The 277,016-nt window shown below is 53.7% G+C and overlaps 10 protein-coding genes across 35 annotated transcripts; 3 read left to right on the plus strand and 7 right to left on the minus strand.

Moving 5' to 3' along the window:
• The first annotated feature begins 381 nt into the window (after positions 1 to 381).
• Positions 382 to 17,292, plus strand: LOC142089941 (membrane-anchored junction protein-like). The gene is made up of 10 exons (XM_075167076.1): positions 382 to 500; positions 4,999 to 5,044; positions 6,323 to 6,398; positions 8,152 to 8,277; positions 9,622 to 9,653; positions 10,466 to 10,575; positions 13,542 to 13,596; positions 15,449 to 15,521; positions 15,938 to 16,082; positions 16,935 to 17,292. The coding sequence occupies exons 1-10, from the start codon at positions 400 to 402 to the stop codon at positions 16,978 to 16,980; spliced, it is 810 nt and encodes a 269-aa protein (XP_075023177.1). The 5' UTR covers positions 382 to 399; the 3' UTR covers positions 16,981 to 17,292.
• Positions 17,293 to 29,049: 11,757 nt separating this feature from the next.
• POLE (DNA polymerase epsilon, catalytic subunit) lies at positions 29,050 to 59,688 on the minus strand. The gene is made up of 48 exons (XM_075168152.1): positions 59,416 to 59,688; positions 58,947 to 59,027; positions 58,823 to 58,867; positions 58,581 to 58,673; positions 57,841 to 57,995; positions 56,777 to 56,918; positions 56,370 to 56,450; positions 55,982 to 56,089; positions 55,456 to 55,566; positions 55,089 to 55,174; positions 54,391 to 54,510; positions 52,898 to 53,030; positions 52,129 to 52,242; positions 50,986 to 51,198; positions 49,949 to 50,056; positions 49,038 to 49,166; positions 48,548 to 48,650; positions 48,307 to 48,453; positions 47,530 to 47,675; positions 46,437 to 46,585; positions 45,946 to 46,038; positions 45,532 to 45,676; positions 44,863 to 45,020; positions 43,192 to 43,387; positions 42,268 to 42,482; positions 41,874 to 41,976; positions 41,597 to 41,677; positions 41,402 to 41,524; positions 41,096 to 41,314; positions 40,563 to 40,772; positions 39,159 to 39,302; positions 38,669 to 38,809; positions 36,310 to 36,463; positions 36,123 to 36,229; positions 35,081 to 35,257; positions 34,471 to 34,694; positions 34,124 to 34,344; positions 33,298 to 33,502; positions 32,659 to 32,832; positions 32,245 to 32,370; positions 31,576 to 31,708; positions 31,271 to 31,463; positions 31,038 to 31,169; positions 30,737 to 30,930; positions 30,322 to 30,522; positions 29,909 to 30,034; positions 29,698 to 29,787; positions 29,050 to 29,466 (listed from the first exon to the last, which is right to left on the minus strand). Exons 1-48 carry the CDS (start codon positions 59,686 to 59,688, stop codon positions 29,353 to 29,355), a joined length of 6,936 nt encoding a protein of 2,311 aa, XP_075024253.1. The 3' UTR covers positions 29,050 to 29,352.
• Positions 59,689 to 60,987: 1,299 nt separating this feature from the next.
• CARD8 (caspase recruitment domain family member 8) lies at positions 60,988 to 73,168 on the minus strand. 10 transcript variants are annotated; one of them, XM_075167128.1, is made up of 9 exons: positions 72,865 to 73,071; positions 71,462 to 71,524; positions 70,526 to 70,587; positions 70,222 to 70,442; positions 68,619 to 68,878; positions 67,879 to 68,004; positions 65,669 to 65,813; positions 64,429 to 64,470; positions 60,988 to 62,783 (listed from the first exon to the last, which is right to left on the minus strand). In XM_075167128.1, exons 1-9 carry the CDS (start codon positions 72,925 to 72,927, stop codon positions 62,521 to 62,523), a joined length of 1,245 nt encoding a protein of 414 aa, XP_075023229.1. In that variant the 5' UTR covers positions 72,928 to 73,071; the 3' UTR covers positions 60,988 to 62,520. The 10 variants fall into 10 exon arrangements, with proteins under 10 accessions (XP_075023229.1, XP_075023221.1, XP_075023230.1 ...); XM_075167120.1 differs by having other exon boundaries at positions 70,222 to 70,587; positions 72,865 to 73,168; XM_075167129.1 differs by lacking the exon at positions 71,462 to 71,524.
• A 12,586-nt stretch (positions 73,169 to 85,754) lies between these two features.
• AIFM3 (AIF family member 3) lies at positions 85,755 to 124,453 on the plus strand. 2 transcript variants are annotated; one of them, XM_075167130.1, is made up of 20 exons: positions 85,755 to 85,907; positions 92,477 to 92,690; positions 97,872 to 97,981; positions 100,048 to 100,157; positions 101,543 to 101,587; positions 102,871 to 102,967; positions 105,110 to 105,222; positions 107,713 to 107,799; positions 108,358 to 108,449; positions 110,421 to 110,551; positions 111,687 to 111,802; positions 112,152 to 112,223; positions 112,543 to 112,606; positions 113,532 to 113,608; positions 114,353 to 114,470; positions 115,446 to 115,544; positions 115,970 to 116,045; positions 121,262 to 121,366; positions 122,425 to 122,445; positions 123,096 to 124,453. In XM_075167130.1, the coding sequence occupies exons 1-20, from the start codon at positions 85,877 to 85,879 to the stop codon at positions 123,133 to 123,135; spliced, it is 1,818 nt and encodes a 605-aa protein (XP_075023231.1). In that variant the 5' UTR covers positions 85,755 to 85,876; the 3' UTR covers positions 123,136 to 124,453. The 2 variants fall into 2 exon arrangements, with proteins under 2 accessions (XP_075023231.1, XP_075023232.1); XM_075167131.1 differs by lacking the exon at positions 122,425 to 122,445 and having other exon boundaries at positions 85,764 to 85,907; positions 123,096 to 123,534.
• On the minus strand, positions 117,688 to 139,973 carry P2RX6 (purinergic receptor P2X 6). Of its 16 annotated transcripts, none has more exons than XM_075167135.1 (13): positions 139,808 to 139,972; positions 139,539 to 139,689; positions 139,258 to 139,329; positions 134,960 to 135,035; positions 134,140 to 134,233; positions 133,768 to 133,848; positions 132,786 to 132,927; positions 132,492 to 132,601; positions 131,884 to 131,977; positions 130,720 to 130,785; positions 129,813 to 129,890; positions 127,199 to 127,294; positions 117,688 to 118,532 (listed from the first exon to the last, which is right to left on the minus strand). In XM_075167135.1, exons 1-13 carry the CDS (start codon positions 139,942 to 139,944, stop codon positions 118,428 to 118,430), a joined length of 1,302 nt encoding a protein of 433 aa, XP_075023236.1. In that variant the 5' UTR covers positions 139,945 to 139,972; the 3' UTR covers positions 117,688 to 118,427. The 16 variants fall into 16 exon arrangements, 13 of the variants coding, with proteins under 13 accessions (XP_075023236.1, XP_075023242.1, XP_075023235.1 ...); XM_075167134.1 differs by lacking the exon at positions 117,688 to 118,532 and adding an exon at positions 124,447 to 124,759 and having other exon boundaries at positions 132,504 to 132,601; positions 139,808 to 139,973; XM_075167133.1 differs by lacking the exon at positions 117,688 to 118,532 and adding an exon at positions 124,447 to 124,756 and having other exon boundaries at positions 139,808 to 139,973.
• Positions 139,974 to 140,120: 147 nt separating this feature from the next.
• Positions 140,121 to 151,564, plus strand: LOC142090373 (uncharacterized). Its single transcript, XM_075168153.1, has 9 exons — positions 140,121 to 140,178; positions 140,422 to 140,564; positions 141,797 to 141,929; positions 143,561 to 143,767; positions 145,821 to 145,930; positions 146,497 to 146,612; positions 147,304 to 147,382; positions 147,864 to 147,959; positions 149,470 to 151,564. The coding sequence occupies exons 1-9, from the start codon at positions 140,121 to 140,123 to the stop codon at positions 149,641 to 149,643; spliced, it is 1,116 nt and encodes a 371-aa protein (XP_075024254.1). The 3' UTR covers positions 149,644 to 151,564.
• A 4,821-nt stretch (positions 151,565 to 156,385) lies between these two features.
• On the minus strand, positions 156,386 to 161,502 carry SLC7A4 (solute carrier family 7 member 4). Its single transcript, XM_075167079.1, has 4 exons — positions 160,363 to 161,502; positions 159,577 to 160,253; positions 158,658 to 158,766; positions 156,386 to 158,146 (listed from the first exon to the last, which is right to left on the minus strand). Exons 1-4 carry the CDS (start codon positions 161,342 to 161,344, stop codon positions 157,953 to 157,955), a joined length of 1,962 nt encoding a protein of 653 aa, XP_075023180.1. The 5' UTR covers positions 161,345 to 161,502; the 3' UTR covers positions 156,386 to 157,952.
• A 5,132-nt stretch (positions 161,503 to 166,634) lies between these two features.
• Positions 166,635 to 174,021, minus strand: LOC142089986 (protein DGCR6). Its single transcript, XM_075167147.1, has 5 exons — positions 173,854 to 174,021; positions 173,621 to 173,781; positions 172,872 to 172,972; positions 169,475 to 169,615; positions 166,635 to 167,587 (listed from the first exon to the last, which is right to left on the minus strand). The coding sequence occupies exons 1-5, from the start codon at positions 173,979 to 173,981 to the stop codon at positions 167,504 to 167,506; spliced, it is 615 nt and encodes a 204-aa protein (XP_075023248.1). The 5' UTR covers positions 173,982 to 174,021; the 3' UTR covers positions 166,635 to 167,503.
• A 12,462-nt stretch (positions 174,022 to 186,483) lies between these two features.
• On the minus strand, positions 186,484 to 207,481 carry SCARF2 (scavenger receptor class F member 2). The gene is given in 12 exon segments (XM_075167148.1): positions 186,484 to 188,498; positions 188,910 to 189,062; positions 193,320 to 193,441; positions 194,917 to 195,034; positions 195,120 to 195,223; positions 197,756 to 197,884; positions 198,280 to 198,498; positions 198,614 to 199,133; positions 199,453 to 199,554; positions 201,606 to 201,664; positions 207,100 to 207,317; positions 207,320 to 207,481. Coding segments are annotated over 12 exon segments (3,096 nt in total). The 5' UTR covers positions 207,467 to 207,481; the 3' UTR covers positions 186,484 to 187,293.
• A 5,146-nt stretch (positions 207,482 to 212,627) lies between these two features.
• PRODH (proline dehydrogenase 1) lies at positions 212,628 to 224,381 on the minus strand. The gene is made up of 14 exons (XM_075167149.1): positions 224,175 to 224,381; positions 223,642 to 223,850; positions 218,338 to 218,372; positions 217,853 to 218,002; positions 217,648 to 217,712; positions 217,122 to 217,238; positions 216,875 to 216,954; positions 216,518 to 216,599; positions 216,174 to 216,266; positions 215,932 to 216,078; positions 215,580 to 215,755; positions 215,391 to 215,489; positions 214,902 to 214,990; positions 212,628 to 213,665 (listed from the first exon to the last, which is right to left on the minus strand). Exons 2-14 carry the CDS (start codon positions 223,797 to 223,799, stop codon positions 213,478 to 213,480), a joined length of 1,479 nt encoding a protein of 492 aa, XP_075023250.1. The 5' UTR covers positions 223,800 to 223,850; positions 224,175 to 224,381; the 3' UTR covers positions 212,628 to 213,477.
• Between the last annotated feature and the right edge of the window lie 52,635 nt (positions 224,382 to 277,016).

The raw sequence follows: 277,016 nt of genomic DNA on the forward strand, positions 1-277,016 counted from the left end.
AGCCGGGGGTGTCCCTCACAGCCTGGTGTGGGTAACGGGCTGCGACCCAGTCCTGCCCGGGCTTTCTTGCCAGCCCTCGGAGCAAGAGGCCTGTAAAGCTTCAGGGTTGTTGGTAGCGACATTTCCAGAGCAGTGCAGCTGGGGGCGGGGTAGCCATCGGCTCGAAGGCTGTCCTCTAATCCTGCTCAAAAATACCCTCTTTATTGGAACGGACACTTGAATCAGCGGTTTTCTGACTTGCAGGAGATAGGGGAAATCTGTTCTCTCTGCAAATGTCCTCTAGAGGAAAAACGCACATAATCTTTTCTTCTCATATGAGAGTGAGATGTGGTGAAGGGTTTTAGTAATTTACCTTTGACTCTCCTGCTTCCCTAGGCTGGCATTCAGGGAGAAGGAAAGATGTCGTTGAAGCCATTTACCTATCCGTTGCCTGAAACAAGGTTTCTTCATGCAGGCAGGCTTGTGTACAAATTCAAAATCCGGTATGGTAACTTCAACAGGTAAGCACGTTAAAGCTGCCAAGTCAGCCTGCATTTTGATGACTGCAGGTAGCAGGGGGTTAATATGAGACCCTAAATTCAGGTCCTGGGGGCTCCTCATTTTCTGCCTTCTTTCACTGGCCGTGAAAGTGGTCACTTAAAAGTTGCTACTGCACTTGCGCAGGCTGAGCATTGGGCTGAGAGAGTAATTTGAGCTGTAAGAAATGCTCCTGTTTCACTGCCAGATGTGGATTTTGTGCTTCAGTGGAAAAAGAGGCTGTTTTTACTGACAGTATTTTGAAATTGTGTAAGTGTTTAACTGGAAGCTCTAGAGCCTTTGCAGTGGCTTAATCCCAGCCGGCAACTGAGCCCCACACGGCCGCTTACTCGCTGCCTCATAGTGGGATGAGGGAGAGAATCGGAAGGGTAAAAGTAAGAAAACTTGTGGGTTGAGATGAAGACAGTTTCTGGCAAAAGCCGTGTGCGCAAGCAAGGCAAAATAAGGAATTGATTCACTGCTTCCCATTGGCAGGCAGGTGTTCAGCCATCTCCAGGAAAGCAGGGCTCCGTCACGCCTAACGATTACTTGGGAAGACAAACACCATAACGCTGAGCGTCCTCCCTTCCTTCTTCTTCCCCCAGTTTTATTGCTGAGCATGATGTTGTGTGGTCTGGAATATCCCTTTAGTCAGTTGGGGTCAGCCATCCCCGCCTTGTCCCCTCCGAACCTCTTGTGCACCCCCAGCCTACTCGCTGGTGGGATGGTGTGAGGAGCAGAAAAGGCCTTGTGTAAGTACTGCTCAGCAGTAAGTAAAACATCCTTGTGTTATCAACACTCTTTTCAGCACAAATCTAAAACATAGCCCCATCCAAACTACTGTGGAAAAAATTGACTCTCTCCCAGTCAAAAGCAGTAGAGCCCTGGAGCTCTGTACTCAACGTATGTACTTATTTCTTGGGCTGTCTGCTGTTAGCAACGTGCCTTGTGCTGGCCTTGCGATCTGGCGCGCCAGTATGGGTGTAGGAAGAGTCTTTGGAAACTCACTGGCTGCTGGCAGCAGATGTTTGTTGTGCGCTTGGGATTTTTTCTCTCAAGGTTCCCTTTCCACTGCCACTCCTCTTTCAGATGTGTTTGTGGCAAACCTGTCCAGTTGTTTTGAAACAGCAGTGTGCCTGTCCTGCAGACAGAGGGGCTGAGCAGGACTTTTAGGATAACTGCTTCTCTCAGTTTCTAGGCACTCTAGTGGCAAGCCTGAGAAATGAGAGTGAAGGGGAGAGTATTTTAGTGTGTGATACTGCTGGCACGCAAGGAAGAGAAAGGAAAACAGCCTTTGGGTGTGCAGGGGACAATGAATAGGAGGGTTGTGGGAGGTAACAGTTCTGTGGTAAGCCTCAGATAGGAAGTTCTAGTTAGTAGCCAGCAAAGTAACTAAAGCACAGGGTGCTGAGTAGTCTGGTCAGATGGGGAAGATGCCAAATAAGAAAAGAGGATGGTGTTTTAGAGGTGAAAAAAAGACTTTCGGTGAGGGTATTGCCCTGGCGGAATCTGCTTGTGTCTGCTGGTCAGACACACAGAGATGATGGGCAAGTGCTTTTGTGAGTGGGCAGAACCTTGATCAGCTCACTGAAGGAGGGCTAGAGCTTTTAGTTTGAGAGGGGACTCAGAATCCTGGAGGCTGCTATCTATAATAATCACGGAAGTTTGAGCTACTCTGGCAAAAGGAGCTGGAGCTGCCCAGTTTTAAGGGTAGTATTCCAAAGCAGGTGCTTATAGATTGTGTCCTGCTGAAGGAGTGTTCTGTAGAGCTCAAACTTGGTCTGAAACTTTATGACCTGTTGCTGTCTCAACCTCTGATAAATACTTAATAATGATAGTATTCATAAATATTAATAAAAAATCCCCAAAGCAGTGCCTCAGCGTAATCTGGCTCCGTGTGTACGGCTGCGATCATCCGCAGACAGCAGTTCAAGGTTGATGCCCTCGCAGGCTTTTGGAAGGTCTTATAAACTGCTAAGGTTAAATCTTTTTTCAGATGGTGGCGACCATGCAGAAACTAGAACTGAGATCCTTTTGAGTCAGCAAGTATCCCTGCATCAGAGAAACGGAACAGCATTGTGCCATCTGGAAAACCCTGTTTTCATGCCAATGAGGTTGCAGCAGCGCTAAAATGCCATAGGCCATGACTCAAGCATCTGCCTATAGAGTGGTTTTATGAGTGTGAGTGGATTTCCTTTTGCAATCAGATGTGCACAGACATTGCCAGAGCCTGGGTTTACTCTGGAAGTGACTGTTGTTAGCTGCAGAAGAATGGGAGAGGATGCGCTATGAACATCATGCCAATTAGGCTGTCTCCAGAGTTGGAGCTGCATTAAATCTCATGCCACACTTGTCTCCCTTTTCCTTTGTAGAAGTAGGCTGGCTCTTTGAAATTCTGTTGCATGACTTTATTTTGGGATGAATTGAAACGCAATTGTTTCTTTAGCTTTGCTTATTAGCATTTTGCTGGAATAGTGTCAGATCCAGGAGGATTAACCTTCCTCCTTGTTTTGTTCTGTGTGTTGATTTTGGAGAGGAAGATGTGTTGTCTGTCTTGTGGTGCCGTGTAGTGTTCAGAAGATCCTTGCAATGTTGCTCTTGTCTGTGACTAAGCTCTTTCCCTCAGCGTAATCCCTTTGGAAGGCCCTGTCAGTAGCGTGCATATGTTTCTGAGCAGCCTGCAGGTGTGTGATCCCCTGATGGTAAAGAGAGCGCTACATTTGTTTGAGTTTGGCAGTCCGTCATTGCCCCTGCACGTCTCACGGTTTGTGTGCATTGCAACATCAGTTCTTGCAATTCATTGTTATACTTGAGGGAACAGGGCGTGAGACTTTTGCAGCACCTTTTGTGTTTCATAATAACTTCTGGAATCGGTAGTGAGCTCATCAAGTCGGTCTTCACGTCAACACGGTCAAACATAGCAAAAGCAGCTCCTTTTACAGCAAAACTCGTGAAACTCTTCCCCATTGTGTCATGGTTGTGGTGAATAGGGGGTACTTATTCAAAGCATCTGGATTCACTTCCAATTCGTAAGAGAGAGTAAAGGAGTAAGTCCTAAGTGCATACATAGCCTAATGCCCAAAGCAATGCTGTCAGTCAGCCTGCAGATTTGGGAAGTGAAACTCCTTTTGCCCACAATAAGATGGTGACCGATCTGAGGACAGGTTCCCAAAAGAATATTGAAAGAGTTGCAAGAGCTGATCCCAGCTGATGATAGAGCTGATTACCTACACATGTGTGCAGGCTTTTGCTGGAGTGAGGTCATCTTCACTGAAGGTCTCCTGAATCCCCAGGGAAAACCAGGTAACCATGAAGGTTCTTCCCTTCTTCAGCGATTCAAAGATGACTCCGTTTTTGCATCTCTACACTCCAGGCTTAAAAGAAAATAATCACCCCCTCCTCCCCAAGCCCCCCCCACCCCCAACCAATGAATCCCCCGCCGTCAGATAGCAGGTCTTGACATGCTTGTCAAGAGACCCTGGCTGGTGCCTTGCTTTCTTCCATTCTTTCCACCCTTGTTTCCTCATCACCATGGCAATGTCCCTTCCTGATTCGTACTTTTGTTTCCCTGCTGATTCATGAAGACTTGATGACCACAGCGTAAGTCTTGGGTGGATGATATGTGTCCTTCTGCTGTGGCACGCTGTGTAATTCCTGTCATTAACTTGTTCTGTATCAAGCAAGGAGAGCGCCTTTCTGAAGAGGAAGGAAAGTTCTCATCTCTGAGCAAGTTCTGGCTGGGGACCCTGAATGTGGAGAATATGAGAATGGCTGCCTACCAGACCGTATACCAGAGAATACCTGCATGCCATAATTCCTTACACTCCACTTTATTTACTTATTTTGAAGTAACAGTTATGTGATTTGTTTACTTTTTAATGGGTTTGGATTTTCTTTAAGACCTTCTCTCTCCCTGTGCATTTTATTGTTGGCCGATACCTAGCAGCAAACAACTTTTAAGAAGATGGCTTCCAAAAGATGTAGTTAATATTTGGGAACACCGTTTGATGCAGGCAGTACACAACTCCTAGCATCACAGGGCCTGACTCCAATGCTGTGAAGGCCCGTTCCTCTGCAGGTTTGCACCGTGGAGGGGATTAAGAGACGTGTCCTGCCGGTTCCTTCTTTTAGTCCCTCGAGCAGAATGGCATCGCAATAGGCTGGAAGACAGAGGTGCTGGTTTGTGGGCACCTTGTCAAAAAGACAATCCTAAAGGTTACTGAGAATTGACTGAAAAGATCTGATCTCCCATCCTTTGTATCCTCAGACACATGAAATACAAATGGGCAGAAAATTCTCAAGAAACAGTCCTTGTGGAAAAATGGATGGTTTTTTAGAACAATAAATGAGGAATTCATCTGCCTGCTAAGTATTTTCTCTGTGCAATGGGAATGATGTTTTGTTGCTGTTTAAAGTCTTACAATGAATGTAGCTGTATTGCTTTTTGATTGGGGTGGGACTAACTCTCTGTTTGTTTCACAGTGCTCCTGATCTCGACAACACTGAAAGTGCTGTCAAGGAGTTAGAGGTAGGAGATGAAGCAGGTCCATGGGACCTTAGCTGAATGTTAAGCTGAGCAAATGTTTTGTTTGTTATGGGACTGAGGACATTTTGTCAAATGCAATGTTTCAAGTGAGAGTCATGGGGAACTTCTCTGGAGAATATGGGGGTGAAAAAAGTGACGTAAATAAAAATGTCATCAACAGGCAGCATTAACATAGGCAAGTGATGTTTTTATCTGAAATATTTCAAAGAAGCTACTGACTGTTAAAGTTGGACAATGAAAACTCCTATTTGTCGAGCTAGTTGCACCCTGTTCCTTTCTGATTCCTGTTCAGCTTCATTCTGCCAGTAGCACTTCCCTAGGTTTCACTCTCAGCCCCAGACCTGACCAGTGCTTTTAACTTCTCAGGCTTGACTAGCTGTCAAACCCTCCTATTTTTCCAGGAGCTGTGGCAGTACTGGTGAGTTAGCTTGACAGAGGCTGATCTAATGCTCAATTGCACGTGCTTTCCTTGTAACTCCTTGTGGAGCTGGTGGAACCAGTGGCTGTTCTTCTGATGATGCCATTACTTTGTGACCAAGCTTGGTCGCAACCGATGAGCTCTGTTGTTGTCATCTTCTTCCTGAGCCAGAAGAAAGCCCCTGCCATTCCCGAGGAAATGAGACAAATATACTGCCTGCTTAAAAATGCTCCTATTACTTAATTTTAAAAAATCTTCAGAGTACAGCCATAGCATTATAAATGTTATTGAAGAAAATGTGCTGATTTTAATTGATATGGAAAATTATCGTTTAATTTTTTTTTCTTTTTCACTTCTGAAAATATTGAAAGGTGTTACTAGAAAAAGTTTCCCATTTGTAAAGCAGGAGTTTGTTGGGGCTGAATTACAGTTCCTTTGTAACTGATTTGGGTCAATATTCAAAAAAAAGAGGAATATGTTTGGTTTTGAAACAGGTCAATACTACATGCGTTTTGCTGGCAAAAAGGAGACTTCTTACATTTAAGACTTCTTAAATTTAAAAGCACACCTCCGTTCTCCATAGTAATGCTTCTGTGTTAATTCAAGATTCACTCACTTCAATTTCTGTGAGTCTCTTAGTGCAGTGCACTCTAAGGTGATGGGAGGGAGCGGGGCGAAGAAGGGGAGGAGGAAAAGCAAAATACCTAGAACCCGCTCTTCCACGATTCATGCAAACTGTAAAGTAATTTTAAATTTTTCCCAAGCCTTGAATCTGTACTTGCCATGGAATTGTGGCTATCTTGTTAATATTCTTCCTTCCTTTCTTTTTTTGGCCTCTCCAGGAAGCGATTCGAGTAATCCTTGGAAATCTTGATGATTTACATCCATTTTCTACAGACCACTTCACTATCTTTCCATGTATCCTTTCTTTGCTACTCGTAAAAGAAAAGGTTCAATGACTTGCATCTGTTGGGCATTGCTTAATTTGACATTCATGTCTAGTAGTGTGCAGATCTTTAGCTGGAGTACGACTCCTTTGAGCTTTGCGGTTTTACGTTAGCTGAAGAGCCTCCTCAGTTGTTGCCTTCACCAGAGAGAGAACTGATGTGAAAAGAGCGTTTTGCAGTGTTTTCAGATGAATGGCCCTGCGTTCCAAATGAGATTTAGCCAGAGAAAATGAACGTGTATATATAAAGTCACAGGAAGCCCACCTAATGCGATTGCAAGCAAAGCTAGTGCATTGCTTAGAAAGGTTAATAAAACGTAAAACACACCTTACAGGCTCAGCAACGTTGGCCCACTAGTAGAGAAGACTGCAGTAGTTTTCTTCTAAGATACATTAGGATGAAATAGTGTAGTTGCTCTAGTGTAAAGGGTTAAAAAGAAGTGACTCTCCTGAGGCTCTTGTTTAAGAGAAAAGTAAGGTAGCTGAATGAGACTTCAGTCCTATGGTGTGTCACTTTGTGAATCAGATCAGGCCCTTTGGCATCACTTCTTGTGATTCTGGGTGCCCAGGAGTAATGAACACCCACGTGTTTCTGCCTCCAAGGCATTCCCTTCCAGTCTTGGAAGACTGCGTTATTGCCACACCTCATAATAGCAGGCAAGAACGAGGTCATCCTCTTTCTCTGTCAGAAGCTGGTACGTATGATAGCAGCTTATTCCTGTTACTGCCAGGACGAGAAAGTAGCCAAGAGCATCGTCAGACAAGAAGCACCCAAACAAATGAAGCGTCATTGTTGGTTTGCTTGTGTAAAGCTCAGCCAGTTTTGCCTGCGTGCTTGAGGAGTGTTTGATTCACGAACTTGTAATGCTAGAACTTGGAAGTCCATCCACATGCTCAGCCAGCGCTGGGCCCTGATGAGAACTGCAAGCTCAGAGGCCTGGCGTGATGAGTTGTCCTGCAATCTGTGTGTCAGGCTCCTCGCTGTAGCATAACTCTTGAGTCCTTGAAGGCAAACTCAAAGGAGCAATTTCATCCCTTAAAGGAACTGATAGTGTTAGTGTTTCGTCTAGGCAAATCTTGGGCCCCATCTCCCGTCCTCAGGATGTTAGTTTCTGCTAGCAAATGGACTAAAAGTATTCGTTTTACCTGTTTCCTCTTGAGATCGGAGGCATGCAGGGAGGCTGCTGTCCAGTGTCATCCATTCTTGCGTGCATGAGCTCCTTTGTGTCAGAACTGCACCCACAGGAAGGAACGTCTGTAACTGTGGCGGTTGTCATGTCAATTATCTTTTTTACTCCCATTTTGAACTGTGAAGTAAATGTGATGATGCTACTCCTATGAATCCTAGTCCTTTTCAATTTTTTAAATAATTTTTAAAAGAATTACTTTTTAGTTAGGAAAGCTGATGAGGTTTTATTCATAGGGTTGGAACAGCCTGGCATACTGTTTCTTGCGGGAGAATGTCAGGACTGAAGCCAAATACAGTTAAGAAAACACAAAACTATTGATACAAGTGACTGATGGGAGAGTGTCACCTGGATGAGTGTTTCTTGTAATGTGTTACTAGTGTTTTTTCACAAAGTTCATACTGACAGGTTGTGTTTGCTCGCTTATACACATGTGCAGTGTGATATGACTTTTGAAGCTTTACAAGAAGACGTTGTCAGGACTCCTGCTCTTTCGAAATGTTAGTGCTATGTTCTTAAGTCTTATTGTTGTTCTCAGATTTGAGTAAATGGGAGAGAGTATCGAAGATGAGATTCAAACATGAGAATGTCCATCTTGTGCCTTATCCCTACATTTGCACTATGTATCTAGAACTCAACTCATTTCAGCAAAACGTATCTTGTGGTAAGTCTGTATGGTTATGTTTGGATAATTTCTGAAACATCTGTGATCTATGTCTTGCTTTTCCGTTTCCCTTCATCTACTGTGTCTTTGAATGAGAGGGAGCAAAACTGGGTGCAGTATGGCTGTACCGTGGATATGAAATAGAGCAGAAGAGTGTGTTCTCTTTTGTCCTGTATTGCTTTTCTAAAATTTCCTGAATCTCTCTTTGCCTTTTGAACCACTGCTGACTCTTCAGCTAGTATTTTTATGAAGCAATGCCCAGTGGCTCCCAAGCTTCATTCTTTAATGTCAGGAGCTAGGCTGGAGCCAGCTCATGCGTGTGGAACGCGTGTTTTTCTTCCTTGTGCTTGACTACGTTTGTTGACATTGAACTTCACACTCTTTGTTTCTGTTTTCCCAAAGAAAGAATGCATTTGTTTTTCTACGTAATAATGTTAAAAATGTCTTTTGTATAATTGGCAAATGTTGTCACCTCACTAGTGTCTCATTTTCCAGGTTTTCTGTGAATTCCCTGAACAGCCTCAGGCCCCAGCTGAGACCTCTGTGGGACTCTACATTTAACCTCCTCTGTTGTGAAAACGGAGTGTTTATTCTTACTATTTCCTGTTCTCATTATTGGTCTCTGGGAAAAGCTGCTGGTTTTTCTTATGACTGCTTAGTAGATATTCTGGTCTCCTTTATAAAATGGACAAGTAGTCATTTCTTAGTCTCACCCATTTGCTTGCGTGTAGCATCCCCTATCAAACACACCATGTTTGGATGTAGAAACTTCTAAACGTGGAGAATTCACTCGCGGCCCTGTACGCCTTGCTCCAGTATTTAATTGCCTTCCCCAGGTAGTTGTACAATGTTTCTATTCTAAAATTATGCACAGCATAACGTGCTGCTACTTTCAGGCACTGATGTTTCAAGTTTCTGTTGGCAGGAATTTTTCTTCAGGAAAATATGTTATGGATCCCATGCATTAGAGGTTAGCTGGCCAATATGCTCTGGAGGCTATGCTCCAGATGTCCTTGCATCTTCCATCTGGTGCCCAAAACACAGAATGATGCCAACAGTTCTTCAGTTCCTTCTTCTCTTCTGAAGACTCCTTTGACTTCTTCAGGAAAAGTAGTTGTCCCCACCCCATCGACACGTGGTATTCATAGCCAGGAATTCTAGTTCTGAAAGAGCTGTATTTGCAGTTTTTCAAGTTCAACATATCATATGCAAGTCCAGCATGGTTTCTAAGTAGTTTATCTTGTTCTCAGAAAGTGAGGTGCAATGCAAAAATGTACTTTTAAGTTGGTTAAAGAAAGTCCAGTCACCAAATATTCACCAAATTTTGTAATACCTCTGTTACAGGTAAAGAAGTAAACAAGGGCAGTGATGAGCTTGTAAGTTGTATGTGTGGTTTTGGTTTGTTTTTTTTTTTTTTTAAGTTATATTCTAAATAGTCTGGAGAAGCAGAATATGTATATAGGCGATGCTATAGTTCTCCTGTTTCTGGGTGTCAGTCAGGCAATGTAAGGTGGCACTGAATTGTCACCTAGAACTGCCCAAGTTGAGAGAAATCTTCCTGTCAATTCCGTCGGACTTTGAATGAAGTCCTGCCTCAGGACCTGAGAGGCCTGCTGGCTTCAGTTAAATGTGTTTTCTACAAGTCTGAGCTGAGCTGTCCAATGGTTTCTTCACTGTGAGAGTCTGTATGAGGTCAATATTGCTGCATAATTAAGTAGTTTCCTAAGTGCTGTATGTGTCATAAACAACAAAGTTAAGCTTCTTTGGCAAGTTTTTGTTTAATGAGAGCTCAGGGTAGGTTTGTTTTCAATATAGGTAAGTCTCTGAAGATGGAGTGAATTAATGAAGATGTCCTGTCCAAATTCCCCCAAAGAAAATCCCACTGCCTCTGCTAGCATTACATTCTCGCTAATTACATTCCTAGGCCCTCCTCTAAAAATGGAGTACATAAGATGTCCTGGAAAGCAGTATTTCTTGTTTCAAACTGTTGAGCATGATTCTCTGGATGGCCTCTCAGTGCTTATCTCCTGTTCGAATAAGGAAGCTAATCTTTTATTCCTGAATCATTTTTTGGTTTTCATTGTATAAACATGAACAATTTTGCAAAATATGAATGTGATTAATTCTCTTCTAAAATAGAAAAGTCAAAACCAAATTTTATCATTACCAAGTTTGCAATGTTTTGAAGGTCAAGAGAAGAAATGAAGCGTCAGAAAGTACTGCAGTGGAAGAGATGGTGAAGAGGAGAAGAGTGGAAGTCAGATTAGAGACCTCATGCCCCCAGTTGGGTATGGACAGGTGAGTTGACTACAAAATAGTCTTCCAGTGCACGTATCCATATTTTTAATGTCTCTGGTACCTTTCTCGTATTTCATTCCTGTGTAATCCTTTGCCCCATTTGTCTTCTTCCTTCTCTTCCATAGGTGACAGAATCTAAGCAGCATTGCCCATATTTGGAGAAAAGTTGTCATATGCTTTCAGGTTCCCATGCCATTAACTAGAGGTCTTCCTGTTTATCTCCTTTGTGTTAACGTTATTGTGGCGAATAAGGACACGGACTCCGTCTGAGAGGGCACGAAGACGAAGACGAAAATCCCTTTATTATACAGCACAAGCGCCTTTTTATACCTCACATTATGCCACGTATGCACTCCAAAGAATTCCCTAGTACATCCCCTAAGCAAAGGTCATCTCGACACTCTTCCGCTAATTTCCTTATCTTTGTCACGCCCTCAGAACCGTTAACTGCCACCTCTTATCTCCCTTTTTCCCACAGCTTCTTTCACTTTCCATCTTCCCATGGCTTCTTGTTTACCAACGCTATGATACTGCTTGTACTCTCAGGCATTGATTCCTCCACAGTTATCTGTAGAATCACAGCGGGATGAGAACTCAGCAACTAGACAAAGCAGTGCACTGGCTTGCACACCTGAGCCAGAGATGACAAGTTTTGGGAAACTGGGAACAGTTTTCTAGCTGCCTCCCAGCCTGTTCCTCTGAGTTGGCTGATGAATGCTGCCTCTCAGCTTGAGGCTGAGGTCTATATCTGTGGATTTCAGCGTCATTGAGGTTTTTGGGACCTTTGATATCATCGAGTCCAACCCCTCCTGCTCAAGCAGGGTCACCCAGAGTTGCCCAGGATGTGTCCCCTCAGGTTTTGAGTGGACTCCAAGGGTGGAGACGCCACAACTTCTGTGGGCAACCGGTTGCAGTGCTTGACCACAGTTGTAGTCAAAAAGTTTTTTCTTGTGTTCAGATTTAATTTCATGTTTTGCAATTTGTGCCCTTTGCCTCTTGTCCTGCCAGGAGGCGCTGCTGAGGAGAGCCTGGCTCCTCCTTCTTCATTCCCTCCCATCAGGTGTACATTGATAAGATCCCCCCCGGAGCCTTCTCCAGGCTGAACGGTCCCAGGTCTCCCAACCTTTCTGCATATGAAAAGTGCTCCAGTCCCTTCATCATCTTTGTGGCCCTTTGCTCGGCTCACCCCAGTCAGTCCTGCGTACCGCTCTGGGGCCTCCGACATAAGAAGGACATGGACCTGTTGGAGCAAGTCCAGAGGAGAGCCACGAAGATGATCAGAGGGCTGGAGCGCCTCCCCTATGAAGACAGGCTGAGAGACTTGGGGTTGTTGAGCCTGGAGAAGAGAAGGCTCCGGGGAGACCGGGGGGTTGGAACTAGGTGATCTTTAAGGTCCCTTCCAACCCAAACCATCCTATGATTCTATGATTCTATGAGTCCCAGTCTTGTCCTGGGGAGCTCAGTCTGGACAGAGCACACAGACTGGCCTCAGCAGCCCTGAGCAGAGAGGAAGGATCACCTCCCTCGAGCTGCTGGCAAAACTCTTCCTAATGCAGCTCAGGATGTTGTTGGCTGCCTTCAGCACAAGGGTGCAATGCTGGCTCATGGTGGCTGACTTCAAGCTTAGTTCTTGACTACCTTTCAGAGGCAGGCCCAATATTAGTTATAGTCTAGCAGGCTTCTTTCTTTCATAGAGTGTAGCTTTTAAGAAAAGAAAATTCGTGTCTGTACTTAATATTCACAAGTACCTGGCAGAGAGTCCCAGATCCAGCGTTGTGATCGGAAGTGTTTATGCTCACCTTTCCCCTTCCATGGCGATGTACAGACCATGTCAAATCATCTCCCTTGTTGCCTTATATTCTACCCAATTCCCAAATGTATTTCATGCAGAGATTATAATGGGAGAAGTCTGAAGCCCGTTCTTTTCCTGCTCATACAAATGTAGTCCTTTCATTTCCCTCCCCCCCAGGAGTTTCTACTCACAATAAAACTGCTGGAAATGAGTGAAGAATGAGACCAGGATCCAGAATGCTTTCTAATCTCTTTTAGCCAAGATGCGAGTTGTAGATTCATAAAACACAAGGCCAGAAAGGGCTATTTCATGATTCAGTCTGGCAGTTCTCTCTTAGTCCTGTGTCTTGCCCCAGAAGTTACACTATTCCAGAAAAGATTAAAACAGTTAATAATTCTCAAGCATATTCTTGATTTCAAAATTAAATTGGTGAGGCATCAACTTCAAGCCTCCTGTCATTTTCTTCCGATTACTCTGTTAGACTGAAGAGCTCATGCAGTCTGAGCATTCCTCCCACCCCGGGAAGGAGTTTGTCTACTGTAATCAGACCACCTTTTGGTCTTTTTTTTCTTTTTGGACAAACGCTTTTGCTCATAAGTCCTTATGGGGGGTTTAGATTTGGGTTTTCTTGGGGTGCTATTGAGTGTTGAGCTATGGAGACTCTCCAGGTGTCACTCCCCAGTGATACTGATCAAAGAGCACTATTTTGTGTGTGAAGCCAGGGTTGTTTTTCCACAAGTGCATCACTTTATACCTCTCTGTACAGAGTTTCCTCTGCCATTTTATTGCTCCATGACTGAGTCTTGTAAAATCTTTCTATGGTTCTTTGCGACTTGCCCTTCTCTTTGTGTCAGTAACCTTGTAGGATTTGCAAGCTTTCTCAACTCACTGCTCATCTCCCTTTCCGTGTCATGTAACATTTTTTTTCTCTTTAACTGCTTGTTGGTTTTACTGGAAAAGCAGAAAGCCTAGTACTGGAATGGGTGCGTATTTTCATTTTTTAAATGGAACTTTGAAACATGAGTACAAATACAGATTAAGGGTATCTATCTTGTTGGCTAGAGGTACTAAAATCCTGATTTCTAATGAAGTACTTGGAGTAGCCATTTACAAGACTGTTGGCTTTTTGTGACTTTTTGTAAACTCAGTTCTTACTTATTTGACTTATTTTTAGAACTGGAGCCGAGTGTGTTCACCGTATGAGTAAAGCAAAGCATGGATTTGAAACGGTAAGCTACAGAATATTCAGAAAGAGACAACAGCATCTGCTTAGTCCTAGATTCTTAAAGTGGCAAGCATAAAAATGCCTTCAGGTAATTTTTCTTCCCTTTTCACCTGCATCACTTGCATCAAGACATTTTTGATTCCTGCTCATCAAACTTAGCCAGGGGATGAGTTTTACAGGGAGATGACACAGGCTTTTCTGACTGTCTAGCTACAAACTCTAGGGGTGAGCTTAGCCTCTCAGAGATGAGCCTGAAGGATGCCCTGCCTTGTCTTCAAGACTCCAGTCCTCTTTTACCTCAGATGCCCCTTTGTGCAGAACTCCATGAAGGGCCAACAGTGGGTGCTGACACCTTGACACTGGCTTCAGTGTGAGTACTTGCCACTCCCCACCAGTGTCCTTTCTCTGTGCAGATGGCCTTGCAGGCATCTCCCTCTTCTTGAAACAGTGTCATGACTTTTCTCACTGTGGCATCAGATTTATGACAGGATTGTTCCAGAGGGATTGGCAGTTGCTTTCTAAACCCACTGTTCTCCAAAGACCTTGCAGGAGGGGAAGATTCTTTCTCTTTTAGCCCACAGGCTAAAAGCCTGCTCTGACAGAGCTGCTGTCAGGCACATCCTTTAGGTAACAGGGTCTTCCCCTGTTCTCCTGCTGCTGGCTGTTGCCCATCCTCCCAAATGTCCCAGTGCATTTCATCCGTTTTCTGGATACTGATAGCCATTCTAAATTTAGTTCAAATCCCTGCCACTCTATTGTCTTCCTGGCCTCTTTCCCTCTCCAAGATAGAGTCTTTTCCAAGGAGGCAAACTCATTCCTCTTGGGGTTATCCACAAAGAAAGTTGCCTGGTAGTATAAAAGGAGCAGCTGCTTCTCCCACTGTTCCTGGGAGTTGAACAGTTGCATCAAATACCTGGATTTCTGCGTGTTTCTGCATGATGACGTGCTGCCCCCATTTCAGGAACCTTTTGGACCTCTCCGCAACTGGCTGAGCCTTTATGCAAATGTCGTCTGTGGGTTTGCTTGAAATCTCAGATGGCCGGGGCGTACTGCCTGCTTGCTCCTGTTAGAACTGGTTTCAAAGGGCCAATCCCAGCATAATTGCTCTGCAGGGATTCACTGCATACACAATAGCCTGCAATTTCAAGTGCTACTAGTTGCATGGTTACCTTCGGCCTGCACAGATAAACTTCTGTGTTGAAATTGCCCTCATCTTCCTGTAAGCTCAAAACTTTCTTTCAGAAGAGGAATTTTTGACAGGTTTGTTGGATTTTCAAGATAGGAAGGAGACTGCCTGGTAGCTCCTCAGGAGCATTCAGTACAGAAGAACTTCTCTAAAACAAGCAGGCTTATTTGTCTCTAAAACCTGTGTCTTTTTTTTTTCCCCTCAGCTTACCTTTGCAGGGTTAGTGACAGGTCTCTACACATGCCCCTTCTGGCTTCTTTCCTCAGGTGCTCCAAACACTCTGTTGGTGGGATAAGGGTCATCCTCTGAAAGATGCTTTTTTATTCCCCACTTTGCTGTAATCACTGCTGATTTTGTTGTTTGTGGTCCTTTGTGTTGCTGATAGCTTTCCTGATGGGTATTCCTGGCTCACTTCTTGCTTCTGGCACTTTTCACTTTTGTCCAGTCCCTGTTACTCTGTTTCCTACGACTATGTCTTAGCAGGGCTGATGTCTAGGGGCCTGTATTGTCCAGTGGCTGTTATTTCCCACAGCACCTCTGTTCATGTTTTTTGAAATCTCTGTCTATGCCATAGCTGCTGTTATTCTTTTACAATCTGCTAAAAAAAAAAATCTCCTATGCAATAGAATTTTACATTGTGTAACAGTTCTTGGGTTCCTTTTCCTTTCAGAATTCCTCCAACGAAAATGAGTGTGAGTTTAGTCCAGCATCCCTTACCGTGGGCTGTAACCAAGTGAGTTTCTGTAAGTAAGGAATTCCTGGATTGTTTCGTTCAAATTGGTCATATTAGATCAAAAGTTGCAAGGATTACATTGGTATTAGTTTTGCTTTAAAAATCGTGTTTGGTATTTTCCAGCATGTGAGATTAGGAATTAGAACCACCATAAAGCGGTAGGTCACCAATGATTTTGGCCAAGACTCTCTTCCCGCATAACGATTTCCCACCTATGGAGCTAGGCTACATAGTTCTTTCAGAGCTGGACTGTGAGATGGGAGCCTACCTCCACATCAGTCTGCATTGTGATTGCTTTGAAACCTCCCGAGCATCACGTCGGTCAGAGTCTGGACCCATCTCTCAGTTTCAGAGTCTGTTGTTGGGTATGTAGGGAGTGTGGAGAGAGCGAGCTTGTGTTTTTGTTTTTGCTGCTGTTTCTTACAGGGGGACCTGTGGAATCTGACCTTGAACAAAGAACAGCAACGGGTCAGGCTGAGGGTGCAATGCAGCTGCTGCAGCAAATGGACCAAATGGTAAACAAAGAAAACGTGGAGTCAGAAGGAAGAGGTCTCTCAAAGTTCTGGAGAAGGTACTAATACTGCAGCTATGAGCAGATGCAGTCCTTGCTATGTCCGAGCCTGTGTCAGAGGCTGCGCCTGATTCTGTCAGTTCAGGTGATTCTACATTATCTTGAAGAACGGATACCTCTTTTCTGTGGTTAAACCGAAGTCTCCCAAGGCAAAGGAACATTCAGGGATGTCCTTTTGTCTTGTGGTAAGGTCCAACATTCCCAGTAAATGTTCCTCTTCAGAGCTGTCTTTGGGAAAAAACCTCCTCACGGGAGGGTTACTGACCTCGGTCACAGCCCTCATACAATGTGGCTTTTATCAGCTGAGGAGTGCCCTCTCCAGCCTGATTTCTAAAGAACTTAAACACTCCCCGTTCTAACAGGGCCTTCCTGGGACGGACTTCTGTCCCCTTAAGGTAAGTATGACCTTTATCTGGCCTCTTAGCAACTGTGGCCTTTGTAACTTTGACTCCCAAAGACACCATTTTAAACCGAAATTGAAGTAACCACGCAAACTGTTGCTGGGCGTTGCTGACTAATCGAGTGCTGTCGAAGCTGTATCCCGCACGAGTAGTCTCTTCACAGCACAAGTTGGACATCGGCAGCAACTGTTTGTTTGATAGGTGAGGTAGTTTTGGAAGAAAATAAACTCCTTGTTAATCGTAATATATGCCAGTCCCTTTAACTATTGAGACTAGACCATTATGGCACAAGTTATTCTTTATGTTTCCTCTATTTTTTCAGTCTTCCTCTGTATTATTTTGTGCTGGGGTTGTGTCTTTCTGGTGGACAGAAATTACCTTGTTATTACAATTCTCAGAGAAGTATTTTAAGTATAACGTGCTCTTTTTGTTGTTGTTGTTGTTTCCCCAGCATAATCTTTTCGCCACTACAGTATCTTTTTGGTGGAAAGAACTGACCTGGAAGTACTAACGGTTGTGGAAAGGTAAACTTATAGCATAAATGTCAGGTTGTATTGTTTCTTTTGTAATTCAGCTTTTCACATTGCTTGTCTCAGCTATTAAATGCTTTAAATGAAATTCTGCTTTGTTTACATTTTCAAATTAATGTACTGAAGATGTTGGGTTAGAATGTCTTTTTCTTCACAACCTAGAGTTTTTGGAAAAAAAAGCAACAAGCTTTAAGATTTTGATCCTTGAGTGTCATAAATTGGGAATTTTACATTTAAAAATTGTTATATGTTTCTAATAAAACAAGCATCAACTTGGAACTGCGTGTTATTTTAATCAGTCTTACCCTGGCAGAAAACACTCTTTCCCTCCAAGAAGTAGAGGGTTCTAGTATTAGATGGACTCCTGTACTATGCTTCACAGCATTAAAAAGGTCAAAATATTTTGGTGAAAATATTTTGGATTAGATTTTACCACTACACTACAACTTGTGTAATTATTTACGCCTTCGATATGTAGTGGGATGAGGCTGGGAGTTAAGATTTCAGACGTGCCTAGGGCATGCTCAGGCAGCTTTTTGCCATCACGCTAGTGCATTTACAATAAACCATCATTCTTCAGCCATCTCCTGAGCTGAGACACCGTAAGCACGTACATGCACAATGCTAGTCTAACACATAACGCTGAGTGGTTGTTACTTTACCAGTAGCAACGTGCGGCCATTTAACGGCATCTCAGGGGTAACTTGTCTGGCAGAATGAGATGATGCTCTAAAGGAGTTAGATAATGCAACACATGGTCTGTTTGGCTTGTTTCCACCCTGGTCCATGGATTATCCACCCTACATACCGATGTATTCATTCCTAGACTCCCACCAGCAGTGAAACAATGCTTTCCTTCCAAGAAAAAAGGGAGTTGAGAAACTAGTTCCATTTATCCTGTTCTCCTTAGTCCTGTCCCACAAACACTGGTAAAGGCTGAGTGCACTAGGATTCTACTGGGGGACTGTATAATGAGATGGAGAGTGGTGAGGACCAGGAAACGGATAAAGAGTTGACCATAACAAGCCGTAAATAAGGGAAGATATCCACGAGTTGATCTTTAGCACTGGTTATTCCAAGATGATGTCCCACTTTCCTGATTTGACATGCAGCTGCATAAAAAAGGGCCTTTACCCTGTAAGAGCTGGGACTGTTCAGCCTGGAGAACAGGAGAGAAGGCTCAGGGGGCATTTTATCAATGTGTGCAAATACCTGAAAGGAGACTGCAGAGAGAATGGAGCCTGGCTCATCTCACCGGTGCCCAGTGGCACGACCAGAGGCAGTGAGTTCAAACCGGAACACAGGAGGTTCTCTCTGCACGTCAGGAAACACTCTTTCCCTGTGAGGGTGACTGAGCCCTGGCACAGGTTGCCCAGGAAGGTTTTAGAGTCTCCCACCTTGGAGTTATTCAAATGCCGCCAGGCTGTGGTCCTGGGCAGCTGGCTATAGGTGGCCCTGCTTGAGCAGGGGTTGGACCCGATGACCTCCAGAGGTCCCTTCCAACTTAACCATGGTGTGATTCTTTGAATATTTCCTGAGGGAGTTTCCTTTCCTTGTTAAACTGTCTGTATCTCAATCCATGAGTTTTTTCTCGCTTTTGCCCTTCTGATTCTTTCCCCCATCCTGCTGAGGGGAGGAGTGAGTAGCTGGGTGGGGGCTCACCTGCCAGTCAGGATCAACCCACCACCCCCGCAAAGGGGCTGCAGCCTGCAGAGGAGCCGGGCGGGAGCAAAGGCAAAGCGTGAGACACTGCTGTGCACGAACCCTGACCCCTGCACCCCTCGTTGCCTGGCTGATGGGATCGAGCGTGACCTGCAGCAGTAATGAGCACAAGGAGTCTGGGGTGAAGCTGAGCCTGGGAAAGGGGAGGAAAGAAGTTAAATTGGTCCACGTCAGATGAGTGTGATTCATGCCTACCTCCCCTGAGGAATCTGACACTGTCCCACATGAATGAGTACCGTCATCTCTGAGGCCAAGCATCTTCTGGGCAGCCTGGTGCTGGTTATTTGTCTGCTCAGGCACCAAGGACTAAGCTGTACCTTGTGAGATCTTCCATCTCACCGACGCCTACCAGAGCAGAACACAACACAGCCTGGTAACGTCCTGTGAGGGCTTCAGGTCTGTCCAGTGCCTTTCCTGTAAACTCACCCGTAGGCAGGGTCAGGAGCAATTACCACCCGGGGTTACCAAAAGCCATGCCATGTATAAAAAAAATCAAAATTCAATGTTTTCATCTGACTCTAAACTGTACCTGTTAACCAGTCTGACACAGATGAACATGCGATCAGGAGACACGGGCAGACAGGTACATGTGAACACAGGAGCATAGACAGATGATTATTGACAAGAATGAGTAAAGGAAATCTGGCCAAGAATTAGACAGACAAACATAAGGTAGGACAGATATGAGAAAGAGAAAAAAATGCTTGATGAATTATGAGCATAAAGACACCAAGGCAGCTGGCCATATGATGGTGTCAGTGGTGAGTTTGGCAGAGGAGAAACACTTTGCTGGCTGAAGCTATAGCATGCACACAAAGACATTTTGATTTCTCAATCTGGAAAATGCCATTACAGAATTATGGGCAATATTTGCAAGATGTTCATCCTCTTTGGAAAATCATTTTAGGCAATAAAGAAAATGGTTTAATTAAATCTAAACAAAAATATTTTTTATTCTAACTGGGATAGGCATTCTTTTAACTTCAAGAAAGCATCTTGTTCTTTAAACAAGTGGCCGCCTTCTGAAAGGAAAGGGAAAGGTCCTTAAAGAAGAACAAGCAGAAACAAGCAGGCCGGGCTATTTCTCAGGGGAACTCTTCCCTCTCTTCCCCTTGGCATCCCAAAAACGCTGGAAAAAGCCAGACACTTCCAGAGGTACCTGGGCTCACGGCACTGATGCCATATTGTTGGCACTGGTGACGATGGATCTTGATGCTCCTAGCAGCTGAAGTCCATGTGATCAGGCCGGAGAGCTCATTGGTGAGAGAAGTCGGAACTGGAAAAGGCTGATCCATTTTTCCTCTTCATGCAGGACATTTTTGCGCTGCTTACCCACCCCCCACTGCCCTGATGCTGCTTGTCCTGCTTCTGGCTTTGCCGGTCATTCATGTGTATTCAGTGGGGTGTTCTGCCTCATTGCAGGCCCTTGTGCTTATTTCGTTCTTTATCTTGCAACTTCTGGCACTCAAATGCCTCTTCCTTACAGCTCTACATGGCTCTGCCTGCCCCTGTAGTGGCCCCATTGCTCACACACTTGTATAAAATGCTTATATATATATAGCATATAGTCTATGTAGTACCTGACAACACCCTCAGAGAGAGCATGTCCAGCCAGCCTGCCTTTCTCCTTGCAGGAGAAGGCCAGGCACTGCACAGGGTAGGTGCTCTCAGCTTGCTCTTACCAGCAAGAGGAGTGGGAGAGCTCCAGCCCTGAGCAGGCACCTCTTGCCATAGGCAGAGGCTGACCGTGAGTTACCTGCTCAGACGCAGGACAGTGCGGTGGGTCTGTCTGAGAGGATGCTTAAACCTCCTCTACACATGAACCTGAGGAGGGAACGCGAGGGCAGCGCACTCACAGAGCCCCACAGGACGGCCGGGGCACCAGGGACAGGATCTCGGGGCACCGCAGGAGGGGAGCGATCCGCAGCTGCGTCCCCATTCAGGTCGAACCCCCCTACCCTCGCCGCTGCCCTCACCGCCCCGCTTCGGGCGAGCCGAGCCGAGCCATGCAAGCCGCGGTGACCGCGCCTATTCGAGCTGAGCCGAGCCGAGCCATGCAAGCCGCGGTGACCGCGCCTATTCGAGCTGAGCCGAGCCGAGCCACGCAAGCCGTGGTGACCGCGCCTATTCGAGCTGAGCCGAGCCGAGCCATGCAAGCCGTGGTGACCGCGCCTAGTCGACCCGAGCCGAGCCCGGCCGAGCAGAGCCCCCACCCCACTGCACCACTCCTGCCAGCCCCGGCCCCACATCTCGCCGCCCCGCCCCGCATCTTCCCCCCTCTCCTCCCCTCCCCTCCCCTCCCCTCCGGACCCTGGGGCTGCTAGTCGGGATCTCAGGTCCCTAAAGCAGAGGTCAAAAGACTCCGGGAGATGCCTGGGAGGAGTCTCGGGTGGATCCCGGACGAGAACGATTCCTCCGAAAGAGAACAAACATCTCGGGAAGCTTCCTCGGAGGAGCCTGGGGCTGCTACCGGCGGGTAAATGAAACTAGCAGCCCGCCGCCGAGGCGAGCTGCCCCGGCGCCGGCCCGGCCCGCAGCAGAGCGCCCGGTCCCGGCGCACACGGGCGCCTCCTGGCGCAGCGGGAAACGCCAGGGCAACGCTCTCGCGAGAGACGCCGACGAGGCCTGGGCGTTGCCAGGGCAACGGCGCGAGGTTTAAACGCGGAGTAACGCAGAGCAGCCACCAGCTGCCGAGGGCCGCAGCTCCGCAGCCGGCCCGATCCGCAGCGCGCAGGGCCGCGGCCACCCCCACACCTACAAAAAGCAGCCTGGGCAGCGCTAGCGACCAGGAGCGCTGCGACCAGAGCGGCCAAGCAGGGCGCTGCACGGCAGTTCCTGTGCAAGGGCGTTGTCACCCTACCAGCTCAAGAGGTGAGTTCAGTTGGTGGTCGTCACCCTCTCAGGAGCTTAGCTATGGTATCCACCCGGCAGAGAGCCATGTCCTCAGCACTACCCAGAATGGATGTTGCAACCCAGACAGGGCTCCCACGAAACCGTGCAGCCATCCAGGCCTCAGGCTGCAGGGTGTGCCAGAGCCTTTCACTGGTAACGGGTGGCAGTAGTGAGAAGAGCTGCTGTTGTTGTCCGAAAAGCGGATTCGTGCCCGGCGTGCAAGTAACCGATTCCACACGCTCAGGAGAGATATTGTTTTATTCAGGCCTGGGTGCTCGGTGGACTTGCCACAAATCAAGCCTGGTCTAGTCATCTTTCTGTTTATATCCATGCTTCTCATACATATTTTAAATTTCTCTTTTACATATTCATTACATTTCCGAGAACTAATTATAATATTACATCATCCTAGACACATGCGCACTAAAGTTTTTAGGGTCTTCTTGAGGGTCTCGAGTGGTCTCTGGTGGTCGGCAGGGTAGTGAACTCTTCATGAACTTATTTCATCCTTTCCTTATAGGGTCGTAATTTGTCCCTGAGCCATGCTTGGACCACGTTTGTTTATAGTTTCCATAGCTAAAATTAATTATCACTAAATCTAACAATACCTCTAAAACACACAGTTTATAATTAATTACTACTCCACACAATTACAAACACACACCTATTAGTTACCTAACTTCTAAGCAACAAATCTGCATTGTTTAAAATTACAGAAGTGAACAATATAAAATCCCCAACAAACTAAACTATCTATCACCATAGTGTTCTTAAATTAAAACATATATATCTTGATCTCCTCCAATCAAACACTCACTCACTAACTTCATCATTCTGATTTCTTATTAACTGGTTTTTAACCCAGTTCTGGGCGAGGGCTATACACAGAACAATAACACTTTGAGGATTATATTGATTGTAATTATTAACATTGTGAGGTGTGACCAAGTGGATGATCTGCTCAGCCTGGTGGCAGAGCTACAGGAGGAAGTAGAAAGGTTAAGGAGCATCAGGGAGTCTGAGAAAGAGATAGGCTGGTGGAACCATGCTCTGCCCTCCCTGAGACAGAAGCAGGAACAGCCACCAGAAAAAAAACCCAAGATCAAGGGGATCCTGTATCCTCCCCCCACCAGGCTGAAGGCAGTAGCTTAAAGGAAAGGAGTGAATGGAGGCAAGTTCACGCTCGGGGCGGCAGGCGAACCCCCTTCTTGCCCACCTCACCTTCCCAGGTGCCTCTGTACAAGAGGTCCGAGACTCTGGATGTGGAAGGCCAGACAACGGATGATGTGGATGACAGTCCATCTACACCAGAGGTGATGCCAAGGTCAGAAAGGCCTACCCCCCCCCGTATCATGACCACCTCCACAAGGAAGAAAAGACAGGTTATAGTTGTAAGTGACTCCCTTCTGAGGGGAAGAGAGGGTCCAATATGCCAGACAGACCCTCCTCTTAGGGAAGTCTGCTGCCTCCCTGGGGCCTGGGTTAAGGACATCACTAGGAAACTTCCTAGCCTGGTATGGCCCTCGGGCAATACCCATTACTGCTCTTTCATTTGGATGGCGATGCAACTGCAACGGGTACTCCAAGGGCAATCAAAAGAGACTTCAGGGCCTTGAGATGGTTGGTAACAGAATCTGGAGCACAGGTTATTCTTTCCTCTCTCTTTCCAGTTGCGGGCAATGACACTGGAAGAAACAGATGGACCCAGTCTATTAATATATGGCTCGGTGGCTAGTGTCACTGCCACAATTTTGCGTTTTTTGATAATGGGATGGTGTACATGGCACCAGGCCTGCTGGCATCAGATGGGATTCACCTTTCTCAAAGTGGGAAGAGGGTCTTTGCTCACAAGCTAGCGGAGCTTATTGACAGAGCTTTAAATTAGACTTGAAGGGGGAGGGAGATAATATCAGGCTTGCCCGTGACAAGCTGTGGGATATCATGCCAAGGTTAGAGGGACAAGGTGCTAGCAAGGGCCCTCAGCCTGTTGCTCTGAGACGTGCTGGGTACAGCACACTTGAAGCCTTGCGGAGATGAGCCAGGGGCTCCTGAGGTAATAGGAGCCAACAGGGAAACAACAGTGAAATCATAGAATAGTTTGGGTTGGGAAGGATCTTTAAAGGTCATCTAGTCCAACCCCCCCTGCAATGAGCAGGGACATCTTCAACTAGATCAAGTTGCTCAGAGCCCTGTCCAACTTGACTGAATGTTTCCAGGGATAGGGCATTCACAACATCTCTGGGCAACCTGTGCCAGTGTCTCACCACTCTCATTGTAAAAAAATTTCTTCCTTGTATCTAGTGTGAATCTACCCTCTTTTCGCTTAAAACCATCACCCCTTGTCCTGTCACAACAGGCCCTGCTAAAATGTTTGTCTCCATTTTTCTTATAAGCCCCCTTTAAGTATTGGAAGGCCACAATAAGGTCTCCCTGTTGAATCTCATGAAGTTCACATGGGCCCACTTCTCGAGCTTGTCCAGGTCCCTCTGGATGGCATCCCGTCCCTCAGGCGTGTTGACTGCACCACTCAGCTTGGTGTCATCTTCAAACTTGCTGAGGGTGCACTCAATCCCACTGTCTATGTCATTGATGAAGATATTAAACAGTTAAATGTTTTTTCTCCTTTGGAGGAAACTCCGTCCTCTGGGATTCACCCGAGACTCCTCCCAGGCAACTCCCAGACTCTTTTGACCTCTGCTTGAGGGACCTGAAATCCTGGGTAGCAGCCCCAGACTCCTCCAAGGAAGCTTCCCAAGATGTTTTTTATCCTCTGATGGAAACTTTCTCCTCTGGGATCCACCCGAGACACCTCCCAAGGCATCTCCCAGCATCATTTCACCTCTGCTTTTGGGACACGAGATCCTGGGTAGCAGCCCCTGACTCCTCTAAGGAAGCTTCCTGCAATCTTTTTTATCATTTGCAGAAAGCAGTCTACTCCTGGATCCTCCTGAAACTCCTCCCAGGCATCTCCCGGACTCCTTTACCTCTGCTTTAAGGACCTGAGATCCCAGGTAGCAGCCCTAGACTCCTCCAAGGAAGATTCCTGAGAAGGTTTTTCTCTTTTGGAGTTATTTCTGTCTGTCTGGGGGTCTGGAGCTGCTACAGGGAATCTTGAGTCCCAAAGGCAGAGGTAAAATGAAATTGGGAGATGCCTGGGAGGAGTCTCGGGTGGTTCTGGGTGGAGACAGATTACTCCAAAAGAGAAAAAACATTTTAGGAAGCTCCCTTGGAGGAGTCTGGGGCTGGTACCCAGGATCTCAGGTCCCTAAAGCAGACGTTAAAAGACTCCCAGAGATGCCTGGGAGGAGTCTCGGGCGGATCCCGGAGGAGAGAGTTTCATCCAAAAGAGGCCCAACAGCTCAGACAGTTGCCTGGGAGGAGCACCTGGGATGACAGAGACCTGCCAGAGGAAGAAAACCATCTCAGGTGTCCATGCTGGGAAGCCCCTGAGATGCCCCCAGGGGCGGGAGGGGGGGGTCAGGCAGTGCTGGTGTCCCCTGAAGCCATGGCAGCCCCAGGGGGCCGGGCAGCAGGTCTCGCTCTCATGCTCAGGGAACAGCGGATCGCTGGTTCTGGGGTCAGAAAGGAGTTTTTTCCCCTGGGCAGATTGGCACAGGTCCCCGGGGATTTTTCGCCTTCCTCTGCAGCACTGAGCACCGCACCTTGCCAGGGCTCCTCGGGGCCATTTCTGGCCAGAGATTCCCTGCTGTTGCAGGACCGGGAGTCCAGCTGTGCCCTGCATCCCTCCGCCTCTCTTCCCTGTGCCAGGTTGGCAGGGGAACCTCAAGGACTTCCATGCATTAGGTCACCTGGGGGTCTTCTGCCCTGTGCAAAACATGGTCTGCTTGGAAAGGCTGCAGGCGTGATGCTCCGTGAGGAAGGAGCTGCCAGTTGCCGCCCGGCCGTGCATGCAATAAAAGCGGAGCCTTGGTCTCCTCTGCCAGAGTTCTGTTTGTGTCTCGTCTGTCCTGGTTGCAAGTGCGAGAGCTTCATCCTGCAGGAGCCGCCTGTACCCTCCTGCCTGTGGTGCCGGGGTCGTCCCTCCTTGGAAGGCCTGCAGCTGCGGTTCCCAGCCAGTCCTGGGGGATTCCCCTTGGCATCATCAGCCCATGGCATGTTCAGCTGCTCTCTCCTGGGCATTGGGTTGGGCTGTTGTACCAGGCAAAGGGGTGCCTGGTGCTCCACACCCGTCCATCTCCAGCGGCCCACTCCAGAGGAGTCTGGCAGCCTCTGCCCTGCCGGCAGCCTGGGTTTCCCTGGGCCTGTCCCCGCGGGCAGGGATGGCACAGGAGCCTGTTGCCAGAGCCCGGCCCCTCTCCGGATTCCCGCTTCCCAGTGGGCAGCCCAGTGCCTGCCACCCTGCCAGACCCCCGTCCCCAGCAGCAGCGGCCAGGAGCAGGGCCATGCCCAGGGGCTCCAGAGGGGCTGTGGGGAGGGAGGGGAGCACCTCTGTTTCCCCCCAGCCTGGCCAGCATCCAGCCCTTTCCTCCAGGCAGCGGCAGGGTCTGCCATGGCCGTGCTGATGTCCAGCCTGGAGGGTTAGTGCTGACAGCAGCAGGAGGAGCTGCTCTCCGGGAGAGCGCTGGAGCCTGGCCCCCTGCATCCAGTCCCAGGGGCACCCGCCGGCTCGGCCTGGGCATGCCCGAGGGCTGCGCCTCTGCCTGCTCCTCTGCCTGCTCCTGCAGGGTCCTGCTTACGGACCTGTTGGCCAGGCGTTTCTGTCCCTCGGAGCCTGCCGGTGCCTCCACAGCCTCCCAGAGCAAGTCCTACACACTCACGGCAAGCAGCCCTAGCCCGTGCCCGCAGCCCCCTGGGCCCTGCCCGTAGCCACCGGGAGCCCCCCGGCCCCCTCCGCGCCCAGACCTGCCTCGCCACTCCGTCGGGCTTCTCGCGGCACAGCCTGGCCCGGGCCCGCAGGGCCCGCAGCCGAGCCGAGCCCAGCTCAGCCGAGCCGAGCCGAGCCGAGCCGAGCCGAGCCGAGCCGAGCCGAGCCGAGCCCCGCCCAGCCGAGCCGAGCCCAGCCGGTTGGGACGCCGCGGCATGGGCGGGCAGGGCGGGCAGCGCTGCCTGCAGCGCGGTGCGGCTCCTCCAGCCGCAGGGGAGGGTGGGCGGGAACCGGCCCCTCGGCACCGCGCACCGGGCGCTGCAGCTCCTCGTCCTGCTGCGCTCCGGCGGGGGAGCGCGGGCTCGGAGACCTCCTGCCCACGGCCTGCCCGTGCCGGGGTCCCCGGGAGCAGGGCTGGGGTGAGGTGCGGGGGAACCAGGCGTCAGGCGCAGCTGGAGCGGGGCAGTGCCACCTCCCAAGGACTCCCTCCCGTGTGTGCAGGGGATGGGTGATGGGTGGCCGACGAGCAAAGCATCCCCGCAGAGCCCTGCCTGCCCTCTGAACCTGCAGGAGCAGATAAATCCCACCCAGGAGAGGAACCCGGCGCTGCTCCATACTGCCACCAGTGTCTGCACCCCTTGCCCAGCCCCAGTATCTTCCAGCCCTTTAGGATCCTCCGCTCTGGCTCTAGAGCTGCTCCTTGGTGCCGAGCCAACTCATTTGGGAAGCCCTTTCCTGGGGCAGAGCACTCCTGGGCGAGCAGGCAGTGCCAACGGCATCCCTGGCAAGGGCCTGTGGCCCAGCACTGGTGGCAACCCAGCCCTGTCCTGCTGGGGGGGTGAGGATGGGGCTGTGCTTGTGGCCGGGTGAGAGCAGTGTGGGTTGGGGGGATGCTGTGCCTGTGGTGGGTGCCATGCCTACAGGGATGCCATACCCGTGGAGTTGCTGTGCCCCCAGGGACGCTGTGTCCATGGGGAAGCTGTGCTTACGGGATTGCCATGCCTGTGGAGATTCTACAACCGCAGGGATGCCATGCTCATTGGGGTGCTGTGCCCATGGGGATGTTGTGCCCGTGGAGATGCCATGCAGATGGAGATGCTGTGACCATGGTGGTGCTGTGCCCATTTGGATGCTGTGCCTGTGGGGATGCTGTGCCTATGGGATTGTCATGCTCATTTGGATGTCATGCCCATGGGGAGGCCATGCTCATTGAGGGGCTGTGCCCACAAGGATGCCATGCCTGTGTTGGTGCCGTGCCCATTGGGGTGCTGTGCCCATGGTGGGCTGGCACTGTGTGAGGTCCGTCGGTCCCTGCTGCAGGGTGGGGTGATCAGTGTGACCATCAGCTAGAACTGCAACCTGGACCCTGGACCTGTCCTACAGCAAGTGCAACCCCTGCAACGCCTTCCGTTGCCTCCACCCCAAAAGGACTTTGGCTCCCCCTGGCTACAACTACAGGTGATGGCCCTGTCCCCACTGTGGCCCGGCTGCCCTGCGTCCTTCTCCAGCCCTGTCCCACCATCACCACAGCGCCCATTGGTCTCCTCTGAGGATGCTCCTCGGTGGGGGGGGCATCACCCTGGAATGCTCCAGCCTCGGGCCAGCCCATCCCATCCCGTCGCTCCTCAGGTACCGCCAGAGCTGGAAAGAGCCAAAGTGGCAGGGTGGGATAACACTCGCTCTCCCTGAGATAGTCCAAGTCCCCCCCAGCTCTGAGTGACCTGCTGCCCCCATGAGGAGTTGCACCCGTGGACGGGTGGGACATGTCCTACAGCCACCTGCCACCGCTGCCCGTCCTGGGCCTGTCAATAAACCCCAGTGCTTAGCATCTCTGCCTGGGGCTGCTCACTGCAGGTGAAATGGAGGGGATACGGACGTCAGAGCTGGTGGCTGTGTCCCCCATCCTGAAGCCCTGCGGTGCCATGGTGGGGATGTGCACGTCCTCCAGCCACGGTGGGGAGCTGGAGGGACCTGCGGCTGCTTGCCCTGCTGCAGGAATGCGTGGACAGGGTCCCCTGAGCCCCCTATGGGTACCATCCCTGCCCATAGGCTGCCTGCAGAACCTGACACAGCCAGGGGCCTGCTGGGGTAGGCAAGTGCGTGCTGCTGCGCTCCCCTGCCTTGATTTGGGTGGCATTGCTCCCCGCCGAAAGGCAGTGCTACTGCAAGAGGAGGTCACCCCTGATTGCACCTTGTCATTGTCCGTAGAGCAGAGCCAAGCCCCCAGGGAGCACAGGACAGTCTCTGGCTGCAGCCCTGGGGCCTCTTTCCCCCTGGGAGGGCAGGAGCAGGAGGCAGAGCCGGCACCAAAGTGCAGACTGCAGCCAAGCACACACTCGATGGCAGGGAGCCGCTGTTGCATTAGGGGCCAGCGCTGCCCCTCTGGTGCTGGCAGCCCCTTCCCCTGCAGTGGGAGGGGGACAGCTGGGGGGCATTGCCAGGCTGCAGCCTTCCTGCCCCCAAGCAGGCAGGAACAGGTCCTTGGTCATTCCAGCCCAGCAAGGACACAGCTCGAACCCCCCACGTGCAGGCATCCCCCATGGGTGGGAGCTGAGGGCCACAGCCCCTGCTTCCACCCTCCCCCAAAACTGCACCTGCCTTCTACAATCCATTTATTTATAGAAATTCAACATTAAAACCACACCTGGGGGCCAGCACAAACCTGTGAAGCACAGCTCCAGCCCCTGGTGCCCCCAGACCCCCAAGCCAGGCAGCTGGGGGCAGGACAGTCCAGTCCCTGGCACAGCTCCTGCCTTCTCTCCCTCGCCGCAGGAGGGGTGCGCAGCTTCTCTGGGGTCCGGTGCATGGCCAAGGGGGTCCATGACCGCTCTCCCATAGATGTGAGAGCATGGCCCTGGTGCCCCGACCAGTAGGGTGCAGGCAGGAGGAGCAGTCTACTCTCATTGCCGGAGCTTGGGGTTGGTGCGCAGCAGCCACTCGATGGTTTCCAGCAGGTAGGCCATGCCATAGTGCCGGGCGATGTTCTGGAAGATGTTGACATGCTCCATGAAGGTCTAGGGAGAAGGGAGCAGGGAGGGAAGGAGGCTGCCCAGCACCCCTGGGTGGCAGGGGGCTCCAGGGGTGTGGCTGGGCAGCACTGGTGGGGCAGAGGGCAGCACAGCAGGTCCCACGGGACAAGCAGTTAGAGAAGCGGCAGAGGAGGAACAGGGCACTGCAGGGCTCCTTGCTGTCCTCTAGGAGCTGCTGGCATGGGGGCTGTGCTAGGCAGGAGGGTGCAGGCATACCTGGGAGGAGATGGTGAGGGCAAAGTCTCCAGCACAGCTGCAGTACACAGGCATGTGCGTCTCCTTCACGCCATGACACTTCTTGCACACCTGGAGACCAAGGAGTTTTAGGTGGGCCAGGAGATGAGGCCAAGTCCCTCTGCCAGGGGCAGAGTGAATGTGTCTGGCCTCAGCCAGCCACGGGGACAGAGCGGGGGAGCCCTGCACTCACCAGGTCCTGCAGCACAAAGGCCATCATTTTCTTCTGCAGGGCTTCCACCAGCGCTGTTTCAATGGCATTAGAGTCGTACTGTGCCTGGCAGTTGGAGCAGACCCAGCTGGGCAGCACTGACCCATCCTAGGGGCAAAGAGGAGGCAGGTGAGCACCAAGAGTCCCAAGCACTGTGATGGTGTAACCGGTTTCTGGAGAGGACGGAGCATCAGCCAAAGCCAAGGGGTGCTCAGACCTGTCACAAGCAGCTAGAAAAGGAGGTGAACAGAAAATGGCCTTTAGGTGAGGTTGATCACCAGCAGCAAGCAGAGCTGCAAAGCAAAGGGGTTGAGAGAGAAGATGGGTAATGTGATTGACCGGCCTCCAGCACTGCCATGCTGGAGCCTCTGGTGTCCCCAGGAAAGAGGCTGCACCTGGGAGAGGGCAGGGTCCTTGCACAGGTCCAGGTCCCTGCAGAAGTTGCAGTTCCTGCAGATGACTTCAGGGAGCACATAGGAGCGGCAAGGGTCCCGAAACTGGGCTGCTTCTGAGAACTCGCCCACCTCGATGAGGCGCAGCAGGTCCCGGCGCAGTTTGTTCACCTGGTTGGTTATGTTGGCATCCAGGGAGAGGACCTACAAGAATAAGAGCCAGGTGAGCCTACCAGCAGAGAAGAAGAGACTGTCCTCACCAGGACAGCTCATATCCTCATATAGATGCAAGGCAAGACAAACGGGTTGTAGATCACTCCTGGAGGAAAGCTGTGGCAAATCTGAGCCATGGACGAGGACCAGAATTTGAGCCCTGACCGTAAACCTTCAGAAAAGGGGCTTGGCCCACCCTGCTGACCTTGCAAACGTATTTGATGAACTCCAGAGCTGGGTTATTGAGCTGCAAGTAGGAGCCAGGCAGCACTGGGAACAGGTCTGAAGGCTCAGTGGCATTACGAGAACCAGCCACCTTCTTCTGGATCTTCTGGGTGATGGTGAAGAAGCTCTGGGTGAGCTCATTGGCTACGTAATCCTGTGAGAAGGTGATCATGCCTAGAGAGAAGGAGCAGAGAGCACTCGAGCCGTACCGTGGCATATAGGGACAGCAAGGTGGGTGGCTCTCTGCTTGCACCAGGGCCGCCCTGTGGCTCGGCACTCACCGGGCATGGCCCCCATCTCCCCCAGCGCCTCCTGGGACACCTGGCTGGTGCTCCTCCTCTTGACGGGGGTGCTCCCAGGGGCATTGCGCCGCAGCTCCTCCTTCATGCTGTGGTACACGGCCACAATGTAGGCTGGGGAGACACGGGCAAGGCTCCAGCTCCAGCCCCACTGCAGGCTCTCCCTGGCACCAGGGAGGCACAAGCGACCTCGTCCCCTCCCAGGGACAGCTCACCTGACACGATCATCAGGAAGTAGCTCTGGCAGGAGGCAGCCTGGGGCAGGAACTGCGCGATGTTCCAGCTGTTCTCCAGCAGCTCCTCCACATTTGGCTCCCCTTCCTCCTCCTCTTCTTCCCCCGCCGCTGCCTCCTCCTCCTCTTCCTCGCTGTCCTCCTCCCCCAACACTTGCCTCTTGCTAGTGTCTTTCTGGAGAAGCCAGCGATATCACAGCAGTTTCTCATGCCCAGCCAACACCTCCCCACTCAGCTCAACCCCTAGCACCCTGCTCCTGGGGGACTGAGCGCTTCCTGTCTCTTACCTCCCCGTAGTGGATGCGAGAATCCACTTTTCCCTTGATACCTCCATAATTTGCTGGATCCATCCAGAGCAGGAACTCCCAGCAGCGGGAGAAGGAGATGGTCAGAGAGTGGAAGATCTCCTTGGAGTGGATGCTGGAGGGAAGAGACTGCAGTCACCCACAGCGTCGGCATTGTCCCTAGCTCAGAGCCTTCTCCATGGGACACTAGGGTAGGAGACAGTGCTGGCAAGGAGAGAGGGGGTTCCCCTCTCCCATCCAACCGCTGACGGGGACCCCAGGGGAAGCCGTGTCCGAGGAGTCTTGGCTTCCTATGCTTATGTCGTGGTGCCTGTACCATGGCTGGGATGCTGAGAGCCAGCCAGGGGATGAGGTGCTGGGCACCTCAAGTTCTCCTGAAGGTCTCTTCTGGATTGAATCTTATGAGTATTCTTGGAATATTACCTATAGAGGACAGCTAAGGGACAGATCCCTACTCCAGGCATGACAGCTAGAGAACTGGGCAGCCTTGTCCCTTCAGTAGCTTTACCAAAAAAAAAAAAAGAAGAAATTCAGTGCTGAGGCCTGTCAAAAGGCAAAAAATCAGCATCCTCCTTCCTGGCCCCGAGCCCTCCCTCGGCTCCATCATCCAAGAGCCTCATCTCCAGGCCCGTCTTGGCAAGCGCACCCCACCTGCTGATGATGTACTCCATGTAGCTGATGGCGTCCTCGATGCGTCGCTTCTTGGTGCACAGAATGATCCGGTTAAAGTTGGCATAAACCACCGAGGAGCCCAGACGCTTGAACTCAGCCACCAGCCTGCAGGCAGGGCACAGGAGCGGGAGTCAGCAGGCAGGAAGGCAAAGCCCGAGAAGCAGATGCAACCTGTGGAGGACATGCTGATCCAGCACAGTCAGGAGTCAAGCATGTCAGTGATGCCATGCAAGGGAGCTCACCCAAACAGTACAGGAGGTCCAACCCACTGCCCACCTCTCTGGAGGCTGCGGCAGAGAGGAGTGGCTGTGGGTGGTCACTGCATCCTGGTCACTAATGCCACGCCTGTCCCTTCCCTGTTCACCAGCCTGGCACACACCAGGTCTCACTTACTGGAGGAAAAGCTTCTTCATCATGTTGTGGAGAGTGCGGTGCAGTGCCGGGTCGTAGAGCAGGGAGGAAGGAGAGCGGAGCCAGCGGTAAAAGTGAATGACCTGGTTGTCTGCGTAGACATTGTGATACTGGGTGATCTCCTTCACCCAGCTCACCACCATGCTCTTCAGGATCCTGCCAGGGAGCAGAGACCAGCATCATCCCACCAGCCACGAGCAACCCCTTCCCCCTTCCAGACAGGAACACGTTTTTGCATACGCTGGAGGATTCAGAGCAGGAACTCTGCCAGAGCAGAGACGTGCGAGCCCTCAGCACGTGAGCCACAGGGTAAATATGTGCCTCTATAACCTGGTGGAGCACGAAGAAAGGAGAAACAGGAAAGGGCAAAGTTTTCGCCAACATCCCCATACATTTGCTGGCTGAGCCACCAGGCAGCTCTGAGCCCAGGATCTTCAAAAGTCTGTTGGAGAAGATGCCTGCCCTGCCTTCGAGTCCTTAATGTATATTTAGAGCACCCCACAAGCCCCATTGCTGGCACAAGTCTGGGAAAGGCTAAAGCCAAGAGGGAATGAGACCCCGAGGGGACCTGCCAGGATGGAGACCAAATGCTCCATCTCCTGCTGGCTCCTAGAGCCGTACCTGAAAGTGTTGGAGCAGAGGGCAGTTTCGTCATAGCTGGCTGGGATGTTGGCAGCTTGGTTCCCTGTCACCATGTCTTCTAGGGATGCCTGCTGAATCACGTCAAAGCTGATACTCATGCTGGAGCCTCCTTCCATGTCGTTTATGTGGTGGGACTGCAACACCGTGTTTACAGCCAGGCTCTGGATGTCCAGTTCCAGACACACTAACAGCAAACACAACCTCTCAGCAGGCAGGCAGGGCAAAGGACTGACAAGGACACCCTCCCTGTCCCTCTGCCAGAAGTGCTTTTCACAGTTATAAGGGTGATCTATAGGTGTTGCCGCACCGAGTGGGGAGATGCTTTCACAGGCGTGATTGTCTTGACCAGCACTTGTCCTCCAACAAGACTTGGACCTACTAACCCTCTGGGAACCACCAGCTTTTTCTGGAAGCTGCAGCAGAGGAGCTCAGAAGAACTGACTACCACTCAAGCTGCTTCTGCCTCTGAGAAAGACCTATTCTAGGGTCACCAGGGATGACCAGTTGAGCTAGTCCGTCCTTGGGCTGACACACTGCAGGTGGTCTTCTGAGTGCTGCCGTCGGTGGCCATGAATTGGGAAAGAATCTGCATTCGGATGCCTGCACACATTGCAGGTGAGACCTCCCTGCCCAAGGACATGCCCCTTGCGTGCACCTTGCCCAGATCGCTGCTGAAATACCAAAGCTGCTGGTGACTACTGTCAACACAGACACTCTTTGGAGACCGCATCCATCCCTCTACAGAGCTTGCAGAGCAGGATCCAGCTCTGCCCCGCTCAGTGCTACCACTCTACTCCCTCCTCACCTGTGGAGTAGCAGCCAGGGTTGTTTATCTCCACGGAGGCTCTCTCATCGAACTCCATGACTAGGCGGTTGTCATCAGCCTCCTTACCCCCCAGGTCTGGGCGGGCCGTGGGCGAGAGCCACAGCAAGTGGTTGTGACGACGGAGGTGGCGTGAGAAGAACAGGTCAGAGCCGAAGGTGGAGATGTCATCCGGGAGGTTCCCAATGGGGATGTGGTAGTACCTGGGGCACAGAAAGGTGAACAGTCATCGGGGTGAGCGCTGCTGCAGAGAAGACAGGGATGAGGCAGCCTCCCATGGTCCCATCAAGGGCACAGCAGCCCCAGGGGAACGCAGCCACCGTGGGCACCTGCTCATCTCGAAAGCCTGCGAGAGGCAGGTGTCCAGGTTGAGGTAGTGGCGGATCATGCGGCGGGCGGCATGGCGCTGCCAGTCCAGGACCGAGTAGCTGATGTCATCTACCAGCCGGATGGGGACCAAGGGGAACTCCTCGATGATAGGGATCCCGCTTGCAAGCCGTTTCAGGTCCCAGTTAGACTGCACAGCGACCAGCGTGGGGCCCCGGCGCTCGTCCTGCGCGAAGGAGAAGGACATGTCCTGGTGCACCTCTCCAGCGAGCGCCTCTGCTCAGCAGGAAACCGGCAGTGCCGGATGCCCCATCCCCGCAGTGGGGTCCCCACGGTGGGGACAGCACACCCCAGCACTCCTGAAGCACCCACCTCCATGCAACCAGCTCTCCAGCTAAGCGCAGGGATGGGGGGAGATACCGAGGTGGCCTTGCTGCTGGCACTGCCCTAGGCAAGCCACCCCAAGCAAGACAAAGCCCTTGAGCAACCCTCACTTCTATCCTTGACCTTCAGCAGCTATGTGCAGGCGCTGTTGGAACTGGTGCACCTCCCCTTCCCATGTGCCTGCATGGACGAGGTCTCGCGGGGACCTTCCTCACACCTTCATCTCACCTTGTAGCCCAGCAGCAGCCGCTGGATGGCTCTGTAGACGGCCTTGGGGTCGGTCTCGGCGCGCACTTCGAAGGTGTGCTTGTCTGGGGGCAGCAGCTCTTCGCCCGCCTTTTCCAGCAGCGCGCTGCGCTCCGCTGAGAAGAGGGTGGTGAGATTCGGCATCTGGTTGCTGCGTACCTGCGCCCAAGGGGGACCGGGTCAGAGCTGGGGGGAGAGGGACCCCAGGCCGCATGGTCCTGGGAGGCTCTCCCCTCCACGCATCACGAGATGCCTTCCACCAAGCCCTGCCGAACCGCGGCAGGGATGTGCAGAGAAACCTCCCACTGCCTGACCCCCATCATAGAATCATAGAATGGTTTGGGTTGGAAGGGACCTTTAAAGGTCATCCAGACCAACCCCCCTGCAATAAGCAGGGACATCTTCAACTCGATCAGGTTGCTCAGAGCCCCGCCCAACCTGACCTTGAATGTTTCCAGGGATGGGGCATCTGCCACCTCTCTGGGCAACCTGTGCCAGTGTTTCACCACCCTCCTCGTAAAAAATTTCTTCCTTATGTCTAGTCTGAATCTACCCTCTTTTAGTTTAAAACGATTACCCCTTGTCCTGTTGCAACAGGCCCTGCTAAAAAGTCTGTCCCCATCTTTCTTATAAGCCCCCTTTAAGTACTGAAAGGCTGCAATAAGGTCTCCCCGGAGCCTTCTCTTCTCCAGGCTGAACAACCCCAACTCTCTCACAGCCTTTCCTCACAGGAGAGGTGTTCCATCCCCCTGATCATCTTCGTGTCCCTCCTCTGGACCCACTCCGACAGGTCCATGTCTGTCTTGTGCTGAGGACCCCCGAGCTGGACGCAGCACTGCAGGGGGGGGTCTCACCAGAGCAGAGCAGAGGGGCAGAATCCCCTCCCTCGACCTGCTGGCCACGCTGCTTTTCAGCAGCCCAGGATACAGCTGGCTTTCTGGGCTGCGAGCGCACATTGACAGCTCATGTCCAGCTTTTCATCCACCAGTACCCCCAGTCCCCCAGCCTCCAAATCCCACCTTACCTTGTCCAGCACAAAGACGGCAGCTTTGCGCTGCGAGGGGATGAAGAGGCCCAAGACTGCCTTGCTGCCCTGGGAGCTGTGGTAGAGGTAGATGTGGCGAATACTTCCTAGGGACACAAAGCATCAATGGTAGTCACGGGTGCCAGGTCCCGGGTGCCCCATAAGCCCCTCTCCCAGGGTGCCTCACCTGGCTCCAGGTAAGTGAACTGGGCCAGCGAGCGCATCTCCAGGTGCTCGATGTCAAAGGTTTCGGCCTCTCGCCCTGCCAGGTGCCTGACGAGTTGCCTGCTGACCATGCACACGCAGCCCAGGTGGATCAGGGCACGGAGAAGGAGCGGCACCTGTAACGATGGGGAGAGATATGGTGGACCAACGTTCTGTTACGAAGCTCCTCGTAGGAGTTTCAGACCTAGAACAACCCAGCTTAAAAACCACAGGTAGGACATACCTGAGGTGCCTCCGGCATGAGTTTGGTATTATCACCCTTGCCGGTGCTGGAGATACAGAACAGGTATCTTAATTCTTAATTCACATGTGTTCCTATCTAGCCTCAGATCCCACCATCAAGGGCAGCAGCAGGTACTTTGGAGGATGTGTGGAGCGATATCTGGGCAATCTTGCAGCTCTGCAACTTGTGGCACTCCTTCGAGACATGGCTTCATTCTGAACCACCAGATAATCAGCACAGAGATCCACCACTGATTCGCCCTGTTTTATTAACCCTACAGATGTAAACGCCGCCACTGCAGAAGACTCCTCCTGAATGACTTGCTGTGTGACTTCTCTTTAGCAAGCGAAGCATTCCCGTGTCCCAGAGTCCCATCCCTGCAAGGAAGCCATTCCCTCCCTCGCATCCTCCTCATTATTCTCCCATGTTGGTCCTGCTACATTTTTTTGAGACCGTGCTCAGAATTGCACTGCAGATGTTTAAAGACCAAGACAAATCTTTCCTTGCCCAGGATTGGGTCCAGATGTATGTCCGAGGACTGAAACTCCACAACGCTCTCGGCAACCTGCTCGACCACCCTTGCAGGAGAAGTTTTTTCTGATGTTTACACAGAATTCCCCACGTTTCAGTTTGTGCCTGCTGCCTCCCGTTCTCTCCCTGGGTACGACTGAGAAAAGCCTGGCTCCTCTCCTTTACTCCTTTCATCGAGAAGGTCCCCTGAGCTTCTTCTCCTCCAGGCTGAACAGTCCCAGCTTGCTTAGCCTCCCCTTGCGTGACAGATGCTGCAACCCCCTTGATCATCTCACTTTCTTTTATATCTTTAAACCATCTCCATGCCCCTTGTTTTACTTCAGTTGCTAATTTTAATTTCCTCTTAGCTAGCTGCTTCTTGGTTTTACCTAGTCCCACTTATTAAACACTGTGGTAGTGGACAGGACTCAGGTTTGCTACTGGAAGATCTCCTACAGATATGATGAATTTGTGTACATGCTAGTCACTTTGGCAGAGTAATTTGAAATAAATTTTGGGCACTGCTTACTAAACTAAGAGTTATGCCTTGCCTTGTGGGACTTTTATCCAAATTTTCCAAAAGCAGAAATTTAAAGTGACTAAACATGGTTTCTTTCATCATGCCTCACTGTAACACTTTCCAGGCTATACCGATAACTTCGGTAGCTGAAGTCTCCCAACTTTATGATGCTCTTTTCACCCTTGCAGCCTCTTTCATCTCACAAAGCATTTTGTAGTTAATGGCACCACTGCTCACACCAAACTTGTCCTATTTAGGCAAAGACTTTTGATCCGTAATAATTCTACGTTGTATTTTAGTAGAAAATTCACTTGCCTTTGTGCTTTCCTTAACATATAGCTCCACTCTCACAATGGTGCAACCTACTCTGCCACTTCCATACAGGTCAGGTCCTGACACTACAATGTCTTCTTGATTAAATTCCTGTCACCAGGTTTTGAGCTGCTGAACAAACCAGTGTTCTCATTAGAAGCAGGCATCCCAGTTTTCCATCTTCATTTTCAGGCTTTCAGCATTAATAGCACTGGTAAATTTAATTTTGGCTTGATTGCTTTGCACTGAACTTCATTTAGGTTGTTCTTGCTCTTCCCGAACTTTCAAGTTGTATTCTATTCTTCTTTCTAAAGCTTTTATAACTTCATTTTAGAGGACAGGGCACCCAGACCTTTGTATGACTCCACACATATTGGGTTTTCCCCCATCTTTACTCTAAATACCCCTTACCTTTTCTGGTTCAAACACCAGCAGGTTGGTTCTGATTTGGTTTAGAGGAAGATCACCCTTTCTGCTTAAATGCCTTCTTTTCCCAAAGTTTCCTAACTCCAAATAAACCGAACCCCCTTTCTCTGACCAACCTTAAACCACCTGCTGGTATCACACTCAGTATCTCTGCCCATACGAACGTTGGTGTATTCTCCAGTACTCTGCTGTGCCCCAGTACTCTTCTGATTTTTGGTGTCTCACCAAGTTGTTGAATTTTAAGTGCCAGGTGTCCTCCTGTGCCACTGGCACTCAGACTAACGAGCTACCACTCAGCAATCCTTAAAAACGAGCACCCAGACGAGTTACCTGCGTCTCATACACTCCCTCGATGTCTGGAGCAGAGAGATCCGCATTGATTTCATTGATGTGCTCTTGGTACATGTCTTCAGGAACGGAGTATTCATACAGGTTGTAAACTAAGTTTGAGCGGGGCAGGATCCTGTTCACCTGCCGAGGCAAGGGACACGCTTAGCGGGACACGTCACACCACGCGGCACCGCTGCCAGGTGCACTTTAAGAGCCGCAAGGAGCTGGGGTCTGAGCCAGCCCAGCTCGCGGTGCTCCTCTCTCCTAAGGAAATCAGCGGTTTATGCTCATGCACGTTACGAATTCCCATAACAGAGAACCTGCTTTCTGGGATTAGCAGAGGGGCTGGGGACTGGAGGAGGTACATCTGTGGAGTGAGAGAGTGAGGCCCTGCAAGGTAGATGCTTGTAATATTTGCTTGCAGTGGAGGTGGAACGCCTTATCTCAACGCAAGCGTCTGTTTCCCCTTCCAGAAGGGGCAGGTCCTCACCCTCCTGTAGGCTGCTCCCTCCTCCGGCTTCAGGACACGCTGGTTGACGTAGAAGACCCGGGGGATGCTCAGCTTGATGCAGTGCAGGTCACTCCCGATCACCGCCCACAGCCTGAACAGCCCAGGCTGGCTGGTCTCGGCGATCTGCAGGACACGGGGGTACAAGGTTAGCATTAGCAGGGAGATCCAACACGTTATCAGTGCTTACACCTAAGCTGCGGAGCACTTTGTGGATCTATGGTTGGTGGTGGCCACAAGAGAGCAGGGGGCTTAAAGAATCATTGCTTTCAGTGCTGGAGTCCCTATGTCCTGCTGCTGTCCCAGGGCACCGTGGAAAAAAACACTCTGGCTAAGGCTGGCCAATCAACTCAAGCTGACCCTTGATGTCAGCCAAGTCACGCCGATGTCCTGGACCAGCCATCCCATCTCAAGCTCATGCTTGCACAAGGGCTACCTGCAGCTCCGAAGGCCTTTCTGGAAGATGAAGTGGGTGACAAGGGGCTGGGCTCAGATGGTCATGCGTAATGAGGATTTGTGAAAACGCCTGGATGGTACCACCCCACCTCTGCGTTTGTACGTTGGCTGCTTCCAGGCATCACTGGAATCCTGTGTCCTTCACAGGCACACTGTGCCCAGCGCTGAGCTCCCCGGGACAGGAGAGACATGGACATACTGGAGAGAGTCCAATGAAGGGCCACAGGGATGAAGAAGGGACTGGAGCATTTTTCATAGGAGGAAAGGCTGGGAGAGCTGGGACTGTCCAGCCTGGAGCAGAGGAAGCTCAGGGAGATCTCATCAATGTATATAAATCTCTGAAGGGAAGTGCAAAGAGGACGGAGCCTGGCTCTTCCCAGTGGTGCCCAGTGGCAGGACCAGAGCCATGGGCACAAACACAGGAGGTTCCCTCTGCACATCAGGAAACACTTTTTCTCTGTGAGGGTGACTGAGCCCTGGCACAGGTTCCCCAGGGAAGTTGTGGAGTCTCCCACTTTGGACATACTCAAAAGCCGTCTGGACACTGTTCTGGGCAACTGGTTCTGGGTGGCCCTGTTTGAGTAGGGGGTTGGACCAGATGGACCCCAGAGCTGCCTCCAACCTCAACTGGTGTTTTTGTGGTTCTGTGACTACTGCACAGTGCTGCCCATGGGCTGAACTGGAGCTGCCCCACTGGCAGATTTACACGCATCGTCCCAGATTCACCACCAAGAATGACCATGTGGGCTCCTGCTTCCATACAGACATGCATGAGCCTGAGGCTTTGCAGCCCCACCTGGCCTCCCCAGGATTAACACCAGAGTGGCGTTTGGGCCAGCGGTCCCTGAGCTTCACCATTTGACCACAGATAGTGTAAATACAAGGCTTACGCCCCAGGCTGCCGTCCTTGGCAGGTCCCCTCCCCGGTACCTGCACGATCTGCCAGGGCAAGTCCAGGATGCTGCGTGCCGTCCTGCGCAGGTAGCTGCTCAGCCCTTTGGAGAGGGCATCGCGGACCACTCCTCCGCTTGCTGTCACCCCACCATCCTCCAGACGCCGCCTCTTCCGCTGCTCCCGCCGCTGCCGAGCCTGCAGCTCCCACTTCTTCTGGTGGTAGCGCAGCCAGACCAGCCGCTCTTCCTGAGTGGGGTGACAGCACGCATGAGTCGAGCCAGAAACCAGCACCGGCTTCCCAGCCCCCCAACACTGCGCCATACAGCCGAGCCCTTCATCCCCCAGCCCCACATCACGTTCCTGCCCCAGCTGTGAAGCCACCATTGCCCCCCTTTTCTCCATCAGTGGTTATATTTCTCTGTATCCTGGTTATATTTCTCCCTGTAGCCCTGAGCCATGGGCATGCAGAGGGTTTCAGGAGACCCACAGCTCGCTCCTGGCAGCACCCAAGCTGCTTGGGTGGTCGAGTACACCCCCAGGGCATCTCCTGCCCAGTCTGCTTCACCTACCTTGGTGGTGCCCAGGGGCGGAGGTGGACCCAGGATCTCTCGCCAGGACTGGGATAGCTCCAGGTACTGGGACATCTGTTGGCTTTCCTCTGCTGCAGGGACTCGCTTCCGCTTATTTGCAATGGGAACTGGTGGCTGAAGGGTCTTGGCAGCCCCAAAGTCCTCTATGTCACCAATCTGTGAGCTGGGCATCCCCTCTGGGCGCTGGCTGGTGAGGACCTGAGGGAGCAAGGACAGCAGGAGGACGTGGGTTGCAGGAAAAGAGCCCCACCAGCACAGCCAGCACCTTTCTCTCACCCTCTTTACCTGTCTCTTGCCTTCTGAAGTGAAGAGCTCATTGATTTTTTTCTGTTTGTACACATCGTTCTTCTCCAGGAGTTTCTTGTGGAGCCAGTCTGGGTGCCGGACCCGTGGCACCGGGTTCTTTACCTGGAGAGCATCTCCAAATCACACCGAGTCTCCTGACCAAAGCCCTCCTCCTGCCCCCGCACTGCCCCATACCTGCTGCAGGGCTGCGGGAATGGTGATGATTTTCTGGATAGTGCTGCCCAGTCTCTCGATGTAGTAGTCCCAGTCCAGGATCTGTGAAGAGGGCAGAGCAGCGGGTAGCAAAGAAAGCTGAGCAGAAGGCCACCAGACGCAGGATCGAGCATCTCCCTGGGACCCCCGTCACCAGCACCCCGGTTTGTGAGCGCAAGTACCCGCTGCCCAGGTTGCACCTCCAAAGGGATGAGCCCTTGTCCTGGAGACAGGGCCATCCGCAGGATGCCTCACTCACCGCGCGGATGTTGAAGTCCTGCAGCGAGGGGCTCTTCAGCCATTTTCGGAGGTAGTGTTTGCGCACACTGGGCTCGGCTTGGAAGATGGCAAGGGGGATGGCCCTTGGGAAGGCAGGGAAGCACTTATTATCCACCTAGAGTAAGGTCCCAGCAGCACACAATCCCCTCTCCCAGCCTACGGAGACCCTCCAGGTTTCTCCACCCACCCCTGTGAGGCCACCATGCAGCGGTTGTATGGCATTACCCATCGCTAGTCTTTCTCATGGTCTGAGCCAGCAGACAGGCGATCACTTGGCCACATCACACCAGCTTGCTCACCTCCTACTATCCTGCCCTTCCCTTCTTGGTTGCCCCCACACTGTCAAAAGCCCTGGCCCCTCAGAATGGGGTTACCTCTCGGTGACTGGAGACCCTTCTGGTTTCTTGGAAATGATGAACCGGCAGCTCAGCCCTGCATCCTTCACCATCTGGTCCCCCAAGAACTCTGCCAGGCGCTTGGCAGTGCTGATGGAGGTGGACTTCTGCTCCCCATAGTCCTCCAGCTTGCGCGACATGGATCGGTTCTCCGAGATTAGCTCAAACAGCTCTGAATCAGGCATGTTGGCAGCCTGAAAAGGAGGAAAAAACCCCAAAGTTAGCAAGAACCTAACGATCAAACCTTGCTGCCTACACCCAGTTGGTATGGCTCTTTACAGGGAGCCTGGGAACTGCTCCCTGTTGCAGCTGCCAATGTGACCTATTGAAAAGAGAGAGTGTGGGTTTGAGGCTTGCATCGTTTTATGCCGCGGCTGGGCTGTGGCAGCACTGCTTTGTGTTGCGCACACAGAGCAGTTGGGCTCACCAAGAATTTTTGTACAAGGTCATTGCAAAATGGAAGGACCCAGTCAGGCTCAGAGTCCCTCTCACCCCCCAGCTCCTTCTGTTTTCTCTGCTCTCCCCAGTTATTGTATAGCTGATGTCTCTGTGCTCCTCACACAACACTCTGCAGGCAAGTGGCTCTGTCATTCTCTGCCTCAGCGAAAGCCCTTAGCCAGCGTCCTTGGGGGATGAGGGCCACCAGACCAGCTCCATGAAGGAGATGACTGGAGAAGGACACCACTCGCCCACAGTTGAATGAAGAGCCCTTGCACTAAAAGACGCTAAACAGCAGCCCTAAAGAACCAAAACAGCAGAACTAAGATGGAAGTGACCATCATAGGCACAGCGGACCACCTACTGTGTGCAAGCGAAGCCCACTCTCCCCACAGTGCCCGTCCAGCTCCGCCACTTCTTCTCTGGCCCCACCTCAGGAGCACAGGTGTGCTGAGCTGTGCTTACCTTGCTGTAGAGCACATCCAGCCAGTAATCGGCCACCTTGGCCACAGAAGCATAGACCTCCTCCAGGGTGCTGCCTTTCAGAAAGGCTTCAAATACAGAAGACTGGAATATCTTCACCAGCTGCAGCTCTCCCCGGCGCTTCACCTCAAATCCCTTCAGCTCGGCCAGGGACCCGTCCTCATTGAATACTGCGTACCTAGGAGACACAGCATGGGCAAAATCTGGCCTGCGCTAACGGACATGTCCTCCAGAATCCTGCTGGTGTCACTCCTGCCAGGGCACTTCTGCCCATGCCACCACACCTCCATCCGGCACGTTCAACAGAGCCACGGTGCTTGGCACTAGGATGATCTCAGAATATCTACAGCTGCTCTACCAACTGTTTCAACTTGGTCTGCAAAAGCACAGCAGCTCGTGCCCTGGTTCATCCATACCGACTGGGAGAATGATCTTAATTGCACACAAGTAAAGGGTGGGAGGTAAGAGACTGGGTGGGAAAATGGAGGAAGATATTAGGAAGAGGTTTAGAGAGAAGAAAGAAACTTTGTCAGCTCAGATGCTGGCAAAGGGGTTCAGAGGAAACTGGATGTAGCCATGACACGACTACGGGAACACTCCTCCCTCTCTTCTTTTCTCTTTTTTTTTAGCCAATTATTTGTATGTCTCAAGAAAAACCTTATGGGAACATCAACTAAGAGAAGAGAGGGGATACTCAAACCGACATGGCCAACCCTTCTCCCACCTGACCACGTTCCTGTGGGCACAGCCTTCTCTTCCTCCACTGACGATGGTGCCTGCCAGCCACCTCCAGGCTGTTTTGGTTGGAGAGTGACCAAGAAATAAATGCACTTGCTAACATCCCCAAACTACAAGAAACCAAGAGGCCCTGAGATAAGAGTCCTATGAGCAGAGCCTGCTCAGCGCTTGGCATCATCTCGACTCCTGCAGCAGGGACTCACTGCTTGCAGAAAGGCACTGACAGGAGATGGTGGATGCTGGAGCCCGTCCAACGGGGCATTAAGCACAAAGAAGCACAGAGCTGTAAGGACAGAGGGTGCTGGACAGCAGCGACAGCATTTCTTGGAGCCAGACCCAGGTCTGTGGGCACCCTCTAGCTAGTGGTTGCTACTGCTCTAGCTTGCGTTCCTATTTAGGAGGCTGCAGAGAAATCAGTGAAGTTTGAGTACAACTCTCCTATAATGTGACAGTAATGGCAGGACCTGTTTCTTCTTCCAGATGGAGAAGGAAGGGGAAACATCTAGGAGAAGCATTACTGGAGGTCTGTGAACTGAGAGATGGGAAGGCAGGAACTGGTGAGTTTAAACAGATTAGGTTGAATATAAGCAGTATTAGAAGTCCTCAGAAAGAAAGTCAAAGTTCTCCTGCACACCTCAGAGCCAAACAGGGAGATCGTGTCTGGTCACCAAGTTGGAGAAATGTTGTTTTGCTGCTATCTTCTAAAATTTATTGCCATAGTATGGCACTGGAGGCAAGTGCATAGCTGGATTCAAAGATGATCTGGTGTAAGGAACTTGCCATTTAAAGCCAGCGAATCAAGTGTGCTGCTAGCTCCAGGAGCAAGGACCAACGTGCCCCACATGCACAAAGGGAAAGAGACCCTCAATCTGTTGCCCAGGGGAAGTGATAATATTTCAAGCATTGAAATCTCACCTTTTCTTCAGCTTCTTGCCCTCCTCCTTGGAAGCTGGGAGGATCATGGCCAGGTATGGTCCATCCACTTCAAAAAAGATGCTGTTCTCCGAGCGCGTGACGTAAGTGAGAGAGGCTGGGTCCTGCAGTTCCTGGTACTGATCATTTGTGAAGCCTTCCTACAGGCACAGCCCCATGAGAACAGCTTCACTCAACAGCCGGGCTGGTTACACCAGGAGATGCCCCTTGGGCACAACTCTGCCCAAAAGGATCACTGACCACCCCTCTGAAAGCTATAGCACAATTTAGGACTCAAAAATCAAAACATCTGACCTGCCTGATGAGAAGGAAAATGCTTTGGACCCTAAAATTATATTTGTTTGTCTTACAGAAGCTGGAACAAGCAGAAGATGGGTTTGGATCTTGCTCTAGTCTGGACTCCCACCCTGCACAGATAAGCACGCACCAACCGTGGCCTCTTACACACCACCCTCTCTGCTGCAGGGATATCAGAGCCTCTCCCTCTGCTCAGATGCTCTCTGGGGCAGAGAGCAGCTGTGCAGCAAGCAGGGCCATCAGCCCCAATGTCCCGCCCACTACATGGGGAGCAGAGAGGTCCTCCTCCCTTGTCAGTCCTCCACCTCCTTCTTCCCAGACTGCAGAGCTGGCCTGGGTAGGTGCAAGACTCACCTTCACCAGGATGTTCAGCATGGCACCTGGGTAGGAGATTGTCACCTTCGGCTTCTTGGCATTGGTTGACTTGATGACAAAGTTCTCCGGGAAGCTGTTGGGGAGGACACACCAAATCCCATCGGTATCCAGTTCCAGAGGTCTCCTAAGGAAGGAAGGAAGGTCGCTGTCAGGAGGAGAGAGGATGGTAGGTGATGATGAGCTCTGTGTCCCCCAGAAAGGCAGAGACAGCCTGTTGCATCCACTCTCCGATACCTTCTGCAAAGCAAACCGTCATAATACAACAGAATAGCCACAGCAGTGTCAGAAATCTCAATCTTCAACATTAACTGCTGAAATTTCACGTGTTTAACATGCTCTCTCATCTGTCCCAGATGCCAACGGACTTTCTTCCCCAGCTCAGCACATACTCACCCAATCTGCTCGATCAGTTCCCTGGCCTGGGTGATGATATTCGCTCCCGTGAAGCAGACGATGCCAGCCATTTCCATGGAGTACCAGCGAGCTCTGTGATCAGAGGAGTCAAAGTGAGGAGCATGAAGTCGTCCCTCCCAAACCCACCTATGGAAAGGGCAGGAGGACCTCCAGAGGAAGAAGGGCAAGAAACACATCAACACTGGCCCTCAGTAGATAGTTCTCCTTGCCCTAGTTACAATGCTTCAGAAAAGCTGGAAATCCACTAACAGACAAGATTCCCGTCACTTATGCCCAACACTTAATGTCTGTCAGGAGTCTCCAGGATGAGAAGTCATTGGTAGAAGCAAGAGGAGAGTGTTACAGGCAGCACCCACCTTCATCCTGGTGCTTCAGAAGCAGGTGAAGCAAGTAACAGCCTCGCTAGGACAATCCCGGTTTCCAAGGGTCCTCTCTAGAGGACCCCAGCATCACCCAGGGGGGAGACTCACCCTTTCCGCATGACGTAGCCATAGAAAGAGTTGAGGATGCACTTGTGGGCCAGCTGCAGGGAGTCATACAGGATTTCCATGTTCTTGCAGCGCTTCACTTCAGAGGCATCTCCTGTCTCCACCGCTGCAGACAGCTTCTTCTTCCACACCTGCAAGCCGCAGGCAGAGTCAGGATGATCCCACACATCACTACTGGTGGTATCCAACTGGTTCCCCCTCAGTCCCCGTATAGCATTACAACTCTAGAGCAGTATCTTTGCCAAAGATCAGTAGCATGAGCTAAACATTCCTTTTTCTTTTGCAGCAGAGCAGGAGTTGGCCAGAGGCACTTTGCCACACAGTAGGAGGGACCTGCAGCATTAGCCGTAACTCTGATGGTGATGATCAGAATTCAACCAGCGCCGGCAGCGCTGCCTGCCTGCATCAGCTGTGCTGCACCAAATGTGTGCAGGCAAGAACCAAATACACTGCCTGAAGCAATCAATGATGTCTGGCTAAAGAGCAGAACCACCTGTGTAGAAAAAGCCTGTCGGCCAGCTCCATGATTCATGGCAGAAGAGGCTGCTGGGAGTAACCGCAAAGCAAATGGCTTGTTAATTAACTCCACCAGAGGTAGAGTCCCAGGGCCTTGTCATTGCCTTCAACACACCCCAAGAATAATGTGCCCTGGTCTCCTCTAGCACAAACCTCAACCAGCAGAGAACTTGAACGTCCTCCTGAAATCAACCGTTCCTTAACCTGAGGTCTAGACCTTACTTCTCAGCTTGCCTCTTTTCTCCATGTAGGAAGAATGCCCCACACTGAACCCGACGAGGTCAGATATATCAAAACAGAGAGTAGCTGAGGAGTTGCTAAACCCAGTGAAAAATGGAGATGTGGCTTTGTTTCCGACAGTACCACAAAGGAAGTAAATGCCATGGCAGCAGCTGTTGAAGATGTGGCAGCGAGAAACCACAGCTGTCAGGAGCTCCACCACATCCTTCTCAAATACAAAGGCTGAATAGAGCAATCCTTTAGGGCTCAGGTTTTCAGTGAGAGACGAGAGGTCCCCAGCCTTGGCAAGAGAAGTTAAACCAGAAGTTGAGCTCGGTACCTTGTGCAGCCCCTTGAACTCATAGCGGCGGTCCCTGAAAGCTCGCACCGTGTCCACATAGAAAGAGTTTTCTCGCTGGCAGATGGTGGTGACTCGTTCCTCCACCTTGGTGACATGGATCTTCTTGTATGCCTTGCGGCAGTAATCTAGTCAAGGGAAGAAGCAGAGGGAGCTTCTCAGGGATGGGTGCCCCACTACGGACAGAGGGATGGGCACAGTACGGACAGGGAAACATCTAAACATGGGCACGGGTGAGCGGGGAGACAGTCCTACTGCAAAGGGAGGGGAAGGAAGATACCAGCACAGAGAGAAGCAGCACCTCATTATGGAGATGCAGGGAAAGGTGGGGGAAATAAACTCATCGTGATGCAGGTATGGCCCATCCACAAACCCAGGCCGTGCCCCCAGCCAGCTGGATGGTTCTGCTGAACAGCATCATTCCAGGTGATGGGATAATGTTATGTTTCCCTTTCATTAGCATGCTTTAATTAGCAGCCTTCCAAAAAATGGAGCCATTCATGTTTCAGCTCCAATCCATGGCTCTCAACAGACAAGAGGAGAAACACTGACACAGGCACCAGTGCCTGGCCCCTCTTCAGGAAGCACACAGGAGCCTGCTGGGATCCTGGAGAAGGTCTGCCAAAGCATGGTTGGAGACCAGACCCAGCCTGAACTAACCCCACAGCCATAAGAGAGGTAATTAACAGTGAGCACCGCTCACAGTCTAGGTTGCAAAACACCGTTCCACATCGTGACGTTGATTTTTTTTTTTTTTACCTGCCAGCCGCTTTTTCTCGTACTTGGCCTGTTCTTCCCGGGAGAGCTCGTGGAAGGCGCGGGGTGCTCCCTCGGGGGACAGGGGAGGGAACTTCTCCGACTCCAGCTGCTGCTGGATGCGGTGATACTCACTGCGGCTGGCAGGCACTGCGGGGGAGGGCAGCTATCAGTTTCCCAGGGAAGAAGCAGGAATTCGTCTCCATCTCCGTGGGTTGGACTGCACGGTCCTTACTGTACTTACTGAACTCTCCTCTCCACTGCCAAGTCATCCGGCGCTGACAGTTGGCACCCGGCTTGTTGAAGTCACAGGCAGCACATGTGGCCTCATCCACCATGGCTGAGGGCTAGACGCAAGTAAGAGACACACAGGTGTTAGAGGGGACAGCTCTCCAAACGACGATGCGTGCCAGAACAAGCGCTGGGTGGCAGAAGAGCATAGGTGTGAACATCAGAGATGGTACTCAGTGAGTTCTCCTTTCCAGAGCGCTTTGGGAACACAAAACCTGCAAAAACAATAGCTGTTTTTTTGGCAAGAGTCCTAGCTAAAGTTGTAGCTCAGCCTCTGCAGACCTGGCATCCATGGCAGCTTGACTGAATTTCACACCCAGCCTTATCTGATTACCCTGCCTTGAGCAGAAAGTTCAGCCCTTGCTGTTAAGGGGATCCAATCAGAGGGACCACCAAGGTCATCTGAAAGACAAATTAGGAGAGACGAGGTTGATGTTACCCACCTGCAACCTGTTGGTCAGAATGATGTTGGGGTACATGGCCCCCACGTCTAGATGGTAGATAAGGGGACACTCAATTCTGTTCGGAACATCCTTCAGGGAATTCAGTTTGACTTTGATTTCATCGCAAACCTGTGGCAAGACAAAAAGAAGTGAAACTTAGACCGGAAGGGTTTAACGAGTCAAATACTTGTTGAATTTAGCCCTTTACTCCTGCACAGGGACACCAGCCAGTGACTCTGGGGAAGGATTTAAAGGACTAAAGGAGCAGCATCAGGGACTCCTTGACCACTGGTGCTTTAGGTTTTGTTTTGGACCTCCAAGGTAGGCTTTATCTGTAGGGGTACGTGGAAGGTGAGAGCAGCTACTTCCTAAAGGTTACTCGATCAAGGACCTTTTCAGGGCAAATGGGTTAATGGAGACAACAGCAAAGAACAGAAGTCCCCAGTCACTAACTGGTGATGCCCTCCGAGAAACTCCAGACTTGGCTTTGGAGAGGGGCAACTTGCCCTTTGTAGCTGACAGGAAGTGGGGAACAAGAGGAACACGAGTATTTGCGGTATCTGAGGGGGCTGTCTTCTCACTAAATCCCTTCCCAGCTCTCTCAGAGCTTTGCTGCTGGTTGAGCCTGCAAAGGGGAAAGTAGGAACCGCGTCCCTCAGCTGGGGCAGAGACCCCAGATCCCCAGGCTGGGCTCCAGTGGCTGGGCAGGGGGGTCCTGGCTGGGGCTGCTGGAGGCTGCGGCTGCTTACAACATCCTTTAACAACATCTAGTCTGCAGGTGCCCATAGATGGGCTTCTTGGTCTCTCTCCATAGAGCATAAAATGAACCTAAACAGGCACTTTAAAGCTGCAGACCCAGTCTGGCAGCTCAGCCCTCCCTGCCAAGTCCGTCTGTGCCACGGGTGACATACCTCCTGGAAGTTGGTGACTTGATCCAATGGCAAACCCTCCTCCTCCTCGATGGCGTGCCGCAGCGTCTTCTCCACGTGCTGCACCAGGAAGTCGAAGGCAGCAGGGTTCTGCAGGGGCATGGGGATGGCACTGAGACCGTGGGCAGCCATCCCCGGCCACAGGCTGGCAACTCCTGTCCTGCTGCCTGTGTCCCTGCCTGACTTGGGGAGCTCTAAGCACGGCCCTGCAGTATAGGGCAGCATATTGAGGCACGGGCAGGGTCTAGACCACTGGTCTAGACACCAGGTCAAAAAAAAAAAAAGCAACTAAGGGAAGAGACAAGGGCAGCTAACGAGCAGCCGGTTCCATTTGTGTTGGGTAGTACAGCACCTCTCATGGTTGCATGCTGGCTGGTGCAAGGGTCCAAAGACTCAGACTTAGTCCAGGTGCTTTATACACCCAGTGCGTGCTCCCCCATGACTATTCACCAGATGATATCCACCAAAATGTCCTGCACTAAGTGCGATGCATCACACGGCAGAGAGTGAAGCTGCCTCTGAAAACTTGAGTCCATGTGCGCAACGCAGGTGTGAAGCAGGGCAAGGGGAAGGTGATGGAGATAGCAGAGTGAACCAGAAACAAGTGAAAAGACGCCCAGGAAGGGTTCAGAAGAAGTTTAGTTTGGGTGGGAGAAGGACAGAGGGAGGACAGGACCCCAAGGAGACAGAGGCATATCTTCCAAGAACCACTGCCTCAAAACCAAACCCAAAACCCCACTTCACCACTCTCCCTTGCTGTCAATAAGGCCTGGCTTGCTTCTAGTATGTGATACATATGACACTTGCTCTCCCAGTGAAGCACAGACGGCCACCTGAAGACCTCCTCCCATCCCTTCCCAGCCCAGCTCCATGCAGCTTCAGGTGCTCAAGGTCTCCTCAAAGTATGATAAGTACTGCCCAAGCCCAGCAGGGACACGCAGGAGATGTTAACACCAACAGAGGGTTATTCCTCACCACCACGCTCCGTGAGGACAAGGGTTGGCTGCATGGCCCCTTACCATTTTGAAGCGGCAGGGGATGTCACTGCGGAAGACCCCAGATTCCAGTGCTTCCACGTGGCCTCCCACGTACGTCTCCGAGTCCAGCACGTGGCCATCTTCTGTAAGTTTGTTGAATTCCTGCTCCTGCTTGTTGGGGAAGATGATATTGGCGTGATAGGCCTGAACCATTAGCAGTGCCTCGCACAGTGTCCCAGATCCTTTTCTTAACACCTGGAGGAGAGACATCAAAGCCAGTTTTAAACTCAAAAGTAGATTTAGATTAGATATAAGGAAGAAATTCTTTACTATGAGGGCAGTGAGGCACTGGAACAGGTTGCCCACAGAAGTTGTGGATACCCCATCCCTGGAAGTGTTCATGGTCAGGTTGGATGCAGCTTTGAGCAACCTGATCTAGTGAAAGATGTCCCTGCCCACAGCAGGGGGGGTTGGACTAGATGATCTTTGAAGATCCCTTCCAACCCAAACCATCCTGTGATTCAGCAAGAAGTGCTGTACCAGCACTGGTGGGACTGGACTGGCCTTACAGCCACATCAGCGAGCTGGATGGCTTCAGCTGGTGACATACGTGTGACCGCGCAGAGGGCAGTGCTGCAGCCCACGGCAAGGATGGTGGGAGCAAGTGAGAAACCAACACTGACTCCTTCATGTTGGCCAGGAGGAGAGCAGGCTACAGACAGTGCAAAGACCTCCAGACCTCTGCTGCCGTCATCTCCTGACACTACTCCACTGTCAAGCGCCTTTGTAAGCTAAACCAGGTGGGGACAGAGGGACACTTCCTACATGCTTAGCACAGACAGCTTCCTAACCCTCCCCACAGCTGACAACCGCCGTCAGGAGACCCAGCTTTGCATGACCACGACTGCAAGTAAACTTGGCTGAGCATGGAGAATCAGCCATCCTTTCTTGCTCCAGCCCTGTACTGCCAACCCTCAGGTTTCTTGTTCTTAGGCACCTCTCTCAAACACCCCAGAGCTGCGGAGAGAAAGGAGTAGCCTCCAAATCAACCCTCCCTCCCTCCCTGACACAGATAGGAAAGTGCCCAGGCAGCAGGAATCAGGTCCGTGGCCAGAGCGTCCCTGCAGCATGGGAGATGTGGCTCTTCACCCAGCAAAGAAATCATCATTTCAGGAGTGCACCCACCTCATCAGGCTCCATGGGAATGATGGTGCACAAGGCGAAAATGAAAGGATGCACGTACTTCATATACATGTAATAGGTAGCAACTGCATCAGACACTGAATAGGTGGCCAGGGTCTGTCAGGGAAGGGTGAGAAGCAAATTAATCCCAATCACATGTGATAGAGCAGCTCAATTACAATAATCTTTCATTGCTTTCTGCTGGACAGCAGGAGGAAGGGAAAGGTGGCTTTCTCCATATCCTAGGTTGTAAGGAATAATCTGTTCGCTTCCGAGGACATCCTGCTCTAGCTCTAATGACAGGGCAATACGTCAGCTTTGAATGAGAAGAAATGAGGATGAGCTCATGGCACAGATGCTGCCCCGTTTGGGAATCAGGAAGCTGCTCTAGGGCTTCAGCAGAAATCCCCTGCCCACGACATCTGGAGCACTAAGCCTATTTCTTGTCCCTCCAGCAAGTCATGGCTCTTTGAGGTGTTTCTGATTTAGGTGGTGCCTGCCACCTCGCATTGATGTAAATAAATACAAAAAATAAACAGTGCAATGCCAGCGCTAGAACCACTTCAAGGAAATCCTGTTCTTTCTCCCCGCAAGCTCAAGTGCTTCTAAAGCATTGGCAATTTGGGGAGACAGATTGAGTTAATTTCTCAAAACCCACTGCATTAAGCAAAAACATTTTGTAACACGTTAACTTAAAAATTCAATCCTATTGCAGCTGTTCTAGGCTTGTTTTCCAATCGCTCCGAGGAGATACAGCACAGGGAGGGAATACCTGAGGCTCCTCGGTAGCCATCCGGCACATCTCTTCAGGGTCCAGCTCCACTGGATCGTAACCCAGTTTTGCTTTAGCTGCTGCTTTCAGGTTGTGACTTCCCACTGGGAGGTAACTGTCTCTCTTCACCCACCTGGACAGAATCATGAAAATACCAGTTTGTGCATAGAAACCAGCCCTGCCCTTCAAAAGGTGGTGCAGGCTTGCAAACGGGACCTGGATTGCAAAGGGAACCTCTCACCGAGGACAGTCAAGAGCCAAGCGTCCAAGCGCAGCGGAGTAAAAAGCTGCCCAGCTTTAGGTATCCTGCAGCTCTACCAATGCACTTAAATCCCAACCAGTACAAACCTCGCTATCCATACCATCACCACTGCTCAGAATTACCACCTTCTAACGCCCTCACTGGCTTTAAGGTAAACATTTAACCACTGGAGGAAACACCACCAGGACTGCAAGGACAGCCAGCCACTCTCCAAAGTCCAGACGCTGCTCCAGTGGAGGAAACCCACATAAAAACCCCAACTTCTCTCTCTCTCCCATGCATGCACACTGTGTCCTTTCTTCTTCTGGCTGTGCCAGGAGACTGTTGGGTCCCTTACTGTCCTGGTTTCAGCTGGGATAGAGTTAATTTTCTTCCCAGTAGTTGGTATAGTGCTGTGTTTTGGATTTAGTATGAGAATAATGTTGATGACACACTGATGTTTTAGTTGTTGCTAAGTAGTGTTTACATAGTCAAGGACTTTTCAGCTTTCCATGCTCTGCCAGGTGCACAAGAAGCTGTGAGGGAGCATAGCCAGGACAGCTGACCCAAACTTGTCAATGGGGTATTCCATACCATATAACATCATACTCAGTATATAAAGCTGGGGGAAGAAGGAAGGGAGGACATTCCGAGTGATGGTGTTTGTCTTCCCAAGTAAGCGTTACGCGTGATGGAGCCCTGCTTTCCTGGAGATGGCTGAACACCTGCCTGCTGATGCGAAGCAGTGAATGAATTCCTTATTTTGCTTTGTTTGCGTGTGCGGCTTTTGCTTTACTTATTAAACTGGCTTTATCTCAACCCACGAGTTTTCTCACTTTTACCCTCCCGATTCTCTCCCCCATCCCACCGAGCGGCTGCGTGGGGCTTAGTTGCCGGCTGGGGTTAAACCACAACACTTCCCCACTCCAATGGCTTGATCTTATCCCATCCTTTCTTCGCTCCCCCAAATCAGACCTCAAACACCCGAGGACAGCCACCAGCAGGCTGCAGGGAGAGAGGCAGCCCTGATAGCCCTTCACAGGGAAGGCACGGCAGCTTCTGTAGTATGCAGAGTGCCAAGGGGAAGCAGCACAGTCAAAGAAATGGACTATCACGCAGGCCTAGGGAGGTGCGACACATGAAAGCTTCCAACAGACAGAAAGAAGACAGCATTCAAATACAACTGTCGGTATTTTATATGAATTCAAGAGATAAAGACGCAGTTATATGGTAGAGGGGCATGATTTGGTACCTTAAACAGTCCATGTGGATGCACTGGGATGCTTTGTACTCTCCCTGGCTGTCCTTCTGAAACCCAATTTCCTGATACATATTAATTCCATGAACTGCTGCTCTTGCTTCCACAAAGGGCCTGGGGAAAGAGGCAACGTGAAGAGAAGGAACAGAACAACCATTTCCCTTCATCTCCAACAACGGTTTCACAACTGCTTTGTTACAAACTACCTTAAGAATTTTTCTTGCAATTTATCTGTAATATCTGGCCGTGGGGAAAACTTCCTGCAGGACAGAATTGCAGCATGACCCAAGAGGCAGAGCTGCTTGCTTACATCCTGCACCAGGAGGTGGAGGCGCATGGTGCCTCTCCCCTTGCTTCCTGAAGGCTTGCTTGCGTCCCCCTCCCCGATATCCTCCAGGTCTCTTTTGACCTTCTCCCTGCTCTCCTATGACTGGGCTCGTCCGTACACAAACATTGCCACATTGACAAGGGTTTGAAGCAGCTCAGCCAAGCGGATGGGATTCTACAGAAGCTCATACTTCCAAGCCAATGACCACGGGATTTGGTGAGGTGCTCAAACTGGCCAGACAGTCAGCATGGATCACACACTATCACCACTGTGTGAGCTATGGAAGGATGTCGAGGCTGGTACCTGACCTTGCCCCACTGCTCAGGTAACACCTTGCCAGCTTAGTTTTCATTCCTGATCTTACCAGTCAAAGAAGTCTCCATTGTATGTGACAATGATGGTGGGTTTGGTCTCCTGCACATGTTCAAACCACCTCTGGATTAAATGAGCCTAGGATGAAACACAAGAGTAGAAAAGAGACATACATAAAGGAACTTCATGTCCTCCACAGAGAGGTGGTGGATACCATACAGTTTACTCCACCCTTCCCCTCTCCTCCCCACCTAGCCCAAACATGATCTCTCTTACCCTTGTTATCAAGAAATGAAAGCATGACCAGCCCTGCTGGACCCACCACGTTCCCCAGCAAGGCAGCCTACCAGGCAATTAGCTCTCTTTGGCCAACAAGAGCCCCAGGCAGGTAAAAAGTCTGCTGGGCAGAACTGACTTACTTCATCCGGTTCATTAAAGACACAAAATGGACCCTCATACTCTGGCTTGGGAGTAAACTCAAAGTCTTCAATATCCTCAGAGACGATCTCCCTGTTTGTGATCAGGTAGCCCTAAGGAGGTGACAAAGAAGCAGTTGGGAGGACTTGGCTTGCAGACAACCTGAAAATGCTATCCAAATGAAGCCAGAGCTTCTGTTAAGGGCGAACAACTGTTTGGGAGTCATCTGCTGCACCATCACTGGCCATCGGCTAAGGAGGCCACAGGGAGACAATATGGGACAGCAGAGTTGTCCCTGTGCTCTCCAGGTTACTATTGCTCCCTCAGAGGAGCACCAGCAACCTGAGCTGGGTACCACAAAACTAAATATCTTATGCATCATTCGTATTTTAATTTCATTTCCACAGCCACACACTGAGCAGCCAGCAGCAAGGCAAGCCTGGAGCGAGCTGGGTTGGAGGCGAAACGCTGGCCTGCTCCCTGGCTTTGCTGCTGGAGCATGGAGGAGACCACTCTGCTGTCCCTTACCTGCCCATCAATCATGTAGGAGATCATCATAATCTGGTCTACCTCTGCATCAGGAAACTTCAAAGGGAGTTTGGTAGTTTCAATGTCAAAGGCGAGAACGACAGGATCCTGAGCAGGACCAAATCCATTAGAAAATATTCTAAAGCTGACTTGAAGTTAAAGAACGATTCCCATTAAGCCCAGTGCTACCCCAGCAAGCAAACCAGACCCTCCCCAGTAATCATTTTACTGCTTTATCAACCCCAAAATCACTACCTAAGCTCAGAAACAAAGCTTTCCCCCTGCGCACCACAGTGCGACACCGGCAGCGCATCGGAAACTAGCTCCTCGGGGCGGACGCACCAGCCATGCACCTGGCCAGACTGACGCCTGCCCGACCAACGCTCACCGGTCGCTCCACAAGGTCGTCTCGGCGGGTGATTTCGGGGGGGTAGGTGCTGCCCCGGTATCGCACGTTGTACCAGTGAGCCTGTTGAGAGAGGAGGGTGGGCAGTGCCTTACTGTGGGGCCAGCCCCTTGCATCACATGTTTGGCTGCTGGGGACAGAGCTGTGCGAATTAAATGCTGTCCAGAAGAAAGGCTCAAACTGTGATTGTGCATCACTCATTTAACTTTTCTGCATGTCATTTACTAAGGAGAAGGCCCAGCAGTACAGGACTAAGCTTTACACATGAACTCATTGTCACTAACACCTTTGCAAAGGTCCTGGAGAGAAAACGTTTCTGCCCTGTCTGCGCTTCAGGAGTACGGCAGCAGGAAAGCGAAGCTCTTCCAGCTTCCCTATTCCTTACTTACCACGTGGATCTTCAGGTCAATGGAGAGGCGAACGTGGTAGGGTACGTCGTATTCCCGCATATCCACAATGTTGTCCATCTGGTTGGCAACCTTCCTGGAGGCCCCTTCCTCATCCGTGCTCAGGCTGCCTCCGCTCAGAGCACTGCAAGGAGCAGAGCGAAGCAGCCGCCTTACCTGAGTGCACACCTCCGCAGGCTCGGCTGCAAGGGACAGCCACGCTGCACCGGTGACACCCGGCAGCAGGAGACAGTGACAGGACAGGAGAGAATAGCAAACGCTTCCCTGCCACGCAACCACCCTCTGCTTACAGAGGCATCCCCAGGACGGACAGCACGCGCAGTCCTGTTGCTCCCGTCTAAATTCACCTTTTCTCACATTTGTGAGCTGTGTCTGCTCAGAGGTACAGGCAGACAAAACCCACCATGCCTGTATAATGAACAGTTCTTATGGCATTGAATTTATAAGTACGGTAACAAGTCTAAGCATAATGAGGCAGCCTGGGAAGAGCTTTGAACAGGGATAGTACGCCTTCCAGGTGAGCAGGGAGCGCTCATCTCGCGTGATTCTTCCTTCTCAAGTTTTAACTGAAATCAGACTTCTGGGCCAGGAAACCAACGAGAGAGGCGAATTTTTCATGTGTGTATTCTGGTTGACTTTAAAAACAAAGTTTCTTATTTTTTTCCTATCTGCAACTGTGTTTCCAATCTTGTAAACAAGTGCCTAGTTTTTTATTCAGCTAGAAAATGTTTGTTGGGTTTTTTTCCCCTTTAGTCACAACTAGAAGTAAGGTTGTCCAGTGCCAGTATACTTTCTCAGGGGACAAGGAATCTATTTGACTGGTAGGCAGAGGTACCACCACAGCACATCACATCCCAGAGGCTCTGGGGCCTCTTGATGTACAGCACGGAGCTGGAAGAACCACCTCAGCGATGGGTGGCAGAGAGGCATAGCTGGGGTCAGACCCCAGGCAGGACAACACCTCTCTGAGCACAGCTAAGAAATAACGAAGGGAGCCTAACTATTAACACAAGGCACTGACTGGCTGCCCTAAGGAGAGCTCCCACCTCGACAGCATGGCCGTGTAGACATCGCTCGCCTGGTCTCGCTCTCTGTTTTTCCTCACCGCAGGAGAGATCTCCTTCCGCACCTTCACCAAGTCATCCACCGTGTTGAAGGACAGCTTGATGTAATTCCTCTTCAGGCCCACCAAGTGGTTTGGCTGCAAAGCAGCAAGACAACGCCAGCTCAGGGGGGATGAGTACTGCAGGATGGCCACCATAAGAGAGGGTGAGGAAGGCAGACTAGACTGATGTAGGTGGAAGAATTGGCCAAAAAAGAGGTGCCAATGGGTGGGAGAGTCAAGCACCGAGAAGAGACTCTGGTGGGCACATCAGGGAAGAGCACAAGAGCTGCACAGCAAGGGCCCAGCCAGCCCTGCTGCCTGCACAGGCAGGACTACAAGCGGGATTCACTCAGGGAATAGGAGGAAGAGTAGGTCAAGCACGAGCAGCATCCCCCTCCCACAGTACCCCCTCTTCCCATCATTCTTTAATTCCTGCAATTAAACGTCTTGAACACGCTGCGAAACAGCTGATGTGCTCAAGGAGAGGAATGTAATTACTACTGATAAGCAATTAGCCATAACTAACCCATTTCTGATAGGCACCACAAGCAGCACTAGGAGAATGAAGTCAAGCACACTGTTTCCCTTCACTACTCAGTCCCTTCCTACTTCATTAGAGCTGTGCAAGGTCCAAAAAAAAACCTGCCACTCAAGAGCTATGTAAGGCAGAGGAATACAGACCAGGTCCAAGTCTTCTTTGGGGACAGTTTCCAGCTTTGCAATCTTCCCTTGGAACTTCTTGGAGAGGAAGGAGGACACTTCTCGCTCACAGCCCTGCCGAGAGACCCTGGGGTTGAGCAGCGCGACTTTGTCCCTCGGGAGAAGACCATCCCAAAGCAGGATGCCCAAGAGGTCTCGAGCTCCCCAGGAACCTGCTGTCCCCTTCCCTAGGGACATCAGCCCTCCTGGGGTCCTTTCCTCACCTTCTGGGTGGCAATGTAGAAGTAGGGCTTGTAGGGCAGGGCCACCTAGGAGAGAACAGATGGGTGATGATGGCAGGTCCCCTCGTGGGACCCTGTGCCCTGCCCGGCCCCCCCGGGGACCCACCTTGAAGCGGCTCCCATCCTCCTGGATGAAGTAGTAGTCCACAGCGCTCACCGACCGCCGGTCCTCGTCCAGCACCTCCGTCTGCCCACAGGCATCATGGACTCAGCAGGATCCCTCCGAGCCTACCGAGGCCCCTCCGTGGGAACCACCCCCCGGGCCCTACCGGAGGCCTCCCCGTGGGACACCCCTCCGCCGGCCCTACCGGGGGCTTCCCCGTGGGACACCCCTCCCCCGGCCCTACCGGGGGCTTCCCCGTGGGACACCCCTCCCCCGGCCCTACCGGGGGCTTCCCCGTGGGACACCCCTCCCCCGGCCCTACCGGGGGCTTCCCCGTGGGACACCCCTCCCCCGGCCCTACCGGGGGCTTCCTCGTGGGACACCCCTCCCCCGGCCCTACCGGGGGCTTCCTCGTGGGACACCCCCATGCCCCATCGGTTGGCTGCTCGCCCCCCGCCCCGCCGGTCCGTACCGGGTGCATGTTGATGAGCCAGCCCGTCCGCTCGCCGGGCTCCGCTGGCCGCTCAAAGCCGAACAGCGCATCCAACCGGTCCGTGCGCTGCGATCGCTCCAGGCGCTTGAGAGCGGACAGCGCGGGGCCATCGTCCCTGCCAGACGCCGCGCCGTCAGCTCCCGCCGCCGGCTCCCGGGGTCCGCCCGCCCGCCGCCCCCACCGCGCTCCCTCGGGGTCTCCGCCGCCGCCGCCGCCTGGCTCGGCGCGCCGCCCGCCGCCCCGCAGCACCATCCCCGGCCCAGCCCGGCCCGCCGCCACGGAAGGAATTTCCCGCGCTGCGCCCGGTTCCCGCGAGAGCGAAGCCGCCCCGCCCCGCCCCACGGCGAGAGCACCAATCAGAGAACCGCCCCTCCTCCCCGGCGGCACCTCCCACCAATGCCGGGTGGAGCGCCCTTGCGCGCCCCGCCCTGCCCCACGCGCGCCACGCCCCCCCCCCGGGGCGCCCGCTCTCGCCAGGCCCTGCCCGCCCAGCAGCGATCCCCGGTGCTGCCCGTTAAGGGCGCGGCCGGCAGTCCGGGCGGGAGGGGCCTGCTCGAGCAAAGGGGTTGCTGCGGGTCTGCAGCGAAGGGAGGCTGCTGCCTATGCCTGGCTGCAAAACTGAATACCCCTTAGTCGGCTGAGGCATGTCTGAGGATTTCTCCCGCAGTCTGAGAGGTGGAAGAGCAGGCCAGCACACCGTGCGTATGCGCAGGGACATAACGGCGTGGCCGCCTCCGGCAACCCCCGCCGGGATCCCCCTGCCCGGCCGCTGGAGCCCAGGGACCCGGGGTCCCTGCCCAGGCTGGAGGATGTGGCTGCCGCTTTCCCCTTTGTGGATTCAACCAGCAGCGAAGCCGAGTACATGTCCCAGAGACACATGCACGTGTCCCAGAGACACATGCATGGACACACAGACACAGGACACTCAGACGGCTGCAGGCAAGGCGCTGCAGTCATCAGCACCCACGCGCAGGACCCACATCACACACCAGCCCCATCCCCTCCTCCTCTGGGGTGGCAGAGGCGGGAGGTCGCTAGTGCAGGCACACGCACATTTGGGGTTCACAAGCGTACGCACGCTTGTGTGTCCCCTGAGCACCGGCATGGCCCCTCTGTACCCCTGGCAGCCCTGCCTGAACCCCAGCCCTCAGATCCACCCCACGGGTCCTTGACATACCAGCTGGTCCAGCTTGAATTTTGCTGGTGAATGTACAGGCACACCCCACACACACCTGGTTTGGGGGGGATACTCTCGCCCCCCACCAGACACACAGGCTGTGACACACGGTCCAGCTCCAACTGCATGGAGCCCCTCATTCACCTCACATGGTCCCCCACAGTAGCTAGTTTTGGGGACACCATTTGGGGACAACCTCCCACCCCGTGGCTGGAGGTTAAAGAACGCCACTCACTCCAGTAGCTGCACTGGGACCCGACTCACTCCAGCAGGTGACACCAAGTCCCCGATGCACACACAGGTCTCACCAGTAGCTGGCACTTGGTCCTTGCAGCACACACTCACACGGGATAGAAAGCGAGATGACGCAGATAAATAGTTAAGAATACATTTAACAAGAAAATAGAAAAAGATAAGACAGACTGTGGTGACCAGGCACAGGCCTCAGCCAGACCAGCCCCTTTTATACCCCTTTCTGCCTCCCCTCACTTTGTTCCTCCTGGTTCCTCTTCCTGTCCCCAGGGGTCCATCCCCGCACCTCTCCCAGCCCGTGTCCGGGGTCCCCCTGGTTTACACGCTTAGCATTTCAAAGCCCGGGCTGATCTTCCTGGAAGGGCCAGCCCAGTGTGGTTTCTGGATAGCTCATGAATTAGTGCAAGCGGTGATGTCTGGTCTCCTTCACTGCCTCTCTTGTCATCTGGCAGTCAGGTCTGTGTTTCTGCATGGTCTTGCTCCCAGCTTCCTCCTTTTCATATTATCCCTGGTTGCACTGAAGGTCCTTGATCCTTAATGGAGCAGAGACGCACTCTTACAGCATGTTTCAGCAGCAATGTGCTCTCCAGGTGTTCAAGAGAAGGAATAAATACAAGGCAATACTGAAGGCAGCAGTCTCACTTCCACCCCACAAAGCCATGGAGCGTATGGTGGGGACCATTTCACTCAACACTCCCTGGAAGCTCCTTTGAGCTTCCAGAAGTTGCTGTCTCCACTTAGGCAAGTCTGAATTTCACCTGAGCCTGACCAAAAAAACCTCTTCTTAGATACTGGACACCAGAGTAGACTGCTCCTGCCCTGACCAGCGTGTTCAACAACAGGAGGATGCCATCAGTGAAGGCATCCACATGATCCAGAAAGGAACTGACTTTATGGATCGAAGAATGTGATTTAAAAATAATCTGCTGGCTTTTTTTTGAACGTAAAGCAGCTGCTACTGAGTCAGACTTTCCCTGAAGATGCATGAACCTGTATCTCTTAACTTTGCTATTTTTTGTGGCTTCTTTGGGAGGGGCTCCTTCACCTGGCTGCTGCTGGGGTCAGGATGCTTGTTTGCTCCTTCAATGAATTTTGGTCATTAGGGTAAACTAGGCTGGAGGGAAATGAGGGAAAGGTTTGATGTTGATATGGGTTTGGATCAACATCTATGGCTTGCTGTGGCTGGGGCATGAGAACAAGCCTTTGCAGACAGCTCTGTGTGGTAAAGCAGCTCTCCTCTTCCAGCTGCAAGAGGAACCTTGAGGTTCCCCCACTGAGGACGGGAAGGCTAAACTGGAGGTACCTGTTGTAATGGGAGCTCCTCTGCTAGCAGCTGCCTGGAGCTTCTGGAGAGGCAGAGGCCCTGTCTCAGGGAGGCAGAGTGGTCTGAGGTATTGGCACTGGATTGGGAAACAAGGTCTCTTGTTCCAGCAGCTTCTCACCAGAGGCTGTCGTGACACTGGTTGTCCACTGCTGGCAACCCCGTCAGCCAAGAAAGGCAGGCCTGAGATCGGGCAGTTCAGAAGGCTTATTGCTACTTTGCACCATGAATTTTGCATTGAAAGGTCAGGATTCAGGTGCTGATAAACCTGATTGCCCTTCTGTTGCTCCCGTAAGCTGAGCAATGGGAGCAAAAGCAGTCTGCTTTCCCAGGCCTAGCTGGACTTCTCCAGGTCTGCAATGAGGTATGGGTCTTTCATGCGGAGGATCTGGTAGAGCTGCTCCTGGGCCTCCAGCCCTTTCTTCTCAGCTAGCTCCAGCAAAACTCGGCTCCTCCTGTGACTCGTATCTTGACCTTGCACCTCCTCTTCTTCATCGCTGTTGATGACGTTTGCATCCCGTAAGTGTAGCAGAATGGTGGAGAGCTGCCTCATCCTAGAGCAAAGCTCGGTCTTGTGCTTCTTCATGAAGGCTGCACCTAGCAGACACCAAGCCCATGTTACTGTGCTGCAAGCAGCCAAGCAGCCACTGGTCAGTGCCACGCTGTGGTACGTGGCATCCTAAGCCAGTAGACACCATGGCTGTGCACCCTGTCCCACAGCCACATGTCTCCATCCCTCCACCAAAAACGATGGGTACCTGCTGCACCAGTGGTGGGAGCACAGGAGGCAGGGCAAGGAAAGGGGCAGGAACGTGAAATTGGAGCTGGGGGAGGTGAGATCGGTGGCAGCCCCCATCAGCTGCTGGCAGCTGTCCCCTCTGAAATTCCTATAGTGTCTGGGCGTGAAGTTACTGTCCTGCCCCCTGCCCTGCAAGGTGAGGAGATCCTAACTCAGGGCACAGGTCGCTCAAAGCTCTGAAATCTTGCAGGATTGCAAGAAGTTTGTAAAGAAACAGAGCCTGGAAAGGCAGCCAACGCCAGCAGAGTGCTGAGCAAGCCGCGGGTCAGTGCAGTCAGTGGGCAGCGCTGCCCGGCTTCTTCTCCCAAGCCTCCACCCAGTCCTTCTACGCGAGGCTGAATTGGGCACCCAGATGTGCATCTTCTTGTAGAATCACAGGATTCTTTGGGTTGGAAAGGACCTTTAAAGATCACCTAGTCCAACCCCCCTGCCATGGGCAGGGTCATCTTTCACCAGATCAGGTTGCTCAAAGCCCCGTCCAGCCTGACCTTGAACACTTCCAATGATGGGGCATCCACAACTCCTCTGGGCAACTGTTCCAGTGTCTCACCACCACCAGCATAAAAAATTTCTTCTTTATGTCCAATCCAAACCCACCCTCTTTCAGTTTAAAACCGTTGCCCCTTGTCCTGTCCTTGCTCTTTTCTGCCACCCTGCTCTCCTGGTGCTCTCGGGCAGGTTGTAGGCTGGTGCAGTGACTCCACGTGCATGGCAAGGAAAAAAACATAACGCTGAAATGTCCAAATCTGTGTCTCTCCGAGCCAGGCCTACCTGCCTCAACCTGTAGCTGCCTGGGTGTCCTCTTGGATCTGGCCTTTCAGTAGTAAGACGAGATGCAAGAGGTAATGATGAAGTGTTGTGGAGAAACTAGGCTGTGATAATACCTGCAGAACTGCAGCATTTTGTTGTTACTGTATTTGAAGCGAGTGGAAAGCAAAGCCCCTTGGTCAGAAACTCCTGGAGCTGCTATAAAGGTGTTCCTGCCATCCCCTCTGCCAACACCTGGTTGCAGGCTCCTTCCCAGGGGCGTCACTCCCGTGGAAAATGCTCCCATTCGGCACAGGGGCCGTCAGCCCCCGAGCTGGCTGTATGGGATGCAGCAGCTATACCACTTACTATCACTCCAATGAAATATTACTTATGGACTGTGAACTGTACTAGCTGCAGCTCATTCTCTGTAACAACAGCATGTCTGTCCCCAAAAAAGGCAAACCAGTTTGCAGGGTCACCCGCACTATGCCACTTTACCCACCAGCATGGCACAGAGCATGCTGCCAGCAATGTGGGAATAAAAGTTTGAGGTTGCAGCTTTCAAGGCTTTTTGTCTAGAAACTATCATGAGGATGGGAAAAGAGGCTGATATCTGCTTTAAACCATAGGATGGTGAGCTCCAGAGAAATAGATTCAGACTCTAGAAAGGCAGCTCTGAAACAATGTACTGACCTGAGAAGGTCTTGGAGACAGGGGCTGGAAGACTAATATCACCTGAAAGAGAAAGGAGAGAGATCACTGAATATGCCATCACTGAAATGATGGTGCCTAATCTTCCACAACATCTTCCTGGGGTGCCTAATCCTCCACGAAGCCGTTAGCCATTCCTCCTACTGCTCCTGCCCACCTGTGGAGAATTCAATAAAAGGTCCTGGGATCTGCGCAGTTGTAGGTGTTACTTTTAGGGGTGCTGGATTAGACTAACTGAGAAGGGGTCTCAAGGCACGCTGAGCAGTACCATACCCTGCGCCTGCAAAATGCTGCTGCCCACAGCTCTTCTGCCAAGCTTTCCCACAGGGGACCCCATGGGTGGGTGTTGCTATGTGAGGTTAATGTGTGGTGGCTGCTGAGCCGATCCGGCAGCAGCTGGGCAGAGTGGCGTGGAGATTAGGAACTTGCCTCTCTGGAGCTGGGTGTGCCTCTGTCCTCCCAGAGGACACACAAACAAGAGTCTTGGCACCTGCTATCGCTAACCCTGCTCCTTCTGCCTGCATCATCTGCTGTCTTGACCGAAGTTCTGCACGAGACCCAAGACAGTACAGTCAGCCCTAAAGCAGGATAGTTGTAAGCAATGGTCTCTTGATGCCACAAAAGAGCAATCCCCACACCATCAGCAGGCTTGCTGTGTGCCACGTTCGTGGTGCTGCTGTGAGCAGAGATGCGTGGTGAAGGCAGGCTCTGGTCCATCTGGCCTTGCCCTGATCCTGTGCGCTCTGGGTGTTGTTTCACACACGGGTGTCGCACCCAGCAAGTCTGGAAGAGTAGTGCTGGCTGGAACATGTCATTTTTTAAGATGTTGATTTTCACTAAAACTTTGGTATTCTCCTTACCTCCTCTGCATTGCACAGTGGTTGCACTAGCACGTCCGTGGGTGTTCGTTACATTAATGGACTTTTAAAAATAAGGCAGATTTCTATGCAAACAGTAGCCAAGAGAACAGAATAATGCTGTCATACTGTCTTAAACCCCAGCATCTGAAACACCACATTAAATCTGAAACTCTGGTCTACTGATGTTGGGGTGTCCTTTCAGGTTCCTATTCTTCGGTGGCCAATTGCTGCATACACAGGGTTTGCTTTCCGTCCAGGACGCGTGGACAACTGCGACCACATAATGTGTGAGGTCTGCTTGGGTGGTGCACCTCTGCTTTTGCTAAGGCGAATGAGCCCCTAGATGGACCTGCTGTTCCTACCTGATCTCAGTGATGCCCTCCAGACCACGGTGCCATTGCGTATGTCTGTCATAAGGAGCCCAATTTCTTCTGCCATTTCCCTGATGTAGATCTCGACAAAGAGCTGCTGTTCCTTCGGACTCTTGTAGCAAAATGGCAAGTGTGCCTGTAAAGGTAAGAAGCAAGTTAAGTCTCTCTCACCGTGGGGAGCTGCAATGAATTCGCATACATTGTCCTGTGTTTCCTGGCCACACCAGCAACAGGAAAGACAAGGGAAGATGCACATGTCAGGGCTCTGCTATGCTGCCAATATCACAAATTTTGGTTGGAAGGGACCTCTGGAGTGTCTTATCTGACCTACCTCTCAAAGATGGACCAATGTGAAGTCTAGATCTGCTCAGCTGGGGCTTTGTCTAGCTGAATACTGAAAACCTCAAAGAGCAGAGATTTACCACCTTCTAACCTTCTCTAATGGTTGCATCGCCACCAAGTGATAAAATTTTTCCTAACATTCGCCCTGAACTCCCCAGGTTGCAACTTATGGCTTTTACTGCTTTCACCTGACACTGCCAAGAACTTGGCTCAGTCATCTTTACAACTGCTCTTCAAGGCAGAGTGCCCAGTTACTACCTGGTCATTCCAGGAAGTGGGAGAAAAACCAAACCCTACCTTGTGATTCACGGGTTTAAGACTGTCTCTCAATTAAGCTGAAGACTGGCTGTTTGGGGCTGCGCTTAGCTCAGTAGCAGGGTTGTAGCTGCAAGGAGGGGATGATGAATGGGGAGGGGAGAGATGCCATTCAGAGGAACATGGAAAGGCTGGAGAACTTAGCTGGCAGGAAGCTCATGCAATTCAGCAAAGGCAAACGTAGAGTCCTGTGTCTGGATGGAATAGCCCCACACCAGACAAAAGCCTGGGCACTGGGTGGTATAGAAAGCAGCTTTGCAGAGAAGGACTTGGGAGTCCTGCTGGGCATGCAAGTTGAACAGGAGTCAGCAGTGTGCCCTGGCAGCAAAGTCTGGCCACATCCCGGGCTGTATTAGCAAGACCACAGCCAGCCCAGTGAGGTCAGGGATTCCTTCCCTCTGTTCAGCACATTTGGGCACTGGGTCCAGTTTGGGGCTTCCCAATACCAGAAAGACATGGACATCCTGGAGCAAGGCTAGCTCCAGGCTGGAGTGCATGATATGCAAGCAGAGGCAGAGGGAATTTGGTTTGTTCGACATGGAGAAGAGAAAGTCACGGGGAGAACTAATCACTGTCTTTAACTATGTGAAGGGGGACTAAAGAAAAGACAGAGACAGCCTCCTGGAGGTGCACAGCGATGAGACGAGAGGCAACAGGCACAGGCCGCAGCAAGGGAAACTCTGATTAGATAATAGGGAAAAAACCCCACAATCAGGGTGTTACAACACTAGACTAGAGACCCAGAGAGGCTGTGGCGTCTCCATCCTTGGAGATATTCAACCTTGATCAGACGTGGCCTTGAGCACCTTGATCTAACTTTAAAACTTGCACGTAAGGGCGTTGAGCAAGAGGTTGGACCAGAGACCTCCTGAAGTCCCATCCAACCTAAGTTTCTCTGATTCCCTTTTCATGATTATGATGCAGTGCAGACCCATGAAAGGAGATTTTCATAACCAGCTGTGAACGTGCCATTGGACTGTCACCAGCTGCTCTCAGGATGTCACAAACTCCTGTGTAAAACAAGTAACCACAAGGACTAAATGGCCAAATCTTCCAAGATTTTCCCAGCCATTCCAATCTGATTGCCACAGGGCATGGTGCTCAAAATCAGAAATCCTCAAACAGAGTTTCAATAGAGAAAGAAGTCATGTCACATCATGGCATAGAAAGAAAGTCTCTCTCCAGTCCTGCTCCTAAGCTGAAGGAAACTCATGCAGAAGGGATGAAGATGAAGGACTTGGGACCACACCTGAGTCAACACCTCTGAAATTCTTTCTTGATGCGCAGCTATGGTAAGTCCAACAAGTCCCACAGTATGATTTCTGCCGTAAGGAAAAACAAAACAAATGCAGCCCCTTTGGGGCTTTGGGGTGTGCTCCTTGCTCTTTCTGGGAATGTGTATCATGAAATACCTTTGCCACTTGTAACCAGTACAGCTCCCTGCACCAAGACAGATTCTGTAGCAGAATATGGCTGAAGACAGAGACTACCTGTATTTTCTATTTCACTGCAAAAAAAAAAAAAAAGGGAACAATCCCACTTACTTCAGGCATTATCACCACAAAATTCGTACTGGTCACCTTGTAAACGCAGCCGAAGAACAGAGGGTTGAATGGAGAAGGTTTGGGAATAAGCTTTGAATTCCAATTCATTTCTTGTTTTTCAATGGCCTGTAAACATCAAGCATTGTTTTTGAGAGAGGAAAAAGAAAAAAGTTGTGAACTGGAGGTAGCCCTCGGAAAGTCAAGAAGAGAAGAGACCAACCCAGTCAGAACAGACTGCTGAGTGCGTATTGCAGGCAGCGCTGTGCTTCAGGGGCCAGGCAGCTCCCACTCAGTGCAGGCAGGAACCTACCGTGTGCAGGCAGGAACATGGGCAGGGTAATGCACTGTCACTCTGTGAAAGAGGGTAAGGGCTTGCACACAACAGGAGAACAGCTGGTATGCAGCCACCTATTGCTGTGCCTGGCAGTGGCCAGCAAGTCCTACATCTGCTCCGTGTTGCAGAGCATCCTGTGCCACGGCTTTGCTCGTGCTAAGACATGCTGTCCCAGCCAAAAACACGGAGAGCGATTCCTGGAGGCATCTGTGAAAGAGGAGAGTGGGGGAGGCAGGAGCAAGGATGGTGTCCTGTGGTGGGAGATGGGGGCACAGGACTGGGTGTGAATCAGAGGCTGGTGACAGAAAAACTGGGAGGCATCTCTGCTTATCAAATCCAGTCCCTGCTACTGCAGCCACCCCAGATGTCACCCTTTTTTAACCCGGTCAAGCTCCCTCCGTCTTACCTGCTTCACAGAGTTGTCATCTGGGATCAGGTAGAGGTGAAGAGTTGTACTTGCAGCACTGAGCTGCTGGAAGATCAGCACCAAGGAGTGCATAGGGAGTGAATTTAAGGTTGAACGTAACCTCCTCCAAAGCACCCCAAGCAGTGAGAAGCTGGGATTCTCCAGGACAGCAGAGAAAGCGATCAGTCTGGTCGGTCTCTCCAGGGTCATCTTCCCAGATTTAAAATGGGCAACAGAGCACAGGCTGGTATTTACGCCTTCTGCAAGAGACAGCAAAGGCAACAACGTTCGGTTTAGTCGTCCTGACACCCTCTCAGGCTGCCTCCTTCTCTTTAAGGCTTTAGCAGCAAAAAGGAGACATGCGCCCACACACGATGACATGCTCTGCTTTAGGTCCCACGTGTGCCCTGGGCTTTTGGGGTTCGGCAGGGAGTTGCAAGCCATTGGCAGTCTTCCTGCAGCCTCAGAAAACTGCAAATCTGAAGGTGGCAGTTTGGGACTGTGAAAGTTGTCAGACTGCATCCGTGCAGCATCCTGCGTACAAGCGCCATACCACCACGTACCGGGGAGGCAGACGGTCGCTGCGTGATGAGTCACTCTAGTTTTTGATCACCAGAGCAGCCTGAACATCCTGAGGTGACATCCTTAGGGATGACTGGGTCAGAGAGCTCTGCTGATGCCCAGTCACCTGGATTATCACTGGAGCACACTTTGCTATTAACCTGACAGATTAATATAATTAGAGCACTTTGCTTAGCACAGCTGTGTCAGTGAAGAGAGTGTAGAGCCACTTTTCAGCCAACACGGCTGTGCTTGCCAGGCCCTGAGCGGGAGATGGAACCATGCAACAAGAAACTCCTTTCGCAGCGTGCTCTGTTTCGGAAGAGGACATGGATTTGCCAGGAAGAGTCCCTCAGTCAGCACAGCTGGTGCCTGTGTCAGGGCTCCCCAGCATGGGGGACTGGGACTCCTCTGCACGCTCTGCAGCCCAGCTGCGGGTGCTGCCGCTCCTCCTCTGCTCAACAGCAGCTTGTTAAGAGCACTGCAGGGCAGAGGACCCAGATCCAAGCCTTGCAGCTCCTCATGTTGCCTGGGTGAAAATGGACAATTTCATTCCACTTATTCTTCTGCCTGGGCCACCTCTGACCTATTGCATCCCATCCCGGGGTAGTCCAGCCTGTGGGTGGGTGCAGCCGGCCGGCTCCTGTCCTGGTGGAGCACAGCAGGGATGGCTGTTGCCATCCACAGCTGCCATAGGTGCAAAAAGCTGAGAAACTCTCCAGGGAAGCCCAGGGGCTGATCTGCAGCTGGGCTGGGGTAGTGCCCGGGGGTCATCATGGCAGCTGGGAGGAGAGGGTGGGCAAGGAGAGGCTGGTGGTGTGGAGCGGGAGCTGGGGAAGGGACTACTGCGAAGGCTTGATAGAAAGTGAGAGAAGGATGAAGGATGCCAAAGCAAAGCAGAGGAATACAAGGGAGTACAGCGGCCCAGAGGGAAGGGAGAATTTGGGCTTATCTGGAGGGAGGCCTCTAAGGAGCTGGAGATGTCCCTGGGGCCGAACAGGCTGAGGGATGGTGGCTTGGGCGGTCCCTGTGGCTGCTGTACCTGCCAGGCAGATGAAGTGGGGGAGATGCACTGCCCGCACGACCCCAGGCTGCACCTCGATGCGGAAGAGGGGTCCGGCGGGCATCCACGTTTCCTGGTCAGCCTCGCTCAGGTGCCTGGTCCAGGTGGCATATCTGTAGGTGATGGTCACTGCCGACTTCACCTCGAAGCTGAGGCCTGTGATGGAGCACTGGAAGATGCCTCTACCAGGGAGGTGAGCTCTGCAGGTGGGAGGAACGACAGGCTCATGCCACGTGGGACAGGGCTTTTGGAAGGTGCTCCAGCTTCGCCCAACAGCTCTTACCGGTACTCGGTGCGGTCCTTGAAAAAGTCTTGGGTTATCTCCGGCGTCACTTCTGGAAGACCCTGCAACACAAGTGTGTCCAGTTTGGGACTGAATAGGGTGTTGCACACTGGGTGCTGCTTGCAGGAGGCGTGCTGGGATTTACAGTGAAGCACGATGCAGCTTGGTGTGGGAGCTCGGAGCCTCGCAAGCAGCAGCAGGGGATCATCAGCTGCTGCCTGGTGCCCAGAAAGGCATCACTCTCATCAGTGAAGAGGCCAGAAAAATCATTGACTGGCAACTCCTCTGCCCTGGGATCTGAAACAAGCACCGGTCATGTCTGAGGTTCATGACCCCTTTAATGTGGATCCCTGTAGCGGTGCCCAAGGCACAGCAAGGAGGACTGAACACTTAGCCCCTCTTGGGTAGAGGCCACTGGGGTGGGGAAGGCATCAGTTAGTCCACGCATCCCCCATGCATCAGTAGGAAAGATAATGGGTGGACACACAGAGCAGCTCCTGGAGCTCCAAACTACATGTTTCACCCACTGATTTTTAGGATGTATTTTGCAAATGGGAATTCCAGATAGGAAAGTTTCTGTTTCCTGAGAGAGAAAATGTTATTGGCTGCTGACTTTCTTGTGAGTAAAGCCTGGGCTGTTCCTTCTCTGCCATGGTGTATCAGCAGAGAGAACAGTGGCTACAGGCAGATGAAATGTTAAGCAGCAAGAATAAATTTGGGATGCGAGCAAGGGGAATTTGTTTTCCCATGAACTTGAAAACTGGGGCAGCACGTGCTGAGTTAGCATAGCAAAAGGGACGAGACTCTCCTGGAGGATGAAAAATTGCTGAGAATAAAAGGTTTTGAAGGCACACCCAACCTCCCAGGTGACAGCTCCCTGCTGTGCCATTTCCTTCGGGTATGACAGTGCCCTGCCAACACTGGCAAAGCCCTTACCTCCCTTATACAGCAGCAGTTTCCCGGCAGTGGTGAGAGCAGGTTCAGCCCGTGATAGCTCTCCTGCAGAGGGGAACACAGGGGAAAGCACTCGCAAGCTGTACTTCTCCCCTCCAGCGTGCTTGCCTGCTGGAGGCAGGAGCAGAGGTTTTCTGAGAGCATGAGCAACATCCCCAGCGTCAGGTGTAGTGCTGGCCCTGCTCCCTGCTCCTGCAGGGAGGAAACAGGCTGGCGCGGGAGCTGTGCCTGCCTGGCCTGCCGGCCGGGTAAAGTCCCTCTCCTGGGACCAAGTGCAGCACCCACCAGCTCCTGCCACCCGCCACAGGTGGCAATGGGCAGCCCCCATCCGCAGGACTGGCTGTGAGCCCATGCGCTGCAGCTGTGCCCTCCTCCCCAGCCTTCCTCCCCTCCTCACTCAGGCACCCCAGCCTCAGGCATCGTGTCCTGCGAGACCTCACCTCTGCGCTCCCTGAGGCCTCGTCTGTCAGAGATTTGCGAAGGTCTGCCCCCTGGAACCTTACGCCTGTGACTGGAACAACAGGAATACATTGTCATTTTTGCCTCATGTTTGGGAGAGGAAGCCATCCTCAAGCAGCCTTCACCCAACCTTGCCGATCCCATTAGCCGTACTGGTCCCCTTGTGTACCACCGCATGCTCCCACATCTACCTTAACTTACATATCTTCCTCCATGAATGGTGGCAGGGACATGCTCACCACCATGCAGTGAGTTGAGGTCCTACGCTCACGACTATGCAGCTCCACCAGCGCTGCTGCACCAGGTTGTCAGTGAGGACCAGGGCATAACCTTACCTGAAAATTCAATAGCTTCACCACCACCTCGAACTGCAACAGCAACACAAAGCAGAGGAGAGCTCAGGAGCCAGGTCATGTTCATAGGAGTATCCCATCCTCTGCCCCGTCCTCTCCGTCTTCTTCACGCCTTTGCTATGAAACCTCTTCCTGCTAGTTTGTGCCCCCTCGCACCAAGCTGCTGGGCACCAGGAATCCCACCCAGCTGCCCGTCTCAGGAGGGCAGCGCACTGCGGGGCTGAGAGGGCTCCCAGCCTCCATGTCTCCATTCCTCCTCACTGCCATGAAGAGAGCAGCTTTCTTGCTCAGCTTCCAAGAGCAGAATCCTTCCTCTCCCCCTGCCTTCCTCCTGCATAGGTGCATCCCTGAGCCCTCACCTTCCTCCCACCTTCCAGTGCAAGCATACTCTGGCAGCTCCCTGGTGCACACACAGCCACAGCCGCCTTGCCCCTTCCCTCCTGCCTGCAGAGGCTCCTGCCTGTGATCCTGGCCAGGGTCCCTCCTCGAGAGACACCCAGATCTGCACCCACCCCCCCTCTCCCACCTCCAGACGGATCCTCACCCACCTCCCCCAGGCCACCCTGCACTTACGTCTTGATATAAGGTGCAAAAAGCAGTTGGGTGTGATTCCATAGTGTCGCAGGGGCAGGTCATCCTGCAGCTGGCTGTATCTGTAGATCAGCCTTATCCTATCGGGTGTCAGGGAGGAGTCCTGTGCGTTCAGCTTGACCTTAAGCTCCCTCACACTGTCATCCAGCGACACTCGCACTGTAAGTATTTTGCCCGACAAAGTTCTAATGAAGATGTAGAACTCGTCGGGGCTGTCGTCCGCACGCTGCTGCTCCGCCATGGCGTCTCTTTCAGCCAACCCAGAAGATCTGACGCTCCGGCTCCGTCACTTCCCAAGAAACCGAAAGTGCCGGGTGACGTCAGAGCTGATCTGCTGTCAAAGCGCATTCACGCCTCGGCTGAGGGCTCCTCCTCCTGCCCACGGCCCCCGCGCCTGCAGGCTCCATCCGTGGGTAGTTCTTTTAACAGCAGTGAAAACCACAGCTGAACAGCCCAGTTAAGCCTCTCGTCTGATTTGGAGGAGGGAGCAAGGAACAAAAGCTGTGCATCAGAGGGCAGTGAACCACCTGGACAAGCTCAGGGAGTCGTATAATCAGGGTGCAAGAACAGCAGCGACCCGAGACAATCTGTATCCGGGGGAGAAAAAACCTTCCTCTGTACCCAGGGCGGTCTCAAAAGTCATAGAGGGAAAATAAAGGACATATTTGGGGCATGCAATAAGAAAAGACACACCGAGATGCTGACACTCTGCCAAACAGGATATGATGGAGCAGGAAAATAGTTTACTGGGGAGAACAGAAACATGCCAGGCAGGCAGGAGGGGGAAGAGATCCCTGTCTCCAAGGGAGAGCGGAGAAATGTGAATCCAGAAGGAAAAAGTAAAACAAGTGACCTGGGAAAGGACGGGACAGGTTATTTCCAAGAGGGCAGGTGGCGATGCTCAGCCCTCCTTGACCGAGCGGGAGCAAAGATGCCCCTTTGCGTGCCCGGGGCCAGCGTGGCTACCCACGCCACGTGTGCCCTGGGAGTGGGACGGGCCGGCGGGGACCCCCGCGCTCCGCTGCCCGCTACGGGTGCCGCGTCCCGGGCGGGCGGACGGCCCGCTCCGCCCCGCTCCGCTCCGCCCCGCTCCGCCCCGCCACGCCCCGGGGGTGGCCGCGCTCCCGCCCGCCGCCCGCCGCGCCGGCACCCGCCGCTGCTGCCCAGGTAAGCGCGGGGGGCGGCGGGGCTCCGTCCCGGGGGTCATCCCGGGAGCGGTGGAGCGGGGGGCTCCCAGTGCGGGGTCGCTGCCCGCAGTCTGCCCAGGACTGCATCCGCGCCGCCGGTCAGGGGGATCGGGCAGTGGCAGCCGCCGCTGCCCCCCCTAGGCGCGGGGATACCGGGGGCAGCGGGGCGCCGCACCGGCCCCGGAGGCTCCGCTGCAGCGGAAGCTGCCGGCAAGGCCGGGGCCGGGGGAGAGGTGGCCGGTGGCGAGGTGGCCGGTGGCCGCCGCAGCGGTGCGGGAGCGCCTCTTGTTTTCGCATCTCTCTTGAGATGCAGCAGTTGCTTAAGAAATCAAAGCCGCAAAAAAATGGGCTGCGGTTGCTGTCGGGGAAAAGCCGCGTTTCTCCTGAACCCCCGGTTTTGGGGTCCCTGTCTCCCCCCTTCCCCCAGCGTGTCCTCCAAGTTTGTTTGTCCCTGTTTTGAGGGACTGTAATCCCACCTGGGAAACAGTCCTGGTTTCACAGACCAGCAGCTGGGGGGCTGGCAAAATGCAGACAGTCCAAGTGATACTTGCAGGTGCAAATCTGGCTTTGCATGAGTGCGTGGGGAAACGGTATTGGCAAAAGTGAGGGTAACTGCACGGTCTCCTTTGAGAGAGAACATCCAATTCCGAGTGCGGTGGATGGAAGCTGAAATTTGGTGGTGTTGTGCTTTAGCTGTTCGTCTTGGAAAACATTGCCATAAACTCCTTTTGCACTGCTTGCAGCTTCTGTAGGGAACATGGTTTTCTCTTGTGCAATCGTGAACTGGCAGTGATAGCCAGCAAGAGGAGGACTTGGCTGCCTGTAATAGAGCAATTGAGAATTAAAACTCTTCTGTGTTATGAAATGTTTTGATTTTTGCATCAAGCAGTCTGCACCTGGGGAGAATTTTCAGCATTTGCACTTTTTATTGGTGTATCTTTGCGATCTGAACCAAATCTTGTGTTTAATTATTAATTTCAGAATATTTCCAATCCAGCTTGCAGAGGATGTGTTTGGAGGGGTGGCAATGACAGTGCTGCCAGATGAGCCTTTAACCTGGAGCCTATAAATTGCTGAAGCAGCAACCAGTAAAACAATTGTGGCTAATTGTAGTCTGACACAGTGTTCCTGCTGCGCTTCTTTGGGAGCTGGCGGGACACTTTAAACGGCAGCTTTGTAGGTCTCTGTGCTGCGGCTGACACAAACTCCTGGCGACAAGGTGACAAGGTGAAGTTGCCAGGACATGTCCTCCCCGTCCTCAGTGAGACGGGGCCATGCAGCCCATTGGCAGGGCTGTGAGCTGCTCTTGATGTTTTGCAGCATGAGTTTTGCTTCTGTTTCATGGGGCCATCCGAAAGCAAATTACTGGGCAAAGCCAAACCCACTGTTTGCTCCAGGTAGGTGCAAAGCAAATCTCGGTCCCTGCCAAGAAGCAGCTGGAGAGGTAAAGGTTTGGCTGAGGAGTGGGCAGGGGCTGGGGGCTCCTGGGGAGGCAAGGCGGTGGAAGGAGCAGGAAGGGAAGGTTGGGGTGCCGGGGAGAGGAGAGAAGGGGATTCCTGTGCATCAGCCCCCTTGAGTTTGGCTCATCTGCTGCGTGGGCAGGGGACGGGCAGTGGTGCATGGCATGTCCCTGCGATCAGTGTGACGGTGTCGTGGATGCAGCATCCTCAGGGTGGAGGGACTGGAGACAGTTACACTAACGAGGGTGTTTCCCCCCCCCCCCCGCTGTTCGGCACCCCATGCTGGGAGGCCGGTCTGTGCAAGTGCTGGGAGCGGGGGCTGGAGGGGTTGTGGGAGACCTGTGTTCATCCTTTGTAGTGCAATTCCTGAAAAAAATGATAGCTTCAGGATGGAGACCAGTTTATTTTCACCCTCAAATTATTTTAAAAATACAAGTTCTCCCTGCCCTAAAAACATCGTCCCCTGTCACGCTCTCTTTTGTGTGACTTGGTTGTCTTCCCACTGGCTCTTTCCAGGTTTTTTTTGTGGCGGGTGAGCCCAGTGCACCTCCCCGGGGTCAGAGCAGGGCTTCTGCGCGTTGCCTTGATAACACAGCACGCACAGCGTGGACCGTGGGGCGCAGGGAAGAGCCTTGGGACCCCCGATGCTCCAGCCATGCCTGGGCTGTGCTCAGAGTCCCATGTCCAGAGGAGAGACCTGCTTTCCTTGGCAGGAGAGCCCAGCTTGCCCTGGAGATGGGGCAGTTTGACTCTGCTGAGCCAGACCTTGCAGGGAAGCCAGACCTTCCTGATGCTAAACTGGGAGTTTCTCCTCATGGTCGTGGGCTGTGGCAGCTTGGCCGTGCCCAGGGTGGTGCAGTGGGTGGGGGATGGACCCCCGGGTGAGCAGAGAGGGAGGCTGCGGGCAGCTCAGGGTGTCAGCAGGACTTTGTGCCAGCAGCTGCCTTGGTTTTTGGTGGAGTTGCTCTCTGCACGGTGGTGGAGACGGCAGGAAGGTGCCTGTGGGCTGTGTGACACTGTAGGTGTGGCTGTGCTCAGACAACAACCAGAGCCCAAATGCTGTCTCACCACCCCCAGCTCTGCGCTGTGGGGAGTGTGGTCTGTGCACTGTGGGGTCTGTGCCGGCTCCTGCTCTGCCAGGCTGTGCTGGGATGGACTGGGACTGCTCCAAACCGGTGGCCCATGGAGACTGGTTACTTTTGGGGAGGGAAGGAGGTCAGCTGCAGGAGGGTGCTGTTGGGCCTCTGGGCTGAAGCCTGGCCCCTGGCAGGGCTGGGGAGGCATGGCAGGGGTACTGGGAGTCATGCCAGGGTTCCTGGGGGCGAGGAGGGTACTGGAACAGAGGCAGGTGTGCTGGCCAGTGGGTTGCAGGGACTCTTGGGATCCATCTTATATATTTTTATTGATGGCCTCTGCCCACAAAGCGGCAGATGCTTTCAGCAGATGCTGCTGAAACTTGCTAAGGAGGTGGAGATGAGAAGCACTGCCAGTGGCTGGAGTTGCCTCACTGAGGAGAGATGGAGAAGTGGGGCACGAGGCTGTGCACAGGGTGACCAAGAGCTGACCTTCAGGAGATGATGGAGGAGGACAGTCTGGGTGTACTCATCAGGGACAGAGGAATGTGGAGTTCACCACTCTTAAATCTTTCTAATGTTGCTGCGCCAGGTGTGGGAGGACCTGGTGGAGGGTGGTGGCCCACCGCATAGTTCTGGCAATTAACGTGGGAGTCAAACTAGAGCAAATCCCCAGAAAAGTAAGAGAAATGGGCAACCCTTATCTTAGGAGGACACCAGTAGTGTGAGTCTGGTGCAGGGAGGTATGTGGTGGGTCAGGGTGGATATGTACACGGCTGGGATGGAGCCACACAGGGCGATGCATGGTGCGATGGTGTGGCTGGGAGACAGGGTCTGCTGCTGGGTGCCATCGCATGGGGTGAGGAGGTGGGTAGGAAACGAGGGCTGTGGGTCCCGTTGAAGTTCAGGACTCAGTGGGCAGGGGAGGTGCCCTGCGCCCGAGGACCAGAGCCCAGGCTGCCCTGCGGGACGGGCTGTGCTTTGTGGGACGCGCTGGAGAGGCTGTGGTAGGGTCTGTGCTTCACTTTGTTTGTAGGGTGTGTCCGAAACGGGTCTGCTGCTGGGACTGCTCCACAATTCCTGCTGGGCCTTGTGTTAAAGACAATATTTTGCACGTACGGAGAATTGGCAAGGAGGCAGCTCTGCGGTAGATAGGGTATGGTTTGGGATCAAGGGTTGTTTTTTTCCACAGTGGGGACCAGAGTCAGAGCCAGCTCTTCCCTGCAAGTATGGAGAGTGCCACCAGATGCTCTGAGCCTCCAGTCGCCCCCTCCTCTTGTGCTCCTGCTCGGGGGGCACAGCTTGCGGAGCCAGATCTTGCTGGCTAGAAAAGGCACGCGGTCCTCCTTGCTCTGCAGAGCAGGCAAGGCTGTGTGCAGACAAGCAAATCTTCCAGGAGGTGAGCTGCCGTGTATCCTCTGTTCCCTGGTGTGCCTGGCATGCATGGCATTGCATGCTGGTAGGTGAGGAACCGAGGAGCATGGGGCAGTGTGTGTCCAGGCTTATAGATGGGAAAGTTTTGCTTTCTTGTTTTTGAAGATCGATTCTGTCCAGAATTAAGAGTTCAGATGGAAAACCTGCTGTGTGTGACAACTGGCACACACAGAATCTCTCACCTGAGCAGTAAGTGTAGGAGAAAAAGGCCATTATTGATACACATCAGGGAGCTTCCTAAAACTCCAGGTGTCTGTTGGGACAGTATCCCTGGGTATAGGTGACTCCATTGACTTTCTTCTCCTGGCTAAAAAGCCTTCTCTCAGACCTAGGTGCATTGTGGCAGCTGGTGAGATCTAAGCATGCAGAGCACAAGGGTGTTGGCAAGACCCATTTTAGGTGCCCTTATACTGAGCAGGAAAAAAATGACTCTGACATGCTCTGACATGGATTCTTCAGAGACATCCATGAAGGATGTCCCGAAAAGAAAGTGCTGAGTTCTTCAAATAGTGGTAACATCGCTATGAGTCCAAAAATTATCTGCAGTAACTGGTAATGCTTCTCAAGGACAGAGTTCTTGAGGCAGAAATAGGCATATGTTTGCAGACAACAGAACTGAGATACAAGCAAAAGAAACTTTTATTGTATGCAAGGGCAGTTAAAAAACAGCAGCTCCTATTGAGCGTGGAGCTGTAGGACATTGCCTTAGAAGACCTACGCTACAAATGACTGAAAACTAGAAAAACAAAGCTGCCACAGGGAAGAGAGGCGGAGAGATCACAGACACAGCTGGACTCCTGGTCCTGCAACAGCAGGGAATCTCTGGCCAGAAATGGCCCCGAGGAGCCCTGGCAAAGTGCAGTGCTCAATGCTGCAGAGGAAGGCGACAAACCCCTGGGGACCTGTGCCAATCTGCCCAGGGGAAAAAAACTCCTTTCTGACCCCAGAACTGGCGATCGGCTGTTCCCTGAGCATGAGAGCAAGACCTGCTGCCATGGCTCCAGGGGACAGCAGCACTGCCTGACCCCTTCCCTCCCTCCCCTGGAGGCATCTCAGAGGCTTCCAAGCATGGCAAAATACTCCAGAAGTGACAGGCCTGGGAGAAAAGATGTCATTCCCAGTCCCTGCAGGAGACCATTGGGTGCTTCAAAGTGTTGAGGGAGTGAACATCTTTGAACACCTCCACTTCCCATTTCTAATGGGTGTTGCATCTGGCAATGGAAGAGGTGTGGGTGGGGAGCTCTGGGCTGGTCTCCAACTGCCAAGAATGGGTTTTCTTGTTCTTTGTAGACCATTGAGTCTCAGCCTTTTCCACTGATACCCATCTGAAAAGGCCTGGCACCCTTGGGGACCTCCATTGGGTCTTCTCATGTCATGAATGGTATTGGGTCCATTCTCCAAAGCTTAAAGCAGGATTAAGGTTAGATCCAGGTCGGTGTCTCGCCCTGTTCAGAGCTGGAATTGGTTCAGATGACCACCAGAGACCTCTTCCAGCCTAAATTCTTCCATGATCCTGTGGCTACACAATAGCTCTTCAGTGCTGTGCTCTCAGGCGTGGGATTCAGCCTGTTGCCCGCAAGGCTGAAATGCAGCCCGTGATGCCTGTTATTAATGATTGTGGGACCTCCTGCTGCAGGTGTGTGAGGCTGCCATCAGCCTCCCAACCTCTCCCAAGTGTCTTGGTGCCCTTGGATGCATGCTGGACATGCAGTGTGCACAGCGAGGAGGAGACCTTTGAATGGCAAAGGAGTGACATGGAGCTTCCTGGGCAGAAGGTGCAGAGCAAGAGGTGCCATCCGGATGGGAGATGAAGGCCAGTGTGGTCACAGCCACAACTACATTGGGGCTGCCATGTCACCCTCCCTGCGTTAAAAGCTGCCGAGTGCTGTCACGTCTCTTTGGTAGGCTCTTTATCCCACTCTTCTTGGGAAACAGGCATCTCAGGGTCCCACGCTGCCTGCCTTCTCCATTGTGGTTTTCTTCAGTCCTCCAAACTGAGAAGTTCTTCCTCGACGTTGGGGAAGGTCTCTTCCTCATCCTGAGGAAATGGCTTCCTTAGGAGGTATCTCTTGCTGACCTCTGCTTTGAGATCTTGGTGTGTGTCCTAGAAGAGATCTTCCTCATACTCACTTGTGCGGGCCTTGGATTTCCATGAACATGCAGCCCTTTTCCTCCAGACTAGTGGTGTCAATGAAGTCATCTCCTTGGGAACAGACCAGGTCCCAGATGTCCCACTTGGTCACCGTGAATTCCAGTGGCTCCTCAGAAACCTCCTCAAAGGTCTTCCAGGTGCTCTCCCAGGTTTCCTCCCAGGGGTCCCACCAGATTTCCTCCAGAGCCTCCTGCAGAGCACTGCAAAGAAAGCAGAGAGTTCAGCTGTGGTGGAGATCTGTGTGGAGAGGACAAGCCTGCTGACCCCTGCCAGCATGCAGGCCTTGGAACCTGGTTTGCTGGACCCATGGCAGAGATCATGCAGGCATTTCCAGCTGTGGGAGGGAGCAAGTCCAGGCAGTGGTGCCTGGTGATCCTGTCCCCAGCAGAAATCAAGAGAGGAGGAAGGCTGGCTGAGCACATGATGCTGAACTGCCTGGGAGACTGCAGGTTGGTTGCTGGTGGTGGCGGGATGCTCCCATCGTTGTCTGGTTACCTTGGACTGATGGTCATATTCTTGAGCCCTTAGACACTGGGAACCTGAACTGTGTCCCCAGCAGCCCCAGGGCTGTCTTGAGTCTGGCCCATGAGGAGGATAGGGCAGTGGAGGAGGTGCAGCTGTGGGAGGACCAGGGGCTGTGCCCCTGCAAAGCCTTGAGGATCTGGGATTGTAAGACCCAGAGATCGAGACGTTTCTGGTTCTGGTAGCCACAACCAGGATCCTCAGGAGTTGGCAGCTGCTCCAGCATCTTTGGCTCTTCCATCCTCAGGCTCCAGGGCCCATGTCCAGCCCCGGTGCTGGCTCCCTTCTCTGGGAGCAAGCGGTGGGTCGGCACCACAGCCCCTGCCTTCTCTGGCCTCCCACCCACCAGCCCTTTGTGCGAGGAGATCACACCAGTCTTCTTGCTGACATTAGGAGCCCCCACATCACTGAGGAGAGGAGATGGGAGAAGATGCAGGGAGGGGAGGCGAGATGTGGGGCTAGGGCTTGAGAGTAGGGATTCAGTGGGGTGGGGAGGGGATGAAGCCACCCTGGGAGGCGGCAGGACCCCCCTCTCAAGAGAGTCTGGCGGGGGGGGGCTGGGAGAGACAGCAATGGGCCGGGGTGGGGACTTGTGCTGAGCAAGTGGGAAGGGGACGAGAAGCAGCCCTCTCCCCCCACTTCTCCTTCTGGTGGCACCAAGGGCTGACTTGGCCAGGACCAGCAGGCAAGGGGCAACTCGGGTCAGGATGATGTCCGTAAAAAGGTGAAGGTGCAGCCAGAAGCTCAGTGAGGGGATCTGGAGGAGCCAGGAGAGGCCACAGGGGCAGCTGGTGTCCACATGCACCAGGGCCCCCTTCCACAGCAGGTGAATCATGGCTGAGGGGATCCCCTGAACAGTGTCATGAGTGTGTCTGTGCTCAGTGCTCCATATGGTGAGGTCTCCAGCTGACATGGAGCTAGCTTGGATTGCAAACTGGTATGTCTGGGAGATGCCCGTGTCACTGGACATGGCTCAGTGCTCAGACATGTGCCAAGTTTCTAGGCAGGCAATACAGAATTATTCACAGCAGCAAAATAGATGCTGACTGTGAAATGTTGCAGTTGGATATGATGGACCTTTGTGGCCAGGTGATAAAATGACACTGTTTCAATAAACACAAACTTACGCCTAGGGGGAAAATACTAATTATACCTACAATGTACTATATACTTATATACTTACCACATTACCACTTGGAAAAGATTTTGGAGTCACAGCAGAGCATTCAATTAAAATATAAGCCTGGGGCTCAGCAGCGAGCAGAGAGGTAAATACAGCGCTAATAATAGCACTGTCAGTACTGCGCCATCTCTCAAAAATGGTGCAAGCCCTGGATCCTGATCTGTGCATGGGTTGCCTGAACCTGGCAGGAAACGTAGGCTGAAGTGTCACCATATGCCTGCATTGTTCTTGCCTGCTTGTGGCACCTAAGTGCTGTTGGCCACTGTCAGAGAGGTGGACATCTGGGCTGAGCTGCATGGTCCTTCTTCTGGTTTTATATCCCTTACCTGCAGTGAAAACTTGATGTTGCAATATTGCAGTTTTACTGCCATGCAGTGGAAGTGCACTGGATTGGATGCAGTGGTTAGTAGCACTGGATTGTTTTCTACATTTCTCCTGTTGGATTATTTTCCATGTTTCTTCTGTTTGGGAGCAGGGTGGTTTCTCTGGTGGCGTGCTCTCAGGCAGTGCTCTCTGTGGGTGACGCTGGAGTCCTGTTTTGCAGACAGCCCACTGCAGGGCCAGTTCCCCATTCGCACTGGAGTTTTTAGAGATGGGGTAGTATGTTCCTCAGCACCACAACAGTTGCCTCATATTGTGATAACCCACTCCTTGTTGCCCTCTTCGAGCAGATGCTGAAGGTGTTCCTGTACAGCTGTGAAGCACAGAGTGTTGTTTTCTTCAGGGAACTGATTATGAACTGGTTTACCGAGGCATGGACATACATGTCCATGTATAGATCTGTCACCTTATATAGATCAGTGCATTACTCTTCAAGAGCTAGCAAGGTTTTATGGATGATCCTGGGTTCAATTACATGGTGTTGTATATGAGCTTATTTCCTTTCCTAACAGAGAGGAAATTTTGGCCATGACTTCTGTAGGATCCAGCTCCGAATCGGTACCTCTGGATGCTTCTAGCGGTGACATGATCCTGTTGTGTCTCATGAGTTGGTCTGGCAGGGCAGTCTGGTGCCTTTCTGCAACGAGCTGGGTCTCAAGTGACTTTCTGAAACATCTCTATGTGCTTCCTGGGACTGAGGCTGTGGGCAGCCAGACGGCTTCTCCTCCAGTAGTGTCAGTTGAAATCCTACAAAGAATCCTTTTGCTTTTGCTTTTTGGTTAACTCCAGGAGTGGAGGAGGGATACCCAGAAATGTGCACTGTGCTCTGCTTTGGCCTGCTCTGGGAAGTTGTGGGTGGCTCAGTCAGCTGGAGCACAGCTTGTGCCTCCGAAGGGCCCAGGGGGACCATCAATGGGGAAATTAGGAGATGTGAAGTGGGCCTGAGGGGATGGCCTCAGATTGCATCTTTAGGTTCAAACAAAGCAAAGGCATCTCAGACAAATGGCTGATAATGAAGGACAGGAGCTCTGATGTCCCCCCAACATCCCTTGTAAAACCAGCCAGACCAGCTGGAAACCAGTCCCACGGCCATCAGCATCTCTGGGGGGTTTGGAGAAGATCCTCTGGATCTTTGGAGGCATCCTCTGGTGAGGCGCATTTGGGAGCCACCCTTCTGCCATCCACCCCATCACCTGCCCGGGTGGTGGGGGGTCCCTGCTGTGCTCCCCCAGTGCGCACATCCTGAGGGCTTGCTCTGATGCTGTCTGGAGCCTAGCCCTCTCCTGCCAGCACAGCATCCACTTTCTGCTGCAGAAAACCCACAGCAAACGGCTGCTCTGGGTTCGCAGGGGGTTTGGTTTGCTCGTGAATCGGCTGTCGGAATTGGCTATCACGGACCTCGGAGTAGGCTGGTTGCCTTCTGGAAGAAAGTCCAGCCTCTGTGTAGGTGACAGTATCTCTGTTTCAGCTTTCTCTTTGCTCTCCTTTGTGTGGCTCACGTTGTGTCATTGGCACATTCTCGTCACAGTGGCATCTCATTTTGGTATGAACTCACTTAGGTGCAGCTTTACTTTCTTTTCTGGCTTGATGCTGAGGATGTCCTGGATGTCCCCCCCAGCTCATCCCCATCACCTGCTCGTCCCCCATCACCTGCTCCTCTTTGGCACTCAACTCCTGCCTCCTTTTTTGCCAACCTTTGCATAGTATTTTATTATGTTTTACACTAAATTATTGTCCTGTATTACTGATGACTTGAGACTCTGTTTCTCTGATACAAAGCCATTTTCCCTTTCTTCCTGCCATTTTTGGGAAAGGGCCGTACAGCAGTTACTGCATGTGACTTCTCCGCTGTGTTTTTCCCCGGCGCTCCCAAATCTTCCTCTGCATTTGTGCACCTTCTTGGCATTTTTTTGCATTTGCTCTTGCATAAATATTGGTGTGCTGCTTTCCTTGCTCTTGCTCTTGTGAGAAGAGCTCTTGGCTCTTCCCTGCTCCATTTAATGTTCTCCCGTTGCAGATGAGCTTGTTTGGTGGCTCCACACACATCTGATCACTCTTTGTAGTCTGCAGGCAAGGTTGTGTGTTTTTTGTCCTGTTAATAGTCTGTCCCAAATTGGTACCCCTCAGCACCCATTATGAAATGGCACGTGTCCGCTTTGCAAGGCACCTGTCTCTTGTTCCTCTATAGCCTGGATTACTTATTCAACATGCTTCAGGCTTTCAAGGTGCTCCTGCAACACACCTGGGACTTGGTGGAGGTCCTGCCATGCACAGCAGAAGGGGAGTTTGAAGGTGTGTGGGAAGAAGTGTACGTTGTTTTGGAGGGATATAGCTGAAAACAGAGGGATATGTCCAGATATTTTGAGTTGGTGCTTAAATAAAGGGGAGAAATTGCAGTGCTTGGCGTCTGTCCCCTGGCACTTCTGTATTTTCTTCTCATTGGAAAGATCTCGAGGCACTTTCTAAGCTGCAGAAAAGCCTACTTTGCCTATGTTAAAATATCCTTTGGAAACAGTTTTAACTTCCTGCCCAGATCGGAAGGCTTTGTGAAAAATATATGGCAAAACCATAGTAAGTCAGTTCAAGTACAGGTATAAATGGGTAGAATTAATTTATGTTATTAATTTATGTTATTAAAAATGTTCTATTTTATTGCTAGTTGTGTTGTATGAATCTTTGCTGTCAGGGAATATAACCAAAAAGGTTTATCGTAATTCTTAGTCTGTACCAAATCTGACAGCACTATGAGTCAAAGCTAATGAGATAAACACAACTTGAAGTGGACTGTTTACCTGTCCCACTTAAACATAAAAAAACCTTGTCTTAATAGTATAAAAAATTGGGTTTTGGTGCAAAATGGCCTGATATTAAAAACCCTTTCTCAAATAAATAATTGTTCCAAAGTGAATGGGATTTCTGCAGGCATAAGCATTATTGGAAAGCGAGAACTTGCAGGACTGGACAATAAAGTAGATTTCTTTTTTCCATCACCTAATAATAAAAGAAAAAACCCGACTGAAATGTATTTATGGTTTAATCATTGTATTTGGGCTGTGACTTATGTGCTTAGAGATTTAATTCCCAAAGGCAGGGCTTTGGAAAGTTATTAAAGTCTGAACATAAATGATACGAGGGTTTTTGTAATTTTAAACTTTGAAAGGATGATTGAATTTATAAACTTCATAACTGAATTTACCGGTGACTCCCAGCACGGTAACCCCAGCGTCATGTTTTCCCCTTGTCACTTGGGTCACCGGCGGTGCATGGGGCTTGGTGCGACTTGCCCCTTGTGCTCCGTGTACCCCTTGTGCTCCATGTACCCCTTGTGCTCCATGTACCCCTTGTGCTCCTGCTGCCTGGCTCCTGCCTGCAGCTGTTGGTGCAGGCAGCAGCACTGCTCGCCGGCTTTCCTTCCCCTCCCTGCGGCACCCGCGTTCCCTGCCGGTACCGCTTCTCACGGAGCTTTTCTACCCAACGCAGGTTGTGAACGACTCCTGGAGCCCAGGACACCATGAGCAGGTGGTTTATCATGTGAGGATGTGCCTGTGCCCTTCCTGACCTGCCCGCCGTCCCCGTCCCCGCTGCCTGTCCCGGCCGGCACCATGGGAGGATGCTTCTCCAAGCCCAAACCAGGTGACTGCCGTCCGGCACTGTGCCCCCATCCCGCTGTCCTTGTGGGGAGAAGTAGGTCAGCGGCGGTGGACGCTGGCCGGGGGAATGTTAATTCTCGGCTCCTGCAGGGAGGATTACCGGCCCATTAATCCCCCCAAATTCCTCGGCACTCTGGCTCCCAGGGGCTGCAGCGGTGCCGGGGGGTGGCGGGCGGGCAGGAAGAGAGCTCAGCCCACACCCTGCAACCCCAACCAAACGCCCGCTGCAGCTCTTCCCCATCCCATCTCCTCATGCTCCCACCACCCTCCCTGCTTCTGCCTTCCCGCAGTGTCTGGGGGCAGAACTGCCCACCTCGTGCCCCCATGGGTTTGTGTGTCCCCGTATGGACATGTGTGGCTCCAGCACCTTCCTTACTGCTGCGGCTTTGCCACTCACTGGCCAGCCCCTAATTTTGTCCCTGCTGGAAGGGAATGACCAGGGAAGGAGCAGGACCACGTACTGCTTGATTTCTTGGTGCTTTCTCAGTCCCACCACTCAGGCCAGGTCCTGGGGCTGCTCTGCTCTCTGGATTTTATTTTCTTGGCGAAGCTTTTCCATGCATGCTGCCTGCAGTGGGGAAAGCAGCTGTAGGCAGCTGGACATCAAGGATGTTCCCCTTGCCCTGCACGCTCCCGCCGTGGCTGGGCTGGATGTGCTCCCTGCTTTTTGCGGTTTGGGGAAGGTGGTGTACGTAGGAGAGGAAGGGGCTGTGGTGCAGGCTGCATAGGCAAACTGGCTGGTCGAGGGAGGTCTGGTATGGAAGTGTCAATGTTAAGGCTTGTCCTGAGCCCCTGCTGGCAGTGTGGGCATGAGCAGGCACCGTGTGATCGCCCGTGCTCATCATACCTGGCAGCACCCGCATCGCCCCAGCGCTGGTCCCCAGGGACCGATGCTGGTACATGGGGGGCTGGTGCAGTCAGCGTTGCTGAAGCTGCCTTCAAGGATAGCTCCCATCCTGCAGCTTGTTTTGGCCACCTAAGAGGGAGCTGAAGGGCAACCCTGGCCTTGTTACCTGCTTGTGCCCGAGGGCAAGGGGAATTAGATAGTTGCACTGATCTATGAGATCAGTCAGCATCCACACGTAGCCTTTGTGGGTGGAAAAATGTCTTTTGAGGACCTTTTATTGGCAATTAGTCTTCATTGCCTGAGGCAATGGGGATTTCAGGTTGAAGGACTCGAAAGGTCAGAGGGCGATACAAGTCCTGTCTGCGACCCACCGAGCATCCACTGAGTGAGGTCCTCTGCCTTTGCTTTGCAAGGCACAAGGAGAAAATAAAGGTGGTTTTCTGCCCTTGACCTGTACTGTGATTATTTTACGGGTCATTGCAGTGCCAAGGTAATATGGCATTGGACACTGTGAACTGTAAGTTTTCTTTTGTGAAAACCCACGCTGTTTATGTGCTTTCTTGAAATGTTTAAGGAGTGAAAACGCATCCAGGAATAAAAGCCTTTGTTGACTAAACTTGTAACAAACTCTGCTGGCGGTTCCACTTTATTTTGTATACCATCAGCAAAATTGTGTTTAATCTTGGACTGGTGCAGGAATAAAAGTGCTCTGCAGGCGTATTTCCTGAACTGCAGATTTTCGTGTAGAGCTGTATTTGCATAGCAGGGCCAAATGACTGAAAATGCCATCCTGTAATGTAACACTCTCTCTGCAGCTCTGGTTTTGATTAGCAGTCTTCAAAGGCTTTTGACAAGCCTTTCCCCAGCCCCTGGTTAGCACACCACTGACTGCGGTGCTTCATCTTGATGGTTATAAAACCTGCAAATGCAGTTTAAACTATTATAACATAAACCATTATTACAGATGCATTTGCAGATACCGATTGTTCTGATATTTGTCATTCCTGTTTCTTGTGGGAACTGTGCACCATCCGAGCTAAGTAGTGGACTTTCCTGTTTCTAAAAATCCACCTATCCCCTGTACAAATGAGAAGCAAATAATGCAGGGACAGAACAGAGCTGTTTTCTCTATCAGTGCTGTTTCGACATGAAGGGAATATTTCAGATGCAGCCTGAAGTCAACAGAATTTATTTAGACACTTTTGAAAGATGTATATGAGGTCCTTATCTGCTCCATTTTCTTATATCTGAAAGAGACCCTCAGTCCCCTTGAGCACCCTCAGCATTTCTCGAGATAACCTTGACATTGCACACACATTGCTGTGCGCCAAGAAGACCTCTTCATGAACAGATCACCGGTACAAGAGCTTTGGGGAGGGAGTGGAGTCCTGCAACGGTAAATAACTACGCCGGCTGTACCGGAGGCCAGCCCTGCAGTCTGGCTGCTGCTGCAGCACACGACCCCATCCTGATATTTAAGTGTTTAATTAAGAGCCTATGTTCAAGCAGCGAAATAATCTTCTGTTATCTCTAGTGCTGCAGTCCCGTGACGCCGGATCCTCTTCTGAAGGCCCAGTTCTCAATCTCTGCATAATTTTTTTTCTCCGTTTTTTCTCCGGGTGCGTGATGCATACGTGATGAGCTGCCAGCTGGCAGTCTGCGTGGGATCCCAGCACCCGCTCCAGGAGAGCCAGCCAGGTCAGGATGACGGCTAAAGGGAACCATCGTGCGCCAGCGACTGCTCAGTGTGAGCTGCAGCAGCACCATCTCTGCACCAGGCGTGGGAGAGCAGCTTGCAAAACTTACAAAGTTGTGATTATTTTTCTTTGCACTCTGCTGGGCTCAGCGCTGGATGGTGGGGCAAGGGCAGCAGCTCCGGCACAGCACAGCGTGTCTGTGGGTGAGCTTCGCCCTCGCACAGAGGATGCATTTGGCTCTGAGCAGGGAACATGTCCCCTTCGCAGGGGTGCTGCACGCTGGAGTGCTGTGGGCTGTGTGTCCTTCTGAGCTTGGCTCTGAGGGTGCCCCCAGGCTTGGATGGCAAGTCCTACCTCCGGTTTTTGGGAGCATGGCATTTGCTGAACAGGGCACCTGGAGAGGGAGGGTAGAGCCAGGCACATTTGACATGATGGTTTTGTCGTTAGCTCTGTCATTTTTAATAGAAATGGTTTGGAGTCTCTTTGAGACCACTTAAAGTAGTTGTCATCAAGGTTTGCGGTTAAGAGGCAGTGCGGGCAAGCCCGGGGGATGCCTGGAGAGCTCAGCTCCAGCAGGGCAGAGCGAGACCCCAAGCATGTCCTGCGGCGGTGGATTTACTCTGTGCTGGGGCTGCAGGGAAATAAACCCTACTGGGGTAAACTGGGCTTGCTGGCTGTGCCCACCATACCCTGCTGGTCCCTCTGTCATCACTACCCTTGATGCTTTTCTGGTTTCCACTGCTGTCGCAGCTGTCGGCACCATACAGCCAGTACAATGCTGTTCCCTGCCCTCAGGGCTCATTTGCCCTGTGCCTGCAGCCCCTAAGCAGCAAAGCCTGAGGCATCACAGGGTTTTGTGGTGGGGAAAGCAGACAAACTGCTCTCCCCTCTGCTGGCCCAGCTCCTCCATCCCCTATGACCAGGCATCTTCATCGTACCCAAACTCCCCCAGATTCAAACCAACTCTTGGCTCATGCCAATTTTTTCTTCCCCTGCACTGCCGTATTAAGTTAGTAGTTTCTACTGTTTTAAGTATGATATTTTAAATGGCCTGATACCCATAGTTTAAATTTAGCCTCTAGAAGAGCACTGAGCCATACTGGGAACCTAATCTTGTGGTAAAGAAGTCTTGGGTCATTTAATTGCCCTAATTTTTAAAAATAATGACCATGGCCCTGCACTGCAGCCCAGCCACCCTCCTCCTGCCTGCACCCTACCCAGGGTCGATACCAACATTTCCAGCCTCATGTCTCAGGTAGCTGCCTAAAAGCAGGCAGAGGCTTTGACTTGTCCCACAATAGTTATGGAGAAGGAATAAATTTATGGGAGATGTAATGGAGTATTAATGACTGACTGCCAGGTGTTAACGGCATGAGGCAAAGCACAAGAGCATTGTGGCCACAGCGTGAAAAAACATCTGAGCCAACCACGATAAATGGGGTTGGGACATAGTTCTTGGGTGTGTGTGTGGGGGTCCCGGCAGTGCTCTGACCTAAAGGCTGAAAACCTGTGGGGAAAAAATAAAAACAGGGTCAAAATTTATAGGCTTGACAATCCATATTTTAAGCAATTCTATGATTTTGGGGAGCTGACTAAGAGCTGGCAGTGCTGAGGTGTATGTGGATGTGTGGGGCTAATGCTCAACTGTTTCATCTGCTTTTTTGTGTATTCTTATAAAATACTTCCAGCCCTGGCCTCCTGGTCCTTCATATATATGTGTATGTGTATATATATAGTTAAAAAATACATATATATTAAAAACATACATGAACACACAAAACCACATATATATGTATATAAGTGATGCTGGTAGCACAGGGCAAGCACGCATATCTCTGTCTCTATCTATATCTCTAGATGCATACATATACATGCTCGGACAGCAGCAGTTGCTCTGCCCTGGAAGCTACAGCTGTCACCCTTGTTCCCACCAGCCGTGGCCGGGGCAGTGCTGCTGTGTGACAGTGGTGGCCTTGGCCGGTCCCCGAGGAGTCGGCCACTGCACAGACTTGTAGGCACGTGCCTAAAACTTTCCAAACAGTTTGCTTTAAGGTCAGGAACCTCTTCTGGCAGTTACAGAAAATGACTGTCAAAGGGATGGAGCACACTGGACCCAGCCACACTGTGCCAATCCGATTTCAGAATTAAACTTGGGTTTATAAATATTTCATTTAAATGTCATTTTCCCTGATGGCAATTGAAGCAGTTTGCTGGATCAGCTCAGTTGCTGCTGAGCCCCAGATTCCTGGAGGGATCATCCTGCGGGAATGCAGGTCTCTGGCCAGAGGGACACCCCACACGGGGCCAGGGAGGATGAGGAGGAGGACGAGAAGGAGGGATAAAGGGTCAGGGAGAGGTGAGTGGGAGTTGTCCCCCACAGAGGCAAGTGGTAGAAGTGTGGGACCCGAAACAGGAGAGGGTAAGACTTTATACCTCTTTTTCTTTTCCTCTGGACGTTTGTCCAGCAGTGTTGGTGAATGCCGAGAGGGGACAGCTGGGAACGCTGTCACGTACCGGTGCCAGAGACCTGCTGCTTTTTGCACATGTTTTTCTGACCGAGAAAGAAGTGAAGAGCGCAGAGATAAATTTCCATCTTCATCCCCACAGGTTCATATGCCCGTGGATCAGCGAGCAATCCGGGTGCTCGCCTGACCCAAATGTAGTTTGGAAAACAAAGCTCTGGGGCATTGGGCCAAGTGAGAGATGGGGGTTGTTCCTTGCAGGGTGAACTCACCAGCATTAACGTCACCATTAGGGCTCGGAGCCACTGGCTTCGCCGGTGCCAGCCCGGTCCCATCCTGTGCCGCGGTCGGCAGCAACATGCTGCCCGGCTCCGGGGTCTGGCCGCAAGGATGCGCAGCCACATTCGCTCCAGACAAACATCTGATCGGCTGTGTAATTGTAGGAAATGATCGTCCTGTTTCTTTGACCGAAAGTATTTCACAGGCACTGGCATAAATGGATGTTCGTTATGTTTCCTAATTCTGCTCTGGAAAATCCGTGTCTGCTTTTCCAAACAACGTAGGAAAACAGTGCTTATGGAAAGCAGCCTCTTTGCTGGGTACCTGCAGGGAGCTGGGATGCTTCTATAGAGCTCCAGGAACAAATTTGCTCATAGCAACATTTTTTTTTTAATGCATGGTGCTGAGCCTATTAGTTTGCAGTAACTCCTGCAGCTGGCAGCTGCAATAACGCAACAGAAGTTCACATTTTCTTGGTTCAGCGTGGATACACAGAAAATTGCTTTACTGGTTCTGTCTGTCAGAGCCCCCGGTGAATCCTGCCCCTGGTGAGTGCGAGGATTTGGCACTTTGGCGAAAAGCTGCCCCATCCCCTGTCCTGCTGAGCTGGCACAAGCAGCTTCTGCATGTCCCCGGGTACCCTGGTCCCCTGGTCGCCAGGCCAGGGATGCTTTTATTGTCAAACCTGTTCAATGGTGTACACCTAAGTAAAACAGACAATTCTTGCTTTTCTCACTTAGCGCTGAAAATTCACTGTATGCTGAAAACCTCATGCAGAAATAATTTTGGATATTTCTAGTTCCTTATTAATTGCTCTCCATCTAATGAAGCAGCTTTATACACCATGCAGTGTTGACTTTCTCTTTCAGTTAATGTTATCTACAAACAATTAAAGGGTTTTTTGAAGTCTGTCTGAGCCCTAGAGGCCTCGGCATGCGTCACATTTAGCTGCCTGAAGCTGTTTTCCACTAAATAGGACAGGAACTGTGACTGAGGGGTTGTTTTGCACTGATGACTAATGTCTGCTTGCAAGAATATGTACTTTATGCATGCAAAGGTGCCCGATGGAGAAAGAACAGTGGAATAATGGGCTCGGGTAATCAAGCCGAGTTTGATATTAAATGTTTTATCTTCGCAAGCAAGCCAAGAAAAAATGTCTGTTCTAATCTCTGTCAGCCCCTTTCGAAGTCCAGGAAAGGAGGAAGAGGCAGAATAGCAGCAAAACCTCCAGCTTCATTTTAATGAAGATTTCTGTTTGTTCCTGCAGTTGAAGTGAAAATTGAAGTTGTGATACCCGAGAAGGAGAGAAGCAAGGAGGAGATGTCGCCTAACGGGAAAGCCAGCCCCCTCATCTACAAAGTCAATGGGACTGCCCGACATTATCATCTCGAGGAACATCCCATTGCCAGCAATCCCTACCACAACCCAAAGGATGTGGTGGAAGCATCTGTGTGCCATGTGAAGGACCTGGAGAATGGACAGTAAGTGCCTAAAATTTTTGCAGGTAAAACTTGAGAGATCTTATATCCCAAACCAAACCCCCTATCTTGATCTTTAGAGTTTCTGGAGATGATAATTTAACTTAGTAAAATACCTTTTTTTTTCATCTTAAAAAATGACATCACGGACAGGTGACAACTGTTTTTTACCAGAAGGTCTGCTGTTCCCTGCACGGTCCGCCCTGCGACTTCTCTTAGAAAGATGTGATGTTCTGTAGCAGAATTTCCCAACAGGCTCTGCTCAGCTTGCATTAGACAACCCTGACAATTTTTCATAAATGTGTACAGCCTTAGTAGTTTTACAAAGCAGCACGAGTAGCGCATGGGTGGAGCTGACGGGGCAGATCATGTGCTCCGTCATTTCTGAAGTGCCTTGCTCATCTCTTCCAATTTTCTCTTTCACCAAGGATGCAGTTTTCCAAATATTTTGCTAATGGCAACACACTTCAGCTGTGTATCGTTTCACTACCCTGATGTAAGAGTTTTCTGAAGTCTAAAAAGTGCCTGTCCCAATCACTGTGCTTTACAGGCTGGTGTTTCTTTTCTGGGTAGATGTGCCTTTTTTGCGGCATGTTCCATTCGTCTGATGGCCAACATCTCAGCAGGCTCTGTCCTTGTGTGAAAGAAAACATAGTTCGAAATAGCTTTTATTCCAGTGAGGGAGTGATGTCAGGTGTGTGGGACACAGCAGGAGTCTGGCATCTATTTGCTTTAAATTGAACTATTGCTTGTGATAATATTCTAGAATAATCCATGTACTACAAGCTACTTTGTGCTAAACTTAAGGGGCTTCATGGGCTGTAAATTCTTCTCATTAGATAAGTTCATCCAGGAATAAACTGTTTTTTTCATTGTGATGGGAATTTACCATTAGACCGTTCTACAAAGAGATGCACCGGACTCTGTTGGATTAAATCTTCATGTGATGAGGTGTGGCTGACTCTGCAAGCTCTGCTGCAGCTCAGAGAAGTGCTGGAGGGTCATCAGGACCTGGAGGCAAATGGCCTCCTCCAGTGAGAGGTGGGGGTGAGGGGTCAGTAGAGATGCACTGGACTGGAAGGCAAGTACAGTGGCTGCAGGGCTGCTTCTGGGAGGTGATGGGCAACCCACTGCCTGCTGCACAGGTAAGCAGCGACAGCGAGGCTGGGGAAGAGGGGACCTGGGGCAGCGCACAGGCAGTGACCGGGATTGCCTTGAAGCTGGAGTGAAGCAAAAAGGGGAGGCTCTCCTGGGAAATACTGCTTGCACAGAGAGGGTCCTGTTCCAATGTCAAGACGTAGTCTAATGACTGAACACCAAGTGTTCACAGAGGCAGCTTCTGCTGACTTCAAGTTTGGGGTGTTACTAAAAGAGCGTGCCCTGCTTTAGTGCCCCAGTGCAAGAAGGATGTTGGAAAATTAGGGCTGCAATAGATACATTGACTGGAAAGCATGCAGTATAGATTAAAAGATTTGAAGACCTCTGCCTGCAGTGGGGAAGGTGAGGAGGGAGCTGGCTGCAGTTCATGAGAACATACCTGGCTGCAGGCAGCTGTAGCAGGGAGCTCCTCAGCTAAAGCCAGGGCTGGAAACTGGCATCGGTCTGGAAACGGGGCTCACACTTCAACTGTGTGTACGTTCAGCTACTGAAACACGCTACAAAGTACAGCAGTGGACTTGCCATCACTGGACATTTTAAGTTGAGAATAGCTTTCTTCCTAGCAGGCTGAGTCTAGCTCAAAAGAGAGATGCTGCGAGAAGGTCCCACGGCTCATGTAAGCGACAGGCCAGATCAAAGGAGTCCCTTCTCGCTCTGATACCCAGAGAGATTTTCTGGGATGCTTCTCTCAAGGAGTGTGCTGGGCAGGGGTGTGCATGGGCACAGCAGCAATGCAGGGCACTGGCACAAGGGTTCGGGCACCTCTGCGTTGTGTTAGTGGAGTCTGCAAGCACAAGGTACTCTTTCTGCCCACCCTTTCTATCCTTCTGGTACCAAGATGGTCTCAGCAGAACCAGTAAAAGATACTGGAGGATAAATTCTGGCGCTGCTGTACCCAGCCAGCCTCCCAGCAGGCTAACTGGGGGAGGTCAATGAGCTGCAGACAGAAAAGCAGACAGGAGCACTGCAGCCCTGAGTGCTCCCTCAGCTCTTGAGCAAAGGTCCTTTGCAGGCCAGAGCTGAGTTTTAGCTGGTGCTTCCCAAACGGGGAGTGGAGTGGGGCAACAGGGCAAATTCCCAACTGAGTAAATAGCTCAGTAGGCATCAGTGCAAGTGTAAATCATCCTCTTGCTCGCTCTGGAGTGAGTGTGGGATTGGGAGCCTTGCAGATAGCTGTGTGCTGCCTTGAAGACACCAGGTCTTGTTTTTGACTCTCTCAGATCACACCATTCCTTGGGTAAGTTGTAAACTCTTTCACTTATCTTATCTTATCTTCCCATAGAGTTATGGTTGTCATTTAACCGCAGGTTTTATCTGAAGTACTGCACAGCTGAGGAATGCAGTAGGACTTGTACTGCTCTATTCCCATTGTGCTGACGGAAGGACCTCCAAGTGCCAAGTGTCCTACACAGGGAGGGAGCAGAGCTGCATTGCTCGGGAGTGGGCCTGCCACTTTACTGAGACAAAAGGACTCCCAAGGGCAGGCATGATGAGTTCTGCTGCTGTTTTCACCCGAGGTGGCAAGGAAATTGAGCACTTGCCGTTACTCTAGTGGTACAGTTGATGCAGGTGGAGCAGGCACCTTCACGAAGACTTGTCCAAGGTGGGTTTGAAGGTATTACAGGGGTGCTGGTGGACTGAGCCCTGGTCTCATCTCCATGCTCTGAAGCAGAGAGTGGGACAAGTGTCTCTGTAGCCTGGGTGCAAGTGATGGGATAGAGTTGGGATATTACCCAAAGACGAATGAGCATGCAAAGTGAGTCCCATCCTTCTGAGACCCTGGACCTATCGTGCATGAACAGCATTCAAGGATCACGCATGGCCAGTAGCTTTCTTGAGCACATGGGGTTTGCTGTGTGTGTGCACAGTGGTGTATTCGGTACACCAAATGCAACGTGCCAGGCTTGCTGTAGAGATGGTCCACTTTGTGCAATGGGAACAACCAGGATTTCCAGATAAACATCAAGTTGTGTGGGGACAGGCTTTCTGGCTGGAAGAGAGGAAGTTTCCAGGGAACAGCAGCTCTGCACTCCGCATCCAGCTCCCTGCAAAATGAGGGCTCATTCCTCGTCTCTCCGCTTTCCTCCATGGTTAGCTGGAAGGCTCTGCTGTAAGGAAGCAGCTGCTGATAATTGCATTGGGAAGAGGTTCAGTGCCTCACACAGGGCCGTGGATTGCACAGGGTGTATCAGGGCTGTTGGTTGGAAAGGGAGCACCTGAGTGGTGAGAAGAGAAAAGGAGGTGAGGACAGGACATGTTGGGATGAAGATCTGGTGGAGACATAGTGAGAGAGCAGAGAATAAACATCTGCTCAGTGCAGAGCAACATCAGTCTCAGTCAATGATGCTTGGGCAGCCTGCACTGCTCCCATGGCTGGAAAGCCGCAGAAATCCCCTTGACAAAGATCTGGGCAGGTGGAGGAGTGGGGGTCTCAGTGCTGGAGACTTCTGCATCCCAATCTCCAGGCTCTGCAGAGAGGAGAATGGGCAGCCTCCTGGAAATGATGAATGGTTGAAAGACTCATATTTCAGTGGATAGTGCAACTGCCCAGTGTAATGCAACTGCCTAAATGCAGCCCAATTCTGTATATGGTCTGCAGAGCTTGGAAACTCTTGCAATTAAAAGCACATGTTGCAGCTGCATTACAAAACCTGGCCAGCCTGCAGCAAGCAGAGCAACGGGGCACAGCTGGCTGGGTCCGCTGGGCACTGGGGAGGAGGCATGCCATCCCCGGGGAGACCTGGGCAGCCGGCTGCTATGGGCAAATGCACCCGCTATTCAGGGACACTGCACCCGCACTGTGGCCGGTGCAGAGGTGTGTATTGCTCAGCACAGCCCTGCTGAGACGGAGGGCTGCAGATCAGCTCTCAGTCAAGCCAGGGGGGTTAGAAAGGATTTTCTAAAATGCTGCTTTCCAGCACTAGCGGCATCTTTAATCACTCATTCAGCAGATGGGCATGCTTAGTAGCTCTTTCTGTCTTTGCAGACAAGGTGCATGATTGGCAAAGAGATGCTTTTGACCAGGACAGGGGTGACTGGAGCCTCAGCCTGCCTTGGCTGGTCAAGGACCAGGTGACTGCAGCTCGGGAGGTGTGACCCAGAGAGCTTAAAAATTGCAAAGCTTTGTGTGTAAAGAATTCCTGCTGTGCTAATCACACTTTTGTCCAGGGTCCACACAAGCAACTGTGGTATTTCAAAGAGCACCTGAATCTCTCCGGGGGAATGGCTGCAGGGTTAAATTGGCTCCTATGCAAATGCAGGCTGAGTGCCAGCAGCACCAGGGAGGCAAAGCCGCTCCGTGATGCAGAGCTGGGGCCAGCAGCCCAGCCCAGGTCACTGTGTGAGCTTTACTCTGAAAAAACAGCTGAGGGAAACAGCAAGGAGGTCACACGTAGGTGTCTGCTGTCCTGAGGGTTTTATCAGGAAAAGGTGACCCACGCTGTTGACCCTGGGATGTGACCAGGACCAGAGCATGACCCCCTGAGGTGCAGGGAGGGAGACCCCAAGGCTGGAGTACGCAAAGGGTCAGAATCGCCTCTCCAGGTTTTCAAGTCTCAGAAATGTTGTGTTTGCTTTGAGTGAGTGAACACAAGCCTGGCAGGGACCTGCTGAGCAGCTGGGGCCAGGAGGGGAGGTGATGTCACAGTAAAACCAGTTTGGTTTCTTGCTCCCACTGCGTGCTGAAAAGCTTTATTCTGACTCCCTGGACTTGGGTGGAGACCACCAGCTGCTTCCCGAGCAGCTGGGGAGGTACTTTGGGCCATGTCTTGGCACAGTGATGGATGAAGAAGCTGCCACTCAATGGCCCAGCTTGGATGTGCCCCAGGCTGGGAGCAGTAGAGCCACTGCCAAAGCCGGCTCGGTGGCAAGAGTGACCCACACTTCTAAGTTACCTGGAGCCAGTGGTGAGCAAGGTGAGCAAGGCGGGGAGGCTGGCGGGACCAGGGCTGGGATGCAGGGCGAGGGGGTGGCATCTGCTGCCAGGTGGATGCTCTGCCATGTGTTTTCCGTGCTCCTCCTCCCCAGGATGCGGGAAGTGGACCTGGGCTGCGGGAAGGCTCTGCTTATCAAGGAGAGTGGCGAGTTCCACGCCGTGGGACACAAGTGTCCCCACTATGGGGCTCCACTGGTCAAAGGTAAGTCTGCATCACATCCTAGGAGACTAACCAAGGGCATCAAAGTGTTGGCAAAAGACAGCCCAGTGTTCATCCGGCTGCGCTGCTGGGCATAGGTCACATGCCGTGCCGCACGCTCAGCATCATCTTGGCCTGTTCTTGCTGGAGGAAGGCATGGGCAGAAAGCTGGGGGTGCACAAACCTCCTGGGAGCACTTTGCCGCAGGTCTGGTTTGCTGGTGACTCCAGCTTGCCACCGCTGGTCACAGGGCTGGCACTTCTTCGGGTGACTTTGAAGAACAAAACGGCATGGGCACCATTAAATTTGGCTTCTGCTTCATTCTTCAGCTGGAGCTGAACCTCTCTTGGATGGTATGAAACAGCTGCAGCTCACTGTCCCCACACAAAGCCTGGTTTTATGGGGCTTTTCATATTGTTCTGTTTATCGGTTCCCAGACACTGAGGAGTTAAAAAATTGTCTTAAAGGGAAAAAAAAACCACCTTATGATTTTTCAGGCCACTCAGTCTTTAAAAAACCCACAAAACCACAGCTCCCTGTAAATCAAAATCCTGTTTGTGGGAGAAGGAGGAAGCTCTTTGGACTGATGGGATCCTTTCAGTAGCAAAAAGAAATGTTGCTGATGTTATTGATTGAAGTGGGATGAGGTACAGTGGTTTCCCATCTTGGCACTTAAAAATACGCATCCTGGCATTTTCTCAGCATGGGCTTCAGGCAGGTCTCCACCCAGAGTCTGAGTAATGGTAGCAGGCAGTGCTGGCCCGGCTGCATACTGGAGAAGTGCATCACCCAAACTGGGGGCAGGGGACACTTTGCTGGAGGTAGGATCCTGGGGAAGACAGCAGAGCATCCTGCTGAGTGCCCTCCGGGCATTGCTGGCCCAGCAGCAGTGCTGGGTGCAGGCAGCCATGCTCTCAGCCCCTCACCTGGGCCTAGCAGCCTACTGAGCAGGGCAGAAGAGCCCCGTGCTGCTCTGGTGGCCAACGGAGGTGAAAGCCTGCCTGCCTTTTAGAGACCTGTGGATGCATCTCTGAGACTGGCCGCTTGCACGTGGATCTTTTTGGGGAATACTGGATTTGCTGCAGAAGTAAGTGCAGGGGCTGCCCCTGCATCCCCACGTGTGGTGGGTGACGAGATGTGGCACTGCTGTGCCTTGGCAAGCAGAGGCACAAGCTCAGGACCAGTCCGGCATGGCCAAATTGTAGCCATTCGCTCTGCCCTGGCGTTGTGAGCCAGCTCTTTCAGGCAGGGAAAGCCAAAGTCCAAGGTAGCAGTCTCTGAGCAGACACTCGCGAGGAGTGAACTCATGGCTTTGGGCATGCCCCCTGCTTTCCTGGCGGTGTGCAGACTCCTTGCTGTGTCAGGATCTGTTCTGAAACACCCTTCCTCTAAATAAGTGTCACTCTGCTTGAGGCGCTGCTTGCTCCGGGTGCTACTGGGGCTTGTGGAGGTGACTACGAGACCCCGGAGACTGCAGCCCCAGGCCCTGCCAGAGAGCAAGATTATATTCCAGGCAGAGCGGACAGCTTTGGAGCTGTGCTCAGAGGCGCTGGAAGGGCATTGTCAGCGAGGGCATTTTAGATGGGGTCCTTCATACAGGATCCCGGTTGGTAACTGTGTTCACCCTCTGTCCCAAATGGCTGGACCAGTCCCACATGCAAGTTAAGAGAACTCTACATCAAGTAGCCAAGATGCTGTTGACCCTCCAGGTCCACAACAGCTGCCATGTGTCCTGTAGGAGAGGTGACACCTCTGGGTAAAGGAGGAGTGTCACAGGGACGTGCTCGCAGAGTCTGAACTTTGAAGCTGCTCTGCGTGGAGCAGCACAGCTCCTGTCGCTGCAGGAGGCCCTGGGCAGCAACCTTCAGCCTTCAGGAGGTCAGCCTTGCTGAGCAGTGGCGTTCACGTTGTGAAGAAGCTGAGGAGTCCACCATCACCGGGACAGCAGGAGGGAGACCTGGCATCCCTGCCCTGGCCAGGTTGCGGCAGCTCAATCTCAGTGGGCTGCAGGCAGGGACGGGAGGCAGCTGCAGAGCAGCACCAACTCTGCTCTGCCATGCTTCCTGCAGGGGTTTTGTCCAAAGGAAGAGTCCGCTGTCCCTGGCACGGAGCTTGCTTCAACATCGGCACAGGCGACATAGAGGACTTTCCTGGCTTGGACAGCTTACCCAGGTTCCAGGTGAGACCTTCGTTCTTGCAGCAGCAGCAGAAATCACAGAATCACAATATGGTTTGGGTTGGAAATGACCTTTAAAGATCACCTAGTCCAACCCCCCTGCTATGGGCAGGGACATCTTTCACCAGATCAGGTTGCTCAAAGCCCTGTCCAGCCTGACCTTGAACGCTTCCAGGGATGGGGCATCCACTTCTCTGGGCAACCTGTTCCAGTGTCTCACCACCCTCATTGTAAAACATTTCTTCCTTATATCCAATCTAAATCTACCCTCTTTTAGTTTAAAAACCATCACCCCTTGTCCTGTAGCAATGGGCCCTACTAAAAAGTCTGTCCCCATCTTTCTTATAAGCCCCCTTTAAGTACTGAAAGGTCACAATAAGGTCTCCCTGGAGCTTCTGTTCTCCAGGCTGAACAACCCTGACTCTCTGAGCCTTTTCTCACAGGAGAGGTGTTCCATTCCCCTGATCATTTTCGTGGCCCTCCTCTGGACCTGCTCCAACAGGTCCATGTCTTTCTTGTGCTGAGGGCTCCAGAGCTGGACGCAGCACTGCAGGGGGGGGTCTCACTAGAGCAGAGCAGAGGGGCAGAATCCCCTCCCTGGACCTGCTGGCCACGCTTCTTTTGATGCAACCCAGGATACGGTTGGCCTTCTGGGCTGTGAGCACACATTGACAGCTCATGTCCAGCTTTTCATCTGCCAGTACCCCCAAGTCCTTCTCTGTAGGGCTGCTCTCAATCCCTTCATCCCCCAGCCTGTATTGTTACTGGGGGTTGCCCTGACCCAGGTGCAGGACCCTGCCCTTGGCCTTGTTGAATTTCATGAGATTCACATGGGCCCACTTCTTGAACTTGTCCAGGTCCCTCTGGATGGCATCCCTTCCCTCTAGAGTATCAACTGCACCACTCCGCTTGGTGTCATCCGTAAAATGGCTGTTTGCATTGGGATAAGCATGCTCTCTGAAGGCATGGAGCAAACATTTTCTAAGCACATGCTGGGGTAGACAGTGGAGAGCACACCTCACCCAGCTCTCCTTCCTCCCTGCAGCTCCCCTTGCATCCACCTATGGGCATCAGGCACCTCCTGGGAATCTGAGGGTGGAGGTGCACAGTCTGGGAGGTCTCTTGAGCAGGAGTGGGGTGGGACTGAGAAACCAGCCATAAGCCTGGTTAGATAGAAATCAGGTTTCGCACTGACCATTGGTGCATAGTTGATACGAGACAGGAAACATCACACAGCCGCGAGCTGGGGTGAGCCCTGCTGTGGCCTGAGCCGCTCTCACAGGAGACCTGGTGAGATGGCTACTCTGTCTGTTAGTTGTTGCAAAGAGGGAGTAATCACCCTCTTCATGCCAGAGGTACTGAAACCACTGCTGTTCTGTCACCCTCAGGTGAAGATCGAGAAGGAGAAGGTTTACATCCGAGCAAGCAAGCAGGTGAGGGGCCACTAGCATCCCAAAATCAAGGCCCATGCTTTTGCTTTTTGCTCTGTGTGCGTGGGGGTGGGGGGAAATGCTTTTCTTTGGGCTCTCTGGCAGGGGAAGCAGTGCCTGAACAGAAGGATGCACGAGCATCCAACATGGGTAAACCGAAGGTTCACCTAGCCCAGTCCTGTCTCAAGCAACAGCCCAAAGGCACGAGTGGAGCATGGCAGAGGTGGTGTGTCCCCTCCCATCCTGCCTGTGCTCCCCCAGCCTCCCTGCAGCTGCTGGATACCTGAGCTGGGGTGTCCATGGATTCAGGAGGTCTTACTAGGTGTTTGTCCTGAACTTGTCCTATGTTTCCTTAGCTGATAGCAACTTTTAATTTAGTTGGCACATAGAAACAGGCCTCTTCCACCAGCCTTTTAGCTTTGTCTGCTGGGTCTGAATGTGGCACGGCAATGACAGAGGTCATCTGTGCTCCCTCTTGAGCCCAGACATCAGCTCCTTTTGCTGGAGAGGAACCTGGTGTATGGGCAGGGAAGGCTCTCATCCCCCCAGACAGGGTGCAGAATGAAGCCTGTTCAGGCCACTGCCATCTTTCTTTCCATGAAAAGCCTTCTTCTGATGCACATTTGCACGTACGCATGTGTGAATCCAGCGGCTCAGAACCAGCCGGACCCTTACAGCACTTGGGTTAGATCCAGAGCGGTCACCTGAATGGCAGCACTTCTGCTCCCACTGATTCGGGTGGGATGTGATGAGGAGGGTTGAGCCTGTTCCTTCTATCAGAAACGGATTTTGGCCGCCGATGGCTGGCAACAGGGGGTCTGTGCAGCAGGGCTACAGTGGCATAGGCCCTAGGGTGTGCTCTGGTAGGTTGGACAAGTCCATGAGCTTCTTAGGATATCAGAGGTATACAAGCTCTGCTTAGGTGCAGAATAAAGTTCCTGATAGGACTTCTGCATTTCCATCTCACCTGTTGGTTGCAGAATTGCACAACGTCACATTTGGGCTGCTTTTTCTATTTTTTTTTCCCAGCTGTGTACCTGGATGAATTTGGAGAAGATAATGGATTTATTTTTCTTTTGTACCTTGTAAGGGTGTAGTGCACTGGATGGTGGAAAGGTATTTCGATGAGCATTGGTTTGGAGTCCTCGTTGGGTACAAGGGTGCAGTTGTTCCCTTTCTATCCAAGCTGTTTTATGACAATAATGTAGTTGTTCCCATTCCTGCCTGGCTACCCACGTTAAAGCTGAGAAAAGAAAATGACTTTCTTCTTGTGGTTGGTGGCATAGGCTCTTCAGACACAGAGGAGGACGAAGATGATGGCAAAGTGCATCTCCTTGAGCAACTATAACCTAAGCAGTACCAATGTGCTGATCATCGGTGCAGGTATTGGGTGGCATGTGCTGGGACCACTGTGTATGTCCCCTCCCAGGCGGGTGTGCGAACAGCAGGGTGTCTGTGTGCCGTGCACCTTCTGTCACCCCTCCTGCATCCCTCCCTGTGAAGGGTTAGACCAGGAGGGCTTCCTGAGCCTTTTTGTCCTACATACTAATGGTCCAAAGGTGCCCTGTGCCTCTGGTCTGTGGAGCTTTGTAGTTCGCTGTCACAGTCTTTTGTAGTGGGTGCCCTGAACCCTCTTCCCTCTACACCCTCCCCAGATACATCAGTAACCCATGATTTCCACAACTGATAAGTGTAAAGTCCTCTCAAGTGTTCCTGTGATGTGGATACACCTTTTCCTCTTGGAGCCTGCACATCTCTGTCTTATCCCATTGCAGCTGCCTGTAGCTCCAAAGCTCTCACCTCAAGGTGCTTCTCTGAAGATAAATTCTTCCATGTTCCCAGAAAATATCAAATCCCTGCATGAAATAGCAAAACCGACAAGCTATCTTTTCTTATCTCTTGTCCCAGCTCCGTTTGTGTAATGCAATTTTTGTAGAAAGCCTGACGGAGCGACTCCCATCTACCGAGTTTGCCTGTTTCTGGAACGGGTTGGACGCTAGGGTGGACCATGTCATGGTGAAATGGAGGGTGGGAGGAGGACACAAGCTGTCCAGTGTTGGACCTGGGGCTGGGAGGGAATGGTTGCTCCTGGCACATTGTTGTTCTTACTTGATTACACCCCCAGGTCACCAGATCCAAGCTGTGGAAATGGGGAGCACACTGCAATCGCCTGCTCCTGTCATCTAAGTTGCAGCTCGCAGCCTGAGCAGAGGGGAAAACCAGCCTGGCTGGCTTTTCCCTTGCTGCTGGGTAACATTTTTCCCTTCCATGTGCCCCTGCTGTTTGTTGACTGAAAGCCAGGGCGTGACACTGCTGCTCCCCCAGGTCAGCTGGGCTGTCCTGGTGTGCGGGACAGTCATCAAAATCCCCAGCAAGGTCACGCCACAGGCAATGTTAGCCATTGCTGAAGGAACTTTCTCAGGCTTGACCAGCTAAATTTACAGGTCTATTAAAGACCAAGGTCTGTTCTGGTGGATGGGAAAGGAGATTTCAAAGCTGGGGTTGTGAGGAAGAAGTGTTGAGAAGAGATTACCCATCCAGTCTTGCATCGAGGACCAAGATCCAGCCATACCCAGCAGAGCTGAGGGCAAGCGACCGTAGGGCCTTGCTCCTGTGAGGCTCTTCCTGGCATCAGTGCAGTGTCACTCCTAGCTCAGCATGCTCCAGGCAGCGTGCACAGGATGTCCACCCACCTGTCTCTTCTTCCACTGTTCCCTGCCTCCATCAACAGGAGTGTTTTGTTGATGGACCAAACTATGATACTGCCCAGGTCCATCTTCTTTCATTAGTATTACAGAAACTGTGGCCCTCACAACACTTATCATTGAGCGAGGCTTCCTTGGTTGAGAAGAGACTCAGGACTTCTCACTTGAGCTCTCAAGTCTCACTGGTTTGGCCAGGGGAGAAGGGACACACCATCAGGCTGTCTGACTGCAGGGGGACAGCATGCCCTAAGGCAGCTTTTTGTTTGATTTAGCCCTTTTTCTGTGTTTAAAAACAAGCAAACAAAAAAATGTCAAAGAAACTGCATGCAAAATGCTCTACAGTGAAGCATGCAACCAACACTTCAGCTGTGAAGAAAGGAGGACTCCCTGCCCTCCGTGTTCGGCTGTAAATTCACCAGGAGCTGAGTGCGCAGAGGGGAAGCTGCAAGACCCTTCCCCTACCAGGAGAGTGCGAGGGTCTGAGCGGCCACCCATGCTCCTGAGCTTGTGAGAGGTGTTTAGGCGCTGGCAGCACTCCTCAGGTGTGCTCTTTGTGGGTTTGTGTGAGTTTGGGGACAGATAAGTCCCGCAGAGGATTAACGTCACGCTCCACAGACAGAGGGTCCCTTCTCCTGCCTGGTGCATCCACCCCAACCGGCTTCCCATGTAAGCTGTTTGACTTGGGAAGGGCCATGAAGTAAGGCCAGGGCTAGTGGAGATGGTGATTTTGGAGTCAGCCCTGGTGGGGTTTAGGAGCAAAGGGTTCAGACCTTCAGATACCCCATATGCATGGCTGCTGCCGGTCTTCCTTCTCCCTTAGGGGCAGCTGGACTGGTCTGTGCAGAGACCTTGCGCCAGGAGGGTTTCTCGGACAGGATTGTGATGTGCACGATGGACAGACACTTGCCCTACGACAGACCAAAGCTCAGTAAGGTTTGTATCACTTTGGATATGTCACATTCCTCTCCAGTTTTAAAATTTGCCCTAGGACCTTTCCCCACTGTTATTCATTGCAGCAGCATATTTCTTCTTCCTTACTCACCCTGTCTTTGTTTTCCCTTGAATTTTCTTTTCTGTTGGCGACTGAAATATGAAACACAAGAGAGGAGTTGTTCAAACTCTGAACTAAGAGTACTCCAGCACAGAAACAAGGGCATTCTTCATAGGCCTAGCAATAGCTGTCTTGGCCAGCTCGTACCTGGATGGATCTTCTTATTATGTTTCTGGATCAAAATCTTAAGGGCAATGAAACGGAACGTGAAAAAATTGTATTGTCTACCAGGTTTTTTATTAGTGCATGGTTCTTACTGCCCAGTGATGCTCCATGCCATAATTATTATGATTATTGGTCATCATCACAACTTGGTAACTTGATCGCAGTGCAAAGATCACTTTTTTGGCACACATCTCATTTTGCATTCCAATTTGTAGACACAGGATGATCTTCTAATCACATTTTTTATTACTGATTCCTGAGCCTTACTTGATACCAGACAGCAACTCAGGTTGGATAGCAGCATTTGATTTGAAGCTTGGAGATAACATAAGAACAGGCGGTATATATATTTCCCTTTATCTATGGGGGCTGGTACTCTACAATCACAGCATCTAACTCTGCTTCCAGCGCTTTTCAAAGGAAGGCAAATATGCGTGTGGCTTTTTGAGAGCATGCAAGCCATTTCTGTGCTTGGAGAAGACCTGCTTGGGGTGAGGAGCAGCTGGCTGAAACCTGCATCCAAGAGTCACAGAGGTTGTGCTGGGGAGCTTGGAGAAACTCACAGTCCCTGTCACAGCCAGGCAGCTCTCCGAAACACTTATCCCTGCCGTGTGAGTCTTAGACTGCCTTTTCCACTTTCGGTTAAATAATAAGAACATCTCACATGCCAGAGATGTTCTGCATGGTTTGTTAAACTCTCCACGAAACACCTCTGGCTGTAGTTGCTTTTGGAAGGCGGACAAAGCCCATGGAAGAGAATGCAGAATTTTCGGGAACAGGCTAGAAAAAAAGGGATTTTTCTTAATCCTATTGTGAGTAGGACTAACCCTGGAAAGAGTCATTAGAGGAGGAGCACGTAAAGCTGTAAGCAGCAGACTTCTTGCCTCCTGAGACTGCAGCATTGCCCTTCCTCTGCCTTGCTGAACACGTGTTATCAATCTGTCCTGAGGTCCCTCTCGACTGTTCCTCCTTGTCACCTTTAGACTATGACCTGCTCCCTGGTGTGCTGCAATGTCCCCGTTGCTGTCTCCAGAGCACTAAGCAGCAGCAAAACCTGTAGTGGTTGTGCATTGCTCTGCACTGCCCGCCCTGCACATCGGTGTGGGGGCTACTGCTCCCGAGCTATGGGGTCAGACGTTCCTCTCTGTAAACGTTGGGTGTTTAAAGAATTTGCAGTAAAACCTGTATGATCCTGCACCTGCCTCAAGTCCTAAGATACAGGTCTCTTCTCAGCACAGCGTTATCTGAAGTCACAGTAAGGGAGTGTCCTGCAAGGCTCATCCAGCCCCTGATGAATCCACCTCCAGGGAGAAGGACCTTGCACATCCATCCATGGGGGCAGATGGTGAAGCCCTTGATTCCTGCATCCCCTGTCCCTCTTGGGTCAAGCCCAAACATCATACCTGTGTGGCACGGGTAGATGATGGTGCTGCTCAGCACTGTGTGTTATGTTGCAGGGCTTGACCATGGCATGTGTGTGGCCATGCCTATGCTGCAGGCAGGGAGGGTTGCACTGGAGCATGGAGCAACCTACACGCAGGTCACTTGGTGCTCAGCTTGTCCTCCGCCTATGTCTGAGCTTGTGTCCACAGAGTTAGGAGGACAGATGAACTCGGGCTCAAATGTGAGCCCTGCGTGTAAAGATGATGTAGATCTCATCCAAGTGACATGGGAAGGCTGGGAAGAGCAAGAACCTTTATCCTGCAGCTAAAGATGAGCAGATACGGGCCACATGCCCCTGCTTCAGCTTTTGAGGGAACTTGTGCTGCCTAACTTGGGTGCTTTTGAAAGTGTTGCCCTTGCTGTGTTAATGCTGATTGTTCTTATTGCTCTTTTAGCTTCCACTTCTGGCAACTGGAAAATAATATAACGGGGCTTTTCTTTTGCTCCTATGAACTTGTGTGTGTTATAAGGAGCTGCAGTTAGAGCTGCTTTGCAGACACTCAGAAGCACTTGCTGTAGTCCTGCCTTAAACGGTCAGTGCCACCCCCGCACCTAGCAGGCAGAGAAGGAACCAGAGCCCAGTCCAGCATCTTGCGACTACTTTTACTTGATCAGGCTTTGATTCCAGCCCCTGTAGAGCAATTCTCTTAACCCATGCTGTAAGGACTGACTTCAGACTACCGCTGACTTGCGTTGGTAATAGGCATTTCTCCACTTGCCTGTTCAACCCACGGCAGTTGACAGAAAAATGGCTTTTTTTGCAGTCAATGGATTCCCACCCGGAGCAAATCGCCCTGCGCCCCAAGGAGTTCTTCCGCACCTATGACATCGAAGTCCTGACCGAAATGCAGGTAAGGAGAGCCCTATGTGTAGCTGCAGGCCATCTTCTGCAAGTGCTGGTACGCAAAGGCTATGTTTAGAAAATGTGGCAGCTGTCTCTGTTCTTGGCTCACTGGATGCCGTTGCAGAAACATTGGGTATCCCCCAGCCCCCCTGTTTTATGCCCCAGAGCGCATGTTGCCTGTGGTTGTTCAAAACCACAGTTAATGCAATTCCTCCTGTGGCAGGAAGGACGCCCTGTGCAAACTCCATGGTGACCATCATTTCTTACCTGCCATTTGCGAGCATCCTCACGTGGATCTGCGGTGACCAATTGGCCTCTGATTAGGATAATCAGCCTGCAAGCAGTGCAGATAGTGATGGTTTAAACATTTCTCCCCATTATTTTATTTATACTGGGAGATCTTCAAGGATTTGTGAAAAGGCAATTAGGAATATTTAAGGTCTGGGTTGGCTAAGCTGTGGACAGGAACACAGGGGACTAAAACCTAACAGGCAAGTTGGTTGGGCTGGGAGCTCAGTGAACATCTGGGATTTCATCCCTTAACATTATTTAGGAATGATTTCAGGTTGCGGCTGTGGATATCAAGAACAAGATAGCCGTGTTCAAGGATGGATTTAAGATGGAATACAACAAGCTGCTGATAGCAACTGGAAACACGTAAGCTACAAACAAACATTTTAAAGATCTGAGAAACTGTTTTATCTGAGAATGTGAGGAGCTTGTGCCTGCGGATAAGGGGTCAAATATGGCGGTTGAACTCGGACACTGAATTTGTTTGCAAGAGTGTTTGCAGAAAAGGCAAGGAACACCTATTGGATATATCTGTATATATCTATATCTATATCTATATGATATATATCTATATCATATATATCTATACCTCTATCTCTACAAAGCTGTGCTGGGTACGTTTGCTTAGCCAAAGCTGAAAAGCCAAGAGTCACCCAGAAAGCAGGTAACCACCAGACATTGTGGCTGGTGGGACAGATTTGCTACCTGGGGTAGTGTCAAGGTCAAAAGGGTGTTAACAAAAAGTACCCACTGAAGCAGTTGGGCTGCATGGGTTGTTTGATGTTAAAGAAACTGATAGAAAACTGGGATTTGAAAAGGTGGAGGAATTTGCCAGCAGCACCCTAAAACTGTGCTGTTCCCTGGGGGCCAGCTCGAGAGCGTATGGGAGAGACTCAGGAAATTCCCATTGAGTTCATCATCTTAGAATATTAAAATTAATGCCCAGGACCTTGAACATATTTTCTTTAACAAAAGCATCCAAAATTGAAGTACCCTGAAGTTTTTTTAGAGGTCATTGTTGCCATGTTGCTCTTCTTTTCACCCCTCAATAATATTCAACCCTGACAATCAGATAATCCATCCATCTGAATTTCCATCTTTCATTTCCTGCCAACCTTTAAGATCTTTCTTGACAATGAAAGCTTAATGCTTCTGTTGCAGCCTCAATTAGGTGTTGCTGTTGCCCCAGCCTAACAGACCACTTTGTGAGGCTTGCCCCCAGGAGGGAAGTTTTCAAGACTGAAACCTGGCCCAGCCATAGGAAAAGGCAGTAGTGATGTGCCCGTCCTGCTCCGTACAGCTGCTGCTGGGGCGCAGAACATCGCCCGAGACCAGCATTGTCCCTAGAGTCCTGCAAGTAGTGGGTCGGTTTGTTTTCAGTAGGGGATTTGTCAAAATTGGCACTTTAAGATGAAGATGAGGGATCCTGGCTCCCTTTCCTTGTGCTCCTAACATCAAGGCACAAAACTAAGTAGGAGAAATGCAGCCCCTGCAAAATTTATCGTCCAGGGAAGGGATGCTGTAGAACAGCCGGAGCAGGGACTCCCGTTGCAACCCTGTGTGCCATCGGTAACTGCAACAGCCCCACTGAGTGCTGACTGGTGCTGAGGTGTGCAGCACCGCAGTCTGCACCAACCACCTAATCAGGTTCAAAAGAGGATTAAGCCTTTGGTAATAATTTCAAAATCCTTATGCACAAGCTCCAGGTACACCAGGTAAATGTTTTTAAGGTACCTAAATTATTTAGCATTGTCTGTCCCATTTCCAGATGTGATTCAGGTATGCAGGGGCCAGATATTTAAGAATATATAGGCTCCAGTAAGTGCATGGGGAGGACATGATTAAACTGCTACAGCATCAGCAGCATGCCCCTAGGAACGGATAGTGGAACCTGCCTCTGCAGAGGCTTAGGAAACTTTCAATATCTGGCTCCGAAGCGTCTGCTGGAGGACAGAATGAGTTTTCCGTGTCCCATTAAGCTTCTGAAAATTTTACAACATGCCAGCAGTTAAGCACAAGCTTGCAAGGCAGTACTCATTCTGCGCTGTGCCGCATTGCCCCAGAAGGCAGCTCACCCCAGCCCTGTGGGTACACCGGTCTGCGGATGGGGCTGGAGGTGGCTCCCGAGCAGCCCCTGCTGCGCCGGCATTCGTGGCCATGCTCTGGCCATTGTCCACGAGCATTTGGGTTTTTCCATGTTACGTCTCCAGCCCAGAGAAAGGTGAAAAAAGGAAAGGCTGAGATGCTGCTGGAGCCCTGGAAAGGGGGTCTGCAGTCCCGATTGCCACCACAGGGTCAAGAAAAGCACCTGTATCGCCCTCAATGTGTGTTTTTCAGGCCCAAAGCTCTCAATTGCAAAGGCAAGGAGGTGGAAAATGTTTTTAACATCCGGACGCCTGAAGATGCCAACCGTGTTGTGAAGCTGGCCACGAGCAAGAATGTGGTTATCGTGGGAGCATCCTTCCTGGGTGAGCGCTCGCTCTGCGGGTGTCTATGTCTCAGCTCTCCATGTCTTCCTGCAGATGGTTCCAGTCCCTCGCCCAGTTTGTCACTGCCCAGTTAGAGGTAATCCACGCCTCAAACTGGATCTCAGGGTAGTCCAACCTCCAGCTTCAGGTGGGTGGTAAGGAATCTCCTTGCTGAAGAAATTAATTTTACTGAAGAGGCTGGGCCGTTCAGCTTGCATGGACACAGATATTGCTGTCCCAGTCATAAAAGCATACGGCAAGTCCAGTACTGGTGCTTGGTGATTTCAAGTCCGGTGTGTCTAGAATTGGCTTTGGTTGGGAGGGTCTTGTTGGTAGGTGAAAGCCTGTGAGTTTATTTCTCTTTTACTTTTTAGCAGGGTGGTGAATTTTAAAATACACAGGAAAAATCTTACAGTTTCTTTGATGTTTCTTCTTTTTGCTTGATATGGTTCTAACAAAATTATTGTGGGTCCTGCAAGCCTTAAGCATAAATAGTTATTAGTCAGGGAATTTATTATAAAATGTTTGGTATTTGTTTTTCTTCTTTTTTAAAAAAAATTCCTGTTTTAATGGTTCAATCAATCCCATCTACAGAAAAGCATGTGATGTGGGGAGACCTCTTGCAAACTGCAGGTCATTGAAAAGATCTGTTTCCAAAAAAAACCCCATAAATAGAAAATGTCTTGGTAAAGGTTCCCATGCAATTGCCAGCACCAAAATTGCCACATTCTGATCAGAGAAAACTGCTAGTCACAAGGGCTGTTTTCAGCCCGCGGCTCACTGTCTCTGCTAAAACAGTCCCAGCCGTAAGAGGAAGGTTTCCTTCATCTGAGGCCCATTGCTCCAAGTGCTACAGCTTCCTGGAGCACTGTGGGACTTCATCATGGCCCTTTCCTCCCTTTGGTCTTTGAACACTGCATCTAAGAACAAATTGCCATAAATCATAAATCTCACCTGAAATGGCGTGGTCCCTCGTGGCTGCCAGGTCTGGTGGCACCCCAGATCTCCCAGTAGAGCAGCTCCAACCTCCCCAGCCAGGAGTGGGCAAGGCTGCTTCTCTGCTGCGGCCAGCGCCAGGGACACAGGGCAGCGCCGGGGGTTCCTGCAGCCGCTTGGACCTGCTTTTGTTCCCCAGGGATGGAGGTGGCTGCCTACCTCGCGGAGAGGGCCCACTCGGTGTCCCTGGTGGAGTTGGAGGAAGTCCCCTTCAAGAAGTTCTTCGGGGAGAGGGTTGGCCGCGCTGTCATGAAGGTGACCTCGCTTTCCCATCTGGGGGGTGGGTTTGGTGACAGAGCGGGTTTTGCTTGTTTCACTTATTACACTAATTAATTTGTTATTTGACGTTTATTGGTTAAGCTGTGATGGTAGCAGTCACTAGAAAGAACGAACAGGCTGCGTCTTCCCCCTCGTGGTCCATGTGCTGTAGAGCACCTTCTTCTGGACACATGTTGGGGACGGAGGTGGTGCTGACTCCCTTTGCAGTGCGGGTCAAGGCGAGCCTGGAGGGTGGGCAGGGCAGTGCAGGGGGGCACAGGGACACCAGGAGCGGGGTTGTTCAAGGTCCTGATGTCCCCTGCTCTGTCCCATGTCCCTCCTCCAGATGTTCGAGAGCAACAGGGTGAAGTTCTACATGCAGACAGAGGTGTCGGAGTTGCGGGAGCAGGAGGGCAAGGTAGGGTGCAGGCAGGGGCTCCCCAGGGGCACTGCCGCAGCATCACCCCAGGGCTGCCATTCCCTTCACTGCTGGGGTTTTGCCCTCTACCCTTTCCTAGCCCCTGAAATTCATATTCCTGGATTTAGCCCCCAGGAGCAAACGTGCTCTAGAGGTGTGTGGGGTGGTTTCATTGCTTCCACCCTGCTCCTGCTGCTGTTATAAGGAATTATGGTCAACTTGCATGTCAAAAATGAAGTGAGCTGCCAGCTTGGCTTGCTGCTGCCATAGGGGATTTATGTCCCTAAAATAACCGTGATGTTCCCCTTGTCTCATGCAGCTGAAGGAGGTTGTGCTGAAGAGCGGGAAGGTTCTGCGCGCCGACGTGTGTGTCATTGGTGTTGGTAAGGGGCTGTTGCTGCAGGTGCAGAGCCCGGCAGGCTGGCGGTGCTTTGCTCAGTGGAGGAGAAGCTGGAGGGGACGTGGCAGCGACGGGTCCCCAGGGCTGGGTAGCTGGGGGTGCTGGCGGTGATATGCCAGCCCTGCTCAGCTGCCACATGAGTCTGCGTAGCAAAGCTGAAAAAGGCCTTTCTAGAGCCTCCACCCCAAAATGCAACTGAAAATATATTTGGAAAATAGAAAAAAACCCCATCCAAACCAATTTCATCCTCTCAAATTATTTTTTTTAAAACCTCCCCAAACTGAATTTTTTTTTCCTCTTTTTTTTTTATTGGTGCCGCTGCCATAGAAAAGGGTATTTTCCTCCTTTACACTTGGGGAAAAAAAAAATCCCTTTCTCACTCTGTAACTTTTCAAAATGTTGCGGACTGGAAGAATCACAGAATTAGTTTAATTCTGCTTTTGTTATTTTATTGACTACTCCAATTTGTGAAGGCTAGAGAAACAAAAGATAAAAAAAGGAAAATGAAAGCTGAAGAAAAGGTACAGATTGTGGGGGAGGCAGAGGAGCCCTCTCTGGAAACTCGAGGTCTCCCTTTTAAATATATTTTTTCCAAAATATCTATAAAAGAGAAGTGGATTGAAAATTATCTTCAAGCATGAGAAAAAAGTGGTGCGCAGATTACAGTGGTGCACTGTTGGCTTGGAGAGCCATAGGGACCCCGGGGGTGTGGAGGTTGATGTAGTGGGAGTAGTGGGAACTCTGTAGGGTGCCTGGCTCTGCCCCCCACTCCCGGAGTAGCCCGCTGCCTTTTCCTTGGGGCAGATGGGTTGTCCGGGCAGGGGGAGGTCTGCTGGCCTCGGGGTTAGCCCCCCAGGGCTGCAGGGATGCCTGGCTACCACGCCGGCAGCCCTTGCCTTCTGCTGCAGGCGCAGTCCCAGCGACGGGCTTTCTCAAGCAGAGTGGCATCAGCATCGACTCCAAAGGCTTCATCATGGTCAACAAGGTGAGCCTGGGGGACAGCCCCTGCCAGGAAGGAGAGCAGGAGGAGCTGAGTCTGCTTTCCTCCGAGATGAGCTTCCCTGGGGCTCCAAACTGCTGTCACAGGGGCGTTTCATCTGCCAAGATGCTGAGATGCTGGGAGCATCACGCTGCAGTGCCTGGGACCCCCCTGCAAGTGATGGGTTTGCAAATCCCAGCCCTGGATGCTGTGGCTTGGGTCCAGCGCTGAGCTGTCCTGGAATGGTGTGGATATTTTGTGGGGAAGGAAATGGAGAAAGATCCACCTTTTCAAGAATCCCAAAGGATCTGATTTTTCCTCCCCACCACCAGTGACTCTGATGGGAGCGGTGTTAGTGCTGATGGGTGGTGAGGGCTGTGAGCGGGGAGTGTGTCAGGGGCGCTGGGGCTCGTTGCCACCCACCCCTGCACTTATTGCTCATACGTGCAATAAGCCAGGCTCTATTTGTAAACACCAGCAGACCCCAGTCTTCTAAGAGGGGCTCCAGGACACCAGTCTGTGTCTCTTTTTACCGGGTAAGCCACTGGCAGAGGGATGCTGTAGGTCCCTGCCTGCGTGGTCTGCTTTCAAAGTGAAGAATGCTAAATCAAATCCCACCTCGGAGTCCCACAGCCGAGCAGAGGTTGTCCACGTGTGCCTGGGAACCGTGGCAGCTCTAGAGCAGTTCCCTGTTTCTGTTCGTGTAGGGTGCAAACCCCACCGACGCACACTTCTGCTTCCCCCCTGCAGATGATGCAAACCAATATCCCCGGAGTCTTCGCAGCCGGTGACGCTGTCACGTTCCCACTGGCCTTGAGGAATAATAAGAAGGTGAACGTCCCTCACTGGCAGATGGCCCATATGCATGGTAGGTGCTTTTCAGTCCCTTTGCTTTGCAACAGCAAATTGCTTATGGAAAAGAGCCTTTTCCAGATCTCTGGGAAATTTCCAAGCTCTCTAGCGAGAGAATGAGACAACTACCGACAGGGAAACCTGGGTAGTTGTATTAAACGTTTTGAAGCATGTATATTTTATCCTGTCCAATATGCCTTCATTTGTCAGCCTTCTTGACGTGCATTGACTAACGATGCCTCATTACAAACACAGAGGTGCCCAGGGACAGGCTTTCCCATACGCCGTGTGCTCCCTGGCATCTGCAGTCGCTGCAGAAGCCTGATCTTCTCCTTGCCCCGGGACACTTAGGACCTCATATCCTAATGTTAGCTCGGGCTCACATCCCCAGCTGCCGGGCTGGCCCAGGAGCATGCTGCAGAGCTGAGACCTTTCTCCCCTGGAACCCTGTCATGATCGGCTGCCCTTGAGCTTTCCAAGGCCACAACCTCTGGGGAGGCTGACCTCTGGGTGAGTGCCCTGGGTGAGAGGTTTTGGAACTACACCTTGGCCTTTGGACACAGCCCCCTTTAACGTTGGTCCAGACGTGCCTCTGGCAGGGACTGTACCCTAACAGTCTCCATGCCCTGAGGGGGTTTATCCATCCCGTGCCCATTTGCGGTGGGAGCTCAGCAAGCTCTCAGCCGTGTCACCGTTGCAGAAGTTGGGTTGAAACAGGCTCATGAGCACGTTGCTCCTGCCAGTGGAGGTAGCACTGGTGAGTCAGTAGGAGCTGCACCACCGGGGAGGAGTCTGACCCCAGCTTCAGACGATGCGATCTGTTTCCTTGTTGGTGCTTGTTGCTGTATAGTTTTTTTTTAGCCTAAGCAGGTTTTGGTTTCCCTGTACTCTGGGACTAGAGATGTCGATGCTGTGTTGCGACCTGAGGGCAGACCACAACACTTGCCTCGGCACAGCGCTTCCCGCTTATTCTGCTGCTTCTCTCTTCCAGGCCGTATAGCTGCGCTGAACATGCTGGCCCATGGCACGGAGATCAGCACCGTCCCATATTTGTGGACTGCTATGTTCGGGAAGAGCATCCGATATGCAGGTAAGGGGCTCCCCAAGGCTGCTGTAGAGTTTGTGCTGGTGGAGGTGTCCTGGGATAGAGAAGCCATAGCCACCTCCCTTGCTGTGGACCCTCTGCACCAACCTCTGCCTCGGGTCTGTTTCCCTTCCTGGCTCCTGAGGGTTTTGGTAGCTCCTCCAAAACCTGTCTGCTCATGGCCGTGGGGTGCAGGGCCAGAGGGATGGCTGTGGTCACGAGGGATAGCTCGGAATGAACAGAGTCTCCCTGAACTTGCACTTCTCTGAACAAGAAGGGGTGCATTTTGGTCCCCTCAATCTTCTGGTGTTGGTCTCTTGGTGACTGCAGGATGCTCTTCGTGTAGCTCTGGATTGAAACACTGTCTTAGGGGCTAGAGCTGGATCCAGGGGAATTGTTGCTGAATCCACTACTTCTTCTTTGCCTTCCAGGCCACGGGGAAGGATTTGATGATGTTGTCATTCAGGGAGATTTAGATGAACTGAAGTTTGTGGCATTTTATACCAAGTAAGTGTTTCTCTTCTCCATGTTCCTACACTTGTTCTGCTAGGCTGGAAAATATTTTTGCCAGAGCTTCTGTCAGTTGGTTTTGTTCCTCTCTGGACACTGAAGTTGCAGGACATTAATAAAAGGCCCTAGAGAAACCATATGCTAAGCATAAAGCAAGTTAAACTGGTCTTTGGACACAATGTCTCTGCCAGATGTAAGCACTTTGTTCATGTAATATCTGAGAGCAGATAATTACCTGGCTTCTATTAATCTGTTGCTGGCAATTCCCATCAAAGATTTCCTCCCATCTCATCACCATGTTAATGATTTGTGACCAGAGCTGGACTGGGAACTCAGGCATCACTTTCTGCTTCTGGTTTGACAAATTAAGCTCAGAAAACTCTTCTGTCTATTAACAAGCTTTGAAGGTTAGCAAGAGTTCAGGAGCTTTTGTTACACCTGTAGGGAAACCCAGCTCTCCCTCAGGCTGGAAGCCTATCTGGGAATATTTTCCTGCCATGTGTTGACAGCCAGGATGTGTTGCTTCTGCTGTTCTTGAGCCATGCTGGCTGTTTAGACTGGCAAGACCGTGCACCATGAATTTATCCTCAAAATATTTGCTGCTGTTTATTCCTTCATTGCTTTTGTCCCATTCCAATCTAAAATCAATGGCCACAGAGCCTCCTTATGCCTGGAGATGGAGGGGATTTCTTCAAGTGCTTTCTAATATTAAGGATGGGGAGAGTGAAACTAGGGAAGCAAAGGTCTGCCCGGCTCAGCAATCAAACTATTCGGCAGCAGTGTTCAGGCAGGGATCAGGGGGGAGCTCTGGACAGGAGCCAGCAGAGATCTGCGGAGATCGTCTCACCAGAGCTCGCCCACTGCCCCGTGCCCAATGTCCCTCATGGCCTTCCCTCTGCGTGCCCCTCCCCGAGGGTGGCCGCTTGCCCCCATCGCTCCAGGATGGGGTCTGGCAGTTGGATGTGTCCATCGGGCTTGGAGAGGCACAGGGCTTACTTTATCACCCCATGGCATGAGGCAGCTGGGTCCCTGGCGCTCACCCTCCCTCTCCTGTGCCTGTGCACTTTGGATAAAAACCTGCTGCAGGTGATGGGGCTCCAGCATCCGCCGGCACCCAGGGGCCCTTTGCACATGGACGCACCTCTGAGCTCGCTGGCATCTCGGCTAAAATTGCCTAAAAGGGTGGGTTTGTGCGAAGGCACCACCTGTGCAGGGGAGAGCTGCTGCAAGGGGACGTTCCCCTTCTACAGCCACAGGGGCTGTCACTCCCTACAGTTTGCTCAGTGCGTGTGAGCCAGGGGAAGATAAAAACCCATTTTCGGCAGTTTTGCCACAGTGGTTTGCAGAGTTGTGTGTACTTTTGCTGCTGCATCCCCTGCGAAGCTGCTCCACAGCCATTGCGTTGCCCCGCCTCGGATCCCCTGGCCTCGCTGGCAGTCCCGTGCGTGCAGCAAATGCAGCATTATGGGGCCAGGCATCCACGAGCCGCACTGGCACACATTTCTTTCCAGCATATAATCTTCTTTGAAACCTCTATTCCTCCTTTTCATACCAGAGCATTTAGCTATTTATCCCAACCCTATTTAGAAAGGAAATGTCAGATTGCTTTAATTAAACATCTGTAGAGCCTGTTCAAAAGGAAAGCCCTGAGCAAGATGCATAATCCCTGCTCTGTGCAGCGGCCCCATGCTCAGCATGCCGCCGGCGGCTGCCGGGGGGTGAGGGCTGCCTGGGCAGACCTGCCGGCATGCAGGAAAGCCGTGCTCGGTCGGCAGCAGCTCCCCGGTGGGCGGGCGGCGGGGGTCCGCCGCTAAGTGTGGTGTTGTTCTGCCACCCAGGAGGGGCTCCCGCAGATGGCTTTTGGGTACCAGGACGGCATCCCGTGCTGAGAGCCAGAGGTACTGGGGGAGTGCCGGCTGGCGGAGGGCCGGCCAGTGCATCTCCCACTTGGCTGTAATCAAGTCCCCGTCTCTGCTTCTGTGAGAGGCCACTGGGAGCATTTCTTCCTCTTTTTCTCATTTGGTGGTAGTTCTTCTGGTTGGTGCTAATGCTTTTGGACTGAGGGCACTGTCCCAAATCAACCATCCCCTCCTGCTTCCTTCTGCCATGCCCACCTGATGGTTTGGACTCTTCTCCTCCTGGTGCGTCCTGTCTTGGCTGTTGCATGAACCGCTGGTGGTTCCCACTCCTGGAGCCTGTCCTCACCATCGACTTTCACAATAAGGCTCTTTTTAACCCAGAGTTTGAAAAAAAACTGTTTACTTATCCCTGTTCAGAGCTGTGTGAGCTGTGGAGGGGTCAGCGTGAGGCCCTGTGCAAGGAGGTGTACAGGATGGTGCTCTGCAGATGTCCCCATGGGACACTGTTCACCACAGCACCTCAGCCAGAACAGACCAATGTCACCCCACCCCTAAGACCTTGGAGATCTTGGGAGATCCAGGGAATTGTCTTCTTCACTGTTCCCCACTTCCGTTGCGTTGAACCCTGCAGAGAAAAGGAAGACCATGTAGACACAGTGCTCATCCACAGTGCTCCATCTTCCCTCAGCCTTTACACCAAGACTTCTGATTGCTCCAAGTCCTATGTTCAGGAAGGGCACTCTTGTTGCCTCTAAAGACCTTTTGAAAAAGAGGGATTCCTCCTGGCTTCCCCATCTGTCAGCCAAAATGTTTAAAAGCCACTGCTGATGCGGGATGCTCTAGCTCACCAGCGCCCCATGAGTTATTTAGCAAAACAACCAGCTACCCCATGTCTTGCTGTCTGAAATGTTTGGGCCGCATCTGCCTTCCTGGCTGGTCGTGTGGGCCTTCCAAAGGCACTGGCTGGGCTTGAGGCTGAGTCGGTGGGCAGCTGGTAGGATTACGTCTTCCTTTCCTTTCCCTTGCACACCTTGGTTATTCATTCCCTTGGAACAGCACATCTCCCCCTGGTTTTGATGGATAGGTCTCTCCAACCACTTTGTGTTTCCCAGCTGGGAGCTGGCTGTGCTCAGGAAACCAAACGTAGAGGAAACCACTGAAGCTTCAAGACCATGTGGTGTGGTGTGAAGGTGGTGCAGAGCCTCCCAGGAGTCCTGAAGCCTCCGCCCCTGCTGTGTGCTGAGCACCAGAGGCATCAAGCAATGGTGAAGTAGCAAGGCCGAGGTCCTGTGTGTTGGAAACAACGGCCTGTAGGTTCTCCCCAGGCTGTGGTTCATGGTGGGATGGGGTTCTCATTGGCAGTTTGTGTTTCTGAACTTGGGGCAATAGAAGAAGGAATCTGCACTGCAGTGCCATCAGGTACTGCTGCAAGCGTCTTTCACGAGTCCCTGCACGTATAATTGGAGTTACATCCCTAAGGAATGGGGTCCTGTCCTGGGGAGAGTGGAGGACCTCGTTTACATCAGGCAGGACATCAAGCATCGCAGCAGAGAAGATGCAGGCTCAGAAAGCGAAGATCTCTTCTAAATCACAGCAGCAGCCCTCAAATGTGACAGCCCAGCAGGCAGTTCAGCTGAACACACACGTGCTTTGTAATCTTCTCGGGTGGTTAATTAGCCTCACTGCCTGCCACGGATGCCTGTTTTCCGGTGTGAATGTATTGCTCGTCAACGTCTGTCTGTTACTCCTTATTCTCACGTCGTCTGCTGGATGGAAGAGCCGCAGGCTATCAGAAATCTCCTCTGCTGTAGGTACATCTCTGCAGTGAGCTAAGGATGCTTGAGGTGGGATTTCCAATGGCATCCAAGTCTTGTTCTAGAGCTCCTGGCAATGCGGCATCTCCCCCTTTCCGCAACCATTCCCGTGGAGCAGCACCCTGTGCGGAGCCTGGCCGGTGTCAGTCTGTGTCTAGGTCTGGCTGGTGTGGACTAACTAAGCTGTGGACAAGCTCCAGTGGCTCCAGAGAAGATTCTGGGCTCCTGGTCTGCTCTGCACGCCTGTGCTCACCCATGGGACAGGGAAGCCAGACCGCTGCTTTTTTTCCAACTTGCTCTCCCTTATTTGTAGTGAGCTTATTTAGAAGTCAGAGCCTTTTGAAATAGATAGTCTTCTGTGATGGAGCTGCCCTGTGGCTTTGTGGGACAGCTATGAGAGATGACTTCAACTCCCATGGCTCCACAGAGATGAAGTGGTCTCTGAAACATGGCTTCTGCTCTCCCCCTCCTGGGAATCAGGCACATGTTCCACCCGCTCCCCCGCAGCTGCTCTTTGCTCTGTTGGTCATGGAGCTCTTTGGCAGCGGATTGAAGAGCAGATCTTGATTTGTTGGGTGCTTCTACTCTTCAGCTTACTCAACAATATCACCAGTGTTTAATATTTTACCCACGCACCTTTTCTGATCTTTACATTGTTTGTCTATGCAGTTACCTATCTATGAGTCATCTACTGGTTCAGTCTTTGAAGATTTACACTCAGGCTGACCTCTGCAAGCCTCAAAGCAGAAGAGCCCTTCTTGTTTGCCTTGTGACCTTTAGCTAAAGCTCCTCCAGCATTTTTACATCCTCTTCCCTTCCGATTCATTTGTTTCCCATTCAGCCTTTGAGGTTGCGTTGTGCCGCCAGCATTGGCATCCTGGTGGGTGATGGTCAGCCGAACTGGGACGTGCTGCTGGACATCCCATATACACAGGGGTTTTGTCACTGGGGCTGGTGGGACCCTCTAGTTGGACACCCCAGCTGTCCCAGTGCCTTGGGAGGAGCATGCCTGTGGAATGGCTCGGAGGTGGGCACTCTGCCCACTCGGAGATGGGGATTAGGAAGGGCATGTGGAGTAGCACAACTGAGTGTCCCACAGGGAAATCCTGACCACCTGCTTCTCCACTCCCTCGATACAGGGCAGCAGCACAGGGATCGCCTGCCCGCATGGCAGCAACCACTGGGCATCCTTGCTGATGTCCAGGTTTTTATCCACCTTTGCTGTTGTTTTCCCACAGGTGCCAGGGTGCCCAGAGCTGTCTCCATCCCCTGGGCACCCTAGGGATGCTCACCATGCCAGCATGTGAGCATTGGTGAGACAACAGTGGGGCCAGCCTGCAGTGCCAGCTCTGAACCCTCTCCTGTCCTTTGTCCCAAACTGCTAGCACAGTCCCCGTGGTGCTCACGCCTTGGGATGGGTCCTGACCCTGGAGTGGGTGTTTCTCTTTGCTTCCCGCTTCTCTCCAGCATGTTGCTTTTTGGGTGATGGAGCTGTGGCCACCTGGGGCTGCCCTAACCGCTCTGCTCTGCCTGGCCCTAGGAGTGACGAGGTGGTGGCTGTGGCCAGCATGAACTATGACCCTATCGTGTCCAAGGTGGCTGAGGTCCTGGCTGCCGGCAGGACGATCCGAAAGCGCGATGTGGAGTAAGTAGACGTGCTGTGGGAACCAGCAGTGCCAGGGTAGGGGCTGAGCACAGCTGTGGGGCGCAGGGCAGGGCTGAGCACCCCAAAGCAGGACTCTGACGGGCACTGGGCAACTCTTTCCCGCTGTTCCCCACTTCGTCCCTTCGCGCATCTCCCTTCCAGCCCCGCTCACTCCATCCCCCCCAATGCTGCCTCCCAGCCGCCTCCAGGTCTGGCATCCCGCACGCAGGGGGTTTGTCTTAAACACCAGGATCCAAATCCTTGCACAGACTCAATGGGACAGTGGTGCTCACTGCCACCGGGCGTTGGCACATCACCGAGGCAGCACTGCCTGATGCTGGGGTGCCCCTGGGCATCCAGTCAGTCGAGGGGACCTGCAGAGAGGGGCTGGGTGTGCTGCCTGTGCACAACTCTCTGCAAGAGCAAAGCTCGGAGAGCTTGTGGTGCCGGGACACTGGCCCTTGGGGTCTCAGCCTCTGGTTCATTGGGGCATAGCTCATAGGCAAAGTGCATTTTTCTCCCTTCACTTTGTTTTTAAGACTTTGCACAGGAAAGAGCGTATCCCTGCATGCAGAGGGTGGGTGTAGAACATGCTATGTAGGAAGGCAGATGCCAGGGAGGTAATAACAGCCAGGAAGGAGCCTTTAGAGTGGGAATCAGAGCTGAGGGAGGAATGTGGGTTCCTGTCCCTGGGTGTTTCCACATCTGGAATAAAAGCAGACTTTTTCAAAAGCTCAGGGATAGAAGCACTCTCAGCCCCAAGACAGCCCCGAGCCAGCTCAGACATCCTGGGCACCCCTGTGTCGGGGAGCATGTTGAGGATCCACCCAGCCACCAGTGACCAGGGCAGGGTTTTGCCCATCATTTCCAGTACCTCGGGAAATGGTTGCTGGCTACCCAGTTTGTGGCTGGGATGGAGGTGGCATCTCATGGGCAGCCCGGTGGCGGGAGGTGATGCTGGCTCCCGTGGTGGGGCTCAGCAAGCCTGGAGGAAGCTGGACCACCTAAACTTGAATGTCTTTTCTCTCTCTGTCTCCTGCTGCTTTCGCACCTTTTAGGCTGTTTGTCCGCCATGGCAAGTACGTTTGGTTTGGGGTCCTGGGTGCGCTGGGTGTGACGGGCTGGCAGGAAGGACAGCCAGCCCCCTGCTTGGGCCATGTCCCTAATTCCTGGGTGGGGACACTGGTTATGGCTGCATGCTTGTTTTGCAGCCCCACCCCCTGCGGCAGGGGCGATGCCGCTGTGCTGAGTGGTGGGGCTATGGGTGACAGGAGCCACGCCGGCAGCGGGTGGGTATGGCTGCTATGGCCCCTTTGCAGGGTACTGGTGCACAGATCTGCCGGAACGGGCAGCTACCTTTTGGCTGGGATCCCGCTCAGCTGGGGAGATGCCTGCCATTTGGTGGCTTTCCATGGATTTTCAGCTGAGTGCCAGAAGGACTTGTTTTAAATTTAAAAAATACTGTTTGAACTCAGTTTTACATGGAATTGAGGATCTACCATAAGTTTTTGGACAGTTTTAGTGACAAGTGAGTGAGGGCGGAGGAAGGGGCGCTGCCGTCCTGCCCGGGCTGGCTGTGCCTTTGCACAGAGTAGCGTGGGTGCTGGGATGGGGACTGGTGACCAAAGACCAGACTAGCGCCGAGGGCAGCGCCCAGGCACACCGAGCACACTTGCTTGTGCACGCTGGGAAACATCTCACAGCGCTGCTGTTTTTTTCTCTTTTTTAGAACTGGAGATATGTCCTGGCTAACTGGGAAAGGCTCCTAATGCCGCTGGTGGCTGTGCCCTCCTGATGCTGTGCTCATGGGGAGATGGGACGGCAGCTCCACAGACAAGCAGGAACACCGTGGTTGAGTCATTTCCCTTTGAGACTTGGATAAACCCAGCGCCTGTCACTGCGCATTTACCTTCCCAGCAGACCGCCGACGGCTCCTCTGCCGCAGTGCCTACCAGGCTGGGGCTCTGTGGTTGCAATTCCCGTGGGACGCTGGAAAAGCAGCCCTCAGAGAGAGCGGGGTTTGCCACTGGCCGTGGGCATGGGCGCCGCGTGGCTGCGCGTGCTGCCGATGGGCTAGGGGGTCCCCAGGCGGGTCTGCTCCAAGCATGTCCCTTGCCCCCGTAAACAGCACGAGTGCCTCTCATTGCTCCCTGTGCTTTCAAACACATTGCCCCTTCACAAATCCTTTTCGCTCCCAGCAGAGCTCCAATGCACATCCCCGCGGAGCCTGATGTCTGCTCCCTCTCCACATGGCTGTAGCACTTGCCACAGCTCTCCCCATGCCCACCCACCCCGGGGAGCACCTGGGGAGGCCAGGGAGATGGGGTCACGCTGGGTGGTCTCTGTACAGCCTGTGTTTGTGTTTCGCATTCTCCCTTCTCCAGGCTGGTCGCCCCATCCAAACTCCCCAGCAGAGGTGGGTCCCTGCCCAAGCTGAGGGCTCTGGAGCTCATTGGTCCCCATCCCAGCACCCGCAGCATCTTCCCGTCCCGGAGTAGACAAGGGGCTGGAGCGCTTCTCCCCATCTCTTGGGGCTCGGTTTGGGCTTGGGCACTGGCAGCTCTCGGTTAGTCCCAGGATTTGGAGCAGGGGCTCCCTGGAGAGGCGCGACAGCTGGACTGCAGCCCCTGGGCTTGGTGGCCGTCCTTCCAGCCAGCCTTGTGATGTCTCTCTCCTTAATGATTATCGCAGGATTAGTGCTGCTACTGAGATGTTACTCAAGGAAAAGTAGTCGGAGGAGTATTTCTGGCTGTCCTCCGGCCTTTGTCACTCATTCCTCCTGTCACCTAGTGACAAGGCTGCATTTCTCGGCTTTCCACATCGGTGCTCTGCTGTCGTGTTTTCTGCCCCTTGCTGGAGGAAGAGCCTTATCTCCAGCTCAGGAGTGGACCTGGCCAGCCCACAGCCCCATGTCCATCAGCCCAGCAGAGCCAGGGGATGAGAAGCCCCCTTGGAGAGCCCCCAGTGCTCTGTCCTGGGGGAGGTTTCTTCCCCAGCAGTCAGTGTTTTACCCTGAGCCCAAAGCAAGAGGATTTATATTTTTAATTTGATTCACCCTCTATGAATTAAAGCGGTACTATTCTTGGGATCTGGATCATCTCTAATTCCTTCCAAGGCCTTGGGTCACCTCTGCAGGTCAGCCGGGTAGTGCAAGCACCTTTTCTCTGGAGGCTTCCCACTTGTGTTCAGCTCACCTGTATTTATTTCCAGACTTTCTGATCTTTGCTGGGTAGAAACGTTACCAGTCATCTGTCACATCTCCGGCTGATCTCTTCTGGTTTCACTGCAAGGTTTTTCCCAGGCAGCGTAACCAGAGGGGATGGTAGGCAGGGACGTGCATGCTCCAGAACGCAGTGATGAACAGCATCCTTTTCTTGAACCATTACGTATCTGCTGGATCCACAAAGAGATGTGAACTTGCAAGTCTCATCTTAAGTCCCAAAAGGCAAATGTCGATGTCCCCATCCCCAGTGCAGCACGGGTGAGGGCTTTCTCTGAGGGCAGAGGTGGTCGGGGCTGCTCATGGGCCTTTCTGCTCATCCATTGTCCTCTCTTAGCTCAGTGTCCTTATCTAATAACAGGCCAATGCTTACAGCAGGCTGTATTTTTTCCACACTTGGTTATATTTTCTGTGAAATCCACTTTGCATAGGTTGTTTTTTTTTTTTTACCAGTAATGATGTAAGGACAGGGGAGCAGCTGCCCTGAGCTGGGCCGTGGGGCCACACTGTGGTGTCACAGCTGCTCAGAAGAGCTGGAGAAAGGACATGCACTCTGGGCTGTGCTCACAGCATGGACCTGCCTTGAGAGACTGGGTCCTTGTGTGTGGAGGCCCTTCATGGACTTCAGCCAGTCATGTATTTGCCTAACCACGCTTTCAGCCCCGGGTGGTTTTTTTTTTAGCATATGGCCATGAGCTCTGCAGCTTCATTTTGGTTTTATCAAGCAGAAGAATCCTCTTTTTACTTGGTTTCTCGTGTCCCTTGCCAGTGCCGGGCCCTTACGGAGCACATTTACTATACTCTCTCCCAGTATTTGCAGCAGCTGCTCTGGGATGGGTTGGAGGCTGAAGATCATGAGATGAGACCACGCCTGTTGGGTAGGCCTAACCGTGAAAGCCCCCAAACACCATCCCCTTTCCCTGCCATTCACCTCTGGCTCAACCACCTTCTCACACATACCATCCCCCACTGCCCTCCCCAGGACTGCTGGGCCTGGATGGGACCTGGGGACTGTGAGCAGCGTGGAGACCCCCGGGGGCGGCCTGTTAGCAGGGAAGCTCATGGTGATGCGTAAAACGCTCCATGAGTCTGGAGGCTTTGAAGAAGCATTTCTGGCAAAGAGCAACATCCCCTCCCTGGGTATCCTCGTCTGTCAGGGAGTTTTGAGCAATAATTACATTGATATAACCCAGCTGGGAGAGAGTGTGGCGGAGCAGAGTGCTGCCCATAGTGTGCATGGGCTGGGGACACTGCCGCGTCCTCGTCACGGTGGTGGGTACAACCTGCTGCTCACTCCCACAAGCTGCTGCGGAGGGGAGGAGCTCTGTATCCTTGTGGCTCCCAAGTGGGCTTGGTGTCCTGGGGGGAATTTTCCTTCCCCACATCCTCCTACCAGCTCAGCAGCTCTGTTCCCGGGGAGCCAATGGCCGGGTGGCCCTGCGCATTAGTCCAACCTGTCATCCCGTTAATTATCTCCTGGCTAATCCCAGCTGAGCCGGGTTGGGGCGAGTGGGGCTCGGCTGCCGGCCATGGCTGCACACACCCCTCTGCCCCCCAACCTCCGCCGGGGCTTGGTGGCATTCAGCGGCTCCCTCTTCATCAACAATAAGACACAGGACAGTGGCACTGCCCACGCCCACCATCCAGGTACGGGCAGCAGGGCTTGGCGGCAGAGGGGTTTGGGGGGGTTTTGCTGTTGCTTCATCACATCACCAAAGCACCTGGGTGCCTTTGAGCCAGGAGCACCCAAAGGGTCCCTGCACCCACCCACCGATGAGGGGGAGCAAAAATAAGTGCATTTGCTGCAAACAGCTGTTCTTGCTACTCAGCCGTCCCCCCAGGCATGGCAGGGGCCATTGCTCTCCTCTCTGCGAGCGGCGAGGCAGGGGCTCCCTCTGGGCAATGAGACCCTGGGCAATGAGAGCCCTGCCCATCCCTGCCTGCCCTGCCTAGCCCACGAGGTGCTGTCCAGCCTGCCCCTCCAGATGATGCTCTACTTCAACGTCTACTACTTCCCAGTCTGGTGCCTGGCTGAGGGGATGATGCTGCAGCTGAAGGTACCGTCCCATGGGGCACATGGTGGGGGGGTGAGCCTGCTCCTGCCCAACCTCCCTGGGCATGCAGGGGCCACACTGAGCAGGGGAGAGGGGAGCCTCTTCAAAATTAATGGGTCCACACACACATGAGCAAAATGCCCTGTCCCCCACAAGACAAGATGGCTTGCCTCCAGCTCCTAGAAATGGAAATCGTGCGAACCACTGAACTTTCCAGGCTGGGAAGGTTAAACTGGGAGGGCAGAGTGGGCACGGCTGGGCACTAGCATGGGTGGGAGCTGGCAGAGGATGGGGAGCTGGGCTTGGGGAGGAGGGCACAGGGCACAGAGCACGGGGAGCAGGGCACAGGGAGCTGGGCATGGGGTGCAGGGGACAGGGCAAAGGGGACGGGGAGGTGGGCACAGGGAACTAGGCAGGGGATGGTGCACAGGGGATGGGAAACTGGGTATGGAGAGCTGGGCACGGGGCACAGGGGACGGGATGCAGCACGCGGGGTGCAGGGGACAGGGCTGGCTGGGATGAGGCTGTGCCCTGGCTGTGCCCCCGTTACAGTATCACCTGCTGCCTCGGCACTACCAGTTCCTGCTGGTCGCTGCCTTCCTCATCCTCTCGCTGGCTGAGGGCTCCCGCCTCTACCTGGGCTACATAGGGAACCTGCAGGAGAAGGTAAGCGCCGTCTCTCTGCCCTGGCCGCAAGTCCCCTGTGCTCGGTGAGGGATGGCCTTGCTGGGGGAGCTATGGCTACGCTGGATGTCCCCTTGCTCAGGACCTGAGTGCCTGTCACCACCCGTTCCTCCTGGAGTCTTGCCTGGATCTGTCCTGGGGAGCAATTGCGGGTGCAAGCAGACCTGGAGGCAGGGCACGAAGGGGACCCACTCACTCTCCTGCTGTATCCCTCCCTGTGCTGCGGGTGCAACGCTCCAAGCACTGGGCTTGACAGCATCCAACCACATCCAGGCACAGCTTTGCATGGCAGCAGCATCCCTGGTACCCGGGCGCTCAGGCCAGCAGAGTAGCCAATGCAGGGAGCTCCTGGGCCAGAGAGGGTCCCCCACACACCACCGATGGCCTCTGCACCCCATCTCAGCAGCCTCTCCTTCCACAGGTGCCTGAGCTGGCTGGGTTCCTCCTCCTCTCCTTCCTGATCCAGCTCCCCCTCCTGCTCTTCCTGCTGACAGACAGCCACATCATCCACCTGCCACTGGAGATGGCAGTGCACAGCCTTTTTCTGGCCTTCCTTGTCGCCGAGATTGTGGCTGCCTTCCTTGCACTGAAGACCATGACCAAGCAGCTGGCGGCACAGTTCTACCTGCGGCAGTTCAAGGAGGGCTGCAGGGGACAGCCGGGGCAGGGGGGCACAATGGGTCAGGCAGCTGAGGAGGGGTGATGCTGCGGGACCCCTCCATCCCATGCAGTCAGTCTGGGCAGGGAGCATTAAACGGTGCTCGGACCCCTGCTGCGCCTCCACGCACCGTGTTTTTGAGCCGGACAGTTCGGTGTCTTGTGGGGTTCCTGGAGCACCCCACGGGCATAAACCCGGCCGGTCCCTGCCCTGCACCAGGCCAACACAGCCCAGGGCAGGTGGGAGTGCAGGGTTCAGCACCTCTGAAATGCTCAGGCTCACCCCACAGCTGCACTTGTCCTTGCCGAGCATCAGCCCTGGTAGGAACCACTGCACCCCCCAGCAAGCAAGTACCAGCCCAGGTAAGCTCAGCTCTTAAACCCTCCCTGAGCATAGCCCAAGTGGGGGTGGGGGAGGGGGAGCAGCCCTGCTACGCCCTGGGGAGCTCCCGAGGATCTGGGCAAAGCCATCCCAGATGGAAGCATGCAGGGTCCTGCGAGGTGCAAGAGTGGCACCACAAAACCTTCGCAGCCACCCCCAGAGCTAGAGACAGAGCAGAGCCACCTCCTACTTTCTGAAAGCTTTATTTCATTGCATCCCTGTTTTTCACGGGAAATCAAGGCCTATGGCCACCTGGAACGTGAAGAAGTGCAAAGTGCTTTAAGCCTCTTGTGCTGAGCATGGACCAGCCACTTCCCAGTAAGCTCTAGTTCCTGCAGCAGCTCTGCAGCACGGCTCTGCTCAGTCACTGGCTGGTCAGTGCTGGGAGCTGCACAAGGGATGGCTTTGTGCTCCAGGAGCCAAGAACTTCTGCTGACGCAAATGTTTCTCCAGGAAAGGCAGACCCTAACCCCAGCAGCACACACTCGGGCCCGGAGAACTGGGCCACTTCCACCTGGGCCACAGCTGTGCCCCCATCGCATCTACCTGGAGATTGCTCCGGAGTGAAGCGTGCTTGTGGCAGAGCATTCCCGATGTCCCTAAGCTGCAGCCTCGGTCTTACCTTTAGGGGGTTTTGCCTGCAAAATGAACAGGGGCATCTTAGTACACCAGAGACAAGCGGACAGCCCAGGCAGGTGGTTCTGCGCTGCTCTGCTCAGTCCCATGCGACCAGATTCATTGTTTGAGACTCCCACTCGTGATTTAGGATCAGGCATTAGGAACAACTTTTTTTCCCCCAGTAGGATGGTGCAGCCCTGGTTCACCAGGAGCTGGGGGATCTCTGTCCTCAGAGGTTTCTAAGACTTGGCCAGATAAAGTTGAAGATGACCCGAGCTAGAGCTGGCAGCTCTCCTGCTCTGCGGGGGCCTCCCAGCCCACACCCTGCGACTCCCTGATTCACCACGGCTGGGCAGTGCCAAAGTGGGAATCATGCACAGCAAGAAAACCTGCCGCTGAACTGCAGCGGCGGCACCAACACAGCACCAGGGCGCACTCTGAAGAGCTGCCCTCTCTCCACATGCAGTTCAGCCAGATTCAGTTCAGAAGAGGGTGAATAAATGTGGAGCTGGGTCAGGTTTCTACGGTAAGGTCCCCTCGGGGACTTCTTGTTGTCTAACCAGTAGTGGTACAGCTTTCCCTGCAGTCGGGCACCAGCTGGGTCCCTCTCTTCCACTCTGCTGCCTGTTGGCATTAAACTTGTAAGAGTTTAATCTCTGTCAAGTTCAGTTCAGACCAGCCACCAAGCCCAAGAGTCGAAGACTAAGAGCTGCTCCACCAGGGTTTTCCCAGATCTTGTGAACTGAGTTTTAACCAAGGGGCAGAAAATAATTAAATCTGCTTGTAAAACTTCACTCCAACCTCATCTCTCCGAAGTGGCCCCATCCTTACCTCCTCAAACTTCTCCTTCCAATAGAAGTCAGCCTTTGCATCCAGGTAGAGCAGAACCAGGTCACAGAACACCGTGGCCTGGAGACAGACAAACGCAGCAGGGCAGTCAGCAGTGAAACTTCCTGCAGGAGTGCCAGGCCCTCTGCCCTGGCTCCCACCAAGCCCTGCAGCCGGCTGCGGGCCAAACTCCAGCACCTGGCCAGTGTTGGGGGCAGCGAGCCTGACCTGCCTCCGGCCCAGGCCACCCAGGCAGCTCCACCAAGTCCTCTTTGACCCAACCTGCTCCCATTAGCTGCACAGGAGGTTAGACATGATCATCTGGGCTGCAATGTACGGACAGAGGGTGAGGGTTGGTCCAGCGGAGAGCTGCCGTCCCAGCCACATAAGGGACTGGGATGAGCACGTCTGGGAAGAAAGAGGGGGCAGGTGGGGGAGCCCAGGCTCCCCGTTACTCTGCTGAAAGGGAAGAGCCACAGAATTGCTCTACAAGGGGCTGCCCTGTCTCGATGACCGCAATGCCATGTCCGTGCTGGAGCCAGACACTGGCTCCCTTTAGAGTCAGGGGAGAAACACAAGAGAGGAGGTGCTCTCTCCTGCTGGCCGAGACAGCTAGAGCAGACCAGCCAGCAACACCCCAGCGATGTGCCTTCCCAGGGTCAACACAAACACCCGCGCTCCATGAGATGTGCCCTTGACAGCGCTCAGGATCCTTGATCCGGCAGTGTCATTACTGCTAATGATCACAAGGAGGAAAATGGGAGCTAACACCCTGCCAGCCAATCTCCCCTCTGGGGCTGGCAGGCACCCAGGAAGCCTTGCACCCAGGCAGGCAGGCAGGGGACACAACAGATGAGTGGCAAATCCCAACCCACGGATCGGAGGAAAAGAGCATATCTGGAGTACTCACGGCACCAAAGAATGCGATGCCGGTGCCAAAGCTCACAGCAGCAGGAATTATGCTGAACTTCCCGGCCTGGTGAGAAACAGTGGGTGGAGGGGGAAGACAGCGGGTAGAGAGCGGTGAGAGGGCTGTGGGACAAGCCCCGCTGGGCAGCGTGCTTAAAGCCAGAGAGGTGCTGGAGGAAACCGGGGTCATTTCTCCGTGCCCAGCTGCAGGAACCTGACTGCTAATGCCTTGACTCAAAACCCCTTTGGCTGTCAAAGAAGGGATTGAGGCAGCTCATGACTCAGTGGCAGCAGAGGTTACTGTGACCCACCTACTCCTGCATGCGTGGCAGGAGCTTGCCTCTTGCTGCAGGACCCCAGCAGCTGCCACCCACAGAACTACATCCCTGCGAACAGCAAACACAGCCCTGATGTGATGTGCCCCTCTCTGCTCAAATGAGTCTGGTATCTCTGAGGAAAGAGATTTTCGGGTTCCTGTCTCTTTCCTGGCTATTCTCTCCTGCTCCACACCTCCTGGACCTGGTCTCACTACCCAGAAGTGGTGCACCCTGTCCTGCACTGTGTGCTTTGCCCTACTCAGGTGAAAAGGCCACTGCTAAGCACGACAGACCAGCTGTGGACACCTCTTAGGGTGGCAAGTCCTCTCAGCACAGGCTCCATCTTGCACAGTTGAGATTTGAGTTGTCAGTGATGCTGCACAGAGTAGCATTAGCCATGATCATGCCCATGACTTTTCTCCCCAAGGGTACAATTAATCAAGAAGGGATTAATTGTCCAGGTTCAGAAATGTTCAGGTTCATCTTTGCCAGGGTGCTCCCACCATGAGACCCTCAGAGATGCCCACAGGCCCTCTGCCCAGACAAGCTCACCTTGCCTACAGGGCCCAGCACTTCACAACACCCATGTCAGATCCTCAACAAAGGAAGCCTCCCTGCTCAGGGCATTACCAAGAAGATTCTCTTCAAATGAGAGAGACCATTTTTTCCTGCTCTGCTTGGAAAACTCTGGAAAGAGGTGAAGAGCTCACCATGGTGGGAAGAAGTGACACCAGCAGGAAGCCATGGGGCTGGCTGCAGGACAGAGCAGCAGGGAGCGGTGCGAGGAGTCAGCCCTGGTGACAAGGCCGCCAGGACTGCGCATGTGGGGTCTGCAGAGGAGACGGTACCTGGCCATGCACGGAGATGTCGAAGCGGATGCCGTAGAGCTTCAGCAGGTTCCGGTAGAGCCGCCGCTGGGAGTCCCAGTAGTAGGAGGCAGTTCTGTGAGAGACATTAGACGTGGCTCAGACAGCCATGGCAGACCTGTGCAGGCAGTGAGGGAAGAGGGCTGCCAGTGCTGTACGATTGCTAGGGCTATCATGTGCCTGTGCACACCTTGTGTCCTCCAGCAGGCTGGGATGTAGGTGATGCACGTGCTTCCATAACTCACTAGCTTGGCATAAGCAGCAGGGCATCAGTGTCCACTCAGCACCCAGCCCGAGGTCACTAGGAGCACGCAGCTCCCAGTGCATCCAGTTCAGGGTCAGCACAGGCATGGACAGCCACATGTCACTACCCTCAGGCAGGTAATGCCTTGCACAGCTCCAAACAGAGCAGAGCTACAAGATGTGGAAACTATCACGGCACCCTGGTACTGACAGACCCTGTGCTGAGTTACCACATCCCGTTGTTCCTGCTGCTCCTTTCAAAGCATCAATCAGGAAAACCAAGATCTCGAATGACTGCTGTGTGCTTGACCCAGAGGCCTGTGTGGCCACTGTCTCAGCATCCTCACCTAAAATTGTACCTCCTGTCCTGCAGGCTGAAGGAGTACTGTGGCTGGCACTGGGTAGCGGGGTAATCCAGGTCGCAGTCCCACTCAATGCGAACTCCAATGCTCCCCCCCTGCAAAACACATTTTATTCCAAGAGAAGCACGGGATCAGAGATTTGCTGAGTTCTTTACTGTTCAGACGTTCACAGATCACACATTCCCTTAGCATTTCAGGGGTCAGTCCTGTCCCCCACCCCTTGCCTATATCCTTGAGGAATTTGGAGTCATCTTCCATACTTTAAAAAAAAACAAGTACCAGCAGTGCGAGGTCTCCAAAGGTCTCTCCAGCTGCCTCCACCATGTCACGGACACGGAAGACGGGGCAGGAAGGGTTGAAGAATGGATCATACGTGCAGCTCTTGAAATAGGTGGGGTCATTGGTTTGCAAAGTATTGCACCTGAGACAGGAGAGAGATTGGGGGAGCTGTCATGGGTGGAGTGGGGTGTGGGAGGTGAGGGAGCCCTGTGGCAGGACTGAAAAGGAGACCCTCCCACTGGAGTGGGACCACTAATGCTCCTGCTTCGGGGAGAGATAGTCATTGCCTCTCCTAAAGCCTCAGTTAGAGAAAGAGTGGAGGGAAACCGGCCCAGAGGAATCACACGTTATCACACTCCTGTAAAGGAGTTATCATCCTTTACAGCACCTGCCATGGTCCTTCCCCTCCCAGCTCCTCTCCTCCACCTCTGCCTTTGTGCTTCTCCTTTCTTCCCCAGCACCCAGCTCCCACCGCTGCGAGATGTAATGACTCAGCTTGAGTTAGCGCTCTAGTGGTGATAGCAGGGGCAGTTCAGCTGCCCCAAGCCACGTCTCCTGCCAGAGTAAGGCAGCACAGTCAGCATGTCTAGGGCTGTGAGGCCAGTGCAGCCCTTTATTGGGCCTCTGTGAAACCATTTTGCAGGGACTAAAATGCAAAAATACATGGGGTAAAATGAGACCCTTGAGAATGACTGGCCTCGTCCGGCTCTGTCTGCAGTGCTCTATACAGACAGACACCAGTCCCTCTCTCTGAGGGCTCCCCATCCCATTGCTCTTACATCTGCAAACACAGGTGCCGCTGAAGCGACCAGCGTTCTCTTGAACACGCCATCCTGATCCATAACTGCCCGAGCCACCACCCATCCTAGATGGCACACGGCGTCTTGGACGCCTCGGCTGCTCAGCCCCCAGGCAGACAAGCTCAGCGCAGAGGCTGGACTAGGCTGCATACGCAGTCCAGCTGGAGGAGTGTCATACTTACTTGGAGAAGTTAAATTTGGTGAAGTGGACAGTATTTTTTATAAAAAGAGTGAAATTCTCCGCCTCAGCCAGAAGAGGTTTCCTGGAAAACAACCACAAACAAACTCAAATTTTGCACAGCGGCCAAGGCACATCCCCATTCCCCTCATTCTGCAGTCTCTTCCATGATCCCGAAACTTTGGCTACAACCGACAGTTGCAAGAAATGCTCTTGTGTGAAGTTCTCTGGGCTTAACTGACCGGTAGATCAATGTCAAAGATCTCCCTGAGCCTGGCTGCCCCCCAGGCAAATATGATTAGGCCCCTGGTTACACAGCACAGAGGGAAAGAACCAAAGCTCTCAACGCCTGCTGTCCCCTCACCCTGTGCCTTACCTGGGCAGGGTGTTGTTCTCCACAGGACACCAGCCATAGATCTCACAGGTGGAATGGGTGGTGTTGAACATCATACATTTCCCAGTTTTTATCCCTAGAAATGAGACATATCATTTACTATTCCTTTTCGAAACGTCTTCTCTGCAGCTCCCCTCCTGGGATAGTGCTCTGGCCACAGGCTTGTTCTGGCCTTCTCAAAACCCAAACCACAAAGACGAACCTGGGATCATCTTCAGTGTTTTCCCCACCCAACAACTTCTCTGTGAAACCTTCCCTCGAGGCTGAATGACAGAAGCTGTTTTACAAAGACAAGAAGCTGCTTGCTGCTGCCAGCGCCTGTCTGTCCAGCGCAGCCTCTCCTGCCCCGTGGCTGCTGAAGCCACCTGCTCCCCGGGTGGGAACACAACAAGCTGGGGCAATCCTGCACACAAAGCTTTGGCAACCAGCCTCCCAGAGCTGAAATACCCTTTTCCAGCTGAACTCACATGGGCTGCTAATATTAATCAGCATGAAATAAAAGCCAGGTTTTATTACAAAAGGAAAACCTGTCAATCACACAGCACACTGGTTTCCATTCCAGCAGCCAACATCAGAAACAAAGCACCCCTGTATTTGCTGTGACAGTGCCTTGTGCCTGCAGCACCTACTTGTCCAGCCATGACAGGTCGCTGTAAGGTTTTGCCAAGAATAGATGGCTGGAGAGCTGTGCACACTTACAAAAAGCACTGAACTTGGGCAGTCAGGCACCTCTGTGGATCTGTTTGCTACCAAACATGAGGAATTAAATGATTTTATGTTTTTTTAGCAAAGCACCCAGTACCGTTGCCACGAACCACTGGGCTTCCCATGGGACAGTCTGCATCTTCTGAGCACATCGCATCGAGAACAGAGGGGCTCTGAGAGAGACAGAAAGAAGCGCTGTTACTGTGCTGCACAGCCTCCTGAGGCCACACGGTCACTCACCCACATTTCTGCGCTGCTGCTCCTGTTTCTCCAAGCATGTCCCAAATGCTTACAGAAGACATCCGCCATGTCCAGAACCTGGGCAGCCTCCAGCCAACGAGGAGAGAGGCATCTCCGTGGGGCAATCCTTTTGGCCTGTCTCCACGCTCTTTGGAGCGCTCGCCTCCTCCACCTCAGAGGCAGAGGAAGCCTCAGGAGCTAGCTGGGATCTTTTGGCTGGGACTGGGAACAAGCACAGTTGGGTTCAGGAGGGCCTTAATGGCAGAGCCCATTAAGCACCTTGTAAAGCACCTCCACAATTCCGCTGGCGAAGAGCTGAAGACCCTAAATACAGCATAACACAAGTTTTACAAGAGACACAGAAAGCTTCATCCTCACTCTGGACCCACCTGATTGCCAGGAGCAGCAAAAAGCTCCTATTCAAACACAGAGAGACGATGGCAGCTGGGGGAATACGAGTAACACCCTCCCCCAACTACTCCCAGGCCATCGCAGGAGCCGCCACCTCATCAAAAACCCACCTCCCCAAGCCCAGAGGGGCACAGAGGCTCAAAGGAAGGTGGGGAAACCCCAGTTATGGAATCAGAAGAAGCGGGGGTCTGTCCGGGCCCCCCCAAGGTCTGTCCCAGGACAGCCTCAGCCCCTTGTTCCATGTGTGAAACCCACCAGAATGAGCTGAGAGGAACAGCTCTCTGAAGCACCTTTGGGCTGGGGGGGGTGGGGTGCACTGCCTAGCAGTATGGGAATCATTATGGGATGCAGGAGAAAGGGATGCATTTTGGGATTGCACAGGACATTTATGGGATGGGATGTTTAGGGGAGGAAGAAAAGGTATGGAAAGGGAGAGATCTAGGTGAGCTGAGAAGATCTATTTTCCAATGTACAAAACATTGGAAAATAGAGGGATAAAAGGATGCAAAGAACTGGTTGCATGTAAAGAGCTGCTCCACACCTCATCAGCACAGTCTGTCCTGTCTTCGGACTAAACTCCATTTCTAACTATTTTCCTGGGTGAGGGGCTCTATTCTGCATGTGTGTATTGGGGTCTAAATGCCAGCAGCTGGATTGGGACCACAGGTTGCAGGGGCCTGTGTGCCTGGGTGCCACCAGCTATGGCAAGTGCCGGCATGCACATGAATGTGTGATTCACAGCAAACATCAGGCCGGACGAGCCAGCGAGGAGGTGAAGGGGCCTGGGAGAAAGGCAGGATGTCTAAGGGCAAGCCTGCAGGACTACCAGAGGGACCAGGGAGTCCTGTCTGACTGCTGGAGAGGGGTGGCTACTGGATTCATGTCCCTCATCCCCACCAATGGCCCAATCATAGCTTGCAGGACCCACCTGCAATGCTGTAATAAGCACTTATGAGAGCACTTTGTCATCCTGGATCCAAATCAGATGTCATGGATTCAGCCTCCAGAAGGACTCAGACAACAGATATTTACAGCCGAGTGTGTCAGTCCCTTCCCAAGTCCAGGTAACAAGACACATGACAAGGGCCACTTGGCAGACAGACGCTTTAGGTGTTCAGGGCATGCAAGCTGCAAAGCTTGGGAGAGATTCAGGTACTGAAGTCTGTGATGGCGTTACAGAAAACTTAAAACCTGGCCAAAAGGTTTCAACCTCCCCTACCACCTTTTAGTGGAAATGAGCCTTGAAAAATCTGTCAGTGCTGGCATTCTCCACAGGCGTAATCCAAACCAGGTTACATGTGCCACAAGTGCATTGTGAGAGAAGCAAAGAGATCTAAACTCAGTTAAAAGCCCTTATGGGGCCCTGGATCTGTGCTTCTAAAGCTCTCTAAACCATTGCTGCATCTTGGTTGTGTAAGGGTCTAAAAGCTTGGGAAAATTAGGAGTAACAAATTTTTCTAGGAATCTACTCAAGAACTGCAGGTTTGGGAGGGGACAGGAATATGAGCACACCAGCATTTAGAACAGGTTTCTTGACAGGTGAACTACTACAAGTTTTCAGAAGACATTCCCCAAGGTGCTCACAGCAGAGCTCAGATGCTGCTTGGAGTTCATAGCATTTGTGTTCTGGGACAGGGGCAGCAAAGATGTGCTTGTGTTGACAACAGAGACCTGTGCATAAACTCTTGGAACCTCACAGCTGAAAGGCTTATATTTACTTTCTGTAGTCACAAATATGTGGGTAGAGAATGACTTTATTCTTAATCTTATCAGAAACAATTGCTGATTTCCAGCCCTCGACAGCTATGCAGACGCATACCAGGGGCTGGGAAGCAAAGTTAACCTCCTTGGAGAGCAAACCACCAGTAGCATCACATGTGACCAAAGAAGGATGAGGTTTCTCCCAAAATCTAACACCCCCCTCATCCCCTTAGGACACAGTCCTGTGCTGCTTGGGGCTGGGACCAGTGCTGCTCATGTGCACATCTATCAGCAGCATCTGGAACTGTAAGAGTTAAGCTGGATGTGCTAAAGACCATAATTTAAGTGAAATGGTCCCTTAGCCCCAGAGCTTGCATCTGGACAGAGTGGATGCACTATCTGCCTAACGCCTTCTGGCTCTATTTTGATTATCTTCATTAACCTTCAGAGCCCCTTGCAAATAGAGGCAGAGGGTTTCCAACCACTCAAAGTATTTGAGATCAACACTGAAAGGTCTCCCTAAGAGGTAAGTCACAGCTCAGCCACAGATCTGAGCTCAACACAGACATCAACTGCTAAAACAACTCATCCTGTGTTCGGGTGCTGCCTCTGACCCCAGCTGGACTTCTCCCTGGTCTGCCAGCACAGAATACTTTGGTAATTGAGAATATTCAGAAGTTCCTGCAAAGTCAAAAGCTGTCACTGCTAAATCTCCAAAGCTTTCCAAATATGAATGTCAGCTATAGCCCCAAAGCCAGGAACTGAGAAACTACTGGAGAGCAGCACAGGGTGAAGGCTATGACAGGCACCCAGACACACCACAGCACTGTAATGGGATGAAATGCTCTGCTCTCTCTGTATCCTTGGCTTGCACACCGCAAAAATAAGCATCCAGAGATGCCAGTCACTGCCTGTGAGAGAGTCCTGAAATGCTCTACAGCACATGTCTTCCCCTGGAGACATTTCTGCAGCTATCAGTACTTTAGGAGTTCTCAACATTTTAAAGAGGAATCATTAGTACCATTTTCCCCGACCCAAAACCAGGGTTGTTCGTCCTCTTTCGCAGCCTGCAGGCTGTGTTTGGAGAGCAGCCCAGCCTGGCAGCCTGCAGCACAGGGCGAGCTGGGAAGCAGGATCAGGCTGGGCGCCACACAGCCGGCCACAGCAAAAGCCGAAGGGACCATTAGGACAAACAGTGCTTGACTGAGGCACAGGGTGCCAGCAGTGGCTTAGCTTAAAAGACATTTGCTCCTGTCTGGCACGCAGGGTCCAGCCTGGGAGAGCTCAGTTGAGGAGCTGGCCTGAATTCAGCCTTAAAGGGAAGATTTCTCCCAGAGAACACGTACCACTAAGTGTTGGCTGACTGGGAAACCACCTAGACCTTGTGCTTCCTTCTAAAAATAGGACACCAAGATGGGGAGGATACTAGTCCTGCAGCAGAGAGTTATAAAGGAAACATGACACAGGTATCCATGGAGCATGTGTAAAAGCATCAGGAAAAATGGTAGAACAAAGGTAAAAGAATGGAGCAGCAAGTCAAGAAACCAAGACGGTGTGTGAGACTCAAGAAGAAGCACAGGTAACAGAGGTTATTAGCTGGGGACGGCAGTGCTGATGCCAGCTGCAGTGTAGAGATGGAATAGCAATGGGGCAACACTGCTCAGCCTCCCCAGAGCAGCCCTTGTCCAAAGGTAGCAGAAAGCCTGTAAAGATCACACAGTGTCACCACCCTTCAAGAAGCCCAGAGAGCTGGCAAGAACCCAACAGACCATGTCCGTTATCCTTCTGGTCACCACAAGTGATTCTGGCCGGACTGCTTGGATACATGTCTTGGTTCATGCAGGTATGACAGAGCAAGTGCAAATGAGCAAGTAAGATCTATGGAGCAATGAGAATGAGGGGAATCAGTTTTGTTTGGAATAAAAATCCATTTTTCGCTTCTGTCTGGTCTTGCACTGTTTTTTTCTGAGTTCCTGTACAGCTACAGAGCAGCAGCACTGACTGGCTTTATAAATCTAACTGCAGTGCTGGGCGCTTACTTACCTCGGGACAGGTGCCCTGGGCTTGCTTTGCTGTAGCGATGAAATTGGTCACCAGAAAAAGCACATTTTCTCCCTAGGAGACAGGAAGGCACCTTCAGCAGGGGATTTACACCGTCACACTCCTCAGCAGCAGAACAAACAACAAATTTTCTTTTTTTGGCTTTGTAATTTACAATCTTAACGTCCCCTTTCCTTTCCCAAAGCGTTTTACCACAGCTTTTGCCGACCACCTCCCTCCCTCAGAGCGGCTGAAGCGCCAACAGCGCGGTGGCCCTGCCGTACCTGAGGGGGCCGGGCGTAGTCCGCCGCGTCCCACAGCCGGCGGCCCGCGCCCCCCACCTGGGCGACCGCCGCCCCCTTCAGCTTGGTAACGACGGCGGCGCGGGGGGCAAGGTCGGTGTCCTGGTAGCCCTTCCGCACCAGCAGCACCCACCTGCGGAGGGGCAGGGGGGCGAGGCGCGCTGAGGGGACCCTCGGCCCGCCCCTCCGCCTCCGGGAGGGCCAGGCCCCGGGGGCGGCCGGCTCGCCGCAGCGGGAGGGGACCGCCCTACCCGAGCAGGTAGCCCAGCACGCCGAGCTGGAGCAGGCGGTGCAGCAGCCCGACCCGCCGGTTCCGCGTCAGCGCGAACTTCGCCGTCTTGTAGTCGAGCAGGCCGCCGCACTGCCCGCCCGGCGCCGCGCCCATCATGGCGGCCGGCGGGGGACTGCGGGCCGCGCTTCCCGCTGCAGCCCCGCCCCTCCCCTCCGCAGCCCCCTCCCGCCCCTCCGCACCCTCGCCACGCCCCGCTGAAGCGCCGCCACGCCCCTCCGCGGCACCGCCCCGTCGCGTCGCCATGGCAGCAGCGTGGCGGGCCTCGGCCGGAGATGGCGGCGGCGGCAGCCGCGGGGGGCGGCGGGAGCGGCGCGGACGGGGGGAGCTCGGGTGCGGTGTGAGGGGGTCCCGCCGGCTGGGGTTGGCTCCGGCCCGGTTTCCGCGGGCGGTGTCCCCGGGGTGGGTCCACGGGAACGCCGGGCTTGTCCCGGCGGTCCTGGGAGGCAGCGGCCCGGCCTGGGCCCGGTCCTTGGCCGCGTCCCCGCTGTGGCGGAGGAACAACAACAACGCGGCGGGCGCTGGGGCTTCGCGGGGGCGCTCGGCGAAACTCTCCCCAACGCTCTTTCCCCGCAGGCGAGGAGGACGCCGGCGGCCTGGCGGGAGAGAGGCGGTACCTGGCCGCATGCCGGGCCTGCGGCGTGACCCCGGCCTCCGGCCTCCTGTGGCACGCACCGGGCCCCGCGCTCAGCCTGCGTCACCGTGGCCTGGGCCCGCGGGTGAGAGACGGCAGCACCATCACCCTGCGTGAGGGACACCCGCTGCAGGACCCTGGGGCGTCAGAGGGGCCGTCCCCTCCATCACCCTGCTGTCATGCTTGGCTGTGGTCCCTCGCCAGAACCAGAAACCAGTGCAAACGTCCTGACCTAGGGATTGTCAGTTTTGTCTTTCCACTAACACAAATACTGTTGTAGCTCCTCTGGGTATTGGAGCAACCCAAGTTTTATGTCAAAATGTGTCGAGGACCGTTTTCTGCCTGCCTTGCTGGCAGTTCACATACCACTTGGGGGCCATCGTGGGAGGGGAGGCAGTAGGATGGGATGTGCAGGTGTGTCATTACTCCTCTTCCACCTTGCGTTGCGAATTTTGCCTGAGTCTGTTGTCTCCCCTGGGGTACTACACATTTTTTAAATTAATATTTTTAGGAAGAAATCATAAACCTTTTGTATGTTCACACATTCGTTTGTGTCAGGTAGTCCCATCCATGAAAGCTGTTTTCAGTGGACATGGCATTTTGGAAATGTGTAGTTTGGACCATGAAAAGGGCGCAGCCTTTCATACTAATTTTTTGTGATAAACCCTTTTGTTCTGTTAAGTTTATTTTATCTGGAATAATTCTCTGAAGTCCCTTCCAGTTCATTTTCCTGTGTCTGACATCCAAGGCTGGAGAAAATAATTTGATTTTGCAGTATCTGTTGAGTAATCACAAGGTCATTGCCGTACTTCTGTTTAATTCTAAATATTTTTGAAATTAAGAATTCCCAGTGAAACAGACCAGGACACTGGTGGAATAGAAGCTTCTTAAATGTTGAGGTCAGGATTCAGAGCAGCCATAAGTAAACTAAAGGGGCACTTACAATGGCTGTACTCACAGACTGCCAGGTGGAAGTGATGTCTGGAGAGGTACATCATCAGGCACAGTGGGCCGGAACCTTTCCCTTTTCCTCTACATCATGAATATTGACAGCAGAAGTATTTTTCATCATTTTTATGGAAGGAGAAATTAATTTTTTAATAACATAAGCAAAATGAAATCTCTTGAACTTAAATCATATTCAGTGTTTGCTGTAAATGATTTCGGAAGGGAAATCTTTTTGCACGGTTCTGCTGATTGCTTTGTGAAATCTCCCCGAGCCCTGCCAGGTTAAGCGGAGCTGAAACAAACATTCAGAAGAGCTTTGTGAACCCAGTGAAACTGTAAATGACCCGTTGTGTTTTTTTTGTGTTGCAGGGTGCCAAGGCTTTAGCTTTTTCCTTGATGGTCGATACCTCTATCCTCATGTTAGACCTGAGTGACAACTGGCTGCAGGGAGAAGGGGCGGCTGCAATTGCAGAGATGCTGAAAGAAAACTGCTACATTTCAGGTTTGTATTCTCCCGTCTGCCATTCTCTGGTAGACACGTCGCTGTAGAGGAGGAAATTGTGCTGGCTTCTTTGTGGATTTAACCAGTCCTGCTGTCATAGTGACTCTGTGTGTGTGAAAAAGGTACCAGAACTGGGGTGCTGTTTGAACAGTAAGTGTTTAAAACTGTGCTGCTTCGTCACCTTTCTCCACCTGTTTTCATAGCATTTACTTTTGTGAAGTTAGGATGCCACTAACTGGAGTCAGCCCAGTGCTGTTATTCCTGTGAAGCTGCTGGAAAGCCAGGAGAAAGAGTGAGTTTCTGCTTTGACTGTGGATCAGAAACATCCACCTGAAACTTAGACTATTCAGAGGATGTGGTTAATAATGGTTAAAGCTTTGTAAGTTGAATTTGCACAATTGGCATCTAAGAAAACGGAGCTTCTAAGTAGGGACAGGTGGAAGAGAAGCCCATCTAGAGTGAATCTGCAAGCCTGTGTTCTAGCAGCAGCACACATCTGCTCTTCCCAGGGACATTTCACGTGTCTAATACCTCTGTAATATTAGACTAATATTAGATACAGGGAACAGAAGCAGAGCACCACTTCCTGAATTTAAGTCTCAGTCAGACAGTGTTGGGTCTAGACATCATGGTTTTAGTCCCTGCTTTTCCAGGGTTGATATTCCTGCCTTTCATAATTTAAGTAGCAACTCCTAGTTATACGTGGATAAGTTATCTAGGTTGTGGGTTATACATGGCAGGATCCTGCGCTGGTTCTGCAGAGCTTAGGTGGGATACAGCTGGTTGTGCCAGCCCGTACCCAGAAGCACTAACAAGCCCCCATCATGTGTCTGTGTCACGTTTTCCAGCACTTGCATTAACCCCCTGTTTCAGTGTCTGAATCTCCAGGCCCCTGTTACAATACAGGCAGAACTTTGCTATAAGTCATGCTAGTTGCTGCACTGAAGGATATATTTTATTCACAAAGAGCAAGGTCAGTTTAGACAGCTGAGAACACAACTCTCATATAACTAAAGCAACCCTAATCTGCTTTGTCAGGAAGTCATCATGGATGAAGGGGGCATGTTCTGTGCTGTGAAATGCCCGTTAGCATGGGATTTCCTTATTTTTTTTTCCTAGTCGTTGGATTCAGTATTAGAGGTTTAGGGTTCTGTTACTTCGTGCTAGGAAAATTCATTCTGTGTGTAGGTGGGCAGAGAAGTTCACGCTTTCATATTTGGGTCTCAGTGTCTGTCTTCACATCCATTCATGTTGTTACATTTAGCCTTGCTGTCTCTCCCAGCCTACACTCTTTTTTTCAAGCCATGATGAGGAACCAAGAAACCCGCTATAACTTTGCTGAGTGTAGGTTGTTCCTGGAGTGGGAAGCACAGAGGTACAAGGAACACTTTTGTCTCATGTCCCATATTCATGTGGCAAAACTTCAATGAGCCTATCTATCTTAGGGACAGGCTGTGAATTAAAAAATGAAGTTCTATTGTTCCTACTAAAATACTGTGTTAGACCAGGTTCAGCATTCTTATTTTCCAAGTGTGGCACTGTTTCTGCCATTGCAGTGTAGAGATCAGGTACCTCCCTGGCATCTGATACGATATTATTTGATGATCTGATAATGTTTTTTCTTTCCCCAGCTGTTGATTTATCTAACAACAAATTAGGCATTGAAGGAGCTAAGGCCTTTTCCGCTATGCTTCTAGAAAATACTACAGTTGTGTCCCTCCAGCTCTCAGGAAATGAATTTGATGATCATGCAGCGAAGTATTTAGCAGATGCCATCACAGCAAACAGCAAAGTGGAAATTCTGGATCTGAGTTACAACATGTTTGGTGACAAAGCAGGTAAAGTGCTGTCTGTGCAGCTTGCACAGAGAGGGGTGCTGTGACAGTTAGCAATGCAGCTTAATGAGTTGCTTGCCTGTCTCAGACCTTTGGGGAGCAGGGTTGGTTAATATTTTCAGTTTTCTGAAAAATATTTTTGGCTCTTTGTAGGCAAAACCAGTGTCAAGCTATCATCATCATTCGTTCGTCTTCATTCTCTGCCTTTTCTTATAGCATTGCAAGCTTTACCTCTTCTGTTTCTTTCCCCGTTGTTCCTAGTTCCCAAGTTCTGATGGTCTTCCTTTCACTGAACTATCATTTGGGTTTTTTTCTCGATCATTATTTCAGCTTTCACAGGTATGTAAAATGCTTAATAAGAGCAGAAAAAAAACAGCAGAATGGAGTTTGCCAACAGTCCTTCTGTCTAGCTCCTTGTCACTGAGAGGTGATTGCCGGTGCCAAGGGGAGGGTGTGAGAATGGAACAAGCAGGCGGTTGTGCTTCCCTGATACTCTGCCACCCTTGACAGCTTGTGGTTTGGGGACTTCTTTTGCTAGTGACTTTGGCTATTTCTTTTCTTGTTGGTCTTGACCTTGTTAATGCATATTGCTTTTTTTCTTTGGCTCCTGATTTTTAAGCACGCTGTTATTTAATCCTTACATCCTTGCATTCACAGCACTCCTGTGATGCTGTGTGATGTGATGAAACCCAGTTACTGCTCTCTGGGCCTTAGTCTGTACTGGTTTCACCAGCCTCACTTGTGCTGGGCTGAACTCCCCCATCCATTCTTCCTGACTGTCCACTTCTGCAGAACACTCCTCAGGATCTCATTGCTGATCCCTGACTTTTCAAACTTTATGCTCATCTCCTTTTTGCACCTTACTGGCACATGCTTCATCTTCTCCATCTATGGCTGTCCTTGGGCAGCCCCAGCCGTATGTTCTGCTGCTATCTCCAGGATGAAGATTCACAAATCTTCTCCCTACTCCTGGTCTCATCCTGCAACTGTGAGGGGCTCCAAATCCCTCGGCGTCCAACACTGTGATGGGTACACACTCAAAAAGGGAGATACTGAATTTTTTCTCTCCCATGCCACATCCCATGCCCTCAGTCAGATCCACATTCTCCCCAGGTTGTGTCTTTCATGAAAAATTCACCATATTCTCTCCATCCACTGCTTTACAACCCTTAATCATCAAACATGTCATCTGCTATAGCCTCCTCCTTGAAGATCCTCCATGTCTTCAGTGGGCTTCTCTGGCTCACAAGAGAGAAAACAACCATAATCCTCATCTCTTCTGGCCACCAGGAACACACCAGCCATTCACTTGGTTCCTTCCCAGTTCTGTTCTGCTTTTTTCCTCATTTTTACTTTTTAAGACTGCAATGGCTGCTTTTTTCATCACCCCTACCCTGCTCACCTACTGCTGCCTTTACAGTCAAACAACTCTCCCCAGTCTTCTGGTCTTCAAGCATGGCAGTGGCTTCCTTTTCTTCTGTGCTGGTTGACAAGCTCATTTCTTTCCTGCCCCATTGGAAACTCGCAGAACACTTGCTGATGAAACCTGTTGAGATTTTATAATGGCACAGGAGCTCTGGGAGGGGTTAAAGAGAGAGCAGAGCTGGTTTCTCTGCCAGCAGAACAGACCAGCAGGCTTCAGTTGGCTGGAGACCAGAGCTGGGGAAGGATGAGAGACTGTGGGAACCTACCTGGTTGCTTGGTGTCAGCTTTCAGACTCGCATCAGGCTGGAGAATGAGCCTGTGCAGTCAGATCTCCACACGTGAGCAGCAGACCCTGGCTTCGTGATATGGTGATTGGAGTTTCTCTCCCTCTTTGCTACATTTTGCAACCTGTGGTCAGAGAACACATATGCTTTATTGTCTGGTAGCTTTTGCTTTGTGTTTATGTCAAATGAGGTATAAAAGAAAATAATATGTTGTAGTTTTAATTGCCTGCCTAGAGGTAAAACAGACAGTTGCAGAGAAATACCTAAACTAACCCGAGCTTCCTTTCAACTCTTAAACTTAATCCTTTTAACTCTTAAATTGTTTGGCTTCATGTATTTTTTCTTAGGTGAAATTCTTGGAACAGCAATAGCAGAAAACACTGGATTAAAGGAACTTAAAATCAGCTGGAACCATTTCCATAGCCAAGGGGCAGCTGCCTTGGCCAAAGGCTTGGGGGTAGGAAATGTTTTCACTCCTGTTTATAAATTCTGAGAACTCACATGAAGCTTTATTTGTTTAAACGAATGTGAATGCCATGGTGTGCTGTTTGCCTTGTGCCCTTGCCTGTCCAACAGCCATCTATGATCTGGAACTAAGAGTAAAATTATCCATTGTCTATCGACATATTGCATATGTTTTCATTTCTCTATTTCTAGTTCTTTCCTTTTTTAGAGTCAAAATTACTATAATGAATGTTTTGAGTTGTTTCATTTCACTTCTGATTCATAAATCAATACAGAAATTGTTTTGTAGTCTATATACAGTTTTTACTCTACTAAAAGAAAGTAGTCTCATTAAAATAAGAAACAGTTCTTCCAGCCTCTTAGGCTGAAAGGGGCCACTAAAGTAATTTAATTTCACCTCTTGTATAATGCAAATCACATGTGCCATTCAGGAACTAATGGAGCAAGGCCCCAGCTGCTTTTTGGACAGTAAAGGGATGGTGCACAGGCAGGATATTTCTCCAAGGTTGAATCAAGTGACAGGGAGATTTTCAGTTGTGCGTTTATGTCACACCACAGGCAAACATATTCCTCAAAGTGCTGGATGTTTCCTACAATGGCTTTGGCAACAGTGGAGCAGCTGCCTTGGGGGAGGCTCTTAAAGCCAACACTGTGCTGGAAGAGCTCAACATTAGGTAAGTCAGGCTCTGGTCCTGCTGCACATTTTCTGCCATTTTGCAGTAGTGGGCAAAGCCCACAGCAGCCATTTGGATCGCCTACCTGCAGAGTGTGGTAGGTGCGTAAGGCAGAGGAAGCTTCCAAAATACTAGTGCTGCTGGTCTCATCCCAAATCCCAATTCCTCTCCTTAAACTTGGGGTCACTTCCGACGGGCTATGGAACGCATTACGAAATGCGGCAGAAGAGAATCTGGGGATTGCACAAGGCCTGTTAGGGAATGTTTAGGGGAGGAATCAAGGGAGAGGGAAGGAAACTAGGTGGTCTGGGGAGGAACAAGCATGGGAAGAGAGGGATGAGGTGTGAATGTTGAGTGTTTCTGTCTGTGTTGATCTATGTGGCTGGCCGTGTGCATATCTTGCATACATTTGTGTCTGTGCCTATTAGAAATACATTGTTAGCCTCACTACTGGGAGCATGGGGCTGTGTCAGCCTTGCCCCTATCAGCCTGTGGGATTTGGTAACTCCTCACCGCTTCCAACCTCCCAAACACAATTGTTTAGTTGGAAGGAGCTGCCCTAAATTCCCTCTGGATCTAACATGTTTTCAGTGCTGAGTGAAGCAGGAGGTTGCATATCGTTTGCCTGAGCAATGTGGATATGGAAAACCTGCAGTTCAGCATGTGAAGCATGCCTTTTATCTGTTTTTAGCAACAACCGTATTTCGGTGGAAGGAGCCCTGTGCGTTGCAGCTGGCCTGAAAGAAAACAAGGCTCTGAAAAGGCTTAATGTGAGTAAAATTCCTAGGAAGGTATTGGAGCATCTTATGCATATTTAAATATCACTGATGCATGCATGTCCTGGATTGGAACCCCTTAGAACAAATCCACAGCAAAATCAGGGAGCTGCTTGCCCCAGCCTGTCTCCTTCTATGCTTCTGTGGTTGCGGTATGCTCTCATTAAGACAGAGGGCTTGTATCCAGCACTTTCCTCTGTGAACAGAGATTTCTGTGAGCCTGCCACTGTGTGAACTGCAGCCTGTCCTGCCGTGTCTTGCAGTATGGATAGTATCCTATTTCTGCAGCAGTAATGTCCAGCTTGGCATGGTGGGTGGCACTGGGATGGCCATTTGAGAGCCTTCAGCCCACTGTTACTGGTACTTGAAGTAAACCCCGCTGGTATCTCACCTCCTGGGGACCACTGGTACTGTCAAGGATCATACAAAAAAACCCGTGTTGCATATCCTCGTACTGTTTCTTTTCTGACTGCAGATGACCAGAAATCCCATGCAGAGTGAAGGCTGCTGTGGGGTCCTCAAGGCTCTACAAGCAAATTCTGGCACTGGCATAGAGATCCTGGACTTGCCAGTAAGTGTTACACCAGACAGAAGGGGGAAAGGAAGGCAGAGCTTGAATGTGTGGTGTATGAATAACAAAGGGCTGCTAGAGGGATTCTGGCTCTGGTGGTGTTGTTGCCCAGTGAGGACTGTATATGGAGGGAATGGCCCCCCACTTGAAAACATGGACATGTCTGTACGTGCCCAGGCTCCACTTCGTGTGTTTGCAGCCACACCAAGGTGGATGAATGCACCGAACTGGGCATTGCTCAGGCTTTGGGCAGCAGCAGGGTATGGAAGAAGCAGGGCTCAGCCCTCAAGTGCAAAGGTGCAGAGCACTGGGAGGAATCTGGCTGCCTGTGAATTCAGAAATTCCTTGGGAATCTTGAGTCTCTGCTCTAACAATGCAAATAATTTTGAAAGGATTTCTGTCCCATTTCTAATGAAGCTAAATGGCACTTCTATGGCACAAGAACTTCCACTTGAACATCTATCCCATTTGTGAGCAGTGCCAGATCTGAGAGGGCAGCCCTCTGTCACCGGATAGGTCTCAGCACAAGGCATCTCTCATACACTTTACCAAAGAGCATCACTTCTGGAACAGAGGTGCTGTCTTAGGCCAGTAGCCACTTAATGCCCTTAGGATCAATTAGTTAGCAACTGCTTTTAATTTCTAAAAAGAGAAATCAGTTACTCAGTTGTTTATTGAGGAGGAATTTGTCTTGCCTAACTCATGTACAATGTAGGTGACTACGTCTGAGGTGATTACACAAGATCTGTTCTTAGGTGGAAGTTTAATCAATGATATTTTAGGCAAAATTAACACACCAAAGTGTAGAGATCTGCTTTAGGATGAGGAGACTTGCATCTCAACTCTGCTGACTGTATTGACTGTATCACCGCAGACTACATAGGGAGAATGTGATGGTGAGCTCAGAGGAAAGAGTTGCCCTGCAGTCACCAGTGTTTAATCAGGTGGATCTTGTCCTTCATGACCCTCTGCTATGAACAATCCAGACATCCACCCTACCACCTGATGATCCCTGAAATGTTGAGCCTTCCTCTGTCCTCCAGTGCCTGTCCCTTGTACCTCCTCCTCTCCAGCTCTTTTAACCTGTCTTCCTGTAGACCATTCTTCTGAGCTTACTATCCATCCTGGCATTGTCCCGACTTTCTCTCCAGGTCTTTTTTTATTTGTTTATTTGTTTATTTACTTGTTTTCCACCTTTACCCACTTTAGCTCCTGTCTTTTGGCAGTGCAGTGCGGAGCTTGCATGAAAACCCATATCTTCCTTTGATTTCTGTGCTGCTTCATCATCACTTTAGCTCTTCTGCTTCTTGCCCTGGGAGCAGGATGCTGCTGTTGAATCTCATACCTACCCGTAACATGGTGTGTTGGCTAACAGTCCTGGATCTCACAACCTTGTGTCAGAATCCTGTGTTTGGGTTGAGAGAGCACAGAATATGTTGCAATATCTGTTTACTGAGGGAGGGTAAATCATACCACATGCTTGCTTATCTGTAGTGATTTTCCCCTCTAGGACGTCCCTGTGAACAAAGAGCTTGCAGAGCTGTGTGATGCTGTGAAAATTCTTTTCCCAAATCTTCTTCTCCGATGTGGTGGAAACATGAAGTTGCAGAGGAAAAGTCAGTCAAAGGCTGAGCTTCGGACTCAGCCTGAAGTGGTGGGTAATTCCCAGAAGGCAGTGGCTTAACACAAGTCTCTTTGGGGCTGCTTCTTCACCACCTCTGCCTAACACCCCAGTACCACTCACCAAACCCATGACACAAGGATATGCCAGGGCAGTGCTAAGGCAGTATCTGTGCAAATATTGGCTACTTCATCATTGCTGACACTGGAAGTTTTTCTGCCTTTTTGCTTTAAGATTTCTGCTACGACCAGCTCTGAGTCTCTTCCAGCACATGCAAGAGCATCCCCATGGATGAGAGTCCAGGGGCTCCTTTTTAATCATCATCTTTGTGTGTAGGGACATTTGTCTGGTGGAACATCATGTGCCGTAGCTGCTGGTGGTGCTTGGATCCACAGCCCACTGCCGTGGGGTCTGTGCAGCCTGAGAGTGCACTTACTATGTCGGAAGCAAAGTCCTATCCAGAGATGTATTGTGAACAAATGCTTTCTGCCTTGTTCTCCTGTTACACAGCCAGAATTGCCTTTGCTGAACTGGCTGTCAGATGCACTTGTGACTCATTTTCAGCTGCTTCCTACCACAGTTCCTTAGCCTCATGCTCTCCAGGGTAGAGCTCCCGACCTGGGTCATGACTGGCATTCTTATTTCCTGGATGCATGCTCTTGCTTTTGTCAGTGTTATATAGGATGGATGCTACAAGCTGCCTGGAAATAGGATAGGCGCTCAGTGGTAGTTCAGCAATGACAACAGCACATGAAGTGTAACTCTTTTCCTCTCCCTGGGATGTTTTCTGTGATCCCAGTGGATCCTCCCTACGCTCTCTGGGACACCTGGGCACTGTGGTTCAGGGAGGGGGGAAATTGTGAGCTCCTTGAGGAGCAGTGGGCAGGGGACAGGAATCATGGCTATGCTCTGAGCAGCCTGGCTTAACTCTCCCTCTCCTGGTCTCTGTGAAGAAGTGGTTTCTTGCAGCAGTTCCTTGCAGTTCGGGAGAGGGGTTGAGGATGGTCACACAAACAGGTCTGGATGTCTGGGTTGGGCTGGAGGCGCAGGCAGCTCTGCTCTGCAGAGTGCAGCAAACCCCAGCAGTGTTGTGGTGCTGCCTTAACCTAGTTGTAGCTATACACAAATAATTGCCTTTCATTCCCTGAAGGTTGGCAGACCTCGTTGATAAAGTGCTTGCAATAATCTTGGCTTTATCCATAGCTCCAGCTAGGCAAGCCTGGTCTCTTCCCGGGCATGACAGTATGCGGTGGTTTTGATTTCCTCTTTCACTGACACACCAACTGATGAGGACTGGGGACATCCAGGCAGTGCTATCCCGTAAGGCAGTGGTGACACCTCTCTGAGAAGGCAGCTTGCGAAGGCAGGGGCCAAAATTCAAGACGGCTTCTGACAGTCTCCTTCCAGAGTAGCTGGCTGGTGCCCTGTGTTTTGCCTTATGCTTTCTTCCTTAGAACAGAAGCATTATAATCCCCTTGCTCACTTTTCATTTACCTAATAAATGTGCCTACCAGTGAAATTGCACTTAGTATTAGTTCTCAGCAGAAGATGAGGTTTAGCCTCTTTATTTGAAAATAACTCTATGCAGTTATGATTTACCTAATGGAGTCTGTCTTATAAATGTGCAAATTATTTTACAGTTATGTATCTAATAAATAATGTCTGTGCCTTGGACTCACACCTGTCTGTTCACACCATTTGGAGAGGTCTCTTGCATGTTGTAAGGTCTGTAAATATGGGTTGTTTTTAGAAATTTCAGAACCATCCTGACACCCCCTCGATCTCTAGATGAAAAATTCATGTACCGAACACAGAAGCTGTTAAGGGGCTTGATTTAAATCAGTATAAGTACTTATATTTAAAAATATTTAGTCACCATTTATTGTTTCTGTTACATCCTTTGCCCCTAGCCCTTCCTGTGATCTCCAAAGATGAGATGCAAGTTAAAATTTTATTAAAAATAAAGTGGGTAAAGAATTCTTACACACCAAGTCCGTTCTTATTCACCAGCTGGTGTAACTAGAGGAGATTCACTTGCCACTGCCTTGACGCATATAGATTTATTAGTCACTGGAGTCAGAGCTGGGTGGTTTTTTCTTGTGAGAATTAAGCTCAGTAAATCTGTCAATGTACCATTTGGGAACCTTGAAAATACTAGGTGAGCCAGCAGTGTGTTATGGGGTAATATAACTGGGATATGTATGCTGAAAGTTCAGTTGTCCTGTGGGTTTGATGAGAGCAGGAGGTGGCTGTGGAAAACAGCACTGGCCTGCTCCGTGTGCAGGCAGGATTGCGCAGGCAGGATTTGCCCTCCCGGAGGGCTGCAGGGAAAAGGGGGGAATAGGCAGCCGGAGCTAGCCTGCAGGAGTTTTTGTGTGCGAAGTTGTAGGAATTTGCTGTGCTTTGGCAGCTGCTACAAAAGGTTATGAGGAATTACACGTGGAAAGTTATACTGAGAGTTGTATTCCAGTTATACTGAAATATCAGTTATTCCCAATTTACCTGGCAATCTCCCCAGCTGTCATCGCTATTCCTCCTTCCTCCAAACTCAGTTGTGTTTTCTTTCAGGTTATGAACTAATCTTGGAGTAACTCAACAGAAGATTTGCTGGATCCCTGTTCACGATTGTCATTCCAGTTCTGAGCCATTTTTCTTTTTTGTCTGAGTGTTATTTTGATATTGTTCCTTTTTGGTTTCTTTATAAAACTGCCAGGCAGCAGTTGGATGACTTGTGGAAGGTACTATAGTACAACAGCACTGCTGCCTCTTTCCAAGCTCCTGACCCCACCAAAGCACAGAGGTTACACAAATCCATATTAATTGCCACTAATGATATTTTTTCCTCAATTCTTGAGCAGCTTTCGTTTTGATTTGAGGCTTTGAATTTCCTTGCATCCCTTCACCTTTTTGAAGGATCAGCCAGCTTGTTTTCCAGCAGTGCTCTGGGACTTCTCCAGCTGCCTGATTGTTTCTGGAAAATGAGCATTAATGCTCCAAGGAAGCTCGCTGCCTAGTTCCATGTGAAACTCTTCAGGTGTAAGTTACATAGGTGACCACGAAAGGTTTAGCTATAGTAGCTACTAATAAGCATTATTTGGAGGCAGGGCTGGGGCAGAGGAGCCTGCAACATGACTCCTAGCTTTCCCAAGCTTTCTCTTGCAGAAGAGAAGTTTTTCATGAACACTTTCATCTCCTTTACAATATTGAGAGTGCTGCCATGCACAAAGGTGCCTTGGCTCTTGTCCCAGCAAGGATCGGGGCCCACAGTGTTCGGTGCTGCCCTAAAGTGCTTGCAGTCTTATGAGAGAAGCCCAGGCAGGTGGGATCATGAGAAACCAGCTATCCTTGCTCCAGAGGAGGAGCAGCTCACTGCAGCCCATTCCCGACAGCATCTGATGGACGTTTCATAACCTCTCAGACAAAGCTGTCATCACCGTGAGGAAGTGTTTCTAGTCTCTTGCCTAAATTTCCCTCATGACAGTTTAAATCTGTTGCTTCTTGCCTTGTCTCCTGTGCACGTGGTGAAGATTTATTCTCCTTACTTTTGTGGCTGCATGGTTGGAGACTGGCCCATCTGCTGTCAGAAAGGAGCCTCTGCCTGCTGGGATGGGACCACATCGTTCATGCATACGCTTATACAACTCGTTAGAAAATGCCTGCACTGCATGGCGAGACAGGGGAGAGCTGTGGCCCAAAGCAGCCTGGTTGCGGGGACTGCTGAGACACAGGCTGCTGAAATGCTTCTGAAACACGAGCACAACTGCTTCTGTAATGCTTTGGGTACCCCTGTGCTCAGCACACCAGCTGCTGGCCTGACCGCCGGTGCTTCGTGGAGGGACGAAGGGACAACAGGACGCGGGGTTTGTGCCATCTTTTAACGCCCTGCCGTTCTCCAGCCAGCGGAAGGAGCAGATAACGCCGCTGCTGGTGTTTCAGGGATGAGGCGCAGTGCTTACCTCATCCTCTGGCTGTATCTGCAGGAGGAGGAGGGGAGGATTGCAGGGGATAATGAAAGGATTACTTACAGCCAGCCTTAAACGAGCCCTGCAGCTCGTCTGTGCTGCTTTCAGAAGTGGGGGGGGGCGATAGCGGGGAGCGATAATTTAGAAACACAAGGCTGGGAAGAGATTTAATTAAGACATTGAGATGCTTTTTCCTGGGTGCCAGCCCACCACCCTCTTCCAGTGCTCGGGGCTCCCCTTTTCCTCCCTCGAGCATGGACAGGGCTCAAGTATGCAAGTGGGTCAGTGCCTGCGTATTTCAGCATAGCATCTGTGATTAAACTGTCTCTGAAACAACATTGAGATGCACCTGCGACTCCCACCGCCCCCTGCACTTTGCTGTGCAAGAGCCCGGCGATCCCTGCAGGAGCTCCCACAGCTCATGTTGCTGGGGCTGCGTGGGCAACAGCAGCAAGCCTGTCTCCTGAAGCCTCTGAGATCATCATCAGCTCAGTCCCGTTTGGTCATCTCTGGAGCTGGGCTGGGTACACCCCCTCCCCGAGCTGCATTTCAGGGCTGGGGGGAGGAGGGACACAGGCTGATTCAGTGTCTCTACCATTTAAATGATGGTGGGTAGCATCCCTAGCATCGATTTTCTCCCTAGTAAAAATCCCATGTTATTCCCCCTCTGAATTTCCTTGTCCCCTCGCACCCGATTTGTGGGAACTCTCCTCCGAGGGCACGGCAAACCAGCGTTGCCCTGGTAGCTCCTCTACCAGTCCTCCCAGTCCATTGCTGCTGAGGCTTGGCCATCCCTGGCTGCTGCCTGCCCACTCCCGCGCTGTAAGTGGGGGATTATCATCCAAGGCTCACATTAACCCTCTTAGCCCAGCCTGGGAGCACATGTGCTGGAGCTGCTCATGCCCCATGGCCCCTAAAGCCCTTCCAGGTTCTCGGAGCCCCAGCACCGGCCATTACACCGCTGACCTACATACTTTGCTGCTGCATTGTAATTAGATTGATTTCCATGCAGTCCAGCTAGGCTGATTAGACCATTTCCATGAGACCCAGAAAGGATGATTTTTAATTTTTTTTTAAACTAATTTGGAGAAAGATACTCCTATGGCAAATCGGTGTAATATCAGCCACAGTAAAACAGCAAGCTGCTGTGTCCTCGTGCTCTATGAAATGGGGTTTTGTGAGCTGCACACGGGGGTGGGGTTTTTTTAAGTCTGGCTGGATCACGCGTACGGGGATACAGATGGGGGAACTGGTGTTTTTTCTCCTACAATTACATGCTGCCATCTTAAAGCACTGCTGACGGTGCTTTGGTTTGGGTATTTTTTTTTCCTGCCAATACAGTTTTCAGGAACAAATCATTGTAGGCGGGTTCCCTTGGTGGCAATGGCTGCTGACAACCCCCCTTTTTTTTGTGTGCCTTAATGGGTAGACAATTTAAAATCAATTAATACATATTCTGCACCTGCGCAGGGCACATTACTGCAATAGGATGGTGTATAGCACAGATGAACCGACCAATTTTGTAATCCTATTTTAAAAAAAAAACACAAGTGTGCTCGAGAGGGCATGCTCGCTTCCCAGGCTGCCGTTAATTATGTTTCAATCCTTTAATTCCCGGCCAGCCACGTCCCCGTCACTCCCTGCCTCTCCCCGGCCGGTGCTGGGGGGTACCCTGTATCCATGCTTGCTTTTTATGACGCAGCCTAGCAGTAATTTCTCTGCATTTTTACAAATGAACGTTTTAAAGTAGATTAAATATCTATGGTTATGAGGCTCATTCGACAACTCTTAGGTCTTTGCCAGTTTAAAAGGCTGACTGAGAGCCCATGCTGGGTGAGCCGGGCTCTGGCAATAGCCAAGAGTATTTTGCGATGTGACTTCTATCGACTTTCCTCCAAAAGAGAATAGAAAAGTGTTTTGAACCTCAGCTGTCCTGCTCTGTTAGGACTTCTACTGCTCTTCCCCAGCCTTGCGCTGGGCTCTCTTGCTCCTGATATATCACTACTGTTCTTTATACTCACCTTTATCCTGCTGACAATGGATTTATAGCAGAAATTAAAACCCGACAATTGATAAGGAGAGTTAAATCTCTCTGCCTCTCCGGATACCTGTTGAATACTTTATTTTTTTAATAAAGAATGACTTTGTTATCATGGGAAGGTAACTTCCCTAGTGAATGACAGCAGTGAGGATAGGGGGATCTATGGGTTATCTCAAGTGACTCACACTTTAATTCCCATTATTTGCACTGGTTCACAAGTTCTCCCATCCATTCAGCTCGTAACCCTTGGCAGCTTTAGGGAACCTGTCCTGGTGCTGCTCAGCATCAGCCTCACTGTTGACAAAGGGGTTCAGGCCCATCTGGGTGAATATAGTTATATTTATGTGTCTGTAAAGTTTTGCACGGCTGCCCCAGCCCCATGGGGGTCCCACTTTCCGTGGGTCTGGCCGGAGCCCGTCCTCGTGAATGAAACGCCAGTGCCAGAGGAGCAAAGCTGCTCTCAGTGGTGCCCGGTGGACCCGGCCAGGCGTTGTGCAGCTCACGCGTGCCAGCCCTGCTCCGGAAGCATGTGCCGGCTGGGAAGCCAGGCTCCTGGCATGGTGACTTGCTGTGCCCAGCTCCTGCTCCGCAATGCCAGAGAGCAGCCATGGGCAGGGTCTGCACGCCCCAGGCACAGCCCACCACTGCTCTTGCAGGACTCGGGAGGAACATGGCTGCAGGGTGGCAGCAGGTGGCACGACTCTCCCTTTCCCCAAGTTTTCAGGAGGTTTTCCTGAGCAGCTTCCCCACGTGGACTCTTGTGGGGGCACACACAGCACAAACAACCAGAGCCATCACAGAACCAGTATTTATGAGGGTGACCGAGTCAGCCCGTTGCTCACAAGCCACTACACAGAGGTGCCAAGCAGGGCCACAGCACGGTGGGGACACACTGCTCCGTCGGCGGCAGCAGCAGCAGTGCAGGGGCGAGGCGGGATGCGGAGCAGCGCTGGCAGACAGAAGGGTTCACCAGGGAGCTGGCATGTCATACAGAGACCCCCCCATGGCCCCTCTAGGCCCCCCCAGGGACTGGCCAGCGAGAAGCAATGGGACTAGCTTGCCCGCAGTCCCTGGCTCTTCGCAGGATGCAGATGATGTTGCACGTCCAGCACGGCTGCCGGGAGCAGGGTGTCCATGCTGCAAGGCCTGGCAGTTCAGCAACTTCGTGCTCAACTGATTGCTTCCTCCATGTATTTCTCCCAAAACGTGCTAAAAACCCCTTCCCTTCCACTTTAGGCTGCCCATGGGCAAACCAGCCAGGGGTGGCCGCAGCAGTGCTGCTGGGGATCCCCCCCAGGACACCATGGCAGCCGGCATGAGCCCCAGAGCACAGCGATGCTCGCCAGGGAGGGGACAACACTGAAAAGCACCCGCAGAGCCCGTCCCGAGCCACTGAGAGCCTGGGGGGAGCTCCCCATGCCAGGACGGGCGGCAGTGCAGGCTGTGCTGCTGGGTGCAGGGGAAGGGGAGAGCCGACTCCAGGCAGCCCAGCCCAGGGATGCTGCTGAGGGCCTCCGGGGACAAGGCAACAAATCTGGGGTCCTGATCACCCACACCCAGCACAGGGCTGGGACAAGAACCTGGCCCTGGCATGACCTTACAGTGGGCTTCCAGTTGGGCATGGCCCCCAGCCCACCCTGAAAGAGCCGATGCCAGCGGCTGGGAAGATGCAGTTGGGCTTCTGCCGTGCCAGCCCACACTGGCTTTCCCAGGGTCCCTGTCCAGCCACTCACTCTGGCCACGTCCCTTCTCCATCTCATGTTCTCAGCTGCTGCTTGGCCCCCTCAGTCCCAGCCTTTTAGGAAAGTGGCCCTGGGGATGGGGAGAGTGGGGGTGCTGGCGGGGAAATGCGTTTGGTCCCTGCCTTCTGCAGGCCGGCTCAGCAGGAGGCAGGGTGCTCCGCAGGGTTGCAGCAAGATCCCACGCTACAGCCAGGATGAGACCCAGGATGGGTGGTGCTGGGCTGCCTGCCCTCTGGGACCCTCTGCATCCCCCTGCACACCTCTGTGTCCCCAGCTGTGCGGACAGGCCAGCAGAAAGATTTGCTGCACGGCGCCTGGGTGTGCTCAGGGGAAGGTGGCAAGGACACGGCTCCTCGTAAGCAGGGAAGGCACTGGGCTGAGGGGGCTGTGACCCAGTTCCTGAGTGCTGGGGGTGGGGAGGGAGGGAGCCAGCCCCTCACCACGCTCTGCAGGGAGCTGGTGGGGAAGGGCGAGCATCCTCGACATCTCCAGATGGAGCCACAAGCCCAGGGCAGCCCTGGTAGCTCCGCTGCCAAAGGGACTGGGAAGAGGAGAGGGGGTCTCTGGCCTCACCGTGGGGAGGGGGTCAGATGCTCCCATAGCCAGGTGCCCCCATCCCCCGGGGTGTCATCTCTTGCAGTCTTCAGTGTCGGTGTCCGGCAGCCCAGCAGTGGGCTGGGAGCTGGGCTGGACTGCCTGCACTCTCTCCTCCAGGCTGCCGCTGGGGAACACCACGTAGCGGGCGCTGACGCGCTGCGGCCTGGGCTCCCGCAGGTTCTCCTTGCTGTGCCAGATGCCATAACCGAAGTACACGAGCAGGCCTGCAGTGGGGGACAGGGAGAGCAGGGGCTCGAGCAGAGGCCATCAGCTGGCACCAATGCAGCCAGCATCCGGGCAGAGCAGCACAAGCCACGGCACCAGGGGGTCTTAAACCAGCTGCTTGCAGGTGGAAAAGGATCCTGCAGCGTGCAAAGAGCAAGGGGGGCAACCTCAGTCCCTGAGGAGGGGAAGCCCCTCACTGGGAAGGGCTCCTCAAGCCCCAGGGAGCCACCTCAGGAGCAGGGGGTGGTTCTAGTCCAGAGCTTGAAGGAGGATCCAAACCTTAACAGGAACAAACCTAACACTTTTGGAACCAGAGAGGGTCAGGGAGACGCTGGGAGACCTTGACTTGTATCTCCAAAGGGGAATCGGAGGTGGAAAGGGGCATGATGTGCTTTATAAAGCCATCACTGGGCGAAAAGGGGGCTGCCAAAGCCAAGACAAGCCCCGTTCCCCTCTCCCCTGAAGCAGCTGCCGCCTTCCCGGGGCTCACGTCGCCGCGGGAGCACTCACCTAAAAGCAGCCAGACGGCGAAGCGGAGCCACGTCATGTAGCTGAGCTTCAGCATCAAATAGATATTGAGGACAATACTCAGCGCTGGGGAGAGGGGTACCAGGGGGATCTGCGGGAGAAACGGAGCCAGGGGTGGTGAGACTATTCTTAAAACCATAGAGACAAAAGCCAGCACTGGTAAACGCGGGGGACAAAGTGACTTTCACCTTGGGATTTCTGAAAACGACTCTTTTTTCCCGGACAAAGGCAGCCAAAAGGAACAACGGCTAGTTAGGGAGCCAGGAGGCAGGCTGCATGCTGGGCTAGTGGGGTGGGCACAGGCTCTGGAAACAGCCCAGAGGCACCGTCACAAGGACCAAACAAGCCTCCAGCGCAATCCAGAGCCAATGTGGTCCTCACTGGAGAAGCTGGGGCAGGGGCATGGAGGGAGGTGGTGTTACCACTGGTGTTATCATCCATGCGGCTGCACTGCACCGGGGCCCAGACGGGCTGGAAACCGCAGAGGGGGGAGCACGAGAGGCACAAAAGTGATTTGGAAGCTGAAGAAAAGAGCTCCACTGCGTAGCTCGAGGGCAGACCAAAGGCAGAAGGAGTTGGGATGGGCGGAAGGGGAGCGGGGAGCTGTGGGGATGCGGAGGAGGGAGCCCAGGAGCAGGAGCAGGAGCGATCCTGCGGAATGGACATGGAGCTGCTGGGGGTGTCCCCTCCCAGGGACCAGTGACGGTTCAGAGTGACACCGCAGGCACCAACACCTCCCCACACCCAGTGCTTGCTGACACTCTCTTCCTCCTCCTCCTTCAGCAGTTGCAGTGCTTTCACCAGACCAGGGTGACCGGGGCCTCCCGTGGGTCCATCAGAGCTGCTCCCACCCTGCCGACCCTGGCAGAGGGACTAATCCTGCCTGGGCCCCGGGGCGTACCTGGAAGGTCTGTGTGCTGCGCTGCTGCTCGTGCGCCCAGATGAGGAGGAGGCTGAGCAGGAAGCCCAGGCTGAAGAGGACCAGCAGCAGGGAGTAGCTCCAGGTGGGCAGGTGGAGGTGGGTGTTGCCGAACACCAAGATGGAGCAGAGGCAGATGGCAGACACCATCAGGGTCACCACAGCCACCGTGACTACCTCACCTGGGTAGAAGTCGCTGAGGAACTCCAGGTAGGGCTCAAAAGCTGCCTTCAGCTGCCCCGGCTCCCGGTGCTCTTTGCTCTTGTCCCGGTCCACCAGCTGGAGCTTGTCGGAGAAGGACTCATACTCCTTCAGCTCGCCAGTGGACGGACCCTCGCAGGGCTCGGGGCTGGGCCGGCCACCAGCTGCCGGCGCAGGGGCGTCCACCTTCTGCTGCTGGAAGCGCAGGACGATGATGCTCGCAGCCACAAAGGTGTAGGCCAGCAGCGTGCCGATGGACAGGAACTGCACCAGGGCCTCCAGGTCGAAGATGAGGGCCAACAGGGCCATGAGCAGCCCGAAGACCACGATGCCAATGACGGGCACCTGCGTGCGGGGATGCACTTGGGAGAAGACCTGGAAGAAGAGCCCATCCTCAGCCATGGCATAGACGATGCGCGGCAGGGAGAAGAGGTTGCTCAGCAGGACCGTGTTCATCGCTGAGGGACGGGCAGAAGAAGGAGGACCACGTCAGACCCAAACCACCCCGGTTCCCAGCCCCCATCGCGAGCTGGGCGGGCAGCTCCCACCGCCACTGCCTGTACTCACCGCAGATGGACCCAGCGGCCACCAGGAACCCTGCCCAGGCGTAGCCCCTCCTGTAAAACGCATCCGCCAGGGCAGAGTCAGGGTCCAGCGTGTGCCAGGGCACCATCAGCGTCAGCACCATCGACACCAGAATGTAGGCCCCGGTGGCCAGTCCCAAGGAGAAAGCGATGGCCCTGGGGACAGCCCGCTGTGGGTTCCTGGCCTCTTCGCTGGAGGCTGCGATGACGTCAAAGCCCACGAAGGCATAGAAGCAGGTGGCCGTGCCGGCCATGATGCCTGAGAGCCCATTCGGGGCGAAGCCGCCCTCCTGGGCACTCCAGTTCTTGGGCTGCGCAAGGATGAAGCCCATGATGAGAATGAAGAGGATGACACCCATGCTGATGGCCGAGAAGACGTGGTTGAGCCAGGAGGACACTTTGGCCCCAAAGGAGATGAAGGCGGTGGCTACCAGCAGGATGGCAGCTGCCAGAAAGTCGGGGTAGCGGGCCAGGAACGGCACCTGCCAGGCGCCCACGTGGGTCTCGGTGAAGTTTTTTATCTTGTGGTTGAAGATGGAGTCCAGGTAGCCGCTCCAGGCCCTGGCCACCGCAGCTCCCCCAATCATGTACTCCAGCAGCACATTCCAGCCGATGAGGAAGGCCCAGATCTCACCCACGGACACGTAGGTGAACATGTAGGCAGAGCCCGTCTTGGGTACGCGGGCTCCAAACTCGGCATAGCAGAGAGCAGCCAGGAGCGAGGCAAAGCCTGCAATGATGAAGGAGATGATGACGGCGGGGCCAGCGATCTCCTTGGCTACGGTGCCTGTGAGGACGTACAGGCCAGAGCCCACCATGCCCCCAATGCCCAGCAGCGTCAAGTCGATGGTGGAGAGGCATCTGTTGAAGGACGTCTCCATCATGTCGTCCTCCAAGGTCTTCACTCGGTTGAGTTTCTGGCAGAAGCGGGTCAGGTCGGCAGAGTGAGGCAGCCATCTTGCCATCCTGGAGGCAGAGGGCCCTGCCCTCTGGCAGGGTGAGGGGTCCACAGTGGCGAGACCCTGCCTGGAGACCTGGCAGGGGAGCAGGAAGGTGTGAGCATCCCCTCCTGCAGGGAGGTATCAGGTGGTGGGGACAGGGTGGAAAAGCTATCGAGGCACATTCAAGGTGTCCCTCGCTCCTCAGCCGGCGTGGGGCTCAGCACCGGAGCATGTTCTCCTCCAGGGTGGTGGCCCAGGACAGCCAGCCACCTCGCGCAGGGACCCGTGTGCCAGGTGGAAGGGAAACTACAGCACCCCAGGGCGGCACCTCCCAGGCTTTTCCTTTTAAAACGGAGCTGCATTAAAGCCAAACCAGGCTGCTCTGGCCCTACTGAAGGTTTCTTTGCTGCTTCCCCTCCACCTTATTCAACATCTACCAGACCTTCTCCCTGGTGTGCCAGGAGCCCACCAAGGGGGCATGCAGCCTCTCCCTGCTCCCAGCAACTCGCTGCTTCCCCAGGGAAAGCCCAGGCGTGGCGCGGAGGTGTGCAGCAGGAAGTCCAGAGCTGCTCCAGTGAGGACGTGGGCGTCCCCCGCCAGACCAGGAAACACATCCAGCGCCCAGGGACCAGCCCCAGCTGGCAGCTGCTGCCGGGAGAGCGGGAGGACACAGCTCCGGGCACTTTCAGGTGCTCCTTCATGGCTGCTCCATGGGGCGGTCTGTGATTTCGGGGATGCTCTCCCCTTCCAGCTGCCCTCCTCCCCATGCCAGGACACGTCTCCCCACATGCCCAAATCATGGGTCCTGCTCAGAGGGCTCGTGCCACTCGGTGCAGCCCTGCTCCCTGGTTCCATCTGTCTTGGAGGCCAAAAGGTCCTGGAAATGCCACTGCAAGCTGACGGCATGATGCTGGCCCGTGCGGGGGACAACAGGCCTGTTGACACCAACCGTGCTGGCTGAGACCCCCCCAGCCCTGCTCGCTGCCTGCATCTGAGTCCCCACGAACGGAGGGGCTGGCAGTATTGGGGTGCCCAAGCCCATCACACCCAACAGCCGCAGCCGGGCAGGATGTGGAGCTCGACACCCGCTGGGCAAGCGAGCATCCCTCCCAGGCTGGGGGGACCGTCGCGGGCGGGGACCCCTGGGCCAGGGAGAGGTGAGGGTGGGGGGTTCAGCCTCTGGATTCATCCCCGGGCGGGGAGAGGGGAAAGTTTCGCTCCTGCTCAGCCCCACCGCGATGCCGGTCCTCGGGCGGCGCCGAGCCCCTGCCCCGGCCCCGCTCCCCCGAGCCGCAGCGCCCGCGGGGCGCACCCCATGCACCGCCCCGCCCCGCCCCGGCCCGGCCCCGGCCCCGGCCCCGGCGCCCAGGAGGGTCCCGCTCACCTGCGCGGGCGCGGCCGGGGGCACCGCGCGGCTCCGCCAGCAGCCCCGGCCCCCACCTGCTCCGCGCCGCCGCCGCCGCCTCCCGCCCCGGCTCCGCCTCCCCGGCCCGGCGGAAGGGCGGGGGCCCGGCTCGGCGGCTGCGAGGAGCCCCTCGGGGGCCGCCCGGGAGCGCGGCGGGGTGGGGGGATCCCCGGTGGGGGGAGCAGCAGCCGGGGCCGGAGCCTCCGGAGCCGCGCTGCTCCGAGACCCGGGGCGGGGAAGCTGCAAGGGCAGCGCGGGCGGCACCAGCCCCGGCCCCAGCCCCAGGAGTGTCTCCACCGGCGCTGGGAGCAGAGGTTGGGGTAACGGGGGAGCACCCCGAGCTCCACGGAGAGGCTGACAATTTTTGGCAATGCACTGAGAGCGTCGTGGTGGATCCCCACGGCCTCATCGCTGCAGGCTGGACACCAGCCCCATGGGGTGTATGTGCTGGGCTTGAGCGCTGCAGCCTGAGCTACACATAAAGGAACAGCAGAGGATGGAGTAGTTATCCCAAATCTCGGCTGCTGGACGGAGTTCTGGATGGAGTGAAGGGCTGAGACCCTGCTCCTCTCCTCCTTGGCGATTCCAAGGAGGAATCTGCCTATACTCTGGAGTTGCTGCCTAGAGGACAGGGACCTCCTCCGTGCTCAGGCGTTTGTCATGAAAAAGCAGAGGTGTAGGGGAAAGCGGCTGGAGGGGCAGCAGTGGAAGGCAAGCGCTTGAACAGGGCCATCCAGCTCACAGTCCTACCGCCCAGGAGTGAAGAATGCCGATGCCTGGGCAAGAGCACAAAACCTGAGCAAAAGCGTGTAGTCCTTCCACCTGGCTCCAAGTATCTGCAGCTTGGTGAAGGGGAATCACCCCTCTCTATCTTTAAGTCGAAAGGCATTTCTTTTCCAGAAGTGCCTCATCTCTCTTGAACCAACATAAACCTTCTGCTTCTCCAGCCCCCCATGGCAAGGAGTTTCCCAAGCAGTCACCTGTTTCACCTAAACCTGCCTTTTACAGGCTTCATGTAACACCCCAGCTCTTGTATTTGAAGAGAGCGAAGTCCCTCTCCATGCCACCTGTAGTTTTATCTCTACCTATCTTGTTTTCATAGAGGAGTCCAGCTTGGCTGGAAGGTGGTCCAGACCTCTGGTGTCCCCAGGACCTTTGCAGAGCCTGTTCCAGCTCTACTGCACCCTTCTCAGGATGAAGGGACCTGTGTTTGGATGCTGGTGCACTAGCAACTTCACAGCAGCAAAACATTTTTCATTTTCTTCTCTACTCCCTTCCTTCAATCGTCTCTTTCGATTTTCTGATGGCTACTGAGCACTAAAGCTGATGTTTCCATGGACCTATCAGTCATCACCCCAAATGTCACTTCTGAGTGGTCAACTCAGAGCCCACTGTGCATCACTAAGGGCTCCTACCTGCATAAGTTCACCCTTATCCATGCTGAATTGACCTCCTTATGTGGAGGGGATCTCGCTATCCTCCTCATCAGCCCAAAATGTAGAAAAAAGAAGCAGGAAACAGGACTTGTCCCTTTCTACCACCCATTATTCGCTTTCTTCCAGTTCATGGGTGAACATGGGGCTGGCACAGAGTCGTAGCTCTGCCATCGGTCACCTCGCACCAGAACGGGGAACTCGATCATCTCGTGCATCCCCTTCTCCACGTTGCTTCTGGCACACCAGGAGACTTGGGCAGGAACTTAAGGTCCAGCTCCGTGGGTGACTGAAGCCATCTGAGCTGCCAACAAAGGGGTCCCCAACCACGTGTTCCTGGGGCACTGGTCAAGAGCTCAGGGGCTGCACAGGTGATTGAACCAAGCAGCTGAGACAGCCGAAATCCAATAATCCTTCGCAGCACTTCCAGCTCCTTTGGGTCATTCTCACCAGGTCCAACCCCAGCCCAGCCGTCACCAGCAATAACACAACTGCAGTAGCATGGCACAGCCAGTGCTGTAGGAAGGCGTCACCCTCTAGTGACACAAAGGCACTTGCTTGGCAAAATACCTGTGTATTCTTAGCATTGCAATGCCCAGCAATGCTTCCTGGGGGGCCTGAGCAAGTTTTCCTCTGCCGAAATTGTGCTGACTGAATACCCCCTGATCACAAGCTATCCCAGGCGCTTTATTCCCTTAAGATAACCTTTTCCACCAATTAACATCATCTGACCACCCTGCCACTCTCCACCTCGTGTGGAAAGCCTTTCTGAAACACAACCTGACTGCAGGCATGGAAAATTTCAGCTTGGATCGGCTGCCTGGCAGAGCCGTCCGCAACCAGATGGTGGGAGCAGGAAGCCGAGAGCTGCCGTTGTCATGGCAGTGCTGGAGCAGCCTGCCGTGATCACGGGCACCAGCTGCCCCTGGGAGAGACGGCAGTGGAGATGGCAGCGACCAGCTCTCCCGGCTTGTGGGGAGCTCTGAACAGAGGTGGGCTCCACTCTTCGTGGAGCAGGGCAGCAAAGCAGGGCTGAACCCACCAGCAGGAATCCCGACTTGCTGTGTTAGCTGCCCCCGAGCTTCTCCAGCCACACCGTCGGCTCTGTTGCTGCTCCAGCAATGCAAGTGTGCTTGTGTCAAAGAATGGGGGTTCCTTCTGGGAGGCAGTGCTACCCCCCAGCATCCAGGCAGTCTCCTTTCCTGCAATAGGACACATCATTCATCCCTGCCTTCCTCATCCTCGCCTCGGGAAGCAATTTCCTGGCTAATAGCTCTGGCTACACACAGAGGAACAGGATGCCTTCTTCACTCGGTCAGCATCAGAGACTACTGTGTCTGTATGTGTCCTCACAGGCAGGATGAAGGTGTCTCCAGAGGGGAATGTTGCCCAGTCTGCTCCTCACCATTTTAGCAGTCAACTGCAGGGCTCCCAGCTGAGGGTCAAGCAGCAACACAGTTCAAGGTGGTTCGTGGGGATCCTGCCATGGTGCAGGTCCCACATCAGCCCACTTTCCAGCTGGGGATTTTTGTCCAGGAGGTGGACGCTGCACAAGAGCAGTACCTCTTGTCTCCAGCTGCTGAACCACAGGAGCACATTCCCGTGGGGAGGAAACACCCACCCGTCATGGAAACAGGAGGGGGTCTCAGCCCCGAATTTGCAAAAGCCTTGTTGGTCCTTGTGTCTGCTGTTAATCTTCAGTGTGTTTGTCTACAGTAATGGGCAACTCCTCCACCATCACGTCTCCCTACCAAAAGGCCACCCACAAGCCCTTCTAACACTTTGCAGGTTTCCTTACTTTAGCTGGTTCTCCAACTCCACAGCTGGCTTGCTGTAGTTTCAGTGATCCGCTTTCATGTGAACACAAGGGCTCAAAGTACCTTGGGCAAGGGGTACTGACCCATTTCCCAGCCTCAGTAATTAACAGCATAGTAAATCTTCTCACACTGCCACCTTCTATGAAAAGAGATTGCTGCAGTAATAGCAGAGGATGCAGGCAAGAGCAAACAGTAACGTGAAGGAGCTGTCTCCCAAATACAAGCCTTGCTCTGGGAATGCCAGAAAACCCTTAAACAGTGACCCAGCCCTTAAAACAGTGACCCAGTGACACGATGGCCCGTCTTTGAGCCACCCCCAACAGTTTCTCTGACTGGAACTTCCTCCGTTAAGAACAGAGCTGCTTACAGACTCTCCCTTGCACCATCCTGTTTCCGACCGGCAGCCAACATTGCACACTGCCTGGCACCAACACATTTCTTACACACTCAAAGCGATCTTTTACCAAGTTTTCAGCAAGTGCCCCAACTCCTTCTGGGCAGAGAGTTCTGGGAATGCGGCTCAGGCTCTCAGGGTCATCAGTTCAGCCCTGAAAGGTCTCAGAAACACTTGAGGTTCCCGCCCCAGCTTTAATCTAGCACACCCCAAACCCCACACTCATCAAGCAGGGATGGGACAAACGTAATTGCAATCACTGACATTTAGAAAGCTGCAGCCCTGGAAGGCAGGACACAATATTTTATTTCTCTACATATGGAAACTGGTTTAAAGTAGCAAAGCAAAAGCTCTCAATTCTTCTCTGCTATCTGAGTTGGGTGGGAACTCTGCGAACGCCACAGTCCAGTAACGCCGAGCAGAAGCCTGAAATCCTCCTTCAATAAAGCTGATGCCGATATCTGCCTAGAGGTCTCTCTGGGAAGGGTCTGCCTCTTTAAGAGGCTGTTTCGGCCTCAACACACAAAGAAGCATCTTCTTGTAGGGAAACCGTGGACTTCTTTTCCCCAGCTGCCAACCATCTGCCATGGTGAGGCGGCACCGGATGGCGAGTCCACTTTGCTTCCCTGTCCGATATGGCAGCTACTCACCTCTCCTATTCCCTACTAGAGACACTTGCTCCTCCTCCTTGAATTGGAAGAGGAGATTGCAATTTGGAGATCACATTGCTCACCCATTCAGCTTGATTCACCTAAACACAGGGGTCACCCATATACGGCTGGGCTGGGTTTGCTGCCTTGGTGCCTGGCCCAGTCTCCCTTGGCTTAGTAAATGGCCTCACCGACACTGCAGGCTGTACGTGGCAGATTAACGCTCTCCGTTGTCTCTCGTCTTAGCAAGAAGTGCAGCACACACCTTGCTCTGAGGACCAGAGAGGCAGTCTGATGCTCCCCAACCACCCCCCTGCTCTGGGGGTCTGCTTGCCCCAGGTCTAAGGTTATCTGAGGGCCTCAGTTATTTCTTCCACAGCCAGTAGCCTCTCCCTGACACAATATAAAGCAAATTCATTAACACTCTATTCTTTACAGGGAAGTCAGAAGAAAAGTCTGGAAAGTAAACAGCAGATTTGCTTGTTCAGGAAAAAGTCTTCTCAGACTCGGATTCCTTCTGTTGTAACTTCCGAATCAGCTCCAGCAAATTCATCTGTAAAGTCAGCTCCTGCAAAGGAAGAGACATTTTTGCAAGAATAAGATGATGCCATCCCCTGCTGCAGGAAGCAGAAAGGGCTGGTTTGTACCACCCACCCAAGAGCTACTAATCTTCAGGGAACAAAAGAAAAAAACATGCAAATAAAAACTGAAGTCTTCATCTTATTTAAGCATTTCTATAAAATACAGGGCAGTAATATCTTAAGAGATCTGCTGCAAACTGCAGCTGTCTTAGGAATCCCAGGTCTTTATGATTCATTAACGATTCAGAAAGGTTCTTTCTTCTTGACTGTGATTTAGTGATAAATGCAGTGAGGGCCAGGGGCCAGCCAGTTCTGCAGGTTTCCCCTTCTGGAGCAGCCTCCAGGAGCGGGGCAGCAGCGTCCTCTTGCACACACACAGCCACACACCCCAGAGGAAGTCCTCCAGGTCGGCACAGCTCCCTCCCCTCCTCCTTCAGCAGCATCTTCAACGCCCTGATCCTTTTCCAGCACAGAAGGGCAGGAAGCAGGAGGGATCACTTTGGGTACTCTCTAAGCGGAGTCTCAGCCACGGGCAACACACTGCCGTGCTTGTGCATTGAATTCCCTCTAGGTATTTCATTCCTCTTCAAAAACTCCCTTTTCCGTGACTGTAATCAAGTGGAGACCACCGTCTCCTGTAGTCACCAACATCAGCTTATGGCTTCCTTACCATCTGCTTGTTCTTTACTTACATTTAGCTCACAAGCCATTTACCACAGAGACTACACGGTGGAGTAGCTAATTCAGTGAAACCTGTTCTGTGACTCAGGCTTGCAGACATTACATTATGGAAATAAAAATCTATTTTTGTAAAAATATATCAACTGCCTAAGCAGGCATTTATACAACAGACTGGGAGGAAACACATCAGCTGATGGGAAACGCATGGAGAACAGATTCCAGCAGTGATTTCTTATACGATGGTGGCATTCACAGGTACAAGTCAAGGTCCGGGTCTGGTTTGCCAGCTATCGTAAAGGCAAACATAAACAAAACCCAGCAAATAGGAACCCTGTTAAGAGTTATTACTTACAAAAATAACATAAAAGGCAGGGGCAGGAGGGGAGAGAAAGAGCTGCTTTCATTATACAGATGAGGAATAGCAGCAGGAAAAATAAGAGGCTTGTTCAAGGCTCTACAACCAGGAATCGTGTGGGTTTTAGAAAATGCCTGTTTAACTAAATTAGTTTAAGCTGTCTTTTCTCACTCGTAGGTCTTTATCAAAGTGAAATTTAATCAGCTGAAAAAACAACAGAGTTAAGAACAGCCTGTTTCTGCATTCCCTGCAAACTTCTGTGGCATTACAATGAGACTTTGGAAGTCTTATTTTTTCATTCCTGCAGTGGCATTAAAACAACAGAGAAAAACCCAGGCGATTGCTCACAAGTTTTAAGAGCAGATGCACTGGGGAAACTGAAAACAATTTTCTAATCACAGTCCGAGATCATAATTTCCAGCAAGTCACAGCAAGAATTAACAAGATGCCTTTTAAAAAGACTTCTTGAAGGCAATCTGTACAGCTAAGCTAAGTACAAAAGTGATAAACCTATGCAGTCACTTATTTTAGTATTATTCAGACTCATTCAAGAGTCACAGGACTGCAGGCCGTCGGCACAGTGTTTCTTCCCTCCACGCTGGGAAAAATATTGCAGAAAGCTGGGGCTGTTGCCCTGTCTAATGGGTTTCTGCTCCTTTGTTATGAACCTGGTACGAGGTCCGCCCAGGCCACATTGCCTATCAGCTGATGAGGCAAAGGACGGATCACTCTTGCTGACCCTGCGATTCAGAATTCATTAAGAGCAAGATTTTTTAAAAAATAAAAATATTAACACAAGAGTACTGTCAGATCTTACACTCCCTGCCTGAACACCAACCTGTGGGTTGGTGGTGATGTAGAAGCCAGACACCCCAGCCTTTTCCAGAGTGCTCTGTTGGTCTATCACTTTTTGGTCCAGTTCCAAGACTATCTTCTCATCCATCATTCGCTGTTCCTCTCGAATTCGTTGCTCCACAGCCTGAAAAAGATAACAGTTGATAGAAAAAAAGTGGAATATCTGCCTTCGTCCTATCTTTTTCTCATCTCTAAGTCTTTTACTGAAACCGAAGAGTGACTGGATCCTGAAGCACTCCTGTTCAGATGAGTCCCAAGGACAGCAGAGGGCAGCAAGCACAGTCTCAGAACTTACCTCCTCCACTTGCCATGTCTTATAGCAAAGTTACCACTCAAGAAAATGCAGGGAAGTCACTGGGACCAGCCTGCTTTCCACGTGTTTGGAGGCCAGGAAAGACCACGAGCAACAGATCGGTATCTGAATGACTTTTCCTGATGAGCCAACGTCTGAGCAGCAGGCTGTGGGTGAGCACTCCGGCAGCACAGGCTCAAAAGAAGTCCAAGAATTGCATACCCCTCACAGGACTGGTGAGGCTGAAGAAAGACTTGGAGGAGTAACATAGGCCACCGAAGCTCAACATCCGTGCCAGCTTGGATACCTCCCTGAGCCTCCATGTTCCCTGGACACTAACACACAGAGCTGGAGCTATAAATCACACCCAGACCCCATTTATTCACTGAAGGAGCTGAACTCCTCAAAAATCTAACTTTGCAACTAGAAAGCCAGTTTATTTTGTATTGACAACAGCAAGCTGAAGAAATCTCGCTTTGGACTACAGTGTGCTGGGGCTCTATTTTTGGCAGACTACAAGTCAGTTCCGGAGGAAACCTCAACCTACCAGAAACTCTACCAGAGAGGGGAGAAGAAAGTAGGATTGCAGGGGATGAGGAGAGCCCAGCTCAAATGAAAAGCCACATGTGTGCAGAGGCGAGGCAATACAACCTTACCGGGCTGCACTGAGCAACAGACTTCTTTCGCAAGCCACAGGGAAAGTCAGGAAGCATCAAATCCCATCTAAATACAAAGGAAGGCTCCTTCTCTTGCAAGAAATAAATGGCACAAGTTTCAACATTTTACTTGTGCAATGCTGCCCCTTTGTAACACAGTAAACAGAGACAGGTGTTTAGCTGGAAATATTCACGGGGGTAAGTTATCCTCACTGCACAGGAAGGGAGAAGTCACAAAGTCTGGGATTTCCTACACCAGTGGCTGGTGGTTTAAGAGACCTGGGCAGATCCATCCGAGAGGGGAGCCAAAAGCCTGCGCACTGCTACAAGTCCTGGGGAAAACCCAGAATTTGAATGACAGAGGTCTCAGTCCTGAGCAGTCTGGAAAAGAGCCGAGGTTTGTCTACAGCATGGACGTTATCAGTGGCTGTCTGCAAAAGGCCTGACCTAAACGAAGAACAATTATCACTTACATGGAGCAGGAGCTACATCATGTAACCTTTCTTGGATGTATGGCAGACAATTAGCATCTTACATTTTTAATTATGTCCATAGGTTTGGGAAAGCTTCGCAGAAGCTATTAAGGAGGATGCAGGACTATGATCCACCAAAAGATTACCATACTTCAACTGTTCCACAGAAAACACGTGGGGCAGAATCTTATTAGAATAAATGTGAAGAAATTCAAGACAACTTAAGCCTCAATAAAAGGCAAGGTAGAGGGGCTAATTGCCTCCTTCACTATGGGATGCTAATGAACCTAAGAAACTCTCTCCTTACGCATTCTTCAGTCTAGAGGTTCATACTCTTTGTGCAAGATATGAAGGATTCAAATCCCTCGTTCCCCAAAGACTTTCCTTTCTCCCAGCCACTTCAGGGGAAAGAGGGGGCACCACACCATTGTCTCCTCCACTTACTGTGCTGGAGGAATGACTTTCCTTGGGTTTGAAAAAAACACATTTAAGTGCCTACATACTGTTTAGGGTTGGCACCTGATTCCAGACTACAGAAAAGTGCCAAAATCTTGGAGGAAAATAAGGACTAAACCCAAACTTTTGCTTCAGCTCTGGTGGCTGGCGACCCTGTATGATGGGCAAAGCTTTAAATGCTATGGGTTCCACTAGGAAGCCAGACATCTAAAAACTACATCTTGTACTACCCCTCCTAGGAGTCCAATCCCAAGCTATCTCATGGGAACTGGTCTTTGAAACCTTTAGCCACAGAGGGCAGCTCCGATTAGACATGTACCAATTGCTACTGTGATGATCGATCTATTCCCAAAATGCTCTACAGCAGAAATATCAGAGCTTAAAAAAGGGAAGAAGCAACTCTAGCAACACCTGGCAGAGGAAAACAGAAGAGAAAGGCGGGGGAAGGTGGAAGGAAGTAGGAAGAAGTTGCACATCATGTAAGACAAGGAGAAATGACACATATATGGTCTACTTAATGAGTGAAGACAACATTGGAAATGCTTTAAAACAGGCAGTATAGCTTATTACTTGCTGCAAGTATAAGTTACTTGGAAACAGAAGTAACAGGGACAGCTAATAGAGGTCCAGCCTGGCTTTAGTCACCTCAGTAGGAAATGAGGGATGTGGAAACACAAAAACAAAAGATCCAACAGTGAGCGCCGATGTGGTGCTTGTCATGGGCAAAGGTCAGGAAAGAGCCTGTATTTAAACAGTTATCTGTTTGCCTTACATGAAGTAAAGTAACTTCCCCTCTACATTTAAACTCCATCGATTAAGATAACTAGCTAGTTGCAATTTCCTTTACCTTATAAAACTGCCTCTATCTTATCACTAATATACAGATAAGTCCTTTGGGACTGAACGGGCTGCTTGTGCTGAAGTGCCTTTCTCCAAATGCCTTGGGATGCTCGAAGAAACTACTTCTATGCTTATGTATCTCAAGGCAGTTCCTCCTTATCAGTGCTACTAAAATGTGATTTTTTGAGTATACTCTGCTTTCTACTTGCTACAACATAATGGCAGATTTCACATACCTTCTCTCTGTTTTCTATCGACTTGCTCTCTATCCGTATACAGGTTTCAGCCCATCTTATAATGAAGGCTCATTAAAGCATTGTGGAGAGCATCGCTCTTTTGGAGTGCGCTCCTGAACTTCCACGATTCCCAGATCACGCCTGGTCCGCAGCTATCCTAGATGGCAAGAGCCTGGGTCCCCCACTTTTGGGGGCACAAAGGGCAGAGCAAGAGGAGGGGACTCCCAAGTCGGGGTGGCTAGTAAGACCAGACAGGATGGCTGGTGGGTCCCAAGACTGTGGGGGGTGACACGTGACTAGTTAAACCCTCTGGACATGCTCCTGCGATGCAGGAGGGGTCCTGCAGCAAAGGGCTGTGAGCCCCCCAGGGAAGGGACACAACCTCTGCACCAGGGGAGGGCTGTGCCCGGCCCGGCCCCCCCCGTACCTCCATCTCCCGCTGCTGGGCGGCACGGAGAAGCGGCAGGTTGTGGGGCCTGCAGCACTGCTGGGCCTCCTTGTGCCGGTGGAAGAGCTCCTGCTTCAGCCCTGGGACAGGGACAGGCTGTGGGTCAGGACACACTGCTGCCACGTCCTCTCCCTCCCTGCTATGTGTATCCCCCCAGTGTCCCCCCCACCTCCTGCCAGTGCCCGGGGCCTCCCTCCCAGTGCACCCACTGCCTGCACCCCCCAGCCTCTCCCCAGAACCGCCACAAGTTGTCCCCCCCACCATCACACCCCCCCCCCCCCAGATGCCCCGGGCCTGCCTCCCCTCCACAGTATCCCCATCACCTCCCTGCAGTGTCCCCACTGCCTGCACCCCCGCCTTGCTCCTGAACTGCCCGCCCAGTGCCCCCCCACCTGCTCCCTCTCGGTGCCCCATGCCCACCCCCCCAGTGTCCCCACCGCCTTCCCCCAATGCCCCAGGCCTCCCCTCAGTGCTCCTGGTCTGTGTCCCTCAGTGCCCCGGGATTGCCCCCAGTGCCCCCCCACCTCCCCCCAGTGCCCCAGGCCTACCTCCCCTCGTGGCCCCCCCGCAAGCCCCGGGCCTGCCCTCACCCGGTGCTCCCCCGCCTCCCCGCGGTGTCCTCACCGCCTGCATCCCCGTGTTCCCGCCTCCCCCCGGTGCCTCGGGCCTGGCCCCTCCCAGGGCCTCCCCCCCGGGCCTCCCCCCGCGCCCGGTGCCCGCTCGCGGACCGCGGTGCTCGCTGTGCAGCTGCAGGCGCTGGCTGTAGAGGTTCTTCTCGGTGAGGTGCTGGATCTCCAGCAGGCCCTGCACGATCTCGAAGACGGTCCCGTCCAGCAGCGCCAGCGCCAGGTCGCTCAGCGTCGTGTAGGAGAGGCGCTGCTGGCAGGGGCTGCAGGGACCGCGTCAGCGCCAGCGCCGGCCCCGCTGCCGCCGCCGCGCCGCCCCCCCGCCCTCCGCTCACCTGGGCAGCGCCTTCACCAGCGCCTGCAGCTCCGACAGCAGCCGGTAGTGCCGCTCCTGCTGCCGGGACAGCTGCTGCTCCGCCGCCGCCTCGTACCCCCCCGCCCCGCCGCCGCCGAACCGCTCCATCGCCCCGCCGTGCGCGCCCCGCCACACCCCGCCGCGCTGTGCGCATGCGCGCCCCCACCCCGCTCCGTCGCCGTGCGCCGCCGTGCGCGCCCCGCCACACCCTGCCGCGCTGTGCGCATGCGCGCCCCCGCCCGCTCTGTCGCCCCGCCCCGCCGAGCAGCTCCATCGCCCCGCCCCTCCCCCGCCCCGCCGAACCTCCCCCCGCCCCGCCCCTTCCCGCCCCCGCCCCGCTCCAGCCCGGCGCTGCCGCTCGGTGCGCGGCCCGAGCGTCCTCCGTAGGAGCCGCTCACGGAGGGGCGGCAGCGGGGCAGCAGCAGCAACCGGCACTCCTGCGTTCCCCTCGGCTCCGTGTGCGTGTGCGCAGCGGTGCCTCCATGGCTCGAGGTGCTCTCCGAGCCATTGAGGCACCGCTGTGCACACGCGGCGCCGGCGGTAGAGTTTTCCTGGAGGTTTCTCTCCAACCTATCCCATGGGATGCATAGGGAGAGCATCTGCAGGGTGTCCCGCTGCTCAGACTTGAAAGCAGTTAAAAATGTTTTAAATGACTTTATCAAAAGCGTTTCAGATGGAGTTTGGCATCTTTTGAGTTACCATACAGGGTGACTTTGCTGCGGCCGAAAATGGGGTGACCACTGGCATCACCAGTGTCGGAGGAATACTCTCTGGGTACTTGGCTTCATGGTTTTATTTCAGCCCGTGAGCTTGGGACCGTTCCCTACGGACACTGCGCCAGAGTGGGGTTCACTGGAGAGCCCTGGGAAGGGCAAGACCACTAGGCCGCAAGGGTCCTTTCTAATCCCTTAAAACACACGGAGTTTATTAAGTGCGTTTTGACTTCAAACACACCACTGGGATGGCAATGGTTTATTTTCGTGAGCGTTTGGGTGCAGGTAATGAGATCAACGTTTAGCGCAGGCTGAGTTGCAAATTCATTTCAGTGGCACGCATTAAAAGGGTGCTGGCTTGAATTAGCAAAATGAAAGATCCACTGAAATGTATTAAAAATGCCTAAAAAATATCAGTTTTAACATGACTTCAAAGCTTATAAAAGCTGTACTGCCTGCTCAAGGGGAGTAGAAACGTCCATGTTAGAGAAGAACACGGAGCATCCCCAGGAAAATGGGGCATCCTTAAAATCTCTCTGAATATAAATTGCTCCTTTTTTTTCCCCTAGTTGGTTGCCTCTGATTTCCATCCCCAAATCCCCAAGTCGTGGAGAGGCTTTGGGTGTGCTGATTGCAGATCCCTCTGCCTCTGGGCTGTTGAAACCACTGCCTTGTACAGTTAACCCTGCCGTGTCTGTCTGTCCTGCCCATCCCTTGCCTGCTCTTCCCCCAGCTTGGCAGCAATGTCCCCGCGAAATGGCTGCCCCATATTTTGAACAGGCAAATCACCCCAATTCCATCCTTGGGAACCGCCAAGAGGTTTTTGCTATGCTGGAACTACCAGAGGCAGAGCCATGGCACAGAGCCTGGGTAGCTGCAGCCTGCTGAGCTGCTGGGGAAGGGAAAACAGGGTCTTTTAATTAAAAGCTATTAGCTGTGCTGCTCAGCTCCGGCTGGGGTGATATGAAAGACCAGGATAAAAGCATCCCTGACACTTTGCCATCCTCTGCCCCAAAGATTTGATGGCAGCTTTTACTACATGTCCTTCCCTGGTGTCACCTGAACCCAGGGTTTTGCTGTCGCAGGGTTTTGCTGTCCCAGGGTGTTCCCCCAGCAATACAGCCCGAAATCCCTTTGGCAGCCATGGATGCTCAGGGATGGCGGGGCCAAGACTTCACCTGGTACCAGCACAGGACCAGGCAAGCTGTCTGTCCCCGACACGGCTGCCTGCATTGGTGAGAACCTAAATGCAGCCTGCCTTGTCCCCGTCCAAGCATCACATCCCCATCGTCACGGCACGGAGCAGATCCTGCCTTGATTTTGCCACCTTCACTGCCTTGCTGTGGCTTCTGCTCTCTTCCCAAGGCCATTTCAAGGGGGAGTTGAAGCCTGGTAATGTCTGGGCGTGGGGAGGGTTGTCTTGACCCCAGATTCTGAGCAGCAGGGTCTTGACCTTGACCCTGAGCAGCACCGGACTGGAGGGGAGAGACCATGCGTGAGGCTCGGAGGGCTGGCATGGCCGTGAGAGCCGTGCATAGCAGCCGCGGGGAGCCTGTGCACCCCTGCGAGCAGAAAGGGGGGCAGCGGGGGAGAGAGGAGGCTCAGCCTGGGGAAGGGGGGAGCATGTTCCCAGGAACAAGCAGCGGCAGTGCTGGCAAAGGAGCAAGGCGCGATTCGGTGCCTTTGCACCCCTAGAGAAGGCGTCGCGGCTGAGCTGGCGGAGGGAGGGGGGACCCCGGGGCCTCTGCTCTGCCACGGACATTCCTCTCCCTTCCTTTGTGCTGCAGGAAATCTGCGCTTCCTCCCTTCCCAGCGCTGCTCTCTGCTCAATCGCTACCAGATGTGGGTCCCATGCGCTTCTCATTAGCCCGGCAGGCTCCGGGCGCTGCCTTCTGCAGGCTGGCAGGCTGGGGCCTGCAAAGGCTGGGCTTTTGGGGGACCTGGTGCAGATATCTGAGCCGGTGTGAATGCCACGAGGTAGCTGGCCCCGGTAGGGCTCGTGCTGCCTTCATTCTGGGCCAGGATGCGGTGGGATGCTGGCGGCGATTCAGGGCGAGCGTGCCATGGTGGATGGAGCTGGAGCTGGGGGACAGGGCTGTCCGCTGGGACCTGCACGAGTGCCATGGGGACAGAGGGACAAGGGGCACGCCGGTGCTTTGAGTCGAGGGAAGAAGCTCAGTGTGCTGAACTGCAGCTGGGTCTCCCATTGGAGACAATCTGCAGCCCCAGGCTGGGTCTGGGAGCGTGGGAGAGTCAGGTGGGTGGCATGCATGGGGACGGGGGCTGGAGAGCATGGGTGACCCGGAGGTGTCCCATGCTCCGTATGCCCCAGGCAGATCCAGGCAGGGAGCACATCATGATATGTCAGGATGTGCATGAGGCTTCTCGGTGTGTGGGCTCAAGTTGGGGTGGGGGAGTCCCCAACCAGGTGACGGTGTCATCAGCGGTACCACAAGCAGCTCAGGTGGCACAGCATGGGAGGAGAAAGCACGGGCCCTTCCCACGCTTCCCAGGACCTGCTAGCACCCAGGAGGGGATCACAGTTGCTGGACCCAGGGGCTTGAGAGCAGAAACAGCCCTGCATTTGGCTTGTGATGTCCAGGAAGAGCCTTAACCTGGCCTGGATTGAACTACGGAGGGACAAAAGGAGCAAGAAAGCTCCTGCTGTCCTTCCCCACCCTGCCACCCCACCATAGAGCTCGCCCGGGCAAGAGGGGCTGGGGAAGAGCCCAATGGGACCTGAAGGTTGTCCCACCACACCATCCTGCTCCGGCTGCTGCTGGCTCATGTGCATGGAGCGATGCGCCCGGCCAAGCAGGATGAGGCCACATGTGGGTGCTCACGGCCATGGGGCTCTGCACTGGGAGAGCAGGATGCTCCTTGCCTCGGCACAGAGGGAGCTAGGGGCTGATCCTGGCCTGCTGCTTCTTCTCGAGCCCCCAAACCAACCGTGGGGCTTTCCTCACACTGCTGGTGAAGAGGTGGGTGGTGAGAAGCAGGGTGACAAGCACACGTCGTGGGATGGAGCCCATGCCCCAGCATGGGACGTGCAGGGACATCCAGAGAGCCAAAGGGACTCTGTTTCCCACCGGAGCCGTTCACCTCTCCCCCAAGTAAAGAGTCCCCCATGGGTTTCAGGCTTCTTGCACTCACCCACAGGAAAATCATCTCCCAGGATGGAGAGATTTCCAAAGGTATGGGCTGCCTGTTTAGGGAAGGGATGCCTGGATGTTACCTTCCCCCAAAGGGCACATTTGCATGCTCAGAAATGCTGGAAAACAGCATTTTTATGGCCTTGCTGGACCCCAAATCGAGCAGAGGTGGCAGCGGGAGTGGGGCGCTCATGTGCATGGAGCAGGATGGCTCATTTTTGCAACTGGAGCACATTGCAATTAGGAATAATCCTCCAGAGAAACCTGAGTGCAAACCCGTCCGCAGGAGACAGCTGCCCGAGCCCGGTGTCCCCGCAGGAGAGCCGCCACGTCACCATGGCTCTGAGTCACCACTCCGGAGCTGGGAGCTCCCCCCGTGGCTGCTCAGCCGTCGACGAGCGTGGTTTCACTGGGCAGCCAGCCGTCACCGAAAGAGACCGATGCACCGCGGCTTTGGCACTGCATGTGGCTTTACTGCTTTTACTGTGGGGCAGGGGACAAGGCAGCATCATCTGGGGCTCGGGCCAGGAGCTGGTGAGGATCCCACCAGTGGCTCCACTCTCTGCGGCACGGCTATGGCCATGCCAAAGCCAGTCATTCAACAGCAGCTCTGTCCGAGCCATGGTGTGCTCGGTTAGTCCCCGGCTGGTACCCGAGCCGGGGATGGAGCCAGGGCGCTCCCGGAGCAGCAAACACCCCGCAGGGCCAGGTCTCAGGGTGGCTTCTCTCCTCTGGGCCAGATCCTGCCCTCCTCACCCAGCTTGGTTTGGATGGTTTCCCCGAGTCTCCTCCAGCTCCTCCTTGGACCCTCCAAGAGCTGCACCAGCCCCCTGCACCCCTGGGGAAGGGGCTGCAGCACTAGCTCCCCCCATCCCCATACTGCGCTGGGTGCATGGTCACCCACCACAGTGGCTTTGCTGCCCATTCCCAGCCTCCTCCCCTCCTTTTTTGGGCCACTTTAACCTTGTGACTGTCCTCAGCCTCGTGCACGCTCGTCCCCTGGGCGAGGGGAGCTCGTGGCTGGGACTGCCAGACCCTCATGGCCTCGGGCTCACCAGATTTATTCCAATTTAAACACGGTGGAGTAAATGTGTTTCCCCCACTCTGGCCTCTGGAGCTGAATATCTGAATGGGAATTTCACCCCTGAGCTGCAGCTAAAATAAGATCTGGATTGAGGTGGTCGCTGGCTCTTGGTGGTGCCGGGTGAAACCTCTGTGCTCCCTTCCCAACCAGCTGCCGACATAGCCAGTGGAGCAAGGGCTATTGAGCTGGAAAAGCTGGGTTTGACCTGCTGGGAGGAGCCTGCATGGTTGGAAACATGCTGGAAAACATGGCCAGGCTTTGGTTGTCTGGGCTGAGCATCCATGGGGACTCGGAGGAGGCGCTGCACGCGTGCGTCCTGACTGCACATCCTTTACTGAGAGGAGACGCGGATGCTCAGCCAGGGAGATTTCATGTTGTGGCTCAGCAGCCCAGGAGTTCCTCATGTCTCCACTCCCTGCAGAGCAGAGGGATTGTCAGAAGGTCTGTTTGACTTGGGGTGACAGGTCTATACCACCCCCGTGGACCACACGGTCCTGCCTGCGTGGCCCTGCCTGGCGAGCCTGGGCTCACTTTGGGCAAAGGACAGGAGTTGCTTCCCCAGCACACTGCTGGAGGGGCTCCCAGCTGGCTGGCGCGGGTGCTCTTGGGTCGCTGCACAAGGCCTCATACCTGGGAGGGAGATGGGGTGAGAGAGGAACGTGTGTGGGCTTGCCTGGGGTTATACGCAGGGGCCATGGGCTGCAAGGGGTGAAAGGGTGCAAAGGATGCAAGGGATGCAAGTGATACAGCAGGCTGCAACGGATGCAAGGGTTGCAGTAGGCTGCAAGGGATGCAAAGGATGCAAGGGTACAGCAGGATGCAAAGGATGCAAAGGATGCAAGGGTACAGCAGGGTGCAAAGGATGCAAAGGATGCAAGGGTACAGCAGGATGCAAAGGATGCAAGGGGTGCAGCGGACTGCAAAGACTGCAAGGGATGCAAGGGTTGCAGTAGGCTGCAAGGGGTGCAAAGGGTGCAGCAGGCTGCAAGGGATGCGGCAGAATCTGCAGCCAGCCCCTTCCATCCCTTGGCCTGGGGCTGCCCGTTTGCCAGCTGTGCCCCTCTATATCAGCAGCCTGATTTGGGGCAGTGACCCAAACTTGTGGGGCCTGTCTTCTGCGCTGAGGGTGCTCCAGGGAGTCCATCTTGCTGTGCCCCAACAGTCCCCACACTAGCAGGGGACAGCTTCAGGCCACACTCCCTTCCCCTAAGGATATTTTCAGGGTCTTCAAACATCCCAGGGGGACCAAACCCCCACCCCACCGCGGCGGCTGCTGCTCCTCACCTGCAGACAAGGCGCCTATTCAGCCCTGCGCCCCGACCCGTCGCCCCTGCATCCTGTGCAGCTCTGCGGGGGGAGCACGGCCAGCCCCCAGCAGCAGCCGAGGCCGATCATGTGGCTCCTAATGAAATCCAGACCCTGGCAGAGCGATGACATTGCGCTGTGATTTGTGCTCCCATACAGACTAAACAAGGCCGGGTGCGTTACGGCGTGCGGCCGGGCCAGCACAGGCGCAGGGATAAATCAGGTAGCAACGGTGCGGATGCCTCTGCCTTTCTTCTACCTAATTATTCTTCCTCTCCTGCTCGAAGCGCTTGGATTCAAGCGCGCTCATGCTTTCTGTAATGGAAAAATAGGGATTTTTCCAAAATGATGCGGGACAGAGCTTCCAGAGGCTGGAATAAAGGCTCAGGCTCTTGGATCTGCTCAGAGATGGCTCCGTGTGCTAGAAATGTGTTTGCAGCCCAAAGTGCTGCAGCTGCTGAGCTTCGTCCCTTTGCTCTGTACAGTTCATTACGGCCAGGATTAATTGGTGCTCTGGATCACATGCAAACGCTTCCCCTACTCCATTGGGTGAGGGAGAGGCAAAATGGAGCCAAAGAGTGTTTGCTCGGCGGGCTGCTCGGGGAGGTATTGCATGCCCACCCGATGCCTGCTGAGCAGGGGGCTCCAGCTGCAGCCCCCCCGAGCTGCCCCGGGCTGCTCAGGGCACAGCACTGACCCCCAAACCAGCACATTCATGTGCACCCCATCCTTTGGGCTGGAGGGTCGGGGGGCTGCAGAGCATCCCCCTGAGACCCCAACCAGCCAAGGGCACGTCTCCGGTTCGAAGCCCACCTTTCAGCTTGGCCCACGCAATGTGCTGCAGCAGAGGATGGGGCAGAGGAGCGTGACCGTGGCCTTTTTGCACAGCCCTGGGTGTCCGTTAGTGGGGACAAAATGGCTTTAGGGAGATGCCAGGTCCTGCTCGCAGAGAGCTGCTGGGCTCAGGATGGTGCTGCTGGGCTCAGGATGCTGCAGGGAGGTAAAGTCCCCGCCAGACACCCTGCTGCTCCCCCAACGGGTCTGTGCTGGGGGACCCTGTGCCCCAGGTCCTCAGGGAGATGCCCAGCGCGGGGCTTGTTGGATTCAACGTCACAAAGACTGGGTCTGTGGACGTGGTGTTGGGAGGTGCCTGGGTGGCACTGCCACGTGGCCGGCTGTGGCAGGGCTGGCACCTGGATGCTGGGGGCTGGGGGCAGTCCCAGCCCGGCCTGGCCATGCTCACCTTTAGCTCTGGGAGCTTATATAAATATATAAGTATATAAGTGTGTATATATGTACACATATATATATGCATATATGTATATAAAAATAAATAGAAATACATAAAAATATACAAGTGCATATATATAAAAAATATATAAGTGTATAAATCTATACTTATATAAGTATATATATTATATACTCCAGGAGTATATCGGAGAGAGAGAGTGTGTGTGTATATATATGAAAATAAGTATATATATACATATTAAAAAAATTTAATCCTGGAGTGTATAGGAGTGGAGAGAGAGAGAGAGATAAAATATATATATATGTATTTTTTTGTGTGCATATATATATATGTATATATTTTAAAAAATATATACTCCTGGAGTATGTATTTATATCGATGTCCTGTGTCTTGTGGCATCTCAGGCACAGGGAAAGGCTGCAGTGACAAACCACCCCTTGGCACCCCTCCATGGGGGAAAAAGCTGCAAACAACCACCAAAAGGCTCTGCCATCCCAAGGGAAAGCTGCAGGTTCAAGGCGTTTATGCTGCTCCAGGGCTGGTTGCACCGGGTCCTGGATCCACAGCCCACGCTGAGGGGACCCCTGGACCTCAGAGCACTGGGCACAGCTTTCTCTTTCCCACTGGGGGCTGATGCCAGAGCTGGGCATCCCATGGGACTGCAGCACCCGTGCTCGTGGCACTGCGGGCTCCTTTGTGCCTGGGGCTGGCAGCAGCTGAGCGCTGCTGCGGGAGCAGAGCCGGAGGGCAGAGGGTGGACATGCAAGCAGGAGACAATGCCTGCAAAAAGGCTTCTATGTATTGCAACGCAAATGCCACTGGAGTCCTCTGGGGACCTTGATGAGATTGCCGATGGCTGTGGCGAGGAATGTGAAATGATTTTGGTGGCGTTGCGGTGGCTGCTCCTCTTTGGGGTCCCAGTCTGTGCAGAGCCCTGTGCCAGCTGGATGCTGGCTGTGTGAGGATGTCACCAGTGTGGCCGGGGGACATTCCAGTGCCCCCAGCCTGGCCATCCCTGGAGCCGAGTGTCCCAGGGAAGGCAACCAGGGATTATTACATCCACTTTTGGGGGTACAGGAGGAATTTCCCCATGTGTAGCATGCACCCATGCGAAGCCACTACATGCAGTGTAAGCTGGATATATAGTTATACTCCTATCAGTTTACCCTGGCTTGTGCTGTGGTGGAGCTGATGGAGCTCCCCAAGCCCCTCACAATCCCCCCTCCAGCATGAAATATCCCTGGCACCGCCGCCCCCCCTCCCAGCGAGAGTTGAGAGAGAAATTTCCTATATAATTTCAGGACCCTGTTGTCTCATACGTGTTTTGTTTTCATTGGAGTTTCTCTTCCAAGTTTGTTTTTGGTAGGACCTGAAATAGGAAATGAATCGTTGGCGACAGGCTCGCTTTTATCACTGCTTGCCGGCCAAGCCGAAAAAAATGCACTGTTGTCCAACCCAACAGCTCCTTCTTTGGTTTGGGAAATTGGGACGAAATGTGAAGACGACCAGTGTTATAGTGTTGATGGAGGACAGGACGGGCCACAAGTGCCACCGCGCTTCTCTGGTTCCCCTGGCTGAGGTTCTGGTGGAGAGGAGGGCTGGTGGCCGCTGGGCAGGTCCTGCTCCATCACAGCATCTCCTGCCAGCCTCATCCACTGCTTCTCCTCGGCCATGGGAGGCCATGCAAGTCACCATGGGAGTCAAGCCCATGGGAGTCAAGCCATCACGTTGTCACCAAAAACCTCTGACCTGTCTGTCAAGGAAGGTGGCTTCAGGGAAGGTGGCTCCTGAAGGTGGCTTCAGGAGAAAGTGGTGTCTGCTCCATCTTGGGTGAGCAGAAGACCTGGTTTTGTTCCACATTACGACTTCCTCCTGTGATTGGGGTCAGCTGGTTTTTCCTTGAGGTCAATGGTTTCTGCATGTCCCAGAGAGCGGCGGAGAGCGGCTAAGAAAAGCAAGTGTATTTATGCTACATATGATCTTTCTGGTGGGTATTACAGCTGCAGGGGAAATTGTTTTATGGTTTTCAGCCTCTGATTTGTGGAACCCTTAACAAAGTCCCCGCACCGGTGTCTATCGCAGGGTGCTGTCAGTCAGAGATAACTGAAGTGCGGCAGAGGGAGGAAAGCCTCCAGACCCTTGTAGGATGCTTGGAAAAGAGATTCGTGGTCACATTATGTGAAGAAATCAGCCGTTCATGATGCTGAGGTGTGGCAATGCCTCATCCATTGTGATGGTGATGTCCTCTATGGCCTGTGGCATCACAGGACATTTCTAGGAGAAGCATCTGACCCATCTGAGTTGGAAGGACCCTGCTGAAAAGAACCTGGAGGCTACCATGGACCTCAGCTTGTCGTTGCTCTTCTCCAGAGCAAGGCAAAGCCGTAGTGGGGGACATTGGGAAGGGCATGGGCAGCCACCTGAAAGAAGCTGCGGCCTCTCCACCCAGTAGGGTCCGGATACAGGCCTCCCAGTTCAAGAAGGATGTGAAGAATCTGGAGAGGCCCAGAGGTGAGCTATCAACATGGTCATGGAGCTGGCACACATTGCACCAGGAGAGGTGCAGGGGGCTGGGCTGGGTTAGCCAGGCCACGAGGAGGTGAAGGGGGTCTGAGAGCAGCCAACAACTAAGATGAAGGAGTCAAATCCTTTTTGGTGGTGCCACATGATACGATGGGGGACAACAGCCACCAACTGCAGCTTGGGAGGTTCAGGTTGGACCCCAGAAGAAAATTCTTCCCCATGAGAGCGGCGCAGCCCTGGGACAGTCACCAGGAGCTGGGGGATCTCCATCCTTGGAGGTTCCCAAGACTCAGCTAGACAATGACACAGCTGCCCTGCCGTGGTGCATTACTGCCTGGTTGGGCTGGAGCCTCCAGTGACCTGCGAGGATGCATGTCAGCATCTGTGACATGGGATTTTTGCATTTACCTGTAGGCTGCTCACTCGCAGGCTCTCCTCTGGTTTGCTGTGGCTGTGGTTGGAGCCTGTGGATGGGCTCATACCTGGGTGAAACTCTGCTGTCCCAGGATAGCCTGGGGACCGGAGCGAGCTTACCTTCCTGGGGCACCAGCCCCAGCTTTGCTGCCTGCACAAGTGAGAAAGTGCCCCGAGAGGAGGCTGGGGCTATTCCCAAATTCACCTTGCTGGGTCACCATCATGAGCATCATGGCTGGTTCCCCCAAGATGCTCTTTAGTGCTGACGTGAAGAGGTTTGTACAGGGCCACATGATGTCTGTGACAACCTCTTTTCTCTTTAATAGTATTTATTTTTGCACTTTTGTTGTCTGGATTCGACTCCTTTCCTTCTCCCAGACCTTTCTGAGCCTCCTGGAAGCCTCTTCTGTTTCTCCAGTGACCTCTGTGGCAGAGGGAGAGGGACTTCAATGCCATCCCAGGTCTCATAGGCTCAGTGCGCCCATTTTTCTATTGATTTTGTCTGTTTTGATTTTGGTGATATTGAGCTGATTCATCACCTCTGTGTGATGTCCCAGGAGAAGTTTCAGCTGTCATCTTTTACCTTCCCAAGTAAAACCTGAAGGAAAGAGGAGGGAGAGTGAAGGAACTCTGAAAGGTGGCCAGGAGTCTTCTAAGCAACATCGACAAGTTGTGTGATGTCCCATCCCTTTATTCTTCAGCTTTTTGCTATGAGATGATGCTTCTCCAGCCAGTGTCACCGATACTTAGCTGTGTCCAGCTCTGTGATGCTGAGCAATGCCAGGGAGCGTGCCTGAGCCCCGTCCCCTCCCGAGTGCCATGCTGGGCTGGCTGCAGTCCTGGATCCAGGTGGTCTCATCCCATTCTGGTGTCCACCGGCTGCTTCCATCACCTCCGAGATTGCCCCACAGTTGGCCTTTTGGTCTAGTGGTCTTCTGGGCCATCATCCCTCACTGTGGGCAGAGCTCAGGATGGCTGAACAGCAGGCACTGGTGCTCCTGGCTCCCAGGGCAGCAGAGCCCCGTTTTCATTTCTCACGGCAGGGAGGGTCCCCTGGAGCCCACGGCTCTGGCTCCTCCAGGGAGAGCCGGGCAGAGCGATGGGTGCTGCAGCCCCGTGGGCTGGTGGAGGCTCTGGTCGAGGCTGAAGCAGCCTGCCAGGCGCAGAGCCAATGCCCCAAAGGACCCAGAGGCCCTCTGCCCGTGCCAGCTGCATTTACAGCTCCGCAAGCAGCGGGCCCTGGGCAAGCGCCGGGAGCGGCAGGACAGGCAGGGCTTTGCTGCCCGCAGTCTCCTGGGGGAGGCTGCAGAGCGCCGCTGCCTCCCCGCCAGACCCAGGCAGCGGTACAGAGCACAGGCAGCATGCCGGTAGTGTGCAGGCAGTGTGAGCAAAGCACAGGCAGAGAGCAGGCAGAGCATAGGTAGCAGGCAGAGAGCTTGCAAAATGCACGCAGAGATTAGTGTGCAGGCAGTGCACAGGCAGAGTGATGGAAGCATGCAGGTAATGTGCAGGCAGGGTGCAGGCAAATTGCAGGCAGGACTGCTCAGGAATCTTGGGCAGAAGCTGTGTGGGAGAAAGCACATCTCAGCCCCCCCTCAGTTGTCCCAGCCTTGCCATGTGGCAGCACCATGCCTGGGGCTGCGTGAAGAGCCCGAACGCTGCCAGTGTTGGTAGCTCCTTGACAGGGGGGTTAGAAAGCTGGGGTCAGAGCCCTGCACCCCGCTGCCATCCCTCCGTGTCCCCCCACACTTGTGTCCCAGCACCCCAAGCACCCAGCTGGGAGTGGACTCTCTTTGCCCAGCAGCCAGAGCTCTCTTGAACCCCAGGGTCTATGCTGGAGAGGGTCTGACCACAAGACCAGTCCCCCCCCGGTGCTCTTGCTGGGCTGGGGGAGGATGCTGAATACTGCGGGGATGAGGGGCTCCTAATCTTGCCCCTAGGGCTGGTCTCTGCTGCCAGGCGAGCACGTAGCAGCAGCCACAGCGGGGACCTGCCTCTCCACCCTGCCTACCTGCTTGTCACCACCTGCCTGTACCTGCTGCAAGGTCATCCATCCCCCCACCACATCCCACTCAGGACTGGGCTGAGCCCTGAGCCAGACCAGGCGATGCCTAGCACGTCGCCTGTCCACAGGGAGTATGGGGCACAGAGAAACGGCACCCAGCTATGGAAGAAATACATTTTTATTAGGAAAGCACTCTGCAGAGGTGCCAGGCTCTGTCGTACCAAACTAATCCCTCCAACTCCGCTGGATGGGACGCAGGAGCCCGAAGGGCGTCCAGCTCCGGCCATAAATAGTGCTCTCCTCCTGGCCAGAAGCAACCCCAGGAGTGGACAGGAGGGAGGCATCGGTCGAAACCAGCTCGACCCCACACCGGGCACGGCACAGCTGTGGCAGGACTGGCAATGGAGAGCCGTGCCTGGAGCCCGGGGTGCCGGGGCAGGGGTTTGCCGCGGGTGATGGATGCGGGGTGCATCCCCGGCGATGCCCTGGGCACCGAGCAGCAGCACCTTCCCTCTCCTGTGCACCGCGAGCCCGACAGACCAGAGTGGGGCATGGGAAGCGAGTGGCTCCGTTACTGCAGAATATACCGTGGGTACGTCTAGTACAACAAGCGCTGCTTATGCGATCGATAATACTGCTACAAAAAAGTGGGGGGGATATGCCATGTACGGACCCCCCCAGGTTGGCAGCCAGGCCGGCTCCCTGCGGTCCTGCCCTGCGCGGGGAGGGTGAGCTGCCAGACCCGGGCAGGGAGCAGGCAGCAGGGCATGGATGGGGAGGACCAGGTCCTGGGGCAGGGGAGACTAAAGGAAAAAGGGGGATGAGAGCGATGGGAGGGGGGGGAAATGGAGGCTCAAGGCTCTTCCAGTGCCCCCTGCCCAGTCCAGGCTTCCATGTCCGCTAGCCGTGCCGGCAAACGTCCTTCCTCCCAGCGCGTAGCCGGCCGGCGCGGGGCCAGTGCCCGGCTCCTGGTCACTGCACCGCCTGAGCGGGCACGGCAGCTGCTCTGGGCTGCTCCAGGCTGGCTTCTCGGCTCTTCTTCCTGGGAGGCTTTTTAATGGGGGTTTTCTTGGCTGCTTGCTCGTTGGGGAGAGCCTGGTCCTGGCTGCTGCCGGTGCTTGGCTTCTCCACCCGCTTGAGCTCCCCGGCCGCTGGCTCGGCCACCCCGGGGATCAGTTTTTGCAGATGGGGAGAGGTGGGCAGCAAGGGCTTGCTGGTCTTCTGGCTGCCGGCGGCCGCCGAGCGCTTGGCTTTCTGCGGAGGGGTGGGCTTCTCCCGCTGGGCACCCACCCCATTCGCTCGGGTGCCTCCATCCCCCTTGTTGAGGCTCTGAGTCTTTTCCTTCAGCTGGGCGGCCAGCTCGGAGGCCAGGTGGGGATGGAGGGGCTCAGAGCGGGGTTTGCTGGCGCCAGGGCTGCGGGGAGCATCCCTGTTGTCCCCGACCCGCCGCTCCGGCTGGAAGGCGCCCATCTTTCGGAAGGCATTCTGCACCGCTCCATTGATGCTCTCTGTTGGCTCTGAGCCGGCTTTACTCCTTTGCTTGGGCTTGGAGGGCGACTGGGGCTCCCCGGCGAGGCTGGCTTTGCCCTCGGGGACGCCGGGCTCCTTCGGTTGCTTCTGTGCTTTCTCCTTGCCCCGCGCGCCGCCTTTCTCCTCCGCTCTGCCCTGCACGCTGGCTGACGTCTCGCTCGGGCTCCTCTTCCTCTTGGCCAAGCCCTGGCCTTGCTCGGGGCTGCCAGATTGGGCGGCCGCTCGCTCTGGGGACCGGCTGGGCGCCGGCAGAGAGTTGGACTGGCTGGAGTTGTACCTGCCGTGGATCCAGGAGACTTTGGGCTTTGTGGCCGGGTCTGGGGGACGGGGCTTGGTCCTCTCCGGGGATGGCGGCTTCCCGGGGCTGCGGGGCTCCGTGACAGCATCCTCCTCCTCCTTCGACTGCTTGGAGAGACGGGCGACCCGGGCGTAGAGCGCGGCACTGGCTGAGCCCGAGCCGCAGGAGGAGCGCTCGCTGTCCGAGGACTTGAGCAGGGGCGTTTCGCTGCTGTCGGCCGGGAAGGCTCTGACGGAGCCCGTCTCCTTCAGGAAGGTGTATTCGCCCGCTTCCTCCCCGCCGGCCGGGGCCACCAGCTTGTCCCCAGGGCTGGCGGGTGTCCCCCTGTCTCTGCTGTCACCCACGCTCTCTGTGGGAGGAGAGCATGGGGGTGTCAGGCGTGGATGTGCCCAGAGAGGGGAAGGACCGAGATGCCCCCACAACACAGTGGGACAGCATCCCACCTGGTTCCCCCCGGGCACCCTGGTGTGTCCTCAGGTCCCACCACCTCCTCCTCCCGGTCAGGGACTCCTTTAAGAAGGCTCTTAAAACAACCCTGGAGCAGCAAACGCCAGAGGAACGAGCTCTGAAACCGCACGGGAGGCAATATCAGCACCCTCATCCCTTCCCACAGCATGAGGAGCCGGGGCAATATGAGGAACTGGGGCAACATGGTCCCCACCGCCCAAGGGTGACACCTCTCCACTGAGCAGGAGGTGGCCCCTGGTGATGGCCATCTGGGGGGAAGTCCCCTGGGGAAGTGCCCCATCCCCCTGCTCACCTTCGTGGGGGACGCAGTACACTGGCCCCTCATCCGTGGTGTCGAAGGAGGAGAAGGAGCCGCGGGATGACCAGGATGGGGAAGGCTGCTCCACCACGGAGGGCGGCTCGATGAAGCTGCAGTTCAGGGTGTTCTCCAGGTCGTGATGGGCCACTGTGAGGGCAAGGAACTGCTGTCAGTGCCTGTTCTGCCAGACCCTCCAACCCCCATGCCAGCTAGAAGGGTGGGATGCTGCGCAGCTCCCCCCTGCCCAACTTGCTGGTGGGTCTTGGGGCCAGGCACAGCATCCCAGGCATGGGGACAGCTCTTGCCGCGCATCCCCACCAGGTCCCCCAGCTAAGTGCCCACATGCAGAGGCCATCAACCAGCAACGGTGGTGACCAGCATCTCCCATGCTTGGGGACAAATGGCTGTGGACAGCAGAGCCCGTGCAAGCCTTACACCTCCCATCTATCCCCCCTCTCCATGGCAAGTTTCCAGCTGCCCAAATCGAGGATACACATGGCAGAGGGATGAGCCACCCAAAACCCTGGGTCCCATGAGGACCCAGTGAGCATTCTGGTGGTCACCCATGAGCTGTACAACCCGGCACGGCCACCCGGCAAAGAAAGTCCCAGTGCTGTGACCATCCCCTTCCTGGGGAAAGAAATGAACTGCCAGCTTTAGTTGCACTAATTTCCACTTCAGCATCATCGTTTGCATTTTCCTTTTCCTTCTGCTTCTGCACAAGGAGGTAGAAGAATGGTAAAAGGATGCCTGTGGCAGGGGGATGCACAGCACCATTTTTCCCCAGTTCTGCCACTTTCCAATCCCTTTGCCAGCTTCTCCTATTCTGAAGCCAAGGAGGAGCATCCTCCCTTGCCCCGGCGCTGCCCCCTCCGCCATGGGGGCCGCCCACAGAGAAGCCAAGCGGAAGAGAAAAACCACCAGAGAGGAAAAACTTGGTGTTAAAAATATTTTCGGTCTCAACCGGTTAAAAAAAAAAAAAAAAAAAAGCTGAGCAGTGACAGTTGTCTGGGCTGGGAAGGACTGGTTTTTCCGTTTGATCATTTTTAAGGCTTTTTGCTGGATAAGTTCATGTCCCAACCCACCCCGTGGTGCTTTCCTGGGTGCTTGCAGCTTCGGCATTGTCCTCGGGGTACCCGCAGGACTGCGGCAGCACCCAGCTAGGTGGAAGGGACCGACCCTCCCAGAAAGCTGGGCAGCATCAGATGCTCTTGTCCCCAGCCCCTGCCTGCTGGCTTTTGTCCCTCGGGATGGTGGCAAGGACTGCAGCCCAGGTCAAGCCCTGCTTTGCAGGAAGGGCTGCAAAAACCCAGTGCACAGGGCAGGTTTTTTTCCCCCTGTGCAGCAGCTGTACATCAGTATTTCTAGGTATTTGTAACCTCTGCCCGCACATCCCAACCATCTAAGTCACGCTGCAATTTCCTGCTCGGACTGTTTGATTCTTGCACCACATCCCTGTTTTACAATAAAATAACTCTAAGTGTTATTGGGATGCCCACCGGAACATTTATTCTTTATTAGGGAATCTGGCTTTAGAGATGCAAGGTCATTAAAATGACGGCAGCGATGCATGCTCGCCCCTGCATAGTTTGGCTTCTTGGAGAAAGGGAAAAAAAAAAAAAGCAGCGATATTTAAAGAGCAAACGGCCTGGAGAGGGGGAAGCGGCAGTTTCAACATGGCTTTCCTTGTAATAAAAACCAAAAAGGGAAAATTAAAAGCAGCCGGCTGGAAGCGGATGAAGGGAGACGCTTCCTGAGAGGGGGTGTGACGAGTGGCTGGGACTCACGGCCACGAGGCGTCTCTGGGACTCGGATGAGACCCAGGATACGGCCAAAGGATAAAAAGAGGATGTGCAGCACACCCGGAGCTGGGCTCGGGGGCTCCTGCCTGATCTCCTGGGATTCATCTCCCCTGGCCAATATATCACGGGCTGATGGGGCTGGGAGAAATGTGCCCACTTCCCTTGGGTCCCCTGCTGCTGCTTCTCCCCAAAACCTCCTGGGGCCACAGCATCAGGGTGCCGACCCCAGCCCTGCTTGCACGGCAGCCAATTGGTCTCAAGACCGGTATGAAGTGGTGAGGAGCTGCAGAAGGGCTGTGGGAGGGTGGCCCCGGAGACCTCCTGGCCTCCTCTCCCACTCATCCCAAGCTCCCCACGGTCGGCATCACCCTGGGGGCTGGTCGAGCTTTGCCGCTCGGAGGAGATGCGGCGGTGGGGTGCAGGAGCAGACACCCTGTGGTGCAGAGCTCGGGTTAGCCCCAGCATCCGTGGGGTGACACACAACCGAGACCCACACTGCTACCGCTGACATCCCGGGCAAGCAAACCCCCTGAAACCCACGCACACAGGGATGCCCAAACCCTGGCACCGTGGCCACTGGTGTCAGCCCAGGATGTGGCTGTGTGGGCTGCCAGCTCGGGTGCAACCCCCAGGGAGATGCTGTGGATCCGAAGCCAGTGCTGAGGTGGGGAGCAGCTTTCGAGGGGGGCACCTGGGGCTCCAGGCATCCGATGAGCTTCAGTGGGGCTTCAAAACCTGCTGCCCCACCTGGGGAAGTTCTACCATGCGTGCGCTTGTGCTCGCTGGTGGTGACCACAGTCATGTTTGAGCCCAGAGGGGAAAATCTGCCCAGCATGGCCGTGGCGGTGACTGTGCAAGGATATGAGAGGCCTGGAGTGACCATCTCCCAGGCGTCCTCGGCTTTGGCCAGCACTGGTTTCACCACGACATCCCCACAGGGTCCCGCACACCTCCAGTGCTGACCTGGAACTTGGGACGGGGCATTTCAGCATCCCCCAGACCCTCTGGCCAGGGCAGGACCAACGCAGGGAACAGGCGGCCTCTGCTACTGTGTACTGGCCGCCATGGCTTCCAGGTGGAACCACGCGCTGATGTGGCACCGCGGTCACCGGGCAGGGATGCAGCTGCTGTGGGCACCTTGGCAGGTATCCCTCGCCCAGGGGGTCCCCAGTCCCCGCGGAGGCTGGAGGCATCACCAGATCATGCACCAGAGGGATTGGGAGTGGCTGAAGACCGCAGCAGCCCCGCCGTGCCGCGCAGGATAACAGGATGAACATAAGACAACCCCTGACCAAAGCCTTTCCCCACAGTGAAACAAAAACCCCCAACCCCACAAATAGGCTCCAGGAATAACCCCAGCCCAGCTGGGACCTGAAACCATCCCGAGCATCCCTCCGGCACCAGTGCCACATCCTCAGCCTTTCCCGGGGCCGCTGCCGCCCTATTTACACAGAGCAGCTGGGTGGGCGCCAGCTGCCTCCGGGCCAGCGCAGGGAAGGCGCAGGCAGTCCCCTTGAGCCCCCCCTGCCCTCGCTGCACACAGGCACCCTCTGTCCTCCCCAAGCCCTGCCCGGCCCCTTCCACAAACACAGCCTCTGTTATCGTCTGTTATCCTTGCAGCAGGAATGTTTCTCCGGCCCTGGCGCACCCTGCTCTGGGGCAGGGCTTTGCCGTGCCTCACGCGGTGAGGAGTTGTCCCCCCTGCTTTGATGCTGGAGCTCGGGCACGGCGTGCCGGGATGGGGGCCACCTCCGCCCCCCCCGCCCGGGATGGGGGATTTGGCCTCACGCCGAGCTGCTGCATGCCAGGATGCGGCCGCGTGGGACACCCCACCAGCACTGCACACCCGGGGATGTGCTGGGCTTAGGGGGACACAGGGCTGAGCCCCACGCCAGCACAGGGTGGGGAGGGCTGCCTTCGCCTCCCGGTTTATTCAACAGGGTCCTCTCCAAGGCAGCACATCCCCATCCTCATGCTGGGATGAGCGCAGGGAGGTTTCAGAGCATGAGGGGTACAGTGTCCCCCAGCTGCTCCTGACAGCCCCAACACCCCTGGATTCGGAGCTCTGCTGGGTGTGAGCAGCCCCTCTATGAGCCTGGTTCATGCCTGGGCAGCGGGGGGAGCTCACCCAAAATCTCTGCCCCTCCATCCTCAACTCTGCTGCACACAGCAGAGGGGTGGGCTCCAGCCCCAGCTCGGATGCTCTGGCCCCACACAAAGCTGGGGCAGGGTTAGGTCAGGACCAAAAGGGCAAACGAGGCATTTCGCTGCTGCGATGGGGACCGTTCCTCTACCTGGGGAACCTCACAAAACAACTCAGCAGAGCTCCAGGCACCAGGTACCTGCCCTCGCGAAGCAAAATGATGCGCTTTGAGATCCAGAAGCTGCAGACTGAGATAGGGCTGAGCTCCTGCGAGCCAGGCAGCTTGCACCAAGCATTGAGACGGTCCCGGGGACCCGTGTGTCCCGTCACTGCTCTGCTGTGCTCACCGCCCTGTGTTTGGGGCTGGAAAGAATGCTGAGAGTCACGTGCGCTGCCCTGCTAGGAGTAATGCCCCCGGGGTTTGGCTCTCTGCCCCCTCTCCAAGCCCCAGCACCTTACCCACAACCTTGGGCAACTTCTGGCGGCGCAGGGGGATGCGTGGGAGCTTCATGCCGATCCGACTGAAACGCCCACACAAGCGTCTCGGCGGCTTCTTGGCTGCTGCTGGGTCCTGGCTGGAGCTGCAAGAGAAGGAGACGGCCCCATCAGAGAGGCACCGGCACTCGCCTCGCGGTGGGGACAGCCTTCACGGGGTGAGATAGCAAGTGAGAAGCTCAGTGATGCTGCAAATGCAAAGGGGTTTCGGGGAAGAGCCTGGGGTGGCTTGAGGCAGGGGGGTGCCCAGGGCACAGGGGGTCAGGAACCTGCCGGGGCTGCTGCCAGCCCCGGGCACCAGCTTGCACATTGCACTGGGATGCAGAGCCAGGGGATGATGGCAGCCCGGCCCCAAAACACCCGCAACGCCAGGCCAAACCCTGAATCTTTAAAAAAAATAAAAATCATCCCAACCCAAAAACAAACACGTGGCTTCTCTTTATTTGCTCTCTGGTTTTGAAGCCTCCCGGGGCCGAGGTTTCAAGCAATTATCTGCAGCCGCAGGAGTGAGCGGCTTCGCGTGTTGATGCAAGGCAACCTGCGAGGTGCCTACTGCCGCTGCAGTCCCTCAGGATGCTCCGGCAAGGGACCGCTGCTGGGACAGCACAACAGGTGACCTAGCTATTTGGGGACATCGCGGGGGTCCAGACACCCCAGGAGAGAGGAAACTATTTTGAGCCATTTCCCGCCTCCCTGTGTGATACTTCACCATGCGGGGCTGCATTTGTGCTTTTATCAGCGGGATAATTACAGGCAGCTCCCAGGCTCTCCAAGCCAGATGTGCCGGGCTCGGATTGAGCTGGCAGGGCTGCAAGGGGAGGCTTCCGAAAAATTCCCGTGCAGCGGCACGAGGGGAGGCTTTCTCTGCAGCTGGAGGAGCTCCCACAACCCGCTCATCCCTTGCTGAGCAGCACAAACCTTCCCCCCCTGCAATGGGACTGTCCCCATCCCTGTCCCCGTGGCAGGATGTCACCCAGTGCTGTCAAAATGCTGCCGGCATCCTCACCTCACAGCAAGAACTGACCTCACCCTCCCCTCCCCGAATGTCCCCATGCAGGACAGCTGGCAGCGCTGCAGCCCATCACCCCCCACCAGGTCTCACCCCAGGAGTTTGTGTTGGGTGTCCTGGCCGTGACTCGATGCCCTCGCTTTATTTTAGGGTTCCCTTTGCAGAGTGGCTCCAGCCCCCAGAGACTGGAGGGGACCTGGTGGGTCTCCGTGAAGTGATGGCCCACAAGAGAGAAACGAAGGCGAGGGGGGAAGGCAGTCCCCAGGCAGGGCTCACTCCGAGCCCCTCCATCACCCCCCTGCTGCAAGGATGCAGCAGGACCTTCTCAGACCCCAGGAACCTGCAGGGCGCACGGTGCCAGGGGGGTAGCGCTGCTCTGCCTCAGTTTCCCCACAGTGCCACTGTCCTGGTGCGGTGCCTGTATCCCCCGATCGATCCCAGCCCTGCACTGGGCACTGACGTCCCCAGCTGTCCCCAGACCTGCAGCTCCCCCCCCCCGGCTCAGGCTTCACGGCAGAGCCTGGCAAGAGCCCACCCAGCTCTGGCACTCACCTGCGGGTTTCATCCTTCTTGCGGCAGACGCAGCAGCAGCAGAGCAGGGAGAGCAGGAGGATGAGCAGCAGTGCCAGGAGGGCTCCTGCACCGATCACCCCCATCCGCTGGTTGGCCTCTGCAAGACAAAACCGGCCAGCTCAGCCCCGGTGACGGCCCTGCGGCAGAGCCCGGCACCCTGACCTGTGCCCACCGGCACTCACCCATGTGGCAGGCGCCCGTCAGCGGGTCACAGGCACCGTCGTGGCAGCTGCAGGCTTCGGCGCAGTTGGCTCCGTAGCGGCCAGGTGGGCAAGTCAGGTTACAGCTGGAGTGAAGGGGCAGGGTGAGAGCCCTTGCCACCCCAGCTGCTGCCTCCTCCCAAACCCTCCGTGCTCCGGGAAAAAGCAGAGGTCACTTCTCCAGGCTGCTCCAACACAGCCCCCCCCACACCTCGGGGACCCTGTAACCCCCAGGGAGCAGGAGCCCATCGCCCGCCCGGCAGCGTCACCCATTGCTCGGGGGATTTGGCCTGGCTGAAGCTCAGATGCTCTCGCTGCTCCCTGTGCGGGGCTTCACAATTAGGTGCAGCAATTATGAAAGGGCGTTAACCCAGCAGTCGCATCTAAAGACAACCTGGCATCACACGCAGGGTTTCCAGCTCAGTGGTGACGTGGCCGTGGCACTGCTGGACTCCCCCATGCTGAGCCGGGCAGAGCCACGGCAGCCACAAGCTGGGAAGGTGCCCAGACTGATTTTATTTTTGTTTTTTTTTTGTCTCCAAGAAGAAAAAATGACTGAGCAGCCCTGAGGCATCCCCTCTGTCAGGGCAGACCCTCCCGGTTCAGCTAAGCCCAGCATCAAATCTCCACCACCGGTAAAATGACCTCCCTGACAGTGTCACTGAGGCGATGGGGACATGCACGAATGGGCACTGACCTGCGAGCATCAAGGGCTTGAGCACAGAACACATGTGACAGGCACACGCGAAAGCAACCGGGGCTCTTGGTGTCAGCGGGACCGACCCAACCTGCCACCCTGGCGGTGGGACAGGCACCGCGGTGCCGGACCCAGGTGGATTTGGGGTATGCCAGCGGTGCTGCTGGGCACCAAACCCTCCACCAGCTGCTCACCGGCGGCAGCATCCCAGCTGGAGCTGCTGCAGCCATAAGGAGCCAGCAGGCCCCAGCCCAAACCTCCTTCCCTGAGGACACAGCTGCCCCCCAGCCTTCGGCACTGTGCCCGGAGGCGGCTCAGCCCATTTCACGCTCCACCAACTTGCAGCGTGCCGCCCCGGCTGAGCCTCGTGCCCGCCAGGCGCCGCGTGCCCGCTGGGACGGGCACTGAGCCCCTGCGGCCGCTCCGAGCAGCTGCGCCGGGGCAGCAAATGTTACAGGACGGGAGCTGGGATATTTCCCTGGCAAGCCAAAACCCCTCATCCCACCACTTGGACCCGCATTTCTGCCTCAGGCTGAGATTTTGGGAGAGCAGAGGGGGGCGATTTTTTCTCAAGAGGGTCCAGACATCTCTGGAAACGCTGCAGAGGAGATAAAATATTCGTAGCATCCACAAAGCAGTATAGTAGCCTTTCCTTCAGCATCCTCCCGACACAGAACTGAGAGGACACTCCTGCAGGGTGAGGACATCCCTTCTGCCTTCCTTCCAGAAATCATCCCCTTTTTAGCAAAATTATACACTGCTGACAAAAACACTAGTTTGCACATAGTCACAGGGATCTGCCTGAGTACCAAGAAAGTCCCCAAGCCTGCCCGGTGTGCACCCATATGGCACAGCTCAGCCCGTGGTTACAGCTTGGGATGCTGCTGGGGCTGGGGCTGCATCCCAAGCATCCTCAGTCCCCACATCCCCAGCGCTGCGCCAGGGCCTCGGAACAATTTAATTCATGCGCTGCCCTCCGGTGCTGTGCCGAAATCACTGCCACACACCCCTGGTGAGCACCAGAACCCTCTTACCTCAGGCTTTGCTACCAAAAGTGGCAACGATGCCCACGATGGACATCTGAGCTGGCACCGGTGCCCAGCCAGGCTGCTTCCCTGCTCGCCCTCTGCAGCTCTGCCGGCAACATGACTGGTTGGCGAAGCCCCAAAAAACCCCACCCGAAATCCAAATGCTCCCTGTTTCTAAGCGCTGAGAGAAACGCCAGCACGGGCGGAATGCTGGTCCCAAATCTCTGCTGCCACCGCCAGCCTCGCGGTTAATTCCCGGGAAAATCTGAGCAACACCTGGCAGGACCTGGGGGGAGCTGGTTTGCATGCCCCGGTCGGGTGGGAAATGCTTTCCTCGCCTTTTCAAACAGCACTTCAGTCCCACACTGGAAAAAAACACCAGGGGATGTGAGCAGGACTCTGACGTCGCTTGTGCCCCTTCCTTGGGCAGGGGAAAGGGGAAGGACCAGGGGGCTCTTCCCAGGGGTGAGGAAGACCCCAGCCGGAGCTGCAGCTCGCAGCAGGAGCACCCCGCGGATGCCATGCCCGTGAGGCTATTTGCTATTCTGGGATGTGGTTTTCTCTCTCTTTTCAGCTAGAAATTCCACCCTGGACTTAAAAAAACCCAAAAAAACCCCCCAAAAACCCCAAACCACCGTTTTGTTGATGGCATTTGTTTTTGCCAAATAGCCGTTTCCTAAAGCAAAATCCCTCTCTCGCAGCGTTACCTTGCTGCTAACGGCTCTGTGAGTGTGTCCTTTCCCCTCCACTCCAAAAGTCATCCGAATTGTTGCCTGCAAGGGCTTCCACCACAGGAAACCTCTCGGCTGGGAACTGCGTAGGACCCAAGGGGGCAGGAGGTGCCCGAGCACCACCTGTGCCCTGGGGTGCACCCCGAAGCGTGGCTCACTTACTAGGTGCCGTGGGAGCCAGGGTGGCAGAGGCACCGGCCGGTCTCGAAGTGGCACTGGCCATTGACGCAGTCGCTGCAGACGAAGGCGCAGTTCTCCCCGTACGTCCCGTTACGGCACTTGGTTTCGCACCTGGGGAGGGATGAGGGTAGGCAGCTGGAGCACCCACAGCTCCTGGGGACCTCTGGCATCCCCCCGGCCCTCCAGCCTGCAGGTGGGGAGATGGGGCTGTGCATTGTCAGCCCCACTCAGGTGCTGCAAAGCTCCAGACCCAATCCTGGGCACAAGAGCCAGCGGGAAAGCATCCCAGCTTCACAGCTGAGCCCTACCGCGAGCATCCAACGTTACCTGGGGACATGGGGTAGGGGTCTCGCAGGTCCCATGGCCACGTCAGCAGGCTCAGCCCATCCCTGCCCTCCCCTCCTGGCTGCAGAAACCCACAGCCACCCCTGGTCCCCAGGCAGGGAGCAGCAGGGAGGCTGGGCATCGCCCCGCCGGGGCCCAACCCTGCACCCACCCGCACTCACCGGTCTCCAATCCAGCCTGGGTTGCAATGGGAGCACTTGCCATTGATGTGGTTGCAGGTGTGGCCGTCCTTGCAGGGGGGACAGAGCTTCTCGCAGCCCTCTCCGTAGAAGCCGGGCGAGCAGGGCTGGTCGCACTTGGTGCCATTCCAGCCCGCCTCGCAGGTCAGGCAGCGCCCGTCCGCCACGGTGCACGGCTGCAGGCTCTTGCACTGCCCACACCTGCAACAACCGAGGGGGAGCCCGTCACTCGGCGCAGCATCCCCGAAACCTCCTGCTGCCACCTCCCACCGAGCCCACAGTGCCGGATCAGGCCCAACGGGGTGCGGCCACTCACCGCCTCCTGCAGCCTTGGCCGTAGAAGCCAGCCGGGCACGGCTCGCGGCAATACTTCCCCCGGTAGCCCGGCTCGCACGTGCAGGTCCCATCCACCTGGTTGCACTTGCCCTTGTAGCACTGGCAGTAACGGTCACAGCGGGGCCCAAACGTCCGCTCCCGGCACTGGCAGCGCCCTGTGAACTGCTCGCAGGGCGAGTTGTTGCAGGAGCACTGGTTGTTGCAACCGCGGCCCCACCAGCCCGGCTGGCACAGGCAGTTGCCTGTCTGCTGGTCGCACTGGGAGTTGTGGCTGCAATAGCAGGAGCTGGAGCATTGAGGTCCCCACCAGTTGGGCTCGCAGGTGCATTTGCCCGTCTTCTGGTCGCACTTGCCGTGCTTGCAGAGGCAGACGTTCTCGCATTTGGGACCCCAGCGGTTGGGGTTGCAGGTGCACTGGCCTGTCACATCCTCGCATTGCCCGTTGGGGTGGCAGCTGCACATCTCCTTGCAGTCGGGACCCCAGAACTGCCGGGGACACTCTGAGGGCAGAGCCGTCAGCCCTGGCACTGCCCATGGGACAAACCCCACCACCGGGCATCAGCGGAGACCCCCAGCCCCAATGGGACCTCTTGACCGCAGTCCCCCCTCTGCTCCCAGTGCACTGGATCTCAGAGGAGGCCCCTCCAAAGGGACGATGCCCTGGGGACAAAGCCAAGGGGACAGGCAAGGGCAGAACAAGAGCATCTGCAGCCCCATCCCTCGTGCTCTGCTCTGGAAAGTCACCCCCGGATGTGCCAGCACCCCAGGGCCACCCCGGCGAACCCCGCCAAGGACACGTGGGCGCCTGCCGGTACTCACTGGTGTCGCAGTTGGCGCCGAAGTAGCCGTGGCGGCAGCGGCACTCGCCGGGCCTGACGCACACCTCGTTCTCCTTGCAGGTGAAGTTCCCCTCGCACACGGCTGGATGGATGGACAGACGGCAGGCATGAGCATGAGTGCCACCAGGCTCGTCCCTGCTCCCGCAAATCCCCCCTAGTCCCGCGGAGCAGGGGAAGGGGTGCACAGTGGCACTCTGGGTGCTGCTGAGCTGTGGCACTGTGACTGTCCTGGCAAGCAGCCGGGCAGGCTGGATGGGACCCTCGCCAGAAAAATGCCACCAGCCTCCTGCCACCCTGTTCAGCCCCATCCCCGTCACCAGTGTCCTGCCACCCTGTTCAGCCCCATCCCTGCCACCAGCCTCCTGCCACCCTGTTCAGCCCCATCCCTGCCACCAGCCTCCTGCCACCCTGTTCAGCCCCATCCCTGCCACCAGCCTCCTGCCACCCTGTTCAGCTCCATCCCTGCCACCAGCCTCCTGCCACCCAGCTCAACAGCATCACTGCCACCAGCCTCCTGCCACCCAGCCCAGCCCAGCCCAGCCCCATCCCTGCTACCCAGAGGCAGCGTCCCTCGCTCAGCTCCGTATCGCCGGCAGAGGCAGCTCCAGGCAGGGGCTGCCTGCAGGTGCCGGGGGAGAACGGGGGGACATGGGGTGGAGGGGTTGCGGGCAGCCACGAGCACGGTCCCCCTCTCCCCCTCCCTGCACTCCTTATGGACTGCAGCGGTGTCACTGCCACCCCCACCACCGCCTCTCCCGTGCAGGCCACCAGCCCCCAAAGGCCACCAGCCCCTCTCCTGCCGAGGGGACCTTGTGCTGGGGCCAATGCCCAGAGTGGGGCAGGTGCAGGACGTGGGACAGGCAGCACCGCGGTGCAGGCAGGCGCAGGCAGATCCCGCATGGCCCTGGACAAGCCTCCTTAGCCACCGGGAGAGGGAGAGCAGACCACCCATCCCATCCACCTTACCTGGGAGTTCTTAGACCTACGGTGATGGATACTATAGAAACCCCTAAAATAGACAGATTACACAGGTTAGGAGCAGTGAGTCTAATGGTTAGAGCAGGTTCGGGGGGAGGAGATGGGGACAGCTCGCTGGTGGGACCGTCCTCCCCCCGCTGTCCTGGCAGACCCTGTCCTTCTCTCTTCCTGCTGGCATGCCGAAGGGACCGTGTCCTGTTCCCAGCACGTGGGCACCCAACGCATGCAGCGAGCGGTTACAAGGGCTCATGCACGGTGGGTTAGTTGGTTATGTGGTCTTTGCCGCTGGCTGCAAACTGCTGACGCCCCGGGCCGGTGCACAGAGCTCCTCCGTCTCTCCTGGGGCAAGCTGAGCCCCGTGGCCAGCCGAGACTGCGGGGAGTAGCACAGGAACCCCAAAACAGCCACCGGCATTGTGGTGGCAGTGCAGGGGATGAGAGCTCCCAGGGCTTCATGCTGAACAGCCATGCCGGGCTCAGCGTGGCCCACAGTAAGAGCTGTAACGCCCAGTGTTTCCCCAGCTGGGGCTGCCCTGCCTGCAGGCTCAGTGGCCCCTGCCTGACAGCCTGCCTGCCCTGGCAGACTGTCCCCAACGGGGCCATGATGGACACATGCCTGGTCCTGGCGGCTTCTCCTCCACCGGCGGCTTTGGCTTGGCTCCCCATGCTGCTGCAGCACCCATGGGAACTCTCTAGGTCCCATCCCTGCAGCTGCACTTTCCCTGTCCCCATGCTTCACCCTGGGGGACACATCGCTGTCCCTTGGGCCCCAGAACAGCACCCCCAAATCCTTAGAACCAAAGCTGGCCGGCATGGAGCAAAACCCCCCAGCCTAGGAGCGGGGTTGATGTTCCCCATGGAGCTGGGTCACCCCAGGGCATCACTGTGGGCTCTGTGACCAGCACCCCAACACTGGGGCTGAGCACCCATTCCATCCACATGCTGCTGGCTTTGAGCCCTGCAGGGAGGCAGGACAGCCTCCAGCATCCTCGGGGAGCCCGGCTGCAGGCAGAGGTCCCCAGGACAGCGGGTCCCCGCCACAGCGCACATCAGGATGGCCCCTGACAGCGGTGATGAGGCCAGGAGGGCTCAGCAAAGGATGGGCAGATGAGCAGTGTCCAACGAAGCAACCACGAAGCACCACGCCGGTGCTTACCTATTAAACACTCGCTTCCTTGTTGCCTCCATCCCGGGCAGCACATGAGGGCTGAGGAGCTGCAGGGGAAAAAAAAGCACCACAAATGGTTAAGACCCTCAGAAAGTCCTGGTCCTTCCCAAAAACCATCAGGAGCACCGATGTCGTGATAGTGAGAGGTCCCACTCCCGGTCAGTAGAACCCTGGCCCAGGGCTGCTGCACACCCATAGGGCAAAGAGAGCTGTTGGCTCTTCCTCCACCACGCAGGGAGCACAGATCTGCTGGGGGGCTCCCATGGGCACCGGCTTGAGATGCTCCACCAGCCAGCTGAGGCAACGCTGGGAGTGAGAACAGGACCAGTTCCTCCCATTAATCAGGAGCAACGAAACAGCAAAAGTCACGTTTGCAACCGTTATTGTAAAAAAAATCCCAAAGACCCCCAAAAGCTGGGAAAAAAGGGAAGGCTCTAAATGTCCCAGGGAAAAACCAACTGCTCTGCCCCCCAGGGTCCAGCAAAGCAGCCGGCTCCCTGGACAGGACGCTCGGTGCTTGCAGCCAGACGCCCGGCTTGTCTGCCCTTGGCGCTGGACCTCCCTGCCCAGGAGGGTGCTGCGGTGAGCGGGAGCTGGCAGTGCCCGCACCGCGAACGTCCCCAGACTGCTCTTCTCTGCCTGTCTGCACCCTGCTGCCCTCTCCTGCCTGCCTGCACGCTGCTGCCTGCATGCACCCCACTGCTCTCCACTGCCTGCATGCACCCCCTGCCTGCATGCACCCCCATGTACGAGCCCGATGATGGCAACCGCAGGACAGGTCCCTGAGCCTTTGGGTGTCCTGGAGTGCCACCAGCTCCAGAAATCACCGTGCACAGGATCATCAGCCAAAGTATTTTTGGCACAAGCTTGACCCCGGCCAACATCGGGACAGGGTCTCAGACCCTGGAGGCTCAGCCAGGGTCACCCTGCGGGGCTGAGACACGTGGGGACTAAGCAGGGACACCTCACCCACCTCACAGTAGTTCAATGACCCCCCAGGCGAATGGCCGGGGGCTCACGATGCTCCAACCCAGGCATGGGGAACATGCTCCCCATGCCATGACACTGCAGGGACCTCCTGGGCAGGGGAACACTGCTCATCCCCAGGGTGACCTGCTCATCCCTGGGGTGACCTGCACTGTCTGGTCCCCGCCGGTGACCGGAGCAATGCTGGAGGGTTATAAACAGTCTGAGCGGACACTGCAGTCGAGGAAAACTTCACCCGGGCTGGTCCGGCGGCGCAGCCTGGAATGCGTTTTGCTTTTTTTTTTTTCCCTTTTCCTCTTTATATGTAACAAATGCAGAAGAGGAGGAGGAGACAGCGAGGAAGTATTCGCTCGAAACCCAGTGCAGTCACAGGACCGTGTCTGGCTGCCAGACCGCCTTGTCCTGGGGCCGGGGAGGGAGCTGCCAGCAGCCCCCCGGCCAAACGTGGGTACTGGGGAGGCTGGACACAGCTCCCACCGCTGGCCCCTCGGTGGGCAGCACCCGCATGGCCGAGCTGGAGCATCGCGTCCCCCTTTTCGCAGCGGACGGTGAAAAATTGGAAAGGAGGCAGAAAAGAACCACAAAAATGATTCAAGGCCTGGAAAAAATGCCTTGCAGACGGAGCCCAAAATAGCTCCATCTATTCAGCCTGTCGAAGCGGTCGCGAGACACTGCGATGGCAGCTGGCGTGTACCCCCCGCGTGGGGACCCCGGGGCTCGAGTGGGGGGCTCTGCTCCAGCTGAGCATGTAAGGGGACGCATGGTGTTAACGGCAAAGGGGGGTCAACCACCAAACCACCTCTCCGAATACCGGATGGGCTGGAGACAAGGTTCTTCTCTGCAAGAGGCTTCAGGCTGCCCTGCCCGAAAAGCCTCGCCAGCTGTGCCAGGATGCTCGGGTGCAGCCAAAGCACCCACTGTCCCACCTGGGGTTGCTTTCACCGCTTCACCCTTTAGTATTTCAGTGTTTGGTGGTTTTTAGATGAAACCATTGCAGGTTTGCAAGGGGAAACCCCTCCGCTTGGGAAACCTCCTCCCTCGAACAGCCCAGCCTGGCCACCAAAACAGGCACCACTGATGATGCACCAAAAAGCATCACCTGCGATAAAAGCCCTGAGCCGATGGCGGGGAGCCGGGAGCCGCTGAAACACAGCGGCAGGAGGGAAAAACCCTTCCCCTGCTGCAAGCTGGAGGAGGCAAGTGGGACTGCGACCACCACCAGCTGGGACCCCAGCCCACCCACCGCCTCTCCGGATGCAGGATTCGTGCTTATCTTTTAACAGATAGCTAATCTCTCCTTCACCATGCCCGCCGATGGCATCCCGCACCCCTCCGCTCAGCCCCCACCTCGTTTATCAGCGGCTTTGACAGCAAATAAACTTGCTCCGGTTGCAAGGAGAGGCGGCTGGGATGCGGTGCTGCATAATTGGTGCTCCCAGTGCAGCACATGGACTGGTCCCTGAGCACCGCCAGCCCCAGGTAGGGTGGGTGCTGGTGCAGAGGTGACGGGCACCCATTGGGGCGTGGGTCTAAAACATGTCTCATGGTCTCAGCTCCTCCAAAGAGGTCTCGGTCCATGTGCCCTGTGACCACTGGAACCGGGATAACTGGAACATCTGTTGAAAAGCTTGCTCCTGACCCACATGGACATGCCACCACAGACATGCACAGTGCAAATACATTTTCTGTTTCTTTTTCTTTTCTTCAAAGCACTACAAACGCTGGGAAAAAGAAGAAAGAAAAGCTGCCTCCGAGATGTGGCTGGGGCTCGGGAGCTTTGATGTGGAGGAAAAGGAGCGGGGACATGGGCAGAGCTGGAGCCATGACCTGCAGGGACGAGCGCTCGATACCAGTGTTGCCCCCGACACATGGCCACATCCCGCTTAGGCCGAGCATCAGCAGGACATGGGACCTCTGCAAATGCTCTGGGGGTTTCTACGGAGGCAGAATATTTTTCTTGCAGATTAACATCCTGTGTTGCTCCCTGAAGCACGTCCGCTTTACCTACACTATGGGAGGGCTCCTGAGGTAGGAGGGACGGCTCCTCATCCAGACCAATGCAGCCCCCCTAAACAATGAAGAGCATGCTCACACCCTGAAAAGCAGGAGAGAGACCCTGGGGCTTGGGTGGGAGCTGCTGCCCATGGTCCCACACGAGACCTCCCCGCTCTCAGCCTCCCTGTCGGAGCTGCAGAGGAGCCCTGCGGGCGCGCAGCATGTCCCTGAAGCCCTGAAGCCCAGAGCATTGCTGTCACCTTCCCCGTCACATGGGCCATCCCCAGTGCTCCCCACCCACGCTGCTTCTCCCGAGCATCACCCCAGCACTGAGCTCCTTCTTTCTCCCTGTCACCCATCACCCAGCCAGCGGCATACCCCCCAGCCGATGCCAGCTGCAGCTCCTCACCCGAACCTAGCCTCGGGGTGCAGGCAAAGACAGAGATCCCCTGGTGCAGGCAGAAGTAGGATCGTGTACATAAACGGAAACCCTTCAGGCAGAGAAAGAAAAGAAAAATAATTTAAAAAACAAAGATTATCAAAAGAGAGCATTAGTGAGAGCAGGACAGGGACAAAGCAATGCCCACGCGCACAGGGCTCTCATCAGCCTGCATCCCAAATGGCAGCTTTGGAGAGGGTCACACCAACTTGTAACTGATTATAAAAGAGCTTCAAATTTAGGAGGAAGTGGCACTTAGTACACAAAACTAACACCAAATAGCCCCCAAATATTCCCTTTTCTCCCACCCACTAGCTGGGTCTCAGGAGGTTGCAGGAGAGGCTGAAGCAGAATCCTCCTCTTGAGCCTTCTGAAACCCATGGCCGGCATGCCCAAGGGATGCCTGGATGTGCTCGGCAGAGCCTGGTACAACCACCCAGCCAAGAGTCCAACCAGCAGCTTTACCGAGCTTAGGGGACACGCACTGGGACCTCCTCCCCAAGCCACATCCAGCGCGGCTGCCCCCGGCCCCCGGCACATCCCATACACCCTGTCCTGCTCACCAGCGAGTGCCTCTTGCACGCTCCACGGCACCCATGGGTGCCACAGGCACCGAATCTGAGCCCTGTGGCACTGGGTACAGCATCTCCCCCACCTCCATCCAGCAGAGATGGGGGAGGTCCCTGTGCAAGGGGGAACAACCAGGCATCCATCCTCAGCACCCGGGGCAGGGACACTGCTCACGTCCCCTCTGCCACCCCGGGATGTGGTGGCAGTTTTGCTGGGAACCAGCTTGGCAGACCACGGGCAGCCGAGGAGGCACTGCTCCCCGCATCCTCCCCTGCCAAGGAACGTCCGGGCCGGGAGCTGCGGCCGCTCTGGCTCATGAAATGCCTCCTTAGGAAACTCAGCCTGTAATTTGAGGAGGGGGCACCAGCGCCCTGCGGCCCTGCTGAATGGAGCCATTATGCAGGCCCCTCTTGCTTGCAGCACATGTTTTCCTTGTGGACTCGTCTGACCTCACGGGTGAGATGTAAAGGTGCATTTATGGCTTGGGCCCCCCATAAAGAGCAGGGGATCTTGCTCTCCTAGCCAGGAGGGAGCGGCTGTGAGCGCTCTTCCCCCTTTGCTGGGGCCAGCCTGACTGAGCAGCCTGGCCAGCACCAAGCCCGAGTGCTGCGGAGAAGCTTGGCCCAAGGTGATGCTCTGCAAAGTGACCCATGGTACACGGAGAGCACTGGGAGTGGGGACAAGGCAGTGCCAGCTCCCAGGGACCTGCCCCCAGCCAGGCAGGCAGGATGTGACCCCGCAGGGAGAGCCGGGCAGTGCCAGCACACACTTTCTGAAGCCAAACCCAAGGATCCTGGAGCTGCCAACTCTGCCATCCCAAGCAGCCCGAGGCAGCTCCACCAGGATACCAGGAGCATCCTGCATCCTGCCATCCCCAGGCTCGGCTGTGGGACCGGCCCCGGGGACGCAGGACCGGCTCTCCACAGTGCCACCTGATCCCCGGAGGCACCCAGGACCAGCTCCCCACGGCAGAACCGGCCCCGGGGATGCAAGATTGGCTCCCCACAGCACGACCTGATCTCCGGAGGCACACAAGACCAGCTCCCCACGGCAGAACCGGCCCTGGGAGGAGCATGACCGACCCCGGAGGCATCCAGGACCGGCTCCCCGCAACACACCCGGCCCGTGCGAGGTGCAGAACCGGCCCCGTGGCACTCAGGACCGGCTCCCCGCAGCAGGACTGACCCAAGGGGGAGCAGGACGAGCCCCAGTGTGCGCAGCACGCGCGGGGAGCAGAACCGGCCTCCCCGCTCCCGGCCCCGCTCGGGCTGAGCTCCTCGCCCCTTCTCCGGCGCCCGGCTCCCCCCGCCTCAGCCCCGCACAAGACGGACTTTGTCTTGGAAGGCGCCCAGCGCGGCGGCTGGCCCGGGGCAGGGGAGCGGCGAACTCCCCCGCCCCAGCCCCGCCGCACCCCACCGCGCCCCGGCCCCCGAACCGTGGGCCGGGGGTCCCGTCCCGCCCCTCCACACCTGCCCGCCCCGCCGCTCCTACCCGCCGGCCCTGCAGACGTTCCTGCCGCGGGGGCTCAGCTCCTGCGCGGCTCCGCGGCTCAGCAGCAGCAGCAGCAACGGCAGCAGCACCGCGGCTCCGGCTCGGGCGCGGCGGGGCGGTCGCAACCCACGGGCCGCCATGACCGTCGGAGCGGCGGGGCCCGGCTTGACCCGGCCCATCCCATACGGGGCCGGGCGCTCTCCCCCCCCCGCTCCCCGGCTCCGCCGTGCCCGGTACCCGCCCTGCCCTGGCTGCTGCTCGGCGGGCGGAAGCCGCAGTGCGAGCGCTCCGCCGCCGCCGCCGCCTCCCCCGCGCCCCTCTCGGCAGCGGCGGGAGGGGCCCCGCCGCCAGCCAGGAAATTCCGCATTGGTTCCCCTGACGGCGGGCCAGGCTCCGGGGGCCGGCGGCCGCCGCCTCCCCAGCCGCGGGGCAGCGCCGCCCCGACGGCCCCGACGGTCCCGGGGGTCTCGACCGGCTAGGCAGCCCCGCGGAACCGGCGGAGGGTTTCCCAAGGCGGGGGAAGGCTGCGAAGTCCTGGCTTCCAGTTCAGCCCGGGGATCCAGTAGCTCCCAGGTGCCCGGGAGTCCAATGGCTCCGGGGTTTGGATGGCCCCGGGGTCCGGCTGTCATGGTGGTTTGGCAGCTCCAGGTCCCCGGGAGTCCTGGGAGTCCGGCAGCCCCGCGGTCCGGATTCAGCAGCTCCAGGGGCCCGACAGCTCTGGGTGTCCAAGAGCCCTGGGTCTGCCAGCCCCAGGCACCGAACAGCCCTGGGTGCCTGACAGTCCCGGGGTCTGCTGTCCTGGTGGTCTGGCAGTCCTGCGTGCCTGACAGCCCTGAGGTCCAGCTGTCCAGGGGATCTGGCTGATGTGGGAATCCAGCAGCTCCAGGTGCCCCACAGACCTGGGTGCCTGACAGCCCTGGGGTCTGGCTTTGCACGGGATCCGGCAGCCCCAGGTGTGGAACAGGACTGGGATCTGGCTGTCCCGGTGGTCTGGCAGCCCCAGGTGCCCGACAGCCCTGCGATCTGGCTGATCCGGGGATCCAGCAGCTCCAGGTGCTCAACAGCCCCAGGATCCGGCTGTCTTGGTGGTCTGACAGCTTCAGGTACCTGGGAGTCCCTGGGAGTCTGGCTGATTCGGCGATCCAGCAGCTCCAGGTGCCCAACAGCCCTGGGTGCCCAAGAGCCCCAGGGTCTGGCGGCCCCAGGGTCTGGCTGTCCCAGGAGTCTGGCTGCCCCAAGTGCCCACCAGCCCCAGGATCCGGCTGTTCTGGGACCAAGCAGCTCTAGACGCACAACAGCCCGAGGATCTGGCTGTCCCGGGGGCCTGGCAACAGCCCCGGGGTCCGGCTGTCCTGATGGTCCAGCTGTCCTGCTCATCTGGCAGCTCCACGTGTCCAGCAGTCCCGGGTGTCCAACAGCCCCTGGACCAGCCTGTTGGGAGCCAGGCAGGGAGCCACAGGAGCCAAGCGGTGCCTGCAGTGGCAGGGCCAAGGGAGTACGACCCTGGACAGAGACAGAAGGGCTTCAGAGAAGCCACTGGTCAAACCACCATAAGGACACAGCTGGGAATTGGGCGGACACACTGGGCACCTGCAGTGCTCCCGCACCCCTGGCTCGGTGGGACAGCCTGGACAATAAGCCTCCTTGGCCTGACAGTACAGCAATACTGAATGGGCCAGGGATCCCTTGGCCACCACCCTGTGCCAGCTGGCTTTTCAGCTTAACGGTCACTGCAGGAGATGGCTCAAGCTTGTCTGAGCTCCAGGGACACCCGATAGCTGTATGGTGAAAGCATGGATGGAGGACACCCCAACCATCTCCCATGTGGTAGCACGATTGCAGCTCAATAGCTGCATCAATCTCCTGCCAAGTGCTGGCTGCATCCAAAGAGCTGTGGAAGGAAGGGTGTATGGACAGTGTATCTCCCGCGGAGCTGGATCCAAGGGCCACACACCTCTGGGGGTTCCTGTGGATGTGGAGCCTCCATCACACTAAACGGGGGTTGGGCAGCATCCTTCTGGAGAGGATTAGAAAGTCCTGGGTGGTGTCCTGAGCACCTTCCCAGCCCTAGGATCCTTTCACTGAGCAAAAAGTAAATTTGGGTGGGTTCTCACCACCACATCCTTCGACGTTTGCAGTACGTGGGGCTCATGTGCAGGGAAGGTTTCTCTCCTGCTCAAAGAGGTTCCCGATGGGGAAGTCTCTAGTGGTCTTGCCAGTGGGAATTATTCTTTTTTGCAGTTATATCCCAATAACTGTGCCTGCAAGAGTCTCGCTGACCTCCCAATGCGCAGCCATGGGCAGTAGCTTGTGCAAAGTGCACAGATGGTTTCAAATCTACAGGATTGCCCCCTGCAAACGTACGTTCTTTGCATTGGCTTTCAGAGACTGCCCCAGAAGCCACCGACAACCTGCAATTTTGACAGTTCGGATTTGTAACATCTTGGTCCAGCACCTTGTCTGGCAGGGTGCAGTGAGCCCAGGTGCCCCATGGCCTTTGCATGTGTGATGCCAGAGCAGGGAGCAGCCAGGACCCTCCCTGGCATGAAACTGGGAAGGCAAAGCTGAGCACGTTTCTCCTCCCTGCTGAGTGACATTGGCATCGGGCCACCGGCGGGGACTTGGATGGCAGTGACCATGCCTGAGGTTGCCTTTTCCCCATTCCCTGTGCCACGGGTGTATCAGCACTTTGTGGCCGACATCCCACTGGCAGTGTCCTTGGTACAGAGGAAAAGTCTGGTGGTTTACCCAGTATAACCCATCAACTTTCCTTTTCAGACCTGAGCTTTCAAATGGGCTTATGACCATTGGGTAGCCCCCCCATTTTTCCCCTCTGCAGCCCCAGCACCTTTCACATGCCCCCAGTCCCCTTCCCCATATTCGGCAGCAGCACCAGGAAGCAGCATCTGTTGCCCAGCTTCCCCTGCCTCCACATCCCTGTCCCACCCCTCCCCATTCACACTGTCCTGCTCACAGGACCTGTCTGGAGGGTGCCCAGAAACACCCTGCTCGGCCCCCACGTCCAGGGCAGGAATGCCAAGACCGTGGTGACCCGGCTGCATTGATGCGTAAGGAGTTCCCTTGGGACGACTTTCAGCCCCGGGCTGAGCTCAGCATCCCTTTCTGTCTGGGAAAGCGGGTTGGGGAGGAAGTTAACTTCAAAGTTAGGCAGGAAGCCAGGCTTGGTGGTCGCATGCCCATGCCTCCCCTGGCAGCCGTGCCCACCTGGAGCTGCAGTCTTGCTCCGGCTGTTTCCATAACCAGGATTCCCTTCCTATCTGCTCTCTCTATCACCCCCCTGCTGTGCTGAGCATGCCTGGTGCTCCTCTGCCCCACTCCTGATGAGCCAGGGCAGGCTCGCACTGCCACACCTTTCCCATTCTGTTGCTTTGTGCAGAGATGTGTTTGATTTTGGCTGTTTTCTGGCTTCAGTAAACAGTTTTTTCTCTTCCTGCAGGCAGGCAGGCAGCAGATCCCATGCTGCTCCATTTTTACCAGGTCTAACCTGCACCAGGGCAGGGGTTGGGCTGTAGCCAGGGAGATAAGCTGGTCCCTCAGAAGATGCTGCCAGCTGGTAGCCAGAGGCTGGAGAAACTGCTGAGGGTGCTGCAGGGAGGAGGCGGAGGGAGGATTTGCAGTGCTCAGGGGGTGAGTCTGGGGGGGCTGGCCGGTGCTGCCAGGGCTGGGGGATTGCACATCCCACGGGTATCAGCCACCCATCCTGCCTCTCCCTCTGGTCCCAGTGAGGCTGTTGCCCATGCCAGTGCCCTGCGAGCACAGCTTGATGTGTTCCATTACACCACCATTTGCAGTTGCTTTTTCAGATTTCAGGCTGGAAATGCCCCACTAGGTGCTTGCCTTCTGTTGAACTGTGTTTTGGAAAATACCAGAGAAAAAAGAAACCCCAGCACTGTAGTATTTCTGAACACAAAACTAAGGAAAAATATGTTATTTTGTTGATGGTTCAAAAATCCCTGCAGCTGTTTCAGCAGGGAGTGCACGGCAGGGCAGCGGGGAGTCATACGGTACAAGGCGCTCGTCACCATCCTGCCAGGCTCTGCTCCTTAGAAGAAGCCCTCACTCACGTGTGCGCTCGGGCTGCTCACGGCATTTGAGCGCAAGGCTGCTGAGATGGTTGCTGCAAGGATATGGGCTCTTTCCTCTTGCAACTCCCCCTGCTGCTGTAGACAGCATCCTTGCAAGCGAGCGTGCTGCAGCATGGGCTACCGGCATACCCGCCACTGTTTCATGCCTCCCCTTCCTTCGGGACAAGCAGAAAACAGCTTCCAGCAGCAACAGCTAAAACTGAGCAGCGTGAGGAAAGCCTGAGATATAGTGAGGGTTCGGTTGCGTCAATGCACCCAGAAATAAAAGGAGTGATTGCTGTTTTCTGGCTAAGCATGGATAAAGGTTGCTGGGAACATGGGGATTTGGGGGATTTCAAGGGCATCCAGTGCCCTGGGTAGAAAGGAGGCAGCACCCTGACCCCATACACAGCCCCTGCAAAGAGCAGCACATGCACTGCAGAGGCATGCTGCAGAGCTGCCTGGAGCTGCGCAGGCAGCTGTCCTGGAAAGAGGGCTGGGGAGCAGGTTAACTCCAAAAAAGGGGGAATCAAGAGGGGCCATGTACAGATACATGAAGTTGCTGGCATGGAAGGTGCAACATCTGCTCCTGCAATAGCTACGCAGGTGGCCGGGGGCCTTTGCAGAAGCATGCAGCAGATGACGGCTGCTCATGCATCCAGCCAGTCCCAGGTCCAGCCGCACCAGCAGAGCCCAGGCCACAGGGCAGCAGCGCACTCCATGCCACTGCCGCAGCATCCTGCATGGGCTGGAGAGGCAGCCTGGTGCTGGGAGCACATCTTCTCTCCTCCCCAAAACACCAGAAGCCCAGCTGCTGCCTGCTCCGGCACTGCCCCATGCTCCAGCCACGCTCCCTGCTCCTCCTGGTGTTTTTTAAGGCATGGGAGTCTCAGCTAGAGAAAAAGGCAGTAGGTGAACATCTCTGGAAAGCCTAAACCACCCCTGTGGCTTGGGTGGCTTGCCAGAAGCAGAGAGAACAACCCAGGGAAAAAGGAGATGCTGCCTTATAGCTGCCAGGCAGGGAAGCCCAGAGATGCTTGTGGTCCTGCAGAGCCCAAAATAAGCCCAGGAGAAACTGCCCCTAATTTGAGGCAGTGAAAGCCTGCAGGGTGCACGGCCCCCAAAAGCAGATCTTGGGGTAGGGAGAGGCTCTCTCACAGCTTCCACCCCCCCTCATGAGCAGCAGGGTGCTGGGGGCAGCTGAGGATGCTCCAGGGCTCCCAGCTCCGCCCAAGCCCATCATGGACAGCTCCACAGCTTCCCCATTCCTAGGCCCGGGAAGTTTGGCCTCAGTGCAGCCCATCTCTGTCTCCTTTCCCCAGGCCCTGGCCCCGGCTCAGGCCAAAGCATGCAGCTGGAGGGGGCTGAGAGCAGGCAATAACGCCTGCTTTGAGACCAGGGTTGTGAAGCAGCTGCCCAGTAACTCCAAGAGAGAGACAGAAGCAAGAACAGTTATGATTTAATCATCACCATTCTCTGCAAATCCAGTGTACGGCAGAGCCGAGCTGTGGTCTGGCTCCTGGTGCTCCCATGTGGCCACCACCCCTGCTCGCAGCAGACCTGGCCTAGCATTGGAGCTTGGGACTGGGAGCAGGGCAGGAACAGCACGGGGATGGGCCGGCCAGCTCCTCTTGCCCATCCTGCCCAACATCTGCCTGAGGATGGACAACCCTGGGCAGCTTTGGCTCTGCTCAGCCCGGTGGGATGGGGGAACCTACCCAGCTCTGGTCTATGCAAAGCTGGTGAGCAGCCAGGTCATGGCAGGAACTCATCCTGCCCCTGCCCAGTGACCCTTCACAGGTCACTATGGCCTCTGCTTTGGCATCTGCCTTCATGAAGCTGGAAGAGACCAAGCCCCAGCTGGAGGAGCTTTTGGCTGAGGCCAGCTTGTCCTTGAGCCACCCAGCCCACCCTGGACCTGAGCCCGTGGCACGAAACAGGCAGCCAAATCTCCCTGTGCAACCCCTCAAGGGGAAAACCCCGGGACAGTGTTCACTGAGGTGGGGGAAGGCAGCAGGGGAGCCCCAGCATCTCCCCAGGGACAGCCCAGGGCAAGCACAGCTCAAGAGCCCCTGGGACGGCAGAGGGACATCCCTCAGGGCAGTGCCAGCTGGGGCAACCCTACAGCAGGGACCTCCAGGAAGTGTATGAGGTTCAAACAGCAACAAGGACACTTCTCCTCCCAGGGCAAAGGGAGCTGGGGGGGAAACTGCAGCAGAACTAGGACGGGGAATGGCAATAGTGGTTATAGGTGAAGGCACAAGAGACCCCGGGCTGGATGCCACAGTTGGGGCTAGTGGTTGGGGCTGAAGAGGCTGCCCGTGAGGAGCCGCCTCTTGACCTCCCTCCAGAGAAGGTCCCGCTCCTGGTTCGCCCTCTGCATGAAGCCCCTGTTCTCCTGGGCTCTCCGGGACAGGTAGGGCAGCACCTCATTCACCGGGCCGTAGGGCACGTACTTGTAGACAGGGAAGCCGGCCTGACCTGGAGGGAGAGAGGCAGGTCAGGGAAGTACCAAGAAAGAAAAAGAATGGAAAAAGGAAAAAAAAAAAAAGGTAAAAAAGGGGGGTGGGACAGACCAGAAAAAAAGGGAGGGAACGGGACCAGGAAAAAAAGGGGGGAGGGAAGGAAAAAAGCGGGGGGGGGTGTGTGTGTGTAAGGAATAAAGCCTCCCTTACCCCCAGCTTCCCATGGCCCTCGGGCTGTGCCGATGGAGAGGGGGATGGCGGGTGGGAGGGTTGCCGCAGCTGGAGGCTGCGGTTGAGCACCGGGGAGGCGAAGCCTGGGAGCGGCCCCAGCCAGACATGGCCGAGCCTGCCCGGGCGGGGGGCGCGGCGGTGCGTCCCTCCCCCGGCTCAGCACGGGGAGCTTGGGAACGTGTCGGGGGGAGTGGGCCGAGGTCACCAGGAGCCCTGGGAATGTCGGCAGCCAGGGCCGGGCCGATTCAAGAAGCATTCAACCAGAAGCATCAAGTTAACACATTTTTCCAGCATGACCAGAGGAGGTTGCAGACAGGCAGCCAAACCCTGCTTGCGAGGGGAACTCCAGGACAGAGCAGCATCCACACTGGACAACTGCCCAGTCTGCCTCCCGCTCTCTCCTGGCCTCGGGTCTCCGCTCCGGACACCAGTGCAGGCAGGGGGATCAGTCCTTGACCTGAGCTGGGCTACCTGGACCCTTGCATGTCCCTCTGTCCAGGCCCCTAGGAGCTCTGCTCCGCTGCCTGGGCCAGCAGCAGAGGAGAGGACAAGGTCACACAAGAGCCCGTTGCCACCTCGCTAGCAGAGAGCCCAGGACTTGGTGTGCACCGCCAGCAGAGCACAGCAACGCTCCCAGACCAAGGAGGTGCCAGAGGGGTTTGCTGGCTGCCAGGACCCATCTCTGCCCCGTCTAGAAGTACCCCGATCTCAGCTCATAGTCCAAAGGAGGAATCTCCCTGCTCAGCCATCACCGTCTCATGGGGCCTCCAGGAAACAGATGTGATTCTCCATCTACTTCCTCATCTACATCTTCCCCAAACCCCACGCAGGGGTCACAGCACTCCACACAGCTGGGGAAGAGGCAACAAGGCACTGTCCTCAGCCAGCCCTGCTCTCTGACAGGCCCACAGCCCGGCTCCATCCATCCTTCAGACCCCACAGCAGCTGCTCAGGGAGACCCCAAGGGGTCAAAGTGGGGCAGGAGCACATCTGCCAAGTCCCCCCTGCTCCCAGCACTCACCCAGGGGGAAGGTGATCTGGTCACACATGCCCAGCAGCTGCCCGAAGTACACCTTCTTCTCTGAGGGATGGATCCCAAGCTCCATCATCCTGCAAGCCAAGCCTTGGTGTTAGGGAAGAGTAGAGACAGCAGAGCACGCAGGGGCAGTGCGTCATACCAGAGGAGCAGGGATCATCTCCAAGTACAAGAGCACGGCACTGACCACATCCCGTATGGATGCTGGGATGCAAGGACTTGAGGGATTTGTTTTTAAAACAGCCTCTGGGCTGAGCCATGGGGCCAGCTCTGCAGCTGCTGTGGGCTACCGTGCTGCGCCCCAGCTCCAAGCCCCAACCAAAGCCCTGAGCACCAGATGGGAGCTAGGATCCCACCAGGTGAGTGCAGAGGAGACCTCACAAGCCACAGCACATCTCACTGCAGCTCTGCTGGGCCCCCACATCCCTTGAGCCCTCAATCCCTGCCATGCCACGCTGCCTCCCCAGCACCCACCTGCGCAGGGTGAACTTCACCGTGTCCTCATTGTGAGACGCCACCATCACGTTGGCTTTCCGGCTGTGCTTGATCTCCTCCAGGATATAGTCCAGGCACCTGTAGGACAGTATGGGCTGTGTGGTGAGGCTGCCTGAGCCTGTGCCCGGTGGGGCAGGAGGGAGGAGCATGCCTGGGGCTGTACCCTACCTGTGGTACATCTCATTGGTCTTCTCGTAGGTAGGGTTGATGGGATCCTCATAGCCGATCTGGGCCGCCCTCTCCCGCTCCTGCTCCATGTAGGCACCGCGGACCAGCTTGGTGCCGAAGTGCCAGCCCTCCCGGCGCGACAGCTCCACATCCACTGTCACATTGTCATAAGCCTCCTGGGACCAGATGGGAGAAGTGGCACAGGGTCATCACATCAGTGCCACCTCCACCCTGCACCTCCAGACAGCCAGCCCTGGAGTCATGCTATTGCACTGTCGTGGCTTCAGGAGCCGAGGTCTCCATCTAGCTGCTCCAGCACGTCCTTCCTGCCCAGCCTCCTGCTGGACCTCACCTTCAGGTAGCACTGGTAGGTGTTGAAGATGATCGCCCGATCCCTGTTGAAGCGGCGCTGCATCTCCAGGGTGAGACGACTGATAGCTGGCTGGAAGTAGCTCTGCTCTGCGTCTACCATCAGCCTCACACCCTTCTCCGTGGCTCTCTGGGGGAGTGAATGACATGCAGGTTGGTCTGATGGGGCCACCTACCACACACCTTCCCTCTCTGCGGTGGCGCCTGTGCCCAGCTCCCCCTGACCTTGGCAAGGACGTCCATCCGCTGCAGCATCCGCTTCATCTGCAGATCCTCCTCCTCAGTGAAGCGCGAGAGCAGAGGCTCCAGCTGCCCAGTCTGAAACGAGAACAGCTTGTGGCACCCTGCCTGCAGGCGGCCAGCCCTGCCCACAGCAGACAGAAACCCGCACCAGGGAGGCACGTGCTGTGGCAAAGGCGGAGGCAACTACAGAGAGGGATGAGAGCTTATGGCACCGTAACCTTGGAGCAGCAGCAGGGGACCAGAAAAGGGGACGGGGACACAATGACCCACACAGACAGCGCCCTCCCTGCGGGACCACTCCAGGGGTGGCAGAGATGGGTACCCACCTGCATGTTGGGGACGAGCAGCAGCTTGGAGAGCTTGGTGCGGCTGTCAATCAGGCTGTTCCAGTCCAGCAGGTCCACAGTGCTGGGAGCAGAGAGCCAGGTCCGTACTGGTGCCTTGCAAGGGCAGGGGGGTCTCTACCAGCTCCCGACCCCCACCAGCAAGTCAGGTGCACAGCACGTGGCACCCTGACCCATCTTGTCACCTCCACTCAAACCTTCTCTCTGCTTGGTCGCTGTGCTGAGCCAGTGCTGGCCTTTGGAGACCTGTCCTTGGTGCTGCCCCACTGCCCCAGGAACACGGACAAGGTCCCCCAGCATCCCCACCCTGCAGCACCCCCCAGGTCACAGGCAGCTTACCCGCTCACACCCAGGTTCTCGCCTGTGAACCAGTGCTGGCTCTCTGCCTTGGTTGCAATGCCGAGGTTGGCCAGGGCCTCCTGCGACCAAAAGGAGCATCAGTGCCAAGGGGCTACAGGGGTCTTACTGCTCCAGGCTCATAGGTGTCACAGGTCAGGGCTGCTCCGGGATCCCTACAGCCACCGGCCACCTCCAGCAGCACATAGCCGGCAGCACAGCCTCCTCCCTCAGACATCACCAGCCTCACCTGCAGCTTCTCTGCCTCCAGCTTCATCTCCAGTGCTGCCCGCCCAGCCTGGCCCTGCTCCGCAGCCATTTGATGGAAGAACCTCCGCCACTTCACCAGCACCTCTGAGAACTGCAGCTGCGGGGATAGAGCTCGAGGTGAGACATCCAGTCTGGAGCCCAGCTGGCTCGGAGCCTCCTGCAGTGGAGTCTTTGCAGGATCGTGCCCAGCGTGAGGCAGACTGTGACACTATAGCAGGGGACCTTGGCCAAGCAGGGGCCAAGACTAGCAGTACAGACCTCCCCCACACCCTCACGTTGGGACCTTTAAACTTTTGAGCTCTTCACGTGTCCCCAAAAGTTGAGGCAGGGTCTCCAGGGTGGTCTTGGGAACACGGGGGACAGCCTGTTGGTGCCCACTCCTCTCTGCCATCAGTAGAGATGCCACTGCAGCAAGCCTGGCACTCCAAAGCACCTGCCCCCCCGGATGCATCATCCGTGGCCCTGGCTCTGACCCACCTTGCCCTGGTCACAGCCCTGGCACTCACCAGGAACTGAGGTCTGCCCAGTGCTGTCAGCTTGATGGCTGAGAAGCCGTCCTCTGAGCTGCCACCTGGATGGAGCCACAAAGACAGAGGTAGCCTGACAGGCAGGGTGCTTGGGCAGAAGGGAGGTACCCGAGATACGGTGGTGGGCGGGGTCCCTGCAGTCCCCAACCACAGTGGGGCTGCTCAGGACACATGGAGCACTTACTTGAGGCATCGATGCAGCGGAGGAAGGTCTCCATGTGCTGGTCACACTTGGCCTCGTCAGCGTAGAAATATGTGCGGGCACTGATGACCCCACCGCGGCGATCCCCAAATCCCCGATGGGCTCGGTACTGCTTCTCCCTTTGCTCTGCTCCTGGGGTGGAAGAGGATGGATATGGGCCATGCAGCCCTGCTGAGCTTCTACAAGCCTCCCCAGGAGCTTCTGCCGCGGGTGCAGGGGAGAGGGGCTCTGTCTTGGACCTCAAAAGAGCCCCTGAGGGCTGCAACGCGCCCTGTCTGCTTTGTTGCCCAAGCAGGGGCTCAGCCTTTGCTGAGGAGCAGGGTTGGCCAAGAACCAAGATGTTCTTCATCCAGCTTGTGTTTTGAGGCTGTGGGAGCTGAGTCCTTCCCCCACACCAGGCCCACAGTGTCTGGATCAGCTGGACCTTCAGGCTACCTCCTGTCAGTGGGAGAGGCTGGGTCACTCACCTCCCATCTCCTTCTCGGCTGCAGAGGTGCAGGAGCTAAGAAGAGAAACAGGGAAGATAAGGGCCAGGTCAGAAACCCCCCACAACCCCACACTGGTGGCCAGGGCAGCTCTGAGGCTCCCCTGCTGCCAGCCTGGCGTTGGACCTTTCTCTTCCCTCGCCGTCCCATCGCCAGTGGATCAAATGCTGCTCAGCACGAGCTCCGCTGGCAGGTCAGATGACCCAAACCCGCTCATGGAAGGGAATGGCAAGTGTTCAACATCCAGGCAAGTGTTACCTGGAGGCCCTGAGGCAGCACAGGGAGGATGCTCTGTCCCAGGGTCCAGAGCTGCTCTCAAATAGCCCAACCCATGGCAAGGACAAGGTCAGCCCTGGTGGGACTAGATGCTCTGTCGCTGACCACACCAGCCCACAGTCCTCACCGTGGTGGAGCACCAAACCTCATCCCAACACCTCCCCACCCTACAGGCACCAGTGGCCAGACCACGAAGCAGGAGCTCCTCCAGACTCAGGGTGCATCAAGCTGTAGGATGCCCTGCTGCAGCTTCGCTGCCCTGCGTTCCTCTGCGCCTTGGCATTAGCCAACAACTTACAAACAAGGTCTCAGCTTCAACTCCAGCTGACCTCAGATGTAATTTCAAGCCCAAGCTCTTTGCCACACAGATAATAGGGCTCTGACAGCCCAGGGAGACACTGGCCAAGTCATGAGATCCTCCTTGAGCTTGAGCAGCTAAGCCTTTTCACTGACACCCTAAATCCAGCCCGCAGACCCGAGGTCTCACCCAGGAACACTGCCAGCCCCTGGAGAGCAGCCTTGAGTGACAGCAGAGCCATCTCCTCCAGGAGATCTCTGCCTTGAAGTCACTGTCCCAAAATTGGCTGTGCCCAACAGTGGGGAAGCACACTGCGAGGCAAGCAGCAACGCCACCCGGCCAGAGCCAGAGGACTCGCACAAGAGAGCAGAGAGGCACGTGGCATGGTCCCAGAACATGTTCTCCTGCATGGAAACCCTGTGACAGGAATTAGGGGCTGCTAAAAGCGTAAACAAGCAGAGACAAGCCCTTCCCCTCCTGCTCCCCGGCGCCAGGAACAGCCCCGCATTGCTCAAAGCACAGCAAAGCCTGGCGTGAACCGGGGCAGGAGCAGCCGGAGCTCATGGGGAGCAGCAGGCACCATGTCTGGCAGGCTCTGCTCTGTGATTTTGCTACCCTGAGGACAGGTCAAGAAAGTTTCTGCTCCTGAATACAGATGGTGGAGGAAAGGAAGGAGGAGACATCACACACCCAGGGATGGGATGCGATAGCAAAGCCCACAGTGGGTGGAAGGTCCCCTTGGAGCAGGCAGCATGGTGCAGGGGAAGGCTTCAGCTGGACACATTGCTGGGTCTCTGAGGGGCAGGTCCCAGCTGCAGCACAACAGGACAACTCTGAACCCCAGAGCACACCTTGCATCCAACATCTGAGATGCTGGGGACAAGCGGCAGGGAGCAAAGCCTCCTCCGACCTACCCAGGGTGAATGCACACAACTAAGTTAGCAAACAGCACCCTTGAATTTGAAGTGTTTTGTGTTCCTGAAGACAAACACACCCTCTCCAGCAGCATTCCTGCTGCATGACTGCACTGAGCCCTTCCTCCCCGAGGGGGGCATTCAAAGCAGTGCCATGGTGCTCGCTTTATTGTTCTGCATCAAGCAAAATAAAAGAAGCTCCTTCCAGCTGAAGAAATAGCTCTTCCTGGATATCATCTGCTTTCTTTGCAATATTAGTCTTGGCCAGCAAAGCCATTCCTACACCAACCAAGTGCCACTTAACCCAGTTTATACCTGGCCACCCCTTCTGCAAACCGAGAGCAAGTCTCCCAAAGCAGGACGCATCTCCAGGCACTGCCCAAACACTTCTGGCAAGCTGTAACCAGAAAGGAGCCACCTGCAAGGCACGCTCAGGACCTGGGAGCTCACACTCACCCAAAGCATGCGCAAACCAAGCCCTCCAAGTGCTGCAGAGCAGGTTATGAAGACTCGATGCAGCCCACTGGATTGCTGGGAAGGATAATCCAGCTGACACAGCAGACTTGGGCTTTCAGGAAGTTTTTGGTCAGGCTCAAATAAGCCGTCTCAGGGAGAAGCACAAAGGTCCCCTTGTCAGAAATAAGTAGGCAATAATCCATTTTGCCCTGGAGGTTACCAGGAGGGTGCCATGAGCACAGCGTATTTGCTTTGCTCATCAGCAGATGGGTCTGGCAGAGGGGATAAGGGAACACCAGGGAGAAGTTATCCCTGAATTACCACATCCAAACAAAAACTCATGGTCACATGAAGCCCAGATCAGAGCTATGGGTGACACTTAAAACCCTGCAGGTAGGAATAAAGCAAAGCTTTTGGCAGAAGACTTCTTCAAGCCTGCCCCATGCATGAATTGCTAGCACACACCAGCCCAGGACCATTGCAAGACCTCCTTGCACAGCTTCAAGCTAAACAGAAACCACACCATGATCCCCAGGACCCACAGCACGCACAGGCAGAGCACTGGGCATGGGTGGCAGCAGCACTGGGAGCAGGAGAAGGGGAGGAGGCAGCTCTGGGAGGCTGATTGGCTGGGCTGGATCGTAATCCCATGCCGGGGCAGGTATCAGGCGTCCACGCAAGAAATCTCAAGAGGAAGCTAAGTCCATGTGTTGCGTGGCAAGAGCTGTTTAGGGTGTCTGACAGTGCTCGGGTGCAGGATTGTCTTTCCCCATGTTAGCATGATCCCAATCCATCTCCTCATTCAGGATGCCCATGGGCCAGCAACAGCCCCAAGGCTGCAAGGGGACCACAACCACCTCCACTGTGGGGAGGCTCCTTGTTTCCCCCCATGGGGAGCAGAAGCCCCTGCCCAGCTGCAGCACTGTCTCTCCACACCCCACCCAGGGCTGCAGCCATCCCAAAGCCCCCAGCCCACGCGTTGCCCCGGGAGCGGAGCAGCACCCAGGCTCTGCTGCCCGCAGGACACCTTTCTCCAGCCGCGTCACCATGACCTGGCAGCAGCCTTCAGTACACGGCCAAGGACTCCTGGGACAAGCTGGCAGAGCTCTGGATGCCAGCCCAGGCAGGGCAGGGCAGGTATGAGCCTGCAGCAGGCAGGATAAGCCGGTGCCTCCCCACGTTGCATTGCTGTTCCCAACCAGAAAGCCTGTTACAAGGAGCAGCCAGGGCCCATTGCTGGAGAGGAAAGGGCATCTCCCTGCTGTTATCTCCAGCTTGCTCCAGAGGAACAGGCTGCACTGGTAAGCTCGGCACGGCTCTGCCTGCAGGAGCTCTGCCTGGGGGGAACAGCAGCAGCTGGCAACGGGAGGCTAAAAAACCTGCTGGCTGCATCTGGTTTGTACCTCTGCTTCCCAGCTGGCAGCGGGGTAAAGCCCTGAAGCGCTCACGGGAGGGAAGGACGCATTTCCCGAGTCCAGCAGCCACAAGCCCTGGACCGCTCATCCCTCTGAACCACGCGCAGCCCAGCTTGGCACCATTCCTGGCAGAAGCACTGGTAATTTGGGGTTTTGCCCCTGAACAGAGCCAAGGAGGACCCAGAGCAATGCTTGGCATGGGCCAGGGTCCAACACAGCCCTTTCAATGCCACCCACACCCCCCTGGGCTTTGTCCTTGCTTCGTGACATCCCTGGGTGACCGCCAGGATGGCAGTTTTTCCCCCTGCCCATTTGATGGAGCGGATCCTATTGGGGCTCAGGCAGGGTGGCATCAGGGGGTGCGGGGTCCAGCGTGTGGCTTTGCCAAGCTCTCCTGGGTGGGAATGACCCACACAGCGCAGGCTAGCAAGGAGTCCCATGCATGCAATCCCCAAATCTGCTCCGGGACGGGCTAGCGTAGACCAGACAGCTCACAAACCACTGACACCCCGCCGTGAGCGGGCAGGATACAGGTGCAGGCAGAGCCTGCCCATGAAAACCCTCAGTGGTCAACCGCAGGAAGCACTTGGCACAGGCACAGCCCGGCAGCACCGGCACTGCCAGCTCAGCCGGGTTGTGCCAGGGGCCAGCTCAGCCCCACAGGGATGCTGAGCAATGTGTCTGGACCACGGCTGCATGCCCGGGGAAGAAACCAGTCACTCCTGAAAACACCGCTGCTCTGCACCTTCAAAAGAGCCATCCCCCCCCCCCCGACTACAAGCGAGGTATTTTGAAGCTTTTACATTAAAAAAAAAAATGCAGCTTGCAGCTCAGTCTGCAAGGGGCTGGGATGGGCACAGCCCTGCCTCCCCCTGCGCAGCTCCCACACCAACGCTGCCCTTGCAAGCTGCCCAGGCCTGCCATGGATGGGCAGGACCTTCGTGCCGATGGGGATTTCCGGCAGCAGTGGCGAGCGGCAAGCTGGTGGTCCCTGATAAGCAGCACCCGGGTGGGGAACAGAGATTAGGCTCCCAGCGCCAGCTGGGAGGAGTCCAGCAGCAGCACCTGCATCACCGCACTGACCCGAAACCCCACTTGCAGATCACCCCAAAAAGCTGTTTCTGCTGTATTTTTAACACCGCGTGTCATGTGTGTGGCAGCCAGATGGTGTTCCTGGCTGTTAACGGGGGAGAGCCCAGGAGAGCGCTGCATCCCCAGCCCGTGCCCTCCGGCAGGGCCACACTTGTCCTGGGTGGGGGGGACACTGCCCACCCTGGTGACCGTGGGCTGCCAGCCAGCAGCCCATCGATCGGGTGAGCGGAGCCTCCCGAAACTGGAGCCCGAATAGTGGAAAGTTACCGGCGGCTTTGGGCCGGCGCCTGCCCTTGGCAAAGGGCGGGAGGCAGGGAAGGCTGCCCGGGGTGGGGGGGCAATGCGGGAAGGGGGTGCGACCAGGCGGGGGGGGCAGCACCCCAGTGTGTGTATGGTGGGGGATGGGGATGGAAGGAACAGCACCCTGGGGGAGGAGTGGGGGCAGGCCAGCACCCCAGTGGGGGGGGACAAGGGGGAATAGAGGGAGGAAGCACGCCGGTGTGTGCAGGGGGATGGAGGGGGGCTGCACCCCCGTGGGGGGCGGGGGCAGCACCCCTGGGAGGGAGAAGGGGGGGAGAGCACCCCAGCGTGTTTGGGGAGGATGGGGGGCGGCACCCGGGGGGCGGTGGCAGCGGCCGGGGGGTGGAGGGTGGAACGCAGCGGGAGGCGGGGCCGTGACGCACCGCAACGCCGGCTCCGCAGCCAATGGGAGCGGGGGGGATGGGCGGGCGCAGCCAATAGCAGAGCGGCCAAGTCCCGCGCCCGCGCCCGGTGCACGCCGTGCCCGCGCCGTCCCGCCGCCGCCTCCCCCGCCCCGCCCCGGCCCCGCACTCACTCCAGCTCCTTGCGCTCGGCCTCCTCGGTGCTCAGGTCCTCCTCCACGCTGTAGTCCAGCACGGCGCCCACGCCGAAGGCCTGGTTCCGCCGGATGAGCGGTTTAATGGCCTCCTGGTCCTCCCCGGCCACGAACTGCCCGTAGAAGGTCATCTTCATCAGCCGCTCGAACAGCGTCTGCCCCAGCACCCGCTGGCACAGCTGCAGCAGCTGCGGGACAACGGCAACTCAGCGCCCTGCCGGCCGGCACCCGCCCCGCAGCGGAACCCGCCTCCCCCCCCGAACAAGAGCCCCGCAGGCCCGGCACCCCCACCCCGCCGGAGCGGCGGGCCCCTACCGGTCGGGGACCGGCGCCCCCTGGAGCGGCAGCCCCGCCGGCCGGGACCGGCAACCCCCGGAGCAGCCACTCCCCATGGAGTGGGCAGCCCCTCAGGCCCGGCACCCCACTCGGAGCGGGAACCCCCCTGCCTGGGATCGCCCCCCGCGGAGCGGTCAGCCCCCCCCGGCCGGGGACCGGCGCCCCCCGCCACCCACCTCCCGGTTGTTCTCCACCAGCGGCCCGACAGCGCACAGCCCCAGCACCAGCAGCCCGCGCAGCAGCTCCGCGCTGCTCTTGCTGCGGAACGCCTCCTGCGGGTCCCCGAAATCCACGATGGGCGGCGGCGGCGGCTGTCCCCGCTCCGCACCCCGCGGAGGGGGAGGCGGTGGCACCGGCCGGGCCCCCCTGCCCGCAGCCGGCGGCGGAGAGGCCCCGCGGGGCGCGGCGGCGGGCGCGGAGCGCGGGCGGCGGGGGACGCCCAGGCGGGCGGCAGCGCAGAGCGCCCGGGCCGCGTTCGGCGGAGCCATGGGCACGGCGGGGCCGCCCGCCCCGCGCCGCCGCCTTAAATACCGCCCGCCCGGCACCGCCCCGAGGGGCTCCCCGCCGGCACGGCCGCGCCCGCCGGGGCTGCAGGGCCGCCGCTCCGCCCCGCGTCCCGGCTCTGCCGCGGCACCGGCACCACCCCGCCCGGCGCGGCACCTCTCCCGCAACCCCCAGCCCGGTGCCTTCCCCGTTCCCGTCCCCTCGGGGCAGCCCGCCCCGCGGGCGCATCCCTTCCGAGGAGCCCCGGGGAGGGCATAGAGGGGCAGGAGGTGGCCCGAGGGGAGCCCCGGGTGGGGCTGAAGGAAGCCCTATCCCCTTGGAGCAGTCCTGGGTAGGGCCGGAGGGGGGGCAAAGAGAGCCCCACGCCCTTGGAGCAGTCCTGGGGCGGGGTGAAGGGAGCCCCATGCCCTTGGGGGAGTCCCAGGGAGAGCTATGGAGGTCCCAAGGGAGCCCTGAAGTGGTCCCCATCCCACCAGAGGGGCCCTGAGGGGAGCACCAGGGCCAACCCTGCAGGGCCAAGGGGCTCCTACCCCTTAGAGCAGCCCCAGGGAGGGTCAAAGGGTGTCCCCAAAGGGTCCCTGTCCCCTCGTAGCAATCCCTGGGTCAGGCTGTGACACATCCAGCCCACAGAGATGGGAGGCCCTTGGGGAGGGTATCTCAGACCCGGGGGACCTGTCACGGGAGAGATGTAGTTGCAGGCCCCTGTGCTTGCTTCTCCTGGTCTATGCATGAATGATTTGGGAGTTTCAGCTGAGTCTTTGTTCTTTTGGTCAGGGTTCATGGGTGCTGGGGTGCTGGGGGTGGCTTGAGCCAACAGGCCGGCTCCCTCTGCACAGGCTAGGGCAGCTGGGCTTCGCCTGCCCCATGGAGCTCCACCGCGGAGAGGGCTGGCAGGGCCTTGGGAGGTTCCCAGGCAGGGCCGAGTGTCCGTGCCACTCCTGGCAGGCATTTGCCTGAGCTGTTCCTCCCAGGCACACCCAGTGCTGAACTCCAGAGATCACCCAGCACCTCCCTGGCACCCCGCGGCCAGATATGCTCCCGACTCTTGGCCCAGGGAGCAGAGAGCAGGGACCTCCCTTTTTGCAGGATTGTTTTGCAGCAGCAAGTATCACAGCCGCATCCCCTCTCCATGCCCACATCTCCTCTCCATGCCCACGTCCCCTCTCTGTGACCGTGTCCCCTCTCCATGCCCACTTCTCCAGCCCCAATTTTGCAGTGGCTCCCAGAGGATGACTCTGGGCTGACGCAGATCTGCCCAAACCCAGCTCCTCAGTGACATCTTGTGCCTGGGGATGCTCAGCACAGGCAGCATCGGCCAGGCAGGAGGGAAGCAGGCAGCAGGAGGCCTGCGAGGTTTGCTGGGGTGGGAAACTACGTCCTGAGTGGGGTAGAGAGGAAGAGCCCGAAGCTTTGAGAAGGCTCCAGCAGCTGCGATGCAAAACATCTTTTCCAAAGCAACCCCAGCAAACTGTAACCACTGTAAATGTCTGGCCCCATCTGGATGAGGTACAGCTACCACAGGGCCAGTGGTACAGGAAAAATTAGTTACAGCAAATGTTTTTCCCTCCATGCCCCAGCACTGGCATTGCTGTAATTAGCAGTGAAACCTCGGAGGTTTCTTGAGCTCATTTGCAAGTTCTCCTTTTGGGACATCCAATCCTTCCATGGTAAGAGCCAGACAGTGGCATTGCCCCCTAACAGAGCTGAGTAAAAAGTCAGCTATGAAAAAGCATCCATTTCCTTCAAAACATTTCCTGCACTGCATTAACTCTTTCGTGCTATTTAGAGTGAAATAATTCACCTAAAGTTCCTTGCCGCGACGAGGTTGCACACGTGAAGTCTCAGGCTGCAGTTCGAACTCCTGTTGAAGAAAAAAAAGCCAACTTACACCAAGCTGCATTAAAGCCTGAGGAGCAGATGCTACCACTGCAATTAAAAACTTTCATCAGCTGTAAGTTTTGCTCCTTTTTTAGCCTCTGGTGCCACGCCAAGCTATGACTTCCCTGTTAACCAACAGCCACAGCCATACCCCCCTGCTGTGGCAGGAACCTCATTTCTCAGCCAGGAGCCACAGAGAAAATTCCCTTGAAAGGGGCTAATGGCATCGGTCACCCCTGGAAAATACTCGCCTGATCTTAGCAGGGAAAGTTTCCGAGCGTTGCCCATTGTGCCAGTAGAGCCGGTAGCCCCCGGCGTCGGTGGAGCCTGCAGTCTGGGAGGGGGAGTTTGTGGTGCATGACCAGGTCTGAGTTTCCAGAGCAACTTTAATCTCAGATCTGAACGCAAAGGTGAAATGTAAAAAAGCCACATTTCAGTGGAAGCGAAATCCGATGGTGTTTATCTTGGGATGGCTGCTCCTGGAGCAGAGAGGATCCCTGAGCTGGCAGCCCCACCGGCGGCTGGGAAATCAACAATGGATGCTCAAGACTGCTGTGGGGACCGTGCCAAGCCCCTGTGGGTCACCGCGCCATGGCCCTGGAGAGCACTGACCCCCAGCTCCTGATACCCCTCGGCTGTGACTTTATCCCCTTCAGGCCACTGTCCCTATACCCCACCATGTCCAGGCAGATGCTGCTGGCACAGCACAGCACAGGGGGACGGTGCATGCTCAGGGTCTGCTCCTACTGGCATGGTGGCTGCAGCTGGCCCGTATGTGGTGTGGGAAGCACATCATGAATGCAAACATGCGTATCCCACACGGGGAACATGCCCCAGGCCTGATAACATGCATCTGAGTCCTTCAGCGGGCACGCTCGGCCACACCAGTGATGGCACTGAGCTGGGGAGAGGCTGTTATTGATGGCTTGAGAAGCCATAAGATGTAAAGAAACAAATTTGAATGCGAGACAAATAAGCGAGAAGGGGATTTAGTGTGGGAGGAGATGGCAGTTTGGAAAGGGGGAGGCCACGGTATGCATATTTCATGGGCCGGCGCTCGGCAGAGAGGCATTTTTGACACCACGAAAATAACAGTTGGCAACAAGTAACAGCAGCCACTCACAGCACCTGGGAGGGAGAGCTGTGAGATGAAAATCACTCCTCCTGCCTTTCGGCAGAAGCAGGCACGGGTGCCTGCTCAGCCTTCCTCAGCATTGTCTTCCTCCAGCCCAGTGCCAGGGTAGGGGCAACCCTGCCCCATCCTTGGGACTGGGGCTCGATCCTCGCTGTCCCATAGCTCTGCCAGCCCTCGAGCCCTGCCTGCTCCAGCAGCCCTTGCCGTTCTAGGCACCCGTGCTCCCAGCATCCATCCTCTGCGGTTTCCCTGGAGAGTGCTGATTTAGATCCTCCTCCATCAGGTATTCCTCAGGCTGATCATACGCCCGACTCGTGCCCAGCACCAGCGCTACCGAACCGCTTCCACCCTGGGCCAGCATGCCGGGAGGGACATCTGCACCCTGCCAGCAAGCAGGCAGGGGTGTGGGTAATGGTGCGGATCCTCAGCTGGCATCTAGCTCTGCTAAATGTGCCCCTTGGAGCAGGACGTGATGGGGTGGCCAGGAGCTGCAGCCCTTCCCCAGCATGGGTCAGGGGCAGCTGTCTGCTGTGGACTCACCAGCAAAACCCAGGGGAAGGTGGAGGTGGGGACAGCGCTTCCCAGATTGCAACTGCGTGTGGCTCATCGTCTGGTTGAAGGTTATTTTTCCTCACAAGAGGCTTCAGCTCCTGCCATGCCACTCTTCAGGGAGACCCCCAGACCCACTAATATCCACACTGATGGGAATAAAACCCCGGTGGGGGTGCACAGGAGCCCCCAGCACTAGGACAGGGTATATTTAGATGATGACTTGGTTCTCTTTAACCCCTCCAACCAGCCCTGTCACCCTCCTGTCACCCTCCCGTCACCCTCCCGGGGGTGTCTCTGGCCTGTGCTGCAGTACGGACCACTGCAAGTGCTGCTCCGCTTTGCTGTGCCGCGCCGGCAGTGGGGTGGAGGAGCTGGCCTGTCCTCCCACAGCCGGGGAACCTGGGAACTGTGTCCTTCCCCTTCCCCATGGTGCTAAAGAGGCCCCTGGAGATTTAACTGCTGCAGCGAGGGCAGTGGTAAACCCCATCCCAGCACTGCGCAGGCAGGGTGAGGCTGCAGCACTCATGTCCTGCCTCTATGGGACTGGAATAGGGAGTTTTGGGGACTTGCTGGTGGTCACAAGGCAGGAGTTCCAGCTCCTGGGGTGTTTCTGTGGGTCGGGAGCCCCAGCAAGAGCAGCTGAGAGCTGCCACAGACCCTGCTGTCGGAAAGAGATGCTGGGGGCGTCCTCTTGCAGCTGATCTCCTGGCCATCTCGGACCTTGCTCCCCCTGCACGTTCAGGATTTGGGAATCTGGGCTGGGCCCCAATCCTGGCATTTTCCACTTGCATCCCAATGATTTTTGGTGAATTGCTTGTGGCCTAAGAAGTAAATGTCCTCTTAATTCTCCCTTTGAGTTCCTGAGGTTCTGGTCTGGCTCAGCAGCCACAAGAAAATACCCGGGTGAATTCTTATCTCCATAAAGGTCAAAGCTAAAAAAAAAAGGAAGTTGCCTCTGAAAGGGCACCTAGGAAATACCCAAGGCAGGGAACGGCACATCAGACTTCCCGTATCAGGTAATTTTTGTTTTTGCAGAGTGTCCCTCTGGTTTTCCATCCGCAGGTAGAAGTGGGTTGTGTGAGATGTCCACTGAGTGTGCCTGGGGGAAAAGGAAGTTCAGCAAATGCCTGAAAGAATTTTGCTGCACTTACAGCTAAGAAAGGATCGTGCCGGAAGGTTTCTGTGGAAGTGGGGTCTGGGGAATAGACACAAAAAGCCTTTCTTCCAAGCTGATTCCCTTGGCGGGTGGGTTGTTTACGGAGCCTGGATGCCAGAGTGCCTGGAAGGGAGCCAGCTCTATTTTAGTCCTTCGTACATGATTTAAACACCTCGTGCTGGGGGAGCATTCCCGGGAAAGCAGCAGGGACGGGAAGGTGAGGGAGAGGAGCGCTTTGGGGCAGAGGCAGGGCTGGGTGGAGGGAAGGGGCTGCTCAGCTCTGCTTCCCCGTTGGAGCAGGGGCGTGGGTCCCTAGAAGATAGGTGGAAGGCAGAAGGGGCCAGCCCTGGGCAGGGATAGCAAGAATGTTTGGTGGGGGGCTGGCTGTGCCCCTCCTGCCCCCATCAAGAGCTGCTGCTGAGACGTGAACCCAGGGAGGTGTGTGCCCGGGGCTGGCAGTCCCTGGGACCAGTTGTCTCCAAGGACAGCTCATCCCAAACCTCTCAGCTTCCTCCCAGGTGATGCTACTAAGGAGCCCCTCTTCTCATTTTTGCAGCCCTTGCCTGCAAGAAGCACCCCCTGGCCAGGCCCACGGAGCCAGGCTCCCCATACTGAGCCGAGCCAAAGACCCCCCAGGTGCGGGTGGGGAGCCTGGCCTGCTGGGGGCTCGGGACAGGGCTCCCTGCAGCAATCTGGGGGCAACCAGACATCATTGAACTCGGGATAAGCAGCGCTCTTGAGACTGTAGCAGATTAACTCAAGCCACCCTTACCCTTGAGAACATGGCTGTTCCTTATTGATTAATGGGGTGGCTCATTTTTCTAAAAATACGCTCTTAATTACTGTGCCTCAGGAAGCAGAGATGTCTCTCAGCAAAACCTCATCAATTTGAGGGCTGCTACAGCCCCAGCAAAGCCCCTTTGGTTGCAGAGCTTTGATGTCCACTGCCCAGAGACAGCTCCTCTCTGGAAGTAGGTTTTGGTCTGGTTCAGGGGACGGGTTGATTCCCAGCTGGCAGCAGCCAATTGATACTTACCTTTTTCCAAGTGTCACTTATTTTTGCTTCTTAACTTTCCATGTATTTAATTGAGAGCAGGTAGCACTGAGTGGCACTTGGACTTCTCTTCCAGTGGAACGAAGTGGAAAGAAAAATGTTCCTTTTCCCCTTGTGCTCCTGAGATGTCTATAGGGAAAGGGGAAAAGCTGTTCTGTATTCTTTATTTTTGTGTGGTTTTCCTGCCTTCCTCCTTTTCACAGGCAAATACTTTGTAGGAAACTTCATGCTTTTCCCTTATTCTCCTGTCCCAGGGAAGCACTGAGCTGCCCCCCCAAAGGGAGAGCACGCAGGGAAAGGGCCTGACACTCCCCTCCAAGCTCAAGATCCCATAAAAGCTGAAAACAGAAAAAAAATAGAAAATAGAATTGAAAATAGATTGACTTTTCTGGGGTCGTTTCACCTCTCTGGGCTCAGCCTCCTGTGCCGGGAGCAAGTGGCTTGCCAGGTCCTGAAGATGGAGAGGGGGTTGCCCAAGGGCCCTGTGGTCCCCCGTCCTCCCACCAACACCACGACCTCTCTGAGATCCAGGCACAGTCTGAGAAGGGGAGAACAGGGGCCTTCTGGGACAAATTAAGGAGAAAAAGGGAAAAGCGACTGAGGCTGCTGCCTGCCAGCGCTGGCCATGCCTGCCTCCCTCCCTGGCCAGCGCAGCCAGCAGTGGTGTGCAAGCCATCCGTCATCTGACAGATCAGCTGGGCACCATGCTCCGTCCCCATCTGCTTCCGTCCAGGCTCCATATGCACTGCGTCTCCCGTCCTCCTCCGTCTCCCCTGCAGTCTCTGCCCTGTGATCCCAGCCAGCCCCTGCCCCTGAGCTGAGCTGAGCACCGCAGGGCCAGGGGATGCTCAAAGAGGATTCACCCACTTTTGCATCTCTAACATCCATAGGCGTTAGGAGACAGCCCTGAACTACATGTCCAAACCCATGTATCCTTGCTCACCGCTCGGGCTGCAGATGCTTGCTGACCTACTCATATTTTTTTTCACCCTTTATACCTTCTGTGTAGCCACCAACCCTGTGCCCCCCACCTCTCCAAACCAGCTTTTTGTTTCCCCATGGGCTTCTCTATCGTATTCACCTTTCTCCGGGTGAATCTGCTTTTGCAGCCCCCAGGAGAGCAAGGGCAGAGCTGAGGTGTTGTTCTGGGGTGACATTTCACTGCCCCTTTCTCTTACTGCAGCACTTGCTGCCCACCTTTGGGTTTCGGCACCAGATGGAGCAGGGCCTGGCATCCTTCCTCCCCAGCCTGATGTCCCTCTGCTCTCCCCATCCCACGTGATGAACATGGCCTGCGAAAAACAGGCTGCGTGGCTGGTTTCATTTCAAGATGCATTTTACTGCCCAGAAATGCTGATTTTTTCAAGGCTGAATCCCACCTTTCACTCTGGTGGTTGTGTGGCTTCATTTTGCACATTCAAAGTTCCTTGTGGTTGGATTTTTGTATGTAATTTCTTAATTCTTTGCCTGAAGAAGTATCAAAGGGACCATCCCTACTTGGAGGGAATCAAGCCACGGCTTGATCTAATGCTCCTCCAAAGGGAAGGCTGACCTGGAGATGCCAGAAGCACCCATGGCTCTGCCATCCCTGAGCCCCGTTCCTGCTGTCACACAGCCGTGACAGCCACCCCACGACCGCAGGATGAGGGAGAGCCCAGAACGGGGCCCACCCCAGTGCTCTGGAGGATGCTCCCACTGGGGACAGTGAGAGGACGCCAGGCCTGGGACAGCAGTGCTGGCAGCCACCACCAAAACTCGCACCCTGACTGTAGGAGAATTCAAATCGTTTTTCAACGTCACCAGCCAAATTTCTGCAGACTTTCCTGGGGACAGGAGAAGGCAACACTCCAAGTCCCTGTTCCACAAGCTGGCGATGTGACAGCTTTCCACTGGAATGACTGATTTTTTTTTTTTTTCTTGATGCAGGCCAAACAAAGTCATTTTCTCTCATTAGAGTGCTGATACAGCTGGAAAAAGTGAGCTCGCTCTCTGAAAGCTCATCTGCTGCTCTGACGAAGGGCACCATCCCCCCCCAGCAGACCTCTGGGTGTTTGGCTGCCCCAGATACTCCTTGTCCCTCTGGCTGTGACTGTTTGCACTGAAACTTGGAAAGAAAAAGACTCCCGGATGGAAAATTTCGTGCCTAAAGGGTAAAGTTGGACAAAATCCAGGCAGGACTTGGCAGACAGACCCAACAAAGGTTGTTCCTCTTGCTGACATTTTTGCTTCTGTGCTTTTGAGAGCCCAGCTCTGCTCCAGCTGGGTCATGTTCTGCCAGTGTAAGAGGTGACGTCTGGGGTTTCCCAAGTTTTCTTGTCTCTGGAGCTATGGATATTCCAGAAGCAGACACTGCAGCGGCCTTGCATCTTGTGGGGATGGCTGTCCCATCACCCCATCCCACTCCCTTGCCAGCCCAGAGGTGGCCAGAGGGCTTTGCTGCTCTGGCTGCTTGTGCACAGCCGATGATGTCCATCCATTGCGGCATCAGAACAACCCTAACACAGCTCAGATAAACCACCTGGTGGAAATGAAGTGCTGGGATCTTATTGCAAGCTCTGGTTATGGGCAACCAAAAGCAAACTGCTACTCAACGCATCTGTGCATTGCAAGCTAGCTCTTGGATGCACGTGAGGTTGCTTTTAACAAGGAACATGTTGGAAAACTGGTGTGACTCCATCTCCCTCCTGTGAATTCTTGCACTCAGGTCTTTCCGGGAGGACAAGTCAGCCCATCCCTGCAAGGCTTGAGAAGATCTGCAGAAGGACCTTCATGGGCTGTGCTGAGTCCTGAGCTCCTCTGCAGCAGGAGAGACCCCACAGCACTCCATGGTGACTGAGTCACTTCTCCAGCAAGCCCCCAGATGCTGAGGCCAAAGGCAGACCAAATTCACCCGCAGAAACAGCTGTACAAGGAGATTGGATCTGAGTAATACCAAGTGCTTAAACCTTTTTTGCATTGCTAAAAAGGTGCTTTTATGTTGTGGGTGTTTTTTTTTTTTTTTTTTAAGTGCAAGGCAGCTAGTTCAAGGTGAGAAAAAGCAGGTTGAAGAGGAGAGATGAACCTGCTCTGAGGTAAGTTTGGGGTTGCCATCACCACACCTTGTGTGAGATTACTCTCAGCTCCTTCCCTCCAGGAAGCACTGTGGCACCTCTTTTTCCCTGCATTTTGGAGAGAACAGATTTTTGTTGCTTATCCAGAAACAGAAATATAGCTCTAACAAAGCACATGTGAGGGCTCTTGGCGTGAGAGATAGTGCCTGTGAAGGTCTCTTGTTGGACTCTCCACTGACCAGGTTCCTTCGTCCAGGGGATGACCAGAGGCCAAAGGTGCACCAGGACCTACGTATGGCCATGAAAGGGGCTGCTCAGAGCTTATCACCCCTCAAGAGGTGAACGTATCTGCATCAGGGAACAGAGACGGTCAAACCACACGATGCAGATGTGGCCTTCAGTAGATGTTCCTGCTGCTTCTTGGATCACACCACCCACTTGAGACAGCAGCGCCGTTTGGACACGTTTTTGGGGGAGTACACAGCAATAGCAGTGGTTCCTGGCCAGCGGGGCGTCTGGCGCTAAGGGGGCAGGCAGGGAGCAGGCGGGAGGGTGCGCTGGTTCTGGGCATGGGCCGGTGGGAGGGGGGAAGGATGCGGGTGGGTGGCGCGGTAGCGCCTCGCCGCCGCTGGGTGGCGCTGCGGCTCCGCCCGCCGCCCCGGTGCCGGTGGGGCCGGCGGTGCCCGTGCTGGTGCCGGCGGTGCCGGTGCCGGTGGTGCTGGTAGTGGCGGTGGTGCCGTTGGTGCCGGTGCCGGTGCTGGTGCCGGTGGTGGCGGTGCCGGTGGTGCTGGTGGTGGCGGTGGTGCCGTTGGTGGCGGTGCCGGTGCCGGTGCTGGTGGCGGTGGTGGCGGTGGTGGCGGTGGTGGCGGTGCCGGTGGCGGTGGTGCTGGTGGAGCCGGTGCTGATGGTGCCGGTGCTGGTGGTGCCAGTGCTGGTGCCGGTGCCGGTACCGGGGGGTGGTGTGGGTGCGGCAGCGCTGCCCGGCCCGCGCTGCCCGGCTCCCCACAGCACCTCCACCACCCCCGCACAGCCCCCGGTGCCCTCCGGTACCTCTCCGGTTTCCCTGCCGGGTGACCCCGCGGGGCACAGCTGGCCGCTCCACCTGCCCAGGGCAGGGGCGAGCACGGACGGCGGCCCTGCTGGAGTTGCATCGGGTGTTTTACCGAAACCTCTGCCCGCAGCAAGGCTGCTGGGACTCCACCAGCGAGGACCTGCTGTGATGCCATGGTCAGGAAGCCACGGAGGGGCTTGTCCTACTTTCCGTTCCGCTTTCTCTTAGTTGCCTTCATCCCCCAGCCCAGGGTCTGGGCCACTCTTGAAGTTCTCCCTTGAATTCATCCCGCTGCAGCCCCTCAGGCTCCTCCAGCCCCTGCCCTGGCCTCCGCCCCGCCCCCAGCACTGCGGGCCCTTCAATTCTCTTTAAAAACTCGAGTTATCTCTGCTCCAGCTGTGCTACAGCCAAGGCATCCCGATGTCCGGTCCTCCAGCCTGAACGCTTCACTGCCCTGCAGTCCGATGCATGGGGGGAAGGTGCGTTCGGCTCTCCTGTAGGCAAAATTCTCCTTTCACTCCAGCCTGCGATCGCGAGATGGCAGGGACTTGGCAAGCACCCCAAGGAACCCTAATGTAGGTGTACAGCTGGCACTGAGATGCCAGGCTGCCCTTCGGTGTCTGCATCTACTCCCCACCTACTCTTCTCTGCCTGGCAGCACACAGGGCTCCTGCAGGGTGCTGGGAGAGGGGAGGTGGGCTGGGGACACCCGGATCCATCCCTGTTCACACTCATGGGGCATGGCAGCTCTCCGAACAAGCCCTCCTCCCAAGCACATCGTCGGCCAGCTCCACCGGTGTTCTTATGTGTGTGGGATGGGTGTGGGGTGCAGGTGTAAGCACCCACAGGGCTGTGCACAAAAGCGTGTGTGTGTGTGCATCCATGGGAGTGTGTGTGTGAGAGGGGAATTCAGGCAGGGTGAGGGGTGTTTATTGGGGAGCACGCATGTTGGAGGGCTGGAGGAGGCAGGGATGTGTGTGCATGGAGCAGTACCCAGCAAGACGAAGGTGGGTCTATCAGCCCTGCACGCGGGGACATGCTACTTTGGCCCCGGGGATGCCTGGCTGATGCAGGGCTCCCCCAAAAAGGCTCCTTGCCAGGCCATTCTCCGTGTGCCTTGTCCCACTCTGAGAGGCAATGGCATTTTATTGCTGCTCCTGGGGACAGTAGCTGGAGCTGCTGTGGAGAGCATCCTGGGAGGAGCTCCCAGCCCATCCATCACACACTGACTTGGCATTTATGAGAGATCTGAAGCAATAAATTCTTCCTGGGACATGCCTGTGAGTCGGTGTCAAGGACGGGCTTGGCAAACCCTCTGCAGGCTCCATGTGCCTGCACGGCAGCTGCCGGCCGGTGCTGCACAGCCTGTGCTTCTGGCCTGCTCCCTCCCGGTGCCCACAGGACCACCCTTGGGCTGGCCCAGGCTGAGGGTGCTGCCCTTTCCCGGGCTCAAGTGTCCCTCGGCCATGTTGCAGCGTGCCAACCTGCCAGCCTGGCCCCGTGCTGACAGCCGGACAGACGTAGGGACAGTCGTGGTTAGGAGCTTCTCTCCAGGACAGACGCAGCTCCCACAGCCTGGCTCTTTGAAGCAAGCAATTATTGGAGAACTAGTTTTATTTTAAAGACAAGCGAGGTGGCATCTGGAGTGTTGCATCCAGTTGTGGGCTCCTCGGTACAAGACAGACGTTGGCATACTGGACCGAGTCCAACGAAGTCCATCACCCCTCTTGGCAGTGGGGCGGCTACCTGGGGCTTGTGGCTCGGCACGGGACCAATGCTGCTGCTGAGACCACGACTCCTTGTGCGCTGCCCCAGGGGCTGGCAGATGGAGCTGAAGCTGTCTCTGATCATTGCTTAAAAGCCAGGAGGCTCAAGAGTGGGGCTGGAAGGAGAACTGCATTTTTAATTTAGTGTATGAACCATAATTAAAAAATAATAATGGATGAAGATGATTAAGCCATTGGAGCTTGTTATGAGAGAAGTAGTACTCTCCATCCTTGGGAGATATTCAAAACCAAAATGGGCAATGGCCCTAAGCAGCCTGCTCTAGGTTACCCTGCCTGAGCAAGGGGTTGCACTAGGCCATCTCCAGATGTTCCTCCAAACTCAGCAGTTCTGTGAGTCTGTAATGAGATTGTTGAGCCCTGGAAAGATGGGGCAAATGTCCAAGACCAGAAAACAAGGATAAATAAGAAGATGGTCCAAATCCTTTCTTGATCTTTTTTGGAAGCATCTCCAGTTGCAGAGGACGGACAGCAATGAAGGGCCAAGCTGGGTGGTGGTGGGGAATGGAAGAGAAGAACTAATCTCCCAGACCTCCTTTTTTGGCTGTACAGCATCACCAGAGGGCATCAATGGCATGTTCCCAAAGATAACAACAGTTCAGGGCCCGTGCCACATTTCTCCGCCCGTTACTGGATCACGGTAACAAAAAAGATGATAAACAATACACAAATTGTCCAAAATTTGGCATTTTTTCTGTGAAGGGTGCTGGGATTCTGATTAAACCTGGTTTTATCGTGACATTTTGCTCTATGAGAAAACTCTTCTTGGCTGTGCCCAACGCTGTGTGTTGCTCAGCAGAGCACAGACGGCCTGACAACAATTTGGCTGCTAAAACTTCTAAAAATAAAAGCCGTCCTTTTTTCTTCCTTTTTTTTCCTCCCTCCAATGAAACATTGCAGCATCACACCTTCCTCCCGGTCCAAACCGTCAAGCCTCTTCAGGCGGGGGGGCTGCATGCACGATGCTGAACTCCAAGATTGTGTCATTTTGGTTTTCTGCAATATTTTGTTCTGAGAACAGGGTATTTTCTCAGGTCTTGGCAGTGGTGAAGGAAACAGGGAAGCAAAGGTCGCAGGGTGGATTCAAACACTTGTTGTTGGTTGGGGCTGCCCAGAGAGGAGCTTTTTGGGGGCCCCCTCTGGAAACCATCTGCCCAGATGAGGAGGTGGGGCTGGAGCTCACCCTTCTGCTCTCTGGGGCGGTGGATGATTCCTGTTGTTTTGTGTTCGACTGGTTTAAACTCGGAGTTCCATCACGCAGCATCACCCCTCTTGGCAGTGGGGCGGCTACCTGGGGCTTGTGGCTCGGCACGGGACCAATGCTGCTGCTGAGACCACGACTCCTCATGCACTGCCCCGAGGGCTGGCAGATGGAGCTGAAGCTGTCTCTGATCATTGCTTAAAAGCCAGGAGGCTCAAGAGTGGGGCTAGAAGGAGAATTGAATTTTTAATTTAGTGCATGAACCATAATTTAAAAATGATAATAGATTCTTTTCATCTGAATATGTATATGTATATTTAACAGGGCTTTGCTCAAAGCCATGCGTTTCCCATCACCTGAAATGTCCAGTTGAGAGGAATCACTTTAGTTCGCAGATGTTTTGAAGGGGCTGGAGAAGGGTGTCAGCCCTCCCGATGGGGTTTGGTGCTGGGAGAGATGGGAGACATGCAGGGCTGAGCAGGGGACAGCAGGGCTGGTCACAGCCATCCTGGGACTCTCCTCTGCACGCTCCTGCTTGCTGCATCTCTCCGAAGATCCAGTGCTTCATCCCCCCAGCCCCATGGTCTCGCTGCCGGTGGGTGTCTCACCGCTGCGCTTGCAGGCAGCTCCATCAGCCACCTCCCAGGAGGATTTGCCTTCATTGCACCGCTGCTGACCACATGGCCCCTGTCCTCCTTCCCAAGGGAAACTTGTTACCACTGAGTATCTGCTGGGGGATTGGGGATCCCCAGTGGCTTTGGGGATCCACCCAGGTGTCACCCCCACGTTTTGACATGCCCACCAGCCACGCCGCTGGAGAGAAAAGGCATACAGCCCACCCCAGGATGGACCCCTGCCAGCCCCCTCGCAGCCTGCTCTCAAGCCTGCCAGTGGAGCGCGGCTGGCTTCGCTTTGAGCATCAATTTGCACTTAGTTTTACCCACCTCCCGGGGTTTTCACTCAGCTTGTATTTCCCTGCCTTGTTTATGAGAATGCCATGCAGGACATCACCAGAGGCTTTGCCTAAGATGTATCACATCCACTGCTGCCTCTTCCTCCACTAGACCAATTACCCTGGCAAAGAGGGAAATTAGATCGCCCTGACACGATTCGTTCTCGATAAAACTGTGTTGGCTGGTTTTTATTCTTTATTTTTATCACATTATTGTCCTCTAGGTGTTTACAAATGGATTGTTCGATAATTTGTTCCAAAATTTTTCGAGGAACTGAAGCCAGGCTGGCTGATATGTAACTCCCCAACCTCTTCATCTCCTTTTTTTCTTTTTTTTTTTTTTTACAGATAGACTTCTGCGCTTCTCTAGGATCTCCTGAGCCTTCAAAATTTTTCACAAACTAGTGCTAACAGTTCAGAGATTGCTTAAATTTTCCAGGGTGATTTTTCTTGACCCCTGACTACTCATATACATCGAGCTTATCTTGGCATCCTGTAACTGCTTCCTTCCTGACATTGACCTCAGGTCCTATCCCCTTGCTCATGATAATTGCCCCAGATACTGGTTACAGCCTTATACTGCAAAAACCATGGTAAGGAAGGCACCATTTACTTCTCTATATAATCTCTTTGTTTCTTCTCTCCGTCACAAGACACAAGTGCCGACTCTCTTTTCTCTTCATTACACTCCCAGTGTATTTCTGGAACTTCTTTTGTTGCTTTTTATGCTCCTCGCTGGCTGTAGCTCACTTGGCTCCTTAGCCTTTCTCGTTTTACCCCCATGCGCTTGAGCTTTCCCTTTACACTCATCCGTATACTCTCATTCCCATTTTTATAGGATTCCTTTTTGATTTTCAGGACACTAAAGTGCTCCTGATGCAGCAATATTGGTCTTTTACTGTTGTCCTGTGGTTCCTCTGCATCAGGATGTTTAGCTGCTGTGCACCTAATATACTCTTTTTAGTAACTTCCTGCACTCCTGTATTTCTTTTTTTCCTTAGGATGCCCTCCCAAGGGACTCTTGTTGGTGGTAAAGCATCCCCATGAGTTCGTTAAGTTTGTGTTTGTGCAGTCAGCTGCCTTTTTTTGTATGCTCTCTTTCTTTTAATGTCAAAACCAATGAACCATGCTGTTTGTGATTGCTGTTCCCCACATGATGCCCAACCGGTCCTTCCATATTGGTCAGAAGCAAGGCTGGAAGAGCCGCCCCCACCCTACCTCCCCAGTCCCATCACTTCCTGGCAGAAAAAAATGGCCAGGGAACTTTCCAAATGTTGCCTGGGTAGGCTATGTCTGCCTGCATTTGTTTTTGTGATGGAATGTCAAAATGAGATGGTTTAGACATAAAAAGTTGCTGTTTATTCAGCCAACTGCTTGCTGAATGAGGCCTTAACTTGAGAATAATTGCAGATAAAATGAAGCTATATTTTTGATGAATAAATTGTTCTTCTTTCAAATGTGCTCAATTTGAGCTTTAGTGCTATGATAAATCTTCACTAACTTCTGTTCCTGAGAGAAGCAGCAGACAGGGAGGGAACATGCCCAGCCCCGGTGCAGGACAGATGGTCCACGCAGAAATCCTGCAGGAACGGAGCCTCCTCCCCACGGTGAGCAGTGGGGACTTGCCAGGTCTGAGCACAGGAGCCTTCCCCATGGTCTGCACAGCCCAAAATGCCACACCTGCTCTCTAGCCGGAGTCAGTCCACCCATCCATCCCTTCATCCAACCCTCCATCCATCCCTCCAACTGTCCTTCCATCCATCCATCCACCTGCTACCTTTAACAATGTAATGTGGAAAAAGGGACTATATATTCTGCAAAACCCTTTGAGCCAAGGAGGCAGAGGTGCACAAACCAAGACAGGTCTGAAGGTGCTGTGGCAGCCTGGCCAAGGCTGCGGGTGCAGCCTACGCTAGCAGCCAGGAAAAGGTCAACACTGGTGAATGGAGGCTGGGATGGAGGACAAGGACTGACCCAGGGGCTGGAAGATGGAAGGAAGCGAGAAATGGTGAGGAGTCAGATGCACCAGAAGACTATTTCCTATCCCAAAATGTGAAGCCATGTTCTGCATCAACAGAAAACAAAGTTGTGGCCTCTGTAGTCAACGATACTCAAAGAACTCATGGAAACTCATCACTCAAAGGAAACGTGATGGGAGTAGCCCACTCATTGAACTGACACATCCAGAAACAATGGCCACTACCAGCCCTGTCACATCCTGAGGGCAGTGAGGACTGTCCCGCTGGGAAGATCCTCCCAGAACCGCCTTTCTCACCCCTTTCTCTGATCCTTGCTGGTGCTGCACATCATCTGGAACCACTGGATTGGGGCTGGGGAGCAATGGCCAGCTTCCATGGGGATCATGCCAGCCCAGAGTGATGGGAGGACCCTCTGCCCTGCTGGGAGAGGTGGTGATGCCCACCATTGCACACTGTCCTGCCCCTCACATCTCTCCCCAGGTCCGAAAGGAGTGTGGGCTCTGCCCTTTGCCTGGCACAGTCTGGGCAATATGGGACAAGGGACCACAGGCATGGCCCTGTTTGGGGACATCTGCTGCTTGTGCCACCAGGGAGAGCAGCACAGGGCAGGGCTGGTCCCTGACCTGGGGGGCTGCGAGGGCTGGCCAGACTTGCTGTTGCAATGGCCGTGGCTCGGAGGACCACACGTCATGGATGTGACCTCAAAAGGGAAACGCTAAGCTGCTCTGCTTTTGGAGAAGCTTAGCGCTTAAAGCTGATTTCAACAGCTTTTGCCTAAAGTTTTAAGACCCATCACTAATCAGCAGCTGGTTTATGGCTGTTGTAAAAGATCAGAAAAAATAAAGAAATCTCCTGAATTTGGGGGGGAGTGCTTCCCAGCTCCCGCATCCATCACCGGCGGTGCCGACATTTACGAGTGCAGGGAGCCATAAATCCATGCGGGGCCGACACCGGCCCGGGACTTGGCGCTGAAGGGGAAGTGTTGTGTCTGAATCTGTGTCCTGCCCTGGGAGAAACTTTATTAATGCTTTGCACGGTGAGCCAGACGCATCCAAGCCCTGGGACATTCATCTCTGGATTTTGCAGGCTCTCCTGCCTGCTCCTGCTGCAGCCTGGCGTGCCTGCCAGGTGATTTTCTGCTCCCAAGCCTCCTTTGGGCAGGAGAGCTGGGTGTTTTGTTCGGAGGGGGACAGTGGCACATTTTGCTGTGATTTCAGTTACCCTCCTGCCTCCTCTGCTTTGTGGAGCAGCTCTGGTGCAAACTGCATCCCTCCTCAGACTCAGAAGGGAATGGAGGAATTGGGTCCAGACTGGTCTCCTGTGCAGAACCGCTTGTTCCCTAGACGAAGCTGCTCTGCCTCAGACCCTGGCATGCTCTGGGCCATGGGGAAAAACCCCTTTGAGGGATGGCCATGGGTTTCTTTTCACTCTACAAGTGCTTCTGCACATAGTGTGTCCAGGCACTGCTGCTGTAGGAACCCACTGGGGAAGGCTCCCAGCTCTGTGCTTCAGGCTTGTGGTAAAATTCAGCCTGAGGGGAGGGTGTTACTGGCAGCACAGCAGTGTCCCTGCTCCAGTCTTTGGGCACAGCTGGGACCTCCTGGGGCAGCAGGAGCTGAACCGCAGCAGGGGCGTGGAGGAGCCAGGAGGGACCCTAGCCAGCCCCCAGCGCTGGGTCTGGCACCTGTTTGTGGGTCTGCTCAGCCTGGTGCAACCCCAAGCTGAGCCTACTGCCAGCAGAAACCAGAGCCAGCCATCTCCCCTGCAGCTGACAGCCATCCTGGAGCACCCTGATGTGCATCAGCCTCGCTGCATGGTGGTAATCACCCCCCAGGACCAAGCCTCCTGTCCTCACCAGAGCAGTACCAGGGTCCTTTCCATACCAGCCAAGGAGCAAGAATAAACACGGGGCAGCTGAAGTGAGGGGAGGCCAAAGGAATGGCTCAATCCCCATCCTGGTGAGCACAAGCAGAATGAGGCGCCTGTGCAAGCCAGCAACTTGTGTCAAGGATGCGTTGGCCACCAACGAGGCCGCATGCTCACTCGGCCACCAGCCCTCCAGCAGCCCTGCTTCCAGGGCGAGACCTCGCTCCATCGCCTTGTAAAATATTTTCTTTGCAAACCTAAGGAAACCGCGTGTGTGTGTGCAGGGGGAGAGGCCTGAGACGTCCCCAACCACCGTGTTTGCTCCGATTACACATAAATTGACATCTTGTAAGAGAGCTGTCCAGAATACCGAGTAATTATAGCTCGTACTGAATCACAGAGGAATGTGGGCACAGCGTCTCTCTTACAAATCATTGCAAAGACCCTGAAGATCAAATTCTTCTTCCCCTCCATAAAGGGCTGCATTTGTGCTGTAAACAGTAAAAATAGCAAGAGCTGTTATTAAGGAGGATGTACTGCAACTGCTGACTCCAATGCAAAACGCGTCTCCATATGGTCATTACAGTTGAAAGACAAAAACAATATTTTATGTTTCTCACAGTTATTGTTCATCAAATGTTTATGAAAATTCATAATGACTGTGTATGATGAGCCTGTTGTTCAATAGAGGGAATGAGATGAGGACCCACATGAATTTCCAACCCAAATAATAAAGACCATTAAATTAATAGCTTAATTATGTGATAAATTTCAAAACAATTTCTAGAATGCATTTTATTTTTATTTAACCTAATAACATGTTTATCTGCAACTCTTTCTGGGATCTGTACAATAAACCCACAGCAATGGTGATGCTTCCCTGAGTCTCAGTTTCTATTTTTATTGCCCTTCTGGAAGCTGCTGAGGGCCCAGGTCCCGCTGCTGTTTGGTCCCACGGCGTGCACCGGGGCTGGGGTTGTGTGATGCACAGATGGGCTCCAAACAGGGCTCTGAATCACTTATTTCAGAAACGTTGAATGCATTACGGTGCTGATCCCCCTCTGCCAGGACCCGCGTGGGTTTATTCTCCTACTCACATATTCCGAGGTGCCTTTCTGCCAGCTCAGGGCCATGTGCAGGCTGTGCAAGTGATATTCAACATTGCATTTTTCCAAGCAAGAAACTTCACTTCCTCACTGTGCAATTGTCCAGCTTCATACAAAGTCCATTACGGTGCGTGGCCGTACTCAGCTCTAACGAGTTGGCAACTGGATCCTCCAGCCAAGGACGGCATCCCCACTTTGACACGGTTGTTGACAAACTGGAAGATGATCAGAAAAGAGCTGCGGGAAGGGCAGAGTGGCTGGAAAACCTGTCTTACCTGGGAGGTGAGGGGGCAGGTCGCAAGATGACTTGCCTGCAGTGCAGAAGTCCTCACTTTGGGAGAACGGTGCTGGTAAGAGACAGGTATTTGGATGAGCAGGACAGCAATAGAAAAGAGCCAGTGGAGACACTAGGATGAGTCAGACCAGAAATAAAAAAAGAACATGAACAGCTCAGTTAAAGATCTGTCAGATTTGGTGTCCCTGACAATCCTCTACCGGGGAGCCGTCAGGGAGCCTTGGATCTCTGCCCCGCTGCATCAGTGCTTCAAGGTCAGTGGAGAGAGAGGCTGAGAGGTGGTCTGAGCTAAACTCTGTGGGTTTGAGGTGTGTGGGGACTGCTGGGGCTGCGGCCGTTCCTCCACGTCCCCTTCCCTTGCCTGTGCCCGTGTTCTTGTCCCCTTGAAGCCGCATGCCCCTGTGCACCTCCAGTCTCCTCCTGCACATCCCTCATGGTGCCTGCTCATCCAAAATACCAGTGCTTACACCATGGCCCAAGGAAACCGTCTGGGAATGGGTCACGTAGCAGTTTGTGGTGTCCCATCACTGTCCTCTCATGGCCGGGCTCCAGGCTCAGCCTGTGCACATTGTTTTGGAAAATCAGGGCAGTTTCTTTCCAAATCCATGACATAAACCAGCAATCGGGGTCTTTTCCATTCCGCTTTCTGGCTGCCCTGTAAGTGGAAATGTCCCTGCATGCAGTTAACGTGTCAGGCAAGGAGATTTGAGGCTTGTGCTCCTCAGTAGATCCACAAAATGCTCTCTGAAACACAGCTATGGGTAATTCAGTAATAACCAATGCCCCATTAACAGCAAGCAAGGCCTTGCAGCCGGCTTCTGAGAGGCATCATGCAATTAGCTGAAACTTCTGTAAACTATAAATATATAATTAGAGTCTGTCTAACGAATTACAGCAGGGGGGTGGGGGTGCGTGCACAGCTCCCAGGCACAAACGCCTCCCTGGCTGAGAGCAGCGCATTCGAGCAGCGTCTCAGCATTTATGCCCACTTAATATTCCACTTGCAAAACGGTATTTTATTAAATGACAATTTGAAACTTAATTGTATTAATTTTCCATTGATTGCATATCTAATTCTAAATGAAGTCACTGGCACCTCACTTCCCTACCTGCACGTTGAATTAATCTCAGCAGTCGACATACTTGCAAACACAAAAGCTGATGGAGTCACAGGCTAGTCACCTGCGCGTCATCCATTTATGCAGGTGCTGAATACTCACCCTTTGCACCCAAAGAAAGGGGCCAATGCTTTTGCTCTGCAGAGGCTGGTGCTCTCGTGGGTTTCCATTCAGTCAGTGTTCTTGGCCCGACCTTGGCTCTTGGCTCTTGGTCCTCTGCTCGTTGAAGCCCTGTTGGAGGAAAGCTCATGATTCATGCCAGGCATGCCAAAAATAGCCACTGTCAGCGAGTGTGGGTCTCTGGGAGCTGGTGTCCTACTACAGCAATTTGCTGGTGTCCATGGCCTCATGCTTGCTCTGGGGATAGTCGAGCCTCTAAAGGAGCAGGATTGCTCTCCTCTTGCTTGGAAGGAAGAAGTGCCTCTGGCCAGGACCTTCTCTGTGTCCCTGGATTTCTCTTCTGTGCTTTGCCATGGGGCTGTAGCTCTCTGTCCGTGGCCACCACTGGTCCCTAGCCAGCTTCCAGGCACTCCCACCGTGTGTCCAAGCGCTGAGGTGCACAGTGGCTGGACAGGTGGGTGCACACCCCCAGAGGTGTACAGAAGGGTGGAATGGACTGTGAAGACCCAATGAAGTGACCACAGCTCATCTGCCATCAACTACAGACGTTGTTGCCCTGCCTGGTGGGTTCTTCTGCCCCACCTGCCCCTGACTGGAGCTGTCCTCATCAACAGGAGCCGTGCTGGGTCAGTGGCTCTGTCCAGTGAACTGAACTCCCTGGGGCAGGGATCCAGGACATGGGAGGATCCACAACGCAGCTGAAATCCCCTCCTGCCAGCACAAGAATGAGCCCAAATGTTTCTCCAAACAGCCTTTGAGGTATGGGAGATGCTGTGCAGCCTCTGCCTCTCAATACCCTCATGTCCTCTGATGCTGGCTCCAGAAGAAGTTTCTTCATCCCCAACCTATCCAGGGGTTACCCCAGATCCTCCTGTCTTTGGCCAAAACATGACCGGAGAAAAGAGAGGTTCCCAAGAAGCACCGTCTGCAGATGCTGAGCGAGGACTTTGCTGAGCCCATGAGAAACACCATGGGCTGTTCTCAGTGCTTTGCTGCCCTGTACCCTCCCCAGCCCCAAATCCGTGTCCTCCTAATGAAAGCAAAGAGCACATGTCTCACTCATGAAAACTCATGCCTTTGGTCCTACTCCCAGAGCAGCTTCTCCATCCATACTAGGCCATGAGAGGATGTCCCTGCTTGGGCAGGTCCCTGGTCCCAGGTCCCACTTCCCTGGATGGGCAGGGTGATGGTGAGAGCCTGCAGGGAAGGTGGCCTAGGATGGGGGGTGGTGGTGCTTCCCTCCAAAAGGACGTGGGACACTTTTGGTGGGGGACTATGGGATAACAGCCTGTGTGTGAAACAGGCCGCTGGAGCAGGCACATGGTGCAGCATCGCCTGGTAGGTCTTTGGGGCACAGGGATGTGTACTCTCAGCCACACGCGCTGGGAATGGCCACGGGAACTGTGCGATGTCCTTGCCCCAGGCACGAGTGTCCCTGCTCCTGCTGCACCCTGGCTCAGCGTCTCTGCTGAACACGGAGATTGTTGCTTTTATAGGCATTACAGCAGTCATCGCTTTATTCGAATGGAGGCTTCTTATGGTTTAATATCATTAAATACAGATGCAACTTGTGTTCTCCAAAGCCATAATGCCCCTTCCTGTTACTGCCTTACAATTAACTGGGCTATAAAGCTTTCAAACATATTGCAGACACTAATTCAACTGAATGGTGAAGAAACATGTTTTTATTGGGCAATTACAGTGCTTAGAACATGTTCCAGTCCGCACGATATATTCCCAATAGAAACAGGGGCTACCAGGCCACGCCACTAAGAGAGGTTCAAAGGTGGCATCAAAACAGCTGCGTCTCCAGGCTGCAGGGATGGTTTTATTTACATCTTAATAAAAAGCTATCCAGGAGTGATGTCAGAGTTTGAGAAAGCAGAGAGCGCAGCGAGCTGTGCAGATCAGAGCTGGGCCAGCTCCTTTGCACCTCCGCTCTGCACTGCCCGCCCAGCCATCCTCCATCATGCTCCTGATGCCCGTCTGCTCACCCTGCTGCTCCCAGTTTAGTTTCAGATGCCTGGTCTGTGCCTCTCCACTCAGCCCACACCTAGTGTTTTGATGTCTGGAGAGCTATGCAGAGAATCCTTCCAGCCCCCTACTCATGGCAGACCCTGAGGGTGTGCAGGTTGTTGGACAGGAGCAGGGGCAGGGACATGGCAGCCCTCTGGGTCTTGGTCTCGTGTATGGGATCCCGGTCCTTCAGGAGGTACCTGTCTCAGTGCCTGGGCACACTGGGCAGGGGGGGTGAGGAGAGGTGCTGAGCTGGGTGGTACTGGGCTGCCAGGGCAGTAAGGGAGCCTGGGGAAGCTGGGAGGGGCCCTGGGGCCATTGCTATGATGGCTACCAGGTAGGAGAGGGTCCTCATCTCCTGTGGTACCTGCAGGTTGTCCCAGGGACAGATCTCTCAGTGCCTTTGCTCCTGACATGGGGGACACATGACATGACATGACATGACATAACATGACATGACATAGCACACATCAGACATGTAGGCATGCCTGGGCATGTGTCTGGCAGGAGAGGGGAGCAGGCATGAGTGTCTTCAACAATGTTGAGTGCAGGGCTTTCTCTGGAGAACATTCTCCCACCAAAGTGTCTCTACACATCCCTGCAGGCCCTTGGAAAGGTGAATCTAAACACTGTAAGCAAACATGCCACAGGGATAGGACTGGGTAGGCACAAGAGAGACAAAGGCAGGTGACCACTTCCTTACAACACCCTCAACCCATTCTGACTGACTTGCTTTGGGGCTGTGCTGAAGCCATATGGCTTTGCTGAGCCTAAGTTTCCCTGCAAAAACACGGCTGATGATATTTGTCTGCTGGAGCTGTCAGAGGGTGTCAGGCTGTGAGTTGACGGGGGATCTGTGGCACAGGTGATGGTCCAGAGAGGGGCTGGGTGCTCTTGCTATAGTGTCACGGCTGCTGGTTCCAGCTGTGTCTTGTTGCATCCTGAGAAGCATCAGGGAAAAGTTACTTTTTGGTTCTCTGCAAGGTCCAGCAAGAGACTATCCACTTTCTGGGAAATTCCCTGGCTGGCAGAAGCAATGCAAAGCAAAATGGACAGACCTGGGTGTGAGCATCCACTGTGCTCCATGGGGACTTTTCTGGAAGAGGCATGACACTGAGATTTCCCTGCACCATTCAGGGATGGAGCCCTTGATCTGGGGCAGAAGCAGGCTGAATCCCCCACCCCACTGATTGACACCGTCCATAACACCGCCGCCTTGGCAACGAGCCTGCTCTCAGGCACAACCGAGTAGAACCTATTCCTGCCTCTTCTCCAGAGATGGCTTTTCTGTGGAGTCCAGCTCCCATGGAAACACAAATTCACCCCCACACTGGTGCTGGCTGTGTCTCAAAGCTGGCAGTGAATGCCTTTTGCTGCTCATGGCCATGGGTGGTGCAGGCATCCTTGCTGGGAGGAGTGAAGGGACAACCTGGCTAAAGAACGATTTTCTCCTCTTTTCTCAGCAAAGGGATTATTTCCTCAATGTGGAGGAGGGAGGTTGACACGCCACCCTCCCAGCAGATTGTACTAATGCCAGCTCAGTCCTCCTCTGATGGGAGCAGAGGCTTTTTGTACCTCTACAAATGTCCAGTCCCTGAGCTCTTGGGACTGGGTGAGAGCAGGTCCCAGACAGCAGCTGGGGGCTGTGGGGTCAATGCTTCCCCATCCTAGTTTCAAAAATGCTCTGTGCCACAGGACAGCTTGGGTAGGAGATGGGATGGAGCCTGTTCAGAGACTCCTTGATAAAGCTGTGCCAAAAGATAGCAAATACCTGGCAGACATGGTGTCCTGGTCTCCATCCTCCTAGGTGCACAGCCATTCCCACTACAGTGCTTTGCTACCCTGCACAAAATAATGTCTCATATGAGGATGGTTCAAGGGAAGGGGTGGAAGAAGTGCTTCCTTGTCACATGCAGTACGTTTGCCGGTGCAGCCACCCAGGGAGTGATCTGAACCAGGTCTCCCGCATGCACAAGAAATGCTTCAGCCTGTCTGCAGAGTGGAAGACCTAGTGACATGAGATGTGGATGCTCAGCAGGCCCGGAAAGCAAGACATTCAATGCTGAGGAAGGGAAAAGCAGTCTGGGTGAGGCTTTGCCCTCGAGAGCTTTTTCTGGTTGTCCCTGGAGGTCAGCCACAGCAACCACTAACACAAGTGGCACGGCCAGGAGCAGCAGGAAGGTGGCTGTTGGCTTGAGGACAACTGCTGGTGCTGGCATGGCCCTGCCACATGGCTGAGCCCGAACAGCTTCTGCAAGCAGGAAGATATGAGTGGGGCATTCGATTTGGGGATTTCTTTGGAGTTAATAACCACATTTGTGAAAGAAGTTGGAGTCAAATACTCCCTCTTGACCACACTGATTTACACAGCCCAGAATGGGAGTAAAAGCAGACTATATTCATATTCCTTGTTATTTTTTTCCCATTTTGGAAATGGAGAAAACTTGTTAAGTCTTGAAGGAAAATGTTTTTATTTCTGCTATAATAGCCGAACATTGTATCCCTGTTTATCCTTGATATGACTGCAGCTTTCGTGGTATTGCCTTCAAGAAATAGTTTCTCATTTGTACATTTCTCTCTGGAGAGGAAGGTCATATCCTTCACGAATGGGAAAACTAATTAGAGAAGTAATTCAGCAGTTGCCTGATAGGTCAGATATTGGAAATAAATATACAGGTTAGTGCATTATTATGATGATGGTTTTTGCTCCTTTAATGAGTCATGAAGAAAGCATGTTGTATTAAGAAAAGATTAATTTTATCACCCACGGGTGGAGCAGAGGATATGTAGCCAGACAGCGTGCTCAGCAGCAGTCTGCACACAGTCTGGGAGCCTCTCGTCCGCAGCTCTTCAGAGTAACTTCACCTCCTGTCTGCAATCGTGAAGGACACCATTGCATGGGACTCAGGTGTGGTCAGCAAAGCCTGCTTGTAAAAAGACATGTGTGATGCAGGTAAGCAAGAGGATATTCCTTTCCCCAAACTTTTGCAAAAGGTCCAGCTGCTGTCATTTGGTGCATGTCCAGCACCTCTGAACATCCTCTCCCATCACTCTACATCTTGCAGGAGGAACTGGCACCTCATTCCTTGCCCTCTCCCTGAATGCGCCTGTCTGGGAGTGGGCTGAGAAGGCTTGTGAAACTGCCACAGTGTTTGGAGGCTCATTAGTGGATTTACGCTGCATGTGATCCTTCGACTGAAAGCGCAGTGTTACTGTGGGGGATGCTCATCTCTGCGAGTCCCCAGCACTGCTCTGAGCTCAAGGGGCAGGAGCAGTATCTCCTGGGACAGCATCCTGTGGGTGGGAAGGCATGATGTCCCTCCACTGCAGCCTCAGAGCTGAAGTGAGTGTGGTGGGGCCAGCGAAGTGGCATTCGTGCTTGTAGCTATTTACTGCTTGCAAAGGAACGACAGCCTAAGAATTGTTCACAGGAATGGCTCCAAGTAACAAATTCATTTGAGAAAGCCGCTACCTGCTCATGGCTAATTCGAGAACAGAAAGAGAGAAGGACTGCTGCAGGTGATGAATTATTCACATGGTGCCGAGGGGGGTGCATGAGGTCTGTGGTGCAGAGGTGTGATTGCAGGCATAGCTTGGACTTCACAACCTCAGGTGGAATGTAGCCTAAACTGGCCCCAAGCCTGGGAGCAAATTCCTTTCCTTGCTCTTGAAATAGGGTGAGGCAAGCAAAATGCCTGACTGTCAAAGCGACGTGGCAGGCAGTGAGGTACCTATGTATGTGACCATGCATTAGCATGTAAATTACTGTGCAGCAGGCAATGAGGTTACACCTGGGAGGAGAAGTAGATGTGCATTAGACGCTACTGAACTGGGAAATAAAACCTACCAGCAGTCCAACAGAGTCTGAGCAACCACCCGAGAGAGCAGGTTGCACAGCATATGAGTGTGCCTTGGTCTCAACAGCTTTTCGTGGTGCTGGGTTTAGCTCCAGTGGTGTACCTGTGACCTGCCAGGCCAGGATGGTTACTGACATTGAATTGCCTAAATGCAGCTCCAGAACTACATGAGAGACGAGGAGCAGAAGGGAGTAAGAAAGGGGGGAAGTGCAGGAGGACAAAAATGGGACTGACATTCGACAGAGATGCTGAAGATCATGGTGGAGCTGGGCTGAAGGCAAGGAAGGAGTGGGAGGAACGCATATGGGAGGTGGAGGGGCCAAGGATCCTGAAGTGTTCAATAAACCTGACCCTGGGAGCCATAACCACAGGCAGGCAGACTGATGAAATGGGCATTTTGTTTCATGGCATTGGACACAGCAACGGTCCAGACCGTCCCACAAAGGGGTCACCCCCAGGGCTGGAGACTTCTGGATCATCTCAGTCCAGCCTGGCTGGGAAACCTGCCTTGGAGCTGGGGCTGTGCAGACACAGGTCAGCTGCTTCCCAGGAGTCCCGCTGGACTCAGGAACTCCTCAAACTGGACGTCAGCAGGCACAAATATAACCTTGGGCACAGACCAACTCGGGGAATTAGACATCACCAGCAGCCATCTGGCCACTGCTGCTGGGGGGCTTAATGCTAGCAGGGGAAAATGAGATCGGTCAGGACCAAGAACAAACATTTTTGGCCAGGAGTGACCAGAAAAACAAATTCTTAAGCCAAAGATAGTCCAGGTGAAGCAACAAAGTGCCATTTTCTAATAAAAGTAGTTTTTTACCCGAGTCTCTCTGATCTCTGTGGATGAGATGGGAATGGAGCAGAAGGAGCATTCTTCTGGGGTGCCTTTGGCACTGCCCTGCCTGTGGTCAGCACTGGCAGGGGCGTTTATGATGACTGTAGGTTCTCTCCAGCTCCAGCCTGCTCTGTGTAACAAGGCTTTGAGCACCCCCCTCCTGCAAATGCCATCTCTCAAAAGCCTGAAGGGCGTTTCAGCCCGTGGTGCATTGGATTTGGCTCTCCTCTTTCTTTCTGAAAGGTAACGCTGGTTGGTGGCAGGTATCCTCGCTGCAGGGCTTGAGGAGGGGAACCTCCATTAACCTGCCCAGTGCCTGTGAGAGGAACCACTGACCCTGCTGTTTGTTACGGCTTTGTAATTTAATTTGAGTTTATTGACTTGTTTGTCACAGTCCGGGAGCAATCACTGCGGTGCTCAGGATCCAGTGCTCGGGAGATGCTGCTGACAGTTACGTGCTCCTCCTGCTTCTCCTGGCCAGCCTGGAGCAAACTCCGGAGGCTCAGCACCTGTGGATGGGATGTGAGCAGACCCAGGGGGCCGTCACCCACCTCACCCACAACGCCAGGCTGCATCTTTGGGAGGGATCAGGTTGACAGTGCCTGTCCTCCACATGCATGTTAGAAAGGCAGCCTAGCAGGTAATTAATTAATAAGGGGCACTTGTTGGCAGCTTCCTGCAGAGCTCTGACGTCTGGAAGCACTTTCACATCTCAATGGCATTTTCTGAGTGATGGAGGAAGGAATAAGGAGAATTAGGATAGGGAATGCTCCATTAAACAGGCCTTCCCAGGGCAGGAGCAGTCCTGCTGTTGGGATGGACATCTCCTGTCAGAGGGCAGAAAGTGCTCACGTGTGATGGGGGACACTCAATGGGGAAGGTGGGAGGCATGTGGGCTTGCTGGGCTTGGCTGTGAGCAGAGTGTTATGGAGAAGCCATATACCAGGGGGCTTATCTCTGGTGCCACATGGCTTTCTCACTGCCAAAGGAGCAAGTCCCATCATTCACTTCCAAGTCTCTGCTCTCAAACCCTCCAGTTGGATAGAGCCTTTGACCCAAAATCCAGTGTGAGCCTGGACCCAGAGGCAGGCTCGGTGTGCTCCACGGCACACAGGACCCCTCTCACCCCGGTCATGCTGTAGATGCTGTACGTAGGTAGTCAACGTGATGACTGCAGGTCACCATATGCATCAGAGCATGGACCTGCCAGGCCTCATCAGCTCCAGGGCTGATGGGGACACCACCACATGCTGCAGTAGAAGGTACAGCACCAGGGGTTGCATGTGTGGGATAATTCTGGTTTCTGAGAGCTAGAGACTGGCTTCCTCCCAAGGTACCAGGCAAAGAGTCTCTGCCAGAATCGCTGCTGTGCTCAGCAGCACATGAATAATCTTACCTGTGTAAATGTACAAGACCTCCTTCAGTCTTGCTAAATTCCAAGACCAAAGTGTCTTCTGGGCAGGTACTGGGGAGGTATAGGGGAGGCCCACAGGTGCCTCCTGCAAAACAGTGTTGCCTCTCCCCATGGGAGCTGCCTCTTTCCAATTTCACTGGGTGTCCTTGGATTATAAGGCAGGGAGAAGAGATGCTGCCAATCGCTCTTTTCTAGATCATTTATCATATCATCGTGACCTTCTTGACTGTCCCTTCTCCAAAGAAGCACCCCCAGGCTGTCCGACCTCTCTTCATGGTTAAGCTGCTCCAGGCTCCAGTCTCAGCCTGATGTTCTCCAGGAGGAGTTCAGCTCTGCTGCTTTCTTCTAGCGTCTCCGTTTGCCTGGTTTAAAGCACGACATCAGTACAAACTGAAATTTTCAACCATCTGCTTTTGCTATCAGACTGTGGAGGGACATCACGTGCAGTTTCCTTTGTGGCAGGTGTCCTTGCCACGGGACGCCTGTTTTCTGAATATGGTTGTCTAAAGGCCATGCACCTCTTCCATCCCATCAGTGTGCCGTCACAAGAAGTGATACAAGCACTGAGTGTGCCTAAATGTGTTGTGTCATTTTTTCTGTGTAGCCTTGTTCAACTCCACCTGGAGTCTTCTTCCACGGGTCAACCTCACCCGGGGTTTCACTGCAGCATTCAGAGGATCTGGAGGACATGGAAGGGGATTTTTCCCAGCAGAAGTCCCGTGGCCACAAGCTAACACACAGTCTGTTTTGCTGCTTTGATAAATGCTTCAAGGAAGCTGCTGGGGACAGGCATGAGGCGTCTTGGTTTACATGGCTGGAACATCCCCAAAGTGCCCCGGGAAGCTCAAGCTCCTTGGCCAGAATGGGGCACCTGGAGAGGGTGCTGCTCACAAATAGCACCAGGTTTAAATCCCTGTATGGTGTGATACTGCTGGGAGGAGCAGTGAGATCTGTCGAGCAAAACCTAGAGATGGCCCCGGGCAGACTTCCAGCATGGATGCTGCTGGAGATGCTGCTCCACGGGGAGGTGGGGACCAGCCCCCTGCGCCACCCTCCCACCCTCGCTGGGAAAGCTGAGCCCATGAAAAGCAGGGAGACTTGTTGCACACTGGGGCTGCTGTCTGAAGAAGGCTGCAGCAGAGCTATTTTTCTGAATGCTCATTGTTTGCTGTGGGAGATAAGGCTGCTGGGAGTGCTCTAATAGCAGTGCTTTCTGCAAATATTTGGTGAGTGCATTTGATTCCCTCTGAACAGAGACCACCAGTGTGCTCTGTCTGTAATGGAGAGATTGTTTTCCAGGTTGTCAGGGAAATTCTGTTTGTCGTCTCCATCTGGAGCTGTTTTCAATTCCAAGCTCATGTCCTCAGCCCACATACATTTTGGTCTTGACCCAGCCTGGGACTGACCCAGCAGTGCCAATCGCAAGAGATGGAAAGCTCCCTGTACCCTCCTGGCAAGAAGCACAAGCAGGAGCTGGGATGCAGCAATGTCTGATGGACTATCCTCATGGTCTGTCTGGTGACAGGGACACCTACCAGTGTCTGTTTGCTGTGGTGGAAGTCCAGGCTGGTCCAGAAGAGCTCTGGGAGCAGAGGAGTGCCCAGGAGGCCAGGGCAGGGCAAGGTACGCAGAGCACAGGGGCACCCAGGCTGATGTCCCATTGCGAGTCCCCTGAGGTCTACCTTGCTCCTTGGTCAAGCTTTGCTTCAAATGAGTCTTCTCCAGCATCACCCTGGCTGTGAGGAGAGCTGTTCCCAAAGGCACATATCATGCTCCCCCTCACCTGTCTCAGGCTGTTTCTCCTGCCCTCCTGTTAGTCAAACTGGCATCTCATGTGATGGACCTGCAGGATGTTGAGCGTCTTGCAGAGAGCCGTGGTAGTCCCAGAGGTCCTGCTGCTCGCAAGCTCTCCAGACCATTCCCTCCAGGTATTGCTTTTGACCTGGTGGATCCCTGACCCAATCTGTCACCCTGGTACGCAGCCTGGCTCCAGAGGTGGTTTCTCACTGCTGCTACATCCAGCAATGGAAACATTAAGTTTTGCTGTACTCTGGTGAATGCATTTTACCGATCAAGGTTTCTGGTGGTAGCTGGGGTGCAGCAGGCTCTGGAGGCATGTCCCCACCTGCAGAAGCTCTGAGTGCGGGAGCAGGCCATCCATAGGGAGAGAGTGTGGGGTGACAAGCCCTCTGCTGTGCTGCTGCAACACCAGCACTTTCCTCAGCTGCCACTGCCCTCAGCAAGTGAACAAGGAGACTGCACATCTTTTCGCTGGTAGATTTGCCTGAGTGTGTGTCACTGCACAAGATGTCTTGTTTTCTTGGAAAAAAATGTAATTATGAACAACAAGCCTTTGGCCTCTACCGTGTGGTGAAAGATCCTTTCTTTAAGGGATATCAGGGTTTCCCCAAGGAGAGGGGAAACTTTGCTGGGCAAGGATCTTTGTAAGCAAGGTGGTCCAAGCAGGGAAGAAGAAACAAGGGGCACACAAGTTCAAGCAAGGATCCTTGCAGCTACCTGGTCTCCAGTCTCCAGCATGTCACAGCCAATCACATTTCAGCCACTCAGCCCTCGTATGGAGACAAGTCACTCGCCTTCAGTTCAAGCATCCTCAGGACAGCATCCCAGCCCAGGAGACGTGGATACCTGAGGAAGGCAGCACTCCCAGTGGGGGTCCGAGCACCTGCCTCCCCTGCCCACTCGCTAGGGCATTTCTCTGCTAGTTAAAGCTCCTTCAAGCACAAAGTATTTTCTCCAGAGGAAGGTGCTTATGTGGGATGATTAAGTCAGCCTGCAGACTTCTTATTTGTCAAGATAGACGTGTTGAGCTCTTTCAAGTCCCTCATTTCCCCATCCATCTCATCACTGACTGGCCTCCAGTCTGCACAGGCAGGCTGGATGCAGCACGCACATCACTTTTGCCTGTACTGTGGCTCAGAGGTGAAATCACTGCCCTCCTTTCTCTATCCCCTAGTCCACCCAAGAACTGCACAGGGCGTCCTGCACGCATGCACAACGACCTGCAGGTGGTCTGCAGAGCCCGATGTGCAGACCTGTAGGACCCCTTGACGAAGCACTTGGCTGTAACACAACACTTATGGGAAAAGGTCCAATTTCCTGGGCGATGCCAATCTCTCTCCAGCCCTGCCGAGAGCTCGATGTGATTTATCAACCTCTCCATTCTTTGTGTCAGCCACAAATTTCTTATGAATGAGTTTTTAATATGTATGTTCGAATCATTGATGAAAATATTGACTACTTTAAGCCTCCTGCTACAAAACATTATGAGAAACACAGATTTAATGACAGCTCCCCATCAGCGACTTGCTGTTTGAGCTCTTACCCGAGTCTCAGTCTGTCTCACGTGTTTCTCCCTGACGCAGTCGAGTGCTCATTTTTAATCACCCATGCAGCACTAAGTCAGGCGCATTCCCCAAGCTGAAGTATATCACATCTATTCAGTTACTTTTATCAACCACACATGTAATCTCCTCTGTGAATGAAATGAAGGCTGCCAAGACCTGTTTTCCATAAAACCATATTGATTGGACTTAATTCTCCAGCTTCCTTTCAACTGACTCCTGTATCACTTTCCCTTGGCTTTGCCCATGTCTGATGCTCAGAGGCAGACCCACCCAGCCTGCCTTCTCCTTTGGGATAGTCTGCTGCAGCTTCCCCAGTCGTCCCAGATTTACCGGGGATGCTCCTGACCAACCTTCTCCAGACATGCCCATTGTGTCACATATCCCCATTCGGTGCTTTTTAACACCATCCTTGATCTTAAAAACTCTTGGTGAGTTTTTCAGCATCCTCTTGTGATACAGACACAAAGGCAGCCCAGAAATATTTATTGCATTTCTGCCCCATCAAGAGTTTGGTCATTTCTATAAAGAAAACCTCTGCACTACTTTTTTTTGTTCACAGAGCATTTCAATTGCCTTCTCACTGTCATTCATTTACTAAGTCATGCATTTTTAACTGGTGAGTGTAGCTTCTTGTATCAATTTTCTGTACTTCATAACTTCTAATTCAAAATCAATGGTTATCTATTTCCCACCCTACATTCCATTTTGTTATATATTGCTTTTTTTATTTCTAATAGCTGCCTCTACTTCATCACTGAAGAGGATGGGCGTCTGGCCAAACATGTCCTCTTATTTGATTATGGAATTATGGCTCTTGCCCTCTAAGAAAAAATCCCTGTTTTCACTCCCATTTTTCTTTCAATTTTTTGTCCTTCCCACTCAATTTTGCTTGCAGTTCACCTCCCTGCTGGGGATGTTCTCCGTCTGTAACACCAGATGAGCCACTTCTGGTTGTGGGTCCTTCTGTCTGCCACAGCACTGGGGAGAAGTGTGGCTCTATTTGCTTCTCCAGGGTCCCTCCTAGCTCCACGTCCAGTAATTCTACAACTATGATAATTACAGGAGTCTTTGAGCCACTTTCACTCTGATAATTACTTTCCCTTCCACCTTCCTGCTGGGTACCTCCCAGACAAGTTAACCACTCTAGAGGTGGATTTCCAATCACTACACATCCCACGACCAACCTGTTCCCACCTCACGTGTGTTTTTCCCATCAACATATGCAGTTTGCTTTTCACAGGACTGACTATATCAGAGTGTCCAGATAAAAGCCCCCTCGGGACTGATGTGGAAGGACTGACCCCCTGCAAAAGGCAGAGGCACCCTGTTCTGGTGCCGGGGAGAATTGCTGCCCATCTCCAGCATGCCGGAGCACTTCTGGGACACGCCTCCAGCGAGAGCCCCTGCTCCTCGAGAGCCTGCAACCCTGAAAAGAGAAGAGGGCAAATTGAAATTAATAATTTATGAGTGACAGTAACAATTTCCACCATTCGAGGAAGCAAAGAAAATTGTTCCATAAACATTTTTCTTTTCAATTTCCTACCAGTTACTTGAAATTTGATTTCCATCTAGTTTGTTTCATCAAACCTCCTCAACGTGATTTAAAAAGTGTCGCTGGCAATTACCCAGCTGCAGAAAGAAAGAAATGGCAGTGAGGCAGCTCCATTTCACCGGCCCAAAAGGAACCGGGAGGAGGAGGTTGGGATCGCTGACAGAGAAACAATTAGGCAGCACCAGAAATTGCTTGTCAGAAGTTCGGCTAGTACACCCTCGGCCACACTCAGCTGCATGGCACTGCCTTTGGTGTGGCAAGGACAACATGGTCTGCTTCATGGGGCCAGTGGAAGAGATTCAGGGACTATGGGTAGCAACAGAAGGCCAGCTGATTGTGTATGAGCCTGGCACATTATCTCCCCTCCAAATTGCCGGTGGGTCCAGCATGCAGCTGGGGCTGGAGTCTCAGCACTCCTGAAGTCCTCTGTTGAGGCTGGGGTTGGTTTCCACCATGTGCTCTGGCTCTGTCTTCACTAGAATGAGAGGTCCTCTGGGCTTGGCATGTGTTTGGCCAAGGGCACCTATCCTGCAGGGTGTTGTGGGCAGGTGGGAGCTGGCTTGGCTGGGGTGCACAGCTCATGGGGTTACTTCTGCCACTCTGCGACCCCGACTTGGCTGTCCCATGTGTTTTCTAGTTTGGGCTCTGCCTCTGTCCCTCTCCTAGGGATACTTTGCACCTTTTCCAAGTAGCAAAGGACCATCTTTTCTGCAGGTCCAGGTCTCTCTGCTGCTAAGCACAAGCAGTCCAGGGTCTCCATCCCTTTCTTTTGCAGTTATTCTCCCACATGGCTGATCTAGCCTTCAAGCACCACACTGCACTGTTCAAGACTGCCATGGTAATGACTTTGGGGCTAGACTGATTGCTTGCATCTCAACAAGAGTGATTCCTCCTGTCTTCAATTTCCTCCAAGAGTTGCAGTCCTTCAAGTGGCCCCAGGCTGTGCATGCTGGCTCATGGCAGGGAGCTGCGGTGGAGCTGGGCTGGCTCATCCTTGCTCCGTGCCATTCCGCAGCAGTGGGGAAGTTTGTCTGGAGAGCAAAGATGGGGATTCTTCTGCAGATTGAGTGTGTGGAGGGCACGGACTAGAAAATGTGCTTGGGCAAAAGGCCACTGGAGCCCCTTGGCTGGATCTCTGTGTCTACAATGAACATTGTTACTGATTTAAATACCATGTACTGAGAGCAGGAAAATGATCATCTGGGAACAAGTGATTCAAGGGGCTGGAAGTCAGGTGATGAACAAAATTCTACAGCGTGCAGTTCCTCTGAATGTCCCTGGGCTTGGAGGTCCTGATGCCAGGGGTCTGGGGAAGGTGGGGAGGGAAAGCTGCTCATCCCAAAGGCCACAACACAATTTTCCTGTCCTCCTGATAATTGCGGAAGATGTGCTGAATAGGCAGCAGCCCTCAATGGACATCATCCAAGCCTGGAAGTGTTTACAGTGTCAGCTCTTTGAGCATAATAGGGAATTACACGAATAGGCTGGCTGAGTTTTAAAAGTAATAGCTTTGTTAAAAGCAGTTAGGATCAGGCGCTGCTCGTCAGTGCCACAGCTGTCTCATGGTCATGGCAGACATGGGTTTGCCATCCTGTGACTCTCTAGCCAAGTAACACAATTATTTCCCTTCTGAAATAAATGACAATAAATGAATACAGAAATTAAAAACAATTCACAGCACCTGTTAGGTAGGAGCATACGGATTGCCTAATGCCTTTGCTTAGAGCATGGCAGCTCTAATCTCTCCACGCTGGCAATGAGCTGTTCTCTTGATCTTTTGCTTTTAAATAAAGACCCAGGATGGCGATAACTGCTCTGAGTGTGAATTCATTGTCTGGTGGGGATGGGTGCAGGAAGGTGGGAGGAAACCTGTGACTGCATTCAGGAGAGAGACAGCATGGGTTCCACACGTGGTGCAATGCCCATGCTCTCCCCCAGCCCCAAGGGAGAGCTTAGCACACGTTAGAGGCAAGTACCATCATGCATGAAGGGCAGATGTTCCCCTCCGGAGAAGAGGATGCACAGTGGGATGTGTAGGTGTCATGTCAGGGGTTCAGGTGGGACCTGGCTTTGGAGGGATCAGACCCTTGTGGTTGGGCAGACAGACCCAGTAATGGGCTCAGGTAACCTTGTCTTTAGGATATTATCTGACACCAGTTTTTACCATGATATCCACCATCCTGCCCCACAGACCCCATGCAGCAGAACATACTGTGACACCAGTGTCACATCCCTTCACCATAAGGGCTAAAAGAGGTTTCTGTGGAGGTCTTATTTTTAGCTTTTCACCCAGCTGTATTGCTCTGAAGACTGATGAGTACACTCTGGAAGTGAATTAGAAGTTTCTTGCAAAGTTTGACTAAAATTGGTCAAATTGTTATGGAGATGCAGGTCAGGAGGCATTACTCAGATTTGAAATTGCTCCTTAAATTGTAGTTTTTGGAGTAGGTTCATTTGTCTTAAGTAGAAAAACCTTTCACATTTTCCACTGGACAGCCCAGGCCAAGGCAGGAGAGCAACAGTAAATAAGCACAGCTGCTAATGAGGTTTTTAGTTAGGGGTTAGAGGCACACCTTCTGGTGGCAATTTTCAGCATAGAGATCACAGGTGTGAAAAGCTCCTGATTTGCTTTTAATATCTTTTTATTAAACAAAGAGTAGGCAAAGACACAGAGCTCAATTCCTCTTCTCTGCTGCTCTCCGGTGCAGGGGGACGTTTGTATGGCAGTCCCATGACACTGCACAACCTGGTGCTGATCATTGACTCTCATCCCTCTACTGACTCCCTCTTGATGTAGGGCCAGCGAGCTGGATGGGGTGGGACAGAAAGGTGACCAGGAAGGGTATGATGCGTTGGGAAGGCAGAGCTTTGCTGCAGAGGAGAGATGAGGAATGAGCCAAAGTTTGTGTGTCTTGTGGCCATAGTTGGGTTGGGTGGGTGAAGATCATGGTCTGTGGATTAAGGGGCTGGGTGAAATGCTGGTGTCTCCAAGGAATGGGGACGCTTGTGTAGAGATGCTCTGTGCAGGGGGTAAGGCAGAGCTCTCCTTGGTGCTGGTGATGGGTGTGGCAAAGGGGTATCAGAGGGGCAGTCTAGACTGGACATCACCCACTATTGGGAACAGGTACCACTGCCTCAGGGCCACATCCATCCTCCAGCTGCATGCCCAAAAAGACACCACCATGCTAGTGTCTCAGCTGTCTGCATCGCCTCCCGTGAGGGCAGGCTCAGCCCAGGTCCCCTCGGCAGACCTGAGGATAGATGACCACCCTTCCTTTCAATGTCAGCTGGCCCATTCCCTTGGCCCACCAAGACCACCATGTGCATTTACTCAGCAGTTCTCCCATGTTTGGAGTTTCATGTCATTGCCCTCTCTGCAGAGCCCTGCAAGCTGTGCCAGGGGACGTCCATCATCCCTCGGTGGCAGGGCGAGGATGCTGTCCCTTCTCTGCCTGCTCAGCCCAACAGACTCAGCGGAGGTAGTGGGAGGTGGTGTCAAGTCCTGCTTTGTTGTCTCCATCCTTTAACATAAAAGCTCCCAGGGCAAAGCATAACCTGATTTCAGTGCTGGAGCCCCACACCAGAGATGACTACGGCAAAATGTGGCTTGTGGGACTGCGATGCCTTGGGCTACAAAGACATTGACTCAAAGTATGAGGAGTGCTGACAATTTGCTGTGCTTTTCCAGTGTTTGATGGCAGATAACAGCCTTTCTAAGCAGATAATTAATACAAATTCAGTGGCCACATATGGGACTTTCCTTTGTTCGTTGGAAGGATGTGGATTTGAGCTCAAAGCAGGCTTCCTCCCGACCACTACGCCTGATGCCGGCAGAGCCGCTGCCTTTGCCAGCTCTCACCGGGCTGTGTGTTGGGTTGCTGTTCTGCTGTTTCAGAAAAGACAGAGCCCTGAAAAATTCATGTGAAGTTCTAGGAGGAAAAAAAACAAACTTAATTTGGGTTTTCATGACACGCGAGCCCTCTATTAGGCCTTGTAAACTTTTTCTGACATTACCACTTCATGAAAACTTTGATTTCAGCTGTTGACTAAATCTTTAATCTCCCTCTACCTGCTAGGTCTGTCTCCTTTTCTTACTTAAAAAAACATTTTGGATTTGTCTTCGATGGCATCTTTCAAATGTCAGCAGTTACCAGACTAACACGGAATGCAAAGGCCTTGGCAAACAGTCTTTTAAAGAGCTGGGGCATATAAATTTAAAGGCATGATATAATCTAGGAGGAATCCATCAGCCAGGGGAGCCTCTTGCATGAAGTGTATTGAGAACTAAGCACAATATGAGCAGAAGGAAAATTGCTTTTTCCCTTTTGAATTTTTATTCACTTACCAGCAATATTTACTAGTAGCAGGCAGAACCTATTTTTCATTTTCCGGGGAGATGGAAGAATTCTGGTGCCACTCATCTTGTCACCAAATTAAATCTGTCGACTTGCTGCCAGGTCGCTGTGATATTAATGATACACTTGTAATCCCTTTCGTTTGGGAGGCCTGTGGATGGAGAAGTGAGACACTTGACCATTGTTCACACATTGTAATAGAAGGAAAAATAGCACTTCTGAAATCCTGGGAAATTGCAGCTCCCTTTGTCATTTATTCCCCTTATGTTAACAGAACCAGGCTGCAATCAGCTCTCACAGCTCAGCATGTGGACGCCTTGCCATCACCAGCTTCATTTGGTAATTAGTCAGAGGACGGGGAGCCTGGTGCAATCAGCAGGCGGCCAGGCGCTCACGCAGCTCTGCGCTTCCATCTTTTAATAAGCCAGGGCCAGCCTGGGGATGGCTGCGGTGGCTGCTCTGGCCTCGCATCTCTCCTCTCTGGTGGGGCGGATGTTGCCTCCTCCTTGCACTGCTGTGGGGATGAGCAGCCACCAGCGCTAATTGCCTTCCACTGGGACAAACTCCTAGCACATAACGAAGGAAAAGCCCCCAGGGCCGTTTGTCCAGAATAAAGGAATAAATCCTAGATGACCTGAGAAAACTCAGAGTGAGAGGGGCCAGGCTGGGAAGATGTTTTGGGTTGTGGCTCGTATTATCCATCCTCATTTTGTCAGCCCTATCCCTCAGATAGCCGTTCCCCTGGGACAGAGCTCAGCGATGTCCTGCCCCAGGTGACATCGTTTCAAGGCCAGCTGTGAGCGCAGCACCTGGGGAGTCCCTCCGACCACCCCTTTTGCCTCCTACCATGACAAGCTGCACCAGCTCTTCAGCATCCCATGGCAGCCGGTAGGGATGAAGCTGGTGCTGCTCATGGGGCTTGTGACTTACCCACAGTGGTGCAACCCCCATGGTCCTAAGGGAGGGACCCATCTTCCAGGTTTGCCCTTTCAGGGCTGCAAAGAGAGTGCGAAGGCGGAGGATGTACCACAGCGTTCCTTGCTCCATTTCCCCAAAAGGAGTTTGTCTCCTCGCAAGGTATAATTGCAGGAGAGAAGTGTCCCTTGCTTTCAGGAGGAGCAGGAGGGCCACAGTCTTTGCCCTGGAGCGGGGCTGGTGTCACATCATGTGCTGCTGTGACTTTGGTTAGTGAGGACCCTGCTGTGATTGGAGAGGGGTCTGGAAGGTGGGGTGGCACCAGGGTGCCAGGGGGGCCTAAATCTTCAGTGTTTATCACGAGCCAGCTGGGTGACTCAGGGGCAGGTGTCTTGCAACATTTGGAAAAGAATCCTGCTGTCTTTATACAGCGGGGATTCCTCAGTATTTCAGCTAGAAATGTCCTCTCATTTAAAGCTTCCAGAGACACCTGCTGAGTTCCAGCTAGAGCTGGTCAGGAGAGAGCTGGAACATCCTTATGGGGTTTTGGCAGAATCACTTATTTCTCAGGACGGCTATGGATAAGCACAACTCCAGCAAACCTGAGCCCTTTCAAAATCATGCACATAGCTCAGATCTTCTCTGGCACCTTTCCCCAAAGCTTTGGGCTCTCCAGAACTTGGATGTAGAAGGGGTGCTTTGGAAATGGAGCTGCTGAGGAAAGGGCTGAACTTCCAGTCATGGATTTGGCTTTGACCTTCCCTGATGAGACAGACTGTGGGCTCTGGCTGTGGAATCCCAGGGGCTGTTATTAATCATGGAAAGAAGTGTCCTCCATGCTAACCTGCCTGGCCATCTCCCAGACCAGACTGCCAGGCTCCGTGACTGTGCCTTGCATCCCATCACCTCCTGGCTGCTCCTGACTAGGACTGGACCAGCCCCGCGGTGAATTGGCCTTGGAGCCCTGCTGGAGTAGATGCCCCAGGCAGTGACTGCATCTTCAGGGCAGGATGGAGGGACTCAGGGAGGCTTCCTGGGATTACACCGTGCCTGTGCCCTTCCTGCTCACCGTCTCCTAATTAGCATTCCTTTTGCACACTTAATTAGCACATTCCTGCCTTTAAGTTATGGGCTGCTTTCCTATATTTACACCCTCCTAAAACATCAAGGGAGAGGTCTATAAATTACATCTCATGAAAAACATGAATTGTGTGAACTTCTTCTAGGATTTATAATGTTCAGTTTGCTACCCGCTCTGCACGGAGCCTGCTTGTGCAAACACAAACACACACAGAGACTCAGAGATTTACACATACACACATACTGCATTTATTCACATGTTGAACTAGTGCCATACACATACATGCACACATGCGCATACCGTATCCATCACCCCCAAGCCAGGGCTACCCAGCCCACCCATGCACACGTGGAGCCGCACGTTGTGGTCTGTGAGAGGCAATTGTCCAACGGGTAACCCAGCATCTCCTAATCAGACCGCAGGCATAGTTGGGGTGGGAGGCTGTAATGGGATTCAGCTGCCTGTAAATCTCCCAGCAGAGCTATTAGTGTGTGCAGAGCACCTGGTTTATAGAGCATGTGGGCCTTATCTCAGCCCAGGCAGGACATGCTACATCTCACAGTCACTGGTTTTTAGAAGAGAATTTCATGCTGGTGGGAAGTACTGGCAAATTTGCCAGCCTTCCTGAGAGCCTGGCAGCACGGACTGTGAGCACTAACCCGTCACCAGGGCCACGGCACAGGCAAAACAGAGTTTGAACAACCTGGCACCATGATCCTGTGTGCTTGGGACGCGCTGAGACTCCTTCAAATGCGCAAGGGAAAAGGAGCATCCCAGGGAGGGACCTCATGGCAGAGGTCCCAGCTGTCTCATAGTTGTGCTCACAAACAGCCATGCCTCTCTGCATATAGTATCGGTTTATAGTTTCAATAGCAATCAATATTCCTACCCTCTGTATTTGTCTAATCTCTTTTTAAAGTCTCTGTAGCTTCCCCAGCATCCTGTGGCCTTAAATCCCACCAGTTAATGATGCGTTGTACCTAAATCTGTTTTTCTGAAGTCTGCCATCTCGTCACTCCGTGACAATCCCTGCTCCTTGTTGTAAAACACACTGAGAAACCAAGCCCTACTTGTCATTCCCAGTTTTACAGACTGGCATCACATCTACCTCAGCCACCCTTTCCAAGCTGACAGGTCCTGCTCTGTTTAACCTGCTCAAAGCAGAGTCTGCTTCATTTTGCAGTCTGCACTGGTGGCTTTTTCTTTACCTTTTCTATTTCTGCTTTGGAGATGATCCTACCACAGCCATGCACAGTATTCAAAATACTCCGTGGATGTACAGATTTGCAGAGTGATATCTTTTGCTTTGTTCTCCCTTCCTTTACTGTCACTTTTTGGCTGCACCCTGTACCAGGCTTAGGTTCTGCATGCTCGTAGAGAGCATATGGACTTAAAACATATGCAAACCTCGGGTCAAAGTCCCCTTGTCTGTCTGTCAGACTTCCTCTGTGGGAAAGCAAGAGTGAGTTCTGGTCTCTATTTCTGAGTTATGAATATCAGCCACTTTTATTAGCTTTTTATGGAGGAGGCAGGCACAGAGCAGAAACCCAGGGTAACGTGGTGGAGAACTGAAGCTGAGACCGTACCTGGGTCAGGCATGGACAGATACTCTGCTGTTCTGTCTCCTTTCTCTGCTCTGGGATATAACTTGGCTGCTCTGGTTTCTTCAGAGGACCCTGGTGAGGACCGGTGATCAGACTGGTTTGACTGGCAGCTGGGACTAGGTGTGATGTGCTGATCCAGGCCTCTGCGTTTCAGATCTTACCCTTCTCTTCTTCCGAAACATGAGATCAGAAGTCCATGGGTCTAAGAGAAAGTCTAGTTCAGACCCAGCAGGTCTGAAGGTTGCTCTGCACCTTCCCCATCAGCAGTCATCATCACTGAGCCACAGCTGATGCCCCAAGGCTCAGACCACACCTGGGGCAGCTGCAAAGGTCCAGCCAGAGGAGTTCCACGCCACTTTCCCTCTGTTCCCTGGGTGAGAGGCTGAGGCCACATTTCTTGTGCCCTCAGAGCTGCTGTGCTCCCAGGGCAGGGGATCTCATGCAACCTCCGTTCTGTTCCGCCTCCTGGGGACAGGCACTGTGCTTGCTGGCTGCACGGCACAGCTTTTCCTCCAAGCACCAGTCCCTACTCCTTTACTCCCCTGCAGTAGAGGAGCCTGAAGCGTTCTTGTGTCCCAGGCTCGTGCAGGACACAAGCTGGGGGCTGTGAGACATTTGGCACGCGTTCCCTCCATTTACATGTAGCAAGCTCCAGCTATTGAACTCTCATTAACAATTAAAGTGCAGCCAAGACCTCAGCTAATGAGAAAAAAATGTCACCCTGAAATCTGAGCTGGCCTGATGCCTCCTGCTAAGCGCTGAGCAGCTGAGACCAAGAGTCTTCATGCCAGCACTGCTGCCCAGTCCCATGCGCTGGCGGAGAGGATCCCTGCTGCTCTGTGAAGGATGGATTCCTCCACCATACAAGGATGTTGAACCTGGAGGAGAGACCCAGGGAGCTCAGACTCTCGAGGCTCTGCCATCCTTAGACATCTCTGGAAAGGAGCATTGCTGGCATCTCTGGAACAGGAGTCCTGGAGCCCTTTTCTGGGGTGGGATCCGTGCTGGCCTGACCTGAGGACAGGTGTGGGCAGCACAGTGTGGTGTGTGCATCATCTCATGTACGGGTGGTGCCTGGCTCTACTGCATTCCAAAATATGAAGGATATGTGAGCTGCCCCAAGGGCTGTGCAGAAGGAGGAGTCGGACCTAAAGAAAAGGGACCGTGGAAATGCCAGGGCACTGGGAGCAGATGTAGGCTTTTGTGGACTTCTGCACTTTCCTTGCGGACCTCTCCTCTCCAGGATGTGTCAGAAGAGGAGCGCTAACCCATGTTGTTCAGAGCTGGTGTTTATTTTACTGTTATTACAATAGAAACCTCATGGCCCTCAGATGCAATTAGGTGCAGTCACAGCCCCCAGTTCTGCAAAGGGCACTGTGACAGTCCAGCATATTTCAGAGGGTCTGACTGGTTAGCACTGGGCAGCTCATCCATGATTACGGTAGGGGACACACGTAAAGTGTCTGAACCTTGGGCTAATATATTGGTCCAGCAGGGAGAAGCAAGCAAGGTGAGGACATTTTGAGGGAAGGAAGAACTCTCAGTCCCTCGTACTGAGTGGGTCCAAATGGAGTATGGCGTTTTGTAAACATCGTGCCACATGCAGTTGCCCAGCGCCCCGGTGTCACGCTCGGCAGAAGCGAGCACCGTCTGGTTATGAAGTGAGGGATGTGCGTGCCATCTTCAGTTACTTACTATGTCATCCCAGGAAAAATGCAACAACGCAGGCAGTAATTCTTCACCTTTTACAGGAGGTTTTGTATCTACCTGGAATTTATACATTACTGCTTCTGACACTCTCTCATGATTGTTTTTTTTTTTTTTAGTAATATGAAAAATTTGCCTGTGTGTGAGGATTCCCCATGGACACCAGCAAACCTTCCCAGTGGGAGAAACCTGGCAGGAAGTTTGCTGCCGAGTTCTGCCTCCCAGGTCTCCAGCACCGGCATTTCTGCCACTCTGTTGTTGCACTGCTCCACGGCAGCAATATGCGGTCACTCTGCGTCTGTTTTCCATAGACTGAGTGGTTATTTCCTGAGTTTTTTTTCATATGTGTCTGGATACGGAGACCCACGCCACGTCCACAGGGCTACTTTTGATCTGTTACAGACCATGGAAGGAAACCAGAATCCCATCAGCCATCTTTAAGAAGCGGACAGAGAAACCTTGTGTTTCCACAGGGATTGTAGCCTGAAAGAGGTCCTGTGTAGCCAAGGGTGAAGCATCACTTCTTCAGTGCTTGGGGACGGTGTCCCATGGTCCTTGCAGGGCTGCGAGTTGCTGATGAAGGAGGGTGCACGCCAAACACCAGGGCTGTGAATGGAGGCAGTGGGAAGCAGAGCTCCTGCTGAGATCTGAGTCCCTGAGGAATAATGACTGGAGAGGAGCCAATGGAACGGAGTCACTGGAGTTGACAGAGAGGAGCAGAGTGCCCAGCCAGGCAGGACTGCAGCGATCCTTTCCTTGGTGTGGTTGGCCAGCGTCCCAAGAGATGAGACAGACCTCAGCTTGCTTGATGTGAGTCTATCCCGGACCAGCTTATGAGAATAAAGACGTGTTGTATTCTTTGCCAGTTTGGATGCTCACTGTTCTTTGGAGACTGTCAGCTCATTTCATTCAGTGTGGCCCAGAAGGGGATGGCTCAGACAGCACTCAGACTTAGCACACAGGGCTAAGTAAGAAACAGAGGAGAAAAAGTATAAGCAAAACTGAGTAGAGGGGAAAACAGATGTAAAAATGTGAATGGAAATTTTAGCTTATGTAAGAACAGTTTTGGTGTCCAGAGGGTTACCCCCAAAGAAAGGAAATCTCAGAAAAACTCTTGTAATTTGGGAAGAACAGTATTTAGAAATTAGAAAATCAATATCTAGAAAAAGGAAAAATGTTTGGGGATTGATATAAAATGAAAAGACTCCTAGAAAATAGATATAGGAAGTGACAGGCATGAGTAAAGCACATGTTTGGGCTTTATTTGCACTGCGTTGTGGTAAGATTTGTGTGCCTGGTTCTTTTGAGCTCCTCTGCAAAGCCCAGTCCAGCAGAAGACTCCACCACCCCCAGCAGGGAAGGTGTTGCTGGAGCTGACTGAGATGGAAGATACTTGGATCATGGGATGTACAGCTTCAGGTGCACTCCTGTGCAAGGCAGGGGCTTTGTTTGAACTTCATATGGTGGATTCCAGCTCTATTTCTACTTTCCCCAGCTTATTTATTGTTTATTGGGAGGTCCTGTTCCTTTTCTGTAATGGAATAGTGACAGATTGCTGGAATGTGCACGCGCCGTGTAGCCGCTTACAGAAATGCATGCACAAGTGATCTCAGACAGGCTTTCCCTACTGAAATCCTTGTAGTAGAAATTGTGCCATTGATTTTCCAGCATCCTATGAACAATATTTATTTTCACATTTGCCAAATGCATATACTCTTTTGTACAACAGCAATGCACATCACCTTACCATTCGTCAGGTGGCTAAGCGTTCCCAGGCAAGACACAGAGCCGTTCTGCACTTGCTCATCTGGAAGGGGAAATGAAGAACACTACATCCAGCTGAAAAGGGGGAGGGAATTTAGACAGACAGCATTTAATAATGGTCCTATAATATGGCCAGTAACGAGAAACAGCATGAGGAATCAGGGCCTCTGTTTTAGCTCTGATTTGAAAATTAGCAACTCCTTTTCAACCAGGCAGCTTAACAAGTCGAGGAGAGAAAGCTCCGTTCCGCTGCCTGTGGTGCTGCACAACCAGCTCACCTTGCCAGTTTTGATATTATAGTAGTGTTCTGCTGCTGGCTGCAGAATTTATCAGCAGCACAGGCATCTCCAAAAACCCCATCTGAGGGGATTCTGGTGGGTCTGCTGCTCATCTGAGACCTTTTGCTTCCCTACGAATCTTTCAAAACATCCAGAGATTTCAGCCTAATCGCAGTCCACATCTTGCCCTGAGTAAGGGAAGGGGAGATATTTACTGACAAGACTTTCCAGAGGGATGAGATGGCCTCTGTGTTCCTATGGCCTCCAGAAGCTGGTGGCCAAAGAGTTCAGGCTGGAAGAAATGTCTGCAGCCATTTGAGAGCTTGGTCAAAAAAGACCATCCTGTAGGTAAACGTGGGTCTGAGGCACCTGCATCCTGCCCCAAGGTTGGAAGGTGAATGCATCTCACTAGGAGACTTTTCAGCCTCTGGGTCTCTTTGCAGGGCCTCAGCAGTTGCCCCAGGGACCTTGCCAATACACGTGGGCTGAGTCACTGCTGTTAGTGTTGCCCCACTGTCCTTCCCCCTGTCAGGGCTCCCCTTTCTCTTTGCTCTGCGACTCTGCTGGGTAGGTAACACCTCAGGTCATGTCCGTGCTCACAACCCTCTGTGGTCTTTGGGATGCTTCTCCGCATCCATGGGCTGGGTACGCAGTGCTGTGGATCCCCCCTTCCCTGGGCAAAACAGGCTCTGCTCCAGCCTTTGCACCACCAGAGAACTAGGCAAAGCAAAGGAGCTTTTAGTTTAGAGGCTGATTTTTGGAAGAGCTGCCTCAGGAAAAAGCTGCCCTTTCGGCCCCCAAACAGCCTGGAGCCTGGCAGGGACCCTCCTGGCCGAGGCACTCGACCTCAGCAAAGAGGGTTGGAAATGGGGTGCCTGCGGTCCAGGGAAGACAAGGTCTGATTGGTCTAACGGGACCCCCTTTTTAAAGCACCTCTTGACGTTTCTGATTTGTTTTTCAGGCTGAAGCGTTCAAATTCCTCTCTGCAGTGCCCACACTCTTTGTTCCATCGGTGCCTGTGTCACCTTCAGCCTGACCCCACTGCCCCCTGCCATTCTGACCCTCTGTGCAATGTGGCAGCTCAGAGGGGAGGAGATGAGGCAAAGCATGGTGGACCTGAGCTCCACCTGGCTTCTCCTTCATCCCATTGCCTTGGGCTCTGCTACCTCCCGCCATCCATGCCCAATCTTTTTTCCCCCTCTTATTTCACCCATGTTATGTCCCCTCTTATTTCCCTCTTTTTCCCCCCACATCTTTCTTTTTCCCAAGCAGCGCTCTGGCCCGTGCTTGCTCACAGCTAGCAAGGTGGTTCTGGGGGCTGAAAACAATCTTGCCAAGAACAGCATTTTTGCTGTCCCCCAGATAGCATTTCTTTATTTGGCAACCTTGCAAAACCCAGTTAATATAACCACAAATAAAAATGTGCGTAACAGGACATATATTAAGAGAGAACTGGCTAAATCCTCAGTGGGTGTAAGTCAGTGCGGTATCAGTAGCTTCCAAGGGGCTACTCTGATTTACACCCGCTGAGCTCAGGCCAAACATTTACATTTACAGTGTATAGACATGATAAAATGAAATAAAAACAAAATACTAAACCCGATTCCATCTTAAAGCTTTATGTGAGCCATAAATGGGTTTGAAATAAATCATGTACCTCTCATGGGTCTTGTAAGTCAGACCACTCAGCTTCCACAGGAGCGTGGTGCAAAGCCAATTGCTCACCCTACCTGCTTAATCACGTGGAGATTTGTTACTCTGTGGAGGTGTCCTCCATACAAAGCACCGCTTCTCTTGCTGAAGAGTCAAACACTCGAAAGTCAGAGGATGCTGGAATTAGGACTGCATGGGGAATAAGAACTTACTTTTCCTGGTGCTTCTGACTTATGAAATACCCCTAGCTACAGCCATGGCTGTTTTTCCCCACCTCATTCATTTTTTGTGGCTTCATAATTTTTTTCAGATTTTATGATTTATGGGAAATTCCTTTAGACGTTGGCTGAGACACTAAATAGCATTTCCCTTACAGATGATCTACCACTGTGTTAAATTTCAGGTTCATACTGGGGGCATCTGACACTACCGTTGTTCAAAGAGATGGAAAGACAGCAGCTAAATTATTCCTAATCTTGTCTCCTAGGCAGTTTAAAACATGGTTGTGTTGCTTTAAAAAATACATATACCCCTAGGCTGGTTGGTGGGACAGGTGCAGTTAAAAGTAACTAAAAGCAGACTTACAGAGGCAGCTGCGGCTCCTGCCTTCAGTGCAGCCTGCTGGATGTTTTGGGGCTTGCAGAACAGAGTACCTATTTTCTCTGCTGCTTTAAAGGACTTTTCCTCAAGTCCTTCCATGGTTGCAGTGTGCATGGTGCTGGGTCGTCCCTGGCATCTGTGCTCCCTTTTGCAGCTAACGTGCAGAAAGGCAGCTTATTGGCTCAGGGTTGCTGCATTTTGCAAGAGTTTGTGTTAACTTCTCCTTAGTGAAGTTTGAGTGACCCTGAAACACAGGGCAACAAAATCCTTCCTGACACACTGCAGAAAAAAACTGGGGACAAAATCACTTCTAGTGAAGGGAATTTTGCTGGTCAGTTGTGTCCATGTGCCCCTGTAATGAACCCTCCTGCTTTTCAGCAACAGCTGCTGTGTGGATTTTCAGATGACTCGGGAAAAGCGTCTGGCTTGTGGGTTCACAACCCTTTGGTGCAGGCTGTACCCAGGCAGCTCCAGCAGCCTGCGGGCCAGCTGCCAGGCTCTGCCCAGAAGCTCCTCACTGCCCGCTGCAGCCAGCCTGTTTTCTTTGATAAAGTGAGCTAGCTTGGGATGTTTCATCTGATCTTGCCAGATCCGCTGGGACCCAAGCCCAGGGAGGGGCACATGTGCTCTGGACCCCAGCTGCACCAGCAGACAGAGATGGTGGGCACGAGTGTATCCCACCTCCATGGTGTCCGATTGCAGGAGACAGATGTGTAGCTCACCCAGCGCAGGAGACAGATGTGTAGCTCACCCAGCACCTGCAGTGTCTCCACCAAGCCCCTGCCTTCTCACGTCGCTGTTCTTAATGGTCTAGGTTACACTCTGGATGGGACACAACGGACACCCTGGAACCAGAAGCCTGGCAAGGCTGTTTATCCAAAACCTCTGGCATCTCTGTTTACTAAGGAAAAAAAAAAAAAAGAAGAAAAAATGCTGCAAACTTACATGACAAGCCAAATCCTGGGATTTATTGCTGCCTCCTGAGGGATTAGAGTAGAAGGAAGGAGCTGAGCCTGTGTTTTCTTTCTGATGGGTGATTGCAGTGGATACTGTCTCTTCTTAGCTTTCCCTGACAAGAGCTTCGGCTTTGCTTCATGCATCTAAGCTGTGTGATAAATTGTTTGGGTGATCCCATAGACCTTTGCAGCAGCTTAAGTTACTGTGTGGTTTTGTCACTTCCCAAAGTACCTGGTGAACTGGGAAGCAACCCTCCTGTGATTGCGCGTGGCCCCACTCCTGTGTCATTTTGGCTGGGGCTCTTTGCTGTTTCTGTGCTTTCCAGTGCCTGTCACACTTGTCCCTGCAACGGTGGTGTTTGCCGCACAGCACCTGCATGCCATGGCATGATCCGGGCTGTCCTTGGATTGCTCCCTCCAGGTCCTTCTGGTCCCATTTGTGGGCTACATGGGCCTTTCTCAAAGGGACAGACTCTGTGCCTGCCCCTGCACGACTTTCAGGCACTGGCCACTCTGCTGTGTCCAGAGGAACCACCGACTTATGTCCCGTCTCCTTTCGATGCTGCACTGCCCAGCGCAGGGACCGTCCCCTTTGGTGTCTGCAAAACACCAGGCAGACATATGGTTCCATAACGGAGCTAGGCATTATTATTATATCAATATCCCATTATCATAATGAAACCCAAGACAGGAAGCAGACGGCTGCACGTGGAACAAAGCCTGCCAGATGCAGCCAATTCTTTATTACCTGTTTTGACAGGATCACAGAGTGCACGGCAAAGCATTTCCACTCCTCCAAGAGTCATCCTCCCTCCTCTCATGTTGATACACATTCGTGAACCTGCACACATATATGTAAATCCAATTATTTGCTAGCACCATCCCCCTTCTGCTCGTAGGAAGACAATAAAGGGCAATGTATGACTCGATGACAGTGCTGGATAATCATCGCAGCAGATCTGACCGTAATACATACATTGTATTTTTAAAAAGTCTTTATTCTGTCGGCCCGTCATTCACAAGTGATGCATTTCATAAGCAGTTTTCCCCAGAGATTCCCCTTGTCTCTTCTCGCCCTGATCCTGCCAGCCGATGACATCTCTCCTGCTTCTGCCAGGGAGCGTCGTCCTTCTCGCACCCCCGCGTAGCCCTTCACTCTCTTGCTAAACCAGCCTGCGTCTCGGCTCCTTTCCCGACACCATTACAGAGTCAGGAGGCAGAGGGACTGCAGCAAACGTACCGCGTCTTAGCTCGGATAAAACATTCAATAGAAAAGCTCACAAAACCTTCCTGGCAAAGCGTCAGCTATCCTTGGCTTTGAGAGCTGCGCAGTCAGCTAGAGAAGGAGCAGCAGTCCATAAAGTGGGAGTGCTTTCCAGAGCCAAGGGCCAGCCGGCTGGGCTCTGCATAGGGATAGGGGTGGTCTGGATTTCACTGGGCAGGCAGGATGAGCACCAACCTCGTTAGTGTGATTATCCCAGAGTTTATTTGTGCTACGGAACCACTCGAGGGGGGTTCGGGTGCCATGGAAATGCCTGTCAGGCTGCAGGGGCTGTTTCTGGACAGGTTATTGAGAGGCAGCCATCGCCCATCTACGTTTGAGAGATGGACCCGTGGAGGTGGCTGATGCACAAAAGCTGGCACAAAACCCCAGCCGGGCAGAGAGAGCGTGCCTGGCAGCTCTCGAATTTGGGTGCTATAGGAGCTGCCTGAGAGCAGCCCTCAGTCCTTGTGCATGTGCCATGAGAGGGGGACTAGGAGACAAAGGGACATGGTGGCCATGGGCGTTTGGCCATGGTCCGGCTGGTCTGCGAAGAGAAAGCACTCCTAAACTAAAATGTAGATCTTTGCGGCTGTCCCAAATGAAAGTGCTGAGAGACTGGAATATCTCAGCGAGGACACTCCTCCCAATTTTTTTGCCTGGCATGACTCTCTGTGCCTGTCCTTAGGGAGGGGAGCCAGAGAGATTGGACCTAGATGGTCCCAAACATCCTCTTTCTCCTTCCGTTCAGAAGTAGAGGAGAAACACCTGGGAAGCACAAAACACGTAACAGGGAAGAAAGACTCAGTGTGTGACAAACACAGCATGCCGAAAGGACTCAGTGGGGGGACTTAAATATGAGAGCACAAATGTGGTAGGGCTGCTATGGAAGGAGGTGGAAAAATGAGCAGGCAATAGCCAAGAGTGGCTGGAGCAGAGTAGTTGCTTGGTCCAAGGCTGGGGAGGACACAACCAGTGTGGACCAATACAAGGGCTGTGGTCCCTGTCAAAGCCCCAGCATGCATGGGAATTTAGGAAGGGTTGAACATCCCTGGGAGCCCAAATAATGCCATGCAGTTTTGGCTCGATCCAGGCTGGCAGGAGAGTTGGAAGGAGCAGGGTGCCAAGGGAAAGCGGCGTTTGGACTTCAGAGGTGTGGTATGAAAAGGCACTTCAAAATGACGGATCTTAAGAGGCCCAGGGCTTTATGACTCTGCATGGTCATTGGGCATTGGGCATATAGTAATGAGCCTCAGTTGTTAGAAATCAAAGATTAGGGCTTTTTATTCAAAGATAAAGCAGAGGAGCTGGTACCCCCCAAGTACTCAGTAAACAAATACAGCCTGGAGAGGAAAGGAACTAAGCTCAGATCTTGAAATGTGATCCAGGGGGAACCAGATTGATTTTGTAAAAGTTCTGTCAATGCGTTTTAGCAAATCAGTACATCCCATTTGGCCTGACTTTCCTCAAGTAGGTCACTGGTTAATCTGATGCAGGCAATGAGCCACTTTCTTTCTTTTTATTCTTTGATTTTGCTTTTCTAGCAGGTATGGTTTTGCAACCAGCATGATAACAGTCTATTTATTGCTGGCACCTGAAAGCATTCTGCTCCAATAGGTGTCTGTATTTCATTTCAAACACATCAGGATGTCCCTAATTCCCCGGCCATGGGAAGTTGGATGTTGTGAACTTTGGCATAAATTTTTATTAAGTTCTCTAGTAGGGCCGTAGTGAAGCTGAATTTTAAACTCTAAGATAAAACGTCAGCTTCTCCAATTAGAATAATGTCTCTTAGCAATGAATGGTGAAAATATCTGTATTATGTGTGCAAATGAAGTTATTGCAATTAAAAGTTATGCAAGCAGGAAAATTCTCAGAAGTCTCCAAAAGAGCAGGGAAAATATCATTAATAGACTCTGGGAATAAGGGTTGTGAGAGGCAGAGACTTGGGAAATATTTACTGCAATATATTAAAGAAAGCAGGAAGGCAACCTACCGAGAAGATTTTTTTTTTTTTACTTTGGACGATGCATTAGAAAATTTCCTTTTGGAAGCACAAGGCAACAAGGAAGTATTTGACGTTTTTGTGATCCATGGTTGTTACTCTAGGTTCTGAGATAAGCACACTATCTGAATGTTTGTGATGGATAAATCAGCTGGGAAATGATTAATGTTATTTGCTTTCAAAATTAATGCCCTGTCCAATTAATAGCCAGTTCATAGCTCTTTTGGAGCTATTATTACAGGCTGCCTTCAGGTGCAGGGAAGAGATTGCTGCATTGATTCACATTTGCAAGTTTCTCCAGCGAGCATCAATGCTATAAACTTTTATTTACAATGAAAGTTTAGATTATGGAACACTCTGAGAATGACTTCACTAATTACCTCACATCTGAAATAAAATACGGGAGCAAGACTGTGTGTGCAAATTGCATGCACAACAGGAGGTGCTGTTTGGGACTGGGATACAGCCCGTGAATGCAGTACGGTCAGGCAGCTCTTACAGCAGAGAGCAACCACTGTTCTCCTCCCTACAATAAACTCAGCCCCCTGGGGCCAGTCCTAGCACATAGAGAGTGATGTTACCATCCTCCATCCCTTTGACTCAAACGAAATATCCATAGTACATGATGTGGAAATCACAGAGCATCTTGGACTTGCTTCAGTACTGTTGGTGCTTAAACTTACTCAGTAAAAATAGATGTAAAGCTGAAGAACCCTGCCTTTGAGTGCATATGTCTGAAGGGGACTGGCAGCTGAAACAAAATATAGAAAAATAGGATGAAGACAAAATGAGCCCATCTATCCATCTCCCTTCCAAAGTGCATCAGCTTGATGGATGCTCACCTAACAAACTATTAACAAACACCTGATTAGGAGGATTTTTCTGACCACCTATTCCAGTGCTCTGCTCTTCAGATTATAAGAAGGTTTCTCCAAACACCAGGTAGTGTTTAACCTTTGCTGGACTTCGGGCTCAGACCTTTTTTGAACTTACAATTTT

Source organism: Calonectris borealis, chromosome 18 (genome assembly GCF_964195595.1).
Source record: "Calonectris borealis chromosome 18, bCalBor7.hap1.2, whole genome shotgun sequence".
Taxonomy (NCBI): domain Eukaryota; kingdom Metazoa; phylum Chordata; class Aves; order Procellariiformes; family Procellariidae; genus Calonectris; species Calonectris borealis.

Bases quoted from the DNA above. Each gene is read 5' to 3' on its own strand.
- LOC142089941 (XM_075167076.1), top strand. From the start codon at position 400: ATGTCGTTGAAGCCATTTACCTATCCGTTGCCTGAAACAAGGTTTCTT. The intron at 501-4,998 runs GTAAGCACGTTA...TTTGTTTCACAG, and splicing joins CGGTATGGTAACTTCAACAG to TGCTCCTGATCTCGACAACA. The intron at 16,083-16,934 runs GTACTAATACTG...TTGTTTCCCCAG, and splicing joins CTCTCAAAGTTCTGGAGAAG to CATAATCTTTTCGCCACTAC.
- POLE (XM_075168152.1), bottom strand. From the start codon at position 59,688: ATGGTGCTGCGGGGCGGCGGGCGGCGCGCCGAGCCAGGCGGCGGCGGC. The intron at 58,868-58,946 runs GTGGGTCCCCGG...GTTCTCTCCTAG, and splicing joins AGGATGGGAGCCGCTTCAAG to GTGGCCCTGCCCTACAAGCC. The intron at 41,525-41,596 runs GTATGGGGCAGT...GATGCTCTCCAG, and splicing joins TTCCCGCAGCCCTGCAGCAG to GTAAAGAACCCGGTGCCACG.
- CARD8 (XM_075167119.1), bottom strand. From the start codon at position 71,831: ATGGGCTCACAGCCAGTCCTGCGGATGGGGGCTGCCCATTGCCACCTG. The intron at 65,814-67,878 runs GTAAGTGGGATT...TTACCTTTACAG, and splicing joins TTGTGGTGATAATGCCTGAA to GCACACTTGCCATTTTGCTA. The intron at 64,471-65,668 runs GTAGGAACAGCA...TTTCTCTTTCAG, and splicing joins GAGGGCATCACTGAGATCAG to GTGATATTAGTCTTCCAGCC.
- AIFM3 (XM_075167130.1), top strand. From the start codon at position 85,877: ATGGGAGGATGCTTCTCCAAGCCCAAACCAG. The intron at 102,968-105,109 runs GTATTGGGTGGC...CTTCTCCCTTAG, and splicing joins TGTGCTGATCATCGGTGCAG to GGGCAGCTGGACTGGTCTGT. The intron at 107,800-108,357 runs GTAAGGAGAGCC...GAATGATTTCAG, and splicing joins AAGTCCTGACCGAAATGCAG to GTTGCGGCTGTGGATATCAA.
- P2RX6 (XM_075167132.1), bottom strand. From the start codon at position 139,944: ATGATGGGCGCGGCGCCGGGCGGGCAGTGCGGCGGCCTGCTCGACTAC. The intron at 139,330-139,538 runs GTACGGCAGGGC...CCTGTCTCCTAG, and splicing joins ACTACGCCCGGCCCCCTCAG to GGAGAAAATGTGCTTTTTCT. The intron at 129,891-130,719 runs GTGAGTACTCCA...GTCTGTCTCCAG, and splicing joins GCATCGCATTCTTTGGTGCC to GCCACGGTGTTCTGTGACCT.
- LOC142090373 (XM_075168153.1), top strand. From the start codon at position 140,121: ATGGCGGCGGCGGCAGCCGCGGGGGGCGGCGGGAGCGGCGCGGACGGG. The intron at 140,565-141,796 runs GTGAGAGACGGC...TTTGTGTTGCAG, and splicing joins ACCGTGGCCTGGGCCCGCGG to GGTGCCAAGGCTTTAGCTTT. The intron at 141,930-143,560 runs GTTTGTATTCTC...TTCTTTCCCCAG, and splicing joins AGAAAACTGCTACATTTCAG to CTGTTGATTTATCTAACAAC.
- SLC7A4 (XM_075167079.1), bottom strand. From the start codon at position 161,344: ATGGCAAGATGGCTGCCTCACTCTGCCGACCTGACCCGCTTCTGCCAG. The intron at 158,767-159,576 runs GTACGCCCCGGG...TTTCTCCCGCAG, and splicing joins GCAGCACACAGACCTTCCAG to ATCCCCCTGGTACCCCTCTC. The intron at 158,147-158,657 runs GTGAGTGCTCCC...CCCCCACTGCAG, and splicing joins CGCCGTCTGGCTGCTTTTAG to GCCTGCTCGTGTACTTCGGT.
- LOC142089986 (XM_075167147.1), bottom strand. From the start codon at position 173,981: ATGGAGCGGTTCGGCGGCGGCGGGGCGGGGGGGTACGAGGCGGCGGCG. The intron at 173,782-173,853 runs GTGAGCGGAGGG...CGGTCCCTGCAG, and splicing joins CTGGTGAAGGCGCTGCCCAG to CCCCTGCCAGCAGCGCCTCT. The intron at 169,616-172,871 runs GTACGGGGGGGG...TATCTTTTTCAG, and splicing joins CCCAGCAGCGGGAGATGGAG to GCTGTGGAGCAACGAATTCG.
- PRODH (XM_075167149.1), bottom strand. From the start codon at position 223,799: ATGAAGATGACCTTCTACGGGCAGTTCGTGGCCGGGGAGGACCAGGAG. The intron at 216,079-216,173 runs GTCAGGGGGAGC...TCACTCCCCCAG, and splicing joins GGATGGACGTCCTTGCCAAG to AGAGCCACGGAGAAGGGTGT. The intron at 215,756-215,931 runs GTGAGGTCCAGC...ATCTGGTCCCAG, and splicing joins CCTACCAGTGCTACCTGAAG to GAGGCTTATGACAATGTGAC.